The sequence below is a fragment of the Pinus tabuliformis genome, chromosome 6 (genome assembly GCF_031772625.1).
Source record: "Pinus tabuliformis cultivar Carrire ecotype Pingquan chromosome 6, CPIR1, whole genome shotgun sequence".
Taxonomy (NCBI): domain Eukaryota; kingdom Viridiplantae; phylum Streptophyta; class Pinopsida; order Pinales; family Pinaceae; genus Pinus; species Pinus tabuliformis.
In genome coordinates, this window is record NC_142292.1 from 239,194,480 (window position 1) to 239,482,837 (window position 288,358).

The 288,358-nt window shown below is 39.4% G+C and overlaps 1 protein-coding gene across 1 annotated transcript; it reads right to left on the reverse strand.

Moving 5' to 3' along the window:
- Positions 1 to 7,015: 7,015 nt before the first annotated feature.
- Positions 7,016 to 146,454, reverse strand: LOC149258285 (serine hydroxymethyltransferase, mitochondrial-like). The gene is made up of 9 exons (XM_089409150.1): positions 146,203 to 146,454; positions 146,043 to 146,102; positions 145,798 to 145,884; positions 99,434 to 99,555; positions 99,191 to 99,267; positions 61,282 to 61,406; positions 33,895 to 33,987; positions 33,576 to 33,582; positions 7,016 to 7,209 (listed from the first exon to the last, which is right to left on the reverse strand). Exons 1-9 carry the CDS (start codon positions 146,293 to 146,295, stop codon positions 7,016 to 7,018), a joined length of 858 nt encoding a protein of 285 aa, XP_089265276.1. The 5' UTR covers positions 146,296 to 146,454.
- Positions 146,455 to 288,358: the final 141,904 nt, after the last annotated feature.

The window sequence follows — 288,358 nt, forward strand, 5'->3', positions numbered from 1 at the left end:
AACAATAAAAAGATTATTGTGAGACGGGACATAAAGTTTATGGAGGACAGAGCCTTCAAGAAATCTCGCAAGATGCCAGCAGGTGATCAGAGTGAGCTAGCAGAAGCTCCATTGGTCCAACAGCAGGGGCAGCCACAAGGTAGCAATTCGGACCGCCGCAAGGTCAGTCACAAGGATCCAGTACAGTTACCAGTACCAGCACATCCTCAGGTGCAGGATATCCAGTGAGTTCGCAGCAAATAGAGCAATAGAGGCAAGATGAGAAGCTCGTTGATCCTCCCACCACTAGGGGTCGAACCAGCAAGGAAGTTCGTCAAAAATTGAGAGATGCAGAGGAGTTTATTGGAGCTCCTAGAACAAACAAGAGAGAACGCAAACAGCCAGACAAGTACTAAGCATTGGTGGCACAAGTTGCAAAGCCTTCCAGCTATCAGGAGGTCGCACATCATTAGGTGTAGATAGATGCCATGGTGGAAGAGTACAACTACATCATGACAAATCATGTCTGGGATGTAGTGTTGAGGCCTGAGGATAGGTCAGTTGTGGGCTTTCGATGGATCTATACGATCAAGTACGTTGCAGATGGTAGCATGTAGAAGTACAAGGCTAGGTTCGTGGCAAAGGGGTATGTGCAAAAAGAAAGGATCGACTATGAGGAGACCTTTGCCCCAGTTGCCAGATATACTTCTATCCAGTCAGTTATATCTCAAGCAACATAGATGGGATGGCAAATTCACCAGATGGACGTTAAAACAACTTTCTTGAACGAGGTGATAGAGGAGGAGGTATATATAGAACAGCCAGAGGGCTTAGAGACACATGCAAGGGGCACGCATGTGTGCAGACTAAAGAAATCTCTATACAAGCTCAAGCAAGCTCCCAAGGCATGGAATGGTCAGATTAACAGTTACTTGAAGCAGATGGGATTCACCAAGTTTGACGCAAATCCCAACCTTTATTATTTGATGGTAGAAGATGAACCACTCATCCTAGTGTTGTATGTGGATGACCTCTACTTGACAAGGTCATTAGGGCTCATAAAGGACTGAAAGAGGAACCTAGCAGCAGAGTTTGACATGAAAGACTTGGGGTTGATGCATTACTTCCTAGGCTTGGAAATATGGCAGAAGGACGTGTTACTCCTGTCGCCTACACCTACCTACAGGTTAGTGAGAAAAGTCTTCAACCCCACAAGGTGTGGTTGGTGGCAGGGAACTAAGAGAAGGGGTTGTCACATTAATCCTAACCCTCTCTATTTAAGCTATCTCCTAGGTTAGCTAAGGGGGGTGGTCCCTAAAGGAAAACTAAGTTAAAGATGTGAGTTTCTAGGAGAGTGTTATAGTGTTATGGATTACTCTTAGAGATTTATAAGCAAATGTGATATGAGCAATATGACATCAAATAATTATGACAACCATCAATACATGAGCATTCAACCAATGCCTTTAAATAAATTGCTCTAAAGAAATGAAATTGTATTTGCTTAAAATGAAGTGAAATGCTTTCAAATGGAAAGCCAAAGTAATCCTGAAAAGTGAAACAATAAACTGTTAGCACAAGATATTATAAATGCTTTTAAGATGAATAAGTTTATAAATCAAAGCATGTGAAACTATCTTGCTCAAAATGATACAATTAGAAATCTACTTATGAGAATGAGATGACAAAAAGAACTCAAATGTTAGACCAAGATGACAACATGCAATTAAGTTTGCAACAAAATAAGAGTACTTGAAAGTGAGATCAATGACCATCAAAATGGCAATATGTAATTAAGCTTCAAGGGTAAACCAATTTCCAAGCACAAGAAAGTTAAACTAAAACTTGTTGCAAAATTTAGAGATTACAATGCTTGCATCCAAAGTGCTTCTTGACATAAGATTTGCATGTGAGACTTTTAACCATCAAGATAGCAAGAAATTTAAGAACTTTGCAAGTAAAGTAAATGTGATGAAATAGTGTTCTTGGTTTATTTTATTAACTAGCACTAAAACAAAGTTACAATTGAACTCTAGTCCTCAGACCTCATCCTCGCCCAAAGATTTGGATCTCACAATGAGGAGTCAATAGAGGTAGAGGGTCCCTAAAAATGTCTATTCAACCAACTTAAGTTGGAAGTAAGTTTTAGTGATGCTTGGGGCATGTAAGTAAATTAACCAAACAATGAAAATTAACTTCAACTTGAAATGTACTTGCTTGACATGAAATAGAATGTTACTTTATGGAGAAAATTTGCCCAAATACTTTATGCATGTAAGATGTGTTTAATGGTGAAGCATAAGTAAATTTGGAACTATGTTCAAGCCAAATAAGATCAAGTAAAAAGTGCTTGCATGCAAAAAATCTGAACTTGTTATGGATTTGAAACATGTAGTATATTAAATTAAAGTTCATGCAAAATGAGTGTGATGCATGTGTTAATCTCCCAATTAGATGATATGCATTCAAAATAGAATAAATCAACAAAATCAAACCACCAAGCCTCTCCAAAAGGTGGATACTTAGGGATACCAATGGGTAAAACCTACGCTCTCAAAATCAGATATTTTATTAGTTCTTACAAGAAGGAAAAGACAATGAGGTCTTCTCTAAAATCCAAGGAAATTTTTAACAAATTGACATCAAACCATGGACCTTTCCTTGCTGAAAATTTCTACAATTTGAGGCCCACAAAGACTCAACAAAATGCAGATTTTTTTTTGAAGAAGAAGAGAAGATAAGCCTCCTCTATGGCCACAACCAAGAAAAAGAAAGAGATGGCCAAAATGAACTCGGCCTCCCTCAAGAAGAATATGACCTTGTCCAAAATGAACTCGGCCTAAAGGTGGAAGTAGTCATTAAATTCGACCCCAAGGTCCTGCATGCAAACTTGTATGTAGTTTTTTGATGATGAATCCCACAAGTAGTTGCAAGAGAACAGGTTAGAAACAATCTACAACAACAAATGTTAACTCAAAAAACTACAAATCATGTTACAAAAATAATCTACAAGAGATTAGTCCAAAGATTATGGGCAAGCTCTCTTCTTTGACAAGACACGACTTAGCTCTTTGGAATAGCCAGATATTTATAAATAAAGTGCAATACGTGAAAAATTGAGAAATAAAACTATTTTAAATTTTCTATTTAGATGTAAGAAATAAAAACTTTAAGAAACTTGAAGGAATCACTGCAAGCCACAAATAAGATATAGATAAGACTTTAGAGTTCAACACATGCGGGTTCTCCTTGAATATTTTTCAAGAATGGGTTGATTCCTATGAGAATTTCCCCTCACGCTTCAAAAGCTTGGCAAAATAATGATTCATCTACAAAACTTCACCACAAATCATTAAATCGACATGAAATTAAATAAGTACAGTGGAAAGAATTTGTAAGGGCCCTAAATTAAAATACCATATATGTAATTTAAACACAGAATTTAAATAATTTATCTAATGAATACCAACATGTCTCCTCTGCTGCAAAGCTCTACTGCAAGTTGTTCTGCTGCAATTCTTGTTCCGACTGCGTTACCAAAACGGCCAAAACCACCCCGCCGAACTGGGTACAACATGGGTACTCGGTCTCAAAATGCTTTCCAATTGAAGCAATCTGATACACGTGCCCAAAAACTCCAGTACAATCAAGACTCAAGAGTGTATGTATCTTTGTGTTAAAATTGTTCTCCATTTTTCCTCCTCCCTTTCTCAAGATTTCCTTCCTCCTTTTAATTCCTCGTCCACCGCCTTCCTCCCATCTCCGTGTCATTGTTTTGTTACGTGTAATTTTATAAAATCAAATTTTATTTGATTTTGTTGATTTTATTAGGATATGGAGATTTGATTTGGTAAAAGTTTATTTATTATTTTAATAGATTAATTTCATTTATTTAATTTATAATTTTAATTAATTTTTATTATTATGTTATTAATTTTAATTTTTAAATTTAATTTGTAAATTAAAATTAACATTTTCTTTTAGTTTAAGGATTTATCATATATATGATATTCTGGTGAGGTATTAATTCATTACCTTAATTTATATCTTTTCCTGTAGTAACCAACTTATATATAGTGCGATATATGTGAGTCCATGCATACGTAGCTATCATATGGAGGTCTCGTATGTATGCTAATATTCGTATTTTATTTATAGTTATAGGTGGGTCATTAGAGGAAAAACAAAGAACAATTTTAACACAGAAATACAGACACTCTTGAGTCTTGATTGTACTGGAGTTTTTGGGCATGGGGGATTAGATTGCTTCGATTGGAAAGCATTCTGAGACTGAGTACCCAGGTTGTACCCAGTTCGGCAGGGTGATTTTGGCCATTTTGGTAACGCAGCCGGTACAAGAATTGCAACAAAACAATTTGCAGTAGAGCTTCGCAGCAGAGCAGATAGGTTGATATTCATTAGATAAATTATTTAAATTTTGTGTTTAAATTACATATTCTGGTATTCTAATTTAGGGCCCTTACATTTGGTATCAAAGCGTAAGGTTAATAACTCTCGGACCTACTAAAAGATGTTAAAGTTTGTGTTTTTATAGGTTGCACCCATGTATTTGTAGTAGTGTACAGCAAACAAAACTTCACCATAGGCTTACTCCATTTCTGCTTGTCCAAATCAAAGACATGAACATCGTTTGTCTGGCAATTGTCCTTGCCATAGCCACCAAAAACGTAGAGAAAGTAGTCATTCTTGACTGAGTTGCAAGTGTGGTTTGTATTACAATTTACAAATAGGCTCAGGTTAGGCCTCTTCAAGTGTTGTTTGTCAACTAGTTACAATGTTTGGTTTGAAATTCCAACAAACAAAACCTGTAGCCCACTGAATATAAGCATTTCCTATTAAATGAATCTAAACAACACTCTACAGTTCCGTTGAATTTAAGTTTCAAACTCGGTACTCAAATCTACTGTCACTGTATCATTACAGAGGGATATCATTGGAGGTTAGCCTGCCCATTTGGATGATGCAAGCGGCAATCATATATAAACATACCCATCCAGAGCATAACCTGAACAACAGTTGGAAAAGTTTTCTCATTTTTACCATGAGGAATAAGTGCATGTATATCAACTTATATGGCTCTTTGAACCTATATTTATATGTCAGCAAGGGACGTTGTTGTGGAGGCTGAAATGTTTATCCCAACATTGATTGATGTTCCTTATGGTTTCAGCGATTCACAAATCAACAAAAGAGAGAGAGAAGAATGGTTGTAGGTGAATGGCCATTTGTATTGTTGGTATGTGTGGAAGCATGTATTTATAAATGGACTTTTAGCTTGCCATTGGGTCACAACTTGCCACTGCTCACAGCTTAACGCAACCAAAACCTAACGGTTCATTGGTTAGCAATTTGGAGGAAACAGAGCACAGGCTCAAATGTCATGTTCAATGTCCACAAAAGGTTCGTACAGAGAAATGGAATGCTACAACTTTTTGATCAATGCTTCCAACCAGCATGATGCCATGAGTACTTGCTAGGTGGATAAAGCTGCAGTATTTGAGAACAGATTACTTTAAAAACATATAACATGTGCAAAACCTAAGTTATGTTGCGATTTAAACCTAGTCGTCTAAACTCAGCTGATAGAGCGCATGGCTTTCTATCCAGCTTTCATGAAAGGAGACTTACACCTACTAAGGTTGTCACCAAAAGCCAAGGCTTGCTGCCACCAAAAGCCTTCTTCATCGTACGCTGGCATCAATTGGTAATCAATCGTTGTCACCGTTTAGATGAGACCGAGTTAAAATTTTGTGTCTAACCCTTAGCATAACACATCCAATGTAATAAACCACACAAGACCAAGCCCCGAGGCTTATAATGCCAAGCATATTTTTAACACGACGTGATCATGGGCCGAAAAATCTAGCCCCCTTCGTAAATTTATATAGCACAAACCAAAAATCGAGCATCAGAGTCCACCAAATTTGGCGCCCATACAAATTACCAAATCGAGAAGGACGCGACGGTAGTATCAAACATTGGATGAGGTTAAATATGAGTCGTCAGATCCATCGGGTGCCATCTTGGCGCTAACGTCTACACATGTCCTAAAACCAACAGCATCTCCATTGCCTGATCTGTATCTTCCAATCATTGATCAATGGGGTGTGGTAGATGGGGTCAAGGTTCATATGGTGTGGTGGTAGGAATGGTGGGCCTGCATATTTTCCTATATTAAAATATATATGTGTTGAAAGGTATAAACTCCATGGGATATTATTAAGCCCGCATTTTTTAAATATAATAAATGTCATAGATGCATGTGTAGGATATGGCCTAGTTCAGTGCACAGTTTTGTTTTTTTTCAATTCAATATATAATCACCTATGCAGTCATATTATTTGATTGGTAGATTTTAGATTCATGTTTTAAAGATTGATTAATGTATATATTGAATTAATTAAAGAAATATATATATATATATATATATATATATATATATATATGTTATTAGATTTCACTATTGAAGTAGTCATTTTTAAAAATTAATTAAAATTTTAATAGTCATCTACGAAACACCAACTTTTGAAAATATAATTTAAAGTGGAATAAGTAGATTATATTAATTAAATAGTAGTTTTTTAAATAATCATTCTCAATAATTATGTTATGTAAATGTAGGAGCATTATATTCAAATTAGATTATTATTATGATCATTGTAACATAGCATAACTTTGAATCAATTAATAAATACTAGTTGAAAGAAATTTAGTTTATTATACAGATTGAAGTGTTTATTTGAAAAAAAAAAACCAAGGTTTATAAAGACCCATCCATTAGAATAAGTATTATTACGCATTAGGATAGAATACCCTAAATTAGGACAAGGAGGTCGTGAGACCACCCTCCTTGACCTCGGTACTAGTAAGACCTGCTTAGTAGGTAAAAATAGCAAAAAAATTATACCCATTTGTAAATTTGAAACTGCAAAATTATATGTTAAATCTGAAAGTATACCTCAAATGTTTACAATTTTATTATGTATACAAAATACACTACGATGGTAAGGACATATCAGCGACGACGACGTGATCGGGCAGCATCACCGTCATTAACACCACCACCGTCGTCATCACCATCTCCATCGCCACCACCATCACCGCCACCATCGAGACCATCATCAACACCAATCGCTCCAACACCGGAGTTGACCGTAATAATGCACTCATTGGAAGCCATATTGGAAACATTAAAAGGGTTGACAATGGCTAAAACCAAAGAAGAGAAACCTCAACCCAAAGAAACAAATCCAACGGAACCAAAAAATTCTGAGTATAGACAATCAAAAGAAGATATTTCTAGGGAGCTGCAGAAAATTAAACTCCCAGAATTTTCAGGAGGACGAGCTGGAGAACGTGCTGAGGCATGGTTAGAAGGAATGAACAGATGTTTTACACTAAGAGAGTACTCTTCTTCTTCAAAAACAAAAATTGTCATATTTCAATTAAAGGAAAGCGCCTTGATTTGGTGGGGAAATCTGGAAAAACAACTACACCTCACAACAGATAATGTCCCTTGGGAATTGTTCGAGGAAAGATTCCGCGCTAAGTATTTACCTCCATATTTTCAAGAACAACAAGTCAGAGCCTTTCATACATTAATCCAAGGTAATAAAATAGTGGAAGAATATGAAATAAGATTTATGGAGATTTTGAAATACATTCATTACTTAGATTCTGATGAACGTCAAGCTGAACGCTTCATATATGGGTTAAACCCTCGCATCAGGGCCTTGGTTAGGATGTGGAAGCCATCATCAGTAGCCGAGGCAGTAGAATGTGGTCGTTATGCAGAAGAGCATCTAGGAATAAAAAAAGATGTCGGGCCAACAGAATCTCTACAACTAGGGTTTCCAGGAAAGACTCCTCGAAACTTCTTCAGAGGAGGTAGCTCAAGACCACCGCCTTATGGTAATAGATTTACCCCAAAAAGAGTAGGAGCAAGAGCTCCCATAGCAGTTAATACTATAGTCGTTGAATCATCAAACACAAGCCCATGGAAATCTCGTGGAACCGCTAATAGAGGAAGAAATGCGAGAGAAAGTGGCATAAGAGGATGAAGCTCTTTATCTAGAAACTCACAATATGATTCAAGAGGACCAACCCAAATTAATTGTTGGGGATGTGGAGGACCGCATTTTCAACGTGATTGTCCAGAAACTTCATCAAGTATATTGCACAGAGCAGGAAAAAAACCAGCACCAAATACCCAAGGCAATCATAGAATCCATGCAGTAGTCACTAACAATCAGGCAGCACATCAATCCACTGTAGTAGAATCCTCAGGTATTGTTAATGGTATAAAATTCAAAATCTTATTTGATACTAGTGCCACAGATAGTTTCATTTCGTCATATGCATTAAATAAATGTGGGTTGGCAGCTCGCAAACAAAATGATTTCAGATATGTAGAAATGGCATCAGGAGAACTCCAATCCGTAGACTTAAGTGTGGAGGAATGCAAAATTGATCTAGAGGTCTGTTCGACTAAATTAAAAGTTTATGTCACAGCCCTAGGAACTTATGACCTTGTCATAGGTATGGATTGGTTAGAAGCTCATCAAGCTTGGGTAGACTGTTATGGGAAAAGAATTCTCGGTATAAATGATGAAGGAGAGACGATCCAAATTCAAGGTATCAAGAGAAAAGTATCTTTACGCTACATATCAGCAATGCAAATGAAGTGTTGCTTAAGGAAAGGTTGTCAGGCATATGCAGTTCAAGAAGTAACCAAGGAAAAAGGACCATCCTTAGAACAATATCTGGTGTTAGCCGAATTTCCGGATGTATTTTCAAAGGAACTACTAGGGTTACCCCCCGAAAGAGAGCTAGATCTGACAATAGAATTGAAACCTGGTACACAACCAATCTCTAAAACACCTTATAGAATGACAGCACCAGAACTTCAAGAATTGCAAATTCAATTGAAGGAACTATTGGATATAGGACACATACGGCCCAGCATTTCACCTTGGGGTGCTCCTGTAATTTTTGTCAAGAAGAAAGATGGTTCCTTACGGTTATGCATAGACTACCGAGACTTGAATCGAGCTACAGTAAAAAATCGGTATCCAATGCCTCGAATTGATGACCTCTTCGACCAAACAAAAAGAGATGTTGTCTTTTCAAAAATTGATCTACGATCAGGTTATCATCAACTAAGGATTACGGAAAGCGATATTTCTAAGACTGCATTCCGAACACGCTTTGGGCATTATGAATTCACTGTGGTACCATTTGGGTTGACTAATGCACCAGCAGTATTCATGAACCTTATGAATAGCATTTTCCGCAAATATCTTGATCAATTTGTACAAGTTTTCTTAGATGATATTCTCATCTACTCCAAGAATGAGAAAAAGCATGAAGACCATTTACGGATAGTATTATCTTGCCTCAAAAAACACCAATTATATGGAAAGTTATCCAAGTGTTCTTTCTTTCAGAAAAAATTCATTACTTAGGTCATATCATATCTGGTGAAGGAATCTCAGTAGATCCTGAGAAAGTAAAGGCAATCATGGAATGGCCAATACTGAAAAATGCACATGAAGTGCGAAGCTTTATCAGTCTAGCCGGTTGCTACCAAAGATTTGTGGAAGGATTCTCCAAAATTGCAAAGCCAATTACAACCCTCCAACATAAAGGTGTTAAGTAGGAATGAACTGAGGAATGTAATAAAGCATTCTCTGAACTCAAAAGACTGTTGACCAGTGCACCAATCTTACAAGTCCCTGATATGGACAAAGATTTTACTGTATGTACTGATGCATCCAAGCAAGGATTAGGTGCAGTACTAATGCAGGATAGAGGAGTAATAGTGTATGCCTCAAGAAAGTTAAAGCCTCATGAAGAACTCTACGCCACTCACGATTTAGAGTTAGCCACTGTAGTACTAGCTTTAAAGATATGGAGACACTATCTAGTAGGACGAAGCTTTATGCTCAAAAGCGACCATCAAAGTCTACAGTGTTTGTTTACTCAAAAAGACTTGAATGCTAGACAAAGACGATGGAGTGAATTCCTAAGTGAGTATGACTTTGGAATATCATACATTAAAGGAAAAGAGAACGTAGTGGCAGATGCTTTAAGCAAAAGACCTCGAATATTTTCCCTCATACCTATCAAAGTAGATTTAAGGCAACGAGTACTAGAACATCTCATAAGAGATAGTTGGTATTTAAAGGTAAGATCTAGTCTTGATAGTAAAAAGTCAAAAGAACCTAAGTTTGAGGGGTATGAATTAGAAGATGATGGAATCTTGCAATTTCATGGAAGGATATATATTCCTGATAATGGGGATCTCCGAGACACCATCCTTAAGGAAGCCCACAGAGCAGTGTATTGTGCACATCCCGGGGTTAAGAAAATGTATACTGATACCAAGAAACTCTTCTTTTGGCTAGGCATGAAACATGATATTATTCAATTCGTTGCAAAATGTCTTGAATGTCAGCAAGTGAAAGTTGATCATTGTCACCCAGTAGGTCTCTTGCAACCTCACGACATTCCTATGACCAAATGGGAGATAATTTCTATGGATTTTATCGTCGGACTACCTCTCACTCCACAAAGGCATAATGCCATTCTGGTTGTGGTGGATAAATTAACGAAAAGCGTCCATTTCATTCCCGTAAGAGATACTTACGAAGTTGCCGACGTAGCTCGAGTATTTATAAATGAAATTATCAGATTTCATGGAATACCTAAGAAGATCATATCAGATAGAGACTCACGATTCACTTCAAGATTTTGGACTTGCATGCAGTCAGCCTTAGGAACTCAACTAAATTTGAGTACAGCTTATCATCCTAAGATTGATGGGCAAACAGAAAGGGTAAATCAAGTACTAGAAGATATGTTGAAGATGTACGTTATGGATCAGTAATCACATTAAGAAAAGTACTTATCCTTAGTTGGATTTGCATACAATAACAGTTACCACAGTTCAATCGGAATACCAACATTTGAAGCATTATACGGCAGACCTTGCAGAACACCGTTAAATTGGGACAAGTTAGAAGATCGGGTGATAGTAGGGCCAGAATTAATCCAAGAGATGGAAGAACAGGTAAAACAAATTAGACAACGGTTAAAAGAAGCACAGGATAGACAAAAGAGTTATGTTGATGCCCACAGGACTGATAGGAAGTATGAAGTAGGGGATCAGGTTTTCGTCTGCATCAAACCAAATAAAAGCACTATCCGATTCAGAAAAGAGACAAAGTTGTCACCCCGATTTATCGGACCATTTAAAGTCATAGAAAAAGTTGGACCTGTCGCCTATCGTCTTGCACTACCACCTCACTTGCATAAAGTTCATAATGTATTTCATGTATCTGTATTAAGGCATTACATAGCTGACAAATCTCATAACCTTCAATGGAAGGAACTGCAGGTATTGGACGAGGGAATCATTTCGGTCGAACCATTATGTATACTAGAACGTAGGGTTCAACAGCTCAGGAATCATCTGGTAGACCAAGTTAAGGTCCAGTGGGACAAGTATAGCCCTGGATCGACTACTTGAGAAGATACAGAAATCATATGTCAAAAATATCCCAACTTGTGTCAATTTTGAGAAACTTTAAGCCATATTTTGTCTATATTTACTTTACTTTAAATCAGATACTCAAAACCATTTTTGGAAGGATCACATATAAACGTGAATTTTTATATTACTGAAATATGATATATGTTATCTGCTTAATTCTACTGGTATGTGGATACCAAGATGAAATATGTTACTTAATTAACCTTACTGAATTATGGATACCAAGATGAAGTTCAATATTTGATTAACCTTGCTATAAAATCTAAATCATGAATTATGATATGAATTAAGATATCTATAAATTTTGCTTCATTTATTCATATCGATATGATTAATGAGATAGAAATAAAAGAATGATTACAATTTCAATATGAAAGCCAATAACATGAGCAGGACATGACCAAATATGTTATACTGTAGATAACAACATGTATGAGCTATACAAAAACTATTTATTTTATTAATATTGATGCATATGTTATATAATATATGGACAAGTGTTTACGTTGCAGGTTACCAAAATGACCACGTGATGACGAAAACTTCAGTACACTTAAATCTCAATGAGGTTCCATGATAGAACGTTGACTCCAATCCCACTATGAAGGGTGGAGGTATTACCCACCGTTTATCCTCCAAAACCTGGAGTCATGGGAGGACTGTGTGAATCACGCTCCCTTAGACATGTGATGATGATTGTCAAATGCCTACTAAGCAATCAGGTTGATATAATCAATGTCAATACCCTTGAAAGCCTACAAATGGTTAGTCAATATAGCTAACGCCATGGCATACTCTAGTAGAGGACGGATAGGATGGAAGCGGAAGAGATTAGGAAGGATAGGATGATTCTAGAATAGCGTGGGAATCCGACAGAGACAGAACATGAATATTATAGTTGTAAAATCTTAAAATATTCAAGAAAACAAATTTTAAGTACCCATATAAAACAAATTCAATCCTGAAGTACAAAGACTTATATGCCCACACTAATCACTAATACATTTTGGAAACCCTAACTTCGGGACAAAGTTTTTGGAAAGAGGGATGTATGTAATGACCCACCTATAACTATAAATAAAATACAAATATTAGCATACATACCAGACCTCCATACTATAGCTACATATGCATGAACACGCATGTATTGCACTATATATAAGCTAGTTACTACAGGAAAATATATAAATTAAGGTAATGAATTAATACCTCACCAGAATATCATATATATGATAAATCCTTAAACTAAAAGAAAATGTTAATTTTAATTTACAAATTAAATTTAAAAATTAAAATTAATAAAATAATAATAATAATTAATTAAAATTATAAATTAAATAAATCAAATTAATTTATTAAAATAATAAATAAACTTTTACCAAATCAAATCTCCATATCCGAAAAAAAGTCAACAAAATCAAATAAGAATTGATTTTATAAAATTACACGTAACAAAACAACGACACGGAGATGGGAGGAAGGCGGTGGACAAGGAATTAAAAGGAGGAAGGAAATCTTGAGAAAGGGAGGAGGAAAAACGGAGAACAATTTTAACACAGAGATACAGACACTCTTGAGTCTTGATTGTACTGGAGTTTTTGGGCACGGGGGATCAGATTGCTTCGATCGGAACACATTCTGAGACTAAGTACCCAGATTGTACCCAGTTCGGCAAGGTGGTTTTGGCTGTTTTGGTAACGCAGTCGGAACAAGAATTGTAGCGGAACAATTTGCAGTAGAGCTTCGTAGCAGAGCAGACAAGTTAGTATTCATTAGATAAATTATTTAAATTCTGTGTTTAAATTACATATTCTGGTATTTTAATTTCGGGCCCCTACAGAATTCCTAGAGATATATCTATTATCCCCTAGAAGAATTTTTTCCTAAAACAAATAATTAATTCTTATGCTAATATGAGATAGTTGCATACTAACATAACTTAAAACAAGCATGAAAGAAATAATGACATGAGGAAATAAATGTTGATTTTTGGTAGCATCGGATGTGCTCTAGCCTTGAAATTTGGAGGAGAGGCTAAGGCACATGAGATTTCCAAGACCCAGAAATCGTCTTGAGAAATTCCACCTGGATGAGAAGTTATTAAAATAATTAATATTTTTAATGGTTTCCTAAGTCTAAACTTAGGAAAATAAAAATATTAATGGGTATTAATAAAGATAAGCGTGAGAAGCTTCTAAGAGACGAAAATCAAGTCTGTTTTAATTTTAGCCATTGATTAGGGACTTAATCTCGGTCGTTGATTCGTCAACAGGAAAAGTATAAGAGAAGACTTGAGGATCATTTGGAGACACACTAGAAGATACTCAGTATCTCAAGGAAAATCGATTCTCAAGTAGAGGAGATCGATTTCAGAGGGAGAGTTGCAGGGTGGAGGAAGAGGAGGGCATCAGCAGCAGGTTGTGACTGAGGAGGAGGTGACGCAGGGACAGTGGAAGACAAGCAGAGAGAGAGACACAGTCCAGAGGAGAGACGCAGAGCTTACGCAGGCTGACGCAGAGGGACACAGAGCCACTCAGAGCCATGTTGGGTCTATCAGAGTGATGCAGGGGTGATGCAGAAGTGGGAGCAGGGTCTCCAAAGTGTCAAAAGGTCTCAGAGGGAAAGTCTCAGGTGTTTTCTTTCAGTTTCTTTGTAAAATCATTCCTTCTAAAAGCAATTGTTGCTAACGATTAATAAAGCCCTCATCTGTTGCACCGGTCTTCCCACATTGGGCTTTTCTGAGGACAATTGTCCAAAAATAACTGTGTTGATGTTATTGGTTCTTGTCACCGTATTTTTTCTCTGGGTAATTGTGTGATAACTGCAGTAGAATTTATTTTAATATTTGTTGAAGGGATTTCGTAAATAACTTATTGTGAATAATACGTAGGTGAAATAAATCAGTTGATGCAGTAGTAGAATTTCAGTTTAGAAATTTTCATATGGTATCAGAACAGAGATCCGGTAACAGGAAAGGAAAATCGATTATGGGTCAAGAGCATGATGCAGAGGCATCCACTCAAGGGGACTCGCGCAGATTTCCAGAAGAATGCACAAGGGACATAAATTACGATTATTCTATGTTAGCTTCCAGATTGGAAGAAGAAGTCATTTTCTTAGCAAGCTCTTCCTCCTCGGAGGTTTGGTATATAGATAGTGCAGCTTCCTAGCATATGACAGGAATCCGAGAATGTTTTTCAGATTATCAGGAAGAAAGAATGAATTTTCAGATCACCATGGGGAATAAAGCAAAGTGTACTCTTGTAGGAAGAGGTACTATAGTTTTTCAAACCGAAGCAGAAGAGCTCACCCAAGTTGGAAAAAGAAGGCTCAGATTGGAATCAGAAGTAACAGGTTGTATAGGTTGCAGCTAAAATTGCTAATGGCACTAATAGGCAATAATGGAGACAAAGATTTGAATGAGTTATGGCACAGGAGGATGGGACACTTACACCATGCGGCTCTTAGAATTCTTAGGAAAACAGTATCAGGAGTTCAAGAACTAAGTACTGAACGAGATGATGTATGCAGAGGGTGCACTCTGGGCAAGTATGCCAAAGCAACGTTTTCCAGAAGTAACAATAGGGCTAAGAGTGTGCTAGAATTGATACACTCAGACGTCTGCGAACCGATGTCCACAAAATCTCTTAGTGGTGCCCACTGCCGAATACTTTGTCACCTTCATCGATGACCATTCCAGGAAGACTCGGATCTACTTTCAGAAAACCAAGGATGAGGTTTTCGATCGATTCAAAGAGTTCAAGGCTCTAGTGGAGAATCTGACATGAAAGAAGATAAAAGTGTTGTGCTCAGACAATGGTGGAGTGTTAACAAGGACTTCACCAATTTTTGTGCTAAAGAAGGCATCAGAAGAAAGTGGACAGCTCCCTACAATCTAGAGCAAAATGGAGTAGCAGAAAGGAAAAACAGGACTATTGTGGAAGCAGCTAGGGCAATGTTGTATGATCAGGATATGTCTAAATTTCTGTGGGCAGAAGCACGCAGCACGACAGTTTAAGTCCAGAACAGGACTCCTCAGAGGGCATTGGGCAAAATCTCTCCAGAGAAGGTCTTCACTGGGAAGACGCCTGAACTCAGTCATTTCAGAATATTTGGGAGTTTAGCATATTGTTGTATACTCGAAGAGAAGAGAAAGAAATTAGATCAAACTATTGAGAAAGGATATCTTGTGGGATATAGCAAGAATGCTAAGGCATATAGAGTCTATCTTCCAGGGAGTAGGAAGGTAGTAGTTCGGCGGGATGTAAACTTCATAGAGGATAGAGCTTTCAAGAAATCCCGAGAAATGCCTCCCGAGGAGTAATCAAAAGATGAGTCGTTGGTCAAACCACTTCAATCAGTGGAAACCAGTACCAGAAATTCTCCTGAAGACAAAGCTTCAGAACAGGAGGAATCTCAGGAAGAGGAAGAGTTGATAGATGTACCTACTACTAGTGGAAGAACGAGTTAGGAACTCTGACAGATTCTACGAGATGAAGAAGACTTCATTGGTGCACCTAGGAATAGTAAAAGGGAGCGAAGATAGCCAGACAGATTCCAGGCCTTAGTAGCTCAGGTTGGGGAACCTTCTAGTTTTTAGGAGGTCGTTCAGCATCAAGTATGGGTGGATGCTATGGTGGAGGAATACAGCTATATAATGGTCAATCATGTCTGGGAAGTTGTACCTAGGCCTCAGGACAGATCAGTGGTAGGTTCGAGATGGATCTACAAGGTCAAATATGTTGCAGACGACAGTGTGGAGAAATACAAAGCCAGGTTTGTGGCTAAAGGGTATGCTCAAAAGGAAGGGATAGACTACAAAGAAACCTTCACCCCAATAGCCTGGTATACTTCCATTAGAACCATTAATATCTCTTGTAGTGCAGATGGGGCGAGAGATTCATCAGATGGATGCGAAGACGACATTCTTGAACGGGGTAATAGAAGAGGAAGTATACATTGAACAGCCAGAAGGTTTTGAGACACATGAGAAGAAATCTCATGTATGCAGATTAAAGAAAGCCACCTAGGGCATGATACGGTCAAATTGATGGCTACTTGCAGAAGATGGGGTTCGTCAAGAGTGACGCAGACCCTAATCTCTACTATCTAGTCGTAGAGAATGAGCATCTAATCCTAGTGTTATATGTGGATGATCTCTCTCTGACAGGATCATCCAAGCTCATCAAAGACTGCAAGAAGAACCTAGCCACAGAATTCAACATGAAGGATTTGGGACAGATGCATTATTTCCTGGGGTTGGAAGTTTGGCTTCCTACACCATTGTCTAGGTGTATAAGTTTGGCAGACAAGCAAAGGGATTTTTGTCTCACAAACACAATACGATAGGAGTTTGTTGGACAAGTTCAAAATGACAAATTGGAAAATCTCATCTACACATATGGAGAAAGAGTTGAAACTTTCAGCCAAAACTGGGTCTAAGGTAGTTAATGAGTCAATATACAGACAACTAATGGGTAGTTTGATATATCTTACAGCCACTAAACCTTATTTGAGTTTCGTTATGAGGTTCATTTCTAAATTCATGACAAAGCCAAAAGTAGAGAACTGGGTAGTAACAAAGCAAGTGTTCAGATATGTGAAAGGGGCACTTGACTTTGGCATTTTGTACAGTTGAAGCAACAACCCTAGGTTGTGTGGGTATACAGATTCATATTGGGTAGGCTCTACTAATGACAATAAATCCACTTCTAGGTATGTTTTCAGCCTTGGCACAAGTGTAGTCACATGGACCAACAAGAAGTAGCGTGCAATAGCCCTTTCATCAACATAAGTAGAATATCGAGGAGTAGTGAAAGTAGCATGAAAGGCAGTTTGGATCAAGAGGATCCTTTCAAATATGTCAATCCGGCAAACAAAGCCAACACCCTTGTTATATGACAACCAAGGGGTGATGAAACTTGCCAAGAATCCAGTCTTCCACGAGCATACCAAACATGTTGATGTACACTGCCACTTCATCAAACAACTTGTAGAAGATGGATTTATCAAGTTGTAGTATTGTCCTACAAAGAATCAAATGCAGACATTCTCACCAAGGCTTTGGGTCTTGAAAAATATGTAAAATTCCAAGATAAGCTTGGTGTAGTTAGTAGATTGACCATTAAGGGAGGGTATTAAAGTAAATATTAGTTTAATAATGGTCAATTAGATACTAGACTTAGGCATTAATAAAATCAATTGGACTTTAGTTTATTTTATGCTTTTTATGTCATGATTTGAGTTTCGTTGTGAGGTTCATTTCTAGATTCATGACAATGCCAAAAGTAGAGAACTAGGTAGTAACAAAGCAAGTGTTCAGATATGTCAAAGGGGCACTTGACTTTGGGATTTTGTACAATTGAAGCAAAGACCCTAGGTTGTGTGGGTATACAAATTCAGATTGGGCAAGCTCTACTGATGACAAAAAATCCACTTTTGGGTATGTTTTCAGCCTTAACACCAATGTAGTCACACAAACCAACAAGAAGCAGTGTGCAATAGACCTTTCATCAACAAAAGTAGAATATCGAGTAGTGAAAGTAGCATGAAAGGAAATTTGGATCAAGAGGATGCTTTCAAATATGTCGATCCGGCAAACATACCCAACACCCCTGTTACGTGACAACCAAGGGGTGATAAAACTTGCCAAGAATCCAGTCTGCCAAGAGCAAACTGTTGTCGCCCAAGTTGTACACCTAAGTGCGGGAAAATTTTCCAACTCCGCAAGGTATAAACTTTGTGGCACAACACTCAGAGTAGGGGTTGTCACTCTGATGATTGATCCCCACTTGCTTCGTTTAAGTTCTCTCCTAGATAAGCTAAGGAGGGTAGTCCCTAAAGGTAGATGGAAAGGTGAAACTTGTCGGAGCAACAAGTTCTAGAAGACTAAGGGCAAGGCAATTATTGTTAGTGCAACTTGATTAAGCATTAGCAAGTGCTTATTAAGGGGCAATGTAGCTATTAAGATTGGATTAGATGAGATAAACTATTCAGAGACTAGTGCCTTCAATACAATGCCCACAATTTAAGGATTACAAGTTATAGTGACAATAATGCTACAAGGAAGGTTAGCACAAGATGCAAGGTTGATATATGAGCAAAATGATGACTTGCAAGAATGATAAAGAAATGTACTTTCACTTTAATAGCAATATTACAAGATAAGGATAAGTGACAAGTACAAGAAAAATATAACTTTTGCAAAGTAAATTAAGAGTGCTCACAAACCAATGAGAGATGACACAATGTTAGAAAAATGGATGCAACCTATACTATGTGAGATGCAACTACCAAGAGACTTCAATGTAGGAGATGCCCAACCAATATCACTCTAAAACTCAAGATTATATGAGTCGAATGAAGCACTTCAGGACTGCTCAATGAGACAATGACAATAGAGACAGTAATAGCAAATGGCTTAGCTATGTGCTTATTAGGATGTCTTTCACCTTTATGATATGTCAATATAGGAACAAGTTAAATCTAAGTGATGCAAGCACAATTAACTAATGACATGTGAGATTGCTAACAATGATTTGATGAGAAATGCAACAAGAACAAGATCTAAACTATGCAATGAAAATTATAATCTAATCAAGAGAGCAAGAGAAATGGTTAGTATCCAATTAAAGGAAGAAGAGGCTCCTCTTAACACCTTGAATAGATCATAAAGGAAACAAGCAGTTCTATCACCAATCCACTACTTCCTATCGATATGCTTCAGTAAACTTCGCACCAAACTTCAAGAGAAGCCCACGGCTAAGCCAGATAAAGGCTAACATTTTGTGCGTTATATGCGATTTAATGTAAATTACTTCAAGCCTTTAATTATTAAAAAAAATTATGTGATCATCCTCCAAGTCTATACTTCAGATATGAGTGGTGTTAAGGCCTCCTAGACACTCACAGCTAGGGAAAACAAGGCCTCTAGGCCTTGCGGCTTCCCTTCAAAGATTGATGTATCAATGCAAAGCCCCAAGGGCAACGGCCTAGTAACAAATTGATGATATAATCCTTCAACAAATGGAAAGTTACCCCTGCAATCACAATGTGTTAACCTTAAATCAGATGAGGTATGGAACAGTTCTTGAAATGCTCAACGGCTAGGCGAAATCAGGCCTTTAATCCTTGCGACTAGCCCTAGAAGGGAGATCTAATGCATCAGATCTGAGATAGTTGATTGCCAAACCAAAATAAATGACAAATCCCTACCAGTGATGAGATTAGAACTACAAACAATGAGTGTTATTCCTTGAACCAAATGCAACAAATTTTCAATCCCTATTAGGCCTGCGGCTAGGGTAATTAGACCTGCAGCCAAGGCAATATGGTCAACAACCCTAGCGACCAACAAGAAAGAGCCTTGTAATCAAACTTGAGCCCAAAAAGGTGAATCTATAAGCCTGCAACAAGCAACCCAAGCCAGATTTTGACAAGAAAATAATGAAAATAATTACAAAATTTATTTGCAAATTTTTTAAATGTGAAACCCTTGCCAAAATTCGATTTGCAAGAATTTTATGATGAAACCCTCATGCAAAATATGACAAATTGCTACACCAGAGACTTCAAATGCCTGCAGTTGCCTCAAGGAGGGAAATCGTTCAATCTTGAAGGGGAGAAGTAATGAGATCTAGGGCTCAAGAATCCTTCTAGCCCTTGCAGCCTTGAGAGAAAGGTAGAAAATGGCTAGCGGCTGCCTTAATGGGTGGAATTTAGACCTCAAACTTAGGTGGATTGGCCCTCTAAAATTAGTTTCCTTTCAAAATCAATGGGCCAAGACAATTGTCCTTATCTCTCCACTTCAAAGCTGCAAAACCCAAGTTAGAAAACCCCAAACATATACAAGAAATGGGAAAAGAATGTACAAGGGTTAGTAGAAATATTATTTACAAAATAGCTTATAAATTTACAAAGATTTATAGCTCTCATAAGCAGATTGATTCATTAGTGCACAACTAGATAGAGATAAATGAGTGAAATAGAAATTTTATATTTGAGCCATGGCCAAGATCACTGCACAGTCGTTAGATAAGTCCTGGAAGTTTAACACAATGGGCTCTTGAGCTTCTTTTCTTGGGAGTTGGATGGTCCCACAAAAGACTTCCCCTCACGCCCAAGATCTGAACACTTATGAGATCTCTACATGCTTAAGATCAAGTTATTAGATCAATAGAGGCTAGACCACACAATAAACTCTCAAGATCTAGAGATGCCTGCTAGATCAATCAAATTTAAAGTGCTACTCTAAACCCAGTAACTAATGCAAGATACCTATGCAAATAGTTAATCCAATCATTGGATAATGAAATAAAAACTTATGAATTTTTATCTCAGTAGAGCATTAAGAACATAATTCAAAAAAATATTACCAAGAAGCAGAAGAGGAACACCATCATGAATAAACCCCAAAGACTTCTTTATTATTCCAGAAAAGAAAGCTACAACAGAGCTTGCTTTGAGCTCTTTACAAAATGATCTTCTGATAAAGCATGATATAAATGAGGAGAAAATACCTTCCTTATATAGAAAATGTGAGCATCAAATCCCTCCAAGTGGAAACAACAGCTAGTTCCCTTGATCCATGTCTTGATCCTTGCCAAATTAATTTGATACCTTGATAACTGGTGCACATATCTCCAAAAAAAATCGATTTCCTTGATCACTAGGCTTGATGGACCAAATGTTGATTTTTGGGTGGTTTTGGACCACTGGAAAATAGAATTATTGTAATTCTAGCATTCAAATAACCATCTTGAGCCAAAAATTTGATTTTGTTGAGAAAAAATTCCTTCTGGTCCCAACGAATTTTTGGACTGGGACTTCTTGCCTTGGAAATGAATCCTTTCATATTTTTTACTTTGACAAAGGACCTCAATAATTTTTTGATAAAGTTTCCACTTGGGGAGAATCTAATTTTTTCTCTCATTTTAATTTTTGACAATTTTCCAGTTTAATTATTTTGATATTTTTTACTGAAAAATAAAATAAATGACTCAAGAGGGGATTACACATATTTTCCACCCTCAAAGTGGGTCTAAAAAATATTCAGGAGATGATGTTTAATTATGAGTAATCATCCACCTAAAATATTCCTAGACAACACTTTCGTATATACATCAAAAATATTACATGGGCATCCGAATAGAAGGGGAATTTTACAATTAACAGATGCCCTCTTAAACTCAACCAAATTCTGCGACACAAGATAGATGACCTAGTACGATAAAAATACATAGACTTGATAACACTAGGACTCACCTAAGACCTTACCATCGAGCCCCACTCTAGCTATGAGGTATCTGTGGGAGAAAAACTGTGCCAATTATAAGGGTTTGAAAACGCAAACAATTGGCGAAGGGTAAAAAACTCCTTAAAGTGAAACTCTTTGCTAAGAATCAGAGGTTTACCTAGATGCTTTTACATGGCTTCATAGTCATACTAGAATCATTTTTACAATAAAGGCCCACAGGGCTGCGAAATTTGGGATTACAATGACAAATGGAAGTTGCGTGATGATAATGACTTTGAAAAAATTCCATCTGCTGACATGTACTCCTAAGTCTAACTTGTTAATTTTCCTTGAAACTCTGCAACTACATAGATGAATTATTGAAAACAAGGCAACTGAAAACTGAAACCAAATTCTCTTTCACCAAGATATAGATTTTCTTAACAACCTATAAGCAGAAGAAAAACACCAAAGATAAAAACAAATGCACACAAAATTGACATGCTTGTTTTACCCAAGCAACCCCAAAAGGAAAATGTGCTTTCTTTGTTGTGGTATTTTATTGATTGTTCTTGAACAATTGGATCTATTACAATTCACGTTGCTACTGTAGCCAACAATCTGTGTCTAAGAACATAATTGTTCTCCTTCTGAATACCCTTGACTTGCCCTAAGAATCCTTGATCCCTGCTCCACAATCATTGTGCACTCGAGCCCCTATTTCCTTACGCACTTCTCCTATTTCCTAGCACACAATTGGGCTCCTATTTTCTAGCACAAATCTCCTATTTCCTTGCACACTTGTGGCCTCCTATTTCCTTGAGCACAAGCCTCCTCAATTCTGCGCACTCCACACACAAAGAACTGATCTCTCAAGAATCGTTGAACTTGTGCCTTTGTCCTTCTCTTTATAGATAGAATTCGTACATGCAAGGAGGCCTAGTTCGATTTAGAAGTTCGAGTGTTGATTGCGAGTTAACTGAGAGTTCAACTTGTTCTCTCTCCAATCAACATTGGAGTCTTAACTCGCTCTCCCTTCAATCAACACTGAAGACTTAACTCGTTCTAATTAAACTTGTGTTATAATTGGCAACTAGGGCCAAACTCCATGTGGGTCACCTCATTTATGACAGCTGATATTTTTCCTAGATTCCTCTTGTCGAGAGGTGTAGGATTGATCTAAAGATCATCCGATTCCAACAAGTATTTATGGAGATATGAATTTATTTGTAATTACTTGACAAATTGTCAAGGTTGGCCAGCAACTAAATGTGTGGCACAAATCATATAAATACAAGTGAGATTGATTCATTTCAAATCATCTCATCATCTCTCATTCTTCTCTCTCTCCTTGTATGATTGGGTATACACAAGGAAGAGGATCTCTCACACGTGGGAAGCAAGAAGACGCAGGCTGAAAGAGGACGCAGAAATTGTTGATCGAGTTTGACTGAGGCAGCTAAAGGCATATTTGACCTGCGTTGACCAAGCATTGACTCATCAAGGGTGCGGTTTTGGTGTGGCTGCCTCTCCTAGGCAGGTCGTAGATTTTGGCACAAAAATCGAGGCAATCCATCCACAAGTTTAACCAGCGTTGACTGCCCTAGTTTTGGGCAGCGAGTTGACTTCAGTCAACAATAATTTGACTGTGTTTTTGGGGCTGTTCAACGGCTGTTTCTTCAAGTTGTTCGAGGGCTAGTTGACCGGAAATTGACCAAGCATATTGGAGGTCAATTTCAACTAATTTGACCAAGTTTGACTCCGCTGATCTAGGGTTTGCTGCTGCTGATATAAAATTACAGAATTTTGATTTTGTACTATTTCTCTCTGCTGAACTATTGAAAATAAAAGAAGATTTGATCAAAGGGTTTCCCCGCATTGGGGTTTGTCCCTGGCTAGCCGCCACATCTTGTGTCTCTTGTCTTGGCTTGTTTTTTGTTGATCGTTTAATGCTCTATCTGCACTGTACTTTATATATATGTGATTGCTAATCTGTGGCTAATAAGAAGAAAAATAGTAAACTGCTCTAAGCATAGAACATACCATAATTTAACATGGTATCAGAGTTGAGGTGAAGACAAAGCCCAAGCAAGAGCAAGAGCAAGAGCAATCACCGAAGAGAAGGTTGGCAAGGCTATCCTAAAAACTTCATGGGGTCCTCAACACTCTTCCCCGCCAAAGACAAGCTCCGTGAGAAGTCTGACTATCACGGATGGAAGATGTCTCTCGATCTGACTTTAGAAGATCAGGAAGTGTTGGACCATGTGAGAGGCAATATTGTTGCACCTCCATCAAATGCATCCGCTGCTGCCAAAAGAAAGTGGTCCAAGGGAGAAGTCAAAGCAAGGAAGATCATCCGGGACTCTATCGACAAGCGCCTAGTGGCCTATGTTTCTGAGCTGACAACCTCCAAGGAAATCTACGATAGACTGGACTACTCTTCTCAACGATAATGCCATCCCAGGATTTGAGGAATTGATGGCTAGATGTATTCAAGAAGAGACAAGGATGGAAGAGCAACAAATGCCCACACTTAAAGGCCATCCCTCTGCCTTTTCTTCTCATGCTCAAATAAGAAACTATTGGGGCTAAATCCGAAGGAAAGGCTAGACCTAAGGGTGGAAGAAAAGCTCGGTGTTACAATTGCAACCAAATGGGCCACTATTCGAGGGAGTGCCCTGATAAAAGGGACTCACACCATGATGATGACCAAAATCACTCTCAAGGCAATCAAAGGAATGGTAGGTCCAATGGCAGAGGTAAAAGAAATGTCGGAAATCAAGGAAGAGGACAACCCTTCAAGAAGGCAAGAAACTCCAGGTATGAATCTAATGTTGTTAACAATAAGCAAGATGAATATTGTCTACCAGCGGCCCTCTCTACTACTGCTCCCCCGGACTCACTGGGAAATTGGCTTATTGATAGTGGTGCCTCAAGGCACTTCACTGGTTACAAAGAAGCTCTCTCCAATCTGATAGAAAAGGAGACCAACCTGGAAATTGTTCTTGGGGACAATGCAAAATATCCCATGAAAGGCGTAGGGAATGTCACTCTTCAATTGAATCAGGGTAATACAATTCATTTGCAAGAAGTCCTATATGTACCTGATCTCAAAAAGAACCTGGTGTCCGTTTCGGCAATGGAGGACAAAGGCTACAAGGTAACCTTCATCGATGGCAAGGTACGTGTATGGAAAAAGAATTTTAAGGAAGCTTTCACTCTTGGGTTTCAAGTCGATTCATTATATTAGGTCGGATGTAGTCCATTGGGTGTCATGTCTTGTGACACATCACTTCAGTCCGAACTATGGCATCAGAGGTTTGCTCACCTTCATTATAAAGCTCTACCCATTGCAAGACAAATGGTGACAAGGATGCCCGAGTTCCGAGTAGAGCAAGAAGGTGTATGTCCTGGATGTGCCGAAGGAAAGCTCAAAAGGGGACCATTCCCCTCAAGCCAAAGCAAGACCTCCGATATATTGCAGTTGGTTCACTCAGACATATCTGGTATGATGCCTGTGAACTCTTTGGGAGGATATTTATATTACCTCACTTTTACAGATGATTATTCTCACAAGACTTGGATATACTTCTTGAAAAAGAAGGATGAAGTGTTCACTTGGTTTCGTCACTTCAAAGCCTTGATCGAGAATCAAACCGAAAAGAAGATCAAGATCTTAAGGACTGATAATGGGACTGAGTATGAATCCAATGAGTTCCATGACTTTTGCAAAGAGGCTGGCATTAAGAGGGAGACTACAACACCATATACTCCTGAGCAGAATGGTGTGGTGGAAAGGAAGAATCGTACGATTGTGGAAGCTGTCCGTGCTATGCTTCACGATCAAAGACTTCCGAAGTTTCTATGGGCCGAAGCTACGAATACCGCCGTATATGTGCAAAATCGATGCCCTCATCAAGCATTGGGTTCTAAGACTCCCGAAGAGATGTTCACTGGTAAGAAACCTAGCATATCACATTTTAAAACATTTGGAAGTCTGGTATATTTTCATGTGCTGAAGGAGAAGAGGAATAAATTGGGTGCATCTGGAAAGAAAGGAATCTTCGTGGGCTATAGCAAAAACACTAAGGGCTATAGAATCTATGTGGCTGGTCAAAGGGAAATCGAGCTTAGTAATGATGTCACCTTTGACAAAGATATGTCTCTTAGCAAAGTTGACAATCTTCCTACTCAAAGGGGATCTAAAGAAGCTGACACCAGGGAACCAAAGGAAAAGGAAGATGAGACAATGCACGATGTGAAAGAACCTATGGATCCTATTGATCCCCCTCCGCATGAGCCTTCCTCTTCTAGGAAGAGGCCTTCCTGGCTTGGGGGGACACTTGATCATGCTGAAGGGCACATAGCACCCAAGGGAACCTTCCAGGAAAGTAAGAAGTCGACCAGGTATCAGGGATACTTGATCATCATGAGCACGATCATCCAAAATGAGCCTTCGTCATTGGCAGAAGCTGTCAAGCATCAAGTATGGAAGGATGCTATGACTGAGGAATATGAGTCCATCATGAAAAACGATGTTTGGGATGTGGTCCCCAGACCCCAGGGCAAAGCAATTGTCACTTCGAAATGGCTTTACAAGATAAAGCATGTAGTTGATGGAAGTATGGAAAAGTATAAGGTTCGTTTTTTCGCTCGTGGCTTCTCTCAGAAGTAAGGTATAGACTATGATAAGATATTTGCACCTGTTTCCTGATATACCACCATCCGCTTGATCATATCCCTTGCTGCTTCGCAAGGATGGAACCTACATTAGATGCATGTCAAGACCGCGTTCCTGCATGGTTCGATCAAAGAAGAGGTCTATGTGGAGCAACCCAAAGGATTTGAGATTCATGATCGAGAATCTCATGTGTGCAGGTTGAAGAAGGCCCTCTATGGGCTGAAGCAAGCACCCCGAGCATGGTATGAGAGGATCGATAGCTACTTCATGAAGTTGGGATTCACTAGGAGTGAAGCCAACCCTAACCTTTACTTTAAGGTTGAAGATGACAATCCTCTCATACTGGTGTTGTACGTTGACGACCTCTTTCTAACAGGTGCAGACCCTCTCATTCACAAATGTAAGAGGGAGTTGGCTTCTGAATTTCAGATGAAGGATCTAAGACTAATGCGCTATTTCCTAGGACTAGAAGTCTGGCAGAAGCTATCTCAAGGAAAATATGTAGTGAAGATATTGGAGAGATTTGGTAGGTGGACTGCAAGCCCGTGACTACCCCGATGGAGCTTGACTTCAAGAAGTTAAGCAGTAGTGCTGCCGGACCCGTTTTACGAAATGCTACCGAGTATCGTCAACTCATCGAAGCATTGATGTTCTTGGTGAACTCTCGTCAGGATATATGTTTTGCAGTCAACACGTTGAGTCAACATATGGTTGAGCCTCACCACTCACATTGGATTGGTGACAAGAATTTGTTGAGATATCTTCGTGGCACAATTACTCATGGGTTGAGATACACTGCCGGAGATGTGAGGCTACATGGATATATCGATGTTGATTGGGCAGGCAGTGTGGTGGACCAAAAGAGCACTTCTGGGGGCTGTTTCTCTTTGGGATCTGCTCGATATCCTAGATGAGCAAGAAGCAGAAATCAGTGGCTATGAGCATCGCCGAGGCAGAGTATATTGCTGCTAGTATGGCCTCTTGTGAGGCGGTCTGGTTGCGAAAGCTCTTCAGTGAGTTGTTTGGATTTACATTGGATACCACCGTGATCCTGTGTGACAACCAGAGCGGGATTCGTTTATCGGAGAATCCCGTATTTCATGATCGCTCCAAGCATATCGATATCAGGTACCACTATATTCAGGATATGGTGCAACGGGGAGCAATAAGGCTCCAACATATCGGTACAGATGAACAGGTCGCCGACATTTTGACGAAGCCCTTGGGAAAGGTCAAATTCTTGACTTTCCGAGAACGACTTGGTGTCGTTCAAAGACCCTCTTATGAGGGTCGAGTATGATGTATTGAGCTCTGGGAGCTCCAGGGGGGGCGCGGGGTACTTCTTGGAGCGACATGCGACCACAGGGCGACTCACCATCCCCTGGTGGTGCACTATGTACAGGGTGAAAGGTTCAACCTTCCCCTGTGACACCCCGTGGCGACTGTAGGACAGGATGATTAGTTCTCCTGTGGGCTAGGATGATTAGTTCTCTGTGGCGACTGTAGGACATGATGATTAGTTCTCCTGTGGGCCGAGATGATTAGTTCTCCGTGGCGACTCTAGGACAGGATGATTAGTTCTCCTGTGGGCCAGGATGATTAGTTCTCCGTGGCGACTGTGGAACAGGATGATTAGTTCTCCTGTGGGCCAGGATGATTAGTTCTCCGTGGCGACTGTTGGACAGGATGATTCGTTCTCCTGTGGACAGGATGATTAGTTCTCCTATCGAGGCATCCTACCCATGCAGTCTGAGACTCATGGGAAGTACCTCTCATCTGATCAATGAGTAGGGAAATAGGGTTAGCGACCATTAGTAGTACTATCGATGGACACATCATTGTATCTACCATACTCCCTATGCTATGATGACCTCCATTGATCTGGGATCAATGATACTGATCTGGGATCAATGAGAGTGGTATGACACACTCTGAGATTGACTTCGGGTCAGTGGAGGATGGTATGATACATCCTCGATCATTTCTTCTTCTTCATAGTTCGAGCAGAGCAAAGCAATGCAAGGCAATGCATTTGATGGTTGGGATAGTAGCGACGATCAAACGGATTGCAGATGGAGTTCTCCCTAGTTGAGAGGGAGTGTTATAATTGGCAACTAGAGCCAAACTCCATGTGGGTCACCTCATTTATGACAGCTAATATTTTTCTTAGATTCCTCTTGTCGAGAGGTGTAGGATTGATCTAAAGATCATCCGATTCCAACAAGTATTTATGGAGATATGAATTTATTTGTAATTACTTGACAAATTGTCAAGGTCGGCCAGCAACTAAATGTGTGGCACAAATCATATAAATACAAGTGAGATTGATTCATTTCAAATCATCTCATCATCTCTCATTCTTCTCTCTCTCCTTGTATGATTGGGTATACACAAGGAAGAGGATCTCTCACACGTGGGAAGCAAGAAGACGCAGGCTGAAAGAGGACGCAGAAATTGTTGACTGCGTTGACCGAGTTTGACTGAGGCAGCTGAAGGCATCTTTGACCTGCGTTGACCAAGCGTTGACTCATCAAGGGTGCAGTTTTGGTGTGGCTGCCTCTCCTAGGCAGGTCGTAGATTTTGGCACAAAAATCGAGGCAATCCGTCCACAGGTTTGACCAGCGTTGACTGCCCTAGTTTTGGGCAGCAAGTTGACTTCAGTCAACAACAGTTTGACTGTGTTTTTGGGGTTGTTCAAGGGCTGTTTCTTCAGGTTGTTCAAGGGCTAGTTGACCGAAAATTGACCAAGCATATTGGAGGTCAATTTCAACTCGTTTGACCAAGTTTGACTTCACTGATCTAGGGTTTGCTGCTGCTGATATAAAATTACAGAATTCTGATTTTGTACTATTTCTCTCTGCTGAACTATTGAAGATAAAAGAAGATTTGATCAAAGGGTTTCCCCGCATTGGGGTTTGTCCCTGGCTAGCCGCCACATCTTGTGTCTCTTGTCTTGGCTTGTTTTCTGTTGATCGTTTAATGTTCTATCTGCACTTTACTTAATATATATGTGATTGCTAATCTGTGGCTAATAAGCAGAAAACTAGTAAACTGCTCTAAGCATAGAACATACCATAATTTAACAACTTGTAACTATCACCTCATCCTATAGTCATTGTCAAACTGAAGAAGACTCCAACGAAATGAAGCTCCTACACTATGCATGTAACCTTGATGACCATTTCAATAAACTGGAAATCAATTGAACTCGCATCCATGCTAGAGAAAGACTAAGTTGAGGTCTTCACTGGCTAAGACACAAGCTAGAAGACCTTCCATCGCTACATTTTCAACAACCTCATTGGATTTCATATGGAGAAAGTAAAATTTTAGATCCCACTCAAAATCCAGCAGACTTAACAGTTTTCAGGATGTAGAGATTGGGGAGATTGCAATGTTTCCATTGGATTCTATCATGTATGAGGGTTTGGAACTAGCATTTAATCAAGAGCACCAAGCCCTCTATGTATCTCAATGTTGGTGGCAATGATTATTGAACTCCTCTATCATGACCCTTGCAAAATGTACCTATCACACAAACAAAATCTCAACTTGACATGTTAAGCTTTTCTATCTTATTTTAATGCTTAGAGGGTGATATTGATGATGAGGATCCCAATATATGCAATGATTTTGATGATATGTAGGTATTTGTTGTAGCATGAATTTTTTCAATTATGGAAGGCACCTAGAGCCCCTTTGTTGATGTATTTTTGGTTCAAATATGGATTGTACTTGGTGTTATTTTGGTTATATGCACTTGTGCTACATATATATGAGAAACTCTGCATATTTGTGTATAATGGTTTGGATTCATATGGATGCACATGAATATTTACGAGGGTTTTTTTAATATTTATGTGTGTTTTTGGTGGACCAATTTTTTTCCAGTTCCTAGTTTTGAGGTCGACCGATTCGATCACCGATCTAGCTCTGATAACATTGGTTCATTATCCACTGTTTCTTTTTAGTTTTAACTTTTGAGTCTGGACTCTATATACTAATGACCTTAGACCAAGTCTTTGATTTGTCACTTCTTACTATTTTTAAGAGTAATATCAATTTACTACTCCAGTCTTCAAACTTTAGTCTTCAATCTCCCCGTGGATTCCAGCTACTACAACATGATTCCAACTATTGTTCCTATAAGAAATTCAAAAATTCCATTGCTTTCACAAAAAAAATCCCATAAGAAGGTTGAAAATTGAACTTAGAATGCCTCTTCAATGTGTCCAGTATCAAATCTAGTGAAGCAATGCCTCTTCAATGTGTTTAATCCTCTATTGTTCTGACCTTTCAGTGACCAAGTTTCCAAAACACTGTCCAACAGCAACAATCACTCTTCAAAACGATGTTATGTTTGATTTTCAATTTCTTTTAAGTTTCATGGTGTATAGAAAGGTTCAAGGGACCCACTAGACTTGACCAAGAATAAAATATTAACTGTTATTTTTTTCATTACTTAAAAGGTGCCCCATCAATGCCCTTGATATGAAATTTCCACAATAAATGTATCTCAAAGGTGTGAGGAGCCCTCCCATGCCTCAATGATGAACTTATCACACCAATATTTTCTTTGTTGTTGAAATATTCTAACTTGAATTGAACCTCTTCATCTCATCAAGAGCATTGAGTTGCAACAATATCTACTTTTATACATTGTCAAGGCTAATGCCTAGTTTACTTGCAAGGTCTTGATCCCACATCAATAGCCTATGTGCTTAGGTTATTGCAGGTATTGCATTTCTAACCCTTCATTCTTTTCCTTTCTAAATTTTATTTTTTTTGTATATAGTTCTTTCTTCATGCTACTTACATCTAAATTTCTAGCATGAACAAGTTCGCTCTCTTCTCTCACATGGCGAACCTAAAAATGGACTCTTACATTGCGTTAATTGTGATTAGGTAAGTGCATGTATACTTCTTTTTCCCTACCCCACCTTTCATTTTCATCTCAACACACACTTTCATAGTCTAGTTGCTATTCTACTTTCATTGTAACCAAACTTGGTTACATCTTACATTTCATTGTGTAACTGTTATTCTACTTTAATTATAGCTAGATTTACTTAAATCTCATCTCATAGTTTGGTTATTACTTTACTTCTATAGTAGTTAGACTTGTTTCTCTCTCATCCCAACATTCTTTGCTTGCCCTGTATCTTTGCTTCTCACTCTTTCCTTTCCATTGGTCTTCTACATGCTTGATATCGTATCACCTATAAGGATCCTTCTAGCTTTTATTTGCGTCAAATATTGAGGGATGCAAGCTTTCATTATGAGTTTACTCCTTACAACCACACCCATGAAGAATTCCCTTGCAATAATGAGGCATTAGCTCCCAGAGTAGTGGTGAAAAGGGACCTTCCCTTATGCATCATTTCTTTGCCACTATCATTGCTCTTATTTTCTCTTTGTCTTCTATCACTTTGTTGCTTTGTTTTCCTTCCTTGCAATTCACTATTATTCTCATCTTACAGATAGTAGCTTCTCTAAGGGCGGCAATGTGTAGCATAAAGATTTCACACCTTAGTATTCACATGTGCCTAGCCACTCAAGGGTGTTACTGTGTGGCATACTTTTGTACCATATCCACATGTGACCCATCCTGTGATATTTAATTACTTCTCATATTTCATTACAAAGACTCTTCTATGTTGGATCCTCTCGCTTGAGCTTCTTTGCTTTATTCTAAAGATAGTATCTTTTGGGATGTCTAGCACTTGGGTGGGGTCCCCAATCACCTTGCCTCTTATCTTCAAACTTTGGTCAATAAATTAATCCTATTCAAATGTTTGGGGGCCTAGTTAGGCGCATTTACCTGTTGTTTGGCTTCTATTTAGGGCTCGAAACTCTTTATCTATTCCTTAGTTGGTTAGCATACCTCATTTCAAGTCCACAATAGCCTGAATCCATTTGCGAATGTTCAATGGGGGGTCTAGATAGTCAAACCGTCATAATTTCTTGGTTCCAAGTGCACTATGACTTTTTGGGATCATACTGTATCTTTGAGTCTCGAATCGAAGAACAAAGCATGTAATTCTAATAAACTCTTTACAATATATTATATCAGCCAAGAAAGTAGTAGTATTCAACCATAACCCGTTGAACAACTCTTCCATATGAAAAATTTTGTCCAGCAGCTAGTCCAATGTTCACTTACATTTCAGAATCATTCCCCTGTCTATTTATATCACTCCTCTCCTCCTTGTAAAGGCTTTTCAAAATCTTCTTTCCTCCTTTCCTCTTTGTAAAAGCTTTTCAAAATATTCTTTCCACCTCTCCTCTTTGTAAAGGTTTTTCAAAATCTTCTTTCCTTGTGTCTATATCTTGCAAGGACACTACAAATTGGTGTCAAATCTTGATCTACTTAAACTCTTATTCCATACTCTTGTCATCTCCAGCATCTCTACAAATATCTCTTGCTTTTGGTGTTGTTTCCTCCTTGAAGGCATGTTCTCTCTTTAGGTTATCTCCATTGCCTCAATCCCCTCCTATATATTAGACAATTCAACTCTCTACCTCAAGAGTTCTAGCACAACTAGGACAGAGAGGTACCATCTTTTTGAGGGCACTTTGGGTCACTATATGGAATTTCAGCTTTTCATCATTTATATAGTAGATCTAGTTGTTTTTATTGCATTGTATCACAGATTAGGATCAAGTCTATTTTGCAGGAAGGTATAGCAATATCTGTGCAAGTCCATTCAAGTGGAGGAACACTCTCTGAAAGGCTTGTAGCATCTCTCATATTCAGCGTGAGCAACCTCAGCACCTACAGCAGATTTCTTACAAGTGAGCTCCCCCATCCTCGGAAATTACATCAATCAGCTTAGTAGAATAGATTGGAAAATTAACCCTAGCTGGCTTGGCTTTGTTAATTTATTGTTATCATATGTTTGCTCTAGAACTCTCATTGAATTATCGTAACTAATCTATATCCCTACGTCAAATAATCAACCTTAAAACCCTAATTAACCTAGTGGCTTCCCTCCTCTCTTCTTCCTTCCTTCTTCTCTCTTAGGGTTTCTCAGTTTTGACCTAAAACAAAGTGGCAATTTCACTCTCCCCTTCCTCCTTGTCATAGCAGGGTGCCTCACTCTAACCATCACACTACAATTATTAGCACATATACACTAAAAATAAAGGCATGATACTTTTATGACTTGAACTGAAAGAAAAATAGATGATATAACCTATACGTTATTTGTGAATGTTTATTTCCACTATTCATTCTGGATAGCCACCAATAAGTGGTGTCATTTGACTAGGGCGAACAACTTATTTCCTTCATTAATTTTGAGAAAGTAAGGCATATCATAAATTCACAGCCAGTAGTTTCCAATAATCAATGTATCAATACATGCTATTTCTGATCTACGCCAAATAAATCAACATTAAACCATAGAGGGAATCAAAACATACCTGGTCATAATCAATATAGCCTGTAGATTCATCCAATCTATAAGGCATTGTTTCAAAGAAGATTGAAACTGCTGAGATCTTTTTAGTATCGGTCTGTGTAAAACACAATAAAAAAAGGAATCAGATTTCAATCTGTTAAATCTCAGAGAAAATTAGAAAAAAACAATACAAATTATAAACCATTAAACCATTCATATTTCACTCAGTATAAGCATCGAGATTAGCACTCCATACAGTTGGTCAAGATGAAGAGGTAAACAGTGAAAATTTACCTGCATGTTGTTCAATCTAGCTGTGACTAAACTAGTTTTACTTTATATTCATAAATCCTATCATATATCCAACAGAGAAGGCAATCACAACAGTGGCTGTGATGTTGATTTTGATGATTCTGACATGGACAAGGGCTACTGATAGTCGCAAGCTATGAGATTCTTCCATCTATGGTTCTAGTATCTACCCTATTATATATTTGCAACTCGCATTCCCACCTATAGTAGCAGTGACTCAGTATCTATATTATGCATTTTGATTTTGATGACTTAATGAGAAAACTACACTTTGTGGTTCTAATTTTTTGTGTGTTTGTCATTTGGTCATCATTGATGTAGTACTAGTGAGTAGTAATTGGTTGTATGGTTGAATTTGTATCATGTAAATGTTCTACTTTTTAACAAAATTGGATCTATGTCTATATTTCATATTTGCATGTGTAATTTCTAATATATATCATTGGAGTAGCAGGAGGGGGTGGGAGCCTTCATGATCCCTACAGAAACAAATTAATCCACTTTGCATGAGGATTGGGGAATGTTGTTGAACAAATTGTTGTCATTGATGTCAAAGGGCTTATATAAGTGATATTATATATAAGTATCCAAGTATATTATAAAGGGGCTTCTCGTGAAAAAGAAGTCAAAAAGTAAAATGTTGATTTCAATCCTATGGTTTATAACGCCCATGGTATTTTCCCATGGTTTTTGGAAATGTGAAATAAAAAGAGGAATTAATTATTTAAGTAATAAATTGATGTGACCCTTTTGAATTAACATATCTTTTCACGAAGGGTTATGATAATTTATAAAAGGAGAAAGCATCGGAAGGAAAGGGTGTGTGAGCAAAAATCTAATTTATGGAGTGAACAAATCATCTTAGCATTTTCACTATAACTTTTTCTCTGGACTGCTCCAAATGGTGAAATTTTGAGCATAATGAGGAGCAATAGAGAACATCTAGTTAAAATTTCAAATCTTGGTCTGCTATACTTTTGAAGATATACACTATGGAAGTTAGGGTTTGTGATCAGTCTTAAAATTTGCTTCAAACGAGTCATCTCGGGATTTTTGCTATAGCATTTTTTCTTGAGCATTTTAGACAAAGAGGAGATCTCTAGGTACAAGTGGCCAAAATTTTAGACATTGGTTCGTTATACTTTCTAAGGTATGCCCTATGGAAGTTAGGGTTCCTAAATGCTCCTAAAATCAGTTTCAAACAGGTAAGTTTCACATTTTCGTTATAACATATTTTCTGGGACATTACAAACGATGAAATTTTGAGGAGACAACGGAAAATCTTTAGGTACCTATGGTCAAAATTTCAGACTTTAGTTCGCTATACTTTCAATGATATGCTTTGAGAAAGTTAGAGTTCTTGAATGTTTCTGAAATCAATTTCAAACAGGTTAATTTGGCATTTTCACAATAGCAGCTTATTTTTCTGAGATGCTTCACACTATAAAATTCTAAGAAGACAAAGGCAAGATCTCTAGGTACCTCTGGTCAAAATTGCATACTTTGATTGGCTCCACTTTAGGAGATATGCCCTATGGAAGTTAGGGTTTCTGAATGGTCCTATTAACCCATAGATCGGCTTCCTTGAAATCTAGATGGTTAAATACCATCTTGCATCATCTCGTTGATGATAAGTGATGGATTTCATGCATTGATACAATGGGTCAAGGTTTCGTTGCATTGTGAAGCTCTAGGCACAAGGTCATCTAGGAAATCTAGATGGTTAAATACCAGCTTGCATCATCTCGTGATGATTAGTGATGGATTTCAGGCATTGATATAATGGGTCAAGGTTTTGTTGCATTGTGAAGCTCTAGGCACAAGGTCATCTAATTGATCTTATTCCTATTCTGGAGTCAATTGCACAGAATTTGGTCATGATAAAGAGATTATTTTTGGCATTTTGAAGAACATGTACTTGCATGTTAGTTTTAAGTGCAACTTTGAACTCCTCGCAAGAAAACCAGCCCGATCAATATAATATCAGGCGGTATTAATGAATTTCTATTTTTAGTACCTACCAGACATAAGTGACATGTGGCAGCCCCTGATGTGACACATGGAATCCTTCCTTTGGTGACACGTGGCTCTTCAAAGAATGACATTCGACATCTCAAGGTGCGCACATGGATTAATGTGTTGGGACGCATGCATGAAGTTAAAGTAAGTTGTCTTGACCACATGCCTTAGTTAGAAGAAGAGGTGGCAATTTGTGATAATCTTGAGGAAGATTCTCTCAATTAACTGAGTCTCATGCCCAGTTGATTAAAGCATGTGCAATTAACTCACCCTCCTTTCTGTGTTAACTCATCTTGCCTGTTGAAATTCCAATACTAGCCCAGATTTATTTATTCCTCAACAATTTTCATTCCCAAAATATTATTTTATTACTAAAAATAAAATTTTGAATTGTTGGAAAATAAAATCATTGATATTTAACTTCTAAAAAAATAATTTGCAACAAAAAAATAAAATTAGAGAGATCAATCACATCACAACAATAAGCATACACCCACAACAATTTTCCTTCATTAAAATTCTTGGGAAAATCTGGGCCTACACCCACAAAGAAAATACACATAAAAATGCATTGTTGGAAACTGTAATTCAGCCCTACTAGGTAAATCGGCCCAAGGAATTCGGCCCACCAGAAAATTGACCTCCTGAAAAATTCAGCCTTATAGAAACTCGACCCCCGGCACAAGCAAATTGGCCCTCTCGTTTCCTCCTTGTACGACCCCCGCGCACTCAAGGGAATCAGCCTCTCCACAAATGAGCCTCCTCAGTGCTTCAGCTACTTGGCCTCCTAGAATTACTCTTGAGATTTCCTTGCACTCTTCCTCCCTTCTCCTCAGTCTAGCTGAGCCTCTTGCTCTAGAGAAAATCACTTCCTCCCCTTGAGAAAAACACTCTCTCAATATTGTATAGTTGTGTTGTGTCTTCACCTCTCCATTAGGCTTCTTTTATAGCTTCATCAAGCCAAATCCCTAACCCTAATCTCTTAAGTGATTGATGGTCAAGATTAGATCTCATCTCACTTGAGATCAATGGTTAAGATCATATCTAAGTCACTTAAATAACTTATTATTTATCCTTAGTACTTTGGCTTAATAGTCCACAATACTTAATTAACTTTAATTATTGTACTTTTCCTAAGATAAACTTAAGAAAGAAGTAATCACCTACTCAACCAAGCAAGCACCTAAAGAGGCAATCAACCATCTTCTACATGCTAAGACACCAAGCTCGTGTAGAAGACCTTCCAAATCTACCAAGAATTTCAACACTCCCTCCTAGCAAAGAAGGAATTCTTCACCACCCCTAGTGTGTCCCTGTAAAACACAAACTTTCATTTCATTAGAGCCTTGGTGAGAATATCTGCTACCTATTGTTGAATGGAAATGTACTGCAATCTCAAAGCACCTCCCTGGACCCTGTCTCTGATGAAGTGATATATGATCTCTATATGTTTGAAAATGTCATGAAACATAGGAATTTTGGAGAGCTTAATGCAATTTTGATTATCACAGTGAATCGTCGTGGGCCCCAACTCGAGACCAAATAAACCTATGAACATCTTGCGAAGCGATACGGCTTCACAACTCACCAAATTCACTGCCATGTACTCTGCCTTTACTGAGCTAAGTGCCACTAACTGTTGCTTCCTGCTACACCACGAGATCATGGCTGATCCCAACCTGAAACAACATCCAAATGTGGATATTATGTCCACAGCACTACCTTCCAAATCAAAACTTGTGTACCCATGCAACTCTACTACACCAACTCCAACATATCTCAGTCCAAAGTCCATTGTACCTTGCAGGTATCTCAACACATGCTTCATTGCGCGCTTGATCTTAAAGATCCATCAAGAAGTGACCACAAGCTTTAGTTGGGTTAAACTTAATTTGAGACTGTTACCAGATATGGCGTGTGCGTGCGCACAAAGTCTAGTGCCGAAAATATAACATTTCCCTCTCATGTGAGTTTTTTCTCTCTCATAACTCGCCTTATCACTCCACTTCTTTCCACCACACATGTGACAAATCATCTTAGCTAAGTTCAACCTCACTTCTCTTTTGAGATCAATCTCCGTGTGTTCCACTTAAACTCACTCTCTTACTCCTATTCACTTTCACTCCACTCCACTCCACTCAACCACTAGTTAAATCATACTACTCACCTTTTTAGAGACTTGCATGAAAGATATGAGAACATGTGCTAATCTCACTTGGCCACTTGTATGCATGCATCATCACTCTTTCTCTAGTACGTCTTGGGTCAGCCAAGAGTTTGCATGGGTGAGGACACTTGTCTTCTCCTATGGCTCGACTTACCTAGAACATACCATCAAAGCAATGATAAAAGAGAAGGAAGGTTCATTCTAAAGGGGCAATTATTCTGAGCAGAACAGAGCAATAACATGTTATATCATTCCCCATTCTCTTTTTCTCTCATTTCTTACAGGTTTCTCACCTAGCAAATATTTGGTCAACAGATTGGTTTTGTGTTTGGTCTATGTAGTGCAAACAGCTCTTCGATTAATACAAAACAAAGATGTCTCATGCTTGATTCTCAAGTTATATATCTTGTAAATCTCTGATTTTTAATTGCAGACCTGCAACACTATTTTGCCTTATATTTTGACTAATATTTAATCATCTACAGGCGCCTCTTCTTCGTAGTCATTTCCACTTCTAGCAATTATGTTTTAAAGGAAAATTCTACCAATATATCTCAAGCAATTCCCCTTTTTTGGCAGTTTAGTGGCTGCGAAAAAACTGTCTTATGTTGTTGTTTACAGTGTTTAAAGTGTGCATATTTGCAAGGACAGCGTACAAAATAACCAAGGACACCCCCCTATGACAAGCATGCAAAAGTCCAAAAGGAGAGGAGGAACTGTAGTGAGCAATGAAGGAAATTTTATTTTAAAGTTTGCATGCTGAATTTCATGATTTGAATTCATTTTGTATCGTTTTCAGGGTGTAGTTTCAGGTGCAAACAACTCCAGAAATCAGTCAGTTTGATATCTTTGCTATAATTTATTTTTTGGAATGTTTCAGAATGTGAAATTTTCAGATATCTGTGAAGACATATAGCAGTACATCTGGTGAAAATTTCAGAGTTTGGTTCGCTATAGTTTTAGAGATATGCCCTGTGGAAGTTACAGTTTTAGAATAGTCCTGAAATCAATTTAAAACAAGTCAGCTTGAAATTTTTGTTGTAACTTCTTTTCTAGGATTGTTCATACTGTGAAATTCTCAGAGATTTGAGGAGTTTTGCCGCTCAATTTAGCAGGGGTCCTAGGCGGGGTTCCTATTGGACTACTATTAGATCAAGTGGCAACAATGGGACAAGGACCCACTGTCACCTCAGTCGATGTCCCCTGCTCTTTACAGACTTTCTCCGATGGGAGGAGTCCCGATATGAGGGAAATCACTAATGAATGGTAAATCAATGATAGGATAGGTAGTGATTTCTAGAGCCCATTCATAGGAGAGAATCAAATAATAGGGTTTGCTTTCTTTTGAAGCAAGGTGTGGGGCTATCCGAGAAAGGCTCAAAGGAGGCCTAGACCTAGGGATTAGAGATATTTCTTGGTTAGCGATGCCTTGGAACTAAGATTCTTAAAGAGAAGAGGTTTCTATGTGGCCTTGTGAGGTAAGGAATGATGGAGGTATGGGACCACAAAGAAGCTTGGGAGGACCCAAGCAAGGCCTAGAGTTTCTGGTGAAACTTCAAACAAAATATCTAGACCAGGCAAGGGAGGAGGAGGGATCAAAAGTAAGTGAACTTCCTTTGAGTTTTCTAGCGAAATAGAACCCTTTAAAGGCCACTAACCTAGAAGGACTAATTGCTAAACGATTTGGGAGCTAGAGCTTCGCGTATCTCACAAACTGACTATGGGATTGACTTCAAAATTGGGGGGCATGTCTAGCACACCCCAGCGCAGCTCCTCACCAACTCGCTGAGCAAACCAATGGCTAGAAAGGAAATCATAGGATGCCCTAGGCAGGCCGTCTAGGGTTTGGGCAGAAAATTTGGAGAAAGGAGATGAAATTGTGGTGATCACCAAGGACTTGTAGACCAGTGCCTTGCCAATTGAGGAGAATGGAATCAAAGTGATTTTGATTAGGGTTTTTTCTCTATCAAGGAGCCCTATTGCAACTTCGCATGCCCTAGAGGAGCAGATACAAGGCAACAACAAGAATTTATACTTTGTGGTGCAAATTAATGGAGTTTCAAGGTGTAAAGACCTAGTCCACCCCTAGGAATAGTTCAATCTCCTTGTCAAGATGAATAACGTATGCAACGAGCCAAGATTACCAAGTGTTCATGAATTTCACATGGAAGAGCACATACAAGACAAGAAGCTTATATCCATCCATTAGAATTGCAAGAATGAAGCTCCAAGACAAATAGCAAATGTCTAAACAGCAAAATGCATCAATTAATCTCAAATTCATCCATTAAATTGCAGGTCCGAGTTCTTTTTCCAAAGAGATACAAATCCAAGAGATGACGAGGAATGAAATCAACCTCTCATCAATCTATATAATCCTCTAAGGTATTTGAATTGTGCAATTAGGCCTAATAATGCCCCTAATAATAAAATAATGTACAGATAACATCATTTTGGTGACAAACCCACTAAATAGCTCATAATATGAAAAATAAGCCTCTCAAGAGGGCCAAAATGATAGACAAGTAGCTAGAAGGGTCGTTGGAAGGCCGAATGAAGTCCAATATGTGCCAAAATTAATTGAAGGGCTCCAAAAATAGTGATGAAGGGGATGGCCCCTTGACCTTCAAGCAAATGACCTGTGGCACCCCCAAGTGGCTGTGGGGGCACAAAAACATCCTCATGGGTCTCCAACTGGATCAAACAAGCATGTATCCCATTTGCAAAGGGCTAGAATAGTGATGCAATCCCTCCCTTTGTCTCCCATGGTGAGACAAAACACCATCTGGGCCCTAGATCAACTGCGAAGTGTGTGATACAATTGTGTCACCGGTTGGGCAAGGTCATCCAAATGCCTCATCGTCATCAAATAAGTGGGACACGAGCGAGGAATGAATGGTGTTGAAGGTTCCCATGGCATAATAATTTGTTCCCTGCAATAGTGAAGGCCCATGGCTCTTAATGCACGCCCTACAAATGCCAAAATGACCCTCTAGAGGGATTGGACCCCATATAGGGAGACCAAACCCCAAGATGAAAACCCACCTGCAATCCTGTATAAGCTCCAATGCCTCCCCTCACATTCCAGTACAACAATTCATAAGTGTAATTGAGCAAATGATCTTACAAATCATGGAACAAAGTGGGCACTTCATAGTGGCATGCCCTTCCATAATGGGATTTAGAGTGTACAGGTGTCTCCAAGTTCAAGAAGGAGGTTAATCAAGGACCCTATTATGTGATTTCAACCTCTAAGGGAGTGACAGGTCCATGGTACATAAGTCATTAAGCTTGTGGCATGTGATATAATAATGGAACGGAGTGGGGCACAGGGAAAGGCTCCAAGCCACATGCCATGGTACAAGGGTAGCTATGATGAGGGAAGCCCATACTTGGCTATATAAATGTAGGAAGGAGCAATCGTGGTACATGAGTTACCTTGGCCTTTGTTTTTCCACCCTTCTTCATATGCCTTTTGCCTTTATGGATTTTTCTTTTTATAATTACACGGGGCTTCAGGAGATGAGAGCAGGATGTGAAAGATATAGCAGTGATTACCCCCTTAAGGTTGGGCAATTCATTGCCTTCCAGGGGTTGGGACAACCATGAGTTCCTTAATGATGAAGTGGGCCAATATAGGAGCCCTAGGAACCAAGGTGATGGCCATGATGATAGGGGGTAGAGCTCATGTTGGCTTTTGCCCACGTGCTAAATTTGTATGCCTAGCCATCTTTTGCATCTTATGGTACATTTCTTGTTGGGAGTGGCCAAATTATGCTTTTTACTTTCTTTTTAGCTGCATCAACCTCTGGGGCATCATTCCAGGCCCGACCCAAAGTGTGGACAAGGGGGGGGGGGGAGGTTTACTCCTTGTGGACCTAATGGATAAATGTGGACCCAAATGGGAAATACATGAAAAGGGGTTATAATGAGAGGAGGGGACTAATGTATGTGGTGTCGGGAAGCGGGACCACACAACCAAAATCAGGATTTCCCATGTAGTACTACTCCTAACGCTAGTAACCAATAAAGGAGATCCCATGGGACTACGATACAAGGTTAACCACCAAGTTGGACAAAGGGACAAGAGTACAAACCAAGCCCATTATTTCCACCGTATCCCCCCACTAATCCATGCCCAGAAGTGTCCATGATAAGTAAGCAAAGATACCCAACTACATAACGAAAGCCATACCTTTAGGGTTGGAAGGCCCACCTTCAAACATGTGATCATAACAGATGTGTAAGGCAGCACAATGGTTGGCTCAGATGGCAGAGGAGATGGCACATCGAGCTATCCGGTGGTTGCAAGGGGCTGCTAGTTGTCGGCTAAGGACCATCTAGGAGAAAAAATTCTCCTATGGGTGTCACCCACAGGTGGTGGGTAACATCTAGCTCCAATTGGGACATGATCTCTCAGTAGATTACACGAACGTACTCAAACGGGAGGTCAGAAGAACACCAGCAATCTCTTGGGACCATAGACCTATTACCTACACATCAAAGACTAAGCAAATGGGGCAGCGTGTTTTTGCGGCATCTCATGATCACCCATGCTTATGGTAGGCCATAAATCAACAAGGAATAAAATTATTCTAAATGCAATTCTAATCTAAGTGCAGCTACTCTAGCATGATAAAAGAATATGATGTTAATTCTAATGCGAAAATCAACATACAATGCACCCTACCCTAACATGCATGGTTACATTATTCGAATACTAAGTGTAGCCATACAGCCAATGCAACCAACATATGATTAGATTAATATAAGATTTATTTCCCATATGATTACTCATGCAATAAATCTAAAAGCCAACATAGAAACAATCACATGGATGATGATGCGAGTGGGAAGCAGGAAATTATGATATCCATATGGTGAAGAAAGAAATATTGGATGAGGGGAAGGATATCAAATTAGAAGTCCAGAGCCTTACGTGCAAAATGGATGAATGAATGACCAAGCTCAAGAACTCCCTATCATGATTATTGTTCATGCTATGATGGGAAAACGAAGGGGACTGAGAACATGGAGAAACACAACAAACAGATTGCACAGTATGATAGTCACATTGAAAAGGGGCAATGATTTTGTGCTCACCATCATGGGGATATGACTAGGAAGAAGGGATACATCTAATGAGTGGTTTTTCCTCAAGATCGTTTTCAAAATAGGGAGAAGGCTCATGGTTATTTGAGATCGTATTAAAAGGGATGAGGGAGTGGCTCATGGATGACTCAAAATAATGAACGAGAAAGAAAGGAAGTGGGGGAAATGAAGTATCACATTTAACGGGCTCTTCTTCCTCAAGATCATATTCTAAAGGCTCATCAATACTAAGGGAGGTTTCCACAAGTGACTCGAATATACTCCTAGAATCACAAGGAAGGCAGGGAGAAACAAGGGCCTTATCAATATCATCATCATTACTAACAAAAATAGGGTCATTCCTTAAACGAGAGTCAATCGCTTTGAACTGCCCTCTTTCATGCAAAGGAAAATAATGATCCACCTCCCCAAGGCTATCGATAGATATGTCATCATAAGTAATGCCCGAGACAAACGGAAGATAAACCTGAACTTCATCCTCCTTATCGACGTCATAAATAGGAGCACTATCAATTTTAGGGCCAACAATTTCCCATTTCCCCTTTTCAATACACAAATAATCTCCAATGTCAACTTTCAAGGGACTAATGGGATCACCTTCCCCAAGGTTCTCAAAAAGAGAATCATCAAAAATAATATCCTCGAGAAAAGTAAGGTTAGCCTCAACTTTACTCTATATAGACTCGTCCTTCCCATCACATGTGTCGTAAAATCATCTTTTTCATCATGTGGCCCTAGGGAGGACCCATCTTCCTTCTCATCATCTAGATTCCCAAGGTCTTCTCCAACTTCTTCATCTCGACTAGTGAGACCTTCCCTTTGGAAGACTACCTCTAGGCTTTGACAAGCAGCTTCATTAGATTGGAATTTTGGCCCCTTATACTTCAAGAATTTATTGATCAATTCAATGAAAGATGAAATGCTTTCAGGCTCACATGAATCAAGCCAGCCTTGATGTTCATATCCCATAGATATAATAAATAACTCGATGAAGTTATCTAGGTGAATCACATTCACATCGGAAGCATGCCTAATGAATTTTGCTATGTGATCAACTGTTGAACTTGGATTGCCATCAAATTGTGGCACATTTTGCATAAGTCTTCTATCCAAGCCATTTGGGTATCCAAGGATCCATGTGATATCTAAAGTAGGGAACCACTCATGAAGCTTTTTTATAAACATTGATCCTTAAATATATATGCTATGGGAGCTGCCAGGGTGAACTCAAAGATTGCCTTGAGAGATGCTTGCTTCACCCTACAAGCAATGACGTTAGGCTTTTGTTGTACCCATTTTGTCAAAAGTCCAAGGAAGCAGTGTACAAAATTTTTTCGAGGATCAGAATCATCAGCCAACCAATTGTTATATCATTGTAAACCCAAATTCTGCAAGTTATAATGTAAATGATGCTAGTATGACCGTTTAATTTTGTAACAACACTAGATAAGCCTTTGATTTTGGTGACGGATGTCATCGTAGGAGGATTTTTAACCTCACCGAATTATGTGTGTTTCTAAACACGAATAATCGACAAAGTTTTTCTTCCAGCTTAAATCCCAAAGCTAGGGTGGAATTCATTGACAAAGTCTTAGGTGAGTCCTAGTGTTAAATCTAGTCCTTGAAAAAGTGGTTTGGGAATAATTTAAGCTATTTGGCTAAATTATTTTATTATAGATCACTTGCTCTATACTAGATCATGTTGTGTCGCGGAATTAGGTAATTATTTTGAGGGTTTATATTATATAATGAATGTATATTCCCACTTTGAGGGTTGAATTATTTGTAATATCTTATGTAAAACATATTTTAGTGGATGGTCCCTCATATTTAGACACCAAGGCTAAAGTATTTGAGGGTGGAAAAAATATTAATTCCCTCTTGTGTCAATTAATTAATTTTTCTGGCTAAATTAAAATTAAATCCTAATCCAGAAATTAATTAATTTAGAATCAAAAATAATTATAAAGAAATTAAATTTTCTCCAAGTGGAAAACAATAAAAAATTGGGTCAAAGAAAAGTCAAATTTTGGAGGTCCCCCACCAAGGCAAAAATGGATATTTTAAAAAAAATTAAGCCCTTGGACCTTGGCGGCTAAGTCAAAGTCAATTGTTTTAAGAAATTAATCCAAAACATTAATTTTTGGATTAATAAAAAATGGGTTTCAAGTAAAATTCAAAATTTTCTTCAAAATAAATATTTTCAATGGCAAAGATTAAAATATGATCAAATTATTATCAACGGTCGACATTATTTTGATGGGGATCAAGCCAACTAGCCGTTATTTTCCACTTTGAAGATTTCTCTATAAATAGAAGCCATTTTGCTTCTCAAGATATTCTAATTTTGGGGCTATCTCTAGATGATGTAAATTTGTAACCTAGTATTGAGCCATTGTTCTGTTGGGAACGTTTTAATATCATAATAAAAAGACTTTGGGGTTCAGTTCATGGTGTTTGTTCCATTGATCTATGGTACGTGCTAGTTATGTGCTAATCCTATATTGTTGCTTAATTTTTATATAAATTGTTATTTCTTTTGTCGATGATAGGACATTCTATTGGTAAAATTTGGTTTTATCTTAGGTGATCTGATTCATCATATGATCTAATGATTTGGTTTGAGAAAAATTATAAAGCTATGTAGGTACACTAGCCCTTGGGCTCCAAGTTCACAGACCGTGGAGAAGGGCCGACCTTGTTTGTGCTCTAGGAATTTTATATGGTGTTTTAACTTCGCTAAGGGGGGTGGCCAATATTCTAACTTTTTGAAAATTACATTTATCCATTGCCATTATTCAGAATTTATTTCTCAAAAAAAAAGTACAAGCATTGTATATTTGTAAATATTTTGTATATAAATTTTTGTAGAATAATTTTGTAAATTATCTCTAACCCTTGTTTTGCAGTTTATGGGGTTTTGGGGTTTTTTTTTTTATTTTGCATATATATTGGGGTTTTGGAGAATTTTATTTTCATTTGTGTAGGTGAGATCTTAAGCCATATCAATTTTGTGAGGGTTTCTAGCTATCTTGAAGGAAATCGTTGGGATTTTGAGGTGGATCTAGGCCTAGGAAGGCAAGATCATACATCTAGCTTCCCTCCAAGCTCAAGCTCATGCTCAAGCAAAAAAAGAAGAAGCTAGCCCTCAAGGGAAAATTCGTGGCATTTTGTGGCAATTTTGGAAGATCTGCGTCAAAAATTTTGATTGTGCAGGAGTTTCAAATTTCTTAGGGCCTTCTAGGCCTAGCTTTGGCCCTTCCAGCCCTAGTTGCAGCCTCCTTAGCCTCCTTTGGTGAGCCGCTGGCCTTTTCAGGCCTCCAAGCCCTTGTCGTGGCCCTCATTACCCTAGCCATCAGCCCTTAGGGCCTCCTAGGCCTGACCGCAGGCCTTCCTAGGCCTCCTTTCCTCCTTCATGGGCCTTTCTCCTCTTCCTTTCCCTCTTGGCATCCCTTCTTCACCTTGCTGCAGGCCTAGCAGCCTCTATCAATGCCTCGGCCCCCTCATTCTCCCTAGCGGCAGCCTCTTGGAGGCCTGCCCTAGGGTCAACAGCCCCTTCTAAGCCTTAGCGTGGGCCTACAAGGCCTCTTTCCTAAGCCGCTGCCCTCCTTAAGTCCTAGCGTTGGCCTCTAACCCTCATTCTAGCCCTCTCCTAGCCCTTTTTGCCTCTTTCAGTCATTGCTTGGGTTATCATTCGATTTTTGACACTAACACTTGGTGTTTGCAGAGATTTCCAAGAGATTATTGAGCTAACAATTGTGATTACAGGTGGTCAATTCACTAGAAGAATTTTGGGCAAGCAAGTTGGTCATTTTCAAGGCCTAAAGGCCTATTGGTTTGCCTCCTCAAACCCTCATTCTTATCCCTGTTTTGCTAGTTGCACTTACAGTGGTAAAAATCTCATATAAGTGGCATAAAACTAATTGATAAATCACCCAACACGCTGATAAGTCACTTGCTTCAATTGGGTAACCATTGTTTGGCATGATTTCATAAATTTTGATGACTGTCATACTGTTTAGAGAAGCATAACAAGGTCTGGTCATAACAGTGCCATTGGCATCTAAAAGAGCTTAAGCTCATTAAGAATCTTGTGTTGGCAAAGTGGTTTAGTATTGGGCTGCCTCATTTGCATTCTTTGCACTCATATGCATCTCATTTTTTGCATTTTAAAGTGCTCTAATTGAAATTAACTTATTGTTGTCATAAAAATTGAGCATAAGTTGCATAAGGCCCCTATCATTGGTTCGTGCTCTATTGATAAGCATAGCTCATTGTGAAAAGGATTATTACATTGAATTTGGTTAAGTTGTTGCATTGCTCTCTAATAAGAATACTAACATATTTCTTTTATTGTGAGTTTCATGAATCCAAGGATTCATAATTTGACAATCTGTAACTCACTCATAAAAGCACTTAACAGATCAATCTCAAGAGTTGAATATCTTTTGAATGGTTGATATTGCTTAAGTTAGTAATTCAAAGGATATTGGACTTGGGCATCTTAATGTTTTAGAGATTTAATTGTTCTATTCATCATTGTGGCAATCTCTCAAGCAATTGTTTTCATTCTTGTATTGTCTCTAAAGAACCTTGGCTAATTGTTCTATGCAATATCGTGGATAAGTGCTCTAATCTTTCTTGTAGCCATTATTGTCATTTATTGTTCATGATTAAATTGAATATCTGTTTTATGCATATTGGTGAATTGTTATAAAGAGCATTAATCTCATCTTTTACTTCATACTTGAGCAATTATCTCTTGGCTATATTGGATATATCTCTTGGACACTATTGAAATTGAGCACTCCATCTTGTGGTTAAGATTATGTATTACTTGTCAACTAAGTACTCTTTTGTCATAATTAAAGATCAATAATAACTAAGTACTTAAGATCATAAGTAATCTTAACTCAAAAGCACTCAAATCAAATTTGCATTTGCATTCTAGGCCTAGTCTTGCATTAATTAACTTACCTCCAAGCATAAGCTTGGTTGATAGAAAGATAAGAACACCCTTCATCTAGTAGTTTGTGAAGGATAGACCCTCTCTACTGGTTAATACGGTAACGTTGCAATCGTTAGAGCCACAATCTTTGCAGCGTCGAAGGAACCAGGTGGTAATATTTCAAGGGGAGGTATCGTTAACCAAGCCTTCCCTTGCTTTCCCTTGATTTCTCTCTACAACCTACTTTTCAGACTAGACTCAAAATAGCTAAGGATTAAGGGATTCACTTAGTTAGGCATTAAACTAAAATAAACCAAGACTTTGCATCTCACCTAGATTGTAGGATTTGCACTTCATATAGGATAGCTAAGCATCTCTTAAGCAGTGATTGTTCATCCGGTCATTTGATACTTAATCGATATAAAGCAAGTAGTTGACTCCATAAGGCACTGATCTCACATAATAATCTAATTGAATCCTTAAACTTTCTAAATCAACCAAGTGGCTAGGCCATTCAATCGTGTCTCCCGAACTTGTTGGTTGCCAACAAGTCTTGCATTATCATCTTCCATAGGGACTACCCCCCATAGCCTATTGTTCGGAGAGAGCTAGAAGGAAGAGGGCAGGGATCAAAGTGACAACCCCTGCCCTAAGTCGTTGTCGCACCGTGCCTGTACAATTTGACTGACAATAGGTTCAATGAAGAACTAGGGGAACAAGACATACGTGTCCCCAGCAACGGCACCAAGAATGTTACCACTCAATTTAGCAGGGGTTCCTATGGGACTACTACTAGATCAAGTGGCAACAACAAGACAAAGACCCACTATCACCTCAGTCGATGTCCCCTACTCTTTACGAACTTTCACCAATGGGAGGAGTCCCGGTATGAGGGAAATCACTAACGAATGATAAGTCAATGATAGGATAGGTAGTGATTTCTAGAGCCCATTCATAGGACAGACTCAAATAATAGGGTTTTCTTTTTCTTGAAGCAAGGTGTGGGGTTCTCCAAGAAAGGCTCAAAGGAGGCCTAGACATAGGGATTAGAGATATTTCTTAGTGAGGGATGCCCTAAAACTAAGATGCTTAAAGAGAAGAGGCTTCTAAATGGCCTTGTGAGGTAAGGAATGATGGAGGTATGGGACCACAAAGAAACATGGGAGGACCCAAGCAAGGCCCAGGGTTTCGAGTAAAAATTCAAACAAAAGATTTAGACCAGGCAAGGAAGGAAGAGGGATCAAAAATAAGTGAACTTCCTTTGATTTTTCTAGCAAAATAGATCCCTTTGAAGGCTGCTAACCTAGAAGGACCAAGGGCTAAACGATTTGGGAGCTAGAGCTTTGCGTATCTCATAAACTGACTATGGAATTGACTTCAAAATTGGAGGGCATGTATAGAATACCCAGGGCAGCTCCTCACCAACTCTCTAAGCAAACCAATGGCTAGACAGGAAATAGTAAGATGCCCTAGGAAGGTCATGTAGGCTTAGGACAGAAAATTTGGAGAAAGGAGATGAAATTATGGTGATCACCAAGGACTTGTAGACCAGTGCCTTGCCAATTGACGAGAATGTAGTCAGTGATTTTGATTAGGGTTTTTGTTGTATAAAGGAGCCCTATTGCAACTTTCCATGCCCTAGATGAGTAGCTACAAGGCAGCAACAATGATTTATACCTCGTGGTGCAAATTAATGGAGTTTCAAGGTGTAAAGACCTAGCCCACCCCTAGAGGCTAGGAATAACATATGCAACAAGCCAAGATTACCAAGTGTTCATGAATTTCGCATTACTAGTTAGGACACAATAATAATCAGGCATAGCATTCCATACATTAGACAATAAAACATGAAAATTTTCACATAAAAGAGCACTTACAAGACAAGAAGATTATATCCATTCGTTAGAATTGGAAGAATGAAGCTCCAAGACAAATAGTAAATATCCAAACATCAAAATGCATCAATTAATCTCCAATTTGTCCATCAAATTACAAGTCCGAGTTATTTTCCAAAGAGATGATGAGGAATGAAATGAACCTCTCATCAATACATATGATACTTGAAGGGATTCAAATTTGAGAGATCGGGAAGATTTTCTAGAGTGTCGGAGAGAATTTCTCAGTCAACAACAAACAAGGCAACTTGAGTAGCAGTTGTCCCAGGAAGTGTGTATTCTAGTTCTACGCTAGGGTGACATAGGATCTGCATCAGCAAGTTTGGACGACTCACTTGGAACTGGCAATCAGAGCACAAATTTCCTGTGGGGTGAGAAAAAATCCTCCTAATATTTTTGTCAATATTTTCTCTGCAAGATTGCCAGATTTTGGCATCCAATTGTACTCAGACTTTCTCACTTTTGCTAAATTAATTAAAAAACCCTCAATTGTTGCATCATTTTTCCCAAGTAGGGTTTTTCCGGGGACTTTTGTCCAAAAATAACGGTCTCATATTTTTGTGTGCATGCTTTTCTCAATTTCCAGTTTATCTTCCGCAATATTTTTATTTGTGAAGATTGCAGTGTGATTAATTCGTTGTTTCCGTAGCAATAAATAGCTAAATAAATTAACAGTTAGAAGAACTAATTCCAATTGCTGCAATAGAAGTTCAGAAGTTGAAAATTTCACAGACAAGCCCACCAAATAGCTCCATAATATGAAAAATAAGCCTCTCAATAGGGCCAAAATGATAGACAAGTAGCTAGAAAGTTCGTTGGAAGGCTAAATGAAGTCCAACATGTGCCAATATGAACAGAAGGGCTCCAAAAATAGTGGTGAAGGGGATGGCCCCTTGATCTTCAAGCAAATGACTTGTGGTGCCCCCAAGTGGCTGTGGGGACACAAAAACATCCTCATGCGTCTCTAACTAGATCAAACAAGCATGAACCCCATCTGCAAAGGGCTAGAATAGTGATGCAAGCCATCCCTTTGTCTCCCATGGTGAAACAAAACCCCATCTGAGCCCTGGATCAACTGCCAAGTGTGTTGTGCAATTGTGTAGCTGGTTGGGCAAGGTGGTCCAGGCGCATCATCATCATCAAATAAGTGGGACACGAGCGAGCAATAAGTAATCTTCTCCCTGCAATAGTGGAGGCCCTTGGCTCTCAACGCACACCCTAGAAATGCCAATATGACCCCGTATAGGGAGACCAAACCCCAAGATGAAGACCCACTTGCAACACAGTATAAGACCCAATGTGTCCCCTCACCTTCCAGTACAACAAATCATTAGTGTAATTGAGCAAATGAGCTTACAAATCACGGAACCAAGTGGGCACTTCATAATGGCATTCCCTTCCATAATGGGCTTTAGAGTGTACAGGTGTCTACAAGCTCAAGAAGGAGGTTAATCAAGGACCCTATTAGGTGGTTTCAACCTCTAAGGGAGTGACAGGTCCATGGTACATCCGTCATTAGGTTGGTGGCATGTGATATAATGATGGAACGGAGTGGGGCACAGGGGAAGGCTCCAAGCCACATGACATGGTACAAGGGTAGCTATGATGAGAGAAGCCCATACTTGGTTGTATAGACATAGGAGGGAAAAATCGTGGTAAATGAGTTACCCCGGCATTTGTTTTTCCACCCTTCCTCATATACCTTTTGCCTTTATCGATTTTTCTTTTATAACTGCATAGGGCTTCAAGGGATGAGAGCATGATGTGAAAGATATAGCAGTGATTACCCCCTTAAGGTTGGGCAATTCATCGTCTACAAGGGGTTGGGACAATCATGGGTTCCTTAATGATGCAGGGGGGCAATATACAGGCCTTGGGAACCAGGGTGATGGCCATGACGATAGGGGGTAGAGCTCATGTTGGCTTTTGCGCATGTGCTAAAGTTGTATGTCCTAGCCATCCTTTGCATCTTATGGTACATTTCTTGTTGAGAGCAGCCAAATTATGGTTTTCACTTTCTTTTTAGCTACATCAACCTCTGGGTCATCATTCGAGACCCGACCCAAAGTGTGGACAAGGGGGGGGAAGGCTAACTCCTTATGGAACCAATGGACAAATGTGGACCCAAATGGGAAACACGTGAAAAAGGGTCATAATGAGCGAAAGGGAGTGATGTATGTGGTGTCGGGAAGCGGGATCACGCAACCAAAATTGGGATTTCCCATGTAGTACCACTCCTAAAGCTAGTAGCCAATAAAGGAGATCCTATGGGACTAGGATATAAGGTTAACCACCAAGTTGGACAAGGAGACAAGAGTACAAACTAAACCCATTATTTTTGACGAATCCCCCCACTAATCCATGCCCAGAAGTGTCCATGATAAGTAAACAAAGATACCCAACGACATAATGAAAGCCATTCCTTTAGGGTTGGAAGGCCCACCTTCAAACATATGATCATAACAGATGGGCAAGGGAGCATAATGGTTGGCTCAAGTAGCGGAGAAGATGGCACATCGAGCTATATGGTGGCTACAAGGGGTTGTTGGTTGTCAGCTGAGGACCATCTAAGAGAAAAATTTCTCCAATGGGTGTCACCCATGGATGGTACGTAAGAAGGAGACATACAGAAATGTCTCAAGTAAAAATTTTGTAATCAAATTTGCAAAATTCGATATGTGGCATGTTGTACAAGATCATTCTTGGGAAGAGGCCAAAAACAACAAGCTTTGGGAGTCACCATAAATTCCATTTGGAGATTCAAAATTTGTTCAAACCTAGTGAAGGTAGAAGTATTGCACAGACCTAGTGAAGGCAAAAGCAGCAAGCAAAATTAGTGAAGGTGGAAGCAGCAAGTAGACTTGGTGAAGGTAGAAGCAGTGAGCAGATGTGGTGAAGGCAGAAGCAATGAGCAAACCTAGTGAGGGGAAAAGTAGCAAGCAAACTCGGTGAAGGCAATGTGAATGTGCAACGTTCTATATTCTAACCCCTTTAGTTTTCAAGAGGTAGCAAACCAATAGATATGGTGGGATGCCATGGCAAAGAAGTACACCCCCATCATGAAGAACGATGTTTAAGACATAGTGCCAAGACCTGAGTAGAATTCAATTGCAAGTTCTAAATGGCTCTACAAGATCAAGCACATTGTAGATGGCATCATTGGGAAGTTCAAAAGTTAGGTTTGTGGCAAGAGGGTTCTCCCAAAGATCTCGACAAGCAGGTTACTCGTCACAACAATCATATTCAAAAGTTTCAACCAATGCCAATTCATCATGTTCAAAATTTATGCAACCTAAAAATGACTAAGGAGCATCAACCAGAAGATCTAAGGATGGCTCAAAAAAATCAACAATCATATCTTCCTAATTATATGGAGTGTAAAGGAGGAAAAGATCATTGTTAAAATCACCATCAGTATCATAAATTGGATCCTTGTCCCAATAATGGCTACTCATTTCCCATTTTCCCTCTTCTATATGCATAAAATCGCAAATATTAATTTCCAAGGAATTCATGGGATCACCCTTTTCAAGGTCTTCAAAAAATACATCATCAAACTTAACATCCATGAAAAGGGTGGAGCTTGCCTCAACTCCACTTGCCAAGGTATCATGTTCAGCAAGATCCTCACCATGCTCCCTTCCTAGATCATCTTCAAGGTCACTTTCATTGTGTTCATTTTGATGATCCACAAACGACTCTTCCTTTTTGCTCATGGTATTCCTCTTCATTACAACCCTGATTTCTTTAATCAATAGAATGATCAGGACTCTCTTTAGTATGATCTTTTTTATAATCAGGGGTGATGCTTTCTTTTGGCTGACAATGATCTTCTTCAACTTCTTTAGTATAGTTGAGAAGGGTCTCCTCTTGGACAACTACGGTCGAATCTCAAAGGATAACTTCAAAAGGACACATTGGTCCCCAATACTTGAGAAATTCTTCAATGAATGCCTTAATGGAAAGGATGCTTTTAGGTCTATAAGAACATTTAAGCCAATCTCTTTGATCATCCCCAAAGGAATTAATGAAAAACCTCGTGAGCGCATCCTCATGAACCATGTTGATCTTTGAAGTATACTTGACAAATTTGGCAACATAATCCACAACTTAAGAAGGATCACCATCGAATTTCGGAACATTTGTCATAGACCTTATATCCCATTGATTTGGATATCCAGGAATATCGTTGACATCCAAATCAGGTTACATCTTATGTACATCCCAAGGAGCCATTTCCTTGAGTCTTGCATAGCAACCAAATGGGGAGTTGCCAAGGTGAAATTTAAAATGCCTTAAAAGATGCTTGCTTCACCCTACAAGCATTGAAACTTTGAAGCTCAACAAAGAACTAGGGATTCATTCTTCTAATGGAGTTGCCAGATGAGCAGATTTATCCTTCTCTATGGGATAAGCTCAACCACGAAAATGAAGCTAATACTTCAGATTACGAATACGTTAACTCAAATCCTCCCTGGCAACAGCGCTCAAAATGTTGCCTCAAAATATAGTAGGTCTTGTGAGGGGAGCTCCCAAAGCAAGAACTAGACTAAGGGACAACAATATGAGGTGTGGCCCACTGTCACCACAGCCACTACCTCCTACTCATTTGAGGACTTTCACCACTAGGGAAGCTTCCCTATAGTAGGTGACCTAGAAGGATATGTCAAGTACAAGGGATAAGGTGATAAGATAGGCTTATGGAGGACAAATATACCTAAGAACAAGGCTTAGCAAGCATAATAGGGCAATTCGCATCCTCCAATATGCCTAATTAGGGCACAATATGATGTAGGGCTTCAAAAATAGCAAGGAAAAAAGGTTCACCTAGAATCACAAGGCTAAGATATAGCTTACAAATAATGTATACCTTCAACCAATGGAACAAGTAGTCTTCAATAAGCCCCAAGTTGAAGCCTAGGGCAACTAGGACTTTTCTAGGGAAAAAGATTTTAACCCTAATATGGATGGATTAGCCACTAAAAGGAGTTAATTTTGAGAAAATCACCTTTCCTTGAAGTGTTGAACCCTTCTAAAGGCCAATGACTTCAACCATAGTTGAGATTCATGCCCTATCCCTATCTAGCGGCTTATTCTTGAGGGGCCGAAATCATATTTAAGGAGAGGAAATGAGGTTTAGGTGTAATTTCAAGGATGACCAACAAAGTGAAATGCATGAACAAGCCTTTATTACTCCAAAATGACATCTCCAAAGCCAAAGAAATAGCTCCAATAGCAAAATTCCACCAAAGATGACATATCCACAAGATACAAGCTAGGCTGAAATTCTCCAAGAGGGTCGAAATAGTCACAAGTGAAGATGATCAAATGAAGTATGTCTATCCTCTATTTATATGAGTAGAACTACTAATTATGCCTATAAATCCACTAAAACAAGTTTGATGCTAAAATGTACTTGGCTTACAAGCCAACCCATTAGCTTTGTCAAAATAGGCCTAAATTTTCCCACGGGTGTGAGTTGTAGCCTCTCTAATGCTGACATCATCCAAAATAGGTGCTCCAAATGCCATGTTCAAGGGTGATGAGGTGTCCAATAAGGTGTAGATGCTTGTGAAGTCTAAGATTTGAGGGTTGGCCCTCAAATTCACCACAATAACTCCTGTGGGGTCCCAAGATCCAACTGGGGTACCACAAAGTGGTCTCAATGGATCTCCAACCGTTAAATGAGGCCTCCACCTGTCTAGCATTGTAGCTTCCTCTGGTGCAACAAACCCTCCCTGGGCTCTCAATGTAAGGCCATCCTCATCTAGGCTCTAAATCAGCTCCTTCCCATCAAGTTGTGTCAAGGCTAAAGGGGCATGTTAGGCCCAATGGTGTCATCTTGAAGAATCCTCCAATATGGGTCAAAGTCAACCAACAACTTGGGTCCTAAAGGTGCTCTAGGACATATATCATCTAATAGTGTTGAAAGGAGGCTCTAGACTCTCAACACCTAAATTGTTTGTGCCAATGTACTCCCCTGAAGGGCTTGGATACATGTGGAGTGGGTACCCAAGCCTGGGATGCTAAACCCCCTGATAATAACAACATGAATTCTAGTGAAAGCAACTAGTCATTGGGGACGAAGGTCACTAATGCATGTAAGTGAACCAATCTTGAATGTTAAGGGCAGTATAATACTTCAAACAAGGATCCCTTTCCAAAATCAGGACCAAGATCTCGCAAAGGTGTTTTCTCCCTAGGTAGGGGTGGTTAAAGGTCAACTCTATTAGGTGCTTCCATCCCCTAAGGGGAAGTAACAATTCCCTAATCTACCCTTCAATTAATAGGTGTTAGTGAATAAAAATGTGGTAATGGAAGGGAGAATGTTTCATGTCCAAGTGTCATGGCCAATGGGGCCAGCTCATGGGGATGTCCCCATCCTGAGTGTCTAGATGTGAGGAGGGAGCATTTGTGGATGCATGAGTTACCAACTTGGCCTTGGTTTTACCACCCCTCTTGTGCGTCTTTTACTTATTCCTTGTATTACACCTTATAGTTCAAGAGTTAGAGCTTGCTTTGTATGATGTAGCACCTTTATTACACCTTTAAGATGAGTTAGTTATTGCTCATCAACGTTGGGACATGCAAGGGATCCTTCTTTACGTAATGGAGCATCATGTGCTCAAGAACTGGGTGATGACCATATGAGGTAAGTAGAGCTGATGCTACGCTTTTTCCCACGTGCTAATCTTCATGTCCCAGCCATCTTTTGCATTTTGATTTTTCTTTCTTTTGTTTTATTGTGGCCATGATATGCTCTTTCCTTTTCTTTTAGCTGCATCAACCTCCCAAGGCAAGGTTTCCAAACCCTACTCAAGGTATGTGAACATGTGAGCGCCAAATCCCTAAGAACCAATTACAAGTTGTACCCGAAGAATGGAGGTGAGATACAGGGCTTGTAATGTGAGATGAAAGGTGTTAATTATGATATATGGGAAGGTGTAACTACGCTACCTCAATCATGGTTTTCCAAGTAGTGCCCCTCCTATAACCCAAATGGCCTTAAGGGAGGTCCCACTGGACTAGGGTCAAAGATTAACCCCCCTGGTGAGGTGATAGAACAAGATTATGATCAAGGTTTGTCAATCTCCCAAATTTCCACATTATCCATACTAAATGCCCAAGAACAAACAAGTATAACCACTCGATTGCAAAATTATCAAAGTACCTTTTGAGTGGTATCCCACCTTCATCCAAGTGCTAATGTCAAATGGGTGAGAAGCACTTAGCTGATGGAAGTGGTGGAGGCACATGGTATATCATCAACTAATGGTGGTTGGCAGGGGCTATTGGCTATCTAGCTGACCAACTAGTTGTCAAAAGTAGGAGAAAAATCTTCTCTATGGGGTTACCCATTTTGGTGGGTAACAGGACCCTCCTTTAATTTTATGTATATTAAAGCAAATCCATGTGTTTGGTTAGAGCATGTTAATAATAGCCTAGCTATGCCTTCTTTCATACAAGTTCAAACACTCTCAATTGTTGAACCAAGCTCCATCGCCCAATTGATAAGCACTAGTCTTGGCAAGCCACTATCCCTTAATTCTAAGAATATTATAAACATATTTTTCTAAAGTTTCCCCCTTGCGTCGAAGCAGAGTTGGCCTAAAGTGAGAGGAAAAGTCGTTGTGGTGACAGTAGGAAATGTTTCTAAGTGTCTCTATGTTTGCACTTTATTTAGGCACTTGAATATATTTGAGTGCAGACTTGGGAGGAAAAGTCGTTGTGGTGACAATAGGAAATGTTTCTAAGTGTCTCTATGTTTGCACTTTATTTAGGCACTTGAATAATGTGATCCTCCTACGTTCTCCCCTAAAAAGATTGCAAAAAATGCTATAAAATCTACCCAAATTATGTGATCTTCAATGGTTGACGACCAACCTAGATAAAGTAAAGGTAATAACATTCAACAACTCAAATAATGCCTTTACAAACTACCATTTTTTTTTTCAAGAGGTTGAGATTACTACTATATACCCACTTGGGAATCTAGTTTTCAAGGCCTAGGTTTGGACTGAGGAAAGCACTCCACCCATGGAACACTAAGGTGTACGAGTCCCTTGCTCTCCTCAAGTGGCATGTTTCTAGAACCACTTCTTGGACATTATCCATAACGGATCTCATGGACTCTATCATTCGACCAACAATGCTTTAAGGTTCTTAAGTGTGAGGACCTAGCCTTCTTGAGTCAAGCTAGAAAAGGAGGACGAGTGTATATACCATCTTGCCCTGTTGTATCATCATGAGTAAGAGGATAATTCCTTGCAACATTGTTTAGGCAAAGATTGTAGCATGGTCTTTTACAGCGCGAGAACCATTTTTAGACTGATCTTGCTTATGCAAAATGTCCAACACTTTGCCAACTTGCCAACAAGTAGAGTACTATTATGTGTACCTTGCTCATTGTTCGTCAAAGGCCATGGCCTAAAGTAGACCCACTAGACAAGTTCTCGGTTGTTGGTTTGCAAAGGTTGTGGGTCTTCTCTAGTAGGTTGACATCACAATGAACCACCTCCCTCCTTTCAGGTTCACTCTTTGGGTGACCCTTGACATCTCCTACTAAATAAGATGGGGATGACCAAGATTATTAAAGCTGACTTCTATGGCCAATACATCTAAGTCATTTGGGTTGACCTCCTATAAGAATTGAGCCTGAAGATGGCCTTCTACGTTAAGTACTTCTTGGATTTCAAAGAAAACCTCATTGTTCGGCCCCCTTACAAGCTACAACACTAAACACGTTCTCAAGATCCCTTTGGGCCAATTTCGATGGATTCACATAGGCTTTGAGTGGAAGCTGAGCACATAATCCACAAGAGGACAAGCTTGCCTACTATGCCATATGCAAGAAACCAAGTCTAAGGATCATTTTGTTTTCCATGTCCTCTCTACTACAAGATATAGAGCTAGTTCTACTACCTCTTTAGGAATAACTACAACTCTCTATCTTTTTTTGATACCTGGATCAATCAGGTGAGTGAGGTAGCATATCTCCAATCTTCCGAACTTGGGCAACTTCCCCAACTAGACACCACTCGAACGATTAAATCCTTCTTCATGGTACTTCCAACAGGCAATGACACCTATGAGCAAGTAGACAACATTGCTCTACTAGGGCCCAACCCTAAGGGATCCCAGGGGCATCCTGCCCTACACTAGCAATAGCTATACATAGTTTCCAACTCAATTCTCAAGATGGCACTCACATCCTGACAGCAACAACAAACCCCTCCCTTGAGATATATCATAGCAAGATACACAATGAACTAGATATCTTCCAACCCTAGCAAACAGCATTCTATCATGAGTTTTTTTATCTTCAGCCTTAAATGCTAGGAGGGACACACATACAAAGGTGGATGACCTACAAGGGCATTGTATTCCCCTCCCCATCCTCAAACAACATGTGCAGATGACGCTAAGGTTTCTTTCCCATCCCCTACCTCCTATTGTTGCATCCTTCAGATTCTTTGGCTTCTTGCCTTGGTTGTTCATGAATTACTCTAGATTGTTCAACAACATTTTCTTTCTTTCCTAGCTATTAGTTTTTGCAAATTAGATTATAGATTTACTTTTCAATTTTGTATAGGAGTGGACTTTGCACTCCCACTGTATATTGAGACTATTGTGCTTAGAAATCCCATTTACCTCTTTGTGGTCACTTGTTAGACTATTAATAGAATTGTTTTATTTATGTCACATCAATTTCTTAGCAGAAATTAAAACTGACGGTTGATGAAGTAATTCACAGATTTAAAGTGTCTTTGTCAGTCAAAGTCAGTTTTCTACACACCAAATCACATAAAGACTACCCCCCCCAACCCCCTAAATGCTAGAAAATCACTAAGCCGAACTACAAAAGGAGCACACAATAGGTCCCTTCCCTAGTTTTTTTTAAAATGACAGTTTTGAGTGTTAACAATATCCAAGACAAAAACATTATCCTTTAATTTTAACAACATTGGACAGGCATAACATAGCTTCCAATTACCTATAGTACAAATACGTTTTGGTTTCCACAATCTGCATGTTGAACTTTGAAGTGAGGCCATGATGTGGATAAAAAACATTGTACCTCTATACTTTTATCTTTTGAGATTGATACCGAAGAATGTTTTGTTTTTTAATATCTAGATTACTGCAAGATTGAAAGCAAATATTGCCATTTATTCAAGGATTTAAGCATTCTTCTCTAGATATTATGATCAATCCTACAAAACCTGTATTATAAGGAAGCTATTCACCAACAAATGACACGTATTACAAGATAAGTCAATATTGAGATCCTTGCACATCTCCTTTTACTTCTAGCCATCTACTTCTACCCTGAGCTGGAAGAGGAACACAAAACTAGGAAATTTTCAATAGGGTCACGAAAACTGCCCCCTAACATGATCAATTGACAGCATATGCAAATCAGTAAATGTCTTCAATGGACTTCAAGATCGGTGAATATTACCATCATCATTTCTTACCATCTTCAAAACAAGGGGCTTCACCTTTGATCCTAGAAGAATGAAGTTCCATGTCAGGATTGCACAACTTCTGCCCACGTAATACAGGACACTTCCATGGGCATAAAATCTTCACCAAAAAACATTCTTAGAAAGGTCATGGGAATTTTATGGTGATCAATGACGATGCAAGAGACTCAACCATTATCTTCTACTTGACACAATTTCCTTTCTGGCAGTCATATGGCACTATATCGTTATAGCTTGTCCTTGTGTATTCTCTAATTTTTCCATTGAGTTTAGATATACTTTAGGCATTTTCTTCAAATATTGTACATAGTATATTTAACAGTCCCATTACCACTTTTTTGGTCAATTCTGGACATGAATATCAGTTCTTCCTTTTTCCTTTCTTATGCCCATAAAAGCTGTATATTCATGAAAATTCAACTAGAAATGTACAAGTTAATATCTTGACAGACACCAATCTCATACACACCTGGTAACCATGAGACAGATGACCACCATGTGGAAGATCAAGTGCCATGATACGATCATGGGGCTTCAACAAAGCAGTGTAAACTTGAAAATTAGCCGGAGAGCCTGACAAGGGTTGTACATTAACTGCAGCAGAATAAATAATAATCACTGAACTAGCTTATACTTCCAATGATTTCAAAAATACCGACGAGTGAGTCAATCATGATTCCCTTCTTGGATTGAAAATTTTTCACAAATTAGAATGCATTAAGACTGCCATCAAAATCACTACCATAGGTATCTTGCTCAATTGCTTAAACATCGTGCACAAAGGTTCAACAATTAAATATGCATAACCACATGTTGTACTTAAAGCCAATGTTGCAAACATCAGCATCAGGATAAAATATGCAACGATCTAGAAAACCAAAAAATCATAAAAATCGAGAAAATATCAGTAAAAATCAGCAAATATCAGCAAAATTAAGATGCCACCAAAATATCCATAAAAATCAGCGAACATTGGCTAGGCAAAAAAAATCACAATTTCGTAATTTTTTCACAATAAAATTGAGATGTTTGCAACACTGCTTAAAACAATTGACTCAACCAAAGACATTCAACTTTTCAAACATTCCCAAAGCTGCATATCTTGTTTTCAGTAAATGACAAAAGACTAACCTAAGTCACCAAACACGGGGATTCGGGATTCGTAGGATACGGGGATTCGAGTGTCGGATTCAGACATGTTGACCCCCCGGAACAGGACACGTAGGATTCGTTATATATAATTTTATTAATATATATATATATTAAAAATTAGATATTTCTTACACAAATTCTCATTAATGATACTCATAGTAACCTAATGTATTTGTTTACTGTACTTCCATCATGGAGAATGCCAAATTAGAGAGGCAACTCACTCAATTGATGGATGAAGGATAAATCCAAGCTAGTGTTTCTTTTTATGGTTCCTTGGATTTGCTAATTCCCAGTAAGGATGAATGGCAACAAGGCCAATACCTTTGTAGCTAAACGTTAATCTCTTATCGTTGCCTTTCTAATAAATTCTAAAGGAATTCATGTAGGTGTTGAATAGTGCTCATCCATCTAATCAATTCACCAAAAGCAAACATGCATATAGATGTGGACTTAGGCTAGACAGAGCTTTTGAGGACCTCAAGTATGATTTGTGTTCAACATTTGTATTCCTTGTCATATAATAACCTATTGAAATTGACATTGATAGTTCTTAGTTTGATGCAATATATCTAATAATTATTATTATTTTAAATAACTATTGTGTAGAATTGCATCCATTAGGATATCTGGGTTTGTCATATCCTATATATATGATAATCTTCTTGTTTGCATGTAATATGTTGTATCTTTTACATATATTGTATAATTTCTTTCCTTTTTAACCTTTGGACTATAATATTGCCTTTTTCCCCATGGCGTATTATGATATTGCAGGGTTATGTCACAAGTGGTATCGATGCAAGTCTGATTTCCTAGCTTGTGGTCAGTGGTCTCTTTGGCCAATAGCCACCCATAGTGAACTTTATTTTGTTTTGACAAGACGCTTCCTGTTATCATTGTGCAGCAAGCATATCCATCCCCATTATGGGAACATTACAATGGAATGCAGTTAACTTGCAACACTATAGAACGATCCATTTGGTTGTATTTATCTTGCTAAAGTCGCCCAAGCTTGCATGTGTACCTAAGTGGGTTTCATTTTTGGGGATTCGAATCCCAGAATCGTCCTAACGTTTCGTACGGACACGACGTGTCCCCTTCTGGGATTCGAATCCCCAGCGAATCGTGTCCGATTCGCAAGATTCGAACACGTGACCCCTTTTTAACAAATCCGGTTACTTAGCTCTTAACTTGAAGAACAATAGTCATTCTTTCAACACTGATGAACATGGATTTATGGATCTCAAAAACCTAGTGAATGGGAAACCATTAGATAAATTTTGTATCATGTAGAATATGCATCATGATTCATGACAACATCGAAAGAGGTAAAGCATATATTAAATGGCAGTGATCAATCTCTAAAATGCAAAAATTATATTTAGACAGACTCCTTGCAGCCGCATGAAACGGGAAATTGACATCTATATCTAACTCTAATTTGTGGAAGTGCTTAAATTTACTAAACTACACCCATCGACCTCCTTTTATAATCTCCAGTTGGGACTCCAACGACCAAGATTAAAACTTAATCGATGGCTGAGATCATCTCCAAGTCGATCCGAGTGGGTTTCTAGATAATTCACACCTTTCTAAATTAATAACTATTAATTAACCATTTTTCCTAAGTTAGACTTAGGAAAATTTTATTTATGGTCAATTAATTTAATTGAGCCATCTTTAGGTGGAATTTCCATAAACAATTTTTGGGCTTTGAAGAACTCCTATGTTCTAGCCTCTCCACAAACTTTCGAGATTAGAACACCTCCAATGCTACAAAAACTAACAACTGGTTGTTGATTGAATTGTTGCCACAGCTTGACTTGTTGACCTCAACAAAATTTTGGACAATGAGTCTACTATCCCAATGAGTATTCAGATCATAGTCATCAGCCCTAAAGTGACTCCCACCGAACTGAAGGAGATCCGCTAACTCAACTAATCTTCAACCTATTGTTGTGAATCTTAGATGAGATTCGTTGACTCCTATGATTCATTTGTAGTCCTAACTCAGTCTAAAGGCTCCTGTGCTACCAAGAGAGGTCATGGGGAGGATCTGGGATGACAACAGGAGGGGTCCGCAGCAATGTTGCACTAATCGTTATCGGGATAATATCGGCGCGAGGAAAAAATCGAAAAAAATCGTAATTATTGGGAAATAATCGAAAATAATCAAGAAAAAATTGTTTGGTACCAAAATATTCATTTTTTTCATTTTTTTCAATTTTTTTAATAGCTAAACCATTTACAACATAAAATAAATACATTAACACATAAATATGATAAAAGAACTAATATATAAGATGTTTAATATCATTTCTAGTGCTAAAATCACACATAACATTGAATCATGTCCTGAATAGTAAGTCCTAACTACTGAGTCCCAACTCAGCCTCAAAATATCAACAAAAAATATAATAATGTATCTCATCATGTCATAATGTCATATACAATAAAATGAAGAAAATAACTAAAGTCTAATCCTATTGATTTCCTCTGCCCCTCTTGCGAGAAAATGCCACAGCTTTCCCTTTCCCTCTAGTTGTAGATGCTGGTGCTGGTGGAGTTGGTAGTGCAGTCTGTCGTGCTCTAGAAGTTGAAGAACTAGAAGTAGGAGCTATAGGAGGTAGACCATGTCCTCTACTGGTGGCAGGGGTAGCCCGAGCAGGTGGTGTCACCTCCTCCTCCTGTTCCTCCTCCTCCTCCTCCTCCTCCCCCTCCACTACATCCTGCACTAACCAATCATCAGTAGACTCCATGAGAGGCCTCTCGACCTCAACCCTCCATGCAGCAGTGGTGTCAATCCCATCCAATGAGATGGCCTCCACATTAGGTGGCCTCTCAAGTTGCCTCACCCACAATCGAAGATTGTAGTAGACGTAGACCATGTCATTAAGTCGCTAGGACTCCAACCTGTACAAAGATCATGAAATAATAATTAATAATTATAAAAAAAAAAAAAATTGTTTAATGAATTCAAAAATTATTTGGAAATTTGCAATATTTTAAATGTTTAAGTGTTAACCTATTGTGCTTCTTGTTGTGTATTTTTTCAAATACACTCCAGTTGTGCTCACATCCTGAGGAGCTACATGTTTGGCTGAGGATGCGAATGGCAAGCTGTTGCAGAAGGGGTACCCTGCCACCATACATTCTCCACCATGCATCTACAACAAAATTACAAATAAAATTTTAAATAAACATAAGAAAATAATGGAATTTGAAGAGACAATGAAATTTGAAACAAAGTTAAAAACTAAAAAATACCTGGCACTTTAATCGTCCTATCAGTCACAGCCATGTCAAAGCCAAATGTGCCACCTGCCATCCTATATGTCTCAATTTCTTTAGAGATCTCTATACATTCTTCTGGATATCGCACCATCTTCTGGACACAGGATAAGAATCCATCCATGATCTCAGCATCAAACACAAACCCACAAGCATAAGAAAATGCGGGGTTCAGGAAAAACCCAGCAGCATGAATGGGACGATGGAGTGTGTTGTTCCATTGCTCATCAATCACTCCCCATAGGAGGAGTTGTCTCTGAAACCCATCATCTCCCTTATCATCATAGTAGGCCCGAATGGCTTCTTTGGCCCTGTCCATGGCCTCATACAAATAGCCCATTGTGGGCTTCTCACCATCAACCAACCGAAGAACCTTTACCAAAGGTTCAGTAACGGCGCACAATCCCTGCACTCTCGCCCAGAAGTCTTCCTAGTATGAAACTAGTCTGCATACGGCCTCTCCCTCTAGTTTGCGGCTCATTGGCAAAGCACGCCACTCCTCTAAAAGAAACATTCTCTTCACATCCCACATAGAATTCAAGAGGGATTGAAGAGATATGAAACTGGTGGAAAATCGTGTAATGGCGGGGCACACCAACTCTTTGTTGTTGGTGAATCTTCTCATCAAGCTAAGCACAGATGTATGGTTATATATAAATTTTGTAATGTTTTTGGATGAATCAACAATATCTTTGACAAAGGGAATTTTCCATATGTCCTCCAACATCAAATCAATACAGTGTGCAGCACAAGGTGTCCAAAATAAAGTAGGATGCATGTCCATAAGCATCCTGCCAGCAGCAACATAATTTGCAGCATTGTCCGTTATGACTTGGACAACATTTTCTGCACCCACCTCCAAAATAAACACATCTAGCAAATCACATAAAGTTCTTGCATCTTTGATTTGTGCAGATGCATCAATAGATTTGATAAACATAGTCCCCTTGGGACAACTAACCAAGAAGTTTATAAGGGTTCTCCCCTTTTGGTCAATCCAACCATCTGACATCACAGTGCATTCTGTTTGTGCCCATGATGCCCTAAAATCCTCCAATCTTTGGGTGCAGTCAAGCTTTTCATTTTGAAGAATCCGGCCTCTGAAATCATGATAAGAAGGGATTTTGTAACCTGGGCCAACACTTGCAATAGCATTAACAGCACGTTGGAAAAATGGATTATTCCTTACAATGCTGAAAGGAATATCACTCCAGAGGAGAAATTTTGCCAACAACTTGTCAGCTTGTTCTTTCTCAGTTCTTTTTATCATTGAACTGATAGATGGCTATGAACCAGGTGTGGTTCGAGGAACAAAAAATGATGTGGTAGCTACCGGATTAGTTGATGCTGCAGTAAAACCAGTGCCACTTGATTCAGCTGACTTTTTTAGTTGCCTCTTCATTTCTTCTTTGGCCTCTCTATTCTGGTCTAAAACTTCCAATGCTTTCATGGCTCTTCGGATGAGTTCAAGATTTGTTTTTGTGCAAGGCCCCACATCAAATCCAGGGATTTGTGCAAGGTGATACTTCAATCTGTACACCCCCCCCCCCCCCGACATAGGGTGGCCACACAACTTGCAACTCAAGTTTAGTCTATCATTCGGAGTTTTAGGTTCACCATATTCCCAGAAAGGATCCAATTTCCTTGGCATGTTTGTTTTTGAACTTTGAAGTTGAAAACTTGAATGGTGTTTCGGTGAAGTTGTGAACCTATGGGAAAATAAGGATTACAATTTAGTATTTACAAGTTACAAATTTACAATTTAGTATTTTAATTTTTACATTGTACAAAAACTAAAAAAAATTACATACATTTTAAGAAACCCCATTCCAGAATCCAAACCCAACCAAAAAAACAAAAAAAAAAATTACATTGGGCAAATTTCATAAACCCCATTCCAAACCCAAGTTACCCAACCAAAAACAATGTTTAAAAGCAATGAAAACAAAAAAAAAATGGCCCCCATACCAAGTTACCCAACCAAAAACAACGAAAAAATACAAAAACAATGTTTAAAAACAATGAAAACAAAAAAAAATTGGTCCCCATACCGTTTCTATGGAGATAATCGGTCTCCTCCTCTTGATTTTCTCCTCTAAGCACTTGAAAAATCTTCAAACCCTCTCCAAGCAATGTCTCCCAGCTCTCTCCAACGCTCCTCTGCCCTCCGCGCACCTGACTGTGCAAATGAATTGACAAAAAAACCAGATTCTCATTATAAAACCTCGCTGCCCTGACTGCTTGCGATAAAATCAGAAATTATCGCAATTTTTTGGAAAAAATCGCGATTATTTCAAAAAATCCGGGTAAAAAAAAATACTGGCGATAATATTGAATAAAACTCGCGATAATATCGGCGTAGGGAAATTATCGCGATATTAACAACACTGGTCCGCATCCCTAGATCTATTTAGTAAGCCCTTAATTCTGCTTAACCATCCCTTTGTAGCTCAATAAAGAGTGTCGTTGCCCTACAAATGGCACAAGATGACCTTCACTACCCTTATCTGCCCTTAATCAAACTACGCGCTTGTTGACCACTGGAGTGGCACCTGAGGATTATATTAAGACTCCATGCCCGAGGATGTACAAAAGGATACTTGTACCATCAGAGATCATCATACTACCAGAGTTTTTTTAACTCTACTTCTTCTTCTTATCATTTTCTGTTGTACCTAGATTCCACAAGCTCTATGGGGACGATGTAAAGTAATGCTAGTATGATGAGTTTAAGTCATGTAACAGGCCTAGGTTGTTGATTTGGGGTAGCATCAGATGTGCTCTCAGCCTCAAATTTTGCAAGGAGGCTTGGGTACATGTATTCCAAAGAACCCAAAGCGTTTTGGGAAATTCCACTAGAACACAAATTTATTAAAATAATTAATATTTTTTAAAGGAACCCTAAGTCTAAACTTTGCGGGTGTAACTTCTAGAAGAAGACAAGGATCAAGCTAAAATTATCTTAGCCATTGACTAGTTTTTAATTTGGGTTGTTGAATGTCAACAAGAAGATTATTTAAGGGAGCTTGAGGGTCATTTGGAAAACATAACGAGAGATCAAGAGATTGAATTTCTGAAGTGAGAAGTTCTCAGGAGGAAATTATGATCTAGGAGATTTAGTGCAATTGAGGGGCAGGGATAGTTGGGGGCTCGAAACTTCTCTACAAGGCAAGACGTTTCCTAGTTGAGCTGATGCAAAGCCTTAGAAAACTAGACACAGGGCCACGCAGTTACTGTGTAGGGGCAGTGCAGTTGTAGCCGGGGACAGTTGATTCAGTTGTCGGAACAGCTGGGATTTGCCAGGTAGAGTGAGGTAATCTCACAATTCTTCTCTGCCAGTTGTATTTCTATGTCACTGGATTGTCGGGAGGGCATCCAGACTTGTATTCAGAAACTACTGCTTAATAATATAAAACCCTCAAAGTTGTTGCACCTGTTTTCCCGCATTGGGTTTTTCCGAGGATATTTGTCCAAAAATAACGATGTCAATTGTGTTGTATTTTCTTCCTTACTCAATCTCTTGTTTCCGCATAGTATTTAATTAAGTGAAGGTTGTAGCATATGTATTATGATATTTGTCGTAGGAAACAACAAGTAATTTGTTTAAAGGAATTTAACAAATAGGAGTAATATCATCAGTTGTTGCAGTAAGGATTTTGGTTTCAGGAATTTTCAAATGGTATCGGAGCTGCAAGTGAAGCAAGAAGAGCAAAGCCAGTAGATCTAGCGTTGAGCAGAAGAGGGAGTTCGAAAAAGCTGCAGGAGGCAGCAGTTAGAACCCCAAAAGGTTTTCTCAGTTCTTAGCTGGAGGACTGAAATTTCGAGGCAATCTCTCTCCGAGAGAGTCGACGGAGAGAAGGGCTTCCAAATCGAATTTTTGTCGAGGCAGAGGGAGCAACGCTAAAGCCTCAGCGTGAGGAGAGTTGGTGGGATGCAAATTTTTCTGCAGGCAGTTTATTGGGTAGAAGATCGTCAAAAGAAAGGGAAGAAGCACGGACGAGAGAATTTCTAACTCAAAGAATTCCTAGCCAAGGAATTTGAATTCTCTAGAGCTGAGCAGTAGTAAGGGGCAGTAGTTTTACTAGATCCAGCAGGGAGTGCGTAGGCTAGCCCAGCGGCAACACAAAGGAGAGAGGAGGTCATTCAACTTTTTATTTTTGGCAGATATGGCAACCAGTGGCTTGAGGGATCAAGACAAGTTGGACGGAGCATCCAACTATGTCATCTGGAAGGCTAGAATGGCATTCCTTCTAGATGAGCATGCCCTGAAGACATATGTCGACAGCATGGTGGCTGAACCAACAGATCCAGATCCACTAAAGAAGTACAAGGTAGAGATGGCGAAGGCCAAGAGGATGATCATGGATGGAGTCAAGGATCACATGGTGTGTCACATTGCTAGCAGAGAGACTGCTACGGAGATGTGGGATGCCTTGGCCACGTTATATCAAGGATCTTCCGAGCAACGGAAGATGTACTTAGAGTAGAAGCTGAGATTTGCTCAGATGCAGAAGGGGGGGCGTGTGGATCCATTCCTCACGAAGCTGAAGGAAACCCATGATGAGTTGTATGTTGTGGGGCATACACCTCAAGATTCAAAGTTGGTTAGACTGGCCCTCAATTCTATCTCAAATCAGTGGCAAGTCTTTGTCCAGAGTATCCTAGGCAAAGTAGCATTGTCGAATTGGGATGAGATGTGGGCAGTTGTAAAACAAGAGGAGCTGAGGAGAGACCTAGTCAAGGTCAAACTTGACGGAAGCAACAGCAACAGTGGGTCGAAGCCCAAGGAGGAGGAGGATAATGCATCCCTTGCATCGAACAGACAGCAGGAGCAGCGGAGACGTAAGAAGGACATCTCGAAGATCAAGTGTTTCAGGTGTGGTGAGATGGGTCACTACGCCACTCAGTGTCCTCTCAAGAAGAAGGACAAGGATGAGAAACACGATCCGAAGGTTGCACCCGCAAAGATCGAAGAGGAGGAGTTCGCCATGACAGTCGAGATACCTCCAGGAGGGAGGTGGGTTGATTTGGAGTTGTAGTTCGAAAGAGCTACAGATGGGCAGGATCCTTGAGGAGCCCACCTCTTGGATCAATACCTTGCTACGGGAGCCCAAATCAGGAGTAGCAGGATGGACTAGTGTCGGATGGTGCCATTGAGTGTCGAGGAGACAGTCGTAGTGGCTAGGAGCGCCAGACACTAAACAGTGCAAACCAGAGTTGACAGCAGTACAGATGGCATAGAGCAGAGGTCAACAGCAGTGCAGTAGATTCAGAGTGTCAATGCAGAGACTAGCAGCAGTCGAGCTTCAACATTCACATGGTATCATACTGAACACAGTTAGTTCAGTAATTTGGGATGTTTTTTCGTTGTTGATAGAGTAGCAGCAATAGTTTGCAGTGCAGTGGCAGTTGGCAGTGGCAGTGCTAGCAGCAGCACAAATGCAACACTTGAAAGGGAGTTGTAGTACGGATGCAGTGTTGATAGTGGCAGTGTCAGCAACAGTACAATTATAGCAGTAGCGCAGTAGTTGGTGGACAGCATGTCAGACATCAACAGCGCAAAGGACAATGCTTCAGAGTCAAAGCAGTATGTAGCAACGTATTTTGCTAGAGCACATTCCTTATTAAGAGGGAGTGTTGATTTGGGGTAGCATTGAATGTGCTCTAAGCCTCAAATTTTGCAGGGAGGCTTGGGCACATGTATTCCAAAGAACCCAGAAAGTGTTTTGGGAAATTTCACCCAGAGGCAATTTTATTAAAATAATTAACATTTTTTAATGGGACCCTAAGTCTAAACTTAGGAAATTAAAAATATTAATGGGTATTAATCTAATTGTGGGTGTAACCTCTAGAAGAAGACAAGGATCAAGCTAAAATGATCTTAGCCATTGATTAGCTTTTAATCTGGGCCGTTGAATGTCAACGAGAGGATTAGTTAAGGGAGCTTGAGAGTCATTTGGAAAACATACCGAGAGATCAAGAGATCAAATTTCTGAAGTGAGAAGTTCTCAAGAGGAAATTATGATCGAGGAGATTTCTTGCAGTTGAGGGGCAGGGATAGTTGGGTTGGAGTATCTTCTCCAGAGCCCAGGATACGCAGCAGAGAGAGGCAGAGAGACACCAGAGAGCTTGACGTTGAGCCAGAAGGTCTCACACAGAGGCAGCTCAATCACCCACGCATAAGTTCGAGTTTTGCAAAGGAGTTGACATTTCTGAGCTGGGAGGGTTGGAAACTGCTCCAGAAGGCAAGACGTTTCCCAGTTGAGCTGACGCAGAGCCTCAGAGAGCTCCACGCAGGCCCATGTAGTTATTGCGTAGAGTTAGCGTAGTTGTAGTCGGGAACAGTTGATTCAGCTGCTGGAACAGCTGGGATTTGCCAGGTAGAGTGAGGTAATCTCACAATTCTTCTTTGCCAGTTGTATTTCTCTGTAACCTGATTGTTGGGAGGGCATCCAGAGTTGTATTCAGAAACAACTTCTTAATAATATAAAACCCTCAGAGTTGTTGCACCGGTTTTTCCGCATTGAGTTTTTCTGGGCACATTTGTCCAAAAATAATGGTGCCAATTGTGTTGTATTTTCTTTCTTGCTCAGACTCTTGTTTCTGCATAATATTTAATTAAGTGAAGGTTGCAATGTATGTATTACGATATTTGCCATAGGAAACAGCAAGTAGTTTGTTTAAAGCTAAGTCACTTGACACGGGGATTCGGGATTCAACGAATACGGGGATTCAAGTGTCGGATACGGACACATTCGGATTCGGATACGTTATATATTATTTTATTAAAATATAGATATATATATATATATATATATATATATATATATATTAAAAATTAGATATTTCTTACACAAATTCTCATTCATGATACAAATTCATTGATTCAAACATAGATCTTCATCTAGATGTAAGTTTTACAAAGTAACATTATGCATACAAAATTACAAATACAATTGTGACATAAATGATAAATTATAAATTATAAATTTATAATACATATTCAATTCATCAATGATCCAATAGGAGAAAGACAAGATAGTAAGATAAAGATATTGTAGTTTTCTCATTAAGTCATCAAAATCAAAATGTGTTACTGTTTACATAGGTAGTGCAATGCCAATGGAAAATAGAAATAGCAAATACAAAACAACTACAACTACAAGTCTACAAGTATACAAGCCTCAAGGCAGTAGGTAGCTCATGACTCATGAGTCATCAATCCTCATAGTCATCATCAAAATCAACATCACTGTCCTCATCATCATGGTCACCACTGCTCTCCTCTGCTGCATCCTCCTCCTTTGTATCCGAAGTCATCTTTGCATATGCTGGTGTGGAGGATGACCCCTCCATAGTATCACCATCATCAAATCTGATAGGCTCTACCACTTACTAGTTGCTTGAATCTCCTTAAAAATGCTCCCACACCCTTTACTCCTTGCTCCCAAACACCCACAACAAACTAAACAAGTGAATGTGCAAATAGAATGGAGAAATACAATCTTATAACATCGCACGGGTTCTTGATTTCTAGATTTTAAGTGTCCCGATCAGGACACGTTCCGGATTCGAAGTGTCCTGATCAGGACATGTTCCGGATTCGAAGTGTCCCAATTGGACACGACGTGTCCCGATTTTCGAACACGAATCCTCCCGAATCGTGTCTGATTTGCCGGATTCGAGACACGTAGGACTTTGGGGACGAATCCGGTTTCATAGGTTTAAAGGAATTTAACCAATAGGAGTAATATCATCAGTTGTTGCAGTAGGGATTCCGGTTTCATGAATTTTCACATAGGTAGCTTGGGACCTTGTCATCAAGTGAGTATTACTCTAGGAGGTTTTTTTTATTTGGTTAATTATCATCTCCTTACCAGGACTTAATAATTATTTGAGTTTTTTCCTCCAAAGATACCCCATCCCGCAGTACAGCTTGATGGTGAGGCCTTGGGTGAGTCCTAATGTCTAGAGTCATTGTCTATTACCATACTAGATCACTCGTAAAGTTTCATGGAATTTGGTTAGGTTTAGGGGGTCATTTTTTTATTTTTTTAATTTCCCACAGGGCAGAAATTGGAATAAATTTTGTATCTGAAATGTAATAAGTGATGTCTAGAGAAATTGTATGGGGTATGAGTAAAAAAAATTACACCTCTCACCCTCAACTTTCAATTAGGACACACTTTGAAGGGTTAGAAATGTGTTCTAGACCCTCAAAACCCATTTTTCCTAAGTTTAGTGTGAAATCTGGCAATAAATTAAACCAGAAATAAATTAAAGAGAGAAATACATTGCTCCATGTGACAAAATGATATGGAAATGACTTGGAAATTATCTCAAGTCAAAGGAATGAGTCAAAGGACAAGTTGGAGGATGATTTGACATCTTGCATCATAAATACATGGCACACTCAAAGAAATCAAATTTCTTAACATAAATGCAGCAGCTTTTGACTAGGAAATTTGAATTTGTGGAGTTAACGCACATTTGGGAGGATTTTGGAGAATATTTGGCAGAGATGTTTATGGGAAATTGTCTCCGCATTGGTTCCCACCCATATACACTTGTCATTTCATCATGGAATTTGATTTTTCTTGAGGGATTCTTAATGCCACTTGGGAAATTCGGATTTGCAAGAAGGTGCTTTGGGATTGTCACCCACTTGTTTTGGGATTGTCACAATTTTCCTTGGGATTGGCTCCCAAGCTTCTATATAATAAGAGTTTTGTTTTCTCACTATGTAATCTTTGCAACGAGCTATAGTGCTTGGGATAGCTCTGCTTCTATGTACTTGTGTTCTTCATATGTATAAAAAGACTTTGGGGTTCATTCATGGTTGTTATTTGTTAAATTATGGTATGTTCTATGCTTAGCGCAGTTTACTTATTTTCTTCTTATTAGCCACTGATTAACAATCACATATACATTAAGTAAAGTGCAGATAGAACATTAAACGATCGACAGAAAACAAGCCAAGACAAGAGACACAAAATGTGGTGGCTAACCAGGGACAAACCCCAATGTGGGGAAACCCTTTGATCAAATCTTCTTTTATCTTCAATAGTTCAGCAGAGAGAAATAGTACAAAATCATAATTCTGTAATTTTATATCAGTAGCAGCAAACCCTAGATTAGCAAAGTCAAACTTGGTCAAATGAGTTGAAATTGACCTCCAATATGCTTGGTCAATTTCCGGTCAACTAGCCCTCGAACAGCTTGAAGAAACAACCCTTGAACAGCCCCAAAAACATAGTCAAATTGTTGTTGACTGAAGTCACCCTGCTGCCCAAAACTAGGGCAATCAACGCTAGTCAAACATGTGGACGAATTGCCTCGATTTTTGTTCCAAAATCTGCGACCTGCCTAGAAGAGGCAGCCACACCAAAACCGCACCCTTGATGAGTCAATGCTTGGTCAACGCAAGTCAAAGAGACCTTCAACAGCTTCTGCGTCCTCCTTTCAGCGTCCTCCTTCTTCCCATGTGTGAGCTGCTCCTTATATAACCCAAAGCTAAGGAGAGAGAGAGAAGAATGAGTGAGATGAGATGGTGAGGAAATGAGTCAACCTCTCTTGTATTTATATGATTCACTGGGCATGTGTGCCACACATTTAACTGCTGGCCGACCTTGACAATTTGTCAAGTAAATACAAATAAATTCATATCTCCATAAATAATTGTTGGAATCGGATGATCTTTAGATCAATCCTACATCTCTCGACAAGAGGAATCTAGGAAAAATATCAGCTGCCATAAATGAGGTGACCCACATGGAGTTTGGCCCTAGTTTCCAATTTTAACACTCCCTCTCAACTAGGGAGAACTCCATCTGCAATCCATCTGACCGTCGCTACTATCCCAACCATCAAATGCACTGCCCTGCACTGCTTGGCCCTGCTCTGCTCTGCTTTGCTCGAACTATGAAGAAGAAGAAATGATCGAGGATGTATCATACCATCCTCCACTGACCCGAAGTCAGTCTCAGAGTGTGTCATACCACTCTCACTGATCCCAGATCAATGGAGGTCATCCTAGCATAGGGAGTACAATAGATACAACGATGTGTCCATCGATAGTACTACTATGCTCCCTAACCCCATTTCCCTGCTCATTGATCAGATGAGAAGTACTTCCCATGAGTCCCAGACTGCATGGGTAGGATGCCTCGATAGGAGAACGAATCATCATGTCCAACAGTCGCAACATGAGAACTAATCATCCTAATCCCACATGAGAACTAATCATCCTGTTCCACAGTCGCCACGTAGAACTAATCGTCCTAGCCCACAGGAGAACTAATCATCCTGTCCTACAGTCGCCACAGGGTGTCACAGGGAAAAGTTGAACCTTTCACCCTGTACATAGTGCACCACCAGGGGATGGTGAGTCGCCCTGTGGTCGCATGTCGCTCCAAGAAGTACCCCGTGCCCCCCTGGAGCTCCCAGAGCTCAATACATTATACTCGACCCTCATAACAGGATCTCTGAACAACACCAAGTCGTTCTCGAAAAGTCAAGAATTTGACCTTTCCGAGGGACTTCGTCAAAATGTCGGCAACCTATTCATCTGTACCGAATATAGTGGTACCTGAAATTGATATGCTTGGAGCGATCATGAAATACAAGATTCTCTGATAAACAAATCCTGCTCTAGTTATCACACAAGATCACGTGGTATCCAATGTAAATCCAAATAGCTCACTAAAGAGCTTTCGCAACCAGACCGCCTCACAAGAGGCCATACTAGCAGCAATGTACTCTGCCTCGACGGTGCTCAAAGCCACCGAATTTTGCTTCCTGCTCATCCAAGATATCGAGGCAGATCCCAAAGATAAACAGCGCCCAGAAGTGCTCTTTCGGTCCACCATACTGCCTGCCCAATCATCATCGGTATATCCATGTAGTCTCACATCTCCGGCAATGTATCTCAACCCATAAGTGATTGTGCCACAAAGATATCTCAACAGATTCTTGGCACCAATCCAATGTGAGTGGTGAGACTCAACCATATGTTGACTCAAAGTGTTGACTACAAACCATATATCCGGACGAGAGTTCACCAAGAACATCAATGCTCCGATGAGTTGACGATACTCAATAGCATTTCGTAAAACGGGTTCAGCAGCACTACCACTTAACTTCTTGAAGTCAAGCTCCATCGGGGTAATCACGGGCTTGCAGTCCACCATACCGAATCTCTCTAATATCTTCACCACATATTTTCCTTGAGATAGGAAAATCTCCCTAACCTAGGAGATAGCTTAAACGGAGAGAGTTGGGAATAGGTGACAACCCCTTCTCTTTAATTTTCCACCACCCACATGTTGATTTGGGGTAGCATTGGACGTGCTCTAGGCCTCAAATTTCGCAGGGGCACATGTATTCCAAAGAACCCAAAAAGCATTTCGTGAAATTCCACCTAGTGATGCAGGAGCATCAAGCACTTAGCCAGCAATGTGACATCTTGGTCACATGTTGTGGCTAGTTAAAAATATATTAGACTAGAAATAGTTTAAATAATATATTTTATTAAATTTGCTATTTATTTTAGGAGAATTGTAGTTGTTTAATTAAATACGGCATAATAATAGAGTTGGTTTCTTTCCCTGCGTGGAATAGAACCAAAATAGGGAAAATGCTAAATAATAGGGGGTATTAGTTTGTTGAGAAACTCTAGAAGAAATCTATTCTGAGAAGAATAGTTTCTCATATTTGTATAAATTAGAGAAAGGTTGAAGGTGTGGGGGGAGTTTTAAGTGTGTGATCTTGGAGAGCGAGAGCTCAGAAAATTGTGAAAAAAAACTGTGTTGTGTGTAATAGAGGTGGTTTTTTTTTATACAAATGGAATAAATGCAGGGACTCTGTTTTATAAATAAGTTCACATTGTGTGCGGCGATGTATGCGAAACTGGAAAAGTTTGTGTGTTGAATTCTGTGATTGAATGTGATTGCGTTTTAGTTTTAATATTAAAGATCTTGTAAATGTTACCGGGGAGAGATTGGGTCCGAGGCGTCGAATCAAGCGTGGGTCACTTTTGGTGAACCAGCAATTGGGCTTGCCGAATCCGATTTCGGATAGGAATTCTAAAACGCAGAGTTGAGAATAGTTGAAACATGATCTCCGATCTCCGATTGGATCGGATCGGAACACCGGAATTTTGCAACCACAGATTCCTGAGATCGCACATCGGAGTTTGATTGGGGTGTTAGATGTGGTAATGAACGATATATCTATATGTTTGTGTGACCGCCGATTGTAGAAAATGCGTTGTAATGCGTTTCGGATATCGGTCAATCGATATGCACAAATATTATAACCGTGTCATTTGACGAATGCGAGTATATCGCATCGGGATTGGGTCAATTGAAAGCAATTGGCGTTTCTGACTCGATCGGGCCGGAATCTATGGAGCAGTGCAATGATAACGCATGTTGACTTCAGTTTGAATCGGATCGGGTTGTTTGGCGTTTTCCAGTGCGCAATTGGTATATGTGTGTTAACTGTTGATGCGTGGTTCCATGCGATGTAGATCGCCCTAAATCGATTGTTATGCAGATGGTTCCCTTTGCAGATATAGCGCCGAGAGCGAACCTGCCCTCACTAATTCTTGCGTCCCCATCTCTGTTATGATCGGAGTTGTCCATGGTGTGCATATGTTCATCGACTTCGAAGTGGATGGAACTGTTCAATCGATTAATTTGTCAGCGCAGTGTTTACATGAAGGTTGCATATAAAAGGCGTTTAGAAATGCGAATAAACAGTTAGAAAATAATTTATAGAGGTTTTGAAAAGTTTGTTAAGGAGATTTGTAAATTATATGAAAGGACTTTCGTTCGAATAAGAACAAAGTCGATTACTGAGAGCAGATCTATTTTGCGCTTTAGGTTGTTTTCATTCTAACGCTGCTGCCATCATCATTTTTGGTATCAGAGCCAGTCACAGGTGTTGCAGCAAAGATGCCGCCAAGGCGAGGAATTGGTCGAGGAAGACCAGAACCACATGCAGTCCTGATAGAAGAAGTGCGGAGACTGCGTGAACGAATGGAGACAATGGAAACAGCCCAGAGAAGAGCACCTGATGAGAGAACTGAGAGTTCTTCAGAAGAATCTGATGAAGAGGAGGAAGCAGGAGAAGAAAATGAAACTGCCAAAGTCCTCAAGATGCTGGCAAAAGTTGGAAGCAAACCCAAGATAGAAATTCCTATGTATGAAGGAAGTTTAAATGCCGAGGAGCTCATGGATTGGATCAGATCCATAGATCAGTATTTCGATTATGAAGAGATTGAGGAGAATAAGAGGGTGAAGTTTGCAGTCACTAGACTGAAGGGCCATGCAGCCATCTGGTGGGACGAGTTACAGACATCAAGAGCGAGAAAGGGGAAATCTAAGATCAAGCAGTGGGATAAAATGGTAAGTAAACTGAAAGCCAAGTTTTTGCCTAAAGACTATCATTTGAATCTTTTTAAGCAGATGCAAAATCTGAAGCAGAAAGGAATGTCTGTTAAAGAATACACTGAAGAATTTTACAGGTTAAATATCAGAACAGGGCATGTAGAAGATGATTTGGAGAAAGTAGCCAGGTATATTAATGGGCTAAGGTATGAGATCCAAGATGAGATTAGCCTGTTAAGTTTGAAAACTGTTGAGGATGCCTATCAAGCAGCCTTGAAGGCAGAGGAAAAACTATTGCGCAAACAAAACCAGAGAAACAGAGGTAAGAATCCAGCGAAAGAAGGAAGGATACTTGAATCCAAAGTTCAACACTCTCAGAATGAGGCAGGGAGTGCGAGCAATAGAGCACCACAAAGAGGAGATTTTGGCCGTGGAAGGTTTGTGCCCAGAGGCAGAGGCCGAGGAAGAGATGTCTGGTGCTTTGCATGTGGTGAATGGGGACATGTACAATGGGATTGTCCTCATCAGAGATCAGCAAACCAGCGCAACGTGAATGTTGCAGAAGCCAAGGAAGAGATTCCTCAACCTGAAGCTAAAGAGGAACCACCAGAAGACGGAGAGTCCCTATTACTGAAGAGGGTATTACTGGAAGGAGCTAAGGAAGCCAAAGAACCAGTTCAAAGGAAGACTTTATTCAGAACTGTATGTAAGTCCAAGGGTAAGTGTTGCAAGTTGATAATTGATAGCGGTAGTACTGACAACCTTGTTTCTACAGAGATGGTGGACAAGTTGAAGTTGGAGAGAACAGTACACCCCACTCCTTACAAAGTATCGTGGCTTCAAAAGGGCCATCAAATTTTTGTAACTGAACAATGTCAAGTTGAAATTCAGATTGGTACTTATAATGATGTCATTTTATGTGATGTAATGCCGATAGATGTATGCCACATATTGCTTGGAAGGCCCTGGCAATTTGACCGAAATGCCATTCATGATGGCAGAAGAAATACTTATACTTTGGAAAAAGATGGGAATAAGCATACACTACTGCCGTTGAAAGCTGAAGCTGATAAAGAAGCAGCTGGAAACAGTGTTACATTGATGAATGAGAAGATCCTGTTGCAGGAAGATGAGAAGGGTAAGGAGATGCATCTTACTAGTGTTGGCAAACCCAAGGTAATTTTAACTTCTACAAATTTAGAAGATTTACCTGAAGAAATTCAGAATTTCTTGAATGATTGTGCTGATATTGTTGTGGATGAGTTGTTACCCATCAGGAGTATTAGTGAACATAATGATCTAATATCGGGAGTCAGTGTGTCGAATAAAGTAGCCTACAGGGTAATGCAGGAAAATGTCGAAGCTGGAACACAAGTGAAAGAGTTGATGGATAAATGGCTAATCAGTGGAAGCCTTAATCCATGTGTTGTGCCAATAGCACTCAGTCCGAAGAAAGAAGTTGAATGGCGCATGAATTCAAATTCTCGAGCCTTATATAAAATCACCATCAGGGTGAAGAATGAAGATTTGAAGGAATATGCAGTCTCTAAAGAAGAGCTGAAATGGGATCCGAAGAAGATCCAAGTAGATGTGAATTGGCTAACTCCTAGAAGCATATTTGAGGGAGATGTCAAAAGCAGATGGCAGGAATGCAGTAGCAAAGACAAGCAGCGAGCCGATATGAGGAGGCGGAAAAAGGAATTCCAAACAGGTGATTTAGTCATGTATTGCAGAATAGTACCTATACTAAAAGCCAGAAGAAGAACCACAAAGAGACCCCATAACAGACGGAAGCCCAAAGCAGGGAAAAGGAAAAAGAAAGTGCTAAAGAGAACCAGGAGTCAGACTCATTATCAGTGTTTGACCAAGTGGAAAGAGGAACCAGTAGAGGACGTCAGCAGAGCTACAGAGAATGAGGATCAACTCCAAACAACTACAAGATTAGTTTTCTTCCCCGGGAGTCTGATGCAGGAGCATCAAGCACTTAGCCAGCAATGTGACATCTTGGTCACATGTTGTGGCTAGTTAAAAATATATTAGACTTAGAAATAGTTTAAATAATATATTTTATTAAATTTGCTATTTATTTTAGGAGAATTGTAGTTGTTTAATTAAATACGGCATAATAATAGAGTTGGTTTCTTTCCCTGCGTGGAATAGAACCAAAATAGGGAAAATGCTAAATAATAGGGGGTATTAGTTTGTTGAGAAACTCTAGAAGAAATCTATTCTGAGAAGAATAGTTTCTCATATTTGTATAAATTAGAGAAAGGTTGAAGGTGTGAGGGGGGAGTTTTGAGTGTGTGATCTTGGAGAGCGAGAGCTCAGAAGATTGTGAAAAAAAACTGTGTGTTGTGTGTAATAGAGGTGGTTTTTTTTTATACAAATGGAATAAACGCAGGGACTCTGTTTTATAAATAAGTTCACATTGTGTGCGGCGATGTATGCGAAACTGGAAAAGTTTGTGTGTTGAATTCTGTGATTGAATGTGATTGCGTTTTAGTTTTAATATTAAAGATCTTGTAAATTTTACCGGGGAGAGCGTGGGTCACTTTTGGTGAACCAGCAATTGGGCTTGCCGAATCCGATTTCGGATAGGAATTCTAAAACGCAGAGTTGAGAATAGTTGAAACATGATCTCCGATTGGATCGGATCGGAACACCGGAATTTTGCAACCACAGATTCCTGAGATCGCGCATCGGAGTTTGATTGGGGTGTTAGATGTGGTAATGAACGATATATCTATATGTTTGTGTGACCGCCGATTGTAGAAAATGCGTTGTAATGCGTTTCGGATATCAGTCAATCGATATGCACAAATATTATAACCGTGTCATTTGACGAATGCGAGTATATCGCATCGGGATTGGGTCAATTGAAAGCAATTGGCGTTTCTGACTCGATCGGGCCGAAATCTATGGAGCAGTGCAATGATAACGCATGGTGACTTCAGTTTGAATCGGATCGGGTTGTTTGGCGTTTTCCAGTGCGCAATTGGTATATGTGTGTTAACTGTTGATGCGTGGTTTCATGCGATGTAGATCGCCCTAAATCGATTGTTATGCAGATGGTTCCCTTTGCAGATATAGCGCCGAGAGCGAACCTGCCCTCACTAACTCTTGCGTCCCCATCTCTGTTATGATCGGAGCTGTCCGTGGTGTGCATATGTTCATCGACTTCGAAGTGGATGGAACTGTTCAATCGATTAATTTGTCAGCGCAGTGTTTACATGAAGGTTGCATATAAAAGGCGTTTAGAAATGCGAATGAACAGTTAGAAAATAATTTATAGAGGTTTTGAAAAGTTTGTTAAGGAGATTTGTAAATTATATGAAAGGACTTTCGTTCGAATAAGAACAAAGTCGATTACTGAGAGCAGATCTATTTTGCGCTTTAGGTTGTTTTCATTCTAACGCTGCTGCCATCATCAACTAGAAACAAATTTTATTACAATAATTATTCTTTAATGGGACCCCAAGTCTAAACTTAAGAAATTAAAAATATTAATGGGTATTAATCTAATTGTGGGTGTAACTTCTAGAAGAAGACGAGGATCAAGCTCAAATGATCTTAGCCATTGATTAGTTTTTAATATAGGTCGTTGAATGTCAACGAGAAGATTATTTAAGGGAACTTGAGGGTCATTTGGAAAACACACCGAGAGATCAACAGATCAAATTTCTGAAGTGAGAAGTTCTTAGGAGGAAATTTTGATCGAGGAGATTTCTTGCAAAGAGGGGCAGTGAGTATCCGGAAGAAGGAAGTTTTCCTGGGCTAGAGAGTACGAGGTAGAGAGAGGGTAGAACAACGTCCAGAGAGAGGTTGACGTTGGCCCACGCAGCGCTGATGCAGTGGCAGCGCAGGCCTTAGAGGGAGATTGAATTCTTGCTGAGGAAATCGAGTTTCAGTAGTCGGGAGACTAGGTGTGAGAGCGGAAGGCAGAGATTCGGATTTTCCAACCAACAGAGGATCCAGAGAAAAAGCAACGTTGTACCCAGCAGGGGTGACGCAGTTCTGCGCAGAAGCTACGTAGAGGGTACGCAGAGGCTCTAGTTCAACGTGATCAAACTTAGATTCTCCCAGTGACAGGGTGAGATCATTTCACCATTCATTTTGTCCAATTTCTCTCTGTATCGGATTGCTAGTTGAGCATCCAAGAATTATACTCAGATTTTCTCCTGCATAATAATAAAACCCTAAGATCTGTTGCGCTGATTTTCCCGCATTGGGATTTTCCGAGGACATTTGTCCAAAAATAACAGTGTCAATTGTGTTGTATTTTCTTTCTTGCTCAGTCTCTTGTTTCCGCATAATATTTAATTAAGTGAAGGCTGCAGTGTATGTATTACGATATTTGCCGTAGGAAACTACAAGTAATTTGTTTAAAGGAATTTAACAAATAGGAGTAATATCATCAGTTGCTGCAGTAAGGATTTCGGTTGAAGGAATTTTCACATGGTATCAGAGCTGCAGGTGGAACAAGAAGAGCAGTGCCAGAGAACCCAGCGCTGAGCAGAAGAGGGAAATCGAAAAGTTACAGGAGGTAGCAGTTCAAAACCCCAGAGGGTTTGCGCAGTTCTTAGCCGGAGGGCTGAAAATTCGAGGCAGTCTCTCTCTGAGTGAGTCGACGGAGAGAAGGGCTTCCAGTTTGACTTTTTGTCGGGACAAAGGAAGCAGCACTGAAGCCTTAGCGTGAGGAGAGCTGATGGGACTCAGATTCTTTTGCAACCAGTTTGTTGGGCAGAAGATCGCCACAAGAAAGAGAAGGAGCACGGCTGAGGGAATTTCTTCCTCAGAGAATTCCTAGCCAAGGAATTCGAATTCTCTAGAGCTGAGCAGCAATAAGGGGCAACAGTTTTACTAGCTCCAACAAGGAGTGCGTAGGCTAGCCCAGCAATAGCACAGAGCAGAGAGGAGGTCATTCGACTTTCTATTTTTGGCAAAAATGGCAACTAGTGGCTTGACGAATCAAGACAGGTTGGACATAGCATCCAACTACGTCATATGGAAGGCTAGAATGTCATTCCTTCTAGATGAGCATGCCCTCGAGACATACATCGACAGCATGGTGGCTGAACTAGCAGATCCAGATCCGTTGAAGATGTATAGACCAGAGATGGCGAAGGCCAAGAGGATGATCCTTGATGGAGTAAAGGATCACGTGGTGTCTCATGTCGCTGGCAAAGGGACTGCTAAGGAGATGTGGAATGCCTTGGCTACATTATATTAGGGATCTTCCGAGCAGCGGAAGATGTACTTGGAGCAGAAGTTGAGATCTGCTCATATGTAGAAGGGAGAGTGTGTGGATCCATTCCTCACGAAGCTGAAGGAAACCTATGATGAGTTGTCTGTTGCGTGGCATACACCTCAGGATTCAGAGTTGGTTAGACTGGCCCTCAATTTTGTCTCAGATGAGTGGAAAGTCTTTGTCCAGAGTATCCTGGGCAAAGCAACATTGTCGAATTGGGATGAGATGTGGGCAGCTCTAAAACAAGAGGAGTTGAGGAGAGACTTAGTCAAGGTTAAAGTTCACAGAAGCAGCAGCAGTGGGTCGAAGCCCAAGGAGGAGGAGGATCATGCAGCCCTTGCATCGAAGGGACAGCAGGAGCAACGGATAAATAAGAAGGACATCTCGAAGATCAAATGTTTTAGGTGTGGTGAGATGGGTCACTACGCTACTTAGTGTCCTCTCAAGAATAAGGACAAGGATGAGAAGCACGATCTAAAGGCTGCACCCACAAAGATCGAAGAGGAGGAGTTTCCATGACAGTTGAGATACCTCCAGGAGGGAGGTGGGTTGATTTGGAGTTGTAGTTCGAAAGAGCTACAGATGGGCAAGATCCTTGAGGATTCCACCTCTTGGATCAATATCTTTGCTATGGGAGCCCAGATCAAAAGTAGTAGGATGGAATAGTGTCGGATGGTGCCGAGGAGTGTCGGGGAGATAGTTGCAGTGGCTAGGAGCGCCAGAGACTGAACAGTGCAAAGAAGATTTGGCAGCAGTGCAGATGGCACAGAGCAAAAGTCGGCAACAGCGCAATAGATTCAGAAGGTCAGTGCAGAGACTAGCAGCAGTCAGGCTCCATCATTCATGTGGTATCATATTGAACACAGTTAGTTCAGTAATTTTGGATGTTTTTTCGTTGCTGATGGAGTAGCAACAACAGTTTGCAGCGTAGTGGCAGTTGGCAATGGCAGTGCTAGCAGCAGCACAGATGTAGCACTTAAGAGGGAGTTGTAGTGCGGATGCAATGTTGACAGTGGCAGTGTCAGTAGTAGTACAGTTGCAGCAACAGCGCAGTGGTTGGTGGACAGCATGTCAAACATCAGCAGACAGAGGACAATGCTTCAGAGTCAGAATAGTATGTCGCAGCGTATTTTGCTAGAGCACATTCCTCACTACGAGGGAGTGTTGATTTGGGGTAGCATATGATGTGCTCTAAGCCTTAAATTTTGCAGGGAGGCTTGGGCACATGTATTCCAAAGAACCCAAAAAGTGTTTTGGGAAATTCCACCCAGAAACAATTTTATTAAAATAATTAATATTTTTTAATGGCATCATAAGTCTAAACTTAGGAAATTAAAAATATTAATGGGTATTAATTTAATTGTGGGTGTAACTTCTAGAAGAAGACAAGGATCAAGTTAAAATGATCTTAGCCATTGATTAGCTTTTAATATGGGTTGTTGAATGTCAACAAGAAGATTATTTAAGGGAGCTTGAGGGTCATTTGGAAAACACACCGAGAGATCAAGAGATCGAATTTCTGAAGTGAGAAGTTCTCAGGAGGAAATTCTGATCGAGGAGATTTCTTGCAGAGAGGGGCAGTGAGTATCCGAAAGAAGGAAGTTTTCCTGGGCCGGAGAGTACGAGGTAGAGAGAGGGCAGAATGACGTCCAGAGAGAGGTAGACACTGGCCCACGCAGAGCTGACGCAGTGACAGCGCAGGCCTTAGAGGGAGATCGAATTCTTGCTGAGGAAATCAAGTTTCAGTAGCCGAGAGCCGGGGTGTGAGACTGAGAGGCAGAGATTCGGATTTTCCAACCAATAGAGGGTCCAGAGAAGGAGCAGCGTGATACCCAACAGGGGTGATGCAGGAACTACGTAGGAGTGATGCAGTTCTACGCAGAGGCTATGCAAAGGGTACACAGAGGCTCCAGTTCAACGTGATCAGACTTGGATTCTCCTAGTGACAAGGTGAGATCATTTCACCATTCATTTTGTCCAATTTCTCTCTTTATCAGATTACTAGTTGAGCATCCAAGAATTGTGCTCAGATTTTCTCCTGCATAATAATAAAACCCTCAAATCTGTTGCACCAGTTTTCCCACATTGGGTTTTTTTGGGGACATTTGACCAAAAATAACGGTGTCACTTGTGTTGTATTTTATTTCTTGCTTAGTCTCTTATTTCCGCATAATATTTAATTAAGTGAAGGCTGCAGTGTATGTATTACAATATTTGTCGTGGAAAACTACAAGTAATTTGTTTAAAGGAATTTAACAAATAGGAGTAATATCATCAGTTGTTGCAGTAAGGATTTTGATTGAAGGAATTTTCACACCACACCTTGTGGGGTTAAGGGTTTTTCTCACTAACTAGTCGGTGTGTGTGATGGGCGGCAACAGCGCCCATAAACTAGGTTGACTAGTACATGGATGCAATGTTGCTTGGGAGCAAGAGCAGAAGCAGGTAGTGTAGAAATTCTTTGAAATCTTGCAATTGCTAATGAGAGCAAATTGATCTGCAAAAGACACAAGATTTCTCTACCAAAATTCTGCAAAAAGAAAAAAATGAATAGAAACACAATCACACAAAGAAATTTATCTAGGGAACCCAACTAGGAAAAACCCCTCTTGCTTGTATTATCGACTTAGCAATCTGATCTATCACAAAGAATCCACTTCAAGCTTGAATCCCCTGCAATACTGATCAACTCCATTCAAGAACTGCCCAACTCTTAAACAAATAAACCTGCAACGAAGCTTCTACTTCCTTGCGCAATTTGGCCCTTAAAATATAGGAATTTCTCCTATTTCCTTGCACAATTCTAAAGAGAAATAGAGCTACTCAATTCTCAAGCCTATACACAAAACCTATTGTACAATAATGATTACAATTGTGCCTTCCTCCAATCTCAATAGGCAATCCAAATTGCATGACTGACTAGAGCTAATTTTAGCATCTAGAACCATAGTTTTAAAACTCGAACTCAGATTCCGAACCAGCCAAGGGTCAACATTGACTTGGACTCCGACTCGGTATCGACTCCGACTCCGACTCTGTATTGACTCGTACTAGTTGATTTCAATGACTCGATCTTTGTAAAAAATACACTAAATATGGGGGATTTACACTAAATATTTATTTTTTTATGAAAAACATATTTTTAAATATTTTCATTAATGTTTCCAAACTCAAAGCATTAGAATATAGGGAGAAGACAACATATGATCAAAGTATGCTCATGAATATATCTATTATATGAAAATGGCACCCAGTGCATTGTCCAATAAATGTAATATATAGGGATCAGAACAAAAACACATAACAAAGGCGGCTCTAAATGGCCTCTACAACAAAACATCAGTAGTCACTACTGCTAGAGAAGCCAACATCATCTAGCTCAGACTCTAAATCGGAGTCAGACGAGGAAACTCATGGTTTCTCCTCTTCATCAAGATATCCAACTGCAATTGTAGAAGTAATAGCAATAGCAGTAGTGAGAAAACCAACTCCAACTCTTCACAAATACCTCACAAATGCTCACACAAATTCAATGAGATAGCTATGAGGAAATGTGAGGGGGTTGGATCACTTTTATTGGCTTAGGGGGGAGGTAGAGGCACTTAGAAAAAAAGCCAAGAAAAAACTCACTTTGAAGTCCACTTTGCTACCCTTTTTCCTCGCGGCCCAAGCTAGCCGATTTAAGACAGGCTCGGCCAAGTTGGTCGGTCCATTACCGAGTCGGCTGGTCCATTACTGTATCGACCGAGTCGGTGACCGGTTCGGCCGGTTCAGTAACAGACCGGCCACCTGACCGTTTTTCTACCAAGTCGGCCCGGGCAAGGGTATGTCTTGGTCAACCCAGCCAAATCCGATTCGGACCAGCCTGGTTTTAAAACTATGGCTGGAACTAGTTAATTGAGAGTCAGTTGAGTTAACAAAATTCAAACTACTCAACTGAACTCAAGACTATCTCTATTCTAGAACTAGAGATCAGTTAACTGACAGACACTAGAGTTAACTCAATCAGATTGCTAAATTTTAGCAATCAACTAGTACACAACTCACTGAAAGCCCTCTAACTCGAATTAACTGACAAATAAACTAGTGATAGGCCACATCACACTGTTAACTGATAGCTAACTCGAATTTCTATGAGACTGAATTTGAATTTGCTTCTTTGACTAAAAGTCAAAAGAAGCCCTTCCTTGCTACAATTTTAATAGGAAGCAAGAGCGGGGAGCAACATTTTTAAAAGCTCCCAGGTCGAGAGCAAATTTTTATATAATATATATTTTTATATATTTTGATGCATATATGTCAACAAAAACATGTAGAAATGATGAATTAGATATAAAAAGCATAAAAACATGGATTAAGCCATATAACATCATGCTTATATAGCATGTAACGGTACACATAACCAAACTAGCATCGAGTGCAATACATTTATGAACCGAAAATACATAAACAAATAGGTTGTAGATGGCCTCTAGCATCCGTAAAAATCATGCTACAACAAAAACCTACATATCATCAAAATCATTGCCTATCTTGGGATCTTTGTCATCATTATCACCCTCTAAGCATTAACATAAGATAGAAAAAACGTAGCATGTCAAGTCAAGATTTGCTTGAGTGATGGATACATTTTTAGTAGGGTCGTGATAGAGGAATTCGACAACCAATGTCACTAACATCAAAGTACATAGAGGGCTCGATGCTCTTGATTAAATACGTGTTCCATAGTACATATCCTAGTACATGACAAAATCCAATGGAAACATTGAATCCCCTCAATCCTGAAATCCTGAAAAACTCATAAGTCTGTTGGATTTTGAGTGAGATCTAAAATTCTACTTTCTCCATATGAAATCCAATGGGGTCGAAACCACTCTCAAACATCCTGAGTCATTTCATGGTAATGTTAAAAATTTAAGTAAAATGATAACATTACCATGAATCGCATATCAATACTAGGGCCGTAGGCTTGATCATTAGGTTGCCCCCCACAAAAATTCTTGTTTTTTTGAAAAAAAATTGCATTTTGGGATCGCGCTCCCTTGGGTCACTCTCGAAGGGAGCGCGCTTTGAGAGCAGATTCGAGGGTGTGGAGGGGGGGCGGCACTCCCTCACAACCCTGACCCAGGTTTTTATGACAAAACCTTATGACAATGTCCTTTCTAAGTATATGGCATTTTGTAGTTGTTAACGAGGATGTGTAGGCCCTTTGAAGCTTTGATTACCTGTGAGTGGGACTGAACACATTGTTCTTTTAATTTTCTATATCTATTGTTTTGCTACACTATTGTATTGCATCTTTGTTTTAACAAAAACAAGATCTTCATTAACTTTCAAACAGAGAGTTACATAAGTTTTCTTTGCTATATAGCCCATTGATTTATTTGCCTCTGTCTAACAAAGGATAGGGTCCTTGACATATCTATCCTTAATGAAGAATTTTTCTTCTCTGTATCAATACACAAAATGAGAGATGTATGATGGAAAACACCATAGAATCTTTTTACTTGTATTTCTTCTAAAGAAAAATACACATTGTTTATAAACGTAACCCAAAAGACAAAGAAACAGAGAGATTGTTTGATTCTATGTCACTAGGGATTTCAGTGTTACTCTGTCTATTTTGAGACTTCATAGTTTGTTGATCCAGAACATTGTCACTTAAAAAATTTAACATTACCATGAATTGCACATCAATATTAAGGCCATATGCTTCAATATTAGGTTGCCCTACTCATAAAATCTTGTTTGTTTGAAAAAAATATGCGTTTGAAACGTGCTTGCAAATATTTTTTTTGCGAAAAAAAGCCAGGGAATGAAAAAACATTGTCCTAATCCACTCCTGCTTGGAACGCGCTTCAGGAGCGGATTCAGGGGGGGGGATGCTCCCCCGTAACCCTGCATGGATGAGTGACCCACTGCCCTGGAATCATGTCAACGTGGCTAAGAGGCTTATGCTACCAAAGTTTAACCCATAGATAGCTCCATTAACTCAAATAATCCTCCTTAGGGTTACCGCAGATCTAAATCAGAATTTCGGTCTACTTTGGGAGTGGTAGCCCTTGCTCCTCCAATGATAGACTTCACACTTCAACACAGTCACAAAGTAACCCCAAATTGCCTAATCAGAGCCAAAGAAATGCCCTTATCCAAAGCCCTTGATTTGCCGCAGAGAATACGCCTCAAACAGCCTCCTAATTAATCCACGGAACTCTTCTTGCTTGCCAAAACCAAATGGAGAAGATACCTCAAAGAATTATGCCAAATAGTTTTAAAGGCAATAGAGAAGATTAGCTAGGGTGGGATCATCTCCATTGAACCTAATCAAAAGAAGACGGGTTCTTAAAACCCTTAGAAGCCTCAACTCAAAAACAAAGATATCCAACCAATCAATGATGATGAAATGATTTCACCTCTCTCTTATTTATAGATTCCTCATGGGGGTCTTTTCTGTTGATTTGGGGTAGCATTGGATGTGCTCTAGGCCTCAAAATTTGCAAGGAGGCTTAAACACATGCATTCTCCAATACCAAGAAATCGTTTTGGGAAATTCCATCCGGAAACAGTTTTATTAAAATAATTAATTACTTTTAATGGGACCCTAAGTCTCAACGACACCAAGTCGTTCTCGGAAAGTCAAGAATTTGACCTTTCCCACGAGCTTTGTCAAAATGTCGGCGACCTGTTCATCTGTACCGATATGTTGGAGCCTCATTGGTCCCCGTTGCACCATATCCCAGATATAGTGGTACCTGATATCGATATGCTTGGAGCGATCATGAAATACGGGATTCTATGATAAACGAATCTCGCTCTGGTTGTCACACAGGATCACGGTAGTATCCAATGTAAATCCAAACAGCTCACTGAATAGCTTCCGCAACCAGACCGCCTCACAAGAGGCCATACTAGCAGCAATGTGCTCTGCCTCGGCAGTGCTCAAAGCCACCGATTTTTGCTTCCTTCTCATCTAGGATATCGAGGCAAATCCAAAAGAGAAATAACATCCGGAAGTGCTCTTTCAGTTCACCACACTGCCTGCCCAATCAGCATCGGTATATCCATGTAGTCTCACATTTCCAGTAGTGTATCTCAACCCATGAGTGATTGTGCCACGAAGATATCTCAACAGATTCTTGGCACCAATCCAAGTGTGTGGTGAAGCTCAACCATATGTTGACTCAACGTGTTGACTGCAAAACATATATTCGGACAGGAGTTCACTAAGAACATCAATGCTTCGATGAGTTGACGATACTCAGTAGCATTTTGTAAAACAAGTCCGGCAACACTACCGCTTAACTTCTTGAATTCAAGCTCCATCGGGGTAGTCATGGGCTTGCAGTTCACCATACCAAATCTCTCCAATATCTTCACCACATGTTTTTCTTGAGATAGGGAAATCTCCCCCGGTTTCTGCCAGACTTCCAGTCCTAGGAAATAGTGCTAGGTCCTTCATCTCGAACTCGGAAGCCAACTCCCTCTTACATTTGAGAATGAGAGGGTCTGCACCTGTCAGAAAGAGGCCGTCAATGTACAGCACCAGTATAAGAGGTTTGCCATCTTCAACCTTAAAGTAAAGGTTAGGGTCGGCTTCACTCCTAGTGAATCCCAGCTTCATCAAGTAGTTATCGATCCTCTCATACCATGCTCAGGGTGCTTGCTTCAGCCCATAAAGGGCTTTCTTCAACCTGCACATGTGAGATTCCCGGTCATGAATCTCAAATCCTTCGGGTTGTTCCACATAGACTTCCTCTTTGATCGAACCATCCAAGAATGTAGTCTTGACATCCATCTGATGTAGGTTTCATCCTTGTGAAGTAGCAAGGGCTATGATCGAGCGGATGGTGGTATATCAGGCAACAAGTGCAAATATCTCGTCATAGTTTATACCTACCTTCTAAGAGAAGCCACGAGCGACAAAACGAACCTTATACTTTTCAGCGCTTCCATCAGCTCCATGCTTTATCTTGTAAAGCCATTTCGAAGTGACAATGGCTTTGTCCCGAGGTCTAGGGACCACATCCCAGACATTGTTTTTCATGATGGACTCATATTCCTCAGTCATAGCATCCTTCCAGACTTGATGCTTGACAGCTTCTGCAAATGATGAAGGCTCATTTTGGATGATCGTGCTCATGATGGTCAAGTATCCCTGATACCTGGTCAGCTTCTTACTTTCCCGGAAAGTCCCTCTGGGTGCAATGTGTCCTTCAGCATCATCAAGTGTCCCCCTAAGCCATGAAGGCCTCTTCCTAGAAGAGGAAGGCTCTTACAGAGGGGTATCAATAGGATCCATAGGTTCTTCCACATCAAGCATCGTCTCATCTTCCTTTTCCTCCGGTTTCCTGGTGTCGGCTTCTTTAGATTCCCTTAGAGTAGGAAGATTGTCAACTTTGCTAAGAGCCATATCTTCGTCAAAGGTGACATCGTGGCTAATCTCGACTTCCCTTTGACCAGCCACATAGATTCTATAGCCCTTAGTATTTTCACTATAGCCCACAAAGATTCCTTCCTTTCTAGATGCACCCAATTTATTCCTTTTCTCTTTCGACACATGAAAATATACGCAACTTCCAAAAATTCTAAAATGAGATACGTCGGGTTTCTTACTAGTGAACATTTATTCGAGAGTCTTGGAACCCAATGGTTGATGAGGGCATCGATTTTGCACATATACGGCGGTATTTGCAGCTTCAGCCCATAGAAACTTCGGAAGTCTTTGATCATGAAGCATAGCATGGACAACTTCCACAATCGTACGATTCTTCCTTTCCGCCACACCATTTTTCTCAGGAGTATATGGTGTTGTAGTCTCCCTCTTAATGCCAACCTCTTTGCAAAAGTCATGGAATTCATTGGATTCATACTCAATCCCATTATCAGTCCTTAAGATCTTGATCTTCTTTTCGATTCGATTCTCGATCAAGGCTTTGAAGTGACAAAACCAAGAGAACACTTCATCCTTCTTTTTCAGGAAGTATATCCAAGTCTTGCGAGAATAATCATCTGTAAAAGTGAGGTAATATAAATATCCTCCCAAGGAATTCACAGGCATCATACCAGATATGTCAAAGTGAACCAACTGCAACATATCGGAGGTCTTGCTTTGGCTTGAGGGGAATGGTCCCCTTTTGAGCTTTCCTTCAGCACATCCCAGACATACACCTTCTTGCTCTAATTTGAACTCGGGCATTCCAGTCACCATTTTTCTCACATCAGGTAGAGCTTTAAAATGAAGGTGAGCAAACCTCCGATGCCATTGTTCGAACTGAAGAGATGTGTCACAAGACATGACACCCAGCAGACTTCCTCCGACCTAATATAATGTGTCAACTCGAAACCCAAGAGTGAAAGCATCTTTAAAATTCTTTTTCCATACACGTACCTTGATATCGATGAAGGCCACCTTGTAGCCTTTGTCTTCCATTGCCGAAATGGACACCATGTTCTTTTTGAGATCAGGTACATATAGGACTTCTTGTAAATGAATTGTATTTCCCTGATTCAATTGAAGAGTGACATTCCCTACGCCTTTCACGAGATATTTTGAGTTGTCCCCAAGAACAATTTCTTGGTTGGTCTCCTTTTCTATCAGATTAGAGATAACTTCTTTGTAACCAGTGAAGTGCCTTGAGGCACCACTATCAATAAGCCAATTTCCCAGCGAGTCTGGGGGAGCAGTAATAGAGAGGGTTGCTGGTAGATAATATTCATCTTGCTTATTGTTAACAACGTTAGATTCATACCTGGAGTTTCTTGCCTTCTTGAAGGGTTGACCTCTTTTTTTATTTCCAGCATTCCTTTTACCTCTGCCATTGTGCCTGCCATTTCTTTGATTGCCTTGAGAGTGATTTTGGTCATCGTCATGGTGTGAGTCCCTTTTATCAGGGCACTCCCTTGCATAGTGGCCCATTTTGTTGCAACTGTAACATCGTCCTTTTCTTCCACCTTTCAGTCTGACCTTTCCTTTGGATTTAGCCCCGGAATGGTTTCTCCTTTTATCATGACAAGAAAAGGCAGAGGGATTGCCTTTAAGCATGGGCATTTCTTGCTCTTCCATCCTTGTTTCTTCTTGAATGCATCTTGCCATCAATTCTTCAAATCCAGGAATTACATTATTGTTGAGAAGAGTAGTCCTGAATATATACCATTCAGGTGGCAGCCCTCCGAGAGTTGTGATAGTCATTTCCCTATTAGGAACTACTTCCCCAATAGATAGGAGATCATTCTTGATCTCGATGATCCTTAAGAAATATGCTTGCATACTCTCATCTTTGCCCTTCTTAATTTCCTTCAGCTTATTTCTAAGGAACAAAACTTGGTTTGCATCATTAACTATGAATAAACTCACCAGTGTATCGTAGATTTCCTTGGAGGTGGTCAGCTCGGAAACATAGGCCACCAGGCACTTGTCGATAGAGTCCCAAATGATCTTCTTTGCTTTGACTTCTCCCCTGGTCCACTTGTTCTTTGCAGCAGTGGATGCATTTGATGGAGGCTCAACAATTCTGCCTCTCACATGGTCCAACACTTCCTGCTCTTCTAATGTCAGATCGAGAGACATATTCCATCCGTGATAGTCAGACTTCTCAAGGAGTTTGTCTTCAGCGGGGAAGTGTGCTGAGGACCCCATGACTTCTTTAAGATTGCTTCAACAGCCTTCGGTGATTGCTCTAGCTCTTGCTCTTGCTTGGGCTTTGTCTTCACCTCAACTCTGATACCATGTTAAAATATGGTATGTTCTATGCTTAGAGTAGTTTACTTCAAATCTTTTTATTAGCCACTGATTAGCAATCACATAAACATAAAGTAAAGTGCAAATAGATCATTAAACGATCGACAGAAAACAAGCCAAGACAAGAGACACAAGATGTGGCAGCTAGCCAGGGACAAACCCCAATGCGAGGAAACCCTTTGATCAATTCCTCTTTAATCTTCAATAGTTCAGCAGAGAGAAATAGTAAAATTCAGAATTCTGTAATTTTATAACAGCAGCAGCAAACCCTAAATTAGCATAGTCAAACTCAGTCAAAACAGCCCCAAATTGACTTCTAGTCAACTTGAAGAACTCGTTCTTCAACAGCTATCTTCAGCAGCCCAAAGCAGTCCACAATAACCAGTCAAAATAGCAGTCAAAATTTCAACAATCAGCGGTCAGCCCTAACTAGTCAGCGCTGGTCAACGCTAGTCAACGCAGCCCCTAGAAAGTCAACGCAGGTCTTCCTTGGTCAATGCTCCATAAAACAGCCCAGCATTTGGTCAACACAGCCCTAGAAATGTCAACGCTGCCCAGAAAGTCAATGCTACCCTAAACGTTGCCCTAATTCAATCAACGCTGCCCTAATTCGTCCTTCTTCTTGCACGTGTGAGAGAAGTTGCTCCTTTGCTTGCCCAATAAGATGAGGAGAGAGAAGATGATTTGAGATTAGATGAGTTGATAATGAATCAACCTCACTTGTACTTATATGATTTGTTGTGCATGTGTGCCACACATTTAGCTGCTGGCCAACCTTGACAATTTGTCAAGTAAATACAAATAAATTCATATCTCCATAAATACTTGTCGGAATCGGATGATCTTTAGATCAATCCTACACCTCTCGACAAGAGGAATCTAGGAAAAATATCAATTGCCATAAATAAGGTGACCCACATGGAGTTTGGCCCTAGTTGCCAATTTTAACAGAAGCACTTAATCGGGTTGACCATTAGCCACCTCTATCAAGGGAGGAAACACCTTTACAAGACTTGGTCTAATTAGACATCAAAAGATGATCCTTGTTTGAAGTATTAATATGCCCCTTAACATACAAGTTTGATCCACTTAGATGCATATATGATCCTAGTCTCTAATGGATGGTTGCTTTCACTAGAGTTCATGTTGTTTTTGTCAGATGGTCCACAGCTGCCCAGACCTTGAGGGCACCCACTCCACAAGTACCCAGGCCTTTCCAAAGAGATAGATGACTTAGTAGATGCAGCGTTGAGAGAATTGAGCCTCCTAATGACTTGAGCAAATGCTACATGTCCCAAAGCACCCTCCGAACCCATGACATTGATCTACTTTGATGCAGCGTAGAGGATTCTTCATGATGACACAGTTGGACCCAGCATGACCCCAGGCGAGCCTTGACACAACCTGATGGACAAGACTTGATTCAGAGTCTACCATTGAAAGACTTGGGTGGGCTTGTTGAACTTGGAGAAGCCTTAAAGTTGGAGAAAGCATGCCTTATTTTGACAGTTGGGGACCCATGCGAAAGCATGCCTTATTTTGACAGTTGGGGACCCATGGAGTTGACACGATGGCACCCCAACTAGACTTGGGACCCTAGATGAGGATATGAGGTGGATTTGAGAGAATCTCCTCAAATTTTGGACGATCCTATCATCATGACACTTTTTCAGGCCTCACTTCACCATGGCATGGCATTTGAAGCCCTAAAAGGGCATGACATCAGCATTTTTCGAGGCTATTGCTCCCACATGTGGCAAATTATGGCTTATTTTGTCACTTAGCTAGTGGGTTGGCTTGTGTTAAAATTGGCAACTAGAGCCAAACTCCACATGGGTCATCTTATTTATGACAACTAATCTTTCCTCTCTCTGAGAGGTGTAGGATTGATCTAAAGATCATCCGATTCCGACATTTACAAACGAAGTTATGAATTTATTTTGATTATGGACAAATTGTCAAGTGGGCCAGCAAACTTATGTAGGCCCAGAAGCCCAACAGTCATGTCTATTCATCCTCAACGTTTGCTATAACTACATGATGCTTTAGTCTCATTTGGACACAATCATCTTCACACTTCTCTCTCTCTCTCTCTCCTCATTGATTGGGTACGGATTTATGGGCCTCTCTCTCTCCACACCTCTGAAATTTCAGGAGAGCAAAATTTCAGGAGGCCGTAATTTCAGGAGACCGAATTTCTGGACAGTTTGACCAAGCGTTGACCAGCATGCGTTGACCTGTTTGGCTTCGTTTTTGGGTGAGGTATTTCTGTTTGGGCAAGCCGCATTTCTGGGCACAAAAATTGGGGCCAAACGTTGACTTTAACCAACGTTGACTACAGTGAGGGCTGACCACAAGTTGGTTGTTTGACCAGATTTGACTGGGTTGTTTTGAGGGCTCATTCATCTTGTTGTTTGGAGGCCGAAGTTGACTGAAGTTGACCAAATTGTTGAAGGTCAATTCTGCCCTGTTGACCAGCGTAGACTTTTCTGGTTAGGGCTCTTTTGTTGCTGTCATAAATTATTAGATTTGTAAATTGTACTATCTCTCTCTGCTGAACTATTGAAGACTATAAGAAGAATTGATCAAGGGTTTCCCCACATTGGGGTTTGTCCCTGGCTGCTGCCACATCTTGTGTCCTCTTGTCTTGGCTTGTCTTCCACTGTTTATGTTTATGTTAATGTTCTATCTGCATTTTACTATCATGTTATGTGATTGCTAATTTGAATATTGATATTGGGCTAATAACGAAATTGAAGTAAAATTGCTCTAAAGCATAGAACATACCATTTGTTGTCTAAAATTAACAGCTTGTAACCCAAGATTATTTTATGTCAAACTTGTTTTAGGGGCTTAATTAGTTAGAAATTATTGAGGTAGACCTTATATAAATAAAGGTCACTCACTTTCATTGTTCATCATCACTTGTGAACCAATTCAGCCTCTTTGAAGGATTTAGACATAGCTGAAATAGTCTTGTTTTCTTGTGGTAGTTTTTGTTGAATATTTTTCTATGAAATCTTGGCAAAGTATTGTATACATTACCCTTCAGAATGTGTAACAATCCCTTGAATGAATCTTCATGTTAAGCTATATTCAATGATTTTACCCCCTCATAAAATGATAGTTAGGGTTTTTATTGCCTAATCTTTGTGCTAGGATTTTATTCTTCCATTAGTAGATCTCCCTCTAGACTCCATCACCCAAGGCTCAAGCAATAGCCTTCCACATAGGTGATCACACCATAAAAAATTTCCTAAACCTAAATGTTCTCTCTCTTCTTCAATTTTCAGCCCTTTAAGACAAGCTGCTAGGCTAGGGATAGGGTCGAATTCAACTAGGAAGAGTGCATTGGCCTGTAGAGGGGTTTTATTCGTGGTTTGTGTCTCATGGCCCCAAAATCATCTCTTTCCCACAGTGAATTCTTCGATTTTAGAGTTGATGCCACAAGCCCTAGCTAATTTTTCCCTAGGGTAAACCCTAATCTAACCCCAGAGTTCAACTTGGTGCTTTTTGAATGCTTGTTGTTCCATTTATTGATCATATCCATCTTATCAAGTCTTTTCTTGCCCTGGTGTACCTTGGTAAGCCATTTTCTCCTTGCTTATTTACTAAACCCTAGGTCACTTGTGCCCTTGATAGGCCTTTGGAAGGCACGCTTTGCCTTGTCCTTAAGCTGATTATCGTTCCTTAGCCTATCCTTGTCACCTCCTAGCCTTAGACATTGAATATCTATTAGGTGACCTACATAGGGAAGCCTCCCTTGAGATGAGAATCCATTAATGAGCAGGAGGTGGTGGCTGTGGTGACAGTGGGCCTCCACCTCATAGTGTTGTCCTTTGCTCCAGTCCTTGTCTTGTGAGGCCTCTCACAACACCTACTAGATTTTGAGGCAACAGGACATGAAAAAATTGCCTTATCTCACGTACAGTCAAATTATGGTTTACAGCAAGTTTGATGTATCACTCAAACTTCATGTCAGGTAACCAAACCACGATTTTATTACTGCCACTGACAGTGCTACTCAACTGACTGACTAAGTCTTAATGATGGATTCCAGAGAGGATAACTATTCACCCCCTGGGGTTTTAGCTAGGTTGACTTGATTGCTGACAAATTGAATGTCAAGCAATTGCACCCTGAAACCTTTCATTTTTATTTTATAATCATGCTGTTGTGCAAAACAAATATTCAATAGAATCACTTATGATTGATTTCGGTTTTTATTTTAGTTTTATGGCAATCTATTTGAATGCCAACGGTCACCTCTGTAGCATAGAGAGTAGTTTACAACATTTCAAGATACCATATATTAGATGTTGTTAGCATTAGTCTACAGGCCACTGACTTCATATGTACCCATACCTATACATGCAAGGCTTCTCGTCAATTGAAACATCTACCATTCAAAAAATGATTAAATTTGTAGCCAAGAAAAAACAGCGTAAGCAATGCTCACAATTATGGCTAAGATCGGAACAAGCATTTAGAAAGCAATACTTCTTATGATTTCGGAGAATCCAGTCAGATACAAAAAATAGATATAACTACCAACCTCCCCATTTATCTGGATCCAAACCAAATGCTTCCAATGCTCTTTTCTGACATAACGACTCTGCCATGTCAATGAATCTGTTTTGGCAGCAAAGCAGTGAACAAAGTCCAGGATATGTCAAAACCATTCTTATGCTTAGGGTATCAGAAAACTGAATAGTAAAGCAGGTTACAACTCACAGGCTTACAACAAAGGTCTCTGTCTAAAATTAGCCTATTAACGACCTAAGATTTAGTAGCTTACTCATTTCCTCCATAGTATCTTGCACCAGGATAGCCTTCACTGTATTTATTGGTCATGACTGATCCTACAGCCTGCATGACTGATAATGAAGTAAAGTTCTCTGAAGGGATAAGTTCAAGACCCTGCACAAAACAAAACAAAAATCATTTGTTAGAATCGATATAGCCATTTTCCCCAACAGCATCTATGTCAACCTATCAAGTTTGGAATAAAACAAATATTCATTTACACGAATAGAACACCATCATTTCTCAGACCTTCAGCAAAACACTGTACAATAGACAATTCAAAATTCCTCCAGCAAACACAGATTAAGTGGCACTCTGCGAGAATTCAAATTGTTATAGAGAATAAATATACAAAGGAAAAAAGTCCAAACCATTCCAGAGATAGGCTCACCACTTGACCATATACAAAGAAAAAAAAGTCCAAACCATTCCAGAGATGGGCTCACCACTCAACCATACAGGTACAATGATCATGACCACTATGGCTAACATGAGGTAAGGTTGTTCTACCTTCCTAATTTATATTTAACATGATTGAGATCCCGTTCTGTGTACTTCCTAATTCCATGCAGATCTTGTGTGTAAAAACTTTGTAGCGATTTTGGTGTGCCTCCAGGTCTCCATTCTTACAAGTTACATTTACAATGCTCAACACACTTGCATATAGCATTGACTTTACCTAACAAATTTGACCAAGCCGCAAACAAGGTTTTCATTTTATTTTCTATTCATTTAACTATGAAATCACATTTCACCCTATAAATTTAGTTAACTAAAAGCTACTATACTTCATCCAAAATGCTGCCATTTATTTTTAATGCCTGTGGGAATGATTTTTCAAGCACAAATTTTCGTACAGCCATGCTAATGGCATCTCTCTAACTCTCTCTCTCTCTATATATATAGACTCACAAGAGGACATGATAGATTTTTATGAACAATGAAATACGATGCATGATTGAAGATTCATTGATCCTCAAAACTGTTTTCTTACTAATATTCCTCTTGTATTTTCTAGACTAAAGTTCGCAATTTGAACATCTTTTTTCTTGTAATTTACCGTCATTTTGCGTGTAAGTTACCATCTTCTTGGTAAATCACAATGGCAGGGTTATACATCTAGGTACTGAAACATGTATTCTATAACATTTCTCTAATGTGCTGCCACCAGCAGACTGATGGATGTTGGGAGTAAATCCACCCAAAATTACAAGTCTGTAAATGACAAATAAGACAGATAATTAAGAAACAATATGCGTACACAACTTCAATAAAATAGAGAGAAAAAGAACGATCATAGCATCATTCACAAGAACACGAGGACTGTCAATGAAGCTCTTACAGTTTTATGTACAAAAGAGAAACAGATACAGTGCACAATATAGAATGATGTTGCCTCCTCTTGTGATATAACTTAATTCAAAATAGGGGGCATCTTTATGCATATAGAGGTCTTATGCACACAGTAGTTGGGGGAATGCCACTGTTCATCCAACTAATAAGCAGTTCCCAAAAAGGACTCTACTAATGGCGTTACCACAATGATTACTATTACCCACCAAAAGTGGATACCCCTAGGAGAACTTTTCTCCTAATCATCCTCTTCCAGTTGGCAGCTGGCAGCCCGACAGCCACCTTGTAGCGCTGATATAATATGCCATTTTATCTCCGCCACCTGCATTAGTCATATGTTTCCTCGACCATTTGTCAAGAGAACATGTTAGAAGGTGGGCAATCTGATCCAAAAGGTATGTTATTCATTGTGCAATCGAGTGCTTGTGCTTGTTTTTTGTTTGGGCATTTGGCACGGATTAAGGGGTGACTTGGAAGGAATAAGGGTTTTGACCGTTGTTTTGTTCCCTCACCTTAAATAGGAGGTTAATCTTCAATCATAGTCCAGTGGGACCTCCCCTATTGGCCCATGGCTTTAGGAAGAGCACTACTTGGGAAACCCCGATTTTCGTAGCATGGTCCTGTTTTCCCATTCCATATTTATCACTACCCTCCTCACATTACAAGCCCTATTCACCATCTCCCCTCTGGGTCCACAAGGCACTAGCACACCCCCTCCCCTTGTCCACATATCTGGGTCGGGCCTAGAAACGTTGCCCTAGAGGTTGATGTAACTAAAAGAAAAGTAAAAGCATAACATGTCCACAAGCAAGAAACAAAAGAAAGAAAATTATAAAATGAAAAAGATGGATGGGACATTTATATTAACACATGGGCAAAAGCCAAGCATGAGCTCTACCCCTTATCATTATGGCCATCACCCAATTCTTGGGGCCAATGTTGCTCTATTACATCATTAAAAGGAACCCTTGCATGTCCCAACCCCCGGTGGGCGATGAACTACCCCACCTTTAAGGGCGTAATCACTACTATACATCATACACAACATGCTCTCATTTCCTAGAGCTTCGAGCAGTAATACAAAGAAAAGTCAAGAAAAAAGCAAAAAGCGATAAGAAGGGTGGAAAAGTCAAGGTAACTCATGTATCCACGATTGTTCCTTCCTCACATTTGTATGCCCAGAATGTCGACTTCCTCATCATTGATACCCCTTTGACCATGACATTTTGCTTTTAAACCCCTTTATCCCCATTTTGTTCCATCATTATTCACATGCCACCTATTGATTGAAGGATGTACCTGGTAGCTGTCTTTCCCTTTAGGGCCTGAAAATACCTAACAGGATCGTCTATTAGCCACTCCTACCTAAGGAGGTAACATTATTATGAGATCAAAGCCTTGAATTTGGAAGGGAAGCCCTGTATGAAGTGGTAATTTTCCCTTGAGTAGCAAGCTTGGTTCACGTAGATGCACTAATGATTATTGTACCTAAGGGTAGAGATGCAACACTGCACATTGTTTGTGATCGGCAGGTGGTTTTCATCATGGGTTGGGCAACTTAACTAGGGCTCAAGTCAACTAGAGGAACATATCACACCCTACAGGTGAAGCGTTGAGAGCGATGGGACTCCTATCACTTGCAGAGCATCACTCCATTCCATTGGCACCTATAACACCCAACAGTTTGCGCTTGGCACCACATTATTCATGGGATGATGCACTTGGACCAGCATGCCCCCATCCGGCTTAGCAGTGTATAGATGGTTTGACAATTGATTTGAGACTTGTTGACCACATTTTTGTCAACGGTCCAAGGAAGCAGGATCAAAGACTTGAAGGAATTTTTTCAAAATTTAGGTTCATCAGCAAGCACATTGTATCATTGTAAACCCAATTTCTGCAAGTTATAATGTAAATGACGCTAGTATATCTATTTAATTTTGTAACAACACCTAGGTAAGCCTTTGATTTTGGTGACGAATTTCATCCTAGGACATTTTTAACCTCACTGAATTATGTGTGTTTCTAAACACGGATAATCGACAAAGTTTTTCCTTCAGCTTAAACCCTAAAGCTAGGGTGGAATTCATTGACAAGATCTTAAGTGAGTCCTAGTATTATATCGAGTCTTTGTAACAGTGGTTTGGGAATAATTTAAGCTATTTGGCTAAATTATTTTATTACAAATCACTTGGTCTATACTAGATCATATTGTGTCGCAGAATTGAGTAATGTCATGAAGGTCTATCACGAATGTGTATTCCCCCTTTGAGGGTTGAATTAATTGGAATCTCTGATGTAAAAATTATTTTAATGCATGGTCCCTCATACTTAGACACCATGGCTAAAATATTTGAGGGTGGAAAAAATATTAATCCACTCTTGTGTCAATTAATTAATTTTTCTGGCTAAATCAAAATTAAATCCTTAGCTAGAAAATCAATTAATTTAGAGTCAAAAGTTATTATAGAGAAATTAAATTTTCTCTTAGTGGAAAATAATCAAAAAATTCGTGGGTCAAAAAAAGTCAAATTTTGGAGGTCCCCCACCAAGGCAAAAATAGATATTTTAAGAAAAATTGAGCCCTTAGACCTTTGTGGTTAAGTCAAAATCAAATTTTTGAAGAAATTAATCCAAAATGTTAATTTTTGAGTTAACAAAAAATGGGTTTTAAGTGAAATTCGAAATTTTCGTCAAAATAAATATTTTCGACGGCAGCGATTAAAAGATGATCAAATTATTATCAACAGTCAAGATTATTTTGACAAGGATCAAGCCAACTACTCGTTATTTTCCACTTGGAGGATTTATCTATAAATAGAAGCCATTTTGCTTCTCAAGTCATTCTGATTTTGGACTATCTCTGGATGATGTAAATTTGTAACGTTGGTATTGAGCCATTGCTCTGTTGGGAACATTTTAATATCATCATAAAAAGACTTTGGGGTTTAGTTCATGGTGTTCTTGTTCCATTGATATGTGATACGTGCTAGTTGTGTGCTAATCCTATATTGTGCTTCATTGTTATATAAATTGTTATTTCATTTGTCGACAATAGGACAGTCTATTGGTAAAAAATAATTATCTTAGGTGATCTGATGCATCATATGATCTAACAATTTGGTTTGAGAAAAATTATAGAGATTTGCAAGCACACTAGCCCTTGGGCTCCAAGTTCACAGACTGTGGGAAAGAGTCGACCTTGTTTGGGCTCTAGCAATTTTTATATGGTGTTCTAACTTTGCAGAAGGGTTTCTGGCCAATATTCTAACTTTCAAAAATACATTTATCCATTGCCATTATTCAGAATTTATTTCTCAAAAAAACTTATTTTACAAGCATTGTATAATTGTAAATATTTTGTATATTTTTTTTTGTAAATTATTTCTAACCCTTGTTTGCAGCGATTGGGATTTTGGGTTTATTTTCAAATTTTGTATATATTGGAGTTTTGGGAAATTTTCATTCATTTGTGAATCTTCAAGGAAAATCGTTGAGGCAAATCTAGGCCTAGGAAGGCAAGATCTAGCTCTCGATCCTCATCCAAACTCAACGTCCAGCTAAAGGAGGAAGACATTAGCCCTAAGGAAGTGATTTTGGGAATTTTTGTGGATTTTTTTGTGTTTGTTGGGGTTCCAGAAGTTTTTTTAGGCCTCTAGGGCGTAGCCGTCACCTTCTATAGACTAGCCGTGGTCCTTTTCCCCTTTGCATCAACCTTTTTCCCTTGTTTGGGTGAGTTGTGGGCCATTTTGGCCTTGATCCCTAGGGCCGCAAGCCTTTAGGGCCTTCCTCCCTAGCCGTCATCCCTCCTAAGGCTCTCGGCTGCCCTTTTTAGGGCCTTTCTCCTTGGGTCACAGGCCTAAGGTCCTCTCCTTGCCCCTGTCGCAGGCCTTAAGGCCTCTATGCCTGCCTCGGCCCCCCTTTTTCCTAGCGATAGCCTCTTGGAGGTCTGCCCTAGGGGCCGCAGCCCCTCTTTGGCCTTGACAGCAAGCCTATTGGCCTTCTCCCTCCTTGTCATGGGCCTACAAGGCCTCCTCCCTTAGCCGTTGTCGTTTCTTGGCCTTCTGGCCCTCATCTAGCCCTCTTTGCCTCATTTCAGTCACTGCTTGGGTTATTATTTGTATTTTGCCTCTAATATTTTGTGGTTGCAGGGATATTAAAGAGATTTTGAGCTAACAATTGTGGTTGCAGGAGGTCAATTTACTAGAAAAAATTTGGGCAAGCAATTTGGTTATTTACAAGGCCTAAAGACCTATTGGTTTGTCTCCTCAAACCTTCATTTCATCTCTGTTTTACTAGTAGCCCTTGATCACTTTGTTTACAGTGGTATATAACTCATCTAAGTGGCATAAAACTAATTGATAAGTCACCTAATACATTGATAAGTCACTTGCTTCAATTGGGTAATAATTGTTTGACATATTTCATAAATTTTGATGACTGTCATATTGTTTAAAGAGGGATAGCAAAGTTTGATCATACATAACAGTGGCATTAAGCACTTGTCCTTTGGTTTCCATTGTATCATTGTTTACAATTTATATTGGCAATGTGGTTTAATTGGGCTGCCTTCTAGCTCTTCCTTGGCTGCCTCATTTTGCATTCTTGCATGTATTTGCACTCATAATTTCTCACTGTTTGCATCTTAAGTGCTCTCATTTTATCAAGGTAAAGAGATAAGTGCTCGGTTGATTTGACATATTTAGCATAAGATTAGCTACTGCTGTCATAAAATTGTATTCTTGCTCCTTTGATGTTATTTGAACATAAGTCACATACAGGTTCTTGTTATTGATTAATGCTCTATTGTGGAAAAGATTGATAGCATTGGTAACATTGAACTTTTGAAGTGTTTAGACAATTGGTTAAGTGGTTGAATACTAACACATTGCTTTCTCGTGAGTTCCATAATCTGAAAGATCGTAAAGAGATAAGTGCTCGGTTGATTTGACATGTTTAGCATAAGATTAGCTACTGCTGTCATAAAATTGTATTCTTGCTCCTTTGATGTTATTTGAACATAAGTCACATAAAGGTTCTTGTTATTGATTAATGCTCTATTGTGGAAAAGATTGATAGCATTGGTAACATTGAACTTTTGAAGTGTTTAGACAATTGGTTAAGTGGTTGAATACTAACACACTGCTTTCTCGTGAGTTCCATAATCTGAAAGATCGTAATTTTGCACCAAGTAACTCACTCATCAATCTCAAGAGTTGAATATCTTATTGTATGGTTGATATTGCTTAAGTTGGTAATTCAAAGGATATTGGACTTGGGCATCTTAATGTTTAGTCACTTGTTCCTTTTGGAGATCTAATTGTTCTAATCATCATTGTGGCAATCTCTTAATCAATTATTTTCATTCTTGTATTGTCTCTAAGGAACCTTGGCTAATTGTTCTAAGTAATATAGTGGATAAGTGCTCTAATCTTTCTTATAGCCATTATTGTCATTTATTGTTCATGGTTAAATTGAATATCTATTGTGGATGATAATCTTATCTTTGACATATTGATGAATTGTTATAAAGAGCATTAATCTTGTTTTGAGCAATTATCTCTTGGTTACATTGGATACATCTTTTGGGCACTGATGAAATTGAGCACTCTATCTTGTGGTTAAGATTGTCCTTCATTCATCAATTAAGTACTCTTTTGTCATAACTAAAGATCAATTGTAACTAAGTGCTTAAGATCATAAGCAATCTTAACTCAAGAGCACTCAATCACCTTGCATTTGCATTCTAGGCCTAGTCTTGCATTAATAAATTGACCTCCAAGCCTAAGCTTGGTTGATAGAAAGATAGGAACACCCTTCATCTTGTAGCTTGCGAAAGATAGACCCTCTCTAGTGGTTAACACGATGACCTTGCAGTCGTCAGAGCCACAGTCTCTGTAGCGCCAGAGGCACCGGGTGGTTAGATTTCAAGGGGAGGTATTGTTAACCAAGCCTTTGCTTGCTTCGCCTTGACTTCTCTCTACAACTTACTTTAGAGACTATCATCAAAACAGCTAAGGATCAAGGGATTCACCTAGTTAGGCATTTAACTACAATAAACCAATGTTGCGAAAATCACGATTGGGATAAAATCGGTGAGGGTCTGAAATCGGAAAAATCGTAAAAAAATGGGCCAAAAAAAAAAATTACATAATAAAAAAAAAAATTCAAGATTTTTTCCCCAAAAAATCACGATTTTTTCAAAATGAATAAATCACTAATTTAATCGGCCGATTTAATCATTTCAGGGAAAAAATCGCAATTTTCGCAACACTGAAATAAACCAAGATCTTGCATCCAGCCTAGATTGTAGAACTTGCATTTCATATATTATAGCTAAAGCATCTCTTAAGCAGTGATTGTCCATCCGGTCATTTGGTACTTAATTGATATAAAGCAAGTAATTGACTCCATAAGGCATTGGTCTCACTAAAATAATCCAATCTAATCTATTAACTTACTAAAATCAATCAAGTAGCTAGGCCATTCAATCGCGTCTGCCAGACTTGTTGGTTGCCAACAAATCTCACATTCTCACATTCCATAGGGACTACCCCCCATGGCCTGTTGTTGGGACACAGATAGAAAAGAGGGCAGGGATCAGAGTGACAGCCCCTACCCTGAATCGTTGTCGCACCGTGTCTGTACAATTTGAGCGACAACAAGGCCCAATGAGGTTTGTCTCACCTTTAAGACATGGGAGGGCTAGCACCATCCTCTAAGCCCTCAACGTTGGAGCAAAACTAGGATATTCTATCACCTAGAGACCCATGGGACACATTTTGTGCCCCAAACACAAAATTGGGGTCCACAGGATGATTTTCATGGAGATTTAGGGGCCAAGTGTTGGAATTTCTAAGTTTAACCCGTTAAAAATTATTATTGTACTATCTGGTTTATTTCTTCCTACTTGTTTAATTACTTAACAAGTTATTTATCATGTAAATACTAAAAATAAACACAAGTACAGTATCAACATCTACAGATCATCAACTGAAAGAAAACAAGCACACAAGTGACACTGTTATTTTTGGACCAATGTCCCCGAAAAAACCCAATGCGAGAAAACCGGTGCAGCTATTCAGAGGGTTTTATTATTATGTAGTTTTCATAATACAACTAGGGTGCCAGAAATGGCTCACCCAACAGAGAATGCCCTCGGCATTAGTACCTCTCCTCAGAGATAGATATTCCGGTTGATTAATCACCGGATGAACAATCCCACAGCAACAATTGCAGCTCCCACTGCTCTGCGTCACTCTAATAGGGACTGTGTCACCCTCCCTGGCTAACCAGCACCCACTCTCTCCCACGAAATCTTTCCAGCGCTGCCTCTTGGCCCTGCATTAGCTCTGCTAGCCTCTACATTAGCTTCTGGAGCTTCTGCGTCAACCCCTAGACCCTCTGCGTCTCACACGCTAGCCTCTCCTGGCTCTGCGCTTCTCCTAGCTGCCTCTGCGTAGCAACCAGCTGCCTCTGCATCAACCTCTCTAGGCTATGCGCTGTCTCTCTGGTACCAACTCTGCCTCTCTGCTATGTATTCACTGCCCCTCACTGTTGATCACTGATTCTATCTCTCTTAACAAACCTCGCTCTAGAGAATAGAATGACTGATCACACTGGTGTATTCTCCAACTGACCCTCAAGCCTCCTCTTATACTTTTCTCGTTGGTCCTCAAACAGCTGAAATTAAATCTCTAATCAACGACTAAGATTAGATTTGGCTTGATCCATGACTTTTGGAACCTTCTAACCCAGTTTTATATTAATACCCATTAATAATTTATTTTTCCTAAGTTTAGACTTAGGAACTCCATTAAAAATATTAATTATTTTAATATCTCCCAAACCAGTTAGAATCTGCCCAAACCATTTCTAGATCTTGGAGATCTTATGTGCTTTAGCCTCTCCACTAATTTTCATGGCTAGAGCACATCCAATGCTACCCCAAACCAACACTCCCTCTTAGCGAGGATTGTGCTCTAGTAATACTCCACACTGAGCATCACCCTGATTATCCAGCATCGGTCCCTGTGTTGATGCTAGGCCTCCCTGCCCAACATCCTTTGCACTATTGCATCCTGTATTGCTGCCCATGGCCCTGTCACTGCCACTGTTGCATCTGTACAGCAACTCCCTCTGCATCCGTGTTGCTGCTGGTCCATCCTCCCAGCACTGCATCTGCACTGCATCCCCTCTCATCATGTTGCATCGTGTTGCCCATAGCATTGCCACTACGAACTGCTGCACTGCAACTCAATTACCAAGAAGTAAGTAACTGATCCACCCAACTCTGACATCCCTGTCAGGCTAGAGACACTCTAGATGTTGAAGCTCCCTCTACTGACCTCTGCGTTGTTGCAACAACTCCCTGCATCTCACACCGTTGCACACATTTTTGTGCCATCCTGCACTGGTGAAACACTCCCATGCCTCTCGCACTGTTGCAACCTGCTAGCCTCACGCTGTCCCAGGACTCCTGCACTGTAGCACTCTCTGTCACTCCGTCTGCATCTGTCTCTACTGACATTCATCAATCCTGCTACTCTTCGAGGCTCTCATAGCAAGGTATAATCCAAGAGGTTGGGTACCTCAAGGATCCTACCCCTCATCGCCTGTAGTCCTCCTCACTACAGCTCGATGTCTCCCCACTTCTTCTCAAGTGGCATATGAGCACTCATGGCACAATCGTCATCCTCCTCGACTTCTTTCTCCGCCCTCGCTGGCGCTGCCTTGGTCTTAGAAGCCTCTCCCTTACTCTTCTTCCTTGGACACTAGTTCTCAAAATGACCCAGTTCCCCACAATGGAAGCATTTGACCTTGGAGAGGTCCTTCTTCTTTCTCTTCTCCTGCTTCACCGCAGATGCTAGAACCACATCCTCTTCTTCCTCCTTCTTGATTCTGACCACTTTGTCGCTACTCCCCACCTTGGTCACCCGTCTGATCTCTTCTTGATGAAGAGTCGCCCACAGTTCCTCCCAATCTAGAAGGCTCGACCTGCCTAGTATGCTCTGGACATATACCTCCCAATCCTCTGAGACTGCGTTCAATGCGGTCCTCACCATCAATTCGGAATTCCTGAACTGGCGTGGCCCCTATGGAAGTTAGCTGGTCACGGATCTCCTTCAATCGGCCGAGGAAGACATCTATCTGCTCTCCCTTCTGCATCTGGTATGACCGAAGTTGATCTTCAAGTAACATCTTCCTCTGCACAGAAGTATGCTGGTACAATTTCTTCAGGGCATCCCACATCTCATTTGACATGTCCTTCTCGGAAATATGCGGCACCACATTATCCTTGACCCCATCAAGGATGATGCATTTCGCCCTGGCCATTGCCTCCTCGTACTTCTCATTTTTAGCTGGGTCAACTGGGATCGCTATTGTTTTCAAGGCGAAGTCCTTGATGCGATATCTGTCTAGAATGGACAAGATCCTGGCCTTCCAGACCACGAAGTTGGATTTTATGTCCAACCTATCATGATCTCTCAATCCATTTACGGCCATTATGTTGCTCTTCTTCCGACTCCTCCAAGTCTCTCTACTTCCCTCCTGGAAGTCCTCTATTCGACTCCTGCTGAGTCTCTCAACTTCCCGTCTAGAAGTTCTCGGTTCGACTCCCTCTAGGTCTCGATTTCCCTTCTGAAAATCCCTCCTCCTTGGTCTTGCCCTGTTAGGCACTGTTCTAACCACAGTACCCCACCAGCTTCGCTCCACAAATTACCCGCAGCCTCCTATACCTCAGCAACTGAAGGATTTAGCCACTTGGCTCTGCGCAATCCCCACACTGGCAAATCAGTGCCCCTAGCCAACTGCGTCAGCCCTCCTGGCCTCTGCATGGCTCTGCATGAGCCTGATTCTGCCTCCCTTCGCCTCTACGCTGCCTCTCTCTGGCCCAGAATGATGACGCAGTCTCTCTACGTCACTCCTTCCTTTGTCGCCTTCTGCACGGATCAGCGCTGTCACTCGGGACAGATGAATCTACTGTTACTACTCTGCTAGCTGATGCCTTCAGTTATCCTGTGATCTGTAACCACCCTCTGATACCATGTTGGAATTTCTAAGTTTAACCCGTTAGAAATTCTTCCTGTACTATTTGGTTTATTTCTTCCTACTCGTTTAATTATTAACAAGTTATTTACCATGTAAATACTTAAAATAAACACAAGTACAGTATCAACATCTACAGATCATCAACTGAAAGAAAACAAGCACACAATTGACACCGTTATTTTTGGACCAATGTCCCCAGAAAAACCCAATGCGGGAAAACAGGTGCAGCTATTAAGAGGGTTTTATTATTATGCAATTTTTAAAATACAACTAGGGTGCCAGAAATGGCTCATCCAACAAAAGAATGCCCTCGACATTAGTACCTCTCCTCGGAGACAGATATTCCGACTGATTAATCACCGGATGAACAATCCCACAGCAACAATTTCAGCTCCCACTGCTCTGCATCACCCTACCTGGCTCACCAGCACCTAGTCTGTCCCACGAAATCCTTCCAATGCTGCCTCTTGGCCATGCGTCAGCTCTACTAGCCTCTGCGTCAACTTCTGGAGCTTCTACGTCAGCCCCTAGACCCTCTGCGTCTCACACGCTAGCCTCTCCTGGCTCTGCGCAGCTCCTGGCTGCCTCTACTAGCACCCAACTGCCTTTGCGTCAACCTCTCCAGGCTCTGCGCTGTCTCTCTAGTACCAAATCTGCCTCTCTGTTGTGTATTCATTGCCCCTCGCTGTTGATCATTGATTCTATCTCTCTTAGCAAACCTCGCTCTAGAGAATAGAATCACTGATCACGCTGCTGTATTCTCCCACTGACCCTCAAGCCTCCTCTTATACTTTTCTCGTTGGTCCTCCAACGACCGAAATTAAATCTCTAATCAACGGCTAAGATTAGATTTGGCTTGATCCATGACTTCTGGAACCTTCTAACCCAGTTTTATATTAATACCCATTAATATTTTATTTTTCCTAAGTTTAGACTTAGGAACTCCATTAAAAATATTAATTATTTTAATATCTCCCAAACCTGTTAGAATCTGCCCAAACCATTTCTGGATCTTGGAGATCTCACGTGCTTTAGACTCCCCGCCAATTTTCATGCCTAGAGCACGTCCAATGCTACCCCAAATCAATACCAAGCCCTAGATCCTAACTTTTGGAGCCGTCTACACTCGACATGGCATTGGAGGAGCCCAACGCTTGCCCTAGAAGGACCTATGCATGCATGACATCAGCCTTTCGGCCTCTTTTGTGGGTTACTTCTTATGTTTTACATTGGCTATGAGGTTGTCTTGTAACCTCACCTAGTATTAGCCCATTCTTTTATGACTTGAGGGGCTTTAGGCTAAAATTAGAGATCATTAGACATGAATAAATAAGAGAGAGTTCATTTCACTCGCTCATCATCATCACTTGGAGAATTCAGACCTCATAAGAGAATTCGCACATGTTTCCTTCTTGGCTATTAGAGTAGTCTTGAATGCATTTCAATGTGTGGAAGCTATTTTGGATTGTTTTTGGAGCTATTTCTTTGATGAATGGATGGATATACTACATGTTATCTTGTAAGTGCCTATTGTTGAAGATTTTCATTTTTGAAATTGTCTAATGCATGGAATTGTTGCTTCTAGATTATGCTAATTTGTGGCTGATTTTTTGAAAATTAAATTTGAAGGCTATATAGTTGAGCATAAGTTACTCATTGTATAACATGTCATGAATGTTCTTAGTGGGGGAATTCTTATAACTCTCCATCAAACTCCATTTATCATTGAGTGGGTAGATGCTGGAATTTTGATACCTAGGGCATCAAATCCAGGCCTCCTTAGCAACAAATTAGACTTATCTAGAACATCCTTGACTCCATATGCTTAAAGAAGAAGGCACTAGTCCAAGTTTGGTGATCAACCTTAAATTTCCTCCATAATTTTTTCTTCTCAAATTCCGTCCTTAAAGACTAGCTTGAAAACTAGGGCTTGGAGCGAAATTTTAGGGAGGAGACCTTTTGATGATTTGGGAGCCTAAACATTAAGAGATGGGTCTAAGCTACTTAACCTATCAATTTGGTGGGCATACATTCAAATTTCATCCATAAAATCTCTTGTCCTACGTGTTGCTCTAACAAGGAAACCCGAGTTTCTTCTCCCTCAACTTGAGGACTTGCTTGAGTGTTTCATGAGCCTTGGACTAGATGAATATTATTGTAATAAACCCTTTCCCTCGAGCCTTGACCTTGTGAATACCTATTACCATTAAAAAACCTCAAAACCTTAGGACTTGGGCCTTCTTTTCTAGGGCCTTCTTAGAGAGCAATTTGCTCCTCTGAAGCCTTGAAACATTATTGAGCTTCTCTCTTGAATGAGCTCTAGCTTGATCACTTTGTGCCTTATACCTAGCATATCTATTTTAAGTGGTCTCCTTCCTACCGGGACTCCTCCCATTGGTGAAAGTCTGTAAAGAGCAAGGGGTTTTGGTTGAGGTGACATTGAGCCTTTACCCCATTGTTAAATCTTCGTCTAGCTTTTGTCTTGTAGGGTTTCCCTTTTTAAGGCCTACTAGATTTTGTGGTAACATTTTTGGCGCCATTGTTGGGGAAGAAGCGAGTCCACCTTTATGAGATATTTACTTACTTCCTTAATGAAAACATAGATCATTATTTGGCGACTCCACTGGAAGAGCGAAGCCCTTTTCTTCATTGAGCTTCAAGATTTAATGCTTGTTGGGGGAAGCAAGCATTCTTTAAGGCACTTGAAATTCACCCTAGGGACTTTGCATTTGGTTGTTATGCAAGGTTTAAAGGAGTAGACCATATGAAGGATACTCTGAGGGGTCCTCGTGATGAAGAAATAATTGCCTTGTAATGACCAAGATGATGATGAAGTTTTAGACCCTGAAACTCTCCAAATACTTCAAGAATAAGTGAATAAATATAGGAAGCATTGCACACAGCGAGTTGAAGGATGCACTGATAAAACTTTCTTGTTGAATTTATGTAGCAAGCAAGGAAAGGAGCTCTATGAAATGCAAGAGGAATATGAAAAGAATCCTACAAAAACCCTTCTCATAGACCTCGTTGACAAACATTATGCAGTCAACATCTTATGTGATGTTGTACGAGAATTACATTGTAGCTCACAACAAGGTCACTAGCAATGTTACCCCATACCCGAGGAAGTCTTAGAGCTAGATGTGCCAAAGGAGGATTGGGGTGACCCAAATGAAGCCATAAATATAGAAAATCATCAAGCTGATTTTGGAATCGAAGAATTTTGGAATGTAGAATCCAGCTTGGGGAATTAGCTACAATAACAAAGAAGAGGAAATCTTTGTGAAGCCCCTGACCCATGTTGAAGAGCATGATAAAGATGGTTCTTTGGCACAAGAAGCAATATTAGATGATGTACTCTCAAAAGATCTTGATAATGGGGACCCCATTGATTCCCTGAAGGTTGACATTTGTGAATTCTTGCATATAAACAAGTGGAAGTGGGATGGAAGCAGCCATCATTTTGAGGATGATCCAATTTACAACACTGATGATGAAAATGGAACAGTTGAAAGTGAAGTTAAATTTTCCCTGCCTTTATCAAGGATGTTATTATTGATGATATTGATAACATGCAAGACAAAAATGAATCCTTGGGAGGTGAATATCAAGCAAGCTACACCATGGTTGTCGAGTTGGATGATGAGCCTCATGAGCACCTCAAGGAGGGTGATCTTACGTATTCCCCACGAGTTGGCATTGAAGACTACATGCATATTAACAAAGAAAAGTGGGAGATCAATAGTCATCGTTTTGACAAAGATCCCATCTATGATATCGAGGATGATGTTAATAGAAACGTTGCCTTGCCCTATCTTGCTCGTGATAAAGAGGAATCATCATTGAGCCCTCCTATCACTGATGAGCCTATGTTGGTTGCCCCTTTTCAATATGATCCTTGTAATGAACAATCTAGTTGTTAGGATCCTCTCTACCAGCCATCCACTTGTTTTCCCCCTTGTGCCTGTAAGGCCACCATGAAGCATGACATCACTAAGGAGGCTCTTGAAAGGGAGTTCATGAGCTTGATCGTTGGATCCTCCATTCTCTGTTTACAAGAAAAGATTTGATGGTGCAAGTTGGATTCATTCCCTTCCATGAGGTTTTCTTATTTTCCCACCTCCTACCCTTGTGATCCTGCATATGATTATTGTTATGCTTGCTCTTGGATTTATCTCATGATCGATGATAAGGATTAGAGGACTGATATTGATCTTCTAATATGTTGGTTGCATTGGTTGTATGACTATACTTAGCTCATGCATAGTGTGCTAGCATTACATGGTAGCGTAGGTGCTTTGCATATTATGTTTGCATGGCTAGTATCATCATATTATGTTCTTATGCGAAAACAGTTGCATTATAGATTAGACTTGCACCTTAGTATAGATTTACTTTTCAATATGGATTTATCACTTGATGAAAAACATGGGCGATAAAACTACGCCCAAGGCACATGCTCCTAATAGTTGAATTGTGATGTGCAGGATACAAGTCTGTGTCCCACAAGATTGTTGGGGTTCTCATGAACTCCCCATTCGAGTACATGGATCATGCACTCTATGGTGAGCTCATGTCCCAATTGGAGCCAAATGTTGCCCATCAAAAGTGGGTACCCGTAGGACAACTTTGTGAAAACTCCTAGACTCGAAAGAACCCCTACTGCAGCAAATCTGAATCTACTTCACCAACTTGATTTTTAAATTACATTCATCAAGTTATTCTTCTGAATACTGAAGCAAATTACTTCTGCAGCCTGCATTAATTAAATATTTGATCTCATGAAACAAAAAACAGAGCAAAGAACAAGATACATACGACACACTTATTTTTGGACACAATAGTCCGTGGAAAAACCCAATGTGGGAAAACCGGTGCAGCAACTCTGAGAGTTTATTATTATGCAGGAGAAATATCTGAATACAAATCTAGGAAACTCATCTAGCAATCCTTTACAGAGAAAAATACTAGCAGAAAATCTGAGTGAGTTTTACCTCACTTCACCCGGCAGAATTCTGGTTGATCCGGCACAAGACTGGCTAACCCCGGCTATTTCTGTGTTGTCTCTGCATCAACCTTGTGTCACCTTCTCTGCCCTTTGCGTCAGTTCTCCCGGCTGTTCCAGCAGTTCCCGACAGTTCTGGATTCTGCGTGACAGACAGTTTTTGTAGGTTTTAACCCAGTACAGAAATTACCTGCATACGAATTCTAAAAACAGAAAATAAACAAATGCGAGAACATAACACATAAAACACATATACACAGAGATTTTTCCCTGGATCCCAAAACCGGGACTACCAGCTTGATTTTTCATTATGTTCCTTTCAATGTTACAACACATATTTATACATGCCGAAGCATCCAATACCATGGACCGAAAGCCACCACGTCCAAAACCATGTGCGAAAACCATGCACAAAACCATACCCAACCTAATATAGGGTCCAAAAAAAATTCCCCCGGGGCACTGCCCCGGACCCCATAGAGGGGGGCTACCCACCCCCCTCTAATCCCCTGTGACCCCCCCACTGCGCAATCGACGCAACAAACTTGAATTCAAAAGGCGCTATAAATTACAAAGGGCTGCCCAGCAAACAACACATGGTCATTTCAGAACTGAGATGTCATGCGCCCAGAGTATTCTGAACCGAGCCCTATTTAACCTGTTGAGAGCGTTGTTTGAGCACCCGATTGAGCAGTTGAGAGGTTTCTGGACAAACAAAATGGCAGCGTCTAAAGAAGCTAGGGAAATCAGAGAAATGACCGCCGAAGAGGCCGCGCACGCCGAGACCCAAGAAAGATAAGCAGCCCATGATTCCGGTGTGCGTGTCCCCTCGAAACCCGCTGCAAACTAAATTGACCTTGGAAAAAAAGGGGAAAGCGGTTAATTTGGAAACCGATGAGGAGGAGGAAGACCTTGAGGACATCCTGATAGAAGAGGGCGAGGACAAAGACATGGAGAAAGAAACCGAGGACGCGGACCCTTTAACCAGGCTGCCTGTGTATGTGCGGAAGGGGAAGGCAAAGGTGCCCAAGGATATCGATGAGTAAAAGCTCTACAAACTCCGCTGCTACCTGACGATATCATTTTCGAAGGAGCGCACCTAGGACGGGTGCCGAGTTTGAAGATTGGGATCTCACCGACCACGAGAAATTCCCTCACTTGGCAACCGTGCAGCTCATAAAGCCAAAGAAAAACACCGCGGCGGGAGTTGTAGAGTTGGAGTCGCACAAGTGGTTGCGCGAAGTCGAAAAGGCAGGGTTGTTGAACCTGCTCTGGGTGTCGTATTACCATCGCGCCCCAGTTACTATCTTCGTAATCAAGTAGCTGCTCTGCCTGGTGCATGATGGGTGTTTGTGGCTGGAGGAGCCCATCCCCATCAAGGACCACCTGATCCATAGAATTACCGGACTCCCTTGTAAAGGGGAAGACCCAGCAGATATTTCGGAGGGTAAGAGCATTGACTTGGCCATCGTGGAGGCCATGAAGGCAAAATTCAAGTTGGAGAAGAAGAGAGGGTACGTGATCTCCAGTATCAACAAGGCAGTTAAAGTTGCGACCCAAATATTGACTGGCAAGGTTATGCGGAAGTGTCGCGTGGATGAGGTGCCCGCGTCGATGATAGCACTTTGCTTCGCAATGTGCAGAGGGCGTCCAGTTTAACTAGTCAGAGTACTTGTACAAGGAATTCCTGGATAATTGTCGCGAGGCACAAGAACAGGGGAAGACCTTCCACTATGCACGGCTTCTGCTGTCCATAGTGCTGGTAGCTTGGGAGTTGCCTGAGGACACCCAGTTCCCCACAATTGCGCAAGACTATAAACAGATGCAGGGAACGCAGGAGCAGATACAAGGAAGCAGTTCATGTAATGACTGTAAATAATTTAAACAGCTATTTACTCTGAACAGAATATGAAATCTTCATGAACCTGCTTTAAAATTTAACAAAATTTCATATATCAAATTGATTGATTTGATGAAAGTACCTACTTGGTTTCCTGCGAATGAAGAGACTTCAGAATTGCTCCAGTTCTCGCTCCCGTTACCAAAAGACCATAACCTCCCAGCCAAACTAAGTACAACCTAGGTACTCAGTCCAAAATGCTTCTCAATTGCTGCAATCTGTTCCGTGCCCAAAAACTTCAGAACAAACAAGGCTCAGTCCTTACTGTTGATAACTTCGTGTTACAAATTTTCCTCCTCTCAACTGTGCTTCCTCCAACCGCCCCTTCATTCTTTTCCCCCTTTCTCTCAAGATAACCTTCCTTCTTATAAGTCTCCGTTCACCGCCTCCCTCCATCTCCGTGTCCTAATTTTGATACGTGTTGATTTTATAAAACAGAATCTTATTTGATTTGGTGATTTTATTCAAATATGTAAATTTGATTTGATAAAGTTTATTTATTATTTTAATGAATTAATTTAATTTATTTAATTTATAATTTTAATTTTATTAATTTCATAAATTTTAATTTACAAATTAAAATTTAACATTAAAACTAACATTTTCTGTTCGTTTGAGGGTTTATCATATATATAGTGCATTACATACGAGTCCATGCATACGTAGCTATCGTATGGAGGCCTCGTATGTATGCTAATACTTGTATTTTATTTATAGCTATAGGTGGGTCATTACAGTTCAGATACAGCGGTCTCTGAACAACGCGTGCAGGAGGTACAACAGGCAGTTGCTCAGTGCGCTGCCAAACTTGTAGCAATTCGAACAGAGTTGGGAGGTCTTCACGAGAAGATCTCCGCATTGACAGAGTGACTCGAGGGCTAGGGAAGTGGTAGCGCTCCCTTGTCGCGTATCCTAGCTATCAGCGTAGGACAATCCTCTGTCTCATGATCAAACAAGGTACAATACAGACATGATGGACGCGTTGGATTCGTACAATCACAGGCATAATGTCCTAGCCCTCCGCAATTGTAACATATCAGCTGTCCACGACCTCTTCCAGGTCCTCCTCCACCTCGGCCTCGCCCGCGCCCCTGGAACCCAGTTCGTGCCATTCCTGCGTTCTGGTCAAGGGGCCGCGATTCGGCCTGAACTCTGTAAGTGGGAGTACTATCCATCATCATCTCATAGCTTCTACAAGTGCGCTCATCATGTCCAACCGATCTACAAAAATTACAGAACAACTGTTGTGAATTCTGTGTGTACTTCTGCAACAAATGGTTCCGTTGTCGGGACCGGAATCTGCATAGAGATGTCTGATGTCATATCATTGTAATCCAACTAAGAAGGAAATTGAAGGTTGGTTGGACTGGAGGATTCACGAGTTCGCAGCACAGGAGAACAAGAATCCGCGATTATCAAAGGAAGATTGGTTAGACTACTACCTATACACAGAGATCCACGAAATTTTCTTCGCATCTTTCCCTACTGAGTTGTACAAGTGGATCGCGAAGCTAGTCGATAGCCAAGGAATGTGGAAGCTCGACAATCTTATTGTGTGGACCCCAGAGTTGGTGCGCAGATTGGAAGCATCGGAGGATAAGATCGCGCACGTTGTTGATCACTGGCTCGATTGGATTATAGGAGGATTCATTACTGAGTTCGCGGTAGATACTTCAGTCAGCTATAGCGAGGCAAAGCGACGCTTTCTCAAAGGACCGCGTGGTAAGTACGTAAAGTCTCTGAATACTTGGATTAAAATGTTATTGTGTGAAAAGAGGGTTATGCAATTACCTTGATGTTTGGAGCTACGTGAAGTGGAAAAACCTACAGAAACGAAGGAAGTAAGGGACCAAAGAATAGTCCTTTGATTTCACCTCCGCGAGGGGACGAGGAAGAGCTCGCGAAGGTCTCGCCACGAAGTGCAATCAATTTGATAAGGCAAAGGATTCCGCGCATACCACCCCCACCCACACCACCACCAGCTTCACCGCCTTCACCTCCATCTTCACCCGTACCACCTCTGCCACCACCGCGAGTCAATATGGCAAGCACGATAAAGTTGCCTGTGTTCAAGGGAGTAGGAAATGAAGATCCAGACCAGTTTTGGTTCGTGATAAGAGCTGTATGGGAAGCACAGGGAGTTATAGATGATAATATAAAGAAAGCGACATTGGTCAGTGCTCTGCAGGATCGCGTGCTGACCTGGTATATTAAGCATTCTAATGACAATCCGAATGCGGGAATCGCGAATATCCAAATTGCGTTAAACAGAGAATTTAGCAGGCCGAAGTCAGAAGCACAGTCGATCATTAGATTCAAAGAGATCACAATGCTACCAGGCGAGACTCCTTGGGAGCTGGATCAAAGGCTGAAGTGCACGATTCGCGAAGCTAATATGACTTTGACGGATGGACAGCACCGCGAATGGTTTGTAGCATCGCTAACGCCGCATTTGAGGAACACGTTGTCGCAACAGAGGTTAACGACTCAGGCAAAGGCCTTGGAGATCGCGATGAGGCTGCATGAGACCCCGATACAAGATCCTAACTTGGGAGTTCAGCAAATCCACGCGCAGTTGAAAAACTTATGCCTTGAGATGCAGAGTTTGAAACAGGACAGGACAGCCCAACCAAAAGTGTGCGAAGAGGTATGGTGCGTTAAATGTAAGGGTCAGGGTCATGACAAGGACCACTGCCCAGTATTCACGAATTACCTCGCGGGAGGAGGACCGATGTCGTTAAGACCGGAGGCACAAGCAGGACCTAGCGCGGCACCTACTTTGTGGTGCACAATTTGTCAAATAGGAGGAAAGCATGCTACAGACAACTGCCATTTGTTGCAGAAGTACACACAAAATTTGCAACAGTTGTTCTGTAATTTTTGTAGATCGGTTGGACACGATGAGCGCACTTGTAGAAGCTATGAGCTGATGATGGATAGAACTCCCACCTATAGAGTTCAGGCCGAATCGCGGCCCCTTGACCAGAACACAGGAATGGCGCGAACCGGCTTCTAGGGGCGCGGGCAAGGCCGAGGTGGAGGAAGACCTGGAAGAGGTCGCGGACAGCGGATATGTTACAATTGCGGAGGGCCAAACATTATGCCCGTGATTGTACGAATCCAACGCGTCCATCATGTCTGTATTGTACCTTGTTTGATCATGAGACGGAGGATTGTCCTACGCTAATAGCTAGGATACGCGACAAGGGAGCGCTACCACCTCCCCCAACTCAGAACCTGCAGATGATGAGGTCTGAGCTGCGCAAGGAAGATCCAAATGTGAACATTGTGCTCCAAAGTTGAATTATGACAGGAGATGATAAAGGCAAACAGCCCGAAGATAGTACTTGGGTTCGCAAGGCTTCGACGAAAGAAGCAAAGTTTGATTTGGAACGCGCTAAGGAAACCTTCATGGAAGCTAAGAAGAGCTTCGCTAATGCCTCCACTTCAAGAAGCAACGATATACCGGAGCCAGAAATGGACCCATCTATGCTTACGACGTTCTTAGAAACATGCATGAAGCTACTGCGCAACAATAAGGCTGTAAAGAGATTGCAGGAACTCATTAACAGATGCGCTGGGACCACGAGAGGAGAACCGCGCGTAGTTCGAAAGATTAGAAAGCATGCGACGAGGACAGGAAGAGAAATGAGGTTGACCACGCAGATTGGAGAATATGAGATGGAACAAGTAATTCTGGACTAGGATCGGACGCGAATGTTCTGCCTAAGCAGAGGTGGGAGCACATGGGAAGACCTACGCTGCAATGGTCTCCTATCCAGCTGCGAATGGCGAACCAGCAAAATATAATCCCTGTGAGGAGATTGCAGGGAATCACCGTGGATATTGAAGGGACGAGCGCGCTAGCAGACTTTGAAGTGATAGAGATTGTTGATGACAACAATCCCTACCCCGCACTCTTAGGAATTGATTGGGCCACTGACATGAACGGGGTAATTAATTTGAACAAGCGCAAGACGATTTTTGAGAAGAAGTCTCTACCCGTAGTTATACCCTTGGACCCTACTGAGGGATCGCGTTATACAACACTAGTGCGCGACTATGAAAGCGACGACGATTTGGACCGCATCTACAAGATAACCGCGCGAAAGCAAGACTGGGTAAATCCCACTGCGGATGGACGAATCTCATGGGAGCGCGAAAGCTCCTGTATGTCGGATTCGGATGAAGAGATAGAGCGATGGCAGAACCGGTTACACAAGGTAACCACGCTGAACTATAATATGATGACAAGATCGTTGCACTGCGTATCAACAGAAGTGAGAGATCTCCCTACTTATGATGGATTAGGTGAGGTAGATGCTTTCTTGGACAGATTTGAAAGGGAGGTGCCAGAAAAGCAACGTTTCCAGGCTTTGAAGTGGGTACTGCGCGCTACGCCCGCGAGGTGGTGGGGTACACACCAAGGAAGCTTTGAGGACTGGCGCGAATGCAAGAGAATGATGTGCATGCGTTTTGGGAAGCCTAAGATGCGACTAACAAATAAATACAATGGACGGGATGGTCTGCACCGCATCTGTCCAGGTGGGTACAGGCATATGGTAAACAACCTGCGCGGATGCACATGGACTTCGCGTTGGGGAATACGGTCAATAAGCATGTGTTGGGGGGACAATTGCACGAACGATCCCTCAAATTGGAACGACAGAATGTGGAAAGAACGAGCACGCAGAAGGTTATCCATGTGGAAGCCTTTAATAAAGTGTGCGAAGCACTGAACAAGGTATGTAATACGCAGCGAAGTGATTGGGACCTGCGCGTACCAGCAGTCCTATGGGCTTATAGGGCGACGTGCAAGAAACTAACGGAACAGACGCCTTCTAGGCTGGTTTATGAAGCAAACACTGAAATACCGATGAAATATATCATGCCTAGTCCGCGAATAGCAGCGCCCGTAGATATGACGGATCGCAGAGCCTTGAAAGAAGAGGAACGCTTGGGACCTGATGAAGAGATCCAGCAGGGTGATCTTAGGCTCCAACAACTTATGAAGGAAAAAGTTCGCTTGAGGGAGGAAAGCACTATGGCGGAAGAAGAAGTCAAAGAGCTGGAGGAAGGAATAAAAAGGGATTTTCTTGATAAAAAGGCTATGGTGATACAACAGGATGCGCGCGATTACAATGATAAATTTGGAGGCTACCACTGAGAGTTGATCAGTTTGATGCCTTGGATTGGACCGCGTATTACTAAGGGGATCACAAATAGTGGCGTGATGCAGGTATTAAAGTTAAAAGGTGAACTTTTCCCAGAAAATGTAAGCGATGGTCAGTCGAAACCATATACAGGTGGCGCGGCCACTTGACTAGCCGTGGGAAGCACAGTGTTAGCGCTCCAGGCAATTGAAAGGAGGTGCGGGAGTATAAACTACTCTACCCAAGAGCTACGCGATGTCACGGCTGCGCGTAAGAGCGAAGTGTCACAAGGTCCGCGACAACACAAGGGTAGTTGCATTGCCGCGCGGGTTGGCTGGAAAGTGACCGTTATAGTCACTATTCACGATGTGATGCTTGGTTTGAGACCAAATGGAGCGGGCGGCAAGCATTTAAGGCGAGCTTTATGGGCAAGATTTGGGAAAATCTGCCGCCAAGGGAGCATTAATGGACTGGATTTGGGGGGAACGGTCGAACTTGAATTCAAAAGGCGCTATAAATTACAAAGGGTTGCCCAACAAACAACACTTGGTCATTTGAGAATTGAGTTGTCGTGCGCCCAGAGTATTCTGAATCGAGACCTGTTTAACCTGTTGAGAGCGTTGTTTGAGCACCTGGTTGAGCAGTTGAGAGATTTCTGGACAAACAAAATGGCAGCGTCTGAAGAAGCCAGGGAAATCAAAGAAATGACCACCGAAGAGGCCGCACAAGCCATGACAGTAGAAGATGCCCCTGAGAGCGCCGGGATAGTTGCGGAAATCCCTAAATCACCGCGCACGCCGAGACCCAAGAAAGATAAGTAGCCCATGATTCCGGTGCACGTGTCCCCTCGAAACCCGCTGCAAACTAAATTGACCATGGAAGAAAAGGGGAAAGCGGTTAATTTGGAAACCGATGAGGAGGAGGAAGACCTTGAGGACATCCTGATAGAAGAGGACGAGGACGAAGACATGGAGAAAGAAACCGAGGACGCAGACCCTCTAACCAGGCTGCCCACATATGTTCCTCCGCAGAAAGGGAAGGCAAAGGTGCCCAAGGATATCGATGAGAGTAAAAGCTCTCTACAGACTCCACTGCTACCCGACGATATCATTTTCGAAGGAGCGCACCTGGGACGGGTGCCGAGTTTGAAGTTCGAAGATTGGGATCTCGCCGACCATGAGAAATTCCCTCACCTGGCGATTGCGCAGCTCATGAAGCCGAAGAAAAACACTGCGGCGAGAGTCGTAGAGTTGGAGCCGCGCAAGTGGTTGCACAGAGTCGAAAAGGCAGGGTTGTTGAACCTACTCTAGGTGCCGCATTACCATCACGCCCTAGTGACTATCTTCGTCATCAGGCAATTGCTCTACCTGGTGCATGATGGGTGTTTGTGGTTGGAGGAGCTCATCCCCATCACGGACCACCTGATCAATAGAATTACTCGACTCCCTTGTAAAGGGGAAGACCCAACAGATATTTCGGAGGGTAAGAGCACTGACTTGGCCATCGCGGAGGCCATGAAGGCAAAATTCAAGCTGGAGAAGAAGAAGAGAGGGTACGCGATCTCCAGTATCAACAACAAGGCAGTCAAAGTTGCGACCCAGATATTGGCTGGCAAGGTTATGCAGAAGTGCCGCGCGGATGAGGTGCCCGCGCCAGTGATAGCACTTGCCGCGCAGTGTGCAGAGGGCATCCAATTTAACTAGTCAGAGTACTTGTGCAAGGAATTCCTGGAGAATTGCCGTGAGGCACAGGAACAGGGTAAGACCTTCCACTATGCACGGCTTCTGCTATCCATAGTGCTGGTAACTTGGGAGTTGCCTAAGGACAACCAGTTCCCCACAATTGCGCGGGACTATAAACAGATGCAGGGAACACAGGAGCAGATACAAGGAAGCAGTTCAGACACAGTGGTCTCTGAACAGCGCATGCAGGAGGTACAACAAGCAGCGGCTCAGTGCGTTGTCGAGCTTGCAGCAGTTCGGACAGAGTTGAGAGGTCTCCGCACGAAGATCTCCGCACCGACAGAGTGACTCGAGGGCGAGTCACGATGTTTGTGTTGGGGGCCTGTTGGGCATGGGATCCCCCAAGACAAGTTTTGGGGCTTAAAGCCTTGACTAAGTCCAATGTAAAGACTCCACGATTTATGGGCATAGAGCGCGAAGTTGTAATTGAGTCATAGGGTTGTTCGCCCTTACTTTTGTAATGTAATATCAGCTTGAAAGTTCTACCCATGGTCTGCGAACCATGGGATTGTATAAATAGAGCGAGGCTCTAAGTTGTAAAGAGACATCTAAAAAAGGAATCGAACAATCTAAGAGAAGATGAAGCATTGAGTCTAAGTTGAAGTATAAAGTCGAGTCTATGGGTTGTAGAGCAGGAGAAGGCTCTGCCGCTGAGTGCGCAGAGGCCTAGTAGTCCACAACTGAGTGCACGGACCCCTGCAGCTGGGTGCGCAGAGGCCTAGTAGTCCGCAGCTGAGTGTACGGACCCCTGCAGCTGAGTGCGCAGGGTGAGTCAAGTCTATAACCGTTGGAAAGAATAATAAAGAGAAGTTTCTTATCATTCTGTGTGTCTTTTTCCTGTTTTATGCATTGAAGTATATTGCGTATGAATTGGCTTGTTGGGCGCGGGATCCCCCAAGACAAGTTTTGGAGCTTAAAGCCCAAGTTTTGACTAAGTCCGATGTAAAGACTCCGCAATTTGTGGGCGCGGAGCACGAAGTTGTAATTGAGTCATAGGGTTGGTCACCCTTACTTTTGTAATGTAATGTCGGCTTGAAAGTTCATGGGATTGTATAAATAGAGCGAGGCTCTAAGTTGTAAAGAGACATCTAAGAAATAATCGAACAATCTAAGAGAAGATGAAGCATTGAGTCTAAGTTGAAGTGTAAAGTCGAGTCTTTGGGTTGTAGAGTAGGAGAAGGCTCTGCAGCTGAGTGCGCAGAGGCCTAGTAGTCCGCAGCTGAGTGCGCGGACCCCTGCAGCTGAGTGCGCAGGGTGAGTCGAGTCTGTAACCGTTGGAGAAAATAATAAAGAGAAGTTTCTTATCATTCTGTGTGTCTTTTTCCTGTTTTATGCATTGAAGTATATTGGGTATGAATTGCAAGTTTACTGTTTATTTGCTACGCGAACTTATATGAATGTGTTGAATAAGCAAATATAAGATAAGTATCTATTTACGTGAAGTTAACTAACAGTTATAAGAAGATAAGTAAGATCCGTAGTGTAACTTAGGGAAAGAGCACAGATCGTTGCCTTAGCAGCGCAAAATCACCTCAACCTCTGATTAGGGTTGCGCAAAGGCGATTATAACAAAGCGCGAAGGCCTCGCAGGACAGGAGAGTGCGCGAAGGTATTCACAGTTGGACTAAACCAACCCCTCAGACATCTCAAGGGTGCGGAAACTTGGTTCTAGCATCCCCCCATACTACTTCGACTAAGACCTCAATCCGTGCTCCGCAGGCTGTTGCCGAAAGGGCCAGTAGTATAGGGATTTGTTTGGTTAATTAACTCCGAACCTGGGTCAGACCCTCAAGTCAACTTTGGGAGGAACGGTCGAACTTGAATTCAAAAGGCGCTATAAATTACAAAGGACTGCCCAGCAAACAACACTTGGTCATTTGAGAATTGAGTTGTCGTGTGCCTAGAGTATTCTGAACCGAGACCTGTTTAACCTGTTGAGAGCGTTGTTTGAGCATCTGGTTGAGCAGTTGAGAGATTTTTGGACAAACAAAATGGCAACGCCTGAAAAAGCCAGGGAAATCAGAGAAATGACCGCCGAAGAGGCCGCGCAAGCCATGACAGTAGAAGATGCCCCTGAGAGCGTCGAGATAGTTGCGGAAATCCCTAAATCACCGCGCACGCCGAGACCCAAGAAAGATAAGCAGGCCATGATTCTGATGCGCGTGTCCCCTCGAAACCCGCTACGAACTAAATTGACCATGGAAGAAAAGGGGAAAGTGGTTAATTGGGAAACCGATGAAGAGGAAGACCTTGAGGACATCCTGATAGAAGAGAATGAGGACGAAGACATGGAGAAAGAAACCGAGGATGCAGACCCTCTAATCAGGCTGCCCGCGTTTGTTCCTCCGCAGAAGGGGAAGGCAAAGGTGCCCAAGGATATCGATGAGAGTAAAAGCTCTCTACAAATTCCATTGCTAACCGACAATATCATTTTCGAAGGAGCGCACCTAAGACGGGTGCCGAGTTTGAAGTTCGAAGATTGGGATCTCACCGACCACGAGAAATTCCCTCACCTGGCGACCGCGCAGCTCGTGAAGCCGAAGAAAAACACCGCGACAAGAGTTGTAGAGTTGGAGTCGCGCAACCACTTGCATGGAGTCGAAAAGGCAGGGTTGTTCAACCTACTCTAGGTGCCGCATTACCATCGCGCCCCAGTGACTATCTTCGTCATCATCAGGATATGCCTAAATTCCTGTGGGGAGAAGCATGTCACATGGCAATTTATGTCCAGAACAGGACCACACAAGGCATTAGGCAAAATCACTCCGGAGAAGGTCTTCACCGGGAAGACACCTGAAGTCAGTGATTTCAAGATATTTGGGAGTTTAGCATATTGTCGTATACCCGAAGAAAAGAGAAAGAAATTAGATCAAACTGTTGAGAAAGGATATCTTGTGGGATATAGTGAGAATGCTAAGGCATATAGAGTCTATATTCCAGAAAGTAGGAAGGTAGTAGTTCGGCCGGATGTAAAGTTCATGGAGGACAGAGCTTTCAGGAAACCCTGAAAAATGCCTTCCGAGGGGCAGTGGAAAGACAAGTCGTTGGTCAAACCACTTCGACCAGCCGAAACCAGTACCAGAAATTCTCGTGAAGACAAAGCTTCAAAACAGGAGGAATATCAGGAAGAGGAAGAGCTAATAGATGTGCCTACTACCAGTAGAAGAACGAGTTGGGAACTCCGACAGATTCTACGGGATATAGAGGACTTCATTGGTGCACCCAGGAATAATAAAAGGGAGCGAAGATAGCTAGACAGATACTAGGCCTTAGTAGTTCAGGTTGGGGAACCTTCTAGTTTTCAGGAGGCCGTTCAACATCAAGTATGGGTGGATGCTATGGTTGAGGAATACAGCTCTATAATGATCAACGATGCCTGGAAAGTGGTACCTAGGGCTCAGGACAGGTCAATGGTAGGTTCGAGATGGATCTACAAGGTCAAATATGTTGCAAATGGCAGTGTGGAGAAATACAAAGCCAGGTTTGTGGCTATGGGATATGCTCAAAAGGAAGAGATAGACTACGAAGAAACTTTCGCCCCAGTAGCCAGGTATACTTCTATTAGAACCGTGATATCTCTGGGAGCACAGATGGGGTGGGAGATTTATCAGATGGATGTCAAAACGGCATTCTTGAACGGGGTAATAGAAGAGGAAGTATACATAGAACAGCAAGAAGGTTTTGAGACACATGAGAAGAAATCTCATGTATGCAGATTAAAGAAATCCTTGTATGGGCTTAAACAGGCACCTAGGGCATGGTACAGTCGAATTGATGGCTACTTGCAGAAGATGGGGTTCGTCAAGAGTGACACAGACCCTAATCTCTACTATCTTGTCGTAGAGAATGAACCTCTAATCCTAGTGTTATATGTGGATGATCTTTTCCTGACAGGATCATCCAAGCTCATCAAAGACTGTAAGAAGAACCTAGCCACAGAATTCAACATGAAGGATTTGGGACAGATGCATTATTTCCTAGGTTTGGAAGTTTGGCAGCAGAGGGGTGAGATCTTCCTTGGAAAAGGGAGATATGCTACAGAGATCTTGAAGAGATTCAAGATGCAGGACTGTAGACCTATGGCTACTCCAATGATCACCAACTGGAAGAAGATTGATGCATCAGAAGATAAAGACGTTGATCCCACCTTGTACAGGCAACTTATAGGGTCCCTGATGTATTTGGTCAATACCAGGCCAGACATTTGTTACGCTGTCAACACCCTCAGTCAGTTCATGGTGGAACCTAAGAGGGTGCACTGGGCAGCAGCCAAACATGTTCCCAGGTATATGCAAGGTACATTCGAGCATGGACTATTGTACACCTGAGGCAATGACATTAGGCAGAGTGGGTTCACTGACGCAGATTGGGCTGAAAGTTCGGTAGATCAGAAAAGTACAGCGGGGTATTGTTTCAACATTGGATCAGGAATGACCTCCTGGTGCAGTAGGAAACAGAAATCCGTGGCTCTAAGCTCAGCTAAAGCAGAGTATATGGCAGCTAGCACAACTTCGTGCGAAACCATATGGCTTAGGAAATTGCTTGTGAATCTATTCAGGAGAAAGATGGAAGCGACCAAGATCATGTGTGATAATCAAAGTTGCATCAAGCTCTCTGAGAATCCAGTATTTCATGATCGGTCGAAGCACATTGATATCAGGTGTCACTTTGTCAGAGACAGTGTCCAATGAGGAGCAGTGCAGTTGAGGTACACTCCTACAGGAGAACAGGTGGCAGACATCCTCACCAAGGCTCTAGGAAGAACAAAGTTTGTTTATTTCAAGGAGAAGATGGGGATGGTAAAGAATCCATTTCAGTAGCAGAAATGGATAAGTGATGGGAGTTGCAAAGCAGTAGTTAGCAGTGGCAGTGCTATGGGCAGCATGATACAACTTGTTGAGAGGGAGCTGCAGTACAGATGTAGCAGTGGCAGTGGCAGTGTCATGGGCAGCAATACAAAAAGCAGCAGTGCAGTGGATGTGGGGCAACAGGCCTAGCATCAGCACAGGTACCGATGCGGAGGATCAGTGTGATGATTCAGTGATGAAGCATTACTAGAGCACATTCCTCGCTAAGAGCGAATGTTGATTTTTGGTAGCATCGGATGTGCTCTAGCCTTGAAATTTGGAGGAGAGGCTAAGGCACATGAGATCTCCAAGACCCAGAAATCGTTTTGAGAAATTCCACCCAGATGAGGAGTTATTAAAATAATTAATATTTTTTATGGGTTCCCAAGTCTAAACTTAGGAAAATAAAAATATTAATGGGTATTAATAAAAATAAGGGTGAGAAGTTTCTAGAATACGAGGATCAACTCTGTTTTAATCTTAGCCGTTGATTAGAGACTTAATCTCGGTCGTTGATTCATCAACAGGAAAAGTATAAGAGAAGACTTGAGGATCATTTGGAGACACACCGGCAGATACTCAGTATCTCAAGGAAAATTGATTCTCAAGTAAAGGAGATTGATTTCAAAGGGAGAGTTGCAGGGTGGAAGAAGAGGAGGGCATCAACAGCAAGCAATGACTGAGGAGGAGGTGACACAGGGACAGTGGGAGACAGCGCAAAGTGAGACGCAATCCAGAGGAGAGACGTAGCCCTTACGCAGGCTGACGCAGAGTCACTCAGAGCCACGCTAGGCCACAGAGAGTGACGCAGAGGGACGCAAAGTCACTCAGAGCCACGCTGGGCCACAAAGAGTGACGCAGAGGTGACGCAGGAGTGGGAGCAGGATCTCCAAAGTGCCAGATAGTCTCAAAGGGAAAGTCTCAGGTGTTTTCTTTCAGTTTCTCTGTAAAATCATTCCTTGTAAAAGAAATTGTTGCTGAAGATTCATAAAGCCCTCATCTGCTGCACCGGTTTTCCCGCATTGAGTTTTTCCGAGGACAATTGTCCAAAAACAACTGTGTTGATGTGATTGGTTCTTGTGCATGTATTTTTTTCTGGGTAATTGTGTGATAACTGCAGTAGAATTTATTTTAATATTTGCTGAAGGGATTTCGTAAACAACTTATTGTGAATAATAAGTAGGTGAAATAAATCAGTTGCTGCAGTAGAATTTCGGTTTAGAAATTTCCACAAAAATTCACCCAAGCGACTTTGCATTTGGTTGTTATGCAAGGTTTAAAGGAATAGACCATATTAAGGATACTCTAGGGGGTCCTCGTGATGAAGAAATAATTCTTGATTGGCCTTGTAGTGACCAAGATGATGATGAAGTTTTAGATCCTGAAACTCTCCAAATACTTCAAGAAAAAGTGAATAAATATAGGGAGCATTGCAGGCAGCTAGTTGAAGGATGCACCGATAAAACTTTCTTGTTGAATTTATGTAGCAAGCAAGGAAAGGAGCTCTATGAGATGCAACAGGAATATGAAAAGAATCCTACAAAAACCCTTCTCATAGACCTCGCTTACAAGCATTATGCAGTCAACGTCTTATGTGATGTTGTACGAGAAATACATTGTAGCTCACAACAAGGTCACCAGCAATGTTACACCATACCCGAGGAAGTCCTAGAGCTAGATGTGCCAAAGGAGGGTTGGGGTGACCCAAATGAAGCCACAAATATAGAAAATCATCAAGTTGATGAAGGATATATGGAAGAATTTTGGAATGCGGAATCCAGATTGGGGAATTGACTACGATAACAAGGAAGAGGAAATCTTTGTGAAGCCCCTGACCCATGTTGAAGAACATGATAGAGATGGTTCTTTGGCACAAGAAGCGATATTAGATGATGTACTCTCTAAAGATCTTGAAAATGGGGTCCCCATTGATTCTCCAAAGGTTGACATTTGTGAATTCTTGCAAATAAACGAGGGGAAGTGGGATGGAAGCAGCCATCATTTTGAGGATGATCCAATTTACGACACTGATGATGAAAATGGAACTGTTGAAAGTGAAGTTGAGGTTTGTCCTACCTTTATCAAGGATGTTATCACTGATGATATTAATAACATGCATGACAAAAATGAATCCTTGGGAGGTGAATATCAAGCAAGACACACCATGGTTGTCGAGTTCGATGATAAGCCTCATGAGCACCTCAAGGAGGGCGATCCTATGTATTCCCCACGAGTTGGCATTGAAGACTACATGCATATTAAGTTTTAACGAAGAAAAGTGGGAGGTCAATAGTCATCGTTTTGACAAAGATCCCATCTATGGTATCGATGATGATGTTAATAGAAACCTTGTCTTGCCCTATCTCCCTCGTGATCAAGAGGAATCATCATTGAGCCCTCCTATCACTAATGAACCTATGTTGGTTGCCCCTTTTCAATATGATCCTTGTAATGAACAATCTAGTTGTTGGGATCCTCTCTACCAGCTATCCCCTCATTTTCCCCCTTGTGCCCCTAAGGCCACCATGAAGCATGACACCACTAAGGAGGCTCTTGAAAAGGAGTTCATGAGCTTGATCATTGGATCCTCCATTCTTTGTTCACAGGAAATGATTTGATGATAAAAGTAGGATTCATTCCCTTCATCCACAACTCCCTTCCATGAGGTTTTCTTATTTTCCCACCTCCCACCCTTGTGATCCTACATATGATTATTGTTATGCTTGCTCTTGGATTTATCTCATGATTGATCATAAGGATAAGAGGAATGATATTGATCTTGTAATATGTTGGTTGCATTGGTTGTATGACTATACTTAGCTTAGGCATAGTGTGCTAGCATTACACGGTAGCGTAGGTGCATTGCAAATCATGTTTGCATGGCTACTATCATCATATTATGTTCTTATGCTAAAATAGTTGCATTATAGATTAGATTTGCTCCTTAGTATAGATTTACTTTTCAGTATGGATTTATCACTTGATGAAAAACATGGGCGACAAAAGTACGCCTAGGGCACATGCTCCTAATAGTTATATTGTGATGTGCAGGATACAAGTCTGTGTCCCACGAGATTGTTGGGGTTCTCATGAACTCCCCATTCGAGTACATGGATCATGCGCTCTATGGTGAGCTCATGTCCTAATTGGAGCCAAATGTTACCCACCAAATGTGGGTACCCGTAGGACAACTTTTCTCCTAATCATCTTCTTCCAACCAAGAGCTAGCAACCCCTAACAGCCACATTGTAGCTGATGGTCCTAGGGCCAATGTTGCCCTATTACATCATTACAAGGAACCTTTGCACATCCCAACCCCTGGTGGGAGATGAATTTCCCCACCTTTAAGGGGCTAATCACTACTATACATCATACACATCATGTTCTCATTTCTTATATCTTCGAGCAGTAATAAAAAGAAAAAACAAGAAAAGGCAAAAGGTAATAAGAGGGGAGGAAAAACAAAGGTCGGGGTAACTCATGTATCCACGATTGCTCCCTCCTTACATCTATATCCCCAGAATGTGGACTTCCACATCATCGCTACCCCTTTGACCATGGCATTTGGCTTTGAGACCCCTTTATCCCCATTCTATTCCATCATTATTCACATGCCACCTATTGATTGAAGGATGTACCTAGGACCTATCTTCCCCTTTAGGGGTTGGGAACACCTAACAGGGTTGTCTATTAGCCACTCCTACCTAGGGAGGTAACATTATTATGAGATCAAAGTCCTAAATTCAAAAGGGAAGCCCCATATGAGGTATCAATTTTCCCTTGATTAACAAGCTTGGTTCACTTAGATGCGCTAATTATTATTGTCCCTAATGGTGAAGAAGCAGCACTAGACATTGTGTGAAATTGGCAGGCGGTTTTCATCATGGGTTGGGCAACTTTACTAGGGCTCATGTCCACTGGAGGAGCATATAACACCCTACAGGTGCAGCGTTGTTAGCCATGGGACTCTTATCACTTGCAGAGCATCACTCCATTCCATTGGCATATATAGCACCCCAACATTTTGCACTTTGCACCACATTATTCATGAGATGATGCGCTTGGACTAGCATGCCCCCAACCAGCCTAGCAATGTACACATGGTTTGGCAGTCAATTCAAGGCCTAGATGAGGCCTGTCTCGCCTTTGAGACATGGGAGGGATAACACCATCGTCTAAGCCCTCAACATTGGAGCAGAACCAGACTATTTTATCACCAGGAGACCCATGAGACCCATTTTGTGCCCCAAACACAAATCTGGGGTCCACAAGATGATTTACATGGAGATTTAGGTGCCAAGCCCAAGATCCTAATTTTTTAAGCCCTCTACACTTGACTTAGCATTGGAGGAGCCCAACACTTGCCCTATAAGGGGTTGACGTCAACATTTCAGCCTCTTTTGTGGGTTAATTCTTATGTTTTACATTGGCTATGAGGTTGGCTTGTAATCTCACCTAGTATTAGCCCATTATTTTATGACTTGAGGGGCTTTAGGCTAAAATTAGAGATCATTAGACATGTACAAATAAGAGAGAGGTCATTTCACTCTCTCATCATCATGACTTGGAGAATTCGGACTGCATAAGAGAATTCGCACTTGTTTCCTTCTTGGCCATTGAAGTATTCTTGGATGCATTTCAATGTGTAGAAGTTATTTGGGATTGTTTTTGGAGCTAGTTCTTTGATGAATGGATGGATATACTAAATGTTATCTTGTAAGTGCCTATTGTTGAAGATTTTCATTTTTTAAATTGTCTAATGCATGGAATTGTTGCTTCTCAATTATGTTAATATGTGCCTTGATTTGTTGAAAACTAATTTTGAAGGCTATATAGTTGAGCATATGCTACTCATTGTATAACATGTAATGAATGTTCCTAATGGAGGAATTCTTATAACTCTCCATCAAACTCCATTTATCATTGAGTGGGTAAATGTTGGAATTTTGATACATAGGGCATCAAATTTCGGCCTCCTTAGCAACAAATTAGGCTTATCTAGAGCATCCTTGACTCCATATGCCTAAAGGACAAGGCACTAATCCAAGTCTTTGGTGATCAACCTTAAATTTCCTCCATAATTTTATCTTCTCAAATTCGGTCCTTAAGGCTAGGACAAAAATCTAGGGCTTGGAATGAAATTTTAGGGAGGAGACCCTTTTGGTGATTTGAGAGCCTAAACATCAAGAGATAGGTCTAAACTACATAACCTATCAATTTGGTGGGCATCCACTCAAATTTCATCCATAAAATCTCTTGCCCTAGGTGTTGCTCTAAGAGGGAAACCCTAGTTTCTTTTCCCTCAACTTGAGGACTTTCTTGAGGGTTTCATGAGCCTTGGATTAGCTGAATATCATTGTAAGAAACCCTTTCCCTCGGGCCTTGACCTTGTGAATACCTATTACCATTGAAAAACCTCAAAACCTTAGGTCTTGAGCCTTATTTTCTTGGGATTTTCTTAGAGAGTGATTTGCTTCTTTGAAGCCTTGAACCATTATTGAGCTTCTCTCTTGAATGAGCTCTAGCTTGATCACTTTGTGCCTTAGACCTCGCATATCTATTTTAAATTATCTCCTTCCTACCAAGGCTCCTCCCATCAGTGAAAGTCCGTAAAGAGTAGGGGGGTTTTGGTTGAGGTGACATTGGGTCTCTACACCATTTTTAGCACTTTATCTAGCTTTTGTCTTGTAGGGTTTCCCTCTTCAAGGCCTACTAGATTTTGCGCTAACAGTGACCATCACACAATTGAAAACTTAAATAGTCGGCGGGCTAGCTAAGTGATTGAGTACTTTCAGCTTCATGCAGGAGGTCTCAGGATCAATTCCTTACAGTGGCTACTTTTGTTGTGTGCCTCACTCAATGTTCACTTGATCAGGCAACATAATCAACACCAACTAGTTTGCACTAAGTACTATCCACAAATGTGGGGAAGTGCCTAGGAGTTTGCCTGTAAAGTTTTTCTTAGAAAAAGAAAGCTAGCAACCAACTAAGAAAGTAATGATATACATCATCACTTAAATGAATTTATGTCAACCATATGTAAATCACTAAAAGATAAAATAGACCAATTTTGCTGACATTGTGTCAGTGAAAATGTCGCCAAGGGCCCCAAAAAGCAGAATATCATAAATATAAGGAAAAAATATCACGAAATATCGGCAAAATTAAAAAAATACAAAATATTCATTTTTTCAATTTTTTTAACATCTAGAGCAACAACATCAAATAAATGCATTTCCACACAACTATGAAAACAGAACTAATCTGCGGAAAAAAAAATGAAAACAAAACTAATATATAAGATGTTTAGTTCTACATCACACATCAACACTAAATCATGTCTTGAATCTTGACTCAAAGCTCAAAATATCAACAAAAAGTTTAATAAACGTATCTCATCATCATGAGTCATCTACAATTAAATCAGATAAATAAACTAGTGATTTTCTCTGCCCCTTTAACAAGCAAAGGTAATGGCTCTAGAAATGGTTTTTCCTTTAGGGGAAGAAGACATTGAGGCTAGCATTAGACACTATCATCTTCTACAAGAAGAAATAAGAGATAGACATGTCCTCTACTAGTGCTACTGCTAAGTTCAGCACACTCTACCAGAATCCCTGAAGCTGGTGGCCCTAGCTCACTTCCAGTCTCAATAGTCACCTCATCTCCCTCCTCCTCCTCTTCTATCTCTCTCTCCCTTGCTCCTTTGATGCCTCCTCGAACCAATCAAGGATCAATTCCTTGATAGCCATGACAAGCCTCTCGACGTCAACCCTCCACGCAAAACCAATGTCCTCCTCCTTTGCTCTCCAAACCCTTCTTCTTGTTTTCCAAATGAGCAAGAAAACCCAAACAAGGTTACTTACGCACGTTTATTTGCAACCTCAATGATATTTTACATCATCGCACGATATGTACGATATCATTGTGATATTTTTGTTTTTGAAAATGCCATGCTATTTATTGCCAATAATATCATTTTGCCCAAAAAATTGTCACATCAGGGTATTATCACGATGCTAGCAGCAATAAAATAGACTATACGACAAAATAGATCATAGTGATTATTTCAAGGCTAACAACATTGAAATTCAAATGTAAAGGTCAAACAATTAATGATGAAGGTAATTTGCAAGGGTGTGTGGTTACAAGAACAGGCATAGACACAATATTTTTTCAAAAAAGGATAAGGGTATGTCAGGGGTGCACATATAAAACTTGATATAAATGAAAAAAATTAAAAGCATAACTAAAGTTTATGTAAATTAGTGATGATTCAAATCATTCAAGCAGTCATCCATAGAGATTTAACAAACTTGATCACTCTTGTTGATAACTCTCTAGTGTAGACCCCATCCTTTTATATTTATGTGTTGTTTTCGTAATTTTTTTTAGGAATCCAAGGTCGAGGTATCAATTTTAGGACTGTGTCCATAAATTTCAAAGTAGAGGTAGTCGATCGTACCTTACTACATGGAGTACAGTGGGGTACATTATAACCACACTCCCACCCCTTGAACTCATATTGGGAAGTGGAAGGTGTTACTAGCTTGCTTTAACCCGACCCCCAACGTCTATTATGAAGATGGGGTTACAAATGTTTGTTCTCTCAAGTTTGTGGAATTCAATTTTCACATCACCATTGTACTCAACTTGTCGAGAGCATTCAAGTGATATGATCTTTGCCACAATCTGACTTCAAGATTGTAAGTTATGCCCTCTAGAAGTTTCACCATTCAATCCCACCACGTCACCATAGGTCGAGGTATCAATTTTAGGACTGTGTCCATAAATTTCAAAGTAGAGGTAGTCGATCGTACCTTACTACATGGAGTACAGTGGGGTACATTATAACCACACTCCCACCCCCTGAACTCATATTGGGAAGTGGAAGGTGTTACTAGCTTGCTTTAACCCGACCCCCAACGTCTATTATGAAGATGGGGTTACAAATGTTTGTTCTCTCAAGTTTGTGGAATTCAATTTTCACATCACCATTGTACTCAACTTGTCGAGAGCATTCGAGTGATATGATCTTTGCCACAATCTGACTTCAAGATTGTAAGTTATGCCCTCTAGAAGTTTCACCATTCAATCCCACCACGTCACCATAGGTTACCACATGGCATCCACATGTACTCTACTCGGACCCCATGGCACTGCCACGCTAGAATTCCGTCCCGGTACTAGTGTATTCAGCCTTGCCTAAATCCGGGTCTGCACAAATGTGCAACCACTTGACACCCCTGGATTCATCGAACTTCCATATAGCATGGTGAATGGTTACACCAGGCATGGTTCCCTAGCCGCTAATCTTCCAACGCTTAACTCTTAAGTTTGGTTCATTGTCAAAAGGCATACACCTCTGGTCAACAACTAGTTACTGGATTCAAGCTAATACAACAATGGGATGTGCACCCTAATATGACTTATGCACTCTGGCCCCTACGCAATAAGTGAAAGGAAAGATAATCGAACCTATGGGCATCTGGGCTCCCAAGAGTTGGACAACTTTTGCCATCCTCTGAATATCATGACCACCAGATATAACGCCAAATCCAGTTAATAGAAAATCTGACCTGCGCAAAGGTGTGATCCTTACAAGACCCCCGAACTTTCGAATTTTCGAATACTCACGCGACAAAAGGGGAAAATCTGACCATGGAGAAATTTGGTTCAATCCCAAAGTAATTACCCCCGCCAGCCACAAACTTTCGAATTGCCAAATTCGTTTGACGCACTAAGAAACAGGGAAAAAGGGAAAAGTTTCTAAGGTAAGGTGCAACAGCCCAAAAGCCAAAGTTCCTAAAAACACAGTCTGAGGTTGACCCTTGACCTCCAACAGATCTCACAAATAAACAGCCCATTAACATGGGTCTGCAACCCACTCTTACACAATTTACCATTCATTTCTTAACATTGGGAATTCTTGAGTAAATAAATGGAGTTACAATCCAAACAACAATAAAAAAGAAAACTTGCAAAGATTCACAGCTTGTAATCATCATCCATAAGGTACTACCAACACAATTGTGTATACACTCAACTCATAGCATATAAATAGCCTACAATCATGAATATGGCAGTAGCACCATGGTGCTACCAATCATTGAAACCATAATATTCAAGATAGCTAGCAATGAATGCAATTGTAAATTTCAAGCATTCATACATGAAAATACAAGATCATATAGCCCTAAGGGTTAGCTCAAGTGGTCTAGAGCCAGAAGTGAAGTTCTTTGATATTGTTGCTAGTTGTTGTTGATCACGAGTTTGACTTTGTTCGATTCCCTTAGGGCAAGGCCCCGTAATCAGGGTCGATGGTTTACCCGGTTTACCATCCACGAAACGTGGGGAAGTACTTTGGGGTTTCCCGTGCTTTCATTCCAAGTAAAATATATATATATATATATATATATATATATATATATATATATACCCAAGATTGGATTTACTAGTGAGGGCAAAGATGATGAGTTCGAGCAATTGCAGAGAGGCGAGGGTTTTTGGCACTGCAAGTTTTTGCGAATCCAGAATTCTCTGTCTCAAAGATTCAAATAAGGACAAATCTGGGCAAGCTAGAGAAAGACTAGCAAAGAGCTTCCATCCCCTGAGAGCAGATGGGAAACAGATTGACGAAGATCTTTTAAATCACCAGTGACTAATGCACTAGATGACCCATGAATACAAACTTTCCAAGTTTGCAGATCACCTGCTACGATCAAAATCGCAAATCCTGGGACAGGATTGGAATCCCCGCGAGCATCGACATATACCTATTCACGCAGACCGGATTCAAAAATCACGGCTAGATCATATTCAAATCGGATTCAAAAACCATCAGCGTATCATCGATTCATATCAGATTCAAAATCATGGCTAGATCCACGCAGTGTTGGCTATGCAATTATAGCTCCAGCCTCCCCCATCCCGGATCTGAAGGTAGAGAACGAGACGACTTTCGACAATGGGGATTTGCTACACAAGAAACAAACCCAAATCCTTTGCGGCAATCCATGGTGACAGAAGCACTCCAGACCCGGCCCTAGCCAAACAATCTCTGGATCTAGTAGATCTAGGATCAGAAGTATAAGCTGGAGAGAGATTCGAAGTGCTAAACGATGGATAGTAAGGGTTATATTTTATAGACAGCCCGGCATCGTGGACCTCCCTCCAGTTCCATATTTGTATGGCATCCTTTATTATAGCGACCTGTGCCCTAGGCAATCGCATGGGAAAGATCTAGTGGGCACAAAAGTGAACTCAACAATTTTGATGCAGGTCCAAATAGATTGCCCGATCCCATCGAAGAATTACTATGTCAAGAGAGACCTCCCTCTTTCTTACTCGTTGATCCGGTGGAAGGAACAACAAAGTCTGTTTTAAAAACAAGGCTAGATGGAATCGCAGAGCAGGATGTTGGAGATCTAACTCATAAGAAGGCGGATCTGCACAGTCATCCCTCATATCTGAATGAAGGAGAACTGATCCAAATTTTTATTAAATCCCTGACTGGGCAGTCAGTAAGTATGAGGATCGAGATCTAGGAACGAGTACAAGTTTTGCAACAGAAGATCCATCAACGGATAGGTATTCCAAAACGTTTTCAAAGTTTGATTTATGCGGGGAAACTTCTGCAAGAAGGAATCAAGTTACAGGACTATGGCATAGGAACTGATTCCACCATCATCCTGAAATCACGTCTCCTTAAAGGTTGTCAGGGAACCAGCACCAAAGGCACAGCTTCTTTCAAGGACGCAGTTAAAAGGAGATCAGAACCACAAAATAAGAACAATGTCCCAACATACCTGGTCCCTATATTGTGAAGCAAATGAACCAAGTGTTGGCACTGACAATCAACCTGCGAGAAGTTAATGAGATATACTCAAAATTTTATACAAAAGCAATAATATGCAGATTCAATGGATTTTGGCCCAAATCTAAGAATTTACATCAATGGATATTTTCTACCTAGACAGAAAATTGTGAAGTTGATCTTTGCTCAAAAGGTTTCTTCATAGTCAAGTTTGATATAGCAACAGATTTGCAATATGTTTTAAATGAGGGACCGTGGTTCTGGGGCAACGGAGGTCTCTTCTTGACACCATGGTTCCCGGATTTCGACGCAAATACCATGGTGGTTTCCAAAATGCCAGTCTGGGTCAGGTTACATAATTTTCCCCATCATTTTTGGCATCCCACAGTTTTAGAGGGAATAGGGAATTCCTTGGGGAAGTTCTTAAAAATGGACACAGATCAAGTCTCAAAAGGCATTTTTACCTTTGCCAGAATATGCGTAGAGGTAGATCTTAGTAAAGGATTACCCGATAGAATTATTCTGCTCCATAACAATCTGAAGTGGACTCAGCCACTAGATTACAAGAATACGGCCTTCCGTTGTCGTATGTGTTTACAAACCGGTCACCTTCAAAACACCTGTCCACAAGCAAAAGCAGATCCAAAAAAGAAAAAGCGACAAGCTTCAAAACCAAAAGGATGGCAATTTTCTAAATCACAGGAAGCTGAAGCAGAGGAGGTAGAAATCATAGAAAAAGCTACACACAACAATGTCCCGAAGCCCCAGGAATCTAGGCAAAAGAATGACGAAAAACATAATTCCTCAATAGTTCCTATGCCTTCCATACAACAACAACAGGTAGAGAAAATCCCATCTGAAAAAGAAGTTAGCGACACCAAAAGAATACATGCATCAGAAAGTTCAGATTCTGATAAAGAATCACCTGCAAATATAACAGAAACGCAAATGTCTATTGTATCTTCCACTCCCAACAATAATGGTTGGAGGAAAGTGGAAAAAAAGAAAGGCAGAAGGGAGTAATTTTTTATGTCCTTTTTGTTTTTTGATCTTGGATTCCAAGATCGGTTATTTCTGCATATGCTTTTTTAAGCATCTACAATATGTAATTTTGTTCATTCATGAATAAAGTTGCAATTTTTCCTTGGGAAAAAATATACATACACAAGATCATATTAACAATCTTTAACAGACAAGGCTATCACAACATGTGATCCAAATATGCACAACTTTATACTTATTTGAATATATTGAAGTGGTTGGCAATTGAAGGAGGGACTTCAACTCTCCACCCAACTTTAGGCCAACTACACTGCAATTTTTCTTGCAGCTGACCGACCCCAAGCTGGATCCATAGTATGAGGGAATGCTTGCTCAAGGGACTTCACACCAATGGTTTAAATAGGCACTCTGAGATGGAGTTCACTATCCACGTGGTTTATCAACTATCCTCTAATAATAAGCACCACAATAACTCAATTACTTTTTCGAGTCCATTCATAGGGCTTTACCCTGGGTCCAGATGGGGTACTGCTCAGTCCAGTGGATTGAATCCACTGTCTAGGTGGTTTGTCAATAGTCTTTTCATAGCAAGCACCACAGGTGTCTACAGTGCACTATCCAAGTGATTAACAGCACTCTAGCAAGCCCCAAGCCCCACAGTAACTCAAATTGCCTTGTCCATGTGGTTTATCAACTATATAGCAAGCACCATAGTGATTCAGTCATCCACTAAGTCTCCCACTGACCTCACAAGAATAGACACACAGTCCAATAACCTCAAACACAAAACACAGGGATTAACACCCAAGGTTCATGAAGTACAGGGTGTAGCAACTAGCTCCACGATTACCATGGCTTCCTTCCATTGTGCTCCATAGCTCCACGTTATTCGCACCAATCTTGGACACTTTCCAGAACAACAACCAACCAAGCAAGAAAACATAGAAGGGGGGAATCGATCAAGAAGAAGAAGATTAATCTCTCGCACTTCTTTGTCGTGCGTAATATACTTTCCTTCACATCCCTTTGTTTTCAGAAAAGTGGCAGTCTCTCTTGGCTACTCAATCTATTGTCGACTTTGTTCTCTCTTCCACACTGTGTGTTCGACGCTTTCTTTTCTAAAGAGTCTTCATGTGCCCAACCATTCCTCAATCTTCAAGTTTTGTCACGTTGTTGCCAATTTTTTTGTAAGTATTTTTTTATTTCCATAGTTGAGGATCCCCAAGAAATTATTATCAAGTCCAAGTTTTGCAACACTAATATAAATGAGTGTACATCACATATGTACAATGCAACAACCTGCTCTCTACATGCATGCTTGCTTTCCCTCTTGGGTTTCTACTATCATACTTGAGTATTTGTATTGTTGTTGTGTGCTTGTATCAACGAGGTTGAGGTAACAAGGTCAACATACTTTCCAGAGACAACGGAAACTAGTAAAGTAACGTAAAAATAGAAATTTTACTATGTGATTAAATAATCCTAAAATTTTGTCAAATGATTCTAATCTTATGTTCGACTTATTGCACGGTCACCCTTCATATATTGAATGCCTTACAAATCTAGTTTTATCCCTTAGGTTTGAGGTCCAATTCTACCCAACTCTTGTGACATGTGGCAAGAAAACGGATGTACTTTATGAGATATGGATGTCCCTTCTAAATATTGAATGTACATTACGGATGAACAACCCCCTCATAAATAGAACTATGCATAACTAAATACTCATAGACTCTAATTATCCAAAAAAGTAATAGTAGTTGCCTCCAATATTATAATAAATTACCTATTTAAAGAGAACATGTTGCGGCTATCAAGATTTTATTAGCATGTTGCAAGATAAGTTGGTCTTTTGGAAAAACTGAAAGTTAAGAAGAATGGACTTTGATTTGTCTAATCGTAAATGCACCAATGCCATCAAAGACAGCCCAAAGGAACAACGATACCAACCATGACATAAAGGAAGAGGGTAAATGTAACTAGGTATTGAAATGATAATTCAAAGTTCCTAGAGCTCTTCCTTAACCATGGCAAGAATCTTGTTGTCTGGCCTAGTTAATTGCTCTTTGTTGTTCAAATTATATCATCTCAATCTTTGAATCTTGTGATAGCTGCAAATTTTCAGAAGCAACATTGATGAGATGCCCTTTTCTTGCCTCTATTAGGGGAGTATAATTTACCTTAGATAACCGTAATGGCAAATATTGAATATTGTTTGGAATTTAGAACTATATTAGGAGCTATTGATTACTACATGAAAATAGATTATCTATTCATCAAATTCATGAATTCATCATCTCTTCCAAACCAAGCATGAGTCTTTCGATTCATTTGAATCTCTCGCTACCAAACATGAACCTTCTGATTCATTGGGCTCCCTTGCTCAGCGTTTTTTCAAGGGCAATATAAGTACCCTTTTTCCAATTCCACCAGGCTTGCCTATTGGCATCATTTGAGAGAAATTGGCAACCCTTTTTGAAGTGGTTCCCTTTTAGCAAGGCTTACTCCCTTTATTTCTTTGGGTTCTCCGTTTTTTTCTAGGGTTGGTTTCTTGCTCACTAAGTTGCACTAAAACGAACACAGGAACGGATACAGATACGGGGTTTGAAACGAATACGACAAATCTTCAAAAAATGGATATGATCTGGCAAGGAAACGATATATATATATAATCATCATCATGAATTCTACATAAACAAATCATCATCAATTCAATATAAACATTGTCATCATCATCATCAATGATTATTATAACATTCAAGTTAACACCTTTGATTAAAATATCAATACCCACTCACAGTTTAAAGGAATATGAGATTGTTTTCAGAGTCACATCATACTTCATGGAATTATATAATTTTCTAATGAATTTGACAACACTAACACAGGGGCAACATAGTGAATTTGACTTTGTAAATAGTATGTTGCATAGTATCTTGGTCTAGACTCTAAAAGGAGTCATGACATAGAAATATTGTTAAGTATCATTGAATATAATTTAAATTTAATCATTGTAAATAACGTCTACACATTATAAATTGGACTATATTCTAGTAGCTACAATAGGAGATGATCTGAAATTCATAGAAATAAGTAAGTTGGATTTATTTATTCACAACTTAAGATCATATGACCAAGAATCAAGATGCCACAATTTAAGCAATTAAGTATTGTGAAGTATGATACTAGTAAAAAAGTAATGAGAAATTTAACCTAATGCAAAGAAATTGCTTCCACTAGCCAGCTTTGAGGGTAACAACTTTCTTTCTTGATTTCATAGATACCTTATGAGTTTCCATTCCAAATTCCAAGTTTCCATCCTTTAGATCTGGCATTGTTGAAAACTTGTTGGCAAATACCTCTATCATGTCATGAATCCTTTTTCAAGATAAATGTTCACTTTCAGATGAGCTATAATCAATGGATACAAGACCTGCAAAGAATTCAGCTGGATTTACATGCTCTGGGAAAACAAACCTGGAATATATTCTAGCAATAAAGTGCATGGAACATTGGAAACCTGGAAACTTGGAATTCAAATTTTCTGAAAACAGATCAAATTTTCTTGAAACTCCTTTGAAACGTTTCCGATCTTAGGTTGGCCGTTTCCGAAAAAGTGAAACGTGGCGGAAACATTTCCATGTCGTTTCGTACGCGTTTCCATATCCGAAACGCCGCTCGGCGTTTCTGGGAGTTGGGGGCAGCGTTTCCGGTATCCTAGCTTGCTCATCTTCCTCCAGCTGCACCCTACAGAAGAGTAGAATAGAATAAGGCACTGGAAGGAAAGAGGTATAATTTGGCCTTGCATAAGGGGAGGCAAAAGATGGAGTTTCAAACTCAAATAAGTTAGGTCCGTCTGGAGCCGCCCCAATGAGCCAGCGGGCTTATATTTCAAAGACTGGAATGTGAGCCTTGCAATGCCTTCTATGTGCCGACTAGCTATGGCCGCTACTTTAACGAAGGCTCTTCTTCCTTCCTGTCACGAGGTCCTCCATTCCTGCTCCGAACAAAATTGTTGCTCTTGATGTTGTTCTCTTTTATTCATTTTTCCATTAAATCGTAATTTCCCTTCTATGTAGGTCGTTCGTTCAAAGTTTAAACTTGAAACTAAAATTGGATGAGAGTGAGGCTATTTTTTCTGTAAATGGATCAAATCTTTCCATTAGTATAAATGTTATATATCGGATCAATATCCAACTATGCCTTTGAACCCATCTTGATTACCCAATTAGTTGAGTTTGCTTAGACTTTAAGGAGTTCGGCGCTAACCATTTGTATGATCTTCTCTTACTGGTGAATAGAAACTAACAATTTATTTCCCAATCAATTACGAAATGCTATAGTTCCTCCCTATTCCCCGTTTAGAGCTAAGAGTCCTACAGGGGACAATCAAACGATGTGTGAAGGGTATCTGGCTCAATGGGAAATGAACTCCTGACCGCCAATCAGCAAAGAAAATAGGGAACACGAGAATAAGATTCCAACCTTCCATTGTCGATTTTTTTCAAGTTCTATGATATTCGCAATCTCGGGATCGACCTCCTCCAGTGGAGCATTCAGCTGCTTTGGCCACTGCAAAAAATTGTGCAAAATTCAGTATGCAAAATAAGCATAATCAACTATAGAAAAGCAAACCCAATATACTAATGATCTTATGAAATGACCCTGGATTTAGCACTCTATAGGAATAGATCCTTCCGAGTTTCAAGAGCGAAAGCGAAGAGGCTCACAGTGACATGGGACTTTTGTTTTTCGAGACGAGAGTAGTCGGCCTCGTTGGAAAGAGCAACCTGGCATACAACACAAATCTCTCTCTCTCAGCTGAGACAAGATGGGTATTGTTTGAACTTTGAATGTAAAGATGTGTGTTAAAATTGAGAAAATACATACAGTAGATTGCAGAGCTCTTTGTAGCATAGCCGATCCGGGCCTAAACAAGGCTGAACTGGAGATTTTTCGCATGGTCGCCATTGCCATAGCCATGCTTTGCACCCCTGCAACTCCAAATATCAAATGCCCTCCCCTTCCTTTGAAATAGATGAAACTGAAGATGGGCACTAATATGGGAGCCTGTAGGTATTTGAATATATGCTATGGTGAGGTGGGCTACACTCCAAATCTACCCACTCAGGATTGTCACTTAAATAACCGATGTGATAAAGGGATTCTGAGGAAGGAGTTGGTGTCGTCAACATTCACCAACTTCGAGGGCCCACGGTGTCTAACTTGATATTGACTCCATATCGGTGGATGCAACGCTAACCACTCTTTTAGGCGGATGATGCATATCAATCATGGTGTGATTTGGTCACCTCCATAATGTTAAATGTTTTTTTTTTTTTTTTTAACCACATGGTGAATCGGTAACTATCAAGTTTAATCCACGGGAGACCCAGGATCAAACCTCATTGCTGCCACTATAACACCAAGAGCATAACCAACCACCTGCAAGTCGGGTATACTAAGATCCTATGGTTTTAGCAAGAGCACACCCACGGTAGGGGGGTCCGCCCCTCTAGCCGCCACCACAGCAGGTCACTGTACTCAATGAGATTTGAACTTCAGACCTCCCGGGCTTCGCCCATGTGTCTTACCGTTAAACCACACATCACTGTACAAAAGGTAGTGGGCTTGGCCCGGTTCGGTTACTATTCGCACGACGAGCACCGACCTTGCTCGGGATCGAACACAAGACCGGTCCGTCATGACGAGGTCGACCTTACCACTACGCCGCCTCCACGACCTTTCCATAATGTTAAATGTTATAATGAAATGAAATGATATTTTAAGGTCTACGAAACTAAAAATAGTTTATGAGACTATTAGTTTTCTATTTTTCACTCTTTGCAATTCAGTTTTTTTCCGATTCAAATTGATGATAAGCTGACCCAACCTTCTAACAATCTCCTCGCTAAAAATACAATGCCAAGAAACTGATGCTAACATGTTCTCCTAACTTTCTCTGATGTCTTTGAATGCATCACATTCCAAAATGAAATGTTTTTCCGATTCCACAGCCCCAGACGCGCAAAATGTGCACACCCTTTCTTCCCAAGCTGCTTTAGGCCTTGTCCACCATCTTGTTTCACACCGAAATATGTTCTCATAACTTTCTTTGATGTCTTTGAATGCATCACATTCCAATATGAAATGTTTTTCTGATTCCACAGCCCCAAACGCGCAAAATGTGCACACCCTTTCTTCCCAAGCTTCTTTAGGCCTTTTCCACCATCTTGTTTCACACCAAAATTGATGTGAGTTGGTCCTTAATTGAGTAATAAGAACCTTTGCCCTCCACGAAATGCTAGCTCCAATGAACTCTTTTTGTTGTAAATCACACCTAGGGTTGAATTCTTCAATGTAATATTTCTTCTTTCTACCCAACTGTTTTCCCCATACCTTTTTACGAAACTTCTCCAAAACAAAATCCTTTAGCTCCTTGTTATTTGTAGGACAGGCATTGAGGTAGATATCCCATTTTTGCATCCATGTGTAGTTTTGTTTCATCCATGTTTTCTTTCTTTCACTGATGCCTTCATTGAAGATAACATTAGGCCATCTACCTACTCTCATTTGTTCAATTCTTTTTAGGTATCTTATGAGCCGCATCATAGAGCAGTGTAAATATTTGATTTTACTTTTAATTTTTTTTGCAAAATTATCGTTTTTGGTCACTCGGAGTAAAAATTTATTTTTTTATTATTTCTTTGAATATGTCTTAACTTTTTATTATTTCTTTGAGTATGCCTTAACGTTGTTTTTGTTTAGTTAAGAGTTTGTTTTTGTTTAGTTAAGAGTTTATCTGTTTCTGATATAAGGAAATAGGTTAATGGTCCAAGCCCCAAAGGCATCTTGCATGAGCTAAAGCCTACCCCTTTACAAACCACTAACATGTAATTCCTAGTGATGTGGTTTCTACTAAATAACAATGATGAGTCAATGCCCCCCTTGCAAACCACCAAGTGGTAATTCCAAGTGATGTGGTTTCCCCTAGATAACAATGATGAGTCAATGTACATTGGCGAATACTTATAATAGTTTTCCCTACTATTGATAGTAAAATTCAATTTTCCATTATTCACATTTCCAGTGAATTTTTTCAAAATTAAAAAACTCATTTATTGAAATTGAATACAAGCTTTTAAAGTTCTAAAGTTAATTTAGACATTCCAAAAAGTAAAAGTATTTTAAATAATTTTCTATTATTTAAAATACTTTTACTTTTTGGAATGTCTAAATTAACTTTAGAACTTTAAAAGCTTGTATTCAATTTCAATAAATGAGTTTTTTTAATTTTGAAAAAATTCACTGGAAATGTGAAAAAAGGGAAGTTGAATATTGAATAATGTAGTTTAATTAATAAATAAAATAATTATTTGTTTAGATATTTTCTCGAGTGAATTATGTCAAAATTTGGTAGAGTTTTTTCAAGATGTTGAATTTATCTATAAAATTAAAAACTCATTTAAATAACAATAAATCACAATTTTAGCTAAAATTATATCATTAAATTTTGTGGAAAAAGTCATTTTATCTATTAACTATATTGTACCTATTTTCACTGCACTTTGATAAATTAAAACCCTTCTTTGAAAATTTAAAGATTTGAATCAAATTTAAATATTGGAAAATGAATTAATTTTATTTAAGTCCATCAATAAATCCTTCCAATAGTAATTAGACAAGTTATTAATACTTTATAAAAGACTTTGTACCCAAACAATTCTAAAACCCAACTTATATATAGAAAAAACATATTCAATTTTTGTTTCTTTACAACTAACTTTATAGTAATGTATTTTTATTGTTTTAATTCAATTATAAAATAAATAAGAATCATCATTATTAATTTTTGTTTGTTTGGAGAGGTTTACAACAATGAATGTTAGGGTTTTTATCTGCAATGAAATTTTCGTTGTCGTCAAGCTTTAATCTGCCTCTGAAGCATTTGGTGACCACCGCCCTGGTGAATTGTTGTTTGGTCGTGAGTATGGTTATGCTCGCAGATGGTCTGGAGCGTTTTTGCGGTGGTTATGGTTGCATTTTCCCTATTCAATAGCCTACACAGTCTTATATTACATGGGAAGGGTGAAGAGTTTTTCTTGGACTTCAAAGATGTGGTGGCTCGACCCCTCACTTACAGATTCGTTCGTGGATAGACTTGCACGGGGGTTATGGACTGCAAAAATATTGTCAATAGTCATGGATGTAACAAAAGTCATAAGGATCTTATGGATTGCGAGAGGAATGTCGAAGAGGATACGAACAAAGAGGGTATACTTGCTTCATGGAGCCATGTGGGTAGATATTTTCCCAATTGGTTTCGCATAAGTAGGAAAAACCCACCCATGAAGCAGATATGCCACATATTTTCACAAATTTGTCTGAAAGGTATGTCGTAAGAAGACTGTGTAACTCAAATAATGATTTGGAGGAGATTTATGGGACCTCTGCTACATCCATAAGGTTTTTCCCCTACAATGGGGCGGGAGGCACCGAAGGTGGGGGAGCCAAGGCATAAATTGATTGGTTATGAGGGATGTCAACTAAATATGGAAATAGAGGGTTCTTTTCAAATCTTTGTGAAAACCCTAGATGGGAAATCAGTTCTTATTGGGGTTTAGGATGTGGATCTAGTGCAGGATCTGAAGCAAAAGGTCCAAAATAAGTTAGGTATTCTGACAAAGTTACAAAGTATGCTTTATGTGGGGAGATCACTGCAAGATGTTATGCAACCGCGTGCATTTAACGAAATTACTCCATCGTCATAAATTTGTGGCTACATGGAGGCTTTCCTGGAATTAGTAATCCCAAGGGACCAACTTTGTTTAAGGACGTTATGAAAGGAAAGGTTGAGACACAAAACAAATCTGATTCAAATCCCAATATCCTTGGACCATACATCGTGGATCATATGAATCAAGTTCCAACTATGGCAATTAACGTTCTAGAAGTAACTGAATTGTTCTCGACTCTCTAATCCCGAGTAGTTATATGTAGATTTAATGGATTCTGGCCCAAATTTGGGGATCCACATTAATGGGTATGTACCAATTGGACCTCAAATTGTGAAATCCATCTATGCTCCAAGGATTTTTTTGTTACACAATTTGATACATTAAAGGATTTGCAATTCGCTTTAAATGAAGGTCCATGGTTTTTGGGTAGCTCAGGGCTTTTTATAACCCCATGGTTTCCAAGTTTTGATGCCAACACAGTGGTAGTTTCCAAAATGCCAGTTTGGGTTGGATTACATAACCTTCTCCTCACTTTTTGTGATCACCAAGTATTAGAAGGGATTGGAAATACACTGGGGAAGTACGTGAAGACGAATTTAGAAAGACCTACAAAGGGTATTTTTACCTTTGTCAGGGTTTATGTAGAGGTAGACCTTAGTAAGGGTTTACCTGACCGCATACAGCTAACTCATAATAGTTGTTAGTGGACCCAACTTTTAGATTACAAAAACAAGGCATTTTGATGTCGCATTTGTCTTCAAACCGGACACTCACAAAATATGTGTCCACGCGCAAAGAAAGATCCAAAAAAAAAAGTCTCAAAAACCAAAGAGATGGCAGTTCCAAGAGCAATATTCTTCAGAAGAAGAGGATGACAAAATAAAGGAGGATTCTACAAATATGGACACTCAGAATCCATAAGGAATAGTAGTGGACGGAGGAGTTGAATAGATGGGAACAGTTATTTAAAGCCAAAAAGCTACTGAAGCAGCAAAATCTATAGTTCCAATGCAACATATCAGCAAAAGTCCCATTGAAAAAGAGTTGGGAGGCATCAAAAGATCCCATGCATCTGAGAGTTCGGTCTCAAACAAAAGGTCACCTTGATCATGGAAGAGAATCAATTAGCCATTGTAACTGTCAATCCCAATCAAGGAGTTTAGCAAAAAGTAGAGAAAAAGGAAAAAGCAGAAAAAGATAGTTAAGTGTTTATTACACTTAGCTCCAATATGTAGCTTTTATAGTTATTTTTTCGAGTTTTGGCCCTGAGGTATGCTTTATTATGTGGACCTCCGATTATTGGAGGAAGTGTTTATTACACTTAGCTCCAATATGTAACTTTCATAGTTATTTTTTCGAGCCCTGATGTATGCTTTATTATGTGGACCTCCGATTATTGGAGGATTGTTTCTTTGGAATTTATGCTCAATTTTTTTTGTAAGCTTTTTCGACCGTCATAATTGAATGCTTTCAAGCATCTACAAAATATAATTTTGTCCCTATTCTCAAACTAAATAAAATTACAATTTTTCAAAAAAAAACAAAACAAAAACAAAAAACATCAATCCAAAATTATAATAAATGAATTTAAATTAATGTAAAAATGTGCAAAATCTTTAATATATATTAAAATTTCAAATTTGAATTTATTTAAATTAATTCAAAATTATATATGTATAACCAAATAATATTTATCTATCAACATACTCATCTTTTAACATTGTAATTCTTTACTTTTTTATTAAAAATTCAATTAAAATATAAGATGATATATATTAAAATTTAGTCAATTAAAAAATATGATATTAACCTCAGACATAAAATCGAATTCAACTTTCAATTTGAGAATGGTTTTTCTTTATGACTTGAAAACTAATTGGTTTTTTTATTTGAATGATTTATGATGGCACTCGATGTTGACACATCGTAGAATAGAATCATAAACTCCCATTCTTCATGTGTAAAATAAATAAAAAGTTATTATTAAATTTAAATCAGATATAAAAAAATTATTATTAAATTTAAGTTGGATTTTTTTAAGAGGTAATCTAAGTTTAAGACGAAATAGTTTTTCATTTGTAAAATAATTTCAAGAAATAATGTAATTTTTTGTTATTTAAAATATATTTTTGAATACATAAATAGATTTAGTACCATGAAAAACCCTCGATCACTTGATTTCTACATATTAAACAACTTAAACTCAACTTTTTAAAAATTTCTACGAGATTTTGATTAAAATTAACTAGAAAAAATGTCGTGAAAAAAACTATTTCATCTATAGGTTAGACTGGGCCAATTTTTTTTAGGCACAGGGTGAATCGGTAACTGCCAGACCTAATCTAAGGAAGACCCAGGATCAATTCTCGTAGCTGCCACTATAACACCAAGAGTACATCCAACAACCTGCAAGCAGATATATTAATTTCTTATGATTTTGGCAAGAGCTGAGACTCACGGATGAGGGGAGTCTACTCCTTGAGCCGCACACCATAGCAGGATAATATAAGCACTTTTGGTTTATTATAGGGGCTCCCCACAGATTGGACAACTAGTCTGGCAATACCTCTTTTCAAGAGCGGTGGCGTCAATAATCCCTCCAATTATAGGACCATAATGATAAACCCTTTGTTTGCAAAGCTATTTGGAAGCATGTTAGAAAATAAAATTAGCAAGTAGACAAAAGAAAAAGATAAGCATGTTGAAGGGTAAGAAGGTTTTAGACCTAAACATTCCACAGTTGATCATTGTATAACTTTAAGGCACGTCATTGAAAAGGTATGGCAAGTCTAAAGAGGACTGTCGAGCCTAAGATTATAAAGTAGCATGGACGCCAAATGGCTAATGAGGCACTAATTTGGTTGCTCATGTAAAGGTAGGCTCTAACACTAAGTTATGACACATAAAACAACAAATGAAGGTGATGTCTCAAAGTAGTGGGATCAATCCTATGGAAAATTTATGCATACGAGATCATAATACCTAGTGCAAAGGTGGGAAAATCTTATCCTTTATGTAAGATTTCACAAACATTACTTGCCACAATAGATCAAATGTGAACAAATACGCTGAAAAATGACTTTGAGTTACAAAATTAGGTCATAATCACAAAGAAAAAACGAGCAAACCACTAAAATATAGATTAAAGGTCAGCCTAATGGGTGAGATAGTAATAGAGAAATATAGAAAAGTGGGTTTAATAACTTGAATATAATGGTTAAAATATCAATTTTACCACACATTTTACCCCGTTGGAGTGCATTTTAGTGAAAAGGTCCGGCAACTTAAAATGTTGAATTTTAGAGATTTGTGTGACCAACTCACAAATCATCAATACCAAGTGATTCTAGACTCTTTTCTCTTTCAATTGATCTGAATAGAATATATTTTTATGCGAATCTGAGATAGATTTTTTTAATTTAAAGGGGGGCCTACACAAACATGGGTCTTGTTAACATTGATTACATATGGTTGGCCCTATCATGAAAGGATAGTCATGTATACACACGAATGTCTAGAGTAACACTCATGTATGTGCATTCCCTCTTTGAAAAAATGACACCTAACTCAAAAATTAAAATATTTCCAAGGCATGATTCTTATCACATGACAAGAAAGAGAGCATGAGGAAGTTAATAATGATGTGTTAAAGGATCAAGAAATAATGGATTCCCTCTGATATTGTGGATTACTCAAACTCTTCTTGATGCCAAATATACACAACAAAGGTACTTACTATAGATCTTAACTAGTTAGTAGAGCTTCGATCAAGATATTTTTATGTTGGATGAGATGCCCCATTAGATTGAAGTGTAAAACATCTACTTCATAATAGGTCTCATCCGATGAGGAGAGGTAGTGAACATAATGATGAGGACCAATGGAGGATTGACCATCGAGGACCACATCAATGTGTATTGCATTGATGAAGCCTAGAAGGTGGGGGCCTAGATCCCTATCCAAAACATCCAAAACCTAGGCTCAAGATTATTTTATTCATTGTAACATGAGTAATGAGCTCAACATATTTTCATCAATCATCTATACCACAGGTGTTTATTATAGTGGAGTGCGTATGCCCAATAGTTTTTAACTAGTGTACTACCTTACAGAGTAGCATGAAGACACAACCCATAGATTGTCATTTGGGAAGACAAAGGACTTTGGATATGGGAGTGTATTGTGCCCCTTCCTCTTTAAGAGGATTCTAGCACTTCTAATACAAGTAGATTTGCACATTTCACACTCGAGAGAGCCTCGTATGGAAAGATGGGTAGACTTAGAGGATAGTGAATCACATTACCCAACTTCACAAAGAGATCTTCTACTAGAGGGAGTAGTAGATCATCGTGATTGAAGAATATGCTTATTTAGGGTTGGATTTTCAAGGAGATATAGAGCTTGCCCTACCTCTCCCCCAATGCTACTTCGGGCAACATAGGTAAGACAACTTTATTTTTAAAAGTTATTTGATTTGTAGGTGTTTTTAAATTTATTAATTAACTCAACAAGGATTGAAATCTTTTTGATGTGAACAAAAATTATGACAAATATACTTGATCATGCAGATATTGGACCAATTATACCACAAGGCTTCCCACATCACAATCGGTGTGGTAGAGGCGAGGAGTAGGCCGATGGAGATGCATAAAGGGTTCTTTGATTAGTACAAAGGAACCTAGAGGGATTGACCCGAAAGGTGCCCATAGCTCAAATCAAGGATCTCCTTGAGGGTATGTAACATCGAGTGGTAGGAATACCACAACTGTGGATACAATTATTTTAGTGAGTAACAAATGCCATAGTTTACTACCATGTCACTCATTAGGACTTGGAGCCTAGATTATAGTTGTAGTATTGTTTTGATCAAACTATTAAGACATGATTATCGACTTGATGTCCTAATTTTGTAGGACATTTATTCACTCTTTGTATTTTACACACACACATATGTATGTATGTATTATTGGTTGCAACATTGATGCAAGCACTACCAAATGTGATCAATTGGTCAGTGGGAGAATAAATCACTCTAAGTTGTGGAAGCTAAGCTTTGATTATGATGATTATCATCGTTTCTGTATTCTATAAAGACTAAATCATCCATCGACATCTGGCAAAAAATATCAATAGTGTGATCAACAAATTGACAAAAACTAAAAGTAAACTATATAGCATGTACATTGATTACAAAAAAAAAGTAAATGCTTAAGCATAATATTTCTCGAGATAGAACCCATCCTTGGGCTTATTAAACTTGTCTCCATCATGATCAACAAGTTCATATGGCCCTTTCTTAAGTACATACTTTATGATAGAAGTCTCATACCACATTGATTTCAACTTTCATGCCCCTAATGCATCCTTATCTTGGTTATACACCAAAATAACATGTCCTTTGGAAAAAATATGAGGATAGGTAGACTTGTCATATTAACTTTTACATGCTTTTTATGGGCCTCATTTGTTGTAGCAACATCTTAACGTTGCTCATCAAGCTATTCTTAGTAAACAAGATACTCTCTAAACTAGTTGTGATTGGAAAGAGCTTGACTAGTAACTTCCAATATGGTATCTTACATTCAATTGGAGATATCACTCCACCCCATGAATGAATTGGTAAGGAGTAAACCACATAGTAGTCTTAACCAAAGTTTGATATTCCCAGAGTGCAGGATATAACATGATGTGCTAGTTGGTCTTATTTTCATGTATATTACATTGCAAAATGGTTTTCAAGGACTTCCTAACAACCTTTACTTGCCCATTCACCTAGGGGTAGTATGGCAAATAATTCTCTTGCATAAACCCCAATTTTAAATTGAATTCTAACATCATCTTATCATGGAAATGGCTACCATGACCAATGTCAATCTCTCTAGGCACACCAAACCTTGATATGACTTGGTTGAAGATGAAAAACATTTGTGTTTCATCATCACTTGAGAATGTTGGCATGGCCTCACCCCACTTAGTGAAGCAGACATATTCATGCGCCCTAGATGAAGTTGAGTGACATGTTGCAAAGTCCAACCCCCACTTGGTGAAGGGATCAACGGTGATAACAAGAAAAAGGGGAGTAGGATTTACATACAATTTTCAAGTGAACACTTTAAATAGATGGCACTTATTGACAACTTTGATACATTGTTTAGATAATCTTCGGCAAAATCACATAACCAATCTTTTGTCGACGCGTTTCGAACCAACCAGTGTGGTTCATCGTCAGGACAAGTTGAAGAACAGATCCAGCTTAGCCTGTTTAAATAGCTAGAGCAGAGACACCAACGGTTACCTGGCCAAAGGTTGACTCAGGGAGCAAGGTCAAAATTAGTTATATAAGGTAAGAAATACATAAATATATCAATGATAAAATTATAAATAAATCAAAAATAAATAAATATATATAAATTTAGTTAAAATTAGGTGTGAGATAACCAAATTAATATATAAATATATAAATAAAGTAATAATAAATTATTTATTTATTAAAAATATATAACTATATAAATAATAATTTATATTTATTTATTTAAATAAATAAAATTAATAATAATTTATATTTATTTATTTATTAAATAAAAATAAATATAAAAATATAAATTAATACATATAATAGCAAAGGTAAATTATTTACTTAATTTATATAAATGGTATTATTAGTGAGGTAAATAAATATAAAATCATATATAAACATATAAGTTTAGTTATATTAGGTGGAGATAACTAAATATATAGATATATAAATAAAATAGTAAATTATTTATTTATTTTTTTTATTTTTATTTTTAATAAATATATCAATAATAAAAATATATTTGTTTATTTATTAAATAAATAAATAAATATAAAATTAATAATTAATAATTATAATAGTAAATTATTTATTTAATTTATATAAATGGTAATTATTAGTGAGGTAAATAACTATATAAATTTAGTTATATTAGGTGTAAGATAATTGGGCAAAAGATAGTTATATTAGATAAATATTCCAATAAAATTATTAAAGTTAATTCTGTCATTAGGTAATTAAATTATTACTTATATGGTTTAAAAAGAGTTATAGAAGAACTAAATATAAAGGCATAAACAATTGAAGGCCAAAAGTAGCTCACACATAAGATTTTCTAGGCTATAGCTAGCCCAAAAGGTGACCACCACATGCTCCATTGTGGTAATCATTCAAAAATTTATCTGCTTCATCACAAGTCAAACAACATTTCAAGATTTATCCTACACCATAATGATAAAGAGTCTCAACAATGATGAGATAATTTTTTGATAAGTGACAAATATGTCGTCATTCATCTCATGAGTAATATGGAGGAAACTTCAAAGTCTAGAGATATATTAGAATATCCCCATACCAAGGATCAGTCAAAGCCATGCAAAATAAGTGTTCATCAGAGAATGAATCCTAGTCAAAACATTTCTCATTCTCCCTAGGTAGTTTCCAGATTAACTCTACCAAAACCAAAGATTTCTTGGATTTTGTTGTTGTTGACTCAAAGATTAAATTCTTGTAAAATTACAATCCATTTGTTAAATTCCCCCCCACCACTCATCTAGTCATGACGTATTGAAATGGATTCGCATTAGCAACAACTATGGTTTTCTTTAGTGGAATATAATGCTAGAGTATCTGGACAACATTTTTGCCACCAACGTTAATTTCTCCGTGTGCGTATACTTAAGTTTAAGACTCACAAGACCATGACTTAGGTAATAGATTATGTGCTTGTTAAATTTGTTATCTTGTTGAACCATAACTGTACTAATGGTAGATTCTTCCACGATAAGGTACAAAAGGATATCTCTAATGTATTTTGGAGAACACAATAGTGGGGAAGAGACTAACACCTTTTCAAGGTATCGAAAGGCATTTGTGCAAAATCATCCCAAATGAAAGGGGGCCCTTTTTTAAGCAAGTGTGTAAAACCCTTTGTAATATTACTGTATTTAACAATAAAATGTTGAAATAAGTTCACTTTCCCCTATAAAATCAAAGGTTGTTACATATTATGTGAGGGAGGCAATTGAATTATAGCCTCAATCTTCAATGGATTGACCATGATCCCCTTCTTCCAAATGATGAGACCTAGCAACCACCCAAATGTTACACAAAATATACATGTGCGTTTGTTCAACCAAATTTCATAATGATTACATTGATCAAAAACTAAATGGAGGTGTTTTGCATGATCAATTCTCTTTCAAGAGCAAGTAGTGAGATCATCTAGATAGGGCTCAACAATATGTTTGATATTGTGGAAGGCATATGTTGGCATTGTGACTCAGGTTTGGCACTATGGCACAGGTATTGTCCTTGATGGAAACTCACTCAAAGGGCAGATCTCAGTTTAGGCTCTCAGAATGAAGGGCAGATCTCAGTTCAGGCTCTCAGAATGAAAGAAAATGAGGTATACGCTAGTTCCTCTGAACAAAAATCGCGTATACACGCAGGTGTACCGATCAAAAGGCGCGTATACGTATGCACGCACTTTCATGCAAAGAAAAGCGTGTACATGTGGGAAAACTTATGATGGGTCCATGGTATTTAGTTCAACATATTTGAACCTATGGTTTTGGTCCTTGGTATTGCATCCAAAGTGTTGAACCCAGGTATTGAGTCCCTAGTATTGGATCTCTATGGTTTTGGACCATGGTTTGAGTAAGGCCTAAGTCTATAAAAAGGGAAGGAGATCATTTGGCAAGGATGAACTGAAGCATTGAATATCTTATGAAGAGCAAGATCTAGAATACTGGCATTGGGTTATGGTGCATAACTAGATCTGAATCAAGGAGGAACTTGAGCGCAAGGAGAAGGATAAGTTCTATTGATGGGTCAAGATCTTAAGGCATTTTGAAGAGAAGTATCTTTGTGTAATTTTTGATCTGTTATATTTGGCGTATGACGTGATCTATAAATATGATAATCTGGGTATAACTAATGTCTGAATAAGTAAAACGAGTAAATTATCTTTTATAGATATGTACGCAGGTTCAGCGCAGCAAAGATGCGTATACGCGTTGGTTCACTAACTTAAAACAACGTATACGCAGGATGCCCTTGATACAGAAGCGTATGCACGCAGGTTCCACATATTGAAGTAGCATATATCTCATGAAATATGTTTTAGCTGCTTCTGTTTATTGCTGCAGTGTTCTGGGTTCAGAATTGGTGTTTGGTTACTGGTATTGTTTTCTAGTTACAACATTCTGAGAAGTTATTGGTTGATTCAGTATTGGTTTGTACAAAGGAGGTTGGTTAATGCAGATATACTTGATGTTTGATTGATATTCATGGATCCAGTTTGAAAATTTATGAAACGTGGTCCTTGGAAGAAAAGAGAAGGTTGTAGCCTTCTGTAGGTCAACACCTACGTACTAGTACCTCAGCTAGTACAAAAGCTAAGGGGGTTGTAGCTCCCTTCCAGGAGAAGCTGGAGAACGAGAGAAGGTTGTATTCTTCTGCAGGTAGCAGCCTGCGTACTGGTATAAGACTGCACCAGTACAGAAACATTGTAAAAAGAAGTTTCTAATTGAAAGAAGATAGAGACGAATTGCAGCAGGTGGTTTTCACCCACATTGGGTTTCCACCTTATATCTTGTGTTCTTATGTGTAATTGCCCCTTCTGTTTTACTGTTCCTAGTTACTGTTCATATGGTTTGATGCACAGATTAATGATCAACATCTGAAGAATAATTTAAATTATAAGTCTACTTATATATGCTTGTTTCCTTAACTGAAGTTGCATACATACACGGTATTTACTAACTAAAGTAGCGTATACAAATCTGATTGTGAAATGAAAAATCATTGACCTAATAATACTGATTCACCCCCCCTCTTAGTATTATTCCCAACAATTGGTATCAGAGCAGGTCCTTCAGAAGAAGCTTGGTTGCTTGAAGGAAGATCTATCATCATGAGCAACTACGAAAAAGAAGCTTCAATCAGGCCACCAATTTTTGATGGGAGCAACTCCGTCTATTGGAAGGTAAGAATCACTACCTATCTTCAATCTCTTGGTACAGAAGTTTGTGATATTGTGGAAACAGGATACACTTTTCCGTCAACAACTCCTACAGATAAAGCTGGTAAGAAGTAGTATGAAACAAATGCAAAGGCTGTCAATACTCTATTAGGGAGCCTATCTCAATCAGAATTCGTCAAGGTTATGCAACTCAAAACCGCAAAAGAAATATGGGACAAGATCGTTCTGAGCTATGAAGGAGATGAACAGGTAAAACGAGCAAAGCTACAAACTCTCAAAATTCAATATGAAAATCTCAGAATGCACAATGATGAAAGCGTGGCTAACTACTTCCTACGTATATATGAGATTGTTAATTGTATGAAAAACTTGGGTGAAGAAATAAAAGAAGTTGTTTTGGTTGAAAAGGTTCTAAGATCTTTGTCTCCTAAGTTTGATTCAAAAGTTTCTGCCATAGAAGAAAAACAGAATCTACAGAGCATTACCATGTCACAGTTGCACGGAATTCTAACTGCTTACGAAATGAGAAAAGGGGGACCATCAGACAGGAGAGAAGCTGCATTCAAAGCCTCAGGAAAAGGAGATTACAATGAGTCAGGACATATGTCAGAAGAAGAGGAAGAATCAAATTTTGTCAAGAACCTTCAACGGGGAACTAGAAGATTCAGAGGTAAGTTGCCTTTCAAATGCTTTGCTTGTGGAAGAGTTGGTCATTATGCTGCCAAGTGTCCTCATAAAGATAAACTTGACAAAGGTAAGGAACTAGTTAGATGGAATAGAAAACAAAATGTAAGTAAGAAGAGTTATTATACACATGAAGACAGTGATGGATATTCAAATAGTAATGAAGATGAACAACGTAATGATTATAGACTTTTGATGGCTTTTGAAGATGATGATTTCTTGGATGCTATAGATGAAGAAGGTCTCTATGAAGAAATTTCTAAACTCAAAATTTGTTTAGAGGGAAAGAATATGATTATAGATACTCTGACATTCCAACTTGTTGAAAGAGAAAAACACAATGAAAAGTTAGAATGTGAAATTGTGGGACTTAGAAAATATATTGAGAAATCAAAAGCTCTTAATCTTAGATTTTCTAAGGGATCTGAAACTTTAGATGAGATTATCAAAGTGCAACGTTCTCCTCTAATCAAGATAGGTCTTGGATATACTGAAGAAGCGTCTCAAGCACAGAAGCAAGCACAGAAGCCATCCACCTCCAAAAGTTATCTTGATGCAGCAAGAAAAAGTGAACAGATTGACAATCGACAGCAAAAGCATAATGCAAATCCCCAAGTAAATCAGGGACGATTTGCTTCAAGAATGAACAAAGATTACCAAGTAAATTAGGGGCAATCTACTTCAAGGATGAACAAAAACTTCAACCAACCACAGGTAAATCATTCTCAATTTGCCTCAAGAATGTATGTCAATAGAAACTACAATCATTTGGTTGGTAGGTTTGATAATCGCAGAAATTTCTTCAATGGCCAATGTTTCTCTTGTCATAACTTTGGTCACAAAGCTGCTCAATGTGTTGCCTATAAGACCATCATGACTAGAGAAGCTCAAAAACAAAGGAGTATGACTAGGATCATGAAAAGGACCTACAATAACTTTTATGCTCTTGAGAATGAAGTAGAATGTTCTATTTGTAACAACTTCGGTCATGAAGATTCTGAATGCAGGAGTAGGTTTCGGCAAACAACTCAGAAGGAGCAAGTTTCATTGAATTCTAAAACATGGAGAAAGAAAGAATCGCAACCAGAAAGATGTGGGATAGCCTTATATGCGGAAGGACAGGAAAATCAGTGGTACATCGACAGTGGATGCTCGAAACATATGACAAGTGATAAAGAAAAATTTCAGTCATATAGTGCCTTAGAAAAGGAAAAGAAGGTCTCATTTGGAAATGACACCCCTGCACTCATAAAAGGTAAAGGTTCTGTGTTTTTGAAAGAAAAGGTCAAGGCTGGAAATGTTATGTATGTTGATGGCTTAAAGCATAATCTATTGAGTGTCAGTCAAATGTGTGATCAAGGTAATGAAGTAATATTTCAATCAAATGCATGCATTGTTCGTGAGCTTGATACAGGAGAAACAGTGATCAAAGGCATAAGAACTCCAAATAATTTATACATACTCAAGGGAGGACAACAACAATGCTATCTAAGCAAGAATGATGAACACTGGCTATGGCACAGAAGATTGGGGCATCTAAGCTTTTCTCAGATAAGGAAAGCATGCAAATATTAGGCGGTTCGTGATCGCCCTGACATTAGAATTCCAGACAATACAATATGCAAATCATGTCAGTTTGGTAAGCAAACCAGCACTAATTTCCCTGAGAAGGAAGGATCGGCTAGCAAGCCACTTGAACTTGTCCATACTGATGTATGTGGTTCATCCAGGAAAAGGTCTCATAGAGGAGAAGAATACTTTATATTGTTCATTGACAACTTTTCCAGGATGTGTTGGTTAGTACTTATGAAGCATAAAGATGAAGCCTTCGAAAAGTTCAAAGCATTCAAAGCCTTGGTTGAAAACGAATCAAATCACAGAATCAAATGCCACAGGTCTGATCGAGGAGGGGAATTTACCTCAGATGAATTCTTCGATTTTTGTGAAGAACATGGAATAAGAAGGGAATTCTCTACTGCAAGGACCCCTCAACAAAATGGAGTAGTGGAAAGAATGAACAGAACGGTTCAACAAATGCTCGTGCTATGCTTGATGAGTCTAGAACTCCCGCAACCTTCTGGGGAGAAGCCGCATTTGCTGCAGTTACTATTCTCAATAAGGCAAACGTCCGGGTAAACAACACTCAGACTCCTCATGAACTTTGGTATGGTAAGACTCCCACAGTTAAATACTTCGAAATTTTTGGAAGCAAATGCTACATCAAAAAGACTGATGAAAACCTTGGCAAGTTTGAACCTAGAGCAGATGAAGGCATTCTCCTTGGTTACTCTCCTCACAACAAAGCATATAAGTGTTACAATAAAGACTTGGAAAAATTGTCGAATGGATTGATGTAGTGGTTGATGAAGAAGGGAACACTCCCAGGCAAGTAAAATCTGAAGATTTCGAAGATGATGAAGACTATCCTTCAACATCAAATCATATTCATGATGAAGAAGAAACCCATGAGGCACCAGAAGAACAGATAAGAATAGAAGAAAAGACTCCATCCAGGTACGTTCAGAAGAATCATCCAGAAACCCAAATTTTGGGGCAAAAGGAGGTAGGTGTACAAACAAGAAGAACCATTTCAGAAGCTTCAAGTTATCTAGCATTACTCTCCTCCACTGAACCACAAAATGTAAGAGATGCATGCAAGGATGAATGCTGGGTAAAGGCCATGGAGGAAGAACTTGAGCAGATTGAAAAGAATAACACTTGGGAGTTGGTTCCTAGACCAAAAGATAAGAATGTCATAGGAACAAAATGGATATTCAAAAATAAGCTGAATGAAAATGGAGATGTGATTAGAAACAAGGCCAGACTTGTTTGTAAAGGGTATGCTCAACAAGAAGGTATAGACTTTGAAGAAACTTTTGCACCAGTTGCTAGACTTGAGGCCATAAGAATGTTCCTTGCTCTTTCTAGCTTTCAGAAGTTCAAAGTATTTCAAATGGACGTGAAGTCTACCTTCCTGAATGGAGACTTGGATGAAGAAGTATATATTGAATAACCAGATGGGTTTATTCTTGGAAATGATCCAAAACTTGTATGCAGACTAAAAAAGGCTCTCTATGGCCTTAAACAGGCTCCAAGGGCTTGGTATTATCGATTGGATAAGTACCTCCATCAACAAGGTTTTATAAAAGGATCAACAGATAGCAATCTATATATAAAAATTGACAATGATAAGTTGCTAATACTTGTTTTGTATGTTGATGATATCATCTTTGGTAGCAATGAAGAAGACATGAGTCAAAATTTTGCCTTGGTGATGCAGAAAGAGTTTGAAATGTCCATGCTTGGTGAGCTCACATATTTTCTTGGTTTACAAGTCCAACAAAACAAAGACGACATTTTTCTATCACAAACCAAGTATCTCAAGCAGATCTTGAAGAAATATGGGATGGAGGATTCGAAACTAGTGTGTACCCCTATGGTAACAGGATGCAGCCTCAGCGCAAATGATGAATCAGTAGCAGTACATCAACCAACCTATAGATCCATGATTGGTAGTCTGCTCTATCTAACAGGTACCCGACCAGACATTATGCATGCAATGGGAATAGTTGGAAGGTTTCAGGCAAATCCAAAGGAAACTCATCTTCAGGCAGTTAAGAGAATTTTCAAGTATCTTCAAGGAACTCAAGACCATGGCTTATGGTATCCTAGAGATACAGATCTCACACTTCATGCATATACAGATGCAGATTGGGCAGGAAGCGTGGATGATAGAAAAAGCACTAGTGGTGGTGCATTCTTTATGGGTCATAGATTAGTATCTTGGTTTAGCAAGAAACAGAGTTCAATTGCATTATCTACAGCTGAAGAAAAATATGTAGCTGCTGCATCTTGCTGCACACAACTCCTTTGGATGATGCAAACATTGCAAGACCTACAAATCACTTGTACTCCACCTATCTCCATTTTTTGTGATAATACAAGTGCAATCAGTATTTCAAAGAATCCTGTCATGCATTCAAAGACTAAGCACATACCTATCAAGTATCATTTTCTCTGGGAACAAGTGCTTGAACAAAAGGTTAAATTGGAGTATGTTCCCTCTAAGGAACAAGTTGCTGACATACTCACCAAACCACTGCCCAGGGAGACATTTGAATACCTCAGACAGAAGCTGGGGGTAGTTGATGCATCATCTTGCTGCTGAATCTTGTCTGTTTTAGAGAAAAGTGGTTGTACGCGAGTTTCATGAGGAGGATTCGCGTACATACGCAGGTTTATGAAGATACAATCGCGTATATGTTGGTTTAAAGAAAAATAGTGGGCCAGCTTCAGGATGAAAAGAGTCTGATATAAGTTTGGCAGAGACCATCTGGCACAGGCTCAGGGGGAGCATATACTCTTCTAATAATGCATTGTTGGCATTATCTTAGAAGTTCTTGGTTTACATTCACAGTTGTTTAATTTCAGGTGGAACAGGTGCATGAGGGAGAGCATGGTTGCTGGTCTGAATGATGATTGATGGTTATGATGGTTGATGATTGACAGATGCTAGTCTTGCTGTAGATATTTCGTCTCTATGTCATGTATTTCTTTTCTTATCAAGGCCATGTAACGGCCTATCTTGGTTTCCCCACTATGCCTGGGATGGATGAAGTAATGTTCTTGTTGTTATCATGTGTAAATTCTTGGTGTATCCCCACTTGGTTGGGTAGATGAGTCAGTCCCCACTTGGTTGGGAGATGGATGTATGTATGAGTCTTTGGTGATAGGAAGGTCATTTATAATGTATAAAGTCATGTTTTCTTTTGTAAAACATCTTCTTGCAGACCTTGCCTACAGCACAGCAGAATAGAGATTTCAGCATGTATTTAGGGGGAGCATAACCCTTTGCCCTTGATGTCAAAGGGGGAGAATGATTTTGAGTAACTTGGGGTTGCCATCAAGTCCAAAGGGGGAGATTGTTGGCATTGTGACTCAGGTTTGGTACTATGGCACAGGTGTTGTCCTTGATGGCAACTCACTCAAAGGGTAGATCTCAGTTCAGGTTCTCAGAATGAAGGGCAGATCTCAGTTCAGGCTCTCAGAATGAAAGAAAATGAGGTATACGCCAGTTGCTCTGAACAAAATCGCATATACACGCGGGTGTACCAATCAAAAGGCGCGTATACGTATGCACGCACTTTCATGCAAAGAAAAGCACGTACATGTGGGAAAACTTATGATGGGTCCATGATATTTAGTTCGACATATTTGAATCTATGGTTTTGGACCTTGGTATTGCATCCAAAGTGTTGAACCCAGGTATTGAGTCCCTAGTATTGGATCTCTATGGTTTTGGACCATGGTTTGAGTAAGGCCTAAGTCTATAAAAAGGGAAGGAGATCATTTGGAAAGGATGAACTGTAGCATTGAATATCTTATGAAGAGCAAGATCTAGAATATTGTCATTGGGTTATGGTGCATAACTAGATCTAAATCAAGGAGGAACCTGAGCGCAAGGAGAAGGATAAGTTCTATTGATGGGTCAAGATCTTAAGGCGTTTTGAAGAGAAGTATCTTTGTGTAATTTTTGATCTGTTATATTTGGCGCATGACGTGATCTATAAATATGATAATCTAGGTATAACTAATGTCTGAATAAGTAAAACGGATAAATTATCTTTTATAGATCTGTACGCAGGTTCAACGCAGCAGAGGTGCGTATACACGCTGGTTCACTAACTTAAAATAGCGTATACGCAGGATGCCCTTGATACAGAAGCGTATGCATGCAGGTTCCACATATTGAAGTAGCGTATATCTCATGAAATATGTTTTAGCTGCTTCTGTTTATTGCTGCAGTGTTCTGGGTTCAAAATTGGTGTTTGGTTACTGGTACTGTTTTCTGGTTACAACATTCTGAGAAGTTATTGGTTGATTCAGTATTGGTTTGTACAAAGGAGGTTGGTTAATGTAGATATACTTGATGTTTGATTGATATTCATGGATCCAGTTTGAAAATTTATGAAATGTGGTCCCTGGAAGAAAAGAGAAGGTTGTAGCCTTCTGTAGGTCAGCACCTACGTACTAGTACCTCAGCTAGTACAAGGGCTAAGGGGGTTGTAGCTCCCTTCCAGGAGAAGCTGGAGAACAAGAGAAGGTTGTAGCCTTTTGCAGGTAGCAGCCTGTGTACTGGTATAAGACTGCACCAGTACAGAAACATTGTAAAAAGAAGTTTCTAATTGAAAGAAGATAGAGACGAATTGCAGCAGGTGGTTTTCACCCACATTGGGTTTCCACCTTATATCTTGTGTTCTTATGTGTAATTGCCCCTTCTGTTTTACTGTTCCTGGTTACTGTTCATATGGTTTGATGCACAGATTAATGATCAACATCTGAAGAATAATTTAAATTATAAGTTTGCTTATATACGTTTGTTTCCTTAACTGAAGTTGCGTACATACGCGGTATTTACTAACTGAAGTAGCGTATACAAATCTGATTGTGAAATGAAAAATAATTGACCTAATAATACTGATTCACCCCCCCTCTCAGTATTATTCGCAACAACATATGAATTGGTTTGCTAGACTGTGGCTGCAACATTTTTTAGGCCAAAAGGAATCTTATGGTATGCAATGTACCCAAGGGAAAATAAAACCAAACCTGTGTTGATTCTTAGGTTAGATTTGTATATGTTTATAGCCCAAAAATCCGTCCATAAACAATAAATTCTCGTTATCGGTGCATTCATCAACAATATAGTTGGTAAAAGATGTCAGGAAATTATCTTTTGGCCAAACCTGATTTAAATATCTAAAATCCATGCATACCATAATAGTTCCTTGTTTATTATCAACCAATAAAAGGTTAGAAACCCATTCTGTTAGAGGAACTGGGTAAATAAAACCTGTCTTAAGTAGATTTGCTACTTTTACCTTAATTGCCACAACTTTCCTAAGATTTATCGATCAAAGATTATGAAAACCTTTTTAACATTCTCATATGTTTTAATCTCATGTTGAAATATATTGGAGTCAATGCCATACATTTCCTTGTATGAACAATCAAATACATTGCAAAACTCGTTAAAGAGTTTAGTATGGATACAAACCTTGTCAAAAAAACATTATACTCCAATAAAAACATTTTCTACAATGTCAAGCTTCCAAAATATGTTCATCGTCATGGTTTCATAAATATTTGCCATGTTCCCCTTGACTTATATAGAAGATGATGCAAAAGGTTCATGGGTTGATCTTCATTTTCAAACATGATCGAACATAATTCAATGTTTTAAGGGTTCATTTTATTAGCAAATGTTTTTTTCTTTTCATTTTTTCATGCAAATGTTTTATTTGGGTTGGTAGTTACTATTATTCTTCATCAAAAATTACATTTTTGATGAAAAGGAGCAAATATATATGAAACTTGTAAGTTATTAAAAGTTTCAATTAAAAATTTTAATACATGAATGATTGAGAAACTATTATATAATGAGAAAAAGATGACATCATTTTAAAATAAATAGATAAAACTTAAAAAATTGAATTGGAATTAGTATCTTTTACAAGGATATTACAATAAAGTGGTTTAAACTATTAGTCTTTGATTTAAGTTTAATCTTGGTTTACTTTACTTTAAATTTGTCAACCATTAATATGTTAGATATTTTATTTAATTAGTGAGATTATAGTATTATAAGTGATAATAAATTATCCTATAAATGTATGTGTTATGTCAGAGGTTCACTGAATGGAGATATCATGGTCACATAATGTTATCATGTGAGAATAATAATAAAATAAATAAATGACGGAGTTTTACAAGATTCATTGTATAAGAAAGCATGAATCTATAATTGGGGGACAAAGGTTTGAGCTAGGGTTTCTACGAGCTAGATGGGAGTAGGTCTAAGGTTTCTATAGTCCCAATTATTCTCCAGGGTTTTTTATGTGTTGGTTAGATTGAAGAGGTTGTACACAATTATGGAAGATGAGTTATTGGATTATGGTGAAAATGACACTTAGATTCTCTAACGATTTTCCATATGGATAAGGAATATTGGCAGGTTCTCTATTGTGCCAGAGATTATTCATTGGAGGTCATGCAAGAGTCTCAATCCCATTCAGATGATACATATATGCTCCTCAGTGCAAGATGTAAGGGTGTGAATATAGTAGGGCTTCAAACAAATCCTATACTAGAATTCAAGTCCCATGTCTTACTGGGTAAAGTCTCGGATCCCAAAGTACCTTAGGACAATGTCACTCATGCTGACAAGGGAGCCAAGTTCATGCACATCCATAATTGTGTGAAGGCTCGGGTTAGAAAAGTTAGTCTATTGTTGGGGCATGATATTTGTATTAGCTAAATTGAGTTTTATCTACCTGAGCTCTAGTTGGTAATTTCATGGGGAAAATGGCATCAAAGGCTCACTTAATGCATTGGATGGTTGTCGTATGTGCGAATTTCTTGGGCTATATGCCTTGGTTGCATGTTTTGGTAAAGGTCTACTAGTGTTTTGAGTTTAAATCAAAGGAGGACATAGAATTTATTCAAGTTGAAACCGAGATTTAGACCCCATAAAGTCTTATTCTCAATCATTAACATTTGGCTTTCATCCCACAATACAAGTCCTTTATAGTTCGACATATTTGGGTTTTTCTTCCAGGGTTTCCATCAGAGCTCTAATCAACTCTTGTTTTTCAATCAATTACTAATGTTATGGGGAAGTTTTCCTTATTTGATAACCAATGTCTTGGTGATGAGGACAAAAGAGTGTCTAGGATGCTTATAGAGTTGGATTTTAGAAAAGGGTGGTAGTCCCAATCTTTTGTCCAAATTTTATATTATTGGATGATTCCCTTTTAGTATTCCAAATGTAGTAGGTCATACATTTGATTAAAAAATTCCTCGTTGATTCTTCCATTCCAATAAGGTGCAGTAGGAAGATTGTTTCTTCTAATCTTCTACCACCAAACGTACTAGTCTTGGACACTCATTCAATTGATTCAAAGGTAGTGATAAAGATGCATCAAGTGGAAACATTGTAGAAATTTGAAGAAGTTGGGAGTAGTTTTTGCAATGTTGGATTCCTGTAGGTTTTAACCCTGTTAAAAAATTACCTACATACGAATTCTAAAAAATAGAAAATAAATAATGGCGATTTCATAAAACATATATACATAGATATTTTCCCTTGGATCCCAAAACTGGGACTACTAGATTGATTTTTCATTATATTCCTTTCAATGTTACAATACATATATATACATGTCGAAGCATACATAAACCCTAATCTATTAACCTTGGATTAGAACATAACCGTAGTTACCTCGACCGGATCTACAAGATACCATGGGTAGAAAACCATCATTCCCAAAACCATGTGAAAAACCCATGCACAAAACCATAGGTAGGTACGCCCGCCTAGTATAGGGTCCAAAAAAACATTTCCCTGGGCGCTGCCCCGGACCCTGTAGAGGGGGTTGGCTGCCCCCCAGCTTCTCACGTGGGGCTAGTCGTGGAAAGAATATAACACACACCCAACATTCTCCTACTTATTATTTCCTTTTCCGCACAAGGGTCACAAGAGATCTTAGTCATTGGTCCAACCCTACAAACACCCATTGTTTCTCTACACCAAGAAAACTTCTCAATATTCATAGACTTCGTCAATGCATATGCAGTATTCTTCAAAGTGTCCACCTTTACCAACAAAACCTTTTTGTCCTCAACCATATCCCTCACAAAGTGATACTGAACATCAATGTTCTTTGTCTTTGAATGATAAGCAAGGTTCTTTGCCAATAAAAATTGCACTTTGGTTGTCACAGTCTATTCTTATAGCTCATTGTACTAACCCCATACTTGAACACAATCTCTATAACCAAACTGCTTCCTTGCTTGCATGAGTGCCTACCATGTATTTTGCCTTTGTAGTTGAAAGTGGCACTACATAATATCTCTTTCTCATCCAACTAACTGCACCTCCAAATAGGTTAAACACATACTCACTTGTAGATCTTCTCTGATCCAAATCTCCAGCCCAGTCTACATCAACAAAGCCATGGATGTTCAAAACTCTGTCCAATCCCGGTCTACCTTGGTAGCACAAACCATAATCACTAGTGCCATGCAAATACCTGAAAACCTGTTTCACTGTTGTCCAATGCTCCTTTCCTGGTTTTGACATAAACCTGCTCAATACTCCCACTGCATGTGCAATGTCTGGTCTAGTACAGAGCATTGCATACATCAGACTACCGAATGCACTTTCGTATGGAACACAGAACATGTCCTCTTCCTCTTCTTGTGTCTTGGGACACTGTTCAACAGATAAATTTACACCTACAAGAATAGGAACCTTCACCGGTTTACTATCCTGCATATTAAACCTCTGCAGTATTGTCTCGACATACTTCCTCTGGTTGAACCAGAGCTTCCTCTTTGCTCGATCTCGTTTAATTTCCATGCGCAAATTATAGTTTGCAGCAACAAGATCCTTCATGTCGAATTTGGAGGACAATTGGGTCTTCAAATCCTGGATAATTTCTTTGTCATTTCCAATCAACAACATATGATCCACATACAAAACCAGATAAATAACTTGGTCACCAATTAATTTAAAATACACATAGTGATTAGCTTTGCTTCTGGTGAAGCCAAGTCCCCATATAAATGTATCAAATTTATGATACCACATCCTTGACAACTATTTTAACCCATACAAAGACTTTTTTAACTTGCATACCAGTTCTTTTCTACCCTTCACCACAAAGCTTTCAGGTTGCTTCATGTAGATCTCTTCTTCCAGATCCCCGTGAAGAAATGTTGTCTTCACATCCATCTATTCTACCTCAAAATCAAAAGCAGCAACAACTGACAAAAGTAATCTAATAGAAGCCACCTTGGAAACTGGAGAAAAAATATCACCAAAATCAATTCCCGACACCTGGGAATAACCTTTTGCTACCAACCGAGCTTTGTATTTTTCCACCTTTCCTTCTGCATTCATATTCTTCTTAAACACCCATTTGTTGCCAATGGGTTTCCTTCCAGCTGACAACTCCACCAAATCCCAAGCCTCATTTTTGTGTAAAGATGTCATTTCATCAACCATGGCCTTTTCCAGAGTTTTCCATCCTCTGAATCTACTGCTTCCCTGACAGTTCTAGGATAATCATTAGCAATAGATAAAATAAAATTTGAATAGAAAGCAGATGGACTATACCTTTCTGGCTGCCTTCTTTCTCGAATTGATCTTCTCACAATTGGAGTTTGTGGCTCTTCATCTTGTGATTCCTCTTCTGTTGTAGAGTATGATTCTTCCTCCTTTAGATCAAACTATATCTTCTCAGGTTCCTTTGGTAGGACTTCAAGTTTAATAACATCTTTCACTTATCTAAACACCACATCTCGGTTGTACACACCTTCCTTGTTTTTGGGTTCCAAAGCTTATAACCTTTTAAACCATCCTTATACCCAATAAAGATGTACCTTTCAGATTTACTATCCAACTTGGTTATTTTTTCCTTTGGAACATGTACATATGCATCATAGCCAAATATTCTCATATGCGAAAGAGAGGGTTTCTTACCAGTCCATACCGCTTGTGGAGACTTATCCTCCAAAGCTGATGAAGGTGATATATTAACCAGGTAACATGCAATCTCCACCGCCTCTGCCCAGAATTCCTGTCCTAACCCGAAACCACTGAGCGTGCTTCTTGCCTTATCCATCAACGTCCTGTTCATTCTTTCTGCAACTCCATTTTGCTAAGGTGTGTATGGAGTAGTCTTCTGTTGTGCTATACCGCACTTCTAACAGAAATCTTCAATTACTTCTTGCAGAACTCTTCACAATGATCTGTCCTCAACACCTTTATCTTCTTCTCTATTTGTTTTTCCACCAGAGCCTTAAATTCTTTAAACCCGTCAAAGACTTCAAATTTCTTCCAGAGGAAATATATCCATGTATTCCTTAAGAAGTCATCTATAAATGATGCATAGTACATAGAATTATCCATTAATGGAACCGACATAGGTCTAAACACATCATTGTGCACAAGCTCTAATATCCCCACCAGAGGGAAAACTTACTCAATCTTGCTTCCCATATACACAATGTTCACAGAAATCGAAATCTAGAGAGAAATTAGACATACCTTCTACCATGCCATTACCATGAATTATTCGAAGGCCCCTCTCTTTAATATGTCCAATCCTTTGATGCCATAGAATGGTATTTTCTCCAGAGACCACAAGGTTTTCTACCCCACTTTTAGGAACCAAAGAACTATTGCATCCATTAATAACATTGCTACCTAGAAGCTTGTACAAAGTTCCAATCCGAACTCCCTGCATCAATACTTGTGCTCCTCGAACCATCTTGCAGGTATCTTTCTTGAACACTATTTTTACACCTGCATCATCCATCTTTCTTACAAAAAACATATTTTTCGCCAATGTAGGAATATGTAGAACACCCGAAAGTGTTCTAATCCTTCCACCTTGCAACTTCAACTTGAATTTTCCACAACCAACGATTCTAGCCTTCCTGTCATCACCACCATCATATTTCTCATATTCGGAAAAACAATCCCTGTGGGGAGTGAAGTGAAAGGATGCACCTGAGTCAATCAACCATGCCTCATGATCTACATGTGTACTTGAAGAAGAAGCCAAGTACACATCCCCACCTTCATCTGAGGTTGTTTTCGCCTCTACAGAAGGAGCATCATTAGATCCCTTTCCTTTCTCAAGAGCTTTAGATCTACAATCCTTTTTGAAGTGCCCTTCCTTTTCGCATTTCTAGCACACCTTTATAGGTTTTCTTGGAGATTTAGATCTCCCTCTAGATTTAGATCTCCCACTCGAGGACTTATTTTTATTTATGTTCTTGGACCATCCTCCTACAGAAAAGGCATCTCCATACTGTCCCTCCATATGTTTCCGTCTCATCTCCTCCAACAGCAAGGATGAGACTATTTAATCAAAATTCAAGGTAGTTATATTGCTACCTATTGCAACAACCATACTATCCCACGAACTTGGTAGAGAACACAACAAACTGATGCACTTATCTTCATCCAAATTTTTAATATCAACAGATAAAAATTGACTTACCACAATATTAAAGGCATTCAAATTATCTGTCACCGAGTCTCCATCCTTTATCCTTAGGTTAAACAACTTTTTTTCCGTAGGAACAATTGATTCACTAGAGACTTAGATTGGTACAAAGTCCCTAACTTGTCCCACAAAGCCTTCACCGTAGCTTCACCTGATACAGTCAACAATATTGAATCTGAGATACACAACTGTATTATGCTCTTTGCTTTTTTATCCAACTTTGTCCAGACTTCATCTAATGTTGTCGTTGGTTTAGTATCCAGATCTACTGCGATCCACTGATCTTTACCCACCAATAGATCCTCCATCTTGAGTTTCCACAACTCAAAACTCTGACCATTAAATTTCTCGATCTCTATCATTCCACTTCTCGCCATCTTCTTTCACTGCACGAATCAATCCCGCAGATCTCCCACTGAACAGGGTCTACCATAGGCCCGAGCAAAACCCTTCAGCAGAAAATGCATCCCCTTGAAGCCGAAACAACTCTAATACCAAATGTAGGTTTTAACTCTGTATAGAAATTACTTGCATACGGATTCTAAAAAATAGAAAATAAACAATGGCGAGAACATAAACCATATATACACAGAAATTTTCCCCTGGATCCCAAAATTGGGACTACCAAATTGTTTTTTCATTATATTCCTTTCAATTTTACAATACACACACACACATATATATATACATGTTGAAGCATCCATAACCCCCAATCTATTAACCCTGGATCTTAACATAATCATAATTCCCTTGACTAGATCTATAAGATACCATGGGTAGAAAACCATCTTGCCCAAGACCATGTGCAAAACCCATGCACAAAACCATAGGTAGGTCTGCCCACCTAATATAGGGTCCAAAAAAAATTCCCAGGGTGCTGCCCTCGACCCCGTAGAGGGGGGCTACCGCCCCTCTCAAACACCCCAAAAAGGGGGGTTTCCCGCCCCTCGGCTTCACGTGTGGCACTAGTTGTGGAAAGAATATAACACACACCCAACAATTCTAGGCTTCCCCATTAGAGTATTTGATCAAGGAGGATAAAGGTAAGTGTTGAATTTCTCCCTATGTTCCCAAGGAAATCAATTCTCTCTTAATACCTACTATTGTTCCTTTTATACATGCTCATATCATGTCGGAGGAAAATTCTTTAGGAATTATGGGTAGGGACTTGGATTTGAGTATATTAGGTTTTATGTTTAATTTAATGGGGCTCTTTCTCACCCAACTACTTCTTTTGATCTCTCTCTTCCATACTTAGAGTCTAGGGCCTCCTGTCCTCCCTATCAATTTCGTTCGAAAGAGGTTAGATCTTAATGTCGTGGATGGAGGATTTGCTCCATTTGTAGATACTCCAAAACTTCCAAGGCACAAGTCATTTCTCTTGAAAGCTAAGTTAAAAGATACAAAAAGTATGTTTCAAGGTAGACATCAAACTATTACTAGTGCACTTAGAGCTAAGAATCCCATGGCTAATGTTTCCTCATGATAATCATGTCAAATAATGTGTGAGGGGTGGAGTGTGTCATGCAAAGAATAACCCTCCAAAGGATGTCCTTTTGTATTAAGTGTGATGGTGTTCTATTGTAAGAAAGCATGGTTTCTAAGACCAAAGCTATTGAATTTTTGTAGACTCTTCTTCTTAGTTGAAATTTTTATGCTCATGATGCAAAGGGCCTATCGAGGGTCTAGTTTCCACTTGGAATTCTTCTTTCTCAACTCTAAATTTAAGTGGGTTTAATGCAAGTATTATTTTGGAAGGGGAAGCCAAAGAATTGAATGTAGTTCTCTAGATGTTATTTGTTTTAACTCGTACGTGGAGCATAAACAGTTCTAGGATTTTTTAAAATGGTAGAGGGTTTTACAAGAGACGAATATTATTATCAGTGGTGAGTTGAATATAACTCTCGCTAGGAGAGAGGTATAGGGGTAATCAACACAACAAGATCCATGAGCACAATAATTTTTATATTTGTTTGAAAATTTGAAATTAGCTTCTGTGGAGTAAGTTCTGATGGAGCTAACATTAAGGAATGACAAGAGTGGTAGTGTAGGAGTTTCAAAATAGTTGGATAAGTTTTTAATAACATAAGGTTTATTGGAGGTCTAAGAGTGATACAATGCTAGATTGTGAGTCCCTAAATAATCACAAAGTCCAAGACCACATTGATGCGAGTTGTCAATCATTATCTTTGATGGGTTGTTGTCATGATTTATTGATGAGTTGTCAATGATATCGAATGGTCAAAATCATGTACTATAAATTCATATCATTAGAACAATACAAAGTTTTGAAACTGACTTAAGCCTTTTCTACTAGTTTTTTGTTGTGTCTCACTTGTGATTAATTCTTATCATATAGATTATGGAGAGGGGTCGATGCTTGCTCTAACCATAGATTTATTTTTTTGTAACCTGAGAATGAGAGCAAAAATCCTTCAAGTCCCTTCAAGTTTAATCATGCATAGTCAAAAGAGAAGTATCTTGGTAGTTAGTGGTTCATAACTAATGTTTTTATAATCCCGAGTATTCAAAGAGTACAATGGCTCAATTTGTAGAAAGTATGAAGCATATGAAGTGTCTTGTGGCAGAATGGGACAAAAAATAAACGACTAAATGTCATGTTGAGCTTATGGAGATTGAGGAGAAACTTATTGATATTTTCTCTTAGAATTCCATGGGGGTATTCTAATCCAGATCTCTTCAGCTACCAGAATTAACTAAGATCTTTTACTTCAGTGATGTTAGCAGAATTGTGTATGAAAGAGTAGTATAACCACATGTTCATACTGTAAAGAAGATGAAACATAATAACAATCATCAAATCACAAGACACAAACGCATTTATAACGGAGTTCACCCATCGTCGGTTATGTCTCCGGGCCCTGTTGTCAAGAGTGGGGAGGCCGCTTCATTAATGCTACAAGATGATGATGAGTACATAGTAAATTCTTTGTCATTACAATGATGAATACCCTCAACCAGATTGGCATGTCTCTCCATGGGACGTTCTCAAGAACTCTCACTCATATAGGCAAATTTCATCAACAAGAGTGGCATATCTCTCCATGAGACGTTCTCCCTATAGGAACTCTCACTCAACTAGGCATCCATTCAGCATGACAATCTAAGAAAATCTCACGAGATGTGGCATACAAGTATCCCTCAACATAATGGTAATAAGGGATCTCAACAACAAAAACATTATTTGAGCAAATAATAAGAAAATCATAAGATAACTGCATCATATACCTCAACTTTCGAAGATGGCAGAAAAATGCAAAGCTCAACTGCTGAAATGGACTGCACTATTGAACTCGTGGCATAAAATCATGTCAAACGACTATAAACTTTGCCCCTTTCTGACCCCATCAAATTCTGGACCCTCAGGCATCTTGAAGATTCCCCCAAAGATTCCTTCCTGAAGATGGCCGAAAAATGCACTGCTTGAATGAAGATTCTAAGCACACCACTGTGATCCATGTGAAATTTTGTGAAGAATGACTATAAAGTCGGCATTATTCTACCTAGATCAAAATATGCCTCTAAGGGAATCTTTTAGATTCCACAAGATTCTCCAAAGATTCCTTGCAGTTGGACACCTGCATTTTTGCTGCTCAGATGGATATTCTGACTGCACAATTTGACCCCTGGAGAGAAAAAGTGCAAAAATGATTATAAGCTTGACAAATTCTGTTATTAGCACCTCTAGCCCTTAAGAGAATCTTTCAACATCTTGATATTCCCTGGCTCATGGTTCCGTTATGCTCTCCAACATCGGTCGTTGAGCAAATGAAGTGGGTTTTTATATAAAAGGGTTGACGGATTTACCAACGAGTTGGTCATTGGCCATTTGGTAACGTTGGCGAATTATTTGGGAGACGGGCCAGGTTCAAAACCCGCCCACTCAAATTTTAAACCGGTGGTTACATATTATTTGGCGCGTTGTGGAATCGGTCACATGGTAACGTTTAACAGTTATAACACCCAACGGTTTTCGACGTGTTAACTGTTAACAAACACTGCGACGGTTAAATGTGCCTTTACATAACAATTTTTTTGGAATGCAGTGTATTTTGTTTAACCGTTGGTTGGCAATTATTGCGGGGCCGCCTGTTGGGGGTTCACTCACTTAGGTTGGGCAGGTTCAACCCTCGCCAACCCCATCATACATTACAGTTTCTATTGTATAAAGGTCGGGCTTTATAGCCGTTAATAGTGTTGACTAGTGACGATCGGTTGGCGGGTCCATCAATACGGAGGCCCGCCCACATCACATTTGTTTTTTCAAATATAATATGACAGTTGGGGTGGGCGGGTCTGGCGGGCCCGACCCGCCCCTATTTATTTATTTATTTATTTTATTATTGTTATTATTATTATTATTTTTATTTTTAATTGGATTTTTTTTAACTTCGACGAAAATAAGGGTCATTGGGAATTTTAACTATTTGACAAATTCGCCCGTTCCGATGGCCTTATTCTGTGCGCTGTGTTTTTGTCAATTTGTTGCCTCCTTAAACCTGCCACTTGGCCAAGTTTGACCATAAATTTTACTGCGAATATATGGAGCATACGAACTCGTATTTGAGTGTCGTTCACATTGTTGGAATCAGGGAGACGAGCACTACGATCTGGTCTTGATTTCACTTCAATATGAGGAACTTGATTTTTGAGCTATTTTCAAGCCACTGCTGAATTCTGGGCGTGTTTGGAGGCACCTGGATCATTCCTCCCCACTGAGAAGATTTTGGTCCTCCAAAAGCATGAACATAATATGCAACTATTGTGTTACATTGTCTGCACCAAAGGTGTCTGGATAGGTCACCCTTCCTTCTCCTTCACCTTTGTCCTTCAGACCCATAAGTGATGAACTGACACGTGCATCCTCTGCAAAATTTTATTGCATATTTGCAAATTACATGCTCAATTACATGACCAATAATAACCCGAGCATTCTCATACTTGCCAAGAGTTTATAAGACACACTCTTTGGTCAAGTTTACATCATAATAGAAATCAATCTCCAACTATCAATAAAAGGCCAAACATCATCGTTACTTTAATAAGTGATGGAAAATGTAACACCCACCACCCACATCTACCCAAGCAACCATCGAGCCGGGGTAAACATGTGACGAGAGGCCACTATGATAAGATTCAACCTCCTTGGTGACTTTAATGAAATGGAATCGACAGAACATCACATACAATCATCCAACATTACCCAAATAACCTTCAGGAGGCAAGTCAGCCACTCAGACTACCTGTCTCTGGGTCCTACTTTTGTTTAAGAAACTTAGGGCAGGGTAACGCTCCCTAGACACTGCCCAGGCGAGTTAGTTTCAGGACTAACGCTCCCCAGAAATTGGCAAGGTGCTTTATAACGCTCCCCTGACACTGACAAGGTGCTTTATAATGTTCCCTAGACATTGCCCAGGCGAGTTATTCTCAGAACTAAAGCTAGCATTCTGGGATTTGAGCCACCTTTTTTGGCCGAGAGCCCGGGACATTGCCTAGAATGGAATGATCATTTAGAATTAGTAAGGATACAAGGAAACATGGATGCAAAAGCAATAAGATGAATAAGATCATAACTAGACCCCTACTAGCCATGACAGGCATTTTGTTAAACATATCATCAACGTGTAACCTACAGGTGTAAATAATAGAATTAAGAGTAGGGATCTCATACTTATCTGAGAATCGCTATGAACCATTTTTCCCTCATGTCTTTTGCTGCCTTGTCACTTATTAGGTCACAAATACAATATCCATTCAAACACAAGTAAAAACATGCTGAGAGCCAAACATACCTACTACCATAAAATGTACATATAACCAGCATAATAGGAATAGAAATACAATGGACATATCATCCATCAAAATCCACATATATATCAATGCATTTGCACATGAAATCAAGGGAATGAATTTCTCATTAATAAATGCAATGAACCAATCGGTGATGGGACTACCACGTTCCACCCGACCATAGATTGGCTGAGCCAAGTTTCTTTTCAGCGAATCACCCCTGTGCCATATACCAAGCATGAATGTGGGACTCATAGAACACATAAAAAACACCAATCAATGTGGATGCCACTAGAGTTCTTCACCTACACTGTGAGGAATTTGAGTGCCTCCTAGTCTCTCAGGCTTTACCGTGCATCCGCAGTCTGATCCAGGGAGGACTAGGCCCTACACCGAGACATACTCTCCAGGCTTTATTGTGCATTCCATCCCCAAATCACTAGGCCCAATGGATATAAAATCCACCTCTTGGATTTACCGTATATCCCTCCATTCAACGACAAGGATTCCTAGGCCCATCGAGGCACACAATATGGCTTTACGCAACCCAGAGTCTGGTTTAGGGGTTACTAGGCCAGTGGCTTCATGCATCCTGAGTCTGGTTCATGGATCACTACCACTATGTGTTTGTCAATTCGGATATCCACCCCACTCAACTTCAAATCCAATCTGACCATCCCCCACAAAATGCATGAGAGAACCCATCTCATCAAAGCTATCAGGAAATGGCAAGGCTAGGCTGAAAATACTGTCACACCTGGAAAAACCCATGCCATGGTAGAAAAGAAACACATGCATGCCAAATCTAGCAAGGAAAATACACATGCAAGTTGATACCTGCAATGAAGCACATTGCAACTGCTTGATCCTGCCTTTCCCTGCTTGATCTTTGCTTCCTCTTGCCTTCTTTTCCTTTCTTGCTCCAATGCCAAAGTGCTCCAAGAAAACTCTAAGTGTCCAAGAGTATGAGAGGGAGAGAGAATAATGAGAGAGCTCCAAAGCTAAACTGACCAAGTCTTGCCAACTGATCCCCATAAGCCTTTTTATTAATGAGACCTCTATTTTCTTCATTTTCCATTATTTTCCTTCAATTTCCTCCTCACATGCAACCTGTGACCTTTCACCTTCATTTTTTCCTAATTTCCATTATTTTCATAAATAACTGTGCCAAAATACCTTTTTGCCTCTTTAATGCCTTAGCCATTGCCTTTACCAATTTCCTTAGCCATAAACAACCAAATGAACACACACTAGGATGTCCTGCCCAACATTCAGCTTGGAATACGTGTCCCATCATTTGTGGTATTTATATATTTTTACATGGAATTTTCACAAAGGTCGTTACAGAACCCTCCCCCTTGGGGGAACACCATCCTGGTGTTTAATGACACCTATAACCAACATGACTGCTGATAACAAAACATACTGCCCATGGAGCTTTATAACACAACTCGTTACAGTATTTATAAGGAAAGATCTACTCAAAATCAAAACATCATGACAACATGACAACATACCGCATACTGGAGCTTTATAACATAGATCATTATGGTATTTACAATAACCACATATACATACACATATGTACATTTTCTCAACCAACAACTAAAATAATATGAATTTTCAACAAGGAAATCTAGAGGCTCACACCTCCACCCTTACAGTAATACTAGGTTCCAGAATCCACTGCAAAGTCAAATCTGCATCCAATGTCCAGCGCTATAATCCCGCGCCACTTGTCCTCTCAATGAACAATTATCGGCTCATTGTTCTAGGGCGCACTCCCAATGTGCATCTGATTCCATATGGAAATTCTAATGACCAAAACAAATCCATCTGTGACCTTCCCTTCTCTGCTACACAGTCCCTCGGGAATTTGGTCACCCCTTCCGTGCAGTCACTCACCTTCCAAGTTCCACTAGCACCCCCATCCCGGGAAGTCCATCCCTTGGCAAGGCTTCCTCGCATCGGAAGATACAAAAACCAAGGCATATACCTACCTCAACACATCATACCAGTCATAGCATGCTCATGGAAATCAATTGATTCGAATTGGATCCATGAAGATTATCAAAATGCCATGACTACATCAAAACAGGACAGACTTCGAATTTGTGTACACAGAGCGATCAGGAAGACCTCTAGACAGTGGCAGTTTGCAGCTAGCAAGGAACGACGAGGACCTCGGTCAAAGCGCGCTGACCGAGGCCCATGGAGACCGCGCAAGAGGCAAAATTGGCACTTGGGAAGCCCGAATCGGGAAATGGAGGCCATTTTTGATGTGCAATTAGCGGCATCGCTAGGCAAAACCCCTCGAAAAGGAAAGGCCCCGAGCACTCGGTCACATGGGAAGCCGGGAAACCGTGGGGAAATCGCTAAGGCGAAAGGCGGGACTCGCACTGCAAAATCGGCGGTATATATCGGAGGCATCCTTGGGCGCTAAGTGGGTTTGGAGAAAAATGAGCGATTCCATTCAGCGCCTGATGCGTGTCCGGCGGATGAGAGAGAAAACTGCCGCTCATTGCGCGCTAATGGTCGAGTAAGTCAACCGCACGAAATGAGAGAATGTTGTAGGATCTAGGGGCTCCAGATCTGACGGTGGAGATTGTGCCCGATGAAGAAACCGGATTTGACAGGGGATTAATCCGTGACACATAAGAATTTGACGTCCGATTTGATCGCTGAGTTAGCGGATGAGTCATTCCACAATGTAACCGAAACTACCGAACCGTTGAGGACGAGCTGGCATGGTTCGTGAGAGGACAAGTGGCCACTCCCTGTGAAACGTTGGTGAAGACGCAGAGGCAGGGAGCTCCAAGCGAACAGCAACAGGCGAACTGAAGGGGTGGAAGAGGAAGCGAGCAGTCATGAGACAAATTGGCTTTAAGCCATGAACAACCAGAGAGCAGAAGGGGGAAGAAGAGAAAAAAAGAAAGGAAGACAGTGAAGCAAGAAGCAGAAAAACAGAGAGACGAGCTGACCTGCAACGTAAGGCAGTGTTAGGCCCCTATACTACTAGTGTAACCCCTTATTGTTATTAGTACAACCCACTTATTATATTGATGTACCCATGTAGTGCCCATATTGTTACTATTGTGCCCCATAGAAGCCCACTATTGTGATGATTGTGCCCTTACATTATTATTGTTATGTCGGCTCTGATTATGTTATGACCCCTTAGACTCCTATATATAGAAAGGAGGTCTTTTCATTTGTATCATCGAAGAATTGTTCATTTATGTAATGTAAAGGAGGTTGCCCCCTCGAAGAGGCTGAATTCTAAGGCGTTGATCTATCTTTTCTATCTTTTGTGAGCTGGTTTCATAACATTTGGTATCAGAGCTTTGGATTCTAGGGTTTCGCTGCTCCAAATAGGTCATCATGGCATTTTCGCTATAACTTTTTTTCTGCGATGTTTCAAAAGCTAAAAGAAAAACCCATTTGAGAAGAAATTGCGCTGAACCTCAGGTCCGAATTTCAGATATTTTCGCGCTATATTGGCGGAGATATGATCTGAGGAAGTTGGTCTTTTTGCAGACTCCTAAATTACATTCCAAACAAGTGACCTGGGAAAAATCATCATAACTTTCTCTCTGACCATCGGATTGAAATTTTGTAAGAAGGTACAAAAATAGGATAGACTGTAGTTTCTTGTGTATATTTTTTAGTGCCAAAGGTTGAAAAAGTGACACGTGGAACTTCATACAAATTCGCTCTTCTGGAAAGGTCTATAATCAGGTCATCTTGGGAGATTGTGCATAACTCTTTCTTGGAGAGTCCAATTTGGATCAAACTGGTGGCATTGGAAAGAGGACACAGAGGGCTACTACAGATCACAATTTCAAAACTTAAAGATCCGAAGGTACAGAGTTACAGTCGTTTCAAGATCAAGCTCCTAAAATCATGAAAAAGCAAGATGAGGAAGTTTGATGGCAAGGATCTAGTAAATTGGATACTTCAGATGGAGCAATATTTTGATCTACATGGTGTACCACTATTACAAAAGGTATGTATTGCATCCTCATATTTAGAACGGGATCAATTTTTATGGTATGAAGGGCTTTGTTCTCGTAAACAACTTGTTACATGGTCAATTTTCACGGAGGAAATGATAACACATTATGAGGATACAAAGAGCAACACCTTCTTTAGAGCAACACCACAACAATTGGAAAGAGTAAAAGGGCTTTGTGACATAGTGGAAAGCAAAATTATGGAAACCAGGAAGCATACCCCTCGCAACTATAAAGATGGAAGTGTTGTTTCTCCCAGCCTTCCACAACCTACAAGGGTTACACCACAACAATTGGAAGAAAAAAGAGAAAAAGGGCTTTGTTACAATTGTGATAGCAAATGCACTAAAGGTCATAAGTGTGCCGAGAAGAAATTATTTTACATAGAATATGAAGAGGAGGAAGAAAAGGATCAAGAAACATCAAAAGAAGAGGATATATGCCATGACCCCACCCCAGAGAAAGAAGAAATGAATCAGACCATATCTTGTAAAGCATTGGCAAGAATTACCACTCCTCAAACTCTCAAGATAGAAGGACATCGAGCAGACAAGCAATCCCTGAGAGGATTTGTCGGGAATTGAGCACCACATTGGGCTCCTCCCATTAAAGACCAGAGAGGTCAAGATTTGGAAAGGAAAAGAGTCTGTGCGCTCTAGTGGCTTGGGGAATCCAAGAACCACCCTGTTAGGTCCCTATAATACTAGTGATTACCCCATTACTATTGTAGTTATATCCCTTATTAATATTGTTGTGCCCCTATTGTCCCCATATTGTTATTACTGTGCCCCATAGAATCCCTCTATTTTTATTTTTGTGCCTTTATATTATTATTGTTAGGTCGGCTGGGTTATATTGTGACTCCTTAGACTCTGAAGAGGCTGAATTCTAAGGCGTTGATCTATCTTTTCTATCTTTTTGTGAGCTGGTTTCATAACATTTGGTATTAGAGCTTTGGATTCTAGGGTTTCGTTGCTCCAAATAGGTCATCGTGGCATTTTCACTATAACTTTTTTTCTGCGACGTTTCAGAAGCGAAAAAAACCCATTTGAGATGAAATCGCACTGAACCTTGGGTCCGAATTTCAGAGCTTTTCGCGCTATATTTGCGGAGATATGATCTGAGGAAGTTGGTCTTTTTGCAGACTCCTGAATTACATTCCAAACAGGTGACCTGGGGAAAATCATCATAACTTTCTCTCTGAGCATCAGATTGAAGTTTCGTAAGAAGGTACAGAAAGAGGACAGACTGTAGTTTCTTGTATATATTTTTTAGAGCCAAAGGTTGAAACAGGGACACGTGGCATATCGTACAAGTTCGCTCTACTGAACTAGTCTATAATCAGGTCACTGTGGGAGATTTGGCATAACTCTTCCTTGGAGAATCCAATTTGGATCAGGCTGATGGCATTGGAAAGAGGACACAGAGGGCTACTGCAGGTCGCAATTTCAGAACTGGATGATCCAAAATTACAGAGATACATCAGAGGCAATATCGAGCTCCTACAAAGTGAAAAAAGGTGTGTAGATTTTTTTAAATTTTTGTTTAAGCATGGTTTGAAAAATTATTTTGAAGGAATTCAAAGGACATAGTAGAGCATTATTATTGGTAACTGATGCCCCGAGGAAAGAAAATGCAAACACCTAGTAAGCAACCTAAAAGCTCTAGCATGACTCATGAAGAAGAGGAAGAAATGCTACATGATATATCAAAATTACAAGACCAAGTGCAACAAATGTCACACTCACAAAAGCTAACAGAAGCTAAGATAAATGGTGTGGAATCTAAGATAAAGGGCGTGGAAGCTAATATGGATGATTTGAAGATAGATTTGAAGACAGATTTGAAGAGAGACATGGCAGATTTGAAGACAGACATGGTAGATTTGAAGACAGATTTGACAAATTTTCTACAAGAAATACTTACAAATGGTGAAAGGGTAGTAAAGGAAACTCATGATGGGAACAAAAGAAATGTTAATCATGATTTCATAGACTCTAATGTTGGATCGAAGACCCACCATATTCCAAAAATCGATATGAGGAAGTTTGATGGCAAGGATCCCGCAACATGGATATTACAGATGGAGCAATTTTTCGATCTCAATAATGTGCAAAACACACAAAAGGTACGTATTGCAACTTTATATTTGGAACCAAATCAGTTTGTATGGTATCAATGGCTTTGCTCTCGTAAACAAATTATCACTTGGGCAATTTTTACGGAAGAATTGACAGCACATTATGAGGATACAAAAAGCAACACTTTTTTTAGCCAATTGATAAGTCTCAAACAAAAGGGTTCAATAATGGAGCACATTGAGGAGTTCCAAAAATTGAACATAAGGGTAAAAAATATTCCAGAGGAGCATAGGATTGATGTGTTCATAGGGACTTTAAAGGATAATATCCAACATGATGTTCGCCTTTGGGAACCTGATTCATTAGAGAAGGCATTCAGGTTAGCAAGAAAAATGGAAAGCAAAATTATGGCAACCAGAAAGCATACCACTCACAACTATAAAGATGGAAGTGTTGTTGCCCCTAGTCTTCCACAACCTATAAGGTTGACACCACAACAATTGGAAGAAAAAAGAGCAAAAGGGCTTTGTTACAGTTGTGATAGCAAATACACTAAAGGTCATAAGTGTGCTGAGAAGAAATTATTCTACATAGATTGTGAAGAGGAAGAAGAAAAGGAGCAAGAAAGGTCAAAAGAAGAGGATATACTCCAGGAACAAAGCCTAGATAAAGAAGAAATGAATCCGACCATATCTTGTAATGCATTGGCAGGAATTACCACTCCTCAAACCATCAAGATAGAAGGACAAATCAAGAAGAAAAAGGTAATAGTGTTGATTGATTCAGGAAGTACCCACAATTTTATTCATTGTAAGGTAGCAAAAGAATTGAATTGCTTCCTATATCCAGCACCAGAGTGTCAAGTGATGGTTGCAAATGGAGGAACAATAAATTGCTCTGGAAAGTGCCATAATATCAAGCTATCCATGGGAGAATATGTATTGACTAGCCCAATGCTTTCCATTCCAATGGGAGGTGCTGATGTTGTACTAGGAGTCCAATGGCTACAATCCTTGGGTACAATAGCTTTTAATTTTCAAGAACTTTTCATGAAATTTTCTGTGGAAGGAAAGGAAGTTGAATTAAGGGGTATTGCAGGGAAACCGGGAAAGATAATCAGCTCTAACGGTATGACAAAGCTTCTAAAAAAGGAACAAAGAGGTGTAATTGCACAATTATGTTCGCTAGATGTTTCCACATCGAAATCATCTATTTCTCCAGATCTCCAAAAAGTCTTGGACAATCATTCCAAGGTATTTGAGACTCCCAAAGGTCTCCCACCTATTCGTGATCATGATCATGCTATTCATCTGATTCCAGGAAGTGTTCCTCCAAACATCAGGCCGTACAGATATCCCTATGCCCAAAAGAGTGAAATTGAACGTATGGTTGCAGAAATGCTAGAGGCTGGTATAATTCAACCTAGTCAAAGTTCTTTCTCTACTCCAGTAGTATTGGTGCACAAGAAGGATGGATCATGGCGCATGTGTCCGGATTATAGGGAGCTCAACAAGCTCACTATTAAAGATAAGTTTCCCATTCCTGTCATTGATGAATTACTAGATGAATTGCATGGATCAATTTACTTCACCAAGTTGGATCTTCGTTCAGGATATCATCAAATCAGAATGAAGACTGAAGACATTCCGAAAACAACATTTAGAACTCATGAGGGTCATTATGAATTTTTGGTCATGCCTTTTGGCCTTACCAATGCACCTTCTACATTTCAAGGTTTGATGAATTCCATTTTCAAACCCTTCCTTAGAAAATTTGTGTTAGTATTTTTTGATGATATACTAATCTACAGCAAGTCTTGGAAGGATCATGTTGAACATGTTGACAGGGTGCTACAACTATTGGAGGAGAAACAATTATATGAAAAAGATCCAAATGTTTCTTTGGAGTACAAGAGGTGGAATATCTGGGTCATATTGTATCTCATGAAGGAGTTAAGGTAGACCCTAGCAAAATTAAAGCCATTAAGGAATGGAAAATCCCCACATCCATAAAGCATCTGCGAGGATTTCTCGGGTTGACAGGGTATTATCGCAAGTTTGTTAAGAATTATGGGAGAATAGCAGCACCTCTAACAACATTATTGAAGAAAGATGCATTTTCATGGACTCTAGAAGCAACAAAGGCCTTCGAACATCTTAAAGAGGCAATGTGCCAAGCACCGGTCTTAGCTACACCGGACTTCACAAAAACCTTTATTGTGGAATGTGATGCTTCAGGAAATGGAATTGGTGCTGTTTTAATGCAAGATGAAAGACCCATTGCTTTTGAAAGTCGTCCAATCAAGGGAAAGTTTTTACACAAAGCTATTTATGAGAAGGAAATGTTGGCAATACTACATGCACTTAAGAAATGGCGACCCTACCTAATGGGAAGACACTTCAAGGTAAAAACGGATCATGATAGCCTTAAATACTTTTTAGAACAAAGATTATCCTCTGAAGAGCAACAAAAGTGGGTCACAAAGATGTTGGGTTATGACTTTGAAATCATCTACAAAAAAGGGAAGCAAAATGTGGTGGCAGATGCACTCTCAAGAAAGGATGAGGATGTGGAAGCATTGTTGTGCGCCATTTCTATTATCCAACCAGATTGGATAAACGAAGCAAGGGAGGAATGGAAGAATGATGAAGAAGTGTGGGCACTTATTCAAAAGTTACAACAAGATTCCAGTACATCTGATACATTTAGCTGGCAAAATGATTCGTTATGGTACAAAGATCGCTTATACCTCTGTAAGAATTCCCAACTCAAACAAAAGATTCTTATGGAATTGCACACTTCTCCCTTAGGAGGGCACTCAGGATTTTAAAAACTTACCACAGGGTTAAGAAGGAATTTTTTTGGGATGGCCTTAAATCGGATATTCAAAAGTTTGTGGCAGAATGTTTGGTTTTCCAACAAAATAAAGTTGAAACAATTAAGACCTCGGGTCTATTACAACCTTTATCCATTCCAAGCCAACGTTGGGAGGAGGTTTCAATGGATTTTATCACAGGTTTACCCAAGTCTGAGGGAAAGAGTGTCATCATGGTGGTAGTTGACAGACTTACCAAGTATGCACACTTTTGTGCATTATCACATCCATTTAAAGCCAGTACAGTTTCTACTGCATTTATGGAAACAATTCAAAAGCTACATGGAAACCCAAAGATTATTGTAAGTGACAGAGATCCCATTTTCACTGGAAATTTTTGGACAGAATTATTTTCTTGTCTTGGTACTCAGTTAGCTCATAGCTCATCTTATCATCCTCAATCTGATGGGCAAACTGAGATAGTAAACAAATGTTTGGAAGGATATCTTCGTTGCTTTGTATCTGATAAACAGACACAATGGGTCAAATGGTTGCCTCTGGCTGAATGGTGGTATAACACTTCCTTCCATACAGCAACAAAAATGACCCCATTTATGGCACTTTATGGATATCAGCCACCATCCATCACATCATATTTAAGAGAAAATTCTAAGGTTCAAGCAGTGGAACATCACATCGAACATCAACAACAAGTCCTCCAACTCTTAAAGGATAACCTCGTGTTGGTGCATAATAGAATGAAACAACAAGCAGATCAACATCGCAGCGAAAGAAGTTTTGATGTAGGTGATTGGGTATTCCTACGGCTACAACCATATAAACAAATGTCCCTCAAGCAAGCTAAGAAGGATAATAAATTATCACCAAAGTATTATGGTCCGTACAAGGTGTTGCAAAAGATTGGTACTATGGCATACAAATCGGAGCTTCTTGCAACTTCTCGAGTGCACCCAGTTTTCCATGTTTCATGTTTAAAGAAGGTTATAGGCTACAAGCTCCCAATTCAAACAATATTGCCAGAACTTGATGAGGAAGGAAAAATTATATTGGAACCGAAAGCAGTCACAGAAACAAGAACTCGACAGCTACGAAATCGATCAATTTCGGAGTATCTCATCAAGTGGAAGAACTTATCCGCTGAAGATTCCACATGGGAGGACGAGAATTTTATACAGAAGCATCCAGAACTACTCAAGCGTTGAGGACAACACTTTTTTGAAGGAGAGGGGCATGTTAGGTCCCTATAATACTAGTGATTACCCCATTACTATTGTAGTTATATCCCTTATTAATATTGTTGTGCCCCTATTGTCCCCATATTGTTATTACTGTGCCCCATAGAATCCCTCTATTGTTATTTTTGTGCCTTTATTTTATTATTGTTAGGTCGGCTGGGTTATATTGTGACTCCTTAGACTCCTATATATAGAAAGGAGGTTTTGTCATTTGAATAATCAAAGAATCATTCATTTGTGTAATGTAAAGGAGGTTGCCTCCTCGAAGAAGCTAAATTCTAAGGCGTTGATCTATCTTTTCTATCTTTTTGTGAGCTGGTTTCATAACACACCCTACCAAACATTCTCCGTTTCAGGAGACTCAAATTGAGCTCCTCATTGTAATTCTATGCTTTAAAGACACAATAAAAGAAGGCCACCACTGAAAGCTGGATCGGAGATGTAGCCCTGGAGAGTAGGGTGAACTTCTTATTAATTGTTGTGTTCTTGCATTTGCTTACTGTGTTTTTCCTTACTCTTTTCCATTTTCCAGTGTCTGTGTATTTTGCAATCTGATCGATCCATTACCTAAAATAACATAGACACACACCAACACATGAGTATGTAATTCCTTCATATAATAATTATTTAACTGAGGTCACATATGAGTGATATTCAGATCATCAATGGACACTATTGGGTACCATTGTCCCACAATAGCCCTGTTCATGAAGTGCTTTACCAACACACTGCTGCATGTTCCAATTTCTTTTGCTGCTAATTATTGCAGTCGATTTCGGCCACCCAAATGGGCATGTTCATGCTTACTGTACCAAGAACATAACTTCCATTAGATTCAAAATAAATTGAAATAACGTCAAATCATACCTCATTTGTAGTTTGTCAATAAGGTACACTTGGAATTCTGTTCGCTTCCTGTCACAAGAAATCAAACTAGCATCTTGACCAAATCAACATATATAAAGATATCACATCAGGTTAGCTCAAAAACAACCATCATAGATCAAAATCATAAATCACATGTAACCATCATAAACCAAAATCATAGATCCCATATAATCATCATATACCATAGTCATAAATCACATGCATAATAAAACTGAAATAAAATGTTGATATTTATCCTTTCATCAATCCTTAGCTTCTACTTTTGTCTTTATTCCGTACGCACTCCGGATCAGTTGCTATATCCAAAAAACACCCAGTGCCTTCTCCTCAACCATGTGCATAGAGACAGAGTGTGCATCACACACATACAACCACACAACATACCACACCATGCAATACATGTATCTACACCTGACATACAACACATACACCTACACCCAACGTATACAATACAATGCATCCATCTATACCCGATGTGAAATACCACCCAATACATGTACCTACACAAAGTACCACACAATGAGTACACATGCCGCAATACCATGACTACATGATGCACATACATAATACCACATGCCCTTAACACATCATGGATGACATGCACACAATACCATGCGTACACCAGTACCATATGTACAACATGTACACTGTACCACCGGTACACTACACCACTTGCACAACGTGTGCACAACATCACATGTACATGACACTACCTGCACAACGTGTACACAATGTCACATGTACACTACACCATTATACAATGCGTACACAATACCACATGTACACAGTACCACACGCACGACATGCACACAACACCACATGCATGACATGTATATAGCACCACATGCACACAATGCCACTTGTACAATATGTACACAACACCACACGCACACGACACCACTTGTACAATCATGCACACCGCACCATATGTACATAGCACCACATGTACAACATGCACACAACACCACTTGTACATAGCATTGCATTCCCAACATGTACATAGCATTATTTGTACACAACACTGCATATCCAACATGCACAAAGCACCATATGCACACACACCGCATATATGTCATGAACACAATACAATATGTATACAACACCCCATATGCAGTATTCGCACAACCCTATTTGTACCATCCTGTACACAACATTGCATAAATAACATGTACACATGCTATGTATACACAACACCACAAGTGCACACATCATAGATGCAACATGTACAACATATACATTATATGTACAACAGTAATGCCACACATCCGAAACCACACTACCTCTACCAAGAAACCTTGTTTCTAGTGTCTTATCCATGCTTATCCTAGCATGCCACAAACCACACTGCTTTCACTTTGCTGATGTATCCTTCAACATTATTTGTCATAACATAAACATAGGCATAATACAAGTATACAATACCAAATCATATCCACATGATACTGACCTCGTATATTTTTCGTGACTACTCTTCCCAATTGATTCCTTGTAAGACCAGGAACCTCATCATGCCATTCACTTGCATAATAAATCATTCCTCCACAAGAATGATCTCTGACAACCCTGTCAGATAGTAACATAGATACATAGACACATACATACATATACATAAACATTAGCATAGAACAATCATCATCCTGTCAGACAATGACATACATACACACATACATGCATAAACATCAACATAATAATGATCATAGCATAATTACTAAATACCAAGGTCAAGGTTAAGATAACTTCCTTTATTCATGCAACACATGCACAACATTGAGAGCAACAGTTCCCGTCATAGCCAAAGCATATGACACCTCTGATCCATTTACTTTACCTTTTCAGTTACCTTTCTCATGTTTGTACGGTCACCGTCTATTTACCACAATGGACCCAACCAATCCAACCGGTTGTCATAGTATTACCTTCCGCTGTGCTTACTCATGCACAGAGATTCATCCGAGTCTTACATCACCTATCCAGTACCACATAACTCTCCTCAAGCTACGTTAACTTTCCTCTTTCCCAACCAATTCCCTAGACTCAAAACATAAAAGGCAATACAAGAAACATACAATAAGAAGACCATAAAAACAATAACAACATGACTCCACAAACAAAGTGGTATGGCCATACACTAGACATAAAAAAAGCCGCAAATAAAGCTCAAAAATTCATAAAAGACCAAAAGCACAAGACTAACACCAAACACCCTGACTCAATCCCCATGGTTCCTAGGGAAAGCTCAACTCGAGCCTTCTTCAAGATTTCACGACAACCTCTATCCCATGCAACTCCATGCATCATGCTTTCATTAACACATAACTGTTAATGCATAAATAAACATAACACTACACCAGTTACCTAATCTTGTTGTGCCAAGCACGTTGCTTACAACTGAACACATCCACACCATCTCTCAAGGGACTCCAATCCTTTAATAGATCCACCCGCAACTAGAGACTGGCTAATATACCTTTCAATTGCATGTTCATGACTATAACACATATCCACATAATGTCAAATAGGATTAATTTTAAGAAGACTTCCTGTATGCAAAGCACTCATTCGTTTGGAATTAGGGTTTCCAAACATAGCCAAAGGAATTCTTGTCCAACTCCTTCCTTTTACGTTTTTTCTATGTCGCAACTGAGTCTTTTTTGGGTCCCTATAATACTAGTGATTACCCCATTACTATTGTAGTTATACCACTTATTTATATTGTTGTGCCCCTATTACCCCCATGTTGTTATTTCTGTGCCCATAGAATCCCTCTATTGTTATTTTTGTGGCTTTATATTATTATTGTTAGGTCGGCTGGATTATATTGTGACCCCTTAGACTCCTATATATAGAAAGGAGGTTTTGTCATTTGTATCATCAAAGAATTTTTCATTTATGTAATGTAAAGGAGGTTTCCCCCTCGAAGAGGCTGAATTCTAAGGCGTTGATCTATCTTTTCTATCTTTTCTTGAGCTGGTTTCATAACATTTGGTATCAGAGCTTTGGATTCTAGGGTTTCGCTGCTCCAACAGGTCATCGTGGAATTTTCGCTATAACTTTTTTTCTGTGACGTTTCAGAAGTCGCAAAAAAAACCCATTTGAGAAGAAATCGCCCTGAACCTTGGGTCCAAATTTCAGAGCTTTTCGCGCGATATTTGCGGAGATATGATCTGAGGAAGTTGGTCTTTTTGCGGACTCCTGAATTACATTCAAAACAGGTGACCTTGGGAAAATCGTCATAACTTTCTCTCTGGGGATCAGATTGAAATTTCGTAAGAAGGTACAGAAAGAGGACGGACTATAGTTTCTTGTATGTGTGTTTCAGATTCAAAGGTTGAAACAGTGACTCGTGGCACGTCGTACAAGTTCGCTCTACTGAACTAGTCTAAAAGCAAGTCACTGTGGGAGATTTCACATAACTCTTCCTTGGAGAATCCAATTTGGGTCAGACTTGTGGAATTGGAAAGAGGACACAGAAGGCTACTACAGGTCGCAATTTCAGAACTGGATGATCCGAAATTACGGAGATACATCAAATTCAATATCAGGCTTCTATAAAGTGAAAAAAGGTGTGTAGTTTTTTTTTTAATTTTTGTGTAAGCTTGGTTTAACGGAATTCAAAGGGCATAGTAAAGCATTATTATCGGTAACTGATGCCCCGAGTAAAGAAAATGCAAACACCTAGTAAGGAACCTGAAAGCTCGAGCATGACTCATGAAGAAGAGGAAGAAATGCTACATGATATATCAAAATTACAAGAACAAGTGCAACAAATGTCACGCTCACAAAAGCTAACAGAAGCTAAGATAAGTGGCGTGGAATCTAAGATAAATGGCGTGGAATCTAAGATAAATGGCATGGAAGCTAAGATGGATGATTTGAAGATAGATTTGAGGACAGATTTGAAGACAGACATGGCAGATTTGAAGACAGATTTGACAAATTTTCTACAAGAAATACTTACTAATGGTGAAAAGGTTGTAAAGGAAACTCATGATGTGAACAAAAGTAATGTTAATCATGATTCCATAGACGCTAATGTTGGATCGAAGACCCACCATATTCCAAAAATCGATATGAGGAAGTTTGATGGCAAGGATCCCGCCACATGGATATTACAGATGGAGCAGTTCTTCGATCTCAATAATGTGCAAAACACACAAAAGGTATGTATGGCAACTGTATATTTGGAACCAAATCAGTTTGTATGGTATCAATGGCTTTGCTCTCGTAAAAAATTTATCACTTGGGCAATTTTTACGAAAGAATTGATAGCACATTATGAAGATACAAAAAGCAACACTTTTTTTAGCCAATTGATAAGTCTCAAACAAAAGGGTTCAGTAATGGAGCACATTGAGGAGTTCCAAAAATTGAACATAAGGGTAAAAGATATTCCAGAGGAGCATAGGATTGATGTGTTCATAGGGTCTTTAAAGGATAATATCCAACATGATGTTCGCCTTTGGGAACCTGATTCATTAGAGAAGGCATTCAGGTTAGCAAGAAAAATGGAAAGCAAAATTATGGCAACCAGGAAGCATACCACTCACAACTATAAAGACGGAAGTGTTGTTGCCCCTAGTCTTCCACAACCTATAAGGTTGACACCACAAAAATTGGAAGAAAAAAGAGCAAAAGGGCTTTGTTACAGTTGTGATAGCAAATACACTAAAGGTCATAAGTGTGCTGAGAAGAAATTATTCTACATAGATTGTGAAGAGGAAGAAGAAAAGGAGCAAGAAAGGTCAAAAGAAGAAGATATACTCCAGGAACAAAGCCTAGATGAAGAACAAATAAATCCGACCATATCTTGTAATGCATTGGCGGGAATTACCACTCCTCAAACCATCAAGATAGAAGGACAAATCAAGAAGAAAAAGGTAATAGTGTTGATTGATTCAGGAAGCACCCACAATTTTATTCATTGTAGGGTAGCAAAAGAATTGAATTGCTTCCTATATCCAGCACCAAAGTGTCAAGTGATGATTGCAAATGGAGGAACAATAAATTGCTCTGGAAGGTGCCATAATATCAAGCTATCCATGGGAGAATATGTATTGACTAGCCCAATGCTTTCCATTCCAATGGGAGGTGCTGATGTTGTACTAGGAGTCCAATGGCTACAATCCTTGGGTACAATAGCTTTTAATTTTCAAGAACTTTTCATCAAATTTTCTACGGAAGGAAAGGAAGTTGAATTAAGGGGTATTGTAGGGAAACCAGGAAAGATAATCAGCTCTAATGGCATGACAAAGCTTCTAAAAAAGGAGCAAAGAGGTGTAATTGCACAATTATGTTCGCTAGATGTTTCCACATCGGAATCATCTATTTCTCCAGATCTCCAAAAAGTCCTGGACAATCATTCCAAGGTATTTGAGACTCCCAAAGGTCTCCCACCTATGCGTGATCATGATCATGCTATTCATCTGATTCCAGGAAGTGTTCCTCCAAACATCAGGCCGTACAGATATCCCTATGTCCAAAAAAGTGAAATTGAACGTATGGTTGCAGAAATGCTAGAGGCTGGTATAATTCAACCAAGTCAAAGTTCTTTCTCTGCTCCAGTAGTATTGGTGCACAAGAAGGATGGATCATGGCGCATGTGTCCGGATTATAGGGAGCTCAACAAGCTCACTATTAAAGATAAGTTCCCCATTCCTGTCATTGATGAATTACTGGATGAATTGCATGGATCAATTTACTTCACCAAGTTGGATCTTCGTTCGGGATATCATCAAATCAGAATGAAGATTGAAGACATTCCGAAAACGGCATTTAGAACTCATGAGGGTCATTATGAATTTTTGGTCATGCCTTTTGGCCTTACTAATGCACCTTCAACATTTCAAGGTTTGATGAATTCAATTTTCAAACCATTCCTTAGAAAATTTGTGTTAGTATTTTTTGATGATATACTAATCTACAGCAAGTCTTGGAAGGATCATGTTGAACATGTTGACAGGGTGCTACAACTATTGGAGGAGAAACAATTATATGCAAAAAGATCCAAATGTTTCTTTGGAGTCCAGGAGGTGGAATATTTGGGTCATATTGTATCTCATGAAGGAGTTAAGGTAGACCCTAGCAAAATTAAAGCCATTAAGGAATGGAAAATCCCCACATCCATAAAGCATCTGCGAGGATTTCTTGGGTTGACAGGGTATTATCGCAAGTTTGTTAAGAATTATGGGAGAATAGCAGCACCTCTAACAACATTATTGAAGAAAGATGCATTTTCATGGACTCCGGAAGCAACAAAGGCCTTTGAACATCTTAAAGAGGCAATGTGCCAAGCACCGGTCTTAGCTACACCGGACTTCACAAAAACCTTTATTGTGGAATGTGATGCTTCAGGAAATGGAATTGGTGCTGTTCTAATGCAAGATGAAAGACCCATTGCTTTTGAAAGTCGTCCAATCAAGGGAAAGTTTTTAAGCAAAGCTATTTATGAGAAGGAAATGTTGGCAATACTCCATGCACTTAAGAAATGGCGACCCTACCTAATGGGAAGACACTTCAAGGTAAAAACGGATCATGATAGCCTTAAATACTTTTTAGAACAAAGATTATCCTCTGAAGAGCAACAAAAGTGGGTCACAAAGATGTTGGGTTATGACTTTGAAATCATCTACAAAAAAGGGAAGCAAAATGTGGTGGCAGATGCACTCTCAAGAAAGGATGAGGATGTGGAAGCATTGTTGTGCGCCATTTCTATTATCCAACCAGATTGGATAAACGAAGCAAGGGAGGAATGGAAGAATGATGAAGAAGTGTGGGCACTTATTCGAAAGCTACAACAAGATTCCAGTACGTCTGATACATTTAGCTGGCAAAATGATTCATTATGGTACAAAGATCGCTTATACCTCTGTAAGAATTCCCAGCTAAAACAAAAGATTCTTATGGAATTGCACACTTCTCCCTTAGGAGGGCACTCGGATTTTTAAAAACTTACCACAGGGTTAAGAAGGAATTTTTTTGGGATGGCCTTAAATCAGATATTCAAAAGTTTGTGGCGGAATGTTTGGTTTGCCAACAAAATAAAGTTGAAACAATTAAGACGTCGGGTCTATTACAACCTTTATCCATTCCAAGCCAACGTTGGGAGGAGGTTTCAATGGATTTTATCACAGGGTTACCCAAGTCTGAGGGAAAGAGTGTCATCATGGTGGTAGTTGACAGACTTACCAAGTATGCACATTTTTGTGCATTATCACATCCATTTAAAGCCAGTACAGTTTCTACTGCATTTATGGAAACAATTCAAAAGCTACATGGAAACCCAAAGATTATTGTAAGTGACAGAGATCCCATTTTCACTGGAAATTTTTGGACAGAATTATTTTCTTGTCTTGGTACTCAGTTAGCTCATAGCTCATCTTATCATCCTCAATCTGATGGGCAAACTGAGATAGTAAACAAATGTTTGGAAGGATATCTTCGTTGCTTTGTATCTGATAAACAGACACAATGGGTCATGTTAACACCCCAAGAAACTCACCTAGGTTGTATATCAGTGATGCTCGGGAACATTAAAAATTCAACAGTTTTGTTGGATAAAATGATGGATAAATGGAAGATGTGCAGCACCTCTAAGCCAGATAACCACTCCTACTATGATTTACCCCAGGCATGGGTGAAGACCCCCAAACTACAAGGCTTTCAACCACCAACTACTCACGGTTTAAGGTAAAAGTGATAATGAAGAAGACAGATTGCACCAGCAGATGCACAGAGCTCTGTGATGGCCAGCTGCAATCAGTTAGAGGATCTGCACGCCTATTATTCAATAGACAATGAGGATGACAACTCTCTGCTATTTGAATAACAACAACCTGCAAACAATTTCGATGAGCCACTAAAGCATAATACAGAGGTGGGATGACAGCCCCTCTGATATCAAACATTTACAGCACATCAATAAATGCAAACAAGCACAGCCTAGAACAAGAAGCAGAAGTGAAAAGTGAGCAGGTGACAGCAAAAGAAGCTTGTATTAATGGAAATCAAGACCAGAAGCTGCAGGTCTCATGGTATTAACAGTCTCCAGAAGTTAAAAGGCTACCATAAGCTTTCATTCATCAAACACTCATCAATCCATTACATCTCTGTTCTGAGTATATATATACTGCTACAATACAAAATATCTCTACTGAACAATACGTGGAGGAGCCCATAAATGGCCACCAACCATATTTACATTCAAGAATGGGCCCTTGGTATAAATCTGGCCGTGCATTGAATAAATTTGTCCCTGTCTGGTGCTCTGCGATCCTTCTAGGGTAGGTGAGACGAAGTATGGGCGAATCCCATAACCACTGAATGCTATGACTGGATCTATGGCGTCCTATCTCTTCCTCGGCCATACTGTCAATTGAAGGCGGCTGCCTACTGCGCTGTACTGTTGTATGCTTACATTAATGATTTCCGCGCCACTGCAAAACTGCCGCAAAACCTGAAAAATTGGCTTTGGTGGACTTGAAATATATATATTTGGCCTTTTAGAACCCTATCGGGCCCGAACCCCGTCAGCGATTGGCGCTTGCCATAAGCTTCTTTTTGTATTTTCTTTATATAAAGAAAATACACAAAATATATTTAAAACACTATGGGCGCGGACCTTACAGAATATAAAATGGAGTGTTATGGTCATCGGGTCCGGTCCATCGGGTCGGAACACAGCCTATGTGAAGACCTTGTCCACTTTGACAGTCCCGATAGCGAAATGCCGATGCGATATGAGTGAATGCTCCGGACCCGAAATACTATAGCACACAACGTTGTATGGCCGTCGGGTCCGGCCCATCGGCGGTCATTTATATAAGCAAAGGCCATGCTCCTATTGAAACGCCCGATAGCGATACGCCGACGCGATATCGGCGATCGCTCATCGGTGATGCCACATCATTGTCACTGCCATTGCCACTACCATTCTGCCGATGCGATATGCCGACGCGATATCACCCGCCGATGCGATCTGGACCGTTGATCGGCCAGATCAAACGGCTGTCGCTCATTTGAACTGCTAGGCCTGCAATTTTGAATTTTGCTTGTTTTGGAGTGCATTAGGCCTCCCGATAGATCATTTCCGCCTTCCCAAGGGCTTTCCTCTCGCAAAATTTTATCGGTGGAAGACCTTTTAGCCCAACATGAGGGTTTTGACAGCATGAATGGATCTTGAGCATGACTATACGTATATTCGTCGCCTTTAAAAGCATTTTGAACCCATTCTTGACCCTTTTGCACAGCAGCGCTAACACTGGCTCCTTCTGGGGATGAGATCCTCCCTGTGAGGTCTCAAGAACCTGCAGATCAATGCCTTTCCAACAACAACAAATTAGCCAAAATTCCTAGTGTTCCATTGGGCATGGAGTCTACTATGGCTACACTAAAAACTGATAAAAGCGGACTATTTACAGCTTTTAAGGCCAGAAGACCTTAAATCACATAGTTCTTTAGAAACCGCCCATTAACTGGGCCATCAAAAACTGGTTCCCCTCCCATACTTTTCAGTATGAAAGTGTTGTTTCCTTGAATCTGTGCAATGCTGAAAGGGACTGTCCATAAAGCATCAAACTTACCATGATTGCCTTTCTTCTCTTTAAAAGCATCCCATTTCATGACCAAATCCCCAACCTGGAAATTGTTTCTTTTTGTTTTCTTGTCAAAGGCTTCCTTGACCTTTTGTTGATGTGCTGTAGCTTTTTCAATCAGCTGTTCTCTGATCTGATATAATTCTGTTAAATCAGTGATTCTGTTGGCCATATCATCCTCTTCAATTTGCGCTATTTAGAGCAACTTTGCCACGGGCAGGGTAAGTTGAATGGGAAAAATAACATTAGTACCATATACCAACTTGAAAGGAGAGCAGCCTGTAGATCTCTTAATGGTCACTCTGTCCGCCCAAAGTGCATACTTCAGCTTGGCATCCCAATTCTTCTTATTTTCCTCTAACAGCTTCTTTATAATCCTGATCAGACTTTTATTGGAGGACTCTGCTAAACCATTCCCTTGGGGGTAATAGGAGGTGGAATGAACAAGTTTAATGCCCATTGAATCACACATTTCCACCAACTCCTTAGCCTTGAAGGCTGCTGCATTATCTGTTATAAGCTTATGTGGGCAACCAAATCTACTGAAAATGTTTTCTGATAAAAATTTCATTACCACATTATGATCAGCCTTCCTTGTTGGGATTGCTTCAATCCATTTTGTAAAATAATCAGTGGCAACTAATATCCACCTGTGCTGGCCACTGGAATGCGGGTTGATTTCACCAATGAAATCCAAGCCCCACTGCTGAAAAGGTCCTTTAGCAATAATTGGCTTTAGGGGCAGGGATTTCAAATGCTGCTTACCTTCAAATCTCTGGCATCTGTCACAAGATTTAACAAAAGCAAATACATCAGAAAATAAAGAGGGCCAATAATACCCGGCTCTGAGAATCTTTTGGGCTGTAGTTCTCCAATAATGATGTCCTCCACACATGCTGTCATGGAACTGCTGCATAACTTCTATTGACTGCTATTTATCCAGGCATCTTAAAAGCACTCCAGATGGATCCCTCCAATAAAGCAAGCTACCATTGATGCAATATTTCGTTGCCTTGAGCTTTAACGCTCTTGCTTGACTTTGAGAAAATTCTAAAGGAACTTCTAGCTTTAGCAGGAAATTAATTATTGCAGCATACCAGCTACATGAGGCTAGGTTCTCGGCCACTGACTGTCCTTTCTGCGTTTCAGCTGTTTCATGTTCTTCCATTATACCATTTTCTGCTATATTGAACAAGAAATCAATGTCCAAAGAGCTGCAATTTTCTTCAGCCAACAGTTTAGCAAGTCCCTGACCTCTTACCAGTTTGGTGGGCTTCAGCTCTATGCTGAATTCTATCATTTTTGCAATCCACTTTGCTCTCTTTCCATCAGCATCAGGCTGCGTTAAAACATCCTTTATTGCAGCAGCAGGCACATATGCAACTATTTTGGAACGCAAGATGTATACTCTGAAAGCCTTCAAAGATTTGATAAGAGCATAAGCCTGCTTTTCAATAATATCATACCTTAGTTCAGCATCCCTCAGATTCTTGCTAAAAAAGGCAACTGGATGCTCTTGGCCTGCTTCATCTTGTTGCAACAGGACAGCTGCAATGGTATCCTTAGAGGCAAATGAGAAGAGATGAAACTCCTTGCTATAGTCAGGACTCTTTAAAGTCAGAGCTTCTACAATAGCCCTCTTAATGGACTCAAAAGATTTTCTGGCCGCATCAGTCCACTTTACCTCTGCTCCCTTTCTTAACATGGAGGTTATGTGCTTAACCAGCTCTGCAAAATTGGGGATGAACCTCCTCACAAAGTTGATTTTGCCAAGAAATGACTGTATATCCTTCTTTGATCTTGGAAGGGTCAAGGCTCGAATCGCTTTGACTCTTTCTGGGTCGATTTGAACGCCTGCAGCAGATACTACGTGTCCCAACAATTTCCCTTCTTCCAAAGCGAATTGGGATTTTTTGGGATTGAGTGAAATCCCAAACCTTCTGCACTTCAAAAACACCTTTCTTAAATGCTGTAAATGATCACGGTGGCTGCCAGAATAAACAGTTATGTCATCAAGATATATCAGCACGAATTTATCCTTTTCACCCACAAAAGCAATATCCATAGCGCGCTGAAAGGTGGCTCCAGCATTCATTAGCCCAAATGGCAATTTTGCATACATGAACGTGCCCCAAGGAGTGGTAAATGCTGTCTTTTCTTGATCATATGGATGCACAGCGATTTGATTGAAGCCTGAAAACCCATCTATGAAAGACATCACTTTGGCACCTGAGACTTGCTGCAACAAATGCTCCATTTTTGGCAAGGGATAATTATCTTTTTTGGAGCATTTATTTAGATTCCTGAAATCAACGCATAGTCTAATTTCTCCATTCTTCTTCCTCACAACAACTAGATTGGCCACCCATTTAGAATATCTGAGAGGCACTATAATTTTAGTAGCCAACAACTTTTTAATTTCTTTCTCGACCAGAGGAAGGAGCATAGGGTTCATCGGCCTCAGCTTTTGTTTGAAAGGAGTAGTGCCTTTTTCAAGTGGAATTTTATGCTGTATTATACTCCTGTCATATGTTTTCAGATCACTGTACTCCCAAGCAAACACATCAGCAAATTGCCTCATTAATTTGCAATATTCAGCTCTCTGATCAGTAGATAGATTAGTGGAGAGATTTATGAATTTGGGTTGACCTGGACCTCCTATATCATGCTTGCAAACTTGAGACTGATCTTCTTTTTGGGCAGCTTTGTAAGGCACATCATTACGGTCAAACAATCTTTCAAGAGGAATTAGACCCTTAGGAATATGGTTACTAGGAAGCTGGACTATGCTATTCTTGCCAATTTTATTTCTAAGCTGGGACTTGGGATCTTCTAACAAAGCATCATTGTTTTGGTCAATTTGCATTTCAGAGAACTCATCAATGACTTGAAGGAACCTACTTAACTCATCGTCATCATCAAAAACCTTCCAATGGTGGACATTATCAGGCACAGAAGGTCTATACTTCATTTGTACCTCATAAACTAGTTTGGGAGGCGATGGAGGGATGAACAAACTAGCAGAGACAGCAAGGGAATCAGCAAGCTGATTTTGGGCTCTCGGAATATATGAAATGCAGAAAAAATCAAAGAACTCTTTGACTCTCCATACCTCATCTCTATAAGCTTTCAGCCTCGGATGCTTTGCTTGGAACATTCTGTTTACTTGCTGAATTATTAGATCAGCATCTCCAAATACCTTCAGATTTTTTATTCCTCTATCTTTGGCTTCATGAAGGCCCAACAGCAGTGCTTCATATTCTGCTATGTTGTTTGTCACCTGAAAAACCAGCTTTAGAGATAACTGAATTGTTTCTTGCTGTGGAGACACTAGCACCACCCCTGCTCCTGCAGTCTCCTTGGTACATGCTCCATCAAAGAACATCTCCCAAATCTGACCACCTGTATCATGTTCAGCCTGAGCTGCTGGTTTCCGGATATGCAATGCAGCCTTCTGAGATTCTTCTATTTGGAGGATGCAAGCTCCAAAATCAGTATCCACTGCATATATGGGATGGTTTGTAGGATTCTTCTCATCACTAATAACATATGCCAGCTGTGCTTCTCTATATAACCTCCTGCTTTCTCCTCCAAACACTGGAACAGTTGCATAAGATAGATCATTCTGCAATGTCCCTCCTAGTCTCTTAATCCACCCTCTAGATAACAGCATACCAAACTTAGGAGGAACATCGGCCACCACTATATCCATCATCATACTTTTCATGGGCAGCTGGGTTAGGGTAATGGCCAGATCCTTAATTAATCCAAGGCATTTTACCTTCCTTGAATCAAAAGAGAACAAATCATGATAAGGTCTAGTGATATCAAGGCCTAACTCTTTCATGACAGTTTTAGGCATTAAATTGTGACTGGCCCCTGTGTCTAGCAGGCAGTTGTGGAGGATTTTATCATGGATGGTTAATGAAACATAGAAATATGGAGAACTATCATCAACAGGTTCAACCATGGGGCTGAGCACGATAGCAGGCTTGTCATCTTGCAAATTGACAGAGTCAATGGAGGATTGGTTAGGTTCTAGCTCAAGGGCCTGAAGGATGGGCTTCCTAGACATTTCACTCTTGACCAACTTAGCCAGAGGGACAGCTATTTTCAGCTTCTGAACTTCTGACTCAAAACTGAAAGATGAGAACAATTTATCAGCAGTTTTCATCTCTTGAACAGGGGCTTTAAGGGTGACAGAATCAGCTGCTGGTCTCCTTTGCCTGGTGTTCTGTGGCACTGTTCCAGCGGCAGCTTCTTGCGCAATATTTTCTTTGACATTCTTTGCATTGGATCTTAGATTATATCTTTGCTGCTGCTCACCAGATTGCAGAACGACACCACTGTCCCACCTCTAGCTATTTTGCTCTTGCAGCAATGACTCTTCATATTCGGCCAATGTTAAAAATGCAGCATTACCTTTATCCTCCAAGCAGTGAATTTCATCTTCATCTTCTTCAGATTGTTCCCCCTCCATGACTGCATTCTGAAAGGGAGCTTTTACTTTATGATCTTCTCTTGCTTCTTCACCCCTTTGCATAATCTGTAGCTGCTCATTTGCTTTTCTGAATGGGTTTGGATTTCTTGGGACAAATGTGTTTTGCTGCCTTGTTTTGCCAGAAGTCTGATCAACTTTTAACTTAGAAATTTCGGCAGACAATGACTCTATCATTTTGGTCATTTTGTCTAACTTAGGCTCGGAAGTTGATGCAGTAGAAGAAGAAGCCTCACCTCTCGACCTTCTTCTGTCACCTTGACTCTTTAACTTTTCTGCTGCCATAATATTTGATTCCACCTCCAAGGCTGCCTCTTGCATATCACCCAGCATAGCACATCATCTTTCTGTCAACAATAAGCAAAAGTCAGAATCAAAAGCATTGGCATATGTGAGTTTGGCAGCAGTAGGGGTAGGCTTTACCTCAGCTGGTATTTTACTATACATTCTATTAAATCTTTTATTGAAGTCAGGTAAAGACTCACCCTTTTCTCTTTTCAAGTTTCCAAACTATGTATGATAATACAACAAGTCCTTCTTATCTCCCCATTGCTTCAAAAATGCCTCATCTAATGCTTCTATATCTGTTATAGATCTCTGGGGTAATTCTCTAAACCACTTCCTAACCTCTCCATCAAGACTCTGGACAAAAACTCTCATCCATACATCATTCTCACTTATGTCTAAATTATCAGCATAACTGTAAAAAGCTTCAAGATGTTCTTCTGCTGTGACTCCCTCTGTTCCAGTGAATTTGGGCATATATTTTTGATATTCTCCTGTAGGCATGGCATTTAAAGGTGTAGGCAATATCAAAGGTCCATATCTAGCAGCAACAATCCTTTCAATCCTTGTAGGTGCTTGCTGTCCTGCCATGTTTGGAATATGCGGAAGAATACTAACAGATGGAGCAGTGGGAGATAATGTAATGGATGGGAAAGATATTGGGATGTTTTGGACAGTATGGGAAACTTTCTTCGGACTCAGATTCAAAGGGGAACTAAAGGGAGAAGGAGCTTTATGAGTCTCTGCAGGTATTTCTTCCTTAGCAATACTAGGCTCTAAATCTTCAAATTGTGTATCCTCAACTAAAAACTCCTCATGCAGAGACAAATAAGATTTCTTGGGCTTACCTGATCCTGATGCTCCTTTCTGCGATGTTTTCTTCGGGTTAACAATCTTTTCAGGGTCAGGCACTGGAACAACTGGAGACTTCTGCGGATTTCTTCTAGTATGCCTCACAAACTGCGCCAGAACTTCAATGTGGAGTTGCCAAAGGATGGCCCTCCTCCAGTGGAGTCGCCAGACAGATGATTACAACCGAACTATGTGTTCAAACCTTGTCTGTCGTCAAAGCTTGAAGCTATGTCGTCTCCCAGGGAAGCTGAGCTTCGATTCTCCTCTCCCCGGCAACGGCGCCAATTAATGTTAACACCCCAAGAAACTCACCTAGGTTGTATATCAGTGATGCTCGGGAACATTAAAAATTCAACAGTTTTGTTGGATAAAATGATGGATAAATGGAAGATGTGCAGCACCTCTAAGCCAGATAACCACTCCTACTATGATTTACCCCAGGCATGGGTGAAGACCCCCAAACTACAAGGCTTTCAACCACCAACTACTCACGGTTTAAGGTAAAAGTGATAATGAAGAAGACAGATTGCACCAGCAGATGCACAGAGCTCTGTGATGGCCAGCTGCAATCAGTTAGAGGATCTGCACTCCTATTATTCAATAGACAATGAGGATGACAGCTCTCTGCTATTTGAATAACAACAACCTGCAAACAATTTCAATGAGCCACTAAAGCATAATACAGAGGTGGGATGACAGCCCCTCTGATATCAAACATTTACAGCACATCAATAAATGCAAACAAGCACAGCCTAGAACAAGAAGCAGAAGTGAAAAGTGAGCAGGTGACAGCAAAAGAAGCTTGTATTAATGGAAATCAAGACCAGAAGCTGCAGGTCTCATGGTATTAACAGTCTCCAGAAGTTAAAAAGCTACCATAAGCTTTCATTCATCAAACACTCATCAATCCATTACATCTCTGTTCTGAGTATATATATACTGCTACAATACAAAATATCTCTACTGAACAATACGTGGAGGAGCCCATAAATGGCCACCAACCATATTTACATTCAAGAATGGGCCCCTGGTATAAATCTGGCCGTGCATTGAATAAATTTGTCCCTGTCTGGTGCTCTGCGATCCTTCTAGGGTAGGTGAGACGAAGTATGGGCGAATCCCATAACCACTGAACGCTATGACTGGATCTGTGGCATCCTATCTCTTCCTCGGCCATACTGTCAATTGAAGGCAGCTGCCTACTGCGCTGTACTATTGTATGCTTACATTAATGATTTCCGCGCCACTGCAAAACTGCCGCAAAACCTGAAAAATTGGCTTTGGTGGACTTGAAATATATATATTTGGCCTTTTAGAACCCTATCGGGCCCGAACCCCGTCAGCGATTGGCGCTTGCCATAAGCTTCTTTTTGTATTTTCTTTATATAAAGAAAATACACAAAATATATTTAAAACACTATGGGCACGGACTTTACAGAATATAAAATGGAGTGTTATGGTCATCGGGTCTGGCCCATCGGGTCGGAACACAGCCTATGTGAAGACCTTGTCCACTTTGACAGTCCCGACAGCGAAATGCCGATGCGATATGAGTGAATGCTCCGGACCCGAAATACTATAGCACACAACGTTGTATGGCCGTCGGGTCCGGCCCATCGGCGGTCATTTATATAAGCAAAGGCCATGCTCCTATTGAAACGCCCGATAGCGATACGCCGACGCGATATCGGCGATCGCTCATCGGTGATGCCACATCATTGTCACTGCCATTGCCACTACCATTCTGCCGATGCGATATGCCGACGCGATATCACCCGCCGATGCGATCTGGACCGTTGATCGGCCAGATCAAACGACTATCGCTCATTTGAACTGCTAGGCCTGCGATTTTGAATTTTGCTTGTTTTGGAGTGCTTTAGGCCTCCCGATAGATCATTTCCGCCTTCCCAAGGGCTTTCCTCTCGCAAAATTTTATCGGTGGAAGACCTTTTAGCCCAACATGAGGGTTTTGACAGCATGAATGGATCTTGAGCATGACTATACGTATATTCGTCGCCTTTAAAAGCATTTTGAACCCATTCTTGACCCTTTTGCACAGCAGCGCTAACAGGTCAAATGGTTGCCTCTGGCTGAATGGTGGTATAACACTTCCTTCCATACAACAACAAAAATGACCCCATTTATGGCACTTTATGGGTATCATCCACCATCCATCACATCATATTTAAGAGAAAAATCTAAGGTTTAGGAAGTGGAACATCACATCGAACATCAACAACAAGTCCTCCAACTCTTAAAGGATAACCTCGTTGGCACAAAATAGAATGAAACAACAGGCAGATCAACATCGCAGTGAAAGAAGTTTTGATGTAGGTGATTGGGTATTCCTACGGCTACAACCATATAAGCAAATGTCCCTAAAGCAAGCTAAGAAGGATAATAAATTATCACCAAAGTATTATGGTCCGTACAAGGTGTTGCAAAAGATTGGTACTATGGCATACAAATTGGAGCTTCCTGCAGCTTCTCGATTGCACCCAGTTTTCCATGTTTCATGTTTAAAGAAGGTTATAGGCGACAAGCTCCCAGTGCAAACAATATTGCCAGAACTTGATGAGGAAGGAAAAATTATACTGGAACCGGAAGCAGTCACAGAAACAAGAACTCGACAGCTATGAAATCGAGCAATTTCAGAGTATCTTATCAAGTGGAAGAACTTATCCGCTGAAGATTCCACATGGGAGGATGAGAATTTTATGCAGAAGTATCCAGAACTACTCAAGCATTGAGGACAACACTTTTTTGAAGGAGAGGGGCATGTTGGGTCCCTATAATACTAGTGATTACCCCATTACTATTGTAGTTATACCACTTATTTATATTGTTGTGCCCCTATTACCCCCATGTTGTTATTTCTGTGCCCATAGAATCCCTCTATTGTTATTTTTGTGGCTTTATATTATTATTGTTAGGTCGGCTGGATTATATTGTGACTCCTTAGACTCCTATATATAGAAAGGAGGTTTTGTCATTTGTATCATCAAAGAATTGTTCATTTATGTAATGTAAAGGAGGTTGCCCCCTCGAAGAGGCTGAATTCTAAGGCGTTGATCTATCTTTTCTATCTTTTCTTGAGCTGGTTTCATAACAGTCTTACTATATATTGTCACGTCACCCGACTATTAGTGATATAAACACATCAACTACTACCTTGTCAAGCTAATATCGACATATTTCCTCCAACTTCTCACACATGTCAACCACATGTTCCAAACATCAAGACAATCATATGTATCAATTTGAAATCAACTTTTACAAACAATCATTTCATAATCCATTTTCAACTCATAGTCATTAGACATAATGCTACAACTATCACCTACTATACTCAAGTACATATCCATTGTCTCAACACGTATGTGTTAGTAAAATCATTTTAAAATAGGACCAATTGAACACATAACCATATTATGAAACTCATCAAACTTTCAACCAACTTGCAACATACCATGTTGAATAAATTAACTAGATGACATAATCAAATAACCAAGCACCAAATATATGACATAAGCAAGCTCATACCTTAATGTATCTCAGGGAAGACTATCTTGTCTGCACAATCAATCCATATTAGCATAATATAAATTCACAACATATCAGTTCAAACACAAGTAAGATCATTATATCCAATTAGTAAATAACTAATATGTTTACATCATAAACTCATAAGCATTTGTCGTTCATGCATAACAATCACATATGTACGATCAATCTAGATTAGTAGTTAGCTCATACCTGAGTATCACAACCATAACCATCTACATAGGTTAAACCAGGTTAACGCAATATATATAACATCAATATCTCCAATGCAATGAACCAATCCAAATTATAACATCAATATCTCAATGAAATAATCCTAATCATAAAGTTAATAACATATACCAACAATAAGCTATATATCATGCTCATCAACAACATAAAACCGAATCATCAAGTTAACTGTCATATAACAATCAACAAGTTAACCTATAACATACTCATCAACATCATATAACATAATCATGAGGTTATCTAATATAAAACAACAATAGCAATGCATACAACTACAAGCTACTATCCTTCTTGACTATCTGACACATGTGCATATAACTACACTAATCATCTAACATTTATCATGAATGTAACCATAACATCAAAAGACATGTATGTAAACCTAATGTATCTAACTCTAATGCATATAACAATCCTTAATCTACATACCTGCATGCCAAACATTCAATACCTGTATCACGATTTTCTCTTATCCCAAAGTCCAATGCCGCAATCCCATTATAATGATCTGCATCTCCTGCTCTATCTCAGCCAAAATATTAGCATAATAACATCCAATAGCACTATGATGACCTAAATTTCATACAATGACTTCACAAGGCATATTTGACCTACTATACATGCATAATCATAACCAAGACCATACACGCATAACAACTGCATATACACACATAAAAAATGAGTACCAAACCATATACACATCATTCCAGCTAGAGTCCAGTCATCAATGCATGACCATATCAACTACACAAACCATGACCTCATGCATGACAACAACCATTACTCCATTGTACACATTGCCACATGCAACCAACAGTATGCATAAGCAATGCCAAACCAACTACCAATACGCATAACCGCATGTAGTCGAACATAATCGATCAGTTCTTGTAATCAACCTACAAGACTGATGCATGTAATCAAAATATTCAAAAATGTAACCTAACATACAAGGATGTAAGTAGGTATCATGAAATCAACATGTAAGCGACATATAATTCATACAAGGTCAGTCACATGTCCCAAACATCAAGACATCGTGTCTATTAATTTGAAATAAGCTTTCACCAATACTAACAACCCTAATCCATCATCAAGCAAATGCAACAAGTACATGAAATGCAAGTATAAAAGATGCACATGCAACTGACATGCATGCATGACCAACACCTTCAACCCATCTAGTCCGAGAGTTTAACCATGCTTTGATACCACTCTGTAACACCCTCTTCCCACATCTACCCAAGCAATTGGCCAGCTGAGGTAAACATGCGACGAGAGGCCACTATGATAAGATTCAACCTCCTTGGTGACTTTAAGGAAATGGAGTCGATGAAACATCACATACACTCATCCAACATCACCCAAATAACCTTTAGGAGACAAGTAAACCACTAAAACTGCCTGTCCTTGGGTCCTACTGCTGTTTAAGAAACTTAGTGCAGGGTAACACTCCCTAGACACTGCCCAGGCAAGTTAGTTTTAGGACTAACGCTCCCCAGACACTGGAAACGTGCTTTATAACGCTCCCTAGACACTACCCAGGCGAGTTAGTCTTAGAACTAATGCTAGCATTCCGGGATTTGAGCCACCTTTTTCAGCCTAGAGCCTGGGACACTGCCCAGAATGGAATGATCATTTAGAATTGGTAAGGATACAAGGAAACAAGGATGAAAAAGCAATAAGATGAACAAGATCATAACCAGACCCCTACTAGCCATGATAGGCATTTTGTCAAACATATCATCAACATGTAACCTACAGGTGTAAATAACAGAATTAAGAGTAGGGATCTCATACTTATCTGAGAATCGACATGAACCATTGTTTCCTCATGTCTTTTGCTGCCTTATCACTTATTAGGTCATAAATACAATATCCATTCAAACACAAGTAAAAACATGTTGAGAGCCAAACATAGTTGCTACCATAAAATGTACATATAACCAACATAATAGGAATAGAAATACAATGGACATATCAGCCATCAAAATCCATATATACATCAATACATTTGCACATGAAAATCAAGGGAATGAATTTCTCATTAATAAATGCAATGAACCAATCGGTGATGGGACTACCACGTTCTACCCAACCATAGATTGGATGAGCCAAGTTTCTCTTCAGCCAAAATCATCCATGCCATATACCAAGCATGAATGTGGGACTCATAGAACACATCAAAAACACCAATAAATGTGGATGCCACTGGAGTTCTCCGCCTACACCGTGAGGAATTTGAGTGCCTCCTAGTCTCTCAGGCTTTACCGTGCATCCGCAGTCTGATCCAGGGATCACTAGGCCCTACACCGAGACATACTCTCTAGGCTTTACCGTGCATTCCATCCTAGAATCACTAGGCCCAACGGAGAGAAAATCCACCTCTTGGCTTTACCGTATATCTTGCCATTCACCGACAAGGATTCCTAGGCCCACTGAGGCACACAATCTGGCTTTACTGCAACCCACAGTTTGGTTCAGGGGTTACTAGGCCAGTGGCTTCGTGCATCCTCAGTCTGGTTCAGGGACCACTACCACCATGTGTTTGTCAATTCAGAGATCCACCCCACTTAGCTTCGAATCCAATCCATCCATCCGCCACAAAACGCCTGAGAGAACCCATCTCATCAAAGCTATCAGGAAATGGAAAGGCTAGCTTGAAAATACTGTCCAACCTCGCAAAACCCATGCCATGGTGGAAAAGGAACACATGCATTCCCATGCATGCCAAATATAGAAAGGAAAATATGCATGCAAGTTGATACCTATAATGAAGCATGTTGCAACTGCTTGATCATGCCTTTCCCTGCTTGATCTTTGCTTCCTCTTGCCTTCTTTTCCTTTCTTGCTCCAATGCCAAAGTGCTCCAAAAAAACTCTAAGTGTCCAAGAGTATGAGAGAGAGAGAGAGAGAGAATAATGAGAGAGCTCCAAAGCTAAACTGACCAAGTCTTGCCAACTGATCCTCATAAGCCTTTTTATTAATGAGACCTCTATTTTCTTCATTTTCCATTATTTTACTTCAATTTCCTCCTCACATGCAACCTCTGACCTTTCACCTTCCTTTTCTCCTAATTTCCATTATTTTCATAAATAATTGTGCCAAAATACCTTCTTACCTCTTTAATGCCTTAGCCATAAACAACCAAATGAACACACACTAGGATGTCCTGCCCAACATTCAGCTTGGAATATGTGTCCCATTATCCGTGGTATTTATATATTTTTACATGGAATTTTCACAAGGGTTGTTACAGAAAACACATCATCACTTTTACAATTTAAATCGCAACACATGATTTATAAAACGCAGCCATGACAAGCTACCATATCTAATAAAACCATCTCTTACACAACAAAGTGAACCATGAGGAATGTGGCAAATTTTCTTGTTGAATATATTCACCAACTGGTTTCTGCACGAGTGCTTTGTCCTTGAGACACTACTTTGGATGGAGCCTCCAACATGTGGCTCTTTCATGTCCACCACTGTTGGAATGATTGCAAAAAGTCTTCTTCCTCCAGACTTGCTTAACCTGCTTCCTGCCCTGATGTGGAGAAGTCCTTTCACGCCTCATCCTCTTTCTTGCTGTCGTTCTCTTCCAACACTCAACAACCACATGGTTATGTAAACCATAAAAGGTACAAGTTTGTTTATGCAATTATTTTTGTTCATCATTAACATGCTTGTAATCAAAATGAACTTTAGAATACTGAGACTATTTATACCTCTCTTGGCTGTCTCTGGTACGATTCTGGCGACGAGAGCTTGCCTTAGCTCTTCTTTTGCAGTGTACACTGTCATGGGAATATTATGATGTGTTCCCATCATTATGTTTCTGTTGTCCCTTTGAGATAGTAGTAGGTCAGGCTACCAATGCCAAAGCATCTAAAATAATTGTTTTGGGGTTTTTTTTTTTTTTTTTAAATATTTGAAGACCAATGAATGAAGACAGATGTAGAATTGAAGTAATTAATCCTTTGGGTTATATTAATACTTCAGCAAAGGACTGCTATAGAGCATTACACAGTGATATAGATAAAAAATAGTGGTGAGTATAAGACAACAAAAAATATGATTATCAGAGTTTCTAGACTGTAAAACAGAACAATCATAAGTTGGAAAACCTTCTAAACTACGTTCCAAAGGTTCAAGGCAGTATACTTAATGCTTACACAAGATGCTGATGATTTATTGATTAGAGGGGATTAGTTACACAGACAGTTTCATTAATCCAATCTCTTAATAGATGATCACTTCAAGAGCTTATAGGAATTAATTGAAACACAAATTGTTCCTACCTAGATATCTCTGTAAGTCATAAGCATATGAAGAAAAACATGATGATTGAAAACTGGAAAAACTTACAAGATAACACAAAATATGTAAAACCAGATTTAGAATCTTCTGTTTTGTATTAAGGCCCCAGAAAGACTGAGTACATCAAGTATCTACAAAAGCTTCCTTCAAAGGTGACTTCCAGGTTCAAAGTAGAACTAACAGTCAAGACTTTACAAGCAATGAACTATGAATCTTCAACTTCGAACCCATAACATCTCGAGAAGAGAGTTATTTATACAATAATAAAACTAAAAATATCTTAAAACTGTTTAAGATTTATTCAAGGAAAGGAAAAGATCTTCATGCAAGAAGATAGGGGCAGCTCTTGAACTGCTTCTCGCTGTCCCCTTTTTTCAGGTTGTGCTGGCTTCATTTGTTTGATATTTTGCCATTTATGCTGCTTTGTTGTTTGTATCCTCTACGCTGGTTTTCTTCATTTTGATCTTTCATCTGACTTCTTTAAACTCTGTAACTCTCTTTTGACCCTACTGAGTAGATTTGACTGTGCATTTCAGGTTTTACTGTGTTTTTCAACAGTAAATCTTCATATTGTGTCTTCCAACTTTACACAGGCTTTTTCTTTGTAAGCCTGGAACAGAAACCTTTACCTGCAAAATACATAAACTGTTAAGAAAAACTCAGGTGGCAGAGAAGGTCTTCATTGGCTTCAAAACGGGGCATATCGGAGGGTGAAACCATGGTTTATGGGTCATAGAGGCTTATGCTGTGTAAACAGTTAAAACATAGAAATAATGGCTTTTTATGCATTTTAATGGAAAAACAATTAACTTTTAAACTATCGGGCGAAGGTGAACAGTGGTGGAGCAAAAGAAAGAGTACGGAGGGATTAATTATGGCGGGAATGGCTTAATTATGGTTTAAAAACCCAGATTAGCGGTGTTTTTATGGTTAAGCAAAGGTTTAGTTATGTCTTCATTTAAATCATAAAAAATGATTTAACAAAGAATTTCTTTGCAAAAACAAATATGGCGGACTTGAAAATTTATAAACGTAGGTGGCTAAAGGCATCGGGTCTGGGATAATATCGCATATCGCAATCGGAGTTAGGCAGGGGTAGGCCCATCGCAAAGGAATGCAACAGGGGCTGGATGCGATATGGCTATGAAATATGATATATATTTGGTCAAGTCCGGATTCCCATCAGTTATAGGAAATCGCAGTGGCGGGAGGTATATACGTTAGATGGGGTTTGTGATGAGGTGGATGCGATATGGCGGTGAACTGTAATATATATTTGGTCGGGTTTGGATTCTCATCGCGCATCGCATATCGCAATGGTGAAGGATATATGTTATAGCTGGGACTTGCGATGGGGGCGGATGCGATATGGGATTATATTGCGATATATATAGCGTCGGGTCCGGGCTTCCCATCGCATATCGCAATTGGAGTTTCGCAATGCGGGGAGTAATGCTTGCATGTTATAAAGTTTGCAACCCGCCGATGCGATATATTATATATCATAGTTTTATTATAAAACTAAGGGTTTCGGGTTATTATATTAAAGGAGCTAATATATACGGGAAAGGGGAATTTTAAGGGTTTAATACATAAATTAGTATTAAAATGAAATATGAGTGGAAAGGGGAATGCGACTAAGTATGATGCTTTTTAATGAATGATTTGACTTTTTATATAAGCATTTATACTTAGGGTAAATATATTTTTATGGGTTTTTTGTGTAAAAAGGGATTTTACATGGAATTTGTACTTTTCCTAGGTAAAAAGGGCTTTGACCTTAGGAAAAGGGATTTTTATGGAAATGAATGAATATGAATGTATGAAGGGGAAATTAGTAAATATATGAATGAATAAGGATGAGGGAGGTTAATTAATTGATGTTGTAGACCTTCATTTGCTTTGTGTAATTGGATCATGGACACAAAAAACATGATAAATGTACATTTTGTCCAATCAATAATCAAACTGCTGCAACCTTTCTCTACTTACCCTTTGCTTATCCTATCGTTTTTCTTCACTTAATGGGTGCATTTAAGCTAGCAACCCTTTTCCTTTCTTCTTATTTAACAAAAGCAAACTATCTAGATCTACCCTTATATCAATCCAAGGACTTAGATTAAACTGATGAACACCTTATTATTCTCTACCTAACCACTGATATGCCAAGATTAAACAGTTTGGCCAGATCTTTATTCACTAACTATAACATCAAATTTAAAGCATGAAGTAGTTAAGATTAAACTGTTTGACTGTCATGGGTTGTGGCATTTAGACAAGCTACACACAATCATTATTTTGCAGAAAAAGGTAATGGCATTTAGACTTGCTCACTTTAAGAGTTTATTTGTTTTATTTTCTTTCTAACCTAACATTTTCTTTTTGCCTTGATTTTTTAGAGCAGTTACCCTAACATTTTCTTTGATATGGACATTATCATCAAGATATTTTTTAAACTAACATTTTATTTACTATTGTTATGTCCATATCCTAGCTTAGCATTTTTTTTTTAAATATTCTATATTTTTTGACTATTTTATTCTACCTTATCAAAACCAAAAAAAATGCTACAACATTGGCTCCATCTGGGGACTGCTTTCTCCTGTAGAATGCAGAGAACCTGTAGATCCATGTGCCTTTCCTTAGGCTATGGAATCCTTGCTGTAAAAAATCACACTGACATCTTGGAAAGTGAAAGAAAACATGAGTATTTAAAATGAAAACTATTTCAGCTTCTTAGTACTGAATGTAATGTTTGAGAAACCTTCCATTTATAGGATAAGTGGAATATAGCCCCTCAAGATTTTGCAGCACAAAAGTGTTGTTACTCTTCACTTCAGCAATTGCTAAAGGTCCAAACCATAGATTGTCAAAATTTCCATGCTTTCCTTTCTCTTCCCTCCTGGCATCCCATCTTAGAACTAGATCACCTTCCTTAAAATCCCTTTCCTTGGCTCTTCTATCAAACAGGGTCTTCATCTTATTCTGATATTTCTGCAATTTATATTGAACTTCATCTCTGTTCTCATTAAGCTCAATAATCTGATTTATTCTTCTAGAAAAATCATGAGGTTCATCTGTTGCATCCTGCGGGAATTTTAAAATAGGGAAGGCCAAATTGGTAGGGAATAATGCATCTTTACCATACACTAATTGAAATAGAGATTTTCCAGTTGATCTCTTTGGAGTAATCCTGTTTGCCCATACCGCATAAATCAAATGTGAATCCCAGCTCTTCTTATGACCAACTAGAGTCTTTTTGATTACCTTTACCAGACTCTTATTTGATGATTCTGCAAGGCCATTACCCTGAGGGTAATATGGAGTTGAATGATGTAACAGAATCTGATATTTCTGGCAAAAGTCAATTAATTTAACACTAGAAAACGCTGTTGCATTATCAGTGACAATCTGAGTTGGATAAACCAAATCTAGATAAGATATTCTCCTAAATAAACTTAATTACTACTGCATCAATAGCATTTCTAACTGGAATTACTTCCACCCATTGATTGAAGTAGTCTGTTGCAGTGAGAATCCATCTATGCTGATTACTTGAAGTGGGGTGAATTTCTCCAATAAAATCTAATCCCCATTGAGAAAAAGGTGCTGAAACTATTGATGGAACAAGTGGAAGAGCTGCTAATTTCTGTTTACCAGCAAACATTTGGCATGGAACAAAACCTCTGACCTTTTCCCCTACTTGTAAGAACAATGTGGGCTAGTAAAATCCTCCCCTCATAATCTTGTACGCTGTCGCTCTCCAAGCATAATGTCCCCCACAAAATCCTGTATGAAACTGATCAATGATTCCTTCAGTTTCTGATTCTGTTAAACATAATAACAAAATGTTGAGTGGATCTTTCCAGTATAAATTTGCATTAATAATGCAGTACTTGACTGATTTTAACTTAAGAGTTTTACACTGGGTTTTGGAGAACGATGCTGGACACTCAAAATTGATCAAGAAATTTACAATATCTTGATACCAGTTTGACAACAAATATTTTTCATCAATGTGTATAGGAGTGATCTGCTCTGAAAGTGGAGGTTCTTGTGGATTCTCCCCTCTAGGATGAAGAGAAGGTTCTTGTGGATTCTCCCCTCTAGGATGAAGAGAAGGTTCTTGTGGATTCTCCCCTTCTGCAAGGACAAAAGGTTCTTGTATATACTTCCCTTGTATTTCTAAAACATAATTGATTCCAAGTACTTTGCAGTTATCCTTGACCTTTTACTAGCTTGGTGGTCTTGATAGTTAGATCAAACTCCAGAATTTGAGTGATCCATCTACCTCTTTTCCCATCGGTGTTTGGTTGGGTTAAGACAATTTTCACAGCACTATTTGGGACATAAGCAGTAATAGGTGAGTGTAAGACATACACTCTGAATGATTTCAGGGCTTAAATAAGGGCATAGGCTTGCTTCTCAATGATGTCATACTTTAGCTTAGCATCTCTGATAACCTTGTTGAAAAAGGCTATGGGTTGGTCATGGAAATCTTCATTTTTCTGTAATAAAATAGCAGCAAGGGTTGTTTCAGAGGCAAAAGAGAAAATACTAAATGGCTTAGTATAATTGAGGTTGGCTAAGGTGGGAGCTTCAGAGATGGCCATTTTTATTTGTTCAAATGCATGCCTAGAAGAGGGAGTCCATTTAACTTCATGGTCCTTTCGGAGCATGTCAGTTATGTCTTTTACAATTTCTGCAATAATTTGGAATAAATCGCCTTAGAAAATTAATCTTGCCTAGAAAAGCTTAAATCTCCTTTCTGTTTCTAGGTAAGGTCAATGTTTCTATGGCAGATACTCATTTGGGGTCAATTACTACTCCCTCCTTTGAAATTATATGGCCCATCAGTTTTCCTTCTTTGACAGCGAACAAGGACTTCTTTGGGTTCATTGATATTCCAAATTTTCTACACTTGTCAAAAACCTTCATCAAGTGCTTTAAATGTTTCTGATCAGACTTAGAAAAAACAGTTATGTCATCAAGATAAATAACCATAAATTTATTTACCTGACCCATGAAAGAGATGTCCATAGCTCTCTGAAACATCGCTCCAGCATTGGTTAAGCCAAACGGCATCCTAGCGTACATAAATGTACCCCAGGGTGTAGTAAAAGTTGTCTTCTCTCGTCTGTTGTATCAACATTTACCTGATTATAGCTTGAAAAACCATCAAGTATAGAAAGTCTTTGTGCTCCTGAAACCATTTGAAGTAACTAGTCCATTTTGGGTAAAGGATAATTATCTTTTAATGATGCCTTGTTCATATTTCTAAAATCCACGCAGAGTCTTATTTCTCTATTTTTCTTTCTAACAGGAACTAGATTTGCAACCCAATTAGAATATCTAAGAGGGAGGATGATCTGAGCATCTATCATTTTCTTAATCTCTCTTTCTACAATTGGTAGAAGGGCTGGATTTATCCTTCTAAGCTTATGTTGATACGATTTTGCTTCTGGCTTCAGAGGGATCTTGTGTTGTATTAACGATGTATCATAAGTCTTTAAATTAGCGTAAGTCCAGGCAAAAACGTCCTTATAATTTTGCAGCAACTTAAGATATTGAGCTTTGATTTCTGGGTCTAAAGATGCACATACTTTAATGTTTTTGATATCTTCATTAGTTCCAACGTTAATCTCTTCCATGTCATCTTCTGAAGAAATGGACTGCGGGTTTTGGAAAACATCATTTTGATCGAATAATTTTTCTAAAGGAATGAGTCCCTTTGGAATAAAATTATTAGATAATTGAATAATGTCGTGATTAGTAATCTGGGCTTTAAAATCTGAAGTGTCGTTTCCATCTGCGTTTTCATTTATTTCAGTTCTATCATCATCAATTTGCAGAAATGAAAAATCATTTATTACTTGTAGAAAAAATTTCAATTGTTCATCATCTTCGAATATTTGCCAATGTTTCAGATTATCTGGGGTAGATGGCCTATATTTTGACTTGAATCTCATAAAGTACATCAGTATGATCAGGAATTTTAAAAGTGCTAGCAGACATAGCTAAGGCATCTGCGTGAATGTTCTGATCTTTGGGAATGTGAGTCAAATTAAAAGCATCAAAAAGGTTTTCAATTGAATCCCATACCTCATTTTGATAGGACCTAAGTCTTGGGTGCTTGGTCTAGCAAAAATTCTTTACTTGCTTAACAATAAGCTCAGAATCAGTAAAAACACTCAAGTTTTGAACTTTTAAGCTTTTGGCTAAATTCAATCCTAAAAGGAAAGCTTCGTATTCAACTACATTATTAGTGACTTCGAAGTCTAATTTACATGATTGGGTTATATTTTCTTTTTTAAGGTGAAATTAAAACTACAGCAGCTCCTGCCCCATCTTTCGTGTAAGAGCCATCAAAGAACAGTTTCCAAATATCGGTTTGGTTTGGTTCAGGACTTTCAACTACCTCTTCAATTTTGACTTGAGTTTTATGTTGGTTTGAAGTGATCTGAAAACAACCAAAGTCTTGATCTATTGCATAAATTGGATGGTTCCTTGGCTGGTCAGTCTTACAAACAATATGTACAAATCTTACCTCTCTATATAATCTTAACTGCTCTCCTCCATAAACAGGAATAGTAGCATATGACATGTCCATCTATAGAGTTCCCCCTAGTTTGGCACAGAAGACCTAGAAAGGAGCATTCCAAACTTGGGAGGGATATCTGTTACAATAATATCAAGTACTACACTTTTCACTAGAATTTGGGCAAGAGGAACCACTAAATCCTTGATCAATCCCAAACAGGGCACCCTTTTAGAATCAAAGGTGTACAGGTCGTGGTAGGATTTAGTGATGTCTAATTTCAAAAGGTCCATGATGGATTTTGGCATAAGGTTGTGTGATGCTCCTGAATCAAGCATACAATTATATAACATGGAGTCATTTGTTTTAAGAGTTACATAGAAGGGAGGCACTATCTCATTTATCATATTTGAACTAGGTCCAAAAACTACTTCTGGTTTTTCATCTTGGAGACTTATGACATCACCTTCAGCATTGACCAAGGTATTTTGAATCCATTTTGTGACTTGGGTTTTGTAACCGGGGTTTTTAGAAATTTTTGACAGTGGAATTGGGATCTTAACCCTATCTAATTCTTTTTCAACATTAAATGCAGTCAAAATGTTTTTACCAGCTTGGCTAGTATCAATTGACTAATCTAAGGGCTGAATAAGAGTTGTTTGAGTTTCAGAAATTTTGGTACGTGGTTCAATGATTGGAGTTTCCTTTGGAGGTCTCCCAGGACCAGGCCTAGGCCTAAGATCATACCTCTTGTTTAGTTCTGCAATTAAAAATTCAGAGAAAGCATGATATTTTGAGACTTGTGAAGCTTCCTGATCTTCTAGAACCTGATTCTGTTGTGAGAGAGGAATGATGGTTGTTTGATTAGAAGAAGAATCCATACTATTAATATCTTCAATAATTGTCATAGAATTATCATCAGGTTGTTGGTCATCTATTAGTAGAGGAGTAGGAACCTGTTGATCATTGGTAGGCCTTTGAAGAATTTGTAGTGGTTGGTTTCTTTTATACTGACCTTGATTTTGGTTTTGGGGCCTAACTATTTGTTGTATGGTCCTAGGTTGGGTCTCAATATTTGAAATCCTATTTGATAGGTTTCTAAGAAGAGATGTTATTTCATCTATTTTTGAGTCTTCTCATTTAGTCTTAGAGGGACTAGAGGCTTCTTGAACAGATTTAAGTTTTCTTTGGGCTTTTTCTTCTTTAAGTTTGAATGAAGTTGAGGCTGCCCTATTTGCTTCTACTTCTATAGCATTTGTTTGCATATCTTCAATAGTTCTTGAAGTTATCTCTCGTAGCATAACAACAAAGTCATCATCGAAAGCTTTGGAAAATCTAGACTTAGCTGCTGCTACAGGAGGCTTACAATCAACAGGCATTTTGTGATAGAGTTTGTTGAATCTTTTGATAAAATCTACTACTGGTTCACCGAAGTTCCTTTTAAGCTCTTCAAATTCTGTGAGGAAATAAAGAGGATCCTTTTTGACACCCCATTGATTTTTAAATATGGTTGTAAGCTCTTCCCAATTTCTAATGGAAGCTGCTGGTAACTGCCTAAACCAAATCCTCACGTTTCCTTCTAATGACTGTACAAACAATCTCATATAAACATTTTCTTGTTCAATATTCATGTTGTCTGCAAAGTCAAGGAAAGCTTGAAGATGGTCCTCAACTGAGGGACCAATTTCTCCATTGTACTTGGGAAGGTATTTTAAATACCCAGCTGGGAATGCAACAACGTTATTAGGTAAGACTAAGGCAACATATCTAGCCTGTACAATTGGTCGGAAAGCCATGACAGCAGGTAGTGTATGAGGTGCTTGAGGTGTATGAGGTTGTCCAAGTGGAGTATGAGGTGTTTGTGTGGATGTAGAGGATGAAGAAGAAATAGAAGAGGAAGATGGTTGTTTAGGAGCTGATGAACTAGTTGGAGGTGAAGGTGGAGGAGATCTCTTGAAAGACTTCAAAGGAGTCTTGAGAACTAGCTTTGGGACCTGTAAAGGAATACCTTCTTTTGATTCAAAGAGAGGATTGGTATATACAGAAAAGGTCTCTTCAGGTTGTTTAGAAGAAGAAGCTTCAAGTTGATCAAAAATGGAAGGAAATGGATAGGTGGTAGGGGATATGAAATCTGTGGGTTTATATTAAGGTAGATTAACACCCAAATCAGATTCAGTTTTAGGTGATCCTGGTGGTAGTGTGGGTCTTGGATGAGATTCTAATGAATGAATAAGGTAGGCTGACTTAAAATCAACTCCTTTATTTAGAAGTTCAACAACCCTAGGTGATAAATGGGAGTAATCAGGATCAAATGGGATATTACTATAGGGGTCAAATGATTCTAATTCTTCAGACTGCAGGACTGAAGAGGAAGAAGAAGATGGTTGGTGTCCCCTTTTAGATTTGGCTTTTCTCAGAATCTTTTCAGGATCTGACAAAGGACTAACTATGTCACCTTCTGAACGAGATCTGGTATGTTTATAAGGTGCCAGCTTGGGAGTGTGGAGTCGCCTAGGTGAATGATTTTAACCTTTCTAAATCCTTTAATCACCTTTAAAGGAAAAGAATGAATGAATATTGTTGTCCCAAGGGAAACTTGAAAGAAATTCGAATCCCTAGCAACGGCGCCAGTCTAATGTTGTCCCTCTGAGATAGTCGTAGGTCAAGCTACCAATTCCAGAGCATCTAAAATAATTGTTTTGGGGTTTTTGGTTTTAATTTTGGAAGACCAATGAATGAAGACAGATGTAGAATTGAAGTAATTAATCCTTTGGGTTATATTAATACTTCAGCAAAGGGCTGCTATAGAGCATTACATAGTGATATAGATCAAAAATAGTGGTGAGTAGAAGATAGCAAAAAATATGATTATCACAGTTTCCAGACTATAAAACAGAACAATCATAAGTTGGAAAACCTTCTAAACTACGTTCCAAAGGTTCAAGGCAATATACTTAATGCTTACACAAGATGCTGATGATTTATTAATTAGAGGGGATTAGCTACACAGACAGTTGCATTAATCCAATCTCTTAATAGATGATCACTTCAGGAGCTTATATGAATCAATTGAAACACAAATTGTTCCTATCTAGATATCTCTGTAAGTCATAAGCATATGAAGAAAAACATGATGATTGAAAACTGGAAAAACTTACAGGATAACACAAACTGTGTAAAACCAGATTCAGAATCCTCTGTTTTGTATTAAGGCCCCAGAAAGACTGAGTACATCAAGTATCTACAAAAGCTTCCTTCAAAGGTGACTTCCAAGTTCAAAGTAGAACTAACAGTCAAGACTTTACAAGCAATGAACTATGAAACTTCAACTTCGAACCCATAACATCTCGAGAAGAGAGTTATTTATACAATAATAAAATTAAAAATATCTTAAAACTGTTTAAGATTTATTCAAGGAAAGGAAAAGATCTTCATGCAAGAAGATAGGGGCAGCTCTTGAACTTCTTCTCGCTGTCCCCTTTTTTCAGCTTATGCTGGCTTTATTTGTTTGATATTTTGCCATTTATGCTGCTTTGTTGTTTGTATCCTCTACTCTAGATGTTTTCTTCATTTTGATCTTTTATCTGACTTCTTTAAACTCTGTAACTCTCTTTTGACCCTGCTGAGTAGATTTGACTGTGCATTTCAGGTTTTACTGTGTTTTTCAACAGTAAATCTTCATATTGTGTCTTCCAACTTTACACAGGCTTTTTATTTGTAAGCCTGGAACAAAAACCTTTACCTGCAAAACACATAAACTGTTAAGAAAAATTCAGGTGGCAGAGCAGGTCTTCATTGGCTTCAAAATGGGGCATATCGGAGGATGAAACCATGGTTTATGGGTCACAGAGGCTTATGCTGTGTAAATAGTCAAAACAGAGCAATAATGGCTTTTTATGCGTTTTAATGGAAAAACAGTTAACTTTTAAACTATTGGACGAAGGTGAACAGTGGTGGAGCGTAAGAAAGAGTATAGAGGGATTAATTATGGCGGGAATGGCTTAATTATGGTTTAAAAACCCAGATTAGCGGTGTTTTTATGGTTAAACAAAGGTTTAGTTATGTCTTCATTTAAATCATAAAAAATGATTTAACAAAGAAATTCTTTGCAAAAACGAATATGGCGGACTTGAAAATTTATAAATGTAGCGGATAATGGCATCGGGTCCAGGATAATATCGCATATCACAATCGGAGTTAGGTGGGGGTAGGTCCATCGCAAAGGAATGCGATAGGGGCCAGATGCAATATGGCTATGAAATATGATATATATTTGGTCGGGTTCGGATTCCCATCGATTATCGGAAATCGTAGTGGCGGGAGGAATATACGTCGGATGGGGTTTGTGATGAGGCGGATGCGATACGACGATGAACAATAATATATATTTGGTCGGGTCTGGATTCTCATCGCGCATCGCATATCGCAATGGTGAAGGATATATGTTATAGATGGGACTTGCGATGGGGGCGGATGCGATATGGGATTATATTGCGATATATATACCGTCGGGTCCGGGCTTCCTATCGCATATCGCAATTGGAGTTTCGCAATGCGGGGAGTAATGCTTGCATGTTATAAAGTTTGCGACTTGCCAATGCGATATATTATATATCATAGTTTTATTATAAAACTAAGGGTTTCAGGTTATTATATTAAAGGAGCTAATATATACGGGAAAGGGGAATTTTAAGGGTTTAATACATAAATTAGTATTAAAATGAAATATGAGCGGAAAAGGGAAATGCGACTAAGTATAATGCTTTTTAATGAATGATTTGACTTTTCATATAAGCATTTATACTTAGGGTAAAGATATTTTTATGGGTTTTTGTGTAAAAAGGGATTTTACATGGAATTTTTACTTTTCCTAGGTAAAAAGGGTTTTGACCTTAGGAAAAGGGATTTTTATGGAAATGAATGAATATGAATGTATGAAGGGGAAATTAGTAAATATATGAATGAATAAGGATGAGGGAGGTTAATCAATTGATGTTGTAGACCTTCATTTGCTTTGTGTAATTGGATCATGGACATAAAAAACATGATAAATGTACATTTTGTTCAATCAATAATGAAACTACTGCAACCTTTCTCTACTTACCCTTTGCTTATCCTATCATTTTTCTTCACTTAATGGGTGCAATTAAGCTAGCAAACCCTTTTCCTTTCTTCTTATTTAACAAAAGCAAACTATCTAAATCTATCTTATATCAATCCAAGGGCTCAGATTAAACTAATGAGCACCTTATTATTCTCTACCTAACTACTGATCTGCCATGATTAAACAGTTTGTCCAGATCTTTATTCACTAACTATAACATCAAATTTAAAGCATGAAGCAGTCAAGATTAAACTGTTTGACTGTCATGGGTTGTGGCATTTAGACAAGCTGCACACAATCATTATTTTGCAGAAAAAGGTAGTGGCATTTAGACTTGCTCACTTTAAGAGGTTATTTGTTTTATTTTCTTTCTAACCTAACATTTTCTTTTTGCCTTGATTTTTTAGAGCAGCTACCCTAACATTTTATTTGATATGGACATTATCATCAAGATATTTTTTAAACTAACATTTTATTCACTATTGTTATGTCCATATCCTAACTTAGCATTTTTTTAAATATTCTATATTTTTTGACTATTTTATTCTACCTTATCAAAACCAAAAAAATGCTACAACAGTTTCCTTAATGGTTTCAACAATGTCTTGGAAGCTTTTGACACCTTTGAGCACTCTCCTTCAGTGTAGCCCAAAGCTACAAATCAAGGTCCTTGGACCACCTCCAATGACTAAGTCATTCCTTGGCCATTAACACCATGTCCTCCTCCTTTATACCCCATCTTGATAAGGAGTCTCATGCCAGTTCCTGAAATGGGTACCTCCATATTTCCAACATAAATAATGTTATGTGAAAACGAAACTTAAGAATGATAAAAAATGTTTACCTTAGTTGTCAATTTTGAAAAAGGTGATGATGGATTTTCTAAGCCTTTGTTGTGATTCAATTCTTCTAAGGCCTCTTCTGTGGCTCGTAGTTGAAGCTGCAATCTTTGCTTCTCCTCTCTTTCTTCTTGTACAAATCTCCTCAATTGAACATTCTCTGCTTGAAGGCTTTGACTGATCTCCTCATTTGAATGATGAGAAGATGATGAAGAAGATGAATGTACACTCGAGGGGGTAGATGGAGCATTGTCCTATGCTCTTTCTTTCTCCCATTTCTCTCTTGCCATCTTCTCCTCATAAGTTGCATACATTATGTCTACCATTTTTGACATCCTGTAGAAGGCCTCGTACATATCTTTGTCATCCTCCATTTTCTTTCTTGTTGCACATTCAATCATTCACACTCGCAATTCACATCAGTGAGAAGATCGCTCTGATACCAAACTTGATTTGGATCTCTTTAGCCACTAGAATTAACCAAGATAATTTACTTCTGTGATGTTAGCATAAGTGCATATAAAAGAGCATGATAAACCACATGTGCATACTGTAAAGAAGATGAAACATAAAAAAATTCATCAAATCACAAGACACAAACACGTTTATAATAGAGTTCACCCAAAGTGGGTTATGTCTTCGGGCCCTGGTGTTAAGAGTGGGGAGGTCGCTTCATTAATGCTGCAATATGATGATGAGTACATAGTACATTCTTTGTCATTACAAGGATGAATACCCTCAACTAGAGTGGCATGTATCTCCATGAGATGTTTTCAGGAACTCTCACTCATATGGGCAAATTCCATCAACAAGAGTGCCATATCTCTCCAAGAGACGTTCTCCCTATAGGAACTCTCACTCAAATGGGCATCCCTTCAGCACGAAAATCTAATAAAATCTCATGAGATGTGGAATACAAGTATCCCTCAACATAATGGTAATCAGAGATCTCAACAACAAAAACATCATCTCAGTAAATGAGAAGAAAAGCATGACATAACTACATAATATACCTCCACTTTCAAAGGTGGCCGAAAAATGCAAATCTCAGCTGCTGAAATGGACTATATTGCTGAAATTGTGGCACAAAATCGTGTCAAACAACTATAAACTTTTCCTCTTTCTGACCCCATGTTAACGGTGTTGGACCCGCCAACATTTAATGGGATCTCCCCAGTAAGAAGTCCCAACCAGACCTCAGGCCGTTTGGAGTAGGAGTCCCAATAGTGGGTGGTAATGTAGTGCCTTGATCGTGGTAGCGCGCAGAGGTAAGTATAATGACTTTGGTCGGAATCAAGTGTGTGACCTTGCATCGAGTCAAGGGAGATGCATGATGTTCTAACACATGGAGGGGAAAAGGAAGTGTGTCCCTTAGAAGCCTGTAATAGTACGCAGTCTAAAAGGAACACACAAGCGGAATGACATCACAATATGGAAGCAGAATAGTCCACAAACCAAAGTGATGGGTTAATCCAATAACACCCCTTCAACAAGATTCATACAATTGCATACAAAATGGTTCATAAACAAATGCGTAAGTTAAACACCATACATTGCTAAAGTAACCAGAATAATCGAACTACAATAACAACATATGCATGAAAACGTGTTGGATCAATTATATTATTAAGTGAAAGTTCCATCCATACATACACCACTGACAGCCACTAGCCCTAATAGTCAACACTGCCTGCTCCTCCAAAGGAGTGTACTCGCTCTACGCTGTGGAGAAGCCAAGGCTTGTCACAATATTCCCAAGCCTTCTCTAAGCCTAAGCCTAGCCAAAAGTTTGGCTCCCAAAAGCCTGTACTATGAGTTATGACGTTCTATATATAACAAAGGGTGGGGTGACCCTTGACATCCCCCTTTGACTCTTTGACTACCCTCATGACTCTTAAAATCCTTTACCAATAACTCATTACATTACATAGTGACTGTTCACATTCAACTAATGATACTTGGAATTTCACTTACAATATATTTACAAATAATATACAATTTCCACATATACCCATGTGGGGACAAAATAGTTTTGAGTTAGCCTAACAAGACAAACACCATCACTCAAAATATTGGGGAAGGCCAACTCAGCAACATCTTCTTGATGGTCTTCGGTGACGTACCAAGCTTGGTACTGCACTATGGTGTCCCCATACTGTTTGGTGATATCTTTCTGGAAACAAACTCTTACCTCCATGGTTTCTGGGTATATGGTCCTAGAATCTTTGTCCAAATCACCTTGAAGCATGTGCAACATTGTCCTAAGTGTGGCTGGACCACCGATGTACCTCTGCATGTTTTCTGCGCTTAGCTGCAAGTCATCATTGGTGGCCTCTCGCATCCATTGTTCCATGTACCTGTCGACCTCCAGTCGGACTTGGTTCTTTCCAATGGCTTTGGTAAGGGAACCAATTGAAGGGATCCTATGTATCCTCACCATGACATCCAGACCCTTGAACAACTGTGCATAGGAAGCCTCAATGCTACTAATGACTGAAGGGAGATGCTCATAGTTCCGGATCAACATCTAGATCCGTGGTTTGTATAGCTCTGCCTACGGCTTCATTATCTTGTGCAAGTAAAGCGAGGCTCCCTTTTATTGCATTGTCCATTCCTTTACGTGTGCAATAGTAGCATCTATGTCATTGATAGTTTGGGCAATCTTTATGCACCGTTGCTGAAAACCATATAGATGGACAACTGCCTTGTGCACGGTGACAAATCCATCATAAAGTTTTAGCATGGTGGTCTTAAGAGTCGATACTTTAGCAAGTATCACTTTCCTCATCTCTACCATAGTGGATCTTGTGGATTGTTCTACCCTCTACCTAACCTCTTGAATGTCCTTTTCCATCTAATCATTCTATGCTAACAAGAACTTGACACTTGAGCTCGTGGCTTCTGCATAAGCTTTAGAGCATCGACCATGTTAGTTGGATGTTTCCTAACATATGACACAATCATGCTATCCTCCATATGTGCAGGTGATACGTAATCATGTGGGAGATGATTTCTCTGCACCTATACAATCCTCTGCTGCGGCTCATCAAATGATAGATTGTACACATCCATCATCGAATAATCATCAAGGAGGACAACCTCTCCTTGCTCGCTCATGACTTCTTTTGATTCTGGAAGTGGTGGAGACTGAGGGGCGACCTCAGATGTTCTCGGCATGAGGTCAATATCTTGGTCCTATGGTTTCTATTCCAACTCCATGTCTGTTGCTTCAACCATTTGCTCAATCTATTGATCAAGCTCCCGAACCTGCACCTACTCTGACTCTTCTACCTGTATTGGCACAATTTTCTCTGTCATCGTGCCTTTCCCTTCTTCCTATTCCTATTTTTGCTTCTCTTTCCTCTCTCTCCTTCTTATCTCTTTCTCTTCTTTTAGCTTTTTCTTTGTTTCATGCAACTGCCTTTCTCCATCCTCCAACCGTTGCTTCTCTCTCTTCCTTCATTCTACATTCTTTATGCATTGTTGCTTCTTTTCCTCCACTGCCAAAGCTTCTTTCTCAGTGAGAGGATCTTCTCTGAAATTGTAGCTTTTCTTAGCCTATGGGTTCTCGACAATCTTCCTCTTTCCTTTGTCCTCTGCCAATTTGCTTCTCACTAATGTTGTTATTGTTACTTCCTGCGGTGCTACTACCTGCAAAGCATCTTTCCATTCTATAACCATGTTGACAGGTTCATTGAGCTTAGAGGAGTTGTGACAATGCCTCCAAGGATATTCCTTTACCAAATGAAATGTCGTGGATCCATGGATAATACACCTTCACACAGTGGTTCTTACATATGTAGTGGGGATCATACAAATTGTAGTCCTTGGTGTCAAATTCAAACTTTTCTAAGTCCTTGTCCTCATCATCCACATCCTTCAATCTTCGGATCTCGTACAATCGAATCCACAAAGGAAGAGTAAGACATGGTGCCTTCTTCCTCATATGCATCCCTACTGATAACCCTGTGGAGATGTGATGCACAACCTCTTGCATGACCAACTTATCCATGGCAAACCTTGGTAGCACATGCAGAGTATTTTCTCCACCAAACATCCTGATGAAGGTGCCACTAGGTGAGGCATACCAATTTGCAATGTTAAGTAATGCCTCCATCACTTCTTGGGACATGCAAGGTGGATCCTTCTCAAAGATCAACTTGTAAATCGGGATGATAAAATGGTCAAATAGCCTCGCCATGAATCTTCGATAGCTGCACTCAGAAAGCAACTTGTAATAAATATTCACAACAACCCCTGATGGTGTCCATGTCCAACCCATGCCAAGAAACTGATGCTTGACACAAATTGCATCAAGTAGTTATGTAAACATATAGAATCTCGCTTGCTTATCCTTGGGTGGATTCTGGGCATTAGTCACATGCAATTTTAGTTGAAGAGCCAACAGATCTGACCAGTTGAATGGCCTTCCTTCATTCACGAACTGGTCCAACACAACCACCCAACTCTGTAGAAAGGTCTTCGTGCTCTCTTAACTGTACAATCAACATGCAAAGATGATCAAGAGTTGGTAGGCCTTTCTGAGTGACCTAGTCCGTAAACATGATTGGGTGTCGACCTGAATTTCAACGACTCTTTCACCCAACGCTTTATGATGTCTCTAGTGTTCACATTGTTGTTGGGGGCATAGAAAAGTACATCCATGCATTTCACCAGTTGTTGTAAGTGATACATCTGATGATAGTTTTCTGTCCTAAAGGTAGAAAGATGTGTTCCACTTGCACTGCTCAATGTCATCGTCTCGGGATCGGTATGTGAGACAATCCAGTGAATGATGTCCGCACATGGGAAGGCGGGGTACCTGCATGCAACCTTATATAAGCCTAACTTGTGGATGTTGACATAGACCTAATGATCTTCAAGATCTTCCTTGAAGCTACATGCAAAGATATCCTTGTTTTACTGCCATGTTATCTTCATGTCCTTCTCTGTGAATAGTTGTGTGTTTGCATAGACTAGAAAGTTCCTTGACACCTATTCAACTACATCCCTAGTGTTGCTCTCGACAATATCCTTTGATGCAACTCTCTTGGAAGCCATGTTACCTGAACTGCTGAAGAGTTTCTCAACCACTATTGTACCTAGAGACAGAGAGGACACTCACGGCATGCAAATGTTAGCTTGAAACCAAAAGCACTTCAAGAACATACTAAGCAACAAACTGGGAAACTGCTGAGCAAGATTGCACAATTCTGGGTTTCAAAGGTGAGTGTCTATCAACTAGAACTACACATTGTGCAATCCCAGCTGCTTGTTGAAAATGCAACAAGATGATGGAGCTTAGTGAAAAGAAGTCGCCTTCACTAAGTGGGCCCGCAGGCTATTTTTGGCGCAAAGTCTATTTTTAGACTATGTCTACTTTTAGACATATGGATCATGGTCTATGAGTTGCAGGATGCTATTTGTGGATGATTGGTCATGTTGGTAAAAATAGATGGACTTCTATTTTTAGACATATGGGCGGAGTCTATTTTTAGACTGCCAGTCTAAATATAGAACAGTCGAATATTATTAGCTCATAATAATATTTGGACTATAAACATTATCTTATCCTCTTGGAGCACTTCAGTTCGAGCTACGGATGTGGCACATGTAACTGTCAGAAGGAAATACGCTTTTCTTATGGGTCAGTTGAGCTATTGCATGATGGACTTTAGTTAGAACTCATGTGGTTGAGTTTGGTGGAGTTGATTGAGGAGTTGATGGAGTTGTGTTCAGTTTGACTTAGTTGAACTAGTTGTATTTAGTCTAACTGCAAAATACACTAGTGATGAGTGATGTGAATTAATTGTTAATTAATTCACTAATTATTAACTCATAAAGCAACTAAAGAATACATCAGTTAACTCAGTGCATGGACAGTTCAGTGGAGACAAGTGTTAGAGGTGAGTGAAAGGGCAAGACAGCTATCAGTTGTGACTATAGTTGTGCATGAGATTTGCACAATCAATGGATTGAGTATTGCCAATGAGGATTGCGTGGTTCAGCCAAGGGAAATACGGGTTTGGATCAGTCATTCTCATATATTCTCATGCAGGATTGTGCAGTGGAGGCAGGCAAGCAGTGGAGGAGATTTGAACCTGTGATTGATTCAGATCTGAGCTAGTTTGTGTGTAACAGGTGGAGATAGTACTGAGTACTTGTGAGGAGTATTGTACTATGTATTGTTACATGTTCTCTATCATTATAATATACAGATAGTGTGAGGTTTTCAGCTATATGCTTTCCCTGGGTTACATACTGTGTTAATGTGCGCATGCGATTGATGTTTCATTGTTTTTAATTCTGCAAAATTGATGATCAACGTAGAGGAGGTTATGTATTATGCATGCATTCCGCAATAGTGTATAATCAGGATAATCTCTGTGAATAAGTGTCATATTATTCAAAATTTCTACATGGTATCAGAGCAGAGTTGATCATCAGATCTATTATTCAGAAAGTGTTTACATTTTATTTCTTCAGGCAAAGTCTGTAATTGGGCCAGGTAGCCTTTGGATTCATCCTTCCTTTGGAAGGTGAGATATCCTGTAAAAGCCCATACAGTCAATCTCTGTACGAGAAATACTTTGTTCTCACGAATTTTAGATTAGAGGCGGTTGAGTTTTGAGCTGGTGGAATTCGAATTTGCAGCAGTGTTTTCTTGGTGTCAAAGTTGAAATGTCTTTCAACGGATTGCGATTGGAGTATGCTCTTGAGGGCAGCTTGAATTATATTGCATGGAAAGACAAGATGGAGGCGGTGTTAGATGACAATGGGCTGAAGGAGTTCATAGAGGTTGAGGTCCCAAAGCCTACTAATGCTGCTCACGTTGAGGTTTGGCAAAAGAAGACAACAAAGTGTCGAAGGATTCTGTTGGAGGGCGTGAAGGATCACATTGTATCCAACCTGCATGGAAAGGCTTCTCCATACTTGATGTGGAAAGCGTTGACAGATCTATTCCAAAGCAAGAGTGACCAGAGGAAGTTGGCACTCAAGGATAAACTCAGAAACATTAAGTGTGAGAATGGAGACAGTATGCCCAGGTATCTCACGAAGTTCACCCAATGCCGGGATGAGCTGGGAAGTGTGGGGGTGACTGTCGATGATGAGGACTTGGTGAGCTTGGCTCTCCTTGGTCTTCCGAAGAGTTGGCATTCCTATCAGGACTCTGTCAATGGTCGGGAGAAATTGCCAGGATGGGAGAGACTTTGGTCAGATCTTGTGCAAGAGGAGATCAGGCGGAATACCAGGGACAGATCTTCATCAAAGGCATCTGATGAAGAAAAATGCGCTTTGGCTGCCAAAGCAAGGAAGGGGAAGGAGAAGGGTTCTCTTTCTGAATCCAGTTCTTCCAATGATGGGAAGAAGGTTGACAAATCAAAAGTGTGATGCTTTCGTTGTCATGAGGTGGGCCATTATGCTGCAAATTGTCCACAGAGGAAATCCAAGAAGGGATTCAGGGAAGGATCTGAAGGTGAGGCACTTGCTTCACAGTTCGAGTTGGATTTCACACTCTTCGCATGCATGGTTTCATCCATGGTGGGAAGTGGTTGGTTTCTTGACAGTGGAGCTTCTTTCCACATGACCGGTGACAAGAGTTTGTTCAGTACTTTGGAGGAGAAAGATCTCCAGATACTCATAGCGATGGGTAATGATGAGAAGTATAGTGTCTCAGGTGTAGGCACGGTTATTTTTCAGAGGGAGCATGGAGCTCGCCTTACCTTGACCGATGTCAAGTATGTACCAGGACTGAAGAGAAACTTGGTGTCAATTGCGATGCTGGAAGACAGAGGCTGTGATGTAGTCTTCAGTAAGGGAAAGGTTTTCCTTAGACACATCATCACTAGACAGGTGAAGCAGATTGGTTCACGGGTCAAGAACCTGTATGCTCTTGAATTTCAAGATGCATGCAAAGCCTTGAGCAGTGAGGCAACCGATGGAGACTTGGTGGTTGAGGGGGAGGGTATGTTACCTCTCAAAATGCAGAGCCAAAAGAAGTCTCAGACGATTGTGGAGGAGCCACGATTGGTGCAGCAGCTTCAAGAGGTTGTGGAGTAGCCACAACGAGGGAAGCTGAGAGGAGATCGAGTAGAGACATCTACTCATGCAGAGACCTCTAGTAAGGGGAAACTTCGAGCTAGGTGGGCTGAGGGATCACATGCAGCCATACCTCCAGGTAGGAGGTGGGGTGATGTGGATTGATCGTCCCAAGGAGGAGGGGCAGGATCCTTGAGGTACCCAACCTCTTGGATGAGACCTTGCTACGGGAACCCCGATGTGGAGTAGCAGGAACTGACTAACTGGGTAGAGATAGATGCGGATGGAGTGGCAGAGAGAGCGACAGTGTAGGGAATCCCAGGACAGCGCATAGCTAGCAGGCTGCAGCAATGCGAGAGGCACAAGTGTTTTGCACAGTGCTAGGTGGCACAGAGAAGTGTGCAATGGTGCGAGATGCATGGAGATGTTGCAGTAGCGCAGATGTCAGAGAGGGAGCACTTGTCAGCAGCAGGTAGAGCTTCAGCATCAGAGTATGTTCCTAGCCCAACAGAGTGGTTAGTTGGGAGTGTTTTTGTTCCAAGTGTTGTTGGAGCAAGTGGACCGGGCAAATGTGTTGCATGCAGAACATTCCAGAGTTGCAGGATAGGGGTTGCAGATAATCCATATCTTGTTGAGAGGGAGTGTTGAAAATGCAACAAGATGATGGAGCTTAGTGAAAAGAAGTCACCTTCACTAAGTGGGCTCGCAAGCTATTTTTGGTGCAAAGTCTATTTTTAGACATATGGATCATGGTCTATGAGTTGCATGATGCTATTTGTGGATGATTGGTCATGTTGGTAAAAATAAATGGACTTCTATTTTTAGACATATGGGCGGAGTCTATTTTTAGACTGCCAGTCTAAATATAGAAAAGTCGAATATTATTAGCTCATAATAATATTTGGACTATAAACATTATCTTATCCTCTTGGAGCACTTCAGTTCGAGCTACGGATGTGGCACATGTAGCTGTTAGAAGGAAATACACTTTTCTTATGGGTTAGTTGAGCTATTTCATGATGGACTTCAGTTAGAACTCATGTGGTTGAGTTTGGTGGAGTTGATTGAGGAGTTGATGGAGTTGTGTTCAGTTTGACTTAGTTGAACTAGTTGTATTTAGTCTAACTGCAGAATACACTAGTGATGAGTGATGTGAATTAATTCACTAATTATTAACTCATAAAGCAACTAAATAATACATCAGTTAACTCAGTGCATGGATAGTTCAGTGGAGACAAGTGTTAGAGGTGAGTGAAAGGGCAAGACAACTGTCAGTTGTGACTATAGTTGTGCATGAGATTTGCACAATCAATGGATTGAGTATTGCCAATGAGGATTGCGTGGTTCAGCCAAGGGAAATATGAGTTTGGATCAGCCATTCTCATCTATTCTCATGCAGGATTGCGTAGTGGAGGCAGGCAAGCAATGGAGGAGATTTGAACCTGTGATTGATTCAGATCTGAGCTAGTTTGTGTGTAACAGGTGGAGATAGTACTGAGTACTTGTGAGGAGTATTGTACTATGTATTGTTACATGTTCTCTATCATTATAATATACAGATAGTGTGGGGTTTTCAGCTGTATGCTTTCCCCGGGTTACATACTGTGTTAATGTGCGCATGCGATTGATGTTTCATTGTTTTTAATTCCGCAAAATTGATGATCAACGTAGAGGAGGTTATGTATTATGCATGCATTCCGCAATAGTGTATAATCAGGATAATCTCTGTGAATAAGTGTCATATTATTCAAAATTTCTACACTGCTAGTGGGGAGGTGATGCTGACTGGAACTTTGCAATGCGTAGTTCCAGTATGGCTTGAGCTAGCTGGGACTGCGCATTGTGCAATCCCAGTGGCCAAGGCTCTGGGACTGGCTCCTGGAACTGCACAATGCGTAGTTGGAGCCAATCAATGGCAGCCTCCGCACAATTCCTGGAGCCAAGGCAGAGCCTCGAGATCCAGAAATGCACAGTGTATGCTGGGAAGAGCTAGATTTGGGCCAAGGCAGCCCAGATCTAGCCCCAAGGCAACATGAAAACGAGCAAATTGGAAAGTGCGAGTGATTGTTGGTGCAGATCTGAGTGAATGGCGATGCATGTAATCATAACAAGTGTAGGACTCAGTCAAACAAAAGAACAATGAAGCTTATGGAGAGAGTCGTTGTAGTGGCAATCGTTAGTGCAAAAATTGGTTATGCATGCGACACTTAGGAAAGACAATGCAAAACTTAAAACAACACTTCTACAAGCTAAAACGAATCAAAATGCCAACGGTCATTCAATAAAATGGGTAAAACAACACTGTCACATGCCAAGGAAACAAAAGCGACAAAAAAAGCAGCAAAAGACTAGAAAAGCAAGACTTAACCAGAAAAGTTGCGACGATTATGCCGAAGGTTCCCAGATCTCCTTGGGAATGCCAAAGCTCCAAGATCAAATGTGAAAATGAGCTCTAGTAGTGTCCATTAAATAGATTTGATCTATTTAGGGTTTATGATGAGAATGCCAAAAAAATAGGAAAAATCCACACATGGTGGCACTTTCCAAAAATAACTCAAGTGTAACTCCAATTGCTAAAAATATATTCCTATTTTTTAGGGATGATTTTTTGCTTTTTGCTTTTTTTTTTCTTTTTTGGGAAAGGCTCCCATGCACGCACAGAGAAATTGTGCAGTTCCGGGGAGAATTGGGAAATTCACTGGCATATGCATCAGGCAGCTGTTGAGGGAATGCTTTTGCGCAATTCCTAGACTGAGTGGCTCTGGCTGCCTCTCATGCTCTGTGCAGTGTCCTAGCTGAAGATAGGCTCTCAACTGGGTCTGTGCAATTCTGGAGCTGAAGCTCACTATGGGCTTGAACTGCACATTTCCTGAGAGCAAGGTTGGTTTACCTCTAGGATTTCACAGATCACCAAGGCAATGTTAGAGCCGGATTACAACCAAGTCAAGAGCTCAACTTGTGGTTAGTTAGCAAATCAATTAAGTGAAAACAAGCTATAGATCAAAAGATAACACTCAATGAAAGCACAAGTACTTGGGTTAGTGTAAGATAGGCTGTTGGGATTTTAGTAGGGAGGCTCCAAAACAAAGCATAGGCAAAATTTTGGAGGGATGTTGTAGTCGCTACAACACCCCATCAAATTTTGGACCCTTGGGCATCTTGAAGATTCCCCCAAAGATTCCTTCCTAAAGATGGTTGAAAAATACATTGCTCAGATGAAGATTTCAAGCAAACCACTGCGCTCCCTATGAAATTCTATGAAAAGTGACTATAAAGTTGACATCATTCTGCCTTGGTCAAAATCTGCCTCGAAGGGAATCTTTTAGATTCTACAAGATTCTCCAAAGGTTCCTTGCTGTTGGACACCTGCGTTTCTGTTGCTCAGATGGAGATTCTGACAGCACAGTTGGACTCATGGCTAGAAAACATGCAAAAATGACTGTAAGCTTGACAAATTCTATCACTCGCACCCGTGGACCTCAAGAGAATCTTTTAGCGTCTTGATATTCCCTGGCTCATGGTTTCGCCGCCCAGGTTGCTCAAGAATCCACTCCCTTCTCCACCACTGGTCACTGAGCAAATGAAGTGGGTTTTTATATAAAAGGGTTGACAAATATACCATCGAGTTGGTCGTTGTCCAGTTGGTAACGTTGGAAAATTAGTTGGGAGACAGGTCTGGTTCAAAACCCGTCCACTCCAATTTTAAACTGGTGGTTACATGTTATTTGGCGCGTTGTGGAATCAAACACATGGCAATGTTTAACGATTATAACATCCAATGGTTTTCAACATATTAACTGTTAAAAAACACGACGACTATTAAATGTGGTGTTACATAACATTTGTTTTAGAATGCGGTGTATTTTGTTTAACCCACTGGTTATCAATCATTGCGGGGCTGCCCGTTGGGGGCCGACCCACATGGGTCGGACGGGTTCAACCCCTACCGATGCCATCATACATTACAATTTCGTTGTATAGAGGTCAGGATTTATAGTCGTTAACTGTGTTGATAGGTGGCGGTTGATGACGAGTTCGCCGATACGGTGGCCCGCCCCCATCACAATTGTTTTTTCAAATATAATGTGATGGTTGGGGTGGGCGAACCTGACCTGCCCCTATTTTTTTTAATATTTTTTGTTTTTAAAAACTAATTGGATCTTTTAACTTTGTTGAAAATAAGGGACATTGGGCATTTTAACTATTTGACAAATTCACCCTTTCCGGTGGCCGAATTTCGTGCGCTCGGTTTCTGCCAATTTGTTGCCTCCTTAAGCCTGCCACTTGGCCAAGTTTGACCCTACTTTTACTGCGAATATTTGGAGCATACAAACTTGGATTTGAGTGTCGTTCACACCATTGGAATTAGGTCGACGAGCACTATGATATGGTATTGATTGCACTTAAGTCTGAGGAATTTTATTTTTGTTTCAAGCCACTGCTGAATTCTGAGCATGTCTGGAGCCATCTAGATCATATTCTCAACAGAAGAATGGGTGGAGCTCAACTAGAAGAAACCAAATCTTGACTACTGGAAATTGAGAAATTGCTTTGTGATTAGAAGGTCGATCCATCTAGTTGGAAGACCATGATGGTAAGACCAATTTTCACAAATTTGTAATGTTTAGAAAGATATGTAACACAATTTGGGATCTGAATGGGCTTGAGATGTATAATATCGAATCCTTTAGTGATTTTTCAAGAGCATAGGCATCATATTTTGAGTCTTTATGGAGTGCCATATTGTTGAGTAGATGGGGATTGTAAGGTTGTTTCCTCGATTCTTCAATGTGGAATTAAATGACAGAACTAGGGCTCCAATTTCAAAGGATGAACTCAAATAGGTTATATATGATTTTAAAAAAGCGAAGAGTCGAGGTCTATGGACTGTGGAGTTTTACCTTGCATTTTTTTATTATCTCTCGACAAATGAGATTTTAAGGGTAGTTGAGGAATAAATGAGCTTGAGAAAGAAATTTGGTGTATTTAATGCGATTTTTATTGCCATTGTTTCTAAGAGATCAAATCCCTTGTCTTTTAATGATTTCCAACCTATATCCCTATTCACTTTACTTTATAAGGTGATTGCAAAAATCCTTGCTAGTAGGCTTAAAAAGGTGTTGTTGCTTTGTGTTTTGAAAGAGTATTTTGGGCCCCTTTTTAATCATCAAATATTGGACATTATAGGTTCAACTTGAGTGGGGATCCATTCAATTAAACAGAAAAACATTATTCAACTTTAATGAAATTGGATATAGTTAAAGATTATGACAAGGTTGACTTGACCTTTCTTATATTGGTACTTCTACAAATCAATTTGCATCTGGAGGTGGTCAAGTGGATTATGGGATGTGTTTCATTAGGTAATATCATGGTGCTTATTAATGTTTCTCCTTTAAGGTTCTTCAAAGCCTCCAAGGGTCTGTTACAAGGTTTTTCTTTGTCACCCTTTCTATTCTTTCTTGTTGTAGAGGGTTTGAGTAGACATAGTCATGCTACAAGAGTGGATGATTCTGCTAAGGGAGCGATGGTAGTTAATCAAGCAAAGTTGATCCATATGTTGTTTGTAGATAATATTCTTCTTTTCGAGGAAGGCACAATTAGAGAGTATAGAGCCTTTACTTCCTTCTTAAAGGTCATTTGCTTGACTACTGGTATGGAGATAAGTGTTAACAAATTGATAATTATTGTTAATGATGTATTGTTGGAAATTGAAGACCATATATGACTTGTGTTTACTTTAATTCTAATAGATAGTGGCTTAAAATACTTAGGGTATTTTCTGAAACCAAATGGACTAAACATTATTGATTAGATGTGGCAGGTTTCTTAAGAAGGCCATAGCTAACATCAATTACTAGTGTCATTAATCACTATTGATTGGTGGTAGATTAGTAGCATGAAAATCAATGCTAGACAATATTCTATTCCATTGGATTTATTTAGCTCATGTGCCTAACAATATATTAGACAAAATCAAGAGAAGAAGTTTGTGTTTTTTGTGGATAGGTAAGAAAACAAAGATAGTATTATGTTGGTTAAATGGAATATTATAACAAAAATTAAGAAGGAAAGAGATAGGGTTCTTAAGAATATGATTGATCGATTAATCTTTGGGAGTAAAAATTCTATGGAAATTTTTGTTCAAAGAAGGTTTGTGGGGAAAATAATGTTATGCAACCAGCTCACAAAATAGAAGAAAAGATAGCTCAATGACTTAAAAATTAGGCTCTTTGAGGGGGAAACCTCCTTTAAATTACATAAATGAACAATTTTTGGATGATACAAGTGATAAGACCTCCTTGGTATATATAGGAGTCTAAGGGGTCACAATATAATTAGAGCCTGCATAACAATAATAATGTAAGGGCACAACAATAACAATACTGGGCTTCTATGGGGGCAATACAATAACAACATCGAGGATACATGGGCACAACAATAACAATAAGGGGAATACATTAGTATTATAGGAACATAACATGCTCCTCTCTTTCAAAAAAGTGCTGTCCTCAATGCTTGAGTAGTTCCAGATGATTCTGTATAAATTTTTCATTCTCCCATGTGGAATCTTCAGTGATAAGTTCTTCCACTTAATGAAATGCTCTGAAATTAATTGATTTTGTAGCTATCGGGTTCTTGTTTCCATGAATGCTTCAGGCTCAAATATGATTTTTCCTTCTTCATCAAATTTTGGAAACACTGTTTGAACTAGGAGCTTATCACCGATAACCTTCTTTAAGCATGAAACATGGAAAACTTGGTGCACTCGAGAAGATGCAGCTACCTCCAATTTGTATGCCATAATACCAATATTTTGCAACACCTTGTAAGGACCATAGTACTTGGGTGATAATTTATTCCTTATTAGCTTGCTTGAGGGACATTGGTTTGTATGGTTGTAGCCGTAAAAATACCCAATCACCTACATCAAAACTTCTTTCACTGTGATGCTGATTTGCTTGATGTTTCATTCGATTTTGCGTTAGTGTGAGGTTATCCTTTAAGAATTGGAGAACTTGTTGTTGATGCTCGATGTCATCTTCCACTGCTTAAACCTTATAATTTTATCTTAAAGATGATGTGATGGATGATGGATGATATCCATAAAGTGCCATAAATGGGGTCATTTTTGCTGCAATATGGAAGGAAGTGTTATACCACCATTCAGCTAGAGGTAACCACTTAAATCATTGTGTTTGTTTATCATATACAAAGCAACGAAGATATCCTTCCAAACATTTGTTCACTATCTCAGTTTTCCCATCAGATTGAGGATGATAAGATGAGCTATGAACTAATTGACTACCAAGGCAAGAAAATAATTCCATCCAAAAATTTCCAGTGAAAATGGGATCTTTGTCACTTACAATAATCTTTGGGTTTCCATGTAGCTTTTGAATTGTTTCCATAAAGGCAGCCGCAACTATATTGGTTTTGAAAGGATGAGATAATGCACAAAAGTGTGCATACTTGGTAAGTCTATCAACTACGACCATGATGAGACTCTTCCCTTCAGGTTTGGGTAAACCTGTGATAAAATTCATTGAGAACTCCTCCCAACGCTGACTTGGAATGGCTAAAGTTTATAACAAACCAGGGATCTTAATTGTCTCAACTTTATTTTGTTGGCAAACCAAACATTGTGCCACAAAATTTTGAATATCATATTTAAGGCCATCCCAAAAAATTCTTTCTTGACCTTGTGGTAAGTTTTTAAAAATCCTGAGTGCCCTCCTAAGGGGGAGGTGTGCAATTCCAAAAGAATCTTTTGCTTGAGTTGAGAATTCTTACAAAGATATAAGTGATCTATGTACCATAACGAATCATTTTTTCCAGCTAAATATATCAGATGTACTGGGATCTTGCTACAACTTTTGAATGAGTGTCCACGCCTCTTTTGTGACCCATTTTTGCTGCTCTTCTGAAGATAATCTTTGTTGCAAAAAGTTTTTAAGACTATCATGATCTGTTTTTACCTTGAAGTGTCTTCCCATTAGGTAAGGTCTCCATTGCTTTAGTGCATGTATTATTTCCAACATTTCCTCTTCATAAATTGGTTTGTGTAAATATTTTCCTTTCATTGGACAACTTTCAAAAGAAATGGGTCTTCCTTCTTGCATTAAAACAACACGAATTCCATTTCCTGAAGCACCACATTCCATAATAAAGGTTTTTGTGAAGTTTGGCGTAGCTAACAAATGGGTTTTCCTTCTTGCATTAAAACAACACGAATTCCACTTCCTGAAGCATCACATTCCATAATAAATGTTTTTGTGAAGCTTGGTGTAGCTAACAAATGGGTCTTCCTTCTTGCATTAAAACAACACGAATTCCATTTCCTGAAGCATCACATTCCATAATAAAGGTTTTTGTGAAGTTTGGCGTAGCTAACACCGGTGCTTAGCAAATTGCCTCTTTAAGATGTTCATAGGCCTTAGTTGCTTATGGAGTACAATAAAATGCATCTTTCTTTAGTATGTTGTTAGAGGTGTTATTATTCTCCCATAATTCTTAACGAACATGCGATAATACCCTGTCAACCCGAGAAATCCTCGAAGATGCTTTATGGTTGTGGGGATTTTCCATTCTTTAATGGATTTAATTTTGTTAGGGTCTACCTTAACACCTTCATGAGATACAATATGACCCAAATATCCCACCTCCTGTACTCCAAAGAAATATTTGGACGTTTTTGTATATAATTGTTTCTCCTCCAATAGTTTGAGCACCATGTCAACATGTTGAACATGATCCTTCCAAGACTTGTTGTAGATTAGTATATCATCAAAAAATACTAACACATTTTTTCTAAGGAAGGGTTTGAAAATGGAATTAATCAAACCTTGAAATGTGGAAGGTGCATTAGTAAGGCCAAAAGGCATGACCAAAAAATCATAATAACCCTTAGGAGTTTTGAATGCTGTTTTCAGAATGTCTTTAGTCTTCATTCTAATTTGATGATATCTTGAACGAAGATCCAACTTGGCGAAGTAAATTGCTCCATGTAATTCATCCAACAATTCATCAATGACAGGAATGGGAAATTTATCTTTAATAGTGAGCTCATTGAGCTCCCCATAATCTGGACACATATGCCATGATCCATCCTTCTTGTGCACCAATACTACTAGAGCAGAGAAAGAACTTTGACTAGGTTGAATTATACCAAACTCTAGCATTTATGAAACCATACGTTCATTTCACTCTTTAGGGCATATGGATATCTGTAAGGTCTGATGTTTGGAGGAACACTTCCTGGAATCAAATGAATATCATGATCATGATCACGAATAGGTGGGAGGCCTTTTGGAGTCTCAATTACCTTGGATTGATTGTCAAATACTTTTTGGAGATGTGGAGAAATACATGATTTCGATGTTTGAACCTCCAGTGAGCATAATTGTGCAATTACACCTCATTTTTCTTTCTTCAGAAGCTTTGTCATGCCATTAGAGCTGATTAAATTTCATGGTTTCCCTATTATACCCCTTAATTCAACTTCCTTTCCTTCCCAAAAAAAATTCAAGAAAAGTTCTTGAAAATTAAAAGCTAGTGTCCCTAAATATTGTAACCATTGGACTCCTAGTACAACATAAACACCACCCATTGGAATGGAAAGAATTAGACTATTCAATACATATTCCCCCATGTTAGATTGATATTATGACACTTTCAAGAGCAATTTATAGTTCCTCCATTTGCAACCATCACTTGATACTCTGGTGCTGGATATAAGAAGCAATTCAATTCCTTGGCTATCTTACAATGAATGAAATTATGGGTACTACCTGAATCAATCGACACTATTACCTTTTTATTCTTGATATGTCCTTCTATTTTGAGAGTTTGAGGAGTGGTAATTCCTGCCAATGAATTACAAGATATGGTCAGATTCATTTCTTCTTTATCTAGGGTTGGTTCTTGGTGTATATCCTCCCATTTTTTATGTTTCTTGCTCCTTTTATTCCTCATCTTCACAATCTATGTAGAATAATTTCTTCTCAGCACACTTATGACCTTTAGTGTATTTTCTATCATAATTGTAACAAATCCCTTTTTCTCTTTTTTCCTCCAATTGTTGTTAAGTCAAACTTGTAGGTTGTGGAAGGCTAGGAGTAGCGACCCTTCCTTCTTTATAGTTGTGAGTGGTAGACTTCCTTGTTGCCATAACTTTGCTTTCAACTTTTCTTGCCACCCTGAATGCCTTCTCAAATGAATCAAGTTCCCAAAGGCGAGCCTCATGTTGGATCTTATCCTTAAAATTCCCTATGAAGACATCAATCCTATGCTCCTTTGGAATATAAATTACCTTGATATTCAATTTTTGAAAGTCCTCAATGTGCTCCGCCATTGAAGCCTTTTGTTCGAGATTTATTAATTGGCTAAAGAAGGTGTTGCACTTTGTATCCTCATAATGTGCTATCATTTACTCCATAAAAATTGACCAAGTGACAAGTGGTTTACGATAACAAAGCCATCGATACCATACAAACTGATCGGGTTCTAAATATAAAGATACAATGTGTACCTGTTGTGTGTGTTGCACATCATGGAGATCAAAATATTGCTCCATCTGTAGTATCCATGTTACCGGATCCTTGCCATCAAACTTCCTCATATCTATCTTTGGAATGTGGTGTTTCTTAAACCCCACATTGGAGTCTCTAAAATCATAATTCATATTCCTTTTGTCCTTATCGTGATTTTCATGGATCACCTTGTCACCAATGGGAATCCTTTCTTACAACAACTTTATCAACCCTTCTAACTTGACATTTATCGCATCCATGTCTACTTTAAAAACCTCCACGTTTCCTTTTATTTTTGCTTCTAAACTGTTGTAGATTTTTCTATCTCTTGTCACACAATTGCTTCAGAAGATGTAGAAGCCTCCTAGAGACAACCCCTGGGTTGAGAGAAAGGGGTCAGTGCCCAGGGCATCTGAAGGGAGTGCTTCTGAATATTATTAGTAGGGATTTCTGTTGCACTCCATATGTCATGTAGTTTTAAAACAGATAATTCGGGGCTTGGTTCAATAGTCCTTCATCAAGGTAAACTCAAGCAAACACATAGATCTAAATACTCAGGGGGTAAATATGGCTAATCTCAAAGAGAAATGTCTTGGTTCTGGTGGCCGACACACAACAATAGGTAGCTTAACATTGTTGTTGTAGTATATATGAACAAGAGGAAGGAAAGGAGGGGAATTGATGCAGAGGGTTGGACAGAACACATAATCGTAAAAAATAATATCTAATAGAAATATGGAAGAGTGAGGAGATGAAAATGCAGAAAGAGTGGAGTGTGAATTAAGGTCTCAAACTCTATGCCTCATGAATACATTTGTCACCAAACAAAAATAAGTAAATATGTGCACATACAGGTACTGTAGGCTATTAAATAACACAAGTAAATTTGTAGTTAACATAGGTACTTTTTACTACTTAGCAGCAAACATACAACCATAAGGAGAGTGATACCAACAACTTCATTACACTATTTCAGAGGAGGAAAGACATACATGAAGTGATAAATAGAGGGGAAACATACTATGCATTGCTCTGATTGGAATCAACAAAAAAAATTCATTAATCTTTGAAGATGGAGTCCAAATCACCAGTCCATTACATTTAGCAATTGTATAAGCCCAAGGACCTCATGAAGAAGAAAATTAAACTAAAGTGGAACCACAAAATTTGTGCCTCTTGGGTGCAGAATTTTGGAACCCCTGTTAAGTGTTTCTTCCCTCTTTTTATAAGGAGAGGGGGAGCTTTGAAAGTAGTTACAAAATATCTCAGCCGAGCTCCAGCTGTCTGATCAACTAGTTGTCTCGGCGTGCGAAGGTCTGCTGCCCAAATCATTACAAAGGATTTGATTCCTTTCTTTAAAATGTAGAAATTATAGAATAAAAGAAATAAGGAAAACTTAATGATGGTTGAAGAAAATATCTCCCTGCCATTCTTGTGATGGCCTCTGATCAGGCCACGTCTCTACCACAATGTTCCTCTTTAGTTATTCAGTTGGTTCGCCTGTCACTTTCCCCTTAACAACTTGAATTTCCCACTTTCTAGAGCTAGGAGCGATCAATTGTGGTGGCCTTAGTGGTGTTGCGAAATCACAATTGTCGATTCATCCATCTCATAACTCTCTGTATTACACTATTGGAGCCCAATATATCCTATATTATTGCAATAATGTTATATCAAAGCTTTTACTCATCATGACTTTTATTCTTAAAGCCATTATGAAAATAGAGTTTCGATGTCCTTGGCCACTTTTGTTTAGTCCCTTTCAATTTTCCTCCATGGGATTGGTTGCGGTGACTAGAGGCTTAACCTTAAAGCACTAGGGCATTTTGTTCTTGCCTGAGGGCTGTTTTTCCTTTTTTAAGAGCTTAGAACCCTTGGTTCTATAAGTTCTTCTCGACCACGTGCCAACCCTAATATTAGAGCCCTCTTATCGACACTTTTTCAATGTCCAAAATTCCCTGCTACGTGTCTTGTTGTACCGCCACATCATGCTGATGTCAAATGCCACTATAGCTTTATCGGAACCAATCATATGCTGCCACGTGTCCTGCTAGAGGAGAGAGAAAAGCATCTGTCCACCTTTGGTTTTGCAATGAAATCCTTTGTTAATCCTTATCGGTGATCCCCGATGGTTTTTAACACTATTGAAACTTTTACCAATATCACAACTTTTTAAAGGTTTGCACTTTCAGAAGTTTTGATCCTCTGATTGCCGATCTTCCGATGTGTCGATGCTCCAACATTGCGATGCGCTGATACCTGACCTCCGATATGCGATTGCCGATATGTGATCACTGATATGATTGATGCTTTGATGTTACAATCACCGATATACTTGATGCTTCGATGTGCGATCACCAATCTCTGATGTTACTGAACCTTCGATATGCGATCTCCGTTATATCAGACCGTTGATATTCATTCCTAAGGCTTCAATCCTTGAACTTCAACATACCATATCTTTTGATCCATGAGTCCATTTTTGGACTTCCACATATCGATTGAAAGCTTGTTCAAAGCACTTTATAATGGAGAGAGTATGATGTAGGCTTTGAGTCCTTCTACAACTTGGAAGATGACTACAACTTTCTCTACTCATTTACTATTTGGACAACTAAAAACACATTTAGCAGTAAGTGACAACGTTGGCTCCAATTGGGGACAATGCCTTGCTGGAAAGGTGTTGAGTACCTGTAGACTAGTAGCCTTTACCATTGGGGACGGAGTCAAAAAATACATTGAACCTATAAAACCAGAAAATATCCATGGAACTTTATTTCCTGGGAGTCCTTTCCTGATAATACTAAAATGCAGAACTATCACTTCTAGAAACTGGAAATTAAATGCTCACCTCGTGAGCTTATTTGTGTACAACTCCTACTTATGTACAAGGCTCAATTCACCCAAGTGAAGTAAACCTTTCAATGATACCATCTCAACACCAGATTACTAGACCTTTGTTCTCTAGAAATTCAACAATTAAAACATACATGTACCACATAAAATATTTGGACAAAATTTTTGATATGTGCCCCCAACTTGATAGTTGATGCTCAACTCTTTTAATATCCTCTGTTAACCTTCTAGGTGGGTTGTGTTCTTGAAAACCAATGACTAAAATAGGCATGCACCCCATAAGAACCTCAGACCAAAAATTTGACACATACCTTGGAATTGATGTATACTGTTGAAAAGTGTGCAATAAGAAATGCTTGTTGAAGATGCAACAAGATGATGGAGCTTAGTGGAAAGGAGTCGCCTTCACTAAGTGGGCCCGCAGGCTATTTTTGGCGCAAAGTCTATTTTTAGACATATGGATCATGTCTATGAGTTGCAGGCTGCTGTTTATGGATGATTGGTCATGTTGGGAAAAAATAGATGGACTTCTATTTTTAGACAACAGCAAGAGTGACTGCTAAGTCTAAATATAGAACAGTCAAATATTATTAGCCCTTAATAATATTTGGGCTATAAACATTATCTTATTCTCTTGGAGCACTTCAGGATGAGCTATGGATGTGGCACATGCAGATCCCAGAAGGAATCACGTGGTAACCTATGGGATGACTGAGCTAATGCATGAGGCAGTTCAGTTAGAACTTCAGTGATTAAGTTCTGTGGAGTTAGAGGAGCAGTTAATGGAGTTGTGTTCAGTTTGACTTTGTTAAACTAGTTGTATTTAGTCTAACTGGCCAATAGACTAAGTGATGAGTTGGGTGAATTAGTTATTAATTAATTCACTAATTATTAACTCATAATGCAACTGAAGAATACATCAGTTAACTCAGAGCATGGATAGTTCAGTGAAGATAGGTGGTAGAGATAAGTGAAAGGGTGAGTTGTAGTTGTCAGTTGTGCATGAGATTTGCACAAGATTGAGTATGCCCATGAGAATGCCCAGTAGATAGTCTGTGATCACGTGATTTCCAGTGTGAGTGACTTTTCCAAGGTAAATAAGAACTTGGAACGAGTTTGGATTAATTCATTCTCAGCAGGTATTGTGCAGTGGAGGCAGGCAAGCAGCGGGGGAGATTTGGAGATCAAATCTGAGCTGTATTGTGTGTAGCATGAGGAGATAGTACTGAGTACTTGGGATGAGTATTGTACTATGTATTGTTACATGATTCAATCAATATAATATACAGATAGTTGGGGTTTTTAGCGAGACGCTTTCCCCAGGAAAATACTATGTTGATATGTGTGATTGATGCTTCTATGTGCGCATGCTTGTGTTTTGTTTCTGCAAAATTGATGATCAACATAGAGGAGGTTATGTATTATGCATGTTCCACTTATAAGTGTATAATTAGGATAATCTCTGTGAATATGTGTCATATTATTCAAAATTTCTACATGGTATCAGAGCTGCTTGATTTGTAGAAGAGATTTCTACAAGATATCAAAGCGAGGATTGATCATCGGATCTATTATTCAGGAAGTGTTTACATTTTATTTCTTCAGGCAGAGTCTGTGATCAGGCCAGGTAGCCTCTGGATTCATCCTTCTTTTGGAAGGTGAGATATCCAGTGAATGCCCGTACAGTGAATCTCTGTACGAGAAATACTTTTTTCTCACGAATTTTAGATCGGAAGCGGTTGAGTTTTGAGCTGGTGGAATTCGAATTTAATTCCAAAGCAAGAGATAAACTCAGAAACATTAGGTGTGAGAATGGAGACAGTATACCCCAGTATCTCACGAAGTTCACCCAATGCCAGGATGAGCTGGGAAGTGTGGGGGTAACTGTTGAGGATGAGGATGGTGAGTCTAGAACTCCTTGACCTTCTTAAGAGTTGGCATAGCTACCAGGACTCGGTGAATGGAAGGGAGAAATTGCTAGGATGGGAGAGACTTTGGTCGGATCTTGTGCAAGAGGAGATTAGATGGCGCACCGGAGACAGTTCTTCATCTATGCATGATGAGGAGAACTGTGCCTTAGCGAGTAAGGTGAAGAAGGGAAAGAAGAAGGTTTCTCTTTCCGAATCTAGTTCTTCCAGTGATGGGAAGAAGGTTGACAAGTCGAAGGTGAGATGCTTTCATTATCATGAGATTGGTTCATGGGTCAGGAACCTGTATGCTCTTGAGGTTCAAGATGCATGCGAAGCCTTGAGTAGCGAGGCAACTGATGGAGACTTGGTGGTTGAGAGGGAGCGTATATTACTTCTCAACATGTAGAGCCAGAAGAAGTCTCAGACGATTGTGGAGGAGCCACGATTGGTGCAGTAGCTTCAGGAGGTTGTGGAGGAGCCACAACAAGGCAAGCTGAGAGGAGACCAAGTAGAGACATCTACTCATGCAGAGACCTCCAGTAGGGGGAAACTTTGAGCCAGGTGGGTTGAGGGATCACATGCAGCCATACCTCCAGGTAGGAGGTGGGGTGATATAGATTGATCGTCCCAAGGAGGAGGGGTAGAATCCTTGAGGTACCCAACCTCTTGGATGAGACCTTGCTACGGGAGCCCCGATGTGTAGTAGCAGGAACTGACTGATTGGGTAGAGACAGATGTGGATGGAGCGGCAGAGAGAGCGACAGTGCAGGGAATCCCATGACAACGCATAGCTAGCAGGCTGCAACAATGCGAGAGGCACAAGTGTTTTGCACAGTGCTAGGTGGCACAGAGAGGTGTGCAATGGTGCGAGATGCATGGAGATGTTGCAGTAGTGCAGATGTCAGAGAGGGAGCACTTGTCAGTAGCAGGTAGAGCTTTAGCATCAGAGGGTGTTTCTAGCCCAACAGGGAGGTCAGTTGGGAGGTGCAGTGCGGATGCAATGCTGGGAGATAGAACCAGCAACATCACGGATGCAGTCAGAGATCAAAGTGACAGAGGCTAGAGCAGTCAGATACTGAAGAGCACAGAGATGCAAAGTTTTCAGTCGACAGAGGCAATAACAGTCAGAGACTTTGATGACAGAGCAAGTGGACCGGCTAGTTGTGTTGCATGCAGAACATTCCAGAGTTACAAGATCGGGTTTGAGAGGAAGCCTTTCTTGTTGAGAGGGAGTGTTGAAAAGTGTGCAACAAGAAATGCTTGTTGAAGATGCAACAAGATGATGGAGCTTAGTGGAAAGGAGTCGCCTTCACTAAGTGGGCCTGCAGGCTATTTTTGGCGCAAAGTCTATTTTTAGACATATGGATCATGTCTATGAGTTGCAGGACGCTGTTTATGGATGATTGGTCATGTTGGGAAAAAAAAGATGGACTTCTATTTTTAGACAACAGCAGGAGTGACTGCTAAGTCTAGATATAGAACAGTCAAATATTATTAGCCCTTAATAATATTTGGACTATAAACATTATCTTATTCTCTTGGAGCACTTCAGGATGAGCTATGGATGTGGCACATGCAGATCCAAGAAGGAATCACATGGTAACCTATGGGATGACTGAGCTAATGCATGAGGGACTTCAGTTAGAACTTCAGTGATTGAGTTCTGTGGAGTTAGAGGAGCAGTTAATGGAGTTGTGTTCAGTTTGACTTTGTTAAACTAGTTGTATTTAGTCTAACTGGCCAATAGACTAAGTGATGAGTTGGGTGAATTAGTTATTAATTAATTCACTAATTATTAACTCATAATGCAACTGAAGAATACATCAGTTAACTCAGAGCATGGACAGTTCAGTGAAGACAGGTGGTAGAGATAAGTGAAAGGGTGAGTTGTAGCTGTCAGTTGTGCATGAGATTTGCACAAGATTGAGTATGCCCAGTAGATAGCCTGTGCTCACGTGATTTCCAGTGTGAGTGACTTTTCCAAGGTAAATAAGAACTTGGAACGAGTTTGGATTAATTCATTCTCAGCAGGTATTGTGCAGTGGAGGCAGGCAAGCAACAGGGGAGATTTGGAGATCAAATCTGAGCTGTATTGTGTGTAGCATGAGGAGATAGTACTGAGTACTTGGGATGAGTATTGTACTATGTATTTTTACATGATTCAATCAATATAATATACAGATAGTTGGGGTTTTTAGCGAGATGCTTTCCCTGGGAAAATACTGTGTTGATATGTGTGATTGATGCTTCTATGTGCGCATGCTTGTGTTTTGTTTCCGCAAACTTGATGATCAACGTAGAGGAGGTTATGTATTATGCATGTTCCGCTTATAAGTGTATAATCAGGATAATCTCTGTGAATATGTGTCATATTATTCAAAATTTCTACATATACTGTTGCAGGCCAAACAAAGATGTCAAGCAATCAAGTACTGGATCATATAACTGATGAGAAAAAATTATATATGTCTCCCTTTCTTGAACAGTTTCCAAGGAGGAATATTTCTGCAACAGGCAACCACAGACATTGCCGGGCTCTTCAACTTTGGGCTCCTCTTGAAGGAGTTGTTGTTGGTAATCTTCTCCCCAGTTGTTTGTAAGCAGATCCCTTTGATAGTTTGCAACAATCTCATCCTCCTTGAATCATCTGAATCATAGATAAGAGAATCTTTATCGATTTTCATATCACCTTCTTGAACTTGTTCTCCATTTGAAGGATATGTATCGTAAACTAGAGCCTCTTTATTAACCTCCTAGTGGGCCTCCTCTTTTTGTACAGCTTCCCAAGACTGGGACTATTGTATTCTTTCATTGCTCAACATCCCATTGGAGTCACATGAATCATAAGAAGGAGAATAATAAAATTCGGCAAAATAAGATCTCTGAAGGTTTGTTTGCAGCTTGATGATGTCTCCTTATTCCCTTTCTTAATTGTTGGGTGGCGCTTCTTGATGCGAGTAGATATCTTCTTAGAGTGGAGCCCTACAAATATCCTCAGCAGGATCATTAACCTCATAAATATTTTGAACATTAAAATGTGCACAACAATCTTCAAACAGAGCATTCGGTGGCTATAATATTTTGCAAAAATGATTAAATGCTATGTGAAATCTCTTCAAGGAAGATATGCTACCACTAGGTATTGTTTTGTACCAAAGTCTAGCATCTTCATCTAAAGAATGCATAAACAATTTCATTTTCACATCTTCAAAAACAATACCAAGTTGTTCCATGCATTCATGAAAATCATTGAGGTGTTGGTCCGACCTTCTATCTATGTTTCCACTAAATCTAGGCAAAAAGGTATACCATTGATGAACTGAAGGGACATGATGGGGATAACTAGCAATAGAAGAAAAGTTTAGTGGGAAAAATTTGTTGGCCAAGAATGCAGGAATGGCCACTTTGAAAACCCCTCTAGGTGAGTGATCTCAAGTTCAAATGTAGGGGACGTTTTCTACTTTTTATCATTAGAGTGAGAATGAGGCCTCTTGAAAGCCAGGATGACCAAATAAGGATATTAATAGTGGAATCACTAGGGTGTTTACAATAAGATTCAAACAGTGGAGTCACCAAGGTGAGGGATCTTCAGCCCAAACTTCCCTTGCTCACCTGACAGAGGGAATGTAAAAATTGTCGTACCCAGGGAAAATATTCTGATTCGTTCCCCAAAAATGGTGCCAAAAAGATGTTGTAGCTTTTTCTATCTCCTGTCACACAATTGCTTCAGAAGATGTAGAAGCCTCCTAGAGAAAACCCCCAAGTTGAGAGAAAGGGGTCAGTGCCTAGGGCATCCGAAAGGACTGCTTTTGAAGATTATCAATAGGGCTTTCTGTTGCATTCCATATGTCACGTAGTTTGAAAAGAGATAATTTATGGGCTTGGTTCAATAGTCCTTCATCAAGGCAAACTCAAGAAAACACAAATTTAAATACTTAGGGGGTAAATATGGCTAATATCAAAGAGAAATGTCTTGGTTCTGGTGGTCAACACACAACAATATGTAGCTTAAAATTGTTGTTGTAGTATATATAAATAAGAGGAAGGAAAGGAGGGGAATTGATGTAGAAGGCTGGACAAAAAACAAAATCCTAAGCAACAATATCCAACAAAAATATGGAAGAGTGAGGAGATGAAAATGCAAAAAGAGTGGAGCGTGAATTAAGATCTCAAACTCTATGCCTCATGAAGACATTTGTCACCAAACAACAAGAAGTAAATTTGTGCACATACAGGTACCGTAGGCTATTAAATAACACAAGTAAATATGTTGTTAACACAGGTTGTTAGGATATTCCGACACATAGGAAATAGTTAAGTACAACTTGGTCTAGTATAGAGTTAGGTAAAGTGTGTTTCTTTACCGTTGTACATTTTGTAACTTACAATCCGACGGTCACGATATGTAGTGATCCGACGGTTCATTCTCTCCTCGGTATTACCGACACTTGATCCGTGGCTTGACACCCGATTGGTCCATGATTTCTATTTAAAGCGCATGGAGGGTCATTTGTAGGGTAATCCGTGCATGAGAGAAACATATGTAAATTTTCATTCTTTTATTAATAAAATGCCTGAAGTGGCCGCGTTGGCTCAGGCCGTGGACTGTTTCCCTCTTTGAGGGTTTTAACCACGTCAAAAACACTGGTGTATTGATCTGCGATCTGGTTGTGAGCGGTGTCCTTTGGTGTTCTGTCTGAGGAACTTACCCTGTAAATTCCTACATGGTATCAGAGCTATTTGAGGGCCGCGTCCGTTGGTGATCCAAATCTGAAGCCGGTAGAACTGCATCCGACTGCCGTTTCCTAGATCTGCTGTTTCTGACTGTTTTCGGGCCGAGAGGACTGCTCTGTTGTGTTGGGAGCATCTGTTCCAGTGAGGAACCCCTTTCGTTTCACACGAAAAGGTTTCCGGTAGCCCTAGCTGCATCATTTTTAAGATCTGGAGGTATACAGTGTTTACTTGCAGTTTACAGTTATTTTCTCTCTGTTTATTTAGCCTTTTTTATTACCGGATCTATACCTTTCATTTCTGCGTATGCTCTTTGCCCTGTGACTCTGTGCGATCTGGGCAAATCAGAAACAGAAAGGAAGGATTTTTCTCATGCGTATGCTCTTTTCCCTGCGCCTTAGGGTGATCTCGGAAAATCAGAAACATTGAGAAAAATATTTAGTTTCCGGCTAAAGCTAACTTTGAGCCGCAAGGTTCATTTTTGAAAATATTTAGTTTTTCGGCTAAAGCTAACTTCGAGCCGTAAGGTTCGTTTTTTTTTTGTATGTCTGTGTTGGGTTTTGTGTTTTTTGTTTTGTAGGGAAAAAGAGCCTTCTCAAAGCAAGCACGCAACCCAAAGCATCAAACCCCCCCCCCCCCCCCCTCTCTCTCTGTCTCTCTCTCAAATTTTTTGTATAGCTCAATTGGTTCAAAGCTATTCTAAGAGAGTAGAGGTCTTGGGTTCAAGTCTCCATTTTTTGGGGGCGGATTTTTTCATTTCCACACATTCCCGCACTTCGTCGGCAACTTCATCAACTTTTTTTCAAAAAGCCATAACTTCTTCATCCAGAAGCCGTTTTCAGAGCCGTTTTTTTTAAACCAGCCTAATTTTTTGAGATCTATCCATTGGAACACTTAGTTTCAGCATCTTTAGCTTCAGTTTCCGCTGAAATGGAAAGTCAATACCAAGTTACCCTTGACAGCACCAACTACTTCCAATGGTTGGCCTACATTGAGGATTTACTTAGAAGCAAAGGTCTCTACAGAATAGCCTCAGGCCAAGAAAAGAAACCGAAGGATGAAGATAAAGCTGCTAAATGGGAAAATAGGCAAGATCAAGCACGTGGATTGATAGGAATGTCTATTTCTCCAGATCTTAGATTCCATATTGCAGAACTTGATACTCCTGATGAAGCAATGAAACAAATCAATAAAGTTTTTGGGATTAAAAATGAACTTAGAGCCCATCAACTTGAAAATGAATTGCTTACATTGGACCCTAATAATTTTTCTTGCATTGAAGATTTCTTGTCCAAGTTCAAGACCCTTAGATATCTCTTGGAAGGTGTTAAAGTTAAGAAAGAAGATAGTAACCTTATCTATTCCATTCTTACAAAGTTGGGACCAGCCTACTCTGTGTTTGTTTCCACCTTCCATTCTACAAGAGAAGCCTTCATTTCTCAAGGAACAGATTACAAGTCCCCTTCCTTTGACTCTTTTTGTGATTCTTTAATAAGAGAACAAGAAAAACTCTTACACCTTGGTCTTCTTAATCTTGGAAACTCTTCCAAGAAAGCGTTAGTCACCCAGCAGCAACAAAATTCAAAGAATCCTAAGAAGTCATATCCTAAAAAGAATGGTCCTAAACCAAACAAGGGTCCTAAGAAATCTCAGCCTCAAAATGAAAAATCATTTCAACAAAATGATAAGACAAATAAAAACAAATGGAAGAAGACTGATAGACATTGCAACTTTTGTAATCGAGATGGCCACTTAGAATCAAAATGCTTTAAGAAGATGGAAGCCTTGGAAGCAGCAATGAAGAAGCATAACATCCATTTGGGGCAATCTTCAACTTCAACTTCATCTTCAGGAATGGCACTTTCTGCATGTGGTTGTCAAGCATCTCGGTCTGGCTATGCATTAAATGTATCTTCTTCTTCTCATTCTCATGAGTGGCTCATTGATTCTGGAGCTTCTTATCACATGGCCAAAAACAAAGCCATGTTTTCTTCTTTAAATGATTGTAACACCAAAAATATATATGTTGGTGATGATAGATCTCTTAGTGTTGTAGGGACTGGAACTTTTCATCTAGACAATGGTCAGTTTAATGATGTATTATGTGTTCCAACCTTATCCTGCAACCTTCTATCTGTATATCAGATAACTCATTCAGGTGAAGGTAAAATCGTTGAATTTTCACCTCATGATGTTGTAATCAAGGACTTAAAAGATCCTAAATAGATTTTGGCTACTGGCATTGCTGATGATTCTACAAGGTTGTATAAGTTTCACAACTTTGGGTCATCAAATCTTCCCTCAGTATTTGTTGCTCATAACGATGAAGTGAGCAAACTTTGGCATGAGCGATTTGGTCACTTAAACTATCGCTCCCTTCAGCATCTATGTAAAGAAAATATGGTGACAGGTCTTCCTATGGTATCTTGCAGAGATGGTGTTTGTTCCGGATGTGTACTCGGAAAACATCATCGGGACAGTTTTGAAAAACGTGCCTCTTGGCACGCCTCAGCCCCTTTACAGCTTGTGCATAGTGATTTATGTGGTCCACTTCCAGTTGTTTCATTCTCTGGCTGCAAGTATTTCTTAACTTTCATTGATGATTTCTCCAGACGCACTTGGGTATACTTCTTAAAACTCAAGAGTGAAGTATTTAACACATTTTTGGCCTTCAAGGCCTTTGTTGAAAAACAATCTGGACATCAAATTCTTAAGCTAAGATCTGATAATGGCGGAGAATATGTTAAAAACACATTCATCAACTTTTGCACTGAGAATGGAATTCAAATGCAACATACTGTTCCATATACTCCACAACAAAATGGTGTAGCTGAAAGGAAGAATCGCACCTTAAAGGAAATGGCTAATTGTATGCTACAATCTAAAGGACTTGGTCTTAGTTTTTGGGCAGAAGCAATTAACTGTGCAAATTACATAATAAATCGCACTCCTACTAAGGCTTTAAAGAATATCACTCCAGAAGAAGCATGGAGCTCAATCAAACCAGATGTAAGTCACTTTCGTGTTTTTGGAAGTGAAGCGTGGGCCCATATTCCAGATGAAAAGCATAAAGCTTTACAACCTAAGAGTGAAAAATGTACTTTTGTTGGATATTCTGAAGATGTCAAAGGCTATAGACTTATTCCATTTAAGTCCAAAAATGTTATCATTAGAAGAGATGTAAAATTTGATGAAAATATATCGGCCTGCGAGCCTAGTCCGGCGGATGTGCCACCTCTTCCTATCTCTTCTACTTTTGAAAACATTTCTTCTTCAGATGATGAAAGTGAGGATGACAATCCTCCCCCACCTTCTCAGGATCCTCCTTCAGCTCCTCAGCTTCCAAGATGGGTCCGTGCTACTCGGGATGCAGCAGGTGATCTTGCCGGTGATCCTACAGATCAGCGACGCACACGTTCTCAGTTTGAAAGAGCCTCTTCTTTACTGGCTCAAGCTCCAGTGAATTATGATCCTGACACCTTTGCAGAAGCTTCAGGCCATCCAGATTGGGAAGCAGCTATGAATGAAGAATATCATTCATTATTGGCAAATGATACATGGGATCTTGTTCCTCTACCAAAGGGACGAAAACTTGTTAGATGCAAATGGGTTTACAGAACCAAGTATGGACCAGATGGGAAAGTTGATAAACATAAAGCTCGTCTTGTTGCTAAAGGTTTTTCACAGGTTGAAGGCATTGACTACACTGAAACCTTCTCCCCTGTTGCCAAAATGAACTCTATCTGTCTTGTTCTTTCCCTTGCTGCCTCGTTCAAATGGGAAGTCCATCAGATGGATGTTAAATCTGCCTTCTTGCATGGGGACTTGCATGAAGAAATCTACATGGAACAACCCATTGGCTTCATAAAATCAGACTCCAGCCTTGTATGTCAACTTAAGAAATCCCTTTATGTTCTCAAGCAAGCTCCTCGAGCTTGGTATGCCAAAATGGATAGCTTTCTTTTAGAATCTGGCTTTTCTAGGTGTCATTCTGACAATACTGTCTACACCAAGAAAGTGGGCAACTCTCTTATCATCCTTGTTCTTTATGTTGATGATCTTATCCTTACTGGTAGTGATCCCAACCTTATAAACCATGTGAAGTCTAGCCTTAAAAGGAAATTTGAAATGACAGACTTAGGACACTTACACTATTTTCTCGGTCTTCAAGTCTTGCAATCCAAGGAGGGTATTTCCCTTTCCCAGTCCAAGTATGCTTGTGATATTCTACGTCATTTTCACATGGAAGACTGTAAGCCAGCCCCTTCTCCCTTCCAGTCTGGAGTCAAACTTTCAGTCACTTGTACTTCTCCTGAAGTTGATGCTACCTTATACCATCAACTTGTAGGAAAAATTTTGTATCTAACCCATACTCGTCCTGACCTTTCCTTTGCTGTTGGCCTTGTTGCTCGGTTCATGCAAAACCCCCGTGAAAGTCATTGGAAAGCAGCTAAAAGAATACTTCGTTATGTTCGAGGTACAGTTCAGTTTGGGATTCATTACAGTGCCGAAGCATCTCCTCTATTGGTTGGTTTCACTGATTCCGATTGGGCTGGTGACCCTGATGATCGGAAGTCTACTGCTGGTTATGTGTTCACTCTTGGTTCAGGACCTATTACATGGGCTTGCAAGAAACAAGGTGCCATTTCTCTTTCATCAGCAAAAGCAGAGTATCGTGGTGCCGTAGAAGCTAGTAAGGAAGCCTTGTGGCTTCGTCAGATCCTGTCAGAGTTTGGCTTTGAGCAGCAGCATCCGACTACACTTTGGTGTGATAATCAAAGTGCCATTCAGATATGCAAAGATCCAATCCAACATCAGCGTAGCAAACACATTGAACTGCACATGCACTTCATTAGAAAGCTCATTCACGACCATGTTCTTGAAGTGCAATATTGTTCAACAGATGATCAAGTTGCAGACATCTTCACAAAGGCTCTCACAGAGGCGAAGTTCACTAAACTTCGATTTATGGTTGGAGTTCAGGAAGTTGTCACTAAGGGGGGATAGGCTCTAGTGCCTCCTTCCTCCTATTGTGTCATATTTGTAAATCCTTCAATCCTATCCCAAGTTGTTCTTAAGGGGGGATGTTAGGATATTCCGACACATAGGAAATAGTTAAGTACAACTTGGTCTAGTATAGAGTTAGGTAAAGTGTGTTTCTTTACCGTTGTACATTTTGTAACTTACAATCCGACGGTCACGATATGTAGTGATCCGACGGTTCATTCTCTCCTCGGTATTACCGACACTTGATCCGTGGCTTGACACCCGATTGGTCCATGATTTCTATTTAAAGCGCATGGAGGGTCATTTGTAGGGTAATCCATGCATGAGAGAAACATATGTAAATTTTCATTCTTTTATTAATAAATTGCCTGAAGTGGCCGCGTTGGCTCAGGCCGTGGACTGTTTCCCTCTTTGAGGGTTTTAACCATGTCAAAAACACTGGTGTATTGATCTGCGATCTGGTTGTGAGCGGTGTCCTTTGGTGTTCTGTCTGAGGAACTTACCCTGTAAATTCCTACACAGGTATTGTTTACTACTTAGCAGCAAACATACAACCATAAGGAGAGTGATACTAGCAACTTCATTACACTATTTTAGAGGAGGAATGATATACATGAAGTGATAAAGAAAGGGGAAACATATTGTGCATTGCTCTGATTGGAATCAACAAAAAAATTTCATTAATCCTTGAAGACAGAGTCCAAATTACGAGTCCATTACATTTAGCAATTATATCAGCCCAAGGACCTCATGAACAAAAATTGAAACAAACTGGAACCACAAAATTTGGGTCTCTTGGGTGCGGAATTCGGGAACCCCTGTTAAGTGTTTCTTCCCTCTTTTTATAAGGAGAGGGGGAGCTTTGAAATCAATTACAAAGAGCTCCAGCTGTCTAATCGACTAGCTGTCTCGGCATCCGAAGGTCTGCTGCCCAAATCATTATAAAGGATTTGATTCCTTTCTTTAAAATGCAGAAATTAAAAAATAAAATGAATAAGGAAAACTGAATGATGGTTGAGGAAAATATCTCCCTGCCATTCGTACGATGGCCTCTGATCAGGCCACGTCTTCACCACAATGTTCCTCTTTAGTTATGCGGCCAGTTCACATGTCACTTTCCCCTTAACAACTTGAATTTCCCACTTTCTAGAGCTGGGAGCGATCAATTGTGGTGTCCTTAGTGGTGTCACAGAATCACAACTGCCGACTCATCCATCTCATAACTCTCTGTATTACACTATCAGAGCCCAATATGTCCTGTATTATTGCAATAGTGTTATATCAGAGCTTTTACTCATCGAGACTTTTATTCTTAAAGACATTATGAAAACAAAGTTTCGATGTCCTTGGCCCCTTTTGTTTAGCCCCTTTATATTTTCCTCCATGGGACTAGGTGTGGTGACCGAAGGCTTAGCCTTAAGGCACTAGGGAATTTTGTTCTTGCCCGGGGGCTGTTTTTCCTTTGTTAAGAGCTTAGCACCCTTGGTTCTATAAGTTCTTCTCGACCATGTTCCAGCCCTAATATCAGAGCCCCCTTATCGACACTTTTTCAATTTCCAAAACTGCCTGCCACGTGTCCTGTCGTACCGCCACATCATGCTGACATCAGATGCCAATGTAGCTTTATCGGAATCAATCATATGTTGCCATGTGTCCTACTAGAGGAGAGAGAAAAGGGTCTGTCCACCTTTGGTTTTGTGATGAAATCCTTTTTTAATCCTTATCAACACTCCTTGGCGGTTTTTAACGCTATCAAAACTTTTAACAATATCACAACTTTTTAAAGGCTTGCACTTTCAGAAGTTCCGATCCTCTAATTGTAGATCTTTCGATGTGCTGATGCTCCAACGTTATGATGCGCTAATACCTGACCTCTGATATGTGATCGTCCATATACTTGATGCTTCGATGTAAGATCACCAATCTCCGATGTCACTATACCTCTTATATGCGATCTCTAATATAATAGACCTTTGATATTCCTTCCTAAGGCTTCAATCCTTGAACTTCAACAAATCATATATTTTGATCCAGGAGTCCATTTTTAGACTTCCACATATCATTGGAAAGCTTGTTCAGAGCACTTTCCAATGGGGAGGGTCTGCTGTAGGCTTTGAGTCCTTCTGCGGCTTGGAAGATGACTACAAAATTCTCTGCTCATTTACTCTTTGGACAGCTGAAAACACATTTAGCAGTAAGTGACAACATAAACCATCCATCTTAGATTCCAATTCATTTTGGTTTACTTTTTGTGTGAGCAAAATTTGTTGCACTTGGTCTTATAATTTTGATATATGATGTTGCATTTCTTCCTCTTCTTCATGTGTCATAGAAGAGATTTCTGGTTGCTTACTAGGTGTATCCATTTTTGGTTTCGAGGCATTTTGGAATCAAACAATAATATATATGATTCAATATGCCCTTTGAATTACTTCAAACTGATTTTTCAAACAAGAGCTATGCAAAATTAAAAAAAATACACACCTTTTTCTTGATTTTTAGGAGCTTGATATTGAAGTTGTTGTATATATGTAATTTCACATCTTAAAGGTATGAAATTTCATACTGTGGTAGCCCCCTAAGTCCTATTTCCAACCCCACAAGTCATATCGATATTGGATTCTTCAAGAAATATTTATGCCCAATCTTCCATGATGAGTTGATTATAGACTCCTTCAGTAGAGCGAACTTGTATGGAGTTCATCGTGTCAATGTTTCTACTTTTGGCCCTGAAAATGATACACGAAAAACTACAACTCGTGTAATTTCAGTCACTTTTTACCAAATTCAAATTCGATCCTCGGAGAGAAAGTTATGATGATTTTCCGTAGGTCACATGTTTAAGATGGAATTGTGGATCTTGCAAAAAACCTAACTTCCTCGGATCATATCTCTGAAAATAGTGAACCAATATTTGAAATTTGTACACGAACTTCACCAATATTTCGGCTACATGTGGTTTCAATTTCAGCTTCTAAAGGCTTGTAAAAAAAATTATAGTGAAAATTCCAAGATGACCAGTTTGAAGAAGCAAAACCCTAGAATCCAAAGCTCTGATACCATATGTTATGCAACTAGCTCATAAAATAGAAGAAAAGATAGATCAACGACTTAAAAATTAGCCTCTTTGAGGGGGGAACCTCCTTTAAATTACATAAATAAACAATTATTGGATGATACAAATGATAAGACCTTCTTGGTATGCATAAGAGTCTGAAGGGTCTCAATATAAGGGCACAAGAATAACAATAGTGGGCTTATATAGGGCACAACAATAACTACATGGGGGCACAACAATAAAAATAACAATAAGGGGGATACACTTGTATTATAGGGACATAACAAATAATGCAATAAAAATACTTCCAATCCCTTTTTGGAAAAATAATGGATTAGGTCCAAGCCAGAGTCCATTAGAGTGGCAACAAATATTTGGAGAGGTTTGGTGTGTGTGTTTCCTATCCTTGGTCATTGGATTACTCAAATCATAGTTAGAGGAATTTGAACTAAATTATGAGAAGGTTCATGGGTTGATGGAGGTGGCGATTATAGGCTTTTCCAAGATCTATGCGGGCATCTCATAGATTGTGGGTAATTGGTTATTGCTAGCATCTATATTCTAGGAGCTTTGTATAGATTGTCTCCAATTTGGCTTTTGGAGGAATCTTTAGATTTAATTTATAAGTTGGTTGATGATTGGAGGGGTTACACCATACTTCTTTCACACAATGTGATATGGCTCGATGATGAGGATGATGAATTGAGGTGGACTTGGAATAGGATCACTGATTCTTGTCAAAAAATTGGCATATGAAGCCATTTTCTATAGCTTATATTTAGATGAATACAAGTGGTGGTGGACTCTATTCTAGAAGTTGAAGTATCCACTAAAGACAATAATATTTTCCTAACTAGTAGTGGTGTAACATGTATTGACTTGCGATAACAAAAAGAAAATGGGATTATAAGGGTTGAATAGGTGTGTACTATGCAAGGTTCATGATGAGTTGGTTGATAATCTCTTTGTTACTTGTTTGTAGGTAGGTTTAGCAAGTAATATTTTAAAGTTTCAACTATTTGGGTTCTTGGAACTTCATTTCTCTAAAATAATGCATGTGGTAATAGGCAAGAGACTCGATGCTGATATCTTTCAAATATCTTCAATGTTATGTGCTATGGGGGATACAGTTGCATAGAAATAAAACAATATTTGATGGGTTTAGTGGGAGTTCAAATTTGGTGGCACACAAGATTCATATTGCATTTAACGAGATGAAAAAGGCTCCTTCTAATAAAATCATAGGGCCTTGGTATGCACCAAATTTTTTAAATTACCATGGCTTGGAGCTTATTTGACAGAGCTTGTCAAGGAGCTTCAGGTCTTTATGGAGTTGGTTTTGTGCTATATCTTTCATTGGTCCACTTTTTTCATTTTAAATCGGGTGCTTACCATAAATACTCAACTTGATCTTATTGCACTCTATGCCCTTTTAAATTTCATGAGGTCTAAAGATGTTAAACACTTTAGGTAGTGGGTGACTCAAAGGTAGTGATTGATAGGTTCAATGGTATCACTCAACCAAATAGCCTTGTGTTGTCATCATGGCAATGTCAGATTAGAGAAGTATAGGTATGATAAGTATCCTTACTAAATTTATTTGAAGCATAGTTATAGATCCTTCAATCAATTGGATATTCTCTATTGAAGGAAGCTTTATTGTTGATTGAAGGTCTTTGAGTCTTTAATGTATTTCACAGGGTGGAGTTAATTTTAGCGGCCAAACACAATATATTTTGATTGTTATCCCCAGGTGTAAGATTGAACCTCTTATCAAGGGTAAAGTTTCTTATTTTATATAACGTTGTTATAACAATCTTCTCCAAATGTGATCTTTGAACTTCTAATATGATAATGAATTTTGATCATTTTGTTCATGTCCTTTTTGGATATCTATCTCAGACATGTATAAAAGATATAGTGTATGTTGTTCTGTTTGCGCAATGTGTGCTCTTGGCGAGCAATAACAAATGTATATTTTTATTTCCTTTAAATAATTAATATAGTCATTTTTTCACTGGAAAAAAGTGATAAATAAATATTATCTTTACAATGAATAAATTAAATTATTTCTTATTTTAAAATATTTTTTTGGATATAATATGAAGATAATTTAATATCTATAAAATGTTGGAAAATATGAATTTATTGAGAAGTAAAAAATGGTTGACCAGTAATTAGGTCTTGCCATTGATGGTCAGAGATGAAATATTATAGAATTTAGACTTCTGTGATCCATAATATGTTTGTGAGAATAATTTCGGCAAAATCACATAAAAATTCATTTGTCGACGCGTTTCGAACCAACCAGTGTGGTTCATCGTCAGGACAAGTTGAAGATCCAATCTGAGCGATAAGTTAAATAGGGACAACAGGCCATTCCAACAGCTATATTTCACTGAGTAATGGATAAACAGGACCTCTAACGGCTAGGTTTGACCAAGGCCCAAGGGGAGGGATCAAAATTTATTTATTTATTTGATAATATTATTCATATAAATTAATAGAATAAATATAAATTATATGAATAATATTATCAAATAAATAAATAAATTTTGATCCCTCCCCTTGGGCCTTGGTCAAACCTAGCCGTTAGAGGTCCTGTTTATCCGTTACTCAGTGAAATATAGCTGTTGGAATGGCCTGCTGTCCCTATTTAACTTATCGCTCAGATTGGATCTTCAACTTGTCCTGATGATGAACCACACTGGTTGGTTCGAAATGCGTCGACAAATGAATTTTTAAGAGATGAAATATGTTATGCTCCCCATTTAAATTCAAATTTGTCTTGTGGCATTCTTTTCTCTTCATAAATTATCGGTTACTGAGGTTGTAAGACATGAAGAATAACTTACTCTTGCTTACAAGTTAGAGAGTGGGGCACTTGGTTTCATGTTTTAGGAAATCATGGACAATCATTTTCTAATATCCTTCACCTACAATAAAGCCTTGCATGTTATGCCTTATTAAAAAGTTCAATGAAGTAGAGAAAGGTATTTGGATTAAATATTAAGTCATTGTGAAAGGGATGGTAAACACTGCGATCAAATTAATAATTACCGCTTCTAAGCATTTTGAGATAGATGAGATGAAATTAAATACTAAGGATATACAATAATATAATGATCAAAGTTATGCATAGAAGTAAGCAATAGAACCAATCAAACACAACTAAAGTAAACATTTTACAATATACGGGCATAAAACTAGGCAACAATTATAGGATGGTGAAATATCATACAAAGTATAACCTTAAGAGACATTGTGGGGTATCTAAGTTGGCTAATACCTTATCAAATATTACAATGAATAATATTGATGTATTTGTACAAGTGAAATTACAAAATTGATGTCATAGTGTGGTCATCATACTTTTCTTCAAGTGACTCAAACAACTTTCAGTAGCTAGTGAAAAATATTGGAGACTGGAACATTGGTGTCCCTTGCAACATTGGCTTGGTCAAATTTGGTTAATTTATGTCGCTTTGGAGAGTGACTAATGTGTTAACCGCTTGCAACAAAAAATATTTATCACGCACATTACATGATCATTGTTATGATTTCTCACTAGCACCAAGTGTAGTGTTATTAACATTAATAAGGTTTAGTTGTTAGTAAATAAACTTAGCAAGATACTTCACATCTTTGCATTAAAGTTAGATTGTGAAAAAGGAAAATCAATTATTTGAAAAAGTAAATATATAATTATGCTAGTATGAATATTATGTAAGATAGTCTAAAGCGTTTGTTCAACTAGTACATGCTCATGTGCAAAAGTTTACAAAAACTTGGCATCAAATCTCTCAAGTCCCCTGGGGTTACTAATGATATTTCAGTTGGCAATTAGTATTGTCCTTTTTCTATAAAACCAAGGAAGAGGGAAGAAATCACTATGAGGTTAGAAAGATACCAGCACCTCTGATTATAACACTTTAGAGAAGGGACTATATCTCTCTAAAAAAAAAACATGTCAAAAGTAGATAATAACATTTAAAAAAAATGTTTTTGTACAATGTGAAACTTTGTGAAAAAGTTAGACGATACATATGTGATAAAGTAAGAAACTGGAATCACTTTGTAGCACAAGCAAATGGAAAAATAAAAAAATGGTTTAAAGTGTTTAGTTTGCATATTAGGATTAATATTTGTGTACTTTACACTTGTTAATTATTAATATGTTTGTTGTCTTATTTAGTTAGTTCAAAGAATTGTAATCTTTTTCCATGTAAAGAAATTATAACTTCATTCTTTAGGAAGTAAAATTGCATCAAATAGATGCTAAAACAACATTTATGTTTGTCCCTATTATATGTTTAAGAAAATATGACCCAAAGTGTCCTCATCTAGGTTTTCACTCCAGAAATACAATATAAACAAAGCCCTTTCATTTATTAATCCTACCTTTTTTCAAGAAACCATACTTTACAAAATCAAATATACATAAGAGTGCTAAGCATTTACATAAAAAAGTATTAAGTAGAGTATCTTCCTTTATTTTCAACCCCCTTATATAAAATTTATGTATAGATATCAATATAGCAATATAATAAGAAAAAATTAAAGAAACATGGTGAAGTGCACCAAATTAAACAAAGGAGTAATGTTCGAATTCTAAGCAGATTACTTCTTTGTTTTCCATAACAATCCATTCCCCCATGGTATAAGTAGACCTTCCTTCTACAAATCGTTTTCTACCTACCTCCATTTTATGTATATATGATTAAGGGAAAACTAAGTGAAAGTATCCTTCAAAACCTCGATCTCATCAAAATGTGGTTGGAGAGTATAATTAGTTAACCTATATCCCCCTTTGATCCACTCTATCACCAAGAGAGAATCACTAAATATTCAAATATTTGCTTTCCCATACTTTGTTGCAAGGGAGACGATCAATTTTAAAGCCAACAACTCTGAGAAGTTGTTTGTACCCTAGAAAATGCCCATTTTAAAATAGAGAGTGAGTATGAAAGATGTGAAGAACCCCCTACCCCTCTCAATGGAAAGTCTCATTAAGCATATCCATTGTTGCGTTAAATTATAGAATTATAATTTGATTAAACATAAATCATCAACATGGGTAGGTAAGCTTGTGAGATGCATGCAAAGTATATGTAGGCCTAACACCGTATGTGTTGATTAATCTAACTAGCCAATCACACAAACCAATGACTCTTTCCTGCATCAATCACTTATCAACAAAGACTATAGAGTGGATCAAAATTCCCTCTACAGGTCTGAAGATTGCTAATGATGATTAGGAAAAGACATAAAAATCAACTTACAGCAAATTCAGAAATTCAATCAACATGAGAAATCAAATCTTCATTAACTGAATTCCACACATGAACAAGAAACTAATTCAATTAATCTAGTGCTGCTGATATATATTCGCATACCTTAATTCTACGACACCCTTTTGGCAAAAACACAAGTATTATAACTGAGATAGGCATAGTAGGGGTTAAAGATAGTCAAAATGGGAGAGGGAAAGTATAGAAAAAGGTGTCAAAATTGGGCAAAACCAAGCCCCAACATCTCCCCCACACCTAAGTCCTTGCATGCCCCTTATGCAAGCAAAACTGTTGCATCTCCCCAAAAAGAAAAAGGAAATCATTCCTTATCCTGAGCTGCATCTACTGTAGCCAACTGATCTGCTACCTCTGCCAACTGGTTCAACTGGTTACCGTTGGATTCTGCAGGAATTTGACCCTTGTACAGTTCATTCTTCTTTTTCAGATGGTTGATCTTAGCCTACTTCTTTTTCATAATTCGAGCCATTTTTTGGACCCACTCTTCATGCTCCTTCTGGATACGCAAGTTGTTCTCCTTTAGGGTCTCATTTTCCTTTCTCAAAGCTCTCTTCGAAATGGTGAGCTTGGTGATGATTTCTTCCAATTCCTGCAGAGACCGTCTCTTCTGAGGGGTTACTTCCCCTCCCTGATGTCCTTGGAGAGATTGAGGGGACTCGAGGTCCTCCTCTGCTTGCTGTTCCTCTTCTGTGTTATTCCTGCTTCCATGCAGCGGGGAGTCCTGAAAGGACATTGCTTCCTCACCAATAAACTTAACTGATTCGATCTTCTCTTTAAATTTGGGTGGGCTGTGGTGTTTCTCCTTCTTCTTATCCGGTGTCTCGAGCAATACTTCTACATCCGTAGTATCTTTTATTGCTAGCTGAACAGCCTGGCTTCTGGTAAATCTTTTTGCTGAGGTGGAAGTACCATTCTTCAACTTGGGATTTTGGCCCACAATCTCCCCTGTCACCACCACCTCCTCATCTTTTTCTGCTTCCTTCGTCTGTAGCCTGAGGGTCTAAGGCTTCTTATTGTTCTTTGGTTTTTATTCAGGTTTCTTCTTAGTGGGCTTCGGAGAGCCGAGGTTGTCCCTCTTTTCCTTCTTTACCAGTGGCTTCTGAGCCTGTGACTTTTTCTTCTTTTTTTTCACTGTTTTTTCTGTTGTAGACTCTAAAGGGTCAGAGTTTTTCTCCTCTTCTTTCCCTTTTATTTGTATCCCACGCATCCGCGACTTTTTTCTCGGTTTATCTGCCAGTGCTTCCTCCATAGAATCTAAGGAATCAGAATCCTCATTCTCTGCAAAATAGTTTTTGGCCAAGAACTCCTCCCATGTCCACTTTTTCTCTTTCAAAACCTCCACCAAGATCATTTTCACCAGCTCGTGGTGGTAGAGGTTTTCCTCTAAATTGACCCCCCTTTCCTTGGTAGCCATCGACATCTTCATTAGCGACATCCTCAAGTAATAGGGAAAATTTAACGGCTTGTCATGGAAATGGGCGAGGAGCTGATTATGAAACAAGAATGTAAGCCCGAAGCAACCTTCACAAGTGACATATTTCTGCAGGGAAAATAACAAGTTATGGTACTTACTCTTCAAGAACTCATGCGAGATTCCCTTACTCCAGTCGGGGTTCAAATGCTCTTTGCAGAGGAAGGGTGTGCATAAACTCTTATTGAAACATTGGTTCTTGAACTAGCGTTCTCCCAACTGTGAAATCCCACATGCTCACACTACCAAACCCTCGGTCAACCTTAATTGAACATCCTTGACTTGAGCCTTTTCACCGTTCAGGTTCAGGGTGAAAGATTTTGTCACCTCCGAGTTGTGGCCGCTGAATCGCTGGAAAATGGCAGCCACCCTGCTCTTTCTAATCTTGCCTTGCTGCGAGGGTCAGCCTCTAGCAACTCAGGCCCTTGCGGCTCAAAGCGGATGGGGGCACGTAGTTTCGACATGGTGAAAGACTGGAAGATAGGGCATATGCACTTCTTTGGAAATATCGGCTTAAGATTTGTAATAGACTCGCGCGACAAGGAAGGGCTTATTATAGAAGGTGATCGCAAAGCACGGGATTTTCGAGAGACGGGTCGTGATCATGATTGTCATCATGATCCGACTTGCAAGAAGATATGGGGAGTACATATAATGGTCATGTCAGAATCATGGAGACTAGGTGAGGATCTGGAGTCATAATGCACTGGATTATGACTGCATTTTAAGTGCATGTAGTATTGCCAACATTTCCTTCTCATAAATAGCTTGCTTGAGATGTAGCCGTAAAAATACCTAATTGCCCACATCAAAACTTCTTTCACTGCGATGTTGATTTGCCTGTTGTTTCATTCGATTCTGCAACAAAGTGGCGTTATCCTTTAAATGTTGGAGAACTTGTTGTTGATGATCGATGTGATCTTTCACTGCTTGAATCTTTTTCTTCTTGATATTTCCTTCTATCTTGAGAGTTTGAGGGGTCGTAATTTCTTCCAATGCATTACAAGATAGGGTTGGATTCATTTCTTCTTTCTCTGGGGTTGGTTCCTAGTGTATATTCTCTTCTTTTGATGTTTCTTGATCTTTTTCTTCCTCCTCTTCATAATCTATGTAAAATAATTTCTTCTCAGCACACTTATGACCTTTAGTGTATTTGCTATCACAATTGTAACAAAGCCTTTTTTCTCTTTTTTCTTCTAATTGTTGTCGTGTAAACCTTGTAGGTTGTGGAAGGCTAGGAGAAAATTCACTTCCATAATTATAGTCATGAGTGGTGGGATTCCTTGTTTCCATAATTTTGCTTTCAATTTTTCTTGCCAACCAGAATGCCTTCTCCAATGAATCGGGTTCCCAAAGACGAACCTCATGTTGAATGCTATCATTTAAAGTCACTGTGAAGGCATCAATCCTTTGCTTCTCTAGAATATCATTTACCCTTATATTCAATTTTTGAAAGTCCTCAATGTGCTCTGCCATTGAACCCTTTTGTTCGAGATTTATCAATTGGCTAAAGAAGGTGTTACTGTTTGTATCCTCATAATGTGCTATCATTTCTTCTGTGAAAATTGACCAAGTGACAAGTGCTTTACGAGAACAAAGCCCTTTATACCATAAAAATTGATATAGTTCTAAATATGAAGATGCAATACGTACCTTTTGTAACAGTTGCACTTCATGTAGATCAAAATATTGCTCCATTTGTAGTATCCAATTTACCGGATCCTTGCCATCAAACTTCCTAATATCGTCTTTTATTGATTTTAGGAGCTTGATCTTGAAAAAACTGTAGCTCTGTACTTTTAGTTCTTTGAGTTTTGAAATCATGACCTGCAGTAGCCCTCTGTGTCCTCTTTCCAATGCCACAAGTCTGATCGAAATTATATTCTCCAAGAAAGAGTTATGCACAATCTCCCAAGATGACCTGATTATATACCTTTTCAGAAGAGCGAAATTGTATGAAGTGCCACATGTTACTGTTTTGACCTTCGAATCTGAAAAATATACACAGAAACTACAGTCCGTCCTCCTTCTATAACTTCTTACTAAATTTCAATCTAATGCTCAGAGAGAGAGTTATGACGATTTTCCCAAGGTGACCTGTTTGGAATGTAATTAGAGGGTATGCAAAAACCCTAACTTCCTCAGATTATATCTCTGAAGATATAGCGAGAAAGGATCTGAAATACAGAGCCGAGGTTCAGGCCAACTTCTTCTCAAATGTGTTTTTGTTTTAGCTTCTGAAACTTTGTAGTGAAAGAGTTATAGCTAAAATTCCACGATGACCTATTTTAGATGAAATTACCAAGCTTGAAAAAACCTTAACTTCCTCAGATCATATCTCCGAAAATATAGCGAGACAAAATTTGAAATTCGGACTCGAGGTTCAACGCGATTTAGTCTCAAATGGGTTTTTGTTTTATCTTCTGAAACATCGCAGAAAAAAAGTTATAGCGAACACTCCACAATGTCCTGTTTGGAGCAGCAAAACCCTAGAATCCAAAGCTCTGATACCAAATGTTAGGAAACCAGCTCACAAAAAGATAGAAAAGATAGATCAATGCCTTAGAATTCAGCCTTTTCGAGGGGGAAACCTCCTTTACATTACACAAATGAACAATTCTTGGATGATACAAATGACAATATCTCCTTTCTATATATAGGAGTCTAAGGGGTCATAATGTAATCAACGCCGACATAACAATAATAATGTAAGGGCACAACAATAACAATATTGGGCTTCTATGGGGCATAATAATAACAATATGTGGACTACATGGGCATAACAATATAATAAGGGGGTTGCACTAATAACAATAAGGGGTTACACTAATAGTATAGGGACCTAACATTATATGTCTATATGCAGTCGTTATGCATGTATGGTATTGGTTATAGTTATGCATGAATAATAGGTCCAACATTCCTTTTGAAGTCATTGTATGCAATTTAGGTCATCATGATGCTATTTGTTGTCATGATGCTAATGTGTTGGTTGAGATAGAACAAGATATGCAAATCATCATAATGAGTTTGCAACATTGGACTTTGGGGTAAGAGCAGATCGTCATACAGGTATTGTATGTTTGACATGTAGGTATGTAGGTTAAGGATTGTTATATGCATTAGGGTTATATACATTAGGATTATGTATATGTATTTTGATGTTATGGTCATGTACATGATAGAGGATAGTTGATTAGCATAGTCATATGCACATGATTCGGATGGTCAAGAATGATGATAGCCTATGGTTGTATGCATTGCTATTGTTGGTTAGGTTAGATAACTTGATGATTGTGTTATGTGATTTATTGTTGATGAGCATGTTATAGGTTAACTTCTTGTTGTTATATGACAATTAGCTTGATGATTAGGTTTTATGTTGTTGATGAGCATGATATATAGCTTATTATTGTTATATGTTATTAACTTGATGATTAGGGTTATTGTGTTATATGATTTATTGTTGATGAGCATGTTATAGGTTAACTTGTTGTTGTTATATGACAATTAGCTTGATGATTAGGTTTTATGTTGTTGATGAGCATGATATATAGCTTATTATTGTTATATGTTATTAACTTGATGATTAGGGTTATTGTGTTATATGATTTATTGTTGATGAGCATGTTATAGGTTAACTTGTTGTTGTTATATGACAATTAGCTTGATGATTAGGTTTTATGTTGTTGATGAGCATGATATATAGCTTATTATTGTTATATGTTATTAACTTGATGATTAGGGTTGTTTCATTGAGATATTGATGTTGTAATTTGGATTAGCCATATGCATGATGGTTATGTTCATTGCATTGAAGATCTTCGTGTTCTATGTATTGTGTTAACCTGGTTTGACCTATGCAGATGGTTATGGTTGCGATATTAAGGTATGAGACGACATATTTGTGATATGGTGTCGTACTAATCCAGACTAATCGTACATATATGATTGTTATGCATGAACGACAAATGTTTATGATCTTATGATGTGCACATGTTAGTTAGTTACTGTTATGGATATCATGATTTATGTTTGAGTTGATATGTTGTGAAGTTGTATCATGCTAACTTGGATTGATTGTGCAGACAAGATTTCCTCCCCTGAGATACATTAAGGTATGAACTTGCTTATGTCATCTACCTTGTGCCTGATTATTTGATTATGACATATATTTGGTGTTTGAGTGTTTGGTGTCATAGTTGATTTATTTAACATGGTATGTTTGCAAGTTGGTTGAATGTTTGATGAATTTCATAATATGCGTATGCGTTCCAATGATCTTGTTTTAATATGATTGTACTGATGCATATGCGTTGAGACAGTTGATATATACTTGAATGCAGATGATAGTTGTAGCATTATGTCTAATGACTATGAGATGACTATGGATTATGACATGATTGTTAGTCTTGGTAAAGGTTGATTTCAAATTGATACATATGATTGTCTTGATGTTTGTAACATGTGGTTGACATGTGTGAGCAGTTGTAGGAAACATGCCTAGTATTAGTGTGACGATGTAATAGTTGATGTGTTTATATAACTAGCAGTTGGGTGATGTGACAGTACTAGCAAGCCTCAATTGCACCAAGGAAAAAAGGTAAAGGAAATGAATTGGGAAAGAATTCCTTTGGTTATGTTTGGAAACCGTAATTCCAAATGAATGAGTACCTTGCACACATGAAGTCTTCTTAACCTTGATTTGTCTAAAATTATGTGGATATGTGTTATATTCATGGACATGTAATTCACAAGTAGATGAGCTAGTCTCTAGTTACAGGTGGATTTGTCAAGGGAATGGGAGTCCCTTGAGAGATGGCATGGACATGTTGAGCTATAAGGAAACGTGTTTGGCACAACAAAGTAAGGTAATTGGTGTATTGTTATGTTTATTTATGCACTGATAGTTATGTGTTAATGACAACATGATGTAGAGAGTTGCATGGCAAGAGACATTGCAATTAAATATCGAAGAAGGCTCAGGTCGAGCTTTCCTTGGGAACCATGGGGATTGAGTCATGGTGTTTGTTGTAGTCTTTTGCTTTTGGTATTTTGCGATTGTTGTGCTTGATTTGAAATTTTGATTGGGTCTGGTGCATAGCTATGCCACTTTGTTAGGGTGTCATATTGCTTTTGGTTTTCATGGTCTTGTTGTTGTTGTTTATGTTCTTGCCTTTTATTGTTTTGAGTCTTGGAAATTAGTCAGGAAAGAGGAAAGTTAATGGAGATCAGGGAGAGCTATGTGGTACCCAACAGGTAATGTAAGATTCAGATGAAGCTCGGTGTATGAGTAAGCGCAGCGGAAGGTAACACCACGACAGTCGGTAGGACTAGTTGGGTCCATTGTGGTAAATGGACAGTGGTAGTACAAACATGAAAAGGGTAACCAAAAAAGGTAAAGTAAATGGACCTGAGGTGTCAGATGGTTTGACCAAGTTGGGGATGGTGGTTCTCAATGTTGTGCATGATGTGCACAAATAAGGAAGTTCTCTTAACCTTGACCTTATGTAATTATTTTGGGGTCACGATTACGCTGATGTCTATATGCGTATACATGTATATATGTATGTCGTTGACTAACTAGATCACTATTATTTTATGTTGATGTTTATATGTATGTATGTGTATGTATTCATATCATTACCTAACAGGACCACGCTTGTTTATGCTAATGATTATATATGTATGTATCTATGTATCTATGTCACTCTCTGATAGGGTCATCAAGAATCGTCCTTGTGGAGGAATGATTATGTACGCAGGCGAATGGCATGAAGAGATTCCCGGGTCATGAGGAATCAAGTGGGAAGAGTAGCTTGACATATCTACGAGGTTAGTATCATGTGGTTATGAGCTGATATTATTTGATTACATTATGTATATGTTAGAGACAGGTTATACCGGGGGAGATAGCAGTGAAATAAAGCAGTGTGGTCTACGACATGCTAAGACAAGCAAGGATAAGAAACTAGAAGCAGGGTTGCTTGGTAGAGTCATTGTGGTTTTGGAGATGTGGTACAAATGTTGTGCATATGTTGTACATGTTGTACATGTTGCATCTGTGATGATTGTGCGCATGTAGTATTGTGCATATGTAGTGAATGTACATGTTGTTTATGCAATATTATGTACAGGGTGTTAGTACAGATAGTGGTATGAATGTTGCATATTCAGTGTTGGGTATAGATGGTGCTATGTACATGTTGGATATATGGTGTTATGTACATATTGTACTGTGTCCATGTTGGATATGCAGTGATATGTACAGGTGGTGTTACATGCATGTTGTACATGTGGCACTATATACATATGGTGTTGTGTCCATGTCGTGTTGTGTATATGTTGTACAAGTGGCGTTGTGTGCAGGTGGTGTTGTGTACATGTCATGCATGTGGTGTTGCATATCTGTTGTGTGTGTGGTACTGTGTACATGTTCTATTGTGTACACGTTGTACAGTGGTGCAATGTACATGAGGTGTTGTGTACACATTGTGCAGGTGGTGTCATGTACATGTGATGTTGTGCACCGGTTGTGCAGGTGGTGTCATGTACCTGTGATGTTGTGCAGGTGGTGCTTTGTACATGTGGTACTGGTGTACATGTGGGATTGAGTGCATGTCATGCATGATGTGTTGCGGGCATGCAGTACTATGTATGTGCATTGTATAGTCATGGCATCGTGACATAAGCATTCATTGTGTTGCACTCTATATAAGTATTTTTGTTGTGTTGTACACCGAGTGTAGGTGTATGTGTTGTATGTCAGGTGTAGGTGCATGTATTACATGGTGTTGTATATAGTGTGTGATTGTATGTGTGTGATGATGCACACTATGTGTATGTGCACATGGTTTAGGAGAAGGCACTGGGTGTTTGTCTGGTGTGGCAACCGATTCGAGTGCATACAGAATAAAGACAAATGTAGAAGCTAAGGATTGATTAAAGGATAAGTATCAACATTTCATTTAGTTTTATTATGCATATGATTTATGATTATGGTATATGATGATTATATGTGATCTATGATTCTGGTTAATGATGGTTACATGTGATTTATGATGTTGATCTATTATGGTTGTGTTTGAGCTAACCTAATGTGATATGTTTATACATGATGGTTTGTTCAACAATGCTATTTTGATTTGTTGTGGCAGGAAGTAAATAGGATTGCAAGTATACCTTATTGACGAGCTACCAATGAGGTATGATTTCAAGTTATTTCAATTTATTTTGAATCTAATGGAATTTATGTGCTTGGTACAGGAAGCACAGAAATGCTTAGTTGGATGGTTGAAATCGACTACAATAATTAGCAACAACAGTGAAAGAAATTGGAACATGCAATAGTATGTTGGTAAATCACTTCAGGAGCAGGGCCATTGTGGGACACTAGTACCCAATAGTGTCCATTGATTTCCATGAGCATGCTATGACCGGTATGATCGTTTTAAGGTAGGTATATGCCTTGGTTTTGTATCTTCCGATACGAGTATAAGCCTTACAAAGGGATGGATCTCCCAGGATAGGGGATGACGAGGAACTTGGAAGGTGAGTGACTGCACGGAAGGGGTGACCAGATTTCCTGAGAGATTGTGTAGCAGAGAGGGGAAGGTCATGGATATGTTTGTTTTGGTCATTAGCATTTCCAGATGGAATTAGATGCACATTGGGAGTGTGCCCCAAAACAATGAGCCAGTAACTATTCATTGAGAGGACAAGTGGCGCGGGATTGTAGCGCTAGATATTGGATGCAGCTTTGACTATGGCAATGGATTCTTGACTTCCTAGGAAGGAGGTGAATCCTGGTATTACTTTGAGGGCAGAGGTGTGAGCCTATGGATTCCCTTCTTGCAGATGTAGGCATCATATCCTTTATTTGTTGCTTAAGCACATGTGCATATGTGTATCTGTGGTTATTGTAAATACCGTAATGAGTTGTGTTATAAAGCTCCAGTATGCGGTATGGTTATTATTTGGTCATGTTGTCATGATGTTTTGCTTTTGAGCAGGTCATTCATTGTAAATACTGCAACACTCTTTGTTATAAAGCTCCATGGGCAGTATGTTTTTGTTTTCAGCAGTCTTGTTGGTTATAGGTGTCATTGAACACTGAGAACGGTGTTCCCCCAAGGGGCATGGTTCTGCAACAACCTTGGTGAAAATTCTGTGTAAAAATATATAAATACCACGGACAATGGGACACATATTCCAAGCTAAATGGTGGGGGAAATCATCCTAGTGGGTGTTCATTTGGTTTTTTACTGCTAAGGAAATTGGCAAAGGCAATGATTAAGGCTTTGGAAAGGCAAAATGGCATTTTTGGCACATTTATAAATGAAAAAAAAGGAAATTAGGAGAAAAAGGAGGTGAAAGGTCACAGGTTGCATGTGAGAAGGAAAATGAAGGAAAATAATGGAAAATGAAGAAAATAGAGGCCTCGTTCATAAAAAGGCTTTTGAGGATCAGTCGGAAAGCTTCTTCTTTTCAGTGTTAAGCTCTTAGTCAGTGTAACCTTTTGTCAGTTGATTTTTAGAGCTCTCTAATTATTCTCTCTGTCTCTTACTCTTGGAAACTTAGAGTTCTTGGAGCACTTTCAAATTGGAGCAAGAAAGGAAAATAATGAAAGATAAAGCAAAGATCAAGTAGGGAAAGGTAGGATCAAGCAGCTACAACAAGCTTCATTGTAGGTATCGACTTGCATGTGTATTTTACTTGCTATATTTGGAATACAAGGGATTGCTCGTGTTTCTTTTCTACCATGGCATGGGTTTTGCTAGGTGTGACAATATTTTCATCCTAGCCTTGCCATTTCCTAATAGCTTTGATGAGATGGGTTCTCTCATATGGTTTATGTGGAATGGTCGGATTGGATTCGAAGCTAAGTGGGGTGGATCTCTGAATTGACAAACACATGGTTTAATGGTCCTTGAACCAGATTGAGGATCATGAAGCCACTGGCCTGGTAACCCCTAAACCAGAAGTGGTAAAACCATATTGTGTGCCTCAATGGGCCTAGGAATCCTTTCCAATGAATGGCGAGATATACGGTAAAGCCAAGGGGTGTATTTTCTCTATGTTTGGCCTAGTGGTTCTGTGATGGGATGCATGGTAAAGCCCAGAGAGTATGTCTCAGTGTAGGGCCTAGTGATCCCTGGATCAGACTATGGATGCATGGTAAAGCCTGAGAAACTAGGTGACACTCAAATTCCTTACGGTCTGGGCAGAGAACTTCAGTGGCATCCATGTTGATTTGTGTTTTGGATGTGTTCTATGAGTCCCACATTCATGCTTGGAATATGGCACGGGGGTGATTGGCTGAAGAGAGACTTGGATCAAGCAATCTATGGTTGGGTAGAACGTGGTAGTCCCATCTCTAGTTGGCTCATTGCATTCATTAATGAGAAATTCATTCCCTTCATTTTCATGTATAAATGTACTGATGTATATGTGGATCTTGATGGCTGATATGTTTATGGTATTTTTGTTCCTATTATTTTGGTTATATGTATATTTTATGACAACAACTATGTATGGCTTTTAGCATGTTTTTACTTGTATATGAATGGATAATGTGTCTATGACCTAATAGAGGATAATGAATCAATTGACATGAGGGAACAATGGTTCATAGCGATTCTTAAATAGGTATGAGATCCCTACACTTAATTTTTTTTGTTTACAGTTGTAGGTTACATGTTGATGATGTGTTTGACAAAATGTTTATCATGGCTAGTAGGGGTCTGGTTATAGTCTTGTTCAGTTTATTGCTTTTGCATCATTATTTCCTTGTATTTTTACTAGTTCTAAGCTATCACTCCATTCTGGACAGTGGCCTAGGCTCTAGGCCTGAAAAAGTGGCTTAAATCCCAAGGTCACTGGCATAGAACTAGAAATTTTGGTCTCTGGTCGCTGGCAGGCAAGCCTGTGAGAGAAATTTTGGGTTGTTGGTCGCTCCCTAGCCCATAACATGATAGCAACTATGGCCTAAGAGATCAAGAACAACATTGGGACCCAAGGATAGGTTGTCTGAGTGGCTGACTTATCTCTTGAGGGTTATGTTAATGATGTTGGATGGCTATGTGTGATGTTCCATCGATTCCACTTCCTTAAGGTCACATAGGAGGTTAAATATGATCATAGTAGCCTCTCGTCTCATGTTTACCCTAGTTGGAATGGTTACTTGAGTAGATGTGGGAGGAGGGTGTTAAAATTTTGAGCCTTCCCCCACAACTATAGTCCTTTCCAGTCCTAGGGTTACTTGCAACCTCAGGGATCCATCCACCTTCTGATGTGAAAACCTTGAGACTCTAGAGCCATGGAAACCATATCTTTTTAGGGGTTCCAACCCACTGTTCACCTGCAACCCATAACTCTTCATAATTTCCTCCAAACCACTGGTAAAAATAATTTATTTAGAGGCTTCAACAACAGGAAGGGAAAAAATAGTGGTACGTATTGATGTTTTATCCAAGACTTGGCTTCTTTCTATTTCGGGCCCCAAGCAGAGTGTTTATTTTGCAATAGGGTTTCCGCTATGACTCAAAGTCATTACTTACCACCTCCATCTCTGTTGTTAGGAATAAATGCCAACCCTCCCATATCCAGAATCGTCAGTGATCCTTACATGGTAGCAGGTGGAGGATCAACCAAAAGTTTCATCTTTTTCAAGTTTTGTTTGCTAGGTTCCAACCCCCAAACCACAAGTATGTCTAATGGGTCAGGTTCCAAATCGACTTTGTCCTCTGGAGTTACCATTTTATTGATGGTTAATTTTCTTTTATCCCTCTACTCGATGTGATGCCCTTTGACTAGATCCGACCTCGTCGCCATAGCAAGACCATTTCAGATTTGTAATGTAGTGTAACCAAGAGTAGAAAACAAGACAATCACATTGGGAAAAGGTCAGGATTATGATAAATCTTGACTCCCTTCCACGCACTTCCGCTGTACTGAAAACATTGCTGACTCCTTTTGTCATATCCTCAACCTATTCTAGCTACAACCCCTACACCAACCCTAACTCCTTACTCTCCATCACTTGATGAGTTTTTCAAGGTAAATAGTGTTATGTGTATTCCAAGTAACTATTCAGATGATGATCATGTGATCTGAAATGGGGCACTAAAGGCTTCTTGTCATGCTTACAAGAACCTCTCCCACTCCAAAGCTTATATATCCCCAAGATCTATGCTTATGATTGATAATTTGCAAAAATAACTTGAAATAGGTGTATGCTTGTGTTTGCCTTTAACTGCTTAATTGCCTTAAGTTTATTTGCTTAAAATGATATATAAACACACATAACAGTAAATGCAGCAAATAAACAAACCATAAAGACAACAAGTTTAATTAGGAGTTCACCCTGATATCTTGGGCTACGTCTCCATGAGCTCTAGTCAACTCAACTAGGCTCTTTGGGATTATGGTAAACTTCTTTTACAAGTTCCACACTCAACTCCATTGGTTTACAACTAAACCTATGGGTTTAGAATACCATCTTATCCCACTGGCTGTCCATACTCTACAGACATATCTAGGCTTCTTTGGATTAGATTCCTTCAATCAGCACTCCGAGCTATCTTGGGCTCCTGGCTTACACCAACTCCCTCAGAGTTCTTTTACTGTCTCTGGAATTCCTTCTTCTGTCTTCAGCACACATCAGACACCAACAACAGCTTGATCATTTGATCTCTTTGCTACTCTAAAACTTCATTACAGCCTCATGGCTCTTAGAAGTCTGTTTTGAGCTCTCTGGCTCTGCAACTCTGCCTCCAGCCTCTGGTGGCTCTACCTCTATCGAGCCTCCAACCTCTATTGGCTTCTACCTCTACTCGGCCCTCTGACTCTGAAGCTCTCTGGCTTTCTGGCTCTCCGGTGCTCAAGCTCTTTGGATCTATCTATCTCTTCGGCTCAGCGACTCTCTGGCTCTCTGGCCTTCTGCGCTATTGCTTCTGAGTCCTTCTGAGAGCTCTTCGGAGTGAGAGAGTCCCCTCTCTCGCTTAGCTCTCTGGCTTTTGAGGAATCCTCCAAATTTGTGGCTTCCATCCATTCCTCTGTTCGTTCCTCTCTGTGCAATCATTCCTCTATGGCTCTGCGTCTCTTCGACTGGCTCGCTGGCTCACTGGCTCTGTGGCTTTACATTTGGCCCTTTGGCTCTCTAGCTCTGTGGCTCTGCGTTTGGCTCACTGGCTCTATGGCTCTGCATCTTCTATAACGCATTCCTGTTACAAAAAAAACCGCCCGTTTATAGTGTGGCACAGATGAATAGGAGCCATTTTACAATGGAAAAGACACAGTCGGCCTCTTTTTGGACTAAATCTCGAAATAGCAATATAACAGAAATACATAGGAAAAACCCGACAAAACGCTTTTCATCGGAACTCAAATTTTATCCAATCGCATCCATAAACCTTATCGGGTCCGTGCCTTGATCGTTAGTCGCAATCGCATTGGCATACTGGCTTTTGTTCCAATTGCTAATCGTTGACGTTGATCTCCAATCACAATTGCATATCGCATGTGTTGGCCCTGGTATCGAGGATTCGTCGATCATCGATCGCTGATATCGCCGATTGGCCCATCGCATATCGCATGTCGCATGGGTCTAAGGTCTGGTGCTTTACCCCTCCGATCGCTGATCGTCGATCACCGATATCGCCGTCGCTGATCGCACATGTAAACGACCCATGGTCTGTTCCGATATCGCATGAAGGCCTTCCTCCGATGCGATATATCGGAGATCGCAATCGGGGAGTCCTTCCACCTTCGTTTAAGTCCTCCCTTTAGCATTTGCGATGCAATTTTTTCATATAAAGCCTTAAGCCCATTTTTATAAGAAATTGCCTCCTTTTCTAAGGACTTTGGGCAATTTTCATTTTACAATAACTCCTTCATTTGGAGTCCCTTTTGGTCCACTCAAATTGCAGTAGATTCAGAATGAAGAGATCTATGCAATGATACTATTTCCAAGAGAATCCTTTGACTTTCATTTTTGATCATTAAAAGTCATCAGTGATCATTTTTTGATCATGCCTCCCCATTGGAAATCTTTTGGACCCCAAAAGACTGATATACTAATCTGAACAGTAGATGAGAGTAACAACACCCTCTTCTTTTAGCCTCCATACACTTGCCTTGCATAGCTAGTGCCTCTAAGCCAATACTCAAAGATAGTCAACACTTTCCTTCATGGATGTGCTTGTCCTCCGGTTAAGAACTGTCTTCCTCCTTGACTTCATGCAGAACTCCTGCTGAGAGGGTTACAATAGGTAGTTTAAACCTTTCTTCCTTGATCATTGATCCAAGGTGGCTCAAACAAATGTGAAGTTACATCTTCTTCACAAAAAATTTACATTTGTATCTGTTTGACATATTGTCAACAACAACAGAATTACAAACAACAACTGGATGGCCTAAACCCCTGCTTCAACAAAAGAAACAGATTTTCACATCTTGTGAATTACCTCCAGGTCTTTACATCTGTATACAAATGATGGACTAGATAACAAGCCCGATATTACATGCATGTTTAAAAACAAAGCAATCAACTCTTCAAGTTAATCACACATACATGTTCAAATACAAGGAAATCATCAGCATCCCTGTGTTCATGCACATCATTCTCATGCATGCATTTCATCCTTCAACTTTCACTTAAGTACATTGTACTTTCGAAGCTGAAATGAACATAATGTTGCAGTAATAAAGTGAGTCTGCCTACTCAACTTTTCCATCCTACAACTTGCATCTCATTAGCAAAGAAATGCAATATATCAAAAGACAAGCATCCTTTTGCAACAAACGTCTTGTGCTTCAATGATTTTCTTGAGGCCCTTCAGGATAAAGAGAATGCCTTCAGCCCTTCTTCCTTCTTGTCGTCTCCTGGACTTAGCTATCAGTAGCTTTCCCTTCACCTTTGCAAACTCAAAAAACAGTCAGTTTACAAACAATCAAACAATCAATCCTCGACTATTTAAACACCTTTCAAGTTAAGCAAGCAAATAGATTGCTTTGTCAATCAAGCATCCTGCTTTGATCAATCAAGCATCATGATACCACCTGCTCTGGTATAACTTGCTCTGATATAACCAGTTCTGATACCACCTTCTTTGAAGGTGGGGTTAATCAACTTGATGCTCTAATATAACTAGTTCTGATACCACCTTCTTTGAAGGTGGGGTTAATCAACCTGATGCTCTGATACCACCTAATCTGAAATGGGGCACTAAAGGCTTCTTGTCATGCTTACAAGAACCTCTCCCACTCCAAAGCTTATATATCCCCAAGATCTATGCTTATGATTGATAATTTCCAGAATAAATAACTTGAAATAGGTGTATGCTTGTGTTTGCCTTTAACTGCTTAATTGCCTTAAGTTTATTTTCTTAAACTGATATATAAACACACATAACAGTAAATGCAACAAATAAACAAACCATAAAGACAACAAGTTTAATTAGGAGTTCACCCTGATATCTTGGGCTACGTCTCCATGAGCTCTAGTCAACTCAACTAGGCTCTTTGGGATTATGGTAAACTTCTTTTACAAGTTCCACACTCAACTCCATTGGTTTACAACTGAACCTATGGGTTTAGAATACCATCTTATCTCGCTGGCTGTCCATACTCTGCAGACAGATCTAGGCTTCTCTGGACTAGATTCCTTCAATCAGCGCTCCGGGCTATCTTGAGCTCCTGGCTTGCACCAACTCCCTCAGAATTCTTTTACTGTCTCTGGAATTCCTTCTTCTGTCTTCAGCACACATCAGACACCAACAACAACTTGATCATTTGATCTCTTTGCTACTCTGAAACTTCATTACAACCTCATGGCTCTTAGAAGTCTGTTTTGAGCTCTCTGGCTCTACGGCTCTGCCTCCAACCTCTGGTGGCTCTGCCTCTATCAAGCCTCCAACCTCTGGTGGCTTCTGCCTCTACTATGCCCTCTTGGCTTTGAAACTCTCTAGCTTTCTGGTTCTTTGGTGCTCAAGATCTTTGGCTCTGTCTGGCTCTCCGGCTCAGTGACTCTCTGGCTCTCTGGCCTTCTACGCTCTTGCTTTTGAGTCCTTCTGAGAACTCTTCGGAGGGAGAGAGTCCCCTCTCTTGCTTGGCTCTCTGGATTTTGAGGAATCCTCTGACTCTGCGGCTTCCATCCATTCCTTTGTCCATTCCTCTCTGTGCAATCATTCCTCTATGGCTCTGCGTCTCTTCGACTGGCCCTCTGGCTCACTGGCTCTGTGGCTCTGCGTTTGGCCCTCTGGCTCTCTGGCTCTCTGGCTCTGCGTCTGGCCCTCTGGCTCACTGGCTTTATGGCTCTGCATCTTCTATAATGCATTCCTATTACAAAACGCTCGCTTACAGTGTGGCACAGATGAATAGGAGCCATTTTACAATGGAAAAGACACAGTCGGCCTCTTTTCGGACTAAATCCCGAAATAGAAATATAACAAAAACACATAGGAAAAACCAGACAAAACTCTTTTCATCGAAACTCAAATTTTATCCGATCGCGTCCATAAACCTTATCGGGTCTGTGCCTTGATCATTAGTCACAATCGCATTGGCATACGGGCTTTTGTTCCGATCATCGATCGCCGATCGCAATTGCATATCGCATGTGCATTGGCCCTGGTATCGGGGATTCACCGATCGCTGATCACTGATATCGCCGATCGGCCCATCACATATTGCATGTCACATAGGTCTGAGGTCTGGTACTTTACCCCTCCGATCGCTGATATCGTTGTCGCTGATTGCACATGTAAATGGCCCGGGGTCTATTCCGATATCGCATGAAGGCCTTCCTCCGATGCGATATATCAGAGATCGCAATCATGGAGTCCTTCCGCCTCCGTTTAAGTCCTCTCTTTAGCATTTGCGATGCGATTTTTTCATATAAAGCCTTAAGCCAATTTTTATAAGAAATTGCTTCCTTTTCTAAGGACATTAAGCAATTTTCATTTTACAATAACTCCTTCATCCGAAGTCCGTTTTGGTCCATTCAAATTGCAGTAGATTCAGAATGAAGAGATCTATGAAATGATACTATTTCCAAGAGCATCCTTTGACTTTAATTTTTGATCATTAAAAGTCATCAAGGATCATTTTCTGATCATCATGTTACAATAATTATCTTGTTATTTTGTATTTACTGGATCTTATAAATTCTATTTGATGGAGATTTAATAAGTATAAAGATGTTGTTAATTTGTAGGGATGTATGTTTCCCTAAAACTTCTTTATAAATGTTAGCCTATAAAATATTTCAAATGCATTCATATGAGTTACTGTATAATCATATAACTTATTTAAGAGACATGATATATTTAACTAATTAAATTGAAATAAAAGATATTAATTTGATTGTATGCAAAACAATAATCATTTTTGGAAGAAAAACAAGAAGCAACAATGGAAGCAAAATTGGAAGCGAAATTATAAGCCACACTAAAAGAAAAAAGGGAATCAAAACTAGAAGCAAAATGGAAAGAAAAACTGGAAGGACAACAAGAAGCAAAATTGGAAGTCAAATGAGAAGCCAAACTAGACACAAATAATGGTGCTAAACCTGGCACTATTCCTGGCGCTTGGAAGTAAGAAAAGAAGCAACAATGGAAGCCAAAATGGAAGAAAAAATGGAAGCCACACTAGAAGCAAAACTAGAAGCAAAACTGGACACAAAACTAGAAGCCAAATTGGAAGCAAATCTTGGTGCTAATTCTGGCTCTATTCCTAGGGCTCTTTCTGATGTTATTCCTGGCGCTATTTTTGGCGTTATGCCTGGCACTATTTCTAGCCTAATTTTCAGTGTTATTTCTGGCGCAATTACTGACACTATTTCTGGTTCTATTTTTGCAGCGTTATTCTAGGCACTATTTCCGACATTATTTCTGGTGCTAAATCTGGTGCTAAACATTCCTAATTGCGTAAATTTTTGCACCAGAAAATGTATCCAATTCGTGAACTGAAATACACTAAATTCCGATGCTATTTCCTATTATGTTGTAGTGCAACTTGTTTTTGTGGGCGAGGATCTTTGTTATGGTAGAAAACTACCACCTGCTATAAATCTGGTAGTAGTAGCTACATAAAACCAATAGTGATGAGTTGTAGAAAATTCAATACCAATTCTCACATAGAATTCTAGTATTGTTGCTCACACAAAATTCCAATAGCACCTCATCATAGAATTCTAGTATCTCCTGCAACACATAATTCCAGTAGCGCCTCAATGATTAGTATAATTGAAACTCTTGAGGCTGAATTTGAGAATCTAAGTTATGTTTAGAATAATGTTCTTATGCTTTCATGTTATTTAAACAAAAATTATGGCCATCAGATCAAGCTTGAATCTCCAATCAAAGTCCTAGTCAACATGTTCCAAAATCAACTAATTCTCTTGGTCAATCTACCATATCTAGATGTTCTATGTTAGTGATCATGATTTGGGAATCGAAACCAATTTCCTTCTTTGTCGTTAAGCTAGTAAAACACAATCAAGCTTGTCATAAAAAAGCAAACTCCAACAACACGATGGTTGAGCAACCCACCTGTTCAAGGAATAACTTGTATGGTTGCAACATCTTTCGTTCTTTGATCTAAGCCATTTGTTAAGATTCACTAGAATAGCACTTTAACAATATATTTAAAAGAGACCTTCCTTTGCAAAGTAGGACTCTTTTTCTTCTGTTTCGGCCCAACTCAAGTTAGTGTCATACAACTAGTTCTATTTTATAGAGAACAACATTTCGGTGATAAGAAGTGATGATCTCTAGAGATCAATAATTTTGACAGTATTATAGGAATTGTTGTAGCAAACTATCATTTGTAGAAATCCAATGGTAGTTTCAATTCCAGAATCGCCTTATGATATGTATGGTGGCACTTCTTTTGTATTGGTTCAAAAGTTCTCTCCCAACAACACAAGTATTCATGTTCAATCAACAACTTGTTTCAATCATGCAACCAAGTTCCTTCAACGGCCTTCAACATGATTTTCTTTCAGACATGCTGCCAAAATCTCAGTGCTTTTCTTTAGATTATCATACACCAGGAAAAGGTGAGTTGGGTAAACAATTACTATTTCTACTTATTCATCAAACTTGGGGATTTATATCTTTAAATTATTGAAAAAAAATTATACAACACTTCATACATTACCTTCCACTTCATACTCCATTTGGTCCATTCACTTCCTTCACCACTATTCTTTCCTTTTTGGCATTCTACGTACATCCTTATTGCGTGAGGACACACAATGGCTTGGGTGTGTGGGACATGTTAGGCCTTGGCTTTAACATGTTTTTAATGACTATTTATCCTATTACTACTTAAATTTTTTCTTTATCCTCTTCACATTTATTATTCACATTGTCATATATCACTCATATTATCCACTTTCACTTCATACAAACTTCATGAGACATGTGATCATTAATTTCATTAATTCCCTGTGTTTTGATGGGTATTTAGAGTAGACATTGTTATCACCTAACCACTTGCAGGTTTCATTAGTCTTCATGACGATTTTTAGAATTCTAGTAGTGCCTATAAAGATTCGATAGAAAACACCACTACCGAAATCTTGTATTGACTTATTTGTAAAGCCTATTTTTCCATGTCATTTAAAAATTAGTGGAGGCAACATAAAAAAATTATAAGACACGGGTTTTGTGTAGAATATCCTAAATTGAGTAAATTGTGGGAATATTTCAAAAAGGACATCCTTATGGATACATGGTCTAAGGGGGGACCTCGTGAAAAAATTCAGAATTTCCTATAATAATCATTTTTAGAATTATTTATTGATTTGGTTGGTTGCACATAGTAAAGAAAAAAAGTGGGCATATGGTTTTTTTAACATGGGAATAAATATGGTTTCCATGCTATTAATTCATCACCAACCTCAAAATATTTGTAGATCCTTGGTCAAAGATCTAG

Excerpts from the sequence above, each read along its gene's own strand:
- LOC149258285 (XM_089409150.1), bottom strand. The coding sequence starts at position 146,295 with ATGGCTATGGCAATGGCGACCATGCGAAAAATCTCCAGTTCAGCCTTG. Across the intron at positions 146,103-146,202 it reads AAAGAGCTCTGCAATCTACT|GTTGCTCTTTCCAACGAGGC; the intron begins GTATGTATTTTC and ends GTTGTATGCCAG. Across the intron at positions 145,885-146,042 it reads AACAAAAGTCCCATGTCACT|TGGCCAAAGCAGCTGAATGC; the intron begins GTGAGCCTCTTC and ends AATTTTTTGCAG.